Source organism: Aphelocoma coerulescens, chromosome 2 (genome assembly GCF_041296385.1).
Source record: "Aphelocoma coerulescens isolate FSJ_1873_10779 chromosome 2, UR_Acoe_1.0, whole genome shotgun sequence".
Lineage (NCBI taxonomy): Eukaryota > Metazoa > Chordata > Aves > Passeriformes > Corvidae > Aphelocoma > Aphelocoma coerulescens.
This window is the reverse complement of record NC_091015.1, coordinates 135025958-135257620: the sequence shown is the minus strand read 5'-3', so window position 1 is coordinate 135257620 and position 231663 is coordinate 135025958. Positions and strand designations below refer to the sequence as shown.

At 39.2% G+C, this 231663-nt stretch overlaps 1 protein-coding gene across 1 annotated transcript; it reads right to left on the bottom strand.

The window, feature by feature from the left end:
• Window positions 1-11387: 11387 nt before the first annotated feature.
• KCNB2 (potassium voltage-gated channel subfamily B member 2) lies at window positions 11388-178518 on the bottom strand. Its single transcript, XM_069006005.1, has 2 exons — window positions 177940-178518; window positions 11388-13550 (listed from the first exon to the last, which is right to left on the bottom strand). The coding sequence occupies exons 1-2, from the start codon at window positions 178516-178518 to the stop codon at window positions 11388-11390; spliced, it is 2742 nt and encodes a 913-aa protein (XP_068862106.1).
• Between the last annotated feature and the right edge of the window lie 53145 nt (window positions 178519-231663).

The window sequence follows — 231663 nt, the reverse complement described above, 5'->3', positions numbered from 1 at the left end:
GGAGATGTAGCTGTTCATACTAGAGTGGAATTATTCCAGTCTATGTATTTTTTAATTTACTGCCAGATACATAAGCCTTGTAACAATCCCAGTAATTTGCAGGTGTGTTAGCACTTCCATTTTTCTGTGTGCATGGAGAATGGTGTTCTGGGTATGTGACTTATTTTGTTTCAAGTATGAATTAGAGTTGTGAGAACTGTGAGATCTTTCTGCTGTGCCTTGGTGAGCTGAGAAATCTCTCTAGATTGTAGCTATACCGTAGCACAAGTGGAAAGTATTGGAGAGTTTTGGTTTGCAGACTATGGTGCTAAGACAGTGCCACATTCCATATGTGCTCTGTGCATGTGTGGGTGTTTTATGTGTATATATATATATGAAGAGTCACTTGCTCAGTGGTCAGCAGACTTGCCACTGAAGGATGAGTCACAGGTATAAGATGTTTCTGTTACCATCCTGAAAACCCAGCTCCTTTGTAAGAATGGTACAATTATGCCAGCCTCTTTATATATTGTAGTGAAATTATTAAATCAAAACCAGTAAGAGATTGAAACAGAAAAGGTGGTAAATACAGATGGTTTCTTGAGGCTGAGCAAATGAATTCTGCTTCTTTATGGATCTGTGTTTTTGTCATTGAATGCCTTAGTGTTTACTAAGTTAGGAAAATTTCCTGAAGTTGGGGCATTCATAGTGGCTCTTTTAAGTGTGGATTGTCCAGAGTTTAATTGGACTAAAGCTCACTGTGAGCTCTTTTCCATAATGAATGCCCTAAACTGCAAAAAAACCCCTGAAGAAGCCTTTTTAACTTTCATAGCATGGATATGAATAATGTACTGATACTTGACAGTCGACAGTTCGCCTCTTGCCATCCAGTAGAAACAAATTGTCGTGGGAACATATTTTGAAGAATAAAGGCAAATTGCCATTTGAAAACTGCAGCATAAGAGAACAAATCATAACAATAGATTTCTTTTGCAAAGTAAAGCAATATTTTCATTAGTAGTTTCAATAAAAGTGAATTGACAACATAACTCAACCTGAATGTTTTACAGGAATACCTAAATGGTAATTAGGTAATTAGCAGTGATTCACAATAAATTGTTGCTGTGCTGATTTCCAGTGTGGGAAAGATGATAATATGTAGAATGCATGAGAATGAAAGGTGAGAAATAATAAATCAAACTTATTTATAATAATGTAAAAATGTTATTGAATGGCACCATTCCTTCTGGTGCTGTAGGCTTGTATGTCTTTGCTTTATGCAAATAAGATATGTTTTATATTTATGGTAGTTCAACATTATTAAGTACTTTTTAAGCCCAAAAATGCTTTTTTAGCAGCATTGAGTAAACTGGGCCCCCTGAAGTGAACTAACAAAACTGCAGATAGTTTTTCCTTATCATATGATTAATAGTGTCTGTTTTCACCCAATGAAAATTTGCATTCAGAGAGTCAGCAGAAACATGGTTTTAGCCTATACAGTAAATTAAGGTTTAACATGATATCCCCAATATTTAGGTTGTTTACTTTCCTAATATTTATATCTAGAAATGCTAGTGATTTTTTTTTTTCTCTGAATAGATTATGGCAGGGTACTTTTTGTGGTAACCTAGTGCTATTTCAGTATTTTGTCAGTATGATCTCTATTGACCTGCTCTATTCCCGGTCTGCCAAGAATATTTCTGTCTTTAGGACCTAATCCCAACCACCTATCACACTTGCAGGTTATCATAAAATACTTTTCCGGCTTTCTAGCTGCATGTTCAGCAATAGGTCAGATTGCACCAATAAAATAGTGGATATTTTCTATATTTTATTTTCTCTCTAGCATTGAGTCACTTTCTTTCATAGGCTGCTTTGGATCTGGGATGAGATGCTGGGGTTCTGGACTGTTTTTTGAAATGTGCTCCACAAGAAAGAAAGGAGGGAGAGGAGAAGATGGGAAAAGATGAAATGGGAAAACGGAAAGATTTCCTAAACTCATGGCATGATTGAAGAGATGTTGAGCTAGGAACTACAGTGGTGTATCTTGGTCCCTTGACTAACCAGTGCTTTTTGGAAAATGATTCCACTTTTTTTCTCCTATGTGACTTAGTCTTCTTTCTGCACAACCAAAACCTGAAGAGGCCAGAGTCTTGCTGCAGGATGGAACCATGTGGCAGCTGGAATGTGCATGTAAAACTGAAGTTTTTGCAAATACTCTTGGGTACCATGATTAGATGTGTGGGCTGCAGACTGATTGGTTATTGAATTATATATAACCCCCCAAATCCTTTCCTTAAAATGCAATTATTTAGATGAATGCCAAGAAAAGATTTGGACGAGCAATAAGAAGGATGTGTTTGTTTGTTTGTTTGTTTGTTTGTTCTTTAAAGGAAAAAGGAAGTTGGGAATGTGTTTGAGGTAGAATAGAAAGATTGAACAGATTTAGATTTATGGGCAGTGCTGCACATTCATAGAGGGAACCCTTAGATTAAAAGCTGAAGTTCTGCAGTGCAGTGAATGGTGTATTAAGTGATGTATAGCACAGTGAGGTTGTGAAACTAAAGTGTCTCTATGCTCTCTCATAAAAACTGTAATCAACATGGTCACCAAAGGGACGAACTTGGACTTCCATTTTTATTTCATTGCAGTGCTGTTCAGATGTTAACATTAAAAAATAGCTTTCTAATTTGAAGATGAGGGAATTATATTCCGTATCTTCTGGATGGTAAAGATGCTCCATTATAGGTGGATTTGCAGCCAAACCTTGCTTGTAAAAAAAAAAATCTGTTATTTTCCTGACCCATCTTAAAGGAGTAAAATAATTTCCACTATAACCTAAAGTTTCTCCTGGACAAGAAATTGGTTTATCCACTATGCCTGAATATTAGGCTGAGGTACCTAGGTTTGACTAGCCAAAAAAAAAGGCTGCTAAATCTTTCTATGCTTCTGCTTTCCATCCTGCAGGCAATACTGTTTACTCACTCTTGTAAGGTCATTTGAGGCTTTGTATCTATGACAGTGTGAGTAGTAATTAACAGTAATTCTGAACAGAGAGGGAAGAAAAGGCTTAGAATCACTACATTTAATTTTTTTAAAAAAATAATGGATTCTGTTTTTATTTGCATAGTGAGTGATTAATTTCTGTACACATTGTCAGAGATTCCTGTATAACTTTGTTAAGTAATGACATCTAGAGACACTATGGATTATTGTTTTGGTATATATGCAATGTTCAATGTAAAGCGGTTTCATGAAGAGAACTGAAATGAGACACAAATGATTCATTTACACATTTATTTACTATCCTGCTTATTCTATCAGACTGAAATGGAGAACAATGCATTTATTTTACAGACATTTGACATAAATTAAACAGATATTTTGATGTTGAACAATTGTACAGACTACAACATGCATATTAATATGTAGATTGGTGCAGAAATACTTAGTTGATCAGCAAAATCTAGTATGACAAAAATAATAACCACATTTCCTTTTTTATGAAGTTAAAATGCAGCTGATATGGAAACATTGATACGAATACCACTAAATGTGAGAAGTTATTAGTCTAATGAAATCAAATGGTTAGTTGAAAAAATAAAGCTATTGTCAAAGTTTTATCTACAGAAACGAAATCAAAATGTTTCTAACAAATACAATAATAATGAAAAAAAGCGTGTTTGATGCAATTACCATTGCAAAATGCCCTATTATTCCCCTGCCCCACCCCCAAATACAAACAATGCATGAAGCAAAAGCAGCATATTCTCCCACAAAATGTCTGGGGCATTTTGTAAAGGCAGATGAATGAGATTAGACAAGACTTATCACATATACTTTTATCTCCTAGTGACAGTACTTTTAAAGAAAGATACGTTATTCATAGAGCAATGTATGATGAAATGTTGCTAAATCTGTAAAACTGAACAATAGTGAAGACACTGCTATTGCCCCAAGAGAACTTGAAAAAATACTGTTGTGCTTTTTTTGTTTGCAGCATTCAGAGCATTCACAGAGGAATACAAAGTAAAGTTCATTAAACTCCATAAAACTAATAATAGTCATGCTACTGTATCTATGAAACTAACACAGTAATAATGTATAAACATGAATTAGTACATATTTAATCTGATATTTACAGTGATCTTAAAGCAATAGGCTACGTATTCAATGCTCAGCTTCTTTATACACTAATCCCTCCATGTTTCAGCTTATCAGCATGGCTCCTTTGATTGTTGAAAGGGTTGTACAGGTAAAACTCTGCAGACTCTGATAATTTAGACACAGAAATCCAGAACTCTGCATATGAGCAGAAGTACCCATGATTGTCCCCAACAGTAGGTTTATAAAATTTTTTTAAAATGTATTTTGTAATGTGTTAGAAACTGTTCCTTTTGCCTAATGCTATAATATATTGCTCCATCCTTAAGCTTTATACAGGCAGAATTCCCACTGGCGTTCTGCTTAAGGACTTCAAGAACAGGCCTAAATGTTTGTATTCTGAACCTCCACAGAGGGATGCTATCTGAGCAAAACTTAGAGCAAAAATATCACTACAAGACTTATGTCCTCCACCTTGAAATGGTTAAAAGAAGTAAGATAAGGAATAGGCTTTTTTTCCTTTTGTTACCCTACAAGGTATGTCCCAGACATCAGAGCAACTAAGCACACAATCAAAACCCTACTAGTTCCTCAATTTAAATAAATTTCAGCTGGTGATCCAAATAGGAAGATATCTGAACATGGCAAATTGGCACAAAATACTCAGGCTGGGCTTCTGATCCTCCATCAATGCACAGCAATTTGCTTTTATTCATACCAGTATAAAGTAAGTGTTACTGTTAAGTGAAATAAAGCTACTTGTAACCAGTTTAATCATTCCACTGATTTTGGAGTAAGTCAGTCTAGTGCTATCTGTACTGTCTTCATCAAATGTAACACCAACTTTAGCATAAATTGACGGTAGAAATATGCAGTGTATGGAGTTTTATCCAAACTACAAAACACAACTATACAAAGGTTATCAAGTTTTTATTGTTTAAATTATTTTATGTGGGTTAACTTGGGGAATGCACTGGGAACAATTTAATCTTTGGCTACATATTGCTTTTTTTATGCAATACCACTGATGAAAATGGCAAAATTTGCTTGAATAAGGGATTTAGCCAAGAGCTACATGGGCTGAAGACAGTAGTCATGGTAGAGATCTATGTCTACATTAGCAAGTCGAACAATATGAGCAGATTTTTTGAGGAAAACAGTTGTGCTGAGAGTTTGCACTACATGTATCAGGGTGCAATTTTTGGACTGGCTCTCATCTGGTACCAGGGCCCCAATGCTTTGTCCTGCCTGCAGCACATCTGGTGCCCTCATGGAAGAAGTCTTCTGGTTCAGCTTCATCTAAAAGTCGTCCAATTTACATGGTGTAGATTGCTTGGTTGTGGAAACCAAAGCATGAGAAGCGGGGGTAGCTGAGAGATTCATGTCGAGAGCTCTCCTAATTTCCTCTAAGATGCCAGTGTAAACATAGTCATAGACTTCCAGATTTAGAAGTGTAATTACTCTTGCTGATGTTAAATATGTATTTAAATAGTTACTTGAGTTAAAAAATTACTCTTATTAAATTAATGGCACGGACTGCTCTTAGATTCATGGTTTATGTTAATCACAGGACTACAGTCAGTGTCTAAGGTGATGACAGGTCACCATTCTGTTCAGTTGATAGCTATAATTAGGATAATCATCTTTTTTGGATCAAATGTTAGCTAATACCATGTTTTTTGACTACTTTTAAGTAAAAAGAGCAGTAATATTTGTGTGTAACTTCCTTGTTCCATAGTGGTATTCATCAGGATCGGCGTTAGGTGTCATAAAAGAAAACTAAATATCATTCAATAATAATATAAGACTATAAAGAATCACTGCTGTTTTGGAAGAAATCTCCATTTTACTAAAGGGTAATACTTTCTACATACATAACTCAGCATTTTAAAAAAATACTGTTTAAACCTGCAACAAAATAAATACAAAGACAAGTACATTACCCCACCTGCAGATGTCCCATAGTGTATGATCACTGAACAAGAAACCATCACACAATGCAAACAAAAGTTTTGTTTCCTTTTTGCCTGCCAGTTAGCTAACCTTCTTTTGTTAAGGAAACTGACAGAGGACCTGCAAAGGGTTTGGCTCCCAGAACACCTGATCCATTTTAGAAAGCATTTCAGCAGGAGTTAAAGCTGAGTGCCACTAATAAAACCATGTTGGACAAGAGACAAATATTCACACTTAGCCTGATGGCTCTCTTAATAGCATTTGCCAGTCAAATGCTTTTAAAAAAGTTCTTTCAAGAACACTGAAAGCTCTTGTATGAAGGATGGGGACGCTGTGGGGACACTGGAGAATTCAGAGTACTTTACAACTAGAAAACGGGGAGAAGTGACACTCAGTTCTTGTTCCTTGGTTCAAATGCAACAGAGTTCATCTGGCCATTTGCACCACACTACCAAAGCACTTTCCTGACAAACAAGACACACCTATCATCTTGTGGGTTGCCTTCTGACCATGCCCAAGAGAAGGTTGATATTTGGAGGGCAATGGGAAGAGATCCAAAGATTAATAAGGACAGCAACAGTGGTATCTTATTTTTCAGGAAAGTCTTCTGAAAAACAATTACAGATCAGATGTTAATGTGGCAGGCAAGTGGATAATAGCATCACTGAACCTGTTGGTGCTAGGTTAAAAATTACAATGGAGTAGGAGTGGAATTAAATCTTTTGCTACTGGCATTTTTTACCTCATTTAGTGTGAGCAAGGCTTCCTTTACATATGTTTTATTATATCTCTTTTTATATAGTTCACTTAAACATGCCTTGTTTACTTACAGTTTTCTGCCCTTCTTTCCCCTTTGTTGCATTTGCATTTCTTGCTTGATCTGTGCTGGCTACTTTGAAAAAAAAAGGATATTCGTTGCATTTTTCTGCTTCTAAAATATTTTTGCATGATCAAAATATTTATTTTCTATCCAAGTGATTCAAAAATTATTTGAATGTAAAAGCCAATCAGTTAAGCCCTGGACATTTTTACCAGTCTGACTGTATTTGCAATAGAGCTTCAAAAAGACAACTGTCTTTTGTATGGGACCGAGGTTTAGAGGAGGTTGAAGCAGTTAATTAAATAACTTGAAGGTAAACATTGAAGGAAACAGAAGCTCAGTCAACACGTAGGGGAAGAGGTCTACTTTTAAAAGAACTCACTGTTTTTCAAGGAATACAAATACATTGCCCAGTATTACCTGTTAGGAAACAACTCCTGAAGCCAATTGTTGTTTTGATTTATGAATGTTATAAGCAAAAATACAACTGTCTGTACACACTTTGGGTTACATAATAGTGTGCTGAAAGGCTCTTCATGTCCGTTGCTCTAGCGTTAGATCAGATATCACCTCTCTAACATCACTAATGTTTGAATTTTGAGACCAATTGTGAAGTGAGGACACAGTGCATTACATTGCTGCATTAGCACAGAGGCTTCTATATTCTATACAATGTAGCATTAAAAGGCCTTTTGTGTTTTCATTTAAAAAAGTGTATTTTATATAAATTCGGTAGTGCAAAAACTTCCTACACCATGTTACATTCTGCACATAAGATACTTTCCCTGTAAACAGCTTTCCTGTAGGAACTTCCTTTGCAGTTTGTGCGATATATTATTCCCCCCACCCCCCACCTAGATTTGGATTAATGTGACTATTACTCAAAAACTCTTCTAATTACTCTGTGAACATTTTTTAAATATGTGCATTTGGTTTCTTCATTGAAAAGGAATTAAAACTTTGATTCAGGATTCTGCAGTTAGTAAAAAAATATAAAAAATAGATGAATTGCAAAGCTATCTCCCTGAACATTCTTCATTTTTCAGTGATGCGAGGAGTCAGACCCCTTTCAGGTGCACAAAGGAGTCACTTCTTCCTAAGACTCCTTAAGTTGTTTCAAAATTGCACAGCTGTCAGTAGAGACTGACTCCAGAACCCAGACACATTCTCCCCTTACTGTGGTGAATGGGTAATAAGTCTGAAATGGCTTCAAAGTTTTAGAAAACCAGAAAAATATATTTGTGTAATTTTGCATAATTTGCTTCATATCAACTCATGATGAATGAAGTGATCCTGGCCTGCACTTCTTACACCTGCTGTACTTGACAGAAAGCTAGATCCAGTCCTGCAACTGCTCAAGTAGATGTTTTAATCAGGAATTACACAGGTTAGGTATTCAGAGGTGGATCCTGTGTATGCAGTCAAGACTGGAAAAACCACGTGACTAAACCTGTGCTTCTGGAAATAGTTTTCAGCTTAGTCAAAAGTAGATAACAAAATGATACCAAAATCACTTCTAAAGCTTAATCATTTTGCTTCTAGTATTTCAAAAAAATAAAGCATCTGTTAATAAAGTGAATTGCATTTCTTTTGCTTTCAAAATAAATGTGCTTCTCTGAAAACATTTAAAATACAGCAGCAAATAAGGGCCTGGTCTTTCATGTGATTTATATAGTTAAAGCTCCTGTTGATTTTCACCAAGAGGGAGAGACTACTGTCCTTCTCATTTATATTTCAGTTAGTCCCTTTTTCCACCAGACTCCCATTGGTTTCAGGGGAGATTAATCTGTACAAGGATTGAGGCCTTGACTTTACCCCTTTTAAATTTTTAGTGATTTTAATGGGCCAGAATCAGGTTTACATGAAGTTTAGCTCAGGAGAGCTTAAGGAATTAAATCTCTGTTCCTGCAATACGTTCCCTATGGCTGGACTCCTCCCCTTCCATCGAGTGGCATAGGTCTAAGGGGGCTTTTCCAAAGAATAAGGGTCACCTGGGAGAAAAAGCACACAGAAGGAACGACACAGACCTCAGTCTTGCCAGAACAACATCATTTTCTTGAATGGGAATTTTCTGTGGATCCAGAGCATGGGACCAGGTCCCATTTGGTCTTAATTTGGACTTCATAGTTCACTAGGATGTAAAGGCAGATCGAACAGGCCCATGTGATTTCATAAAACTGCACATAGAAAAGACAAACCAACACTTCAGGCATATAAAAATTGACTGGCATTTAGTTTTAGTCACCGAAAAGATCTAGAAACTAAAAAATAAATGTAGAAGATTAATGACCATAAAATACTAAAAAGCTAAGTTTTGGGACAGTGAGACACAACATGATTGAAAATTGTTATGCAGAATACCATATAAATACATAAAACTGAATGCAGCAACAAGTTGAAATGAACTGCAATTAAAGACAAAAAAAAATAATATTTATTTTGAGAATTAATGACCAGACATTGTTTGAAAAAAAAGACATTCTCAGTTATTCAAATGACTGAAGAGACACCTCAATATTCTCTTGTTACAGAAATAAGAAAACTTAGGGAAATAGAGAAAACTTTAAAAAAACCCAACTGAATGATTGTGCTGTGCTCATTGTTTGGCCCAGCCACCAGGATCAATATTTTGGAGCTGTTCAAACTTGCCTCTTTTCTATATGCCAGGCTTGAGTGATGTCTGTGGCATCGACCCAGCCATTTCAAGCAAAGGGCAATGTTGCAAAAAAAATGCTTGTCCCTTTAGACTAAATGCTTTAGGTGCCTGGTTGTTACTTATTCAAGCAACAGAAAAAGACATGAGTAAAAATTAACCTAGGTCCCTATGGTAAGTAGAAGCCTGCTGTTCCAAACCATGCATTGGTTGGTCTAGAGTACTTGTAAGTCTTCCTAAAATAAAAAAAAGGGAACATTTTGTAGAACATGTCTGTGTAACTGCATACATCTGCTTATGATTAGAATTCATGAATTGAATAAACTTTTTATGATTTAGGGAATTAAAGCAGTCTATAAGCTTTTTTTAATATATTATAGCATAGGAAGCTATGGATTCTGGATAAAATAAAAAATAGCTTTTTCGAGACGGTGGTTAGATGGTTACTTTGTAATGAAGGCTTTGGTTCAGCATCTTTCTTTTACAAAGCTGGAGAAATCAGAGGAATGAAAGATGCTTTGGCAGTTGTCAGTGGAATGATTGACGTTTTCCTTTATTTAAGTATAGTGGAAATCCTATACTCCATTTCAGAACAGCTATGGAAGGATGGGTTGAGGCATGTTTGGTGAGTCGAGTGGTATCTTCTGTCAGTCCAAATGATTGAACTGAAAAACACAGACAAGCCTTGGAGTATGGAAGACCTGAGGCAAATCACATGTACTTGAAGCCTCTTTTTCTCCATCTATATGATTTATGATAACAAAAGGTACCACTTTCCCCTACAAACCTTGTCTCTTATGTCCTTACACCATAACAACTTCAACAACATTGCCATTACTGAAGTATGAGCACTGCATGGAGGAAAAAAGGTAAGAGATCAAAGATCAGGTAGAAGCAAATAGTGTTAAAGGAAATATAAGAGTGTGGGAAATATTTTTTTAATACCAAATTATATTCTAGGAAGTTGAACACTTTTGGATATATCTGTATAGCCTGTTTGGCACTATTTATTGCCACGGAAATAATGCTGATTTTTAAATTTTGAAATGGAACTTTTTTTTTCTCAGTTATGAAATGTTGGCAGTTTTCTATAAAAATATCAAATGCTTCAAGTTCTGGTCATTAAATCTTTTCTTTTCCTCACAGGATCATTAATTAAGCTGACAAAAGCAATAACTGAAGTTCTGCAAATAAAAAAAACCCATCATGATTTACAGCACAGATAAACTAAAGATAAACTGTCGTCCTTAATTAACAGATATACTCATGAGCTTTTTAACAGAAAGCAAGATACGTGAGATGCTTTAAGTAGAAGTTGCAATTTTGCAACATAAGTCTGTACAAAACCTCCAGGCAGCACGCTGTGAAGGAAGTACCTGTGTCCCAGGAAATGCTTTTTCCATAAATCCTTGTTAACAGTAGCTTTCCCCCCAACCCCAAACTATTTACAAGTATATGCATTTTGCAAGCTCAAAGCACCTTGTTTCAGATCTTTATGAATGCATGCATTGACATTTCATCCTTTCATGTGCAAATTCTAAAATTCATTGTAACCGAGGAAAAAAAATGTTAAAAGAGTTCCAAACCTGTCTACAATCATAAATGAAAGGATCAAAAATGTCAGATGTTGCAGACCACTGGCTCCTAATAGAGCCCTCTTTATTGTGTTCACCATTCTTGAGTAATTTTTTCCCTGTTTTTTCAGTTTGTTACAAAAAGCAGTCTTTTTTTTTAATTAAACAGTATTTAAACTAAACAACTCTTCATGCCATGCAAAAATAACATTTTATGCACTTTGTTGAGGCTTTCCATGTTTTAGTTCATAGGCATTACTAACTGTGTTTTAAGAAAAGGTATTTTTATTGCTTCTGTAACTAGTCACATGCTAGTTTCACGTGTGGGACAATAACCAGTTTCTCCTGGACTTGAATGAATTTCTGGAGCAAATAAATGGTTTTCCATTTTGTGACCTTCTTGGTTACTGTCTGGCTTTACCTCACCCACAGCATGGTAAATGTCTTGAGTACAGTTGTGGCTCATGCTTTTGGGTGAAGAGGTGACCTGTGGCTCCCCTGTTAAATTGTTGCCATCACTGTGTTTATCCCCACAGCAATTTGTCTTGATATCCTGTTTTTTCTCATGTTTCATACCATGTAGCTCCATAAACTCTTCTTCTTCTCCAGTGTCTATTTCAGTGAAGCTCCTCCTCTCTTTTGAAGGGAAAGTGAAAATTTTTTGTTTGGGAAAGAGAGGGGATGATTTTTTAGCAGGTCCCTGACAAAGTGCAGATGCATCGGCACCAAGTACAGGTCGTTCACCCTGGGGGGAATTTTCTTCTAGGAGAATGGTGCTGATGTGCTGAGGGGTAGCCTGTGTGAAGTCTGCTCCTGCTGTCACTGGCAGTGGCCTTGCGGTGCTTGGTGGAGTATGTGGAGCACCACCTCTATTGTCTTTAAAATTAACTTTAAGGGATCTAGATTTTAATGGGTTGCTACCTTTCAGGGAACTTTTGGGGCTTTCCATGGCAGTATCAAAATGAAAATGACCATGTGAAACAGTTTGGGACCCACTGCCATCACTGGTAACAGGTCTGTTGATTGGATTATAGTCAAAGGTGACATCAGTTGGAGAAAATCCTCTGTCTTTTGCAAATGGTATAAACTGAGAACTTCTTGCTCTTTGGTTTTCTTCCATATTAACAGCATCAGCTGGAAATCTCATTTGCAAGTGAGAGCCAGGAAACAGAGATAGGGGAGACCTCTCTGTTTCCGTGAAGTCAGTTGCACAACTGGCAAAACTGTCAATACTGGATGTGCTTCTCATGTCCATTACGATGTCGGTGGGCCCAGCTGGCAATGGATCTCTCTGCCCTATAACTTCTTCCATTTCTATTTCTTCCTCATACATGGGTGGCTTTGCTGACTGGTCTTGGTAACCAGCATTAAGATTAGGCTGAGACTGAGTTTTAGTAATTTCATTATACAGCATCTCCAGTTTTTGGGCACTGAGGTGCTGTGGGCTGGAGGAAGCTGCAGCATTATTTAATTGCTCCTGGGAGTCTTGTTGACTAACTTCTTGGTACTTGTTTTCATAAGATTTGTTTGAGCTTGTTTCAGACATTGTCCTTCTGGCCCATTTCCACCGGCTTGGGGACAGGTGGCTGTTGTCAGGTGTCTCCTTTGGATTGAGTGGTTCTCCAAGCTTTCCTGAATCTACTGCTACATCTATCATTTCCATACTGCGAGCAAAGGCATCTTTTAGATTCATGGAGACAATACTGCCATTTCTTTTAGCTCGCTCAAGTGCTTCTCTCCTCTTAATTGCCTTCTCCTGTCTTTTTTGCTCCTTATAAAACTCTGAGAAATTGTTCACAATAATTGGTATGGGCAGGGCTATGACCAGCACTCCAGCGATACAGCAAAGTCCTCCAACTATTTTACCTAATAAGGTCTTAGGATAAATGTCACCATATCCTACAGTAGTCATAGTGATTGTTGCCCACCAGAATGACGCAGGAATACTTGTAAATTTTGTAGCATCCTCATCCTTTTCAGCAAAGAATACAAGACTTGAAAATATCATTATTCCCATGGCTAAAAATAATATTAACAAGCCCAATTCATTATAACTCCGCCTGAGTGTAAAGCCTAAAGACTGAAGGCCTGTTGAATGTCTGGCGAGCTTAAGAATCCTTAGGATCCTCATAATTCGAAATATCTGAACCACACGTCTGACGTTTTGGAATTGCAGGACACTTTTATTGGACTCTGTGAGGAAAATGGTGACATAGTACGGCAAGATAGCCAGTAAGTCAATGACATTTAATGGGCCTTTGAAGAACTTCCACTTATTTGGTGAGGACAGAAAACGCAAAAGATACTCCATGGTAAACCAAGCAATACACACAGCTTCAACGTGTGCTAGCTGAGGGTTGTCATTTGGCTGCCCAAATTCATCTATTACTTGAAGTTCTGGCAGTGTGTTAAGAGACAAAGCAATAGTGGACAGGACGATGAACAGAATGGACACAATGGCCAAAATCTGTAAAACAAAATAAACAATGTTTTAGTTAGACTGATACAAGTGTACTTGTTAGGGTTTGATTAAATCCTTTCAAATGTGCATGTGTCAAATAAACACAGAATGGTGGAAGCTGTTTTGGCTACTGCATTCATTATTTTGTTTCATTGTTTTGAATTTTGCACAGATAAAACATTAGACTCATCTTAGACATGGTCAAAACGTGATTGCTTTACTGCCTGCAGTAAGCCAATTCATTTCAGAAAGCAAGCCACGACTGGTCTTACCATTTTAAAAATACAACAGGAGGTGATATTTATTACTGCAAGTCACCAAGTGAAGGATATATAGTTCCTGCTAATGTGCAGACCATTAAGAATTTTATGCATTAATTGTAATTATGTAAAACTTTATACAGTGTGGAGAATTGATTGGGGAACACCATGTGTAAGATGGTAATTCAGTACTACATAGTGCACACTTTCCTAGGCAGGCATAAATTTATGAGCTGAAAGTCAAAGTTAAGAAGTTAAGGAAGCATTGTTCAGGAGACTAGTCCTGCTGAATTGTCATGTCTGGACAAATTTCAGATGCTACAGCGATTGAAGATATTGATCCTGAATTAGGTTGAGACCAAGATGTTAAAAAGTAAGTAGTATGAAGGTGAACCGAGTTTCTCATAATTATTAAAATGTGTAAGTAGACAAAGACCTCCAAGAAATAAAATTTTGCTTTCTGTCTAAGGAGATAGGTTTTATAATATATTTTGTCACTCATTTTCATAGAATCATAGAATCACAGAATCACAGAATCATGGAAACATTAAGGTTGAAAGAGAGCTCCAAGACCATCAAGTCCAATGTTTGACCGAACACCGCCATACCAACTAAACCATAGCACGAAGTGCCACACCAGTTGTTTCTTGAACACTTCAAGACCTGCTGACTCCTTAGGCACCCTGTTCAAATGCCTGACAACCCTTTGAGTGAAGAAATACTTCCTAATGTTCAACCTGAACCTTCCCTGGCACAGCTTGAGGCCATATCCTCTCATCCTGCCACTGGTTGCCTGGGAGAACAGCCTGACCTCCACATGGCTACAACCTCCTTTCAGGCAGCTCTAGAGAGTGATAAGGTCTCTCCTGAGCCTCCTTTTCTCCAGGCTAAACATGCCCAGCTCCCTCAGCTGCTCATCACAAGACTTGTGCTCCAGACCCTTCGCCAGCTTTGTTGTCCTCCTCTGGACAAGCTCCAGCACCTCAAAGTCTTTCTTGTAGTGAGGGGCCCAGAACTGAACACAGGATTCCAGGTATGGCCTCACAAGTACCAAGTACAGGGGGGATGATCACTGCCCTGGTCCACACTATTGCTGATAAAAGGCAGGATGCCATTGGTGGTCTTGGCCACCAGGGCACACTGCTGGCTCATGTTCAGCCTGCTGTTGAATAGCACTCCCGGGTCCTTTTCCACTGGACAACCTTCCAGCAACTCTTTCCCATGTCTAGAGCACTACATGAGGTTGTTGTGACCAAAGTGCAGGACCCAGTATTTTGTCTTGTTGAACCTTATACAGCTGGCCTTGGCCCATCAGTTCAGCTTGCCCAGATCCCTTTACAGAGCCTTCCTGCCCTCCAGCAGATCAACACTCCTGCCCAGCATTGTGTTGTCTGCAAACTGACTGAGGGTGCACTCGATCCCCTCGTTCAGATCATAGATAAAAATATTAAACAGGACTGGCCTCAATACTGAGCCTTGGAAAGCCCCACTAGTAACCAGGTGCCAGCTGGATGATTAACCACCACTCCCTGGACCCAGCCATCCAGCCAGTTTTAACCCAATGAAGAGCACATCTGTCCAAGCCATGGGCTGCCAGCTTCTGGAGAATGCTGTGGGAGACAGTATCAAAGGCTTTATTGAAGTCCAGGTAGACAGCATCCACAGCCTTTCCCTCATCCACTAGGCAGGTCTCCTGGTCATAAAAGGAGATCAGGTTGGTCAGGCAGGACCTGCCTTTCCTAAACCCACTCTGTCTAGACCTGATCCCCTAGTTTTACTGTTTGTGATGTGTGATTGCCTGCAAGATATTCTGTTCCATAACCTTCCCCAGCATTGAGGTCAGGCTGAGAGGCCTGTAGTTCCCTGGACCATTCTTCTGACCCTTCTTGTAGATGTGTGTCACCTTGGCCAACCTCCAACTGTCTGTTCTTGAGCTTTATACAGTTGAAACACTCCCTAACGTACAGAGCCACCCCACCACCTCTCCTTCCTCACCTGTTCCTTCTGAAGAGCTTATAACCATCCATTGCCACACTCCATTCATGTGAGTGTTTCCACCATGTTTCCGTGATGGCAACTACATCATAGCTCTGCTGCTGCATGATGGCTTCCAGCTCCTCCTGTTTGTTATCCATACTGTGTGCAGTGGTGTACATGCACTTCAGGTGGGCTATTGATTTCACCCCCAACACTGGCATGCTGCCCCCAGGCTCATCTCTAGCGAGCCTGGTCCTATCCCCCTTCAAACCTAGTTTAAAGCCCTCTCAATCAGACCTGCTAGAATCCTTTTTCCCCTTTTAGATGGGTGAACCCCATCTGTCTCCAGCTGGCCTGGTTCTGCATAAACTGCCCTATGATGGAAAAAAGCCATTTTGATAAAATTCAGGCATCTCCACACCTCACAGCCTTCCACTTTGTCTGGAATAGCTGGTCATTGTCTTTTACAGAACCAATATTATGAGAAAAAAAGTGAATATCAGAGAACCTCATGGCTTTGCCAGAAATTTTAGTTATTTATACCCTAAGGAATATGAGCAGCTTTGAGACAGCGAGCAAAGTGTTAAAATGATACAAAAATTATTATAACACTTGGAAAAAATATATTGTTTTCATTGGAAGTCATAATTAAATCCAGGTTTTTATTAGAAATACTAAAATAAGTTGTTTTCTGCTTTAAAGCTCAGTTTAAGCTTATTCATAAAAGCATTTACTCTAATTTCTCAGAAATGGTACTGTTAAATCCATTTGGTGATGTTTCAAGGACACACTAAGTCTGAAAAAATTTCTGGAACACCCAAGAAGAATTAAATGCAGCTAAGAAGAATGCAAGTGTGAAGAGTAGATGCAGAGAGACTGGTCACAGTGGTGATAATGGCTCTAGAGATAGAAAGGCCACCTCACTGTAGCTTTGAGAAAAATAGCAGTAAACTTGCTTCATCTGTGGGTTATCAAGCAGATATTCAGCTCTCTATGCACAAACTGCAGTTGCTCATGGTGTGAGGTGTGCATTTGGCATCATGTTGTACTTACATCTTCTGTGCTATCTTTGGCCTTTTCCAGCTGCTAATAGTACAGAACAAGTATACAGCTATCATCTTTCATATTCTAAGGTATTGAAACATCTTTATTTGAATTTTTCTCTACCAGTGCTTCTGGGCCTGTTTTGGTTTTGGTTTGGTTTTTTTCGGGTTTTTTTTGGTAACTATATTTATTGGAGAAATGAGATCCATTAATTTCTCCTGACAAGTGAGTTGTGGACCATCTGTCTTTGTCCTTCTTACAGCCCATTCAGAAAACATCCTCAGGTTAAACTATCCTATTTAGGTGGGATATACCTTCCTTTAAAACTTCTGCTACCAACATCAGCAAAAGAAACCAATTTTAGTAAAGAATGAGGGCAGTAACAGTGCGTATGTAGGCAGGGCTGATTAATGAAATTTGTAGCTATGACTGAGGCAGACAAAAGGCAACACTATAAGAGACCAATGACTACCTTTCAAACTGTGAAAGTCGCCTGTATCATATTTCACTGTAATAAAGTTGGAAGCTTAAATAAGGTGTACTAGGTTATCCACTTCACCTAAATGACTGTGAAATAGCTAATGCAGGCTTGAGTTCTCTAAAATACTCAATAACATAATTATACTTTCAGAATTTACAGAACAAATGAACAAGGCACAGGTCTGAATTGTTGAGCTTGCAGTTTCTGTCAAGCTGATGGAGCCTCATTGGGGCCAGAATCAGAATGCAAATAACAGGATTGGAAAAAGCGGTATAATACCAGGACCCAATTACTTGACATGCATTATTCTTAAAAAAAAAGACAAGTGTAAGAATGTATCTGCCCAACTTTCATCAAACTCATTTTAATTAAGAAACACTGGCATTTTGGTCTGCCATAAGGAATTTATTTTATGCCTAAATGTTCACCAGCATACAAAAGATCCTAGAAAAGGGGTGAGTCAGTGAATAGCACCCCCTCTTACACCATGTGACATTGCTAAAACTCCATGTATTTTATGCATCTTGGACACAGAACTTTGCTGTTCGGAGTTGCCACCCAGGGTGTTTTATTGAAAGCAAGCATCTATCTGTTTGTTCCAGCCATTCCTTCCTATGCTGGTAACACAAAAGCCTGAACTCTCCCAGCTTTTTGAATAAAATATGCAGTATAGCAAGCCTGGAATTTTTAGTGTTTCATTGTATCATCTGCAAGCATGAGTTTGTTCCTGGTGAAAAAAATTTACAGCAAAATAAAGTAGTTTGGTTTCTTCTAATGTAAGAATCTCAAGCTTTTATTTGTTTGGGACTTTTTTGTGTAATTAAAACAGTGCATCATTCCACACACAGTATGTTTTAATTATTGCAATTGATTAGATTTCACAACTCATTAGGCAAAAAAATGCCAGGGGAAAACTTGGAAGAACAAGAGCAACTATGAGAAAAAGAAGAAGAAAAGAACTCTCTATTCTGAGTCTACAGAAAGAGCACTTTGCTAATAGTACTATGCTGGTAAATTCTCATTGAACAGATACAGATTGTATTAACAGAAGCACAGAGTTTATAAGGAAGATCTGTAGCAATCTGCTAGGCTGGTTATGCTGATACAGAAGAGTAAAGAAACCACCACGGACTGAATATTTCCCAGCAGACCTTCCTGTTTATTACATAATGTTTCTGAAACTGTATTCTGGACTGAAATGCCTGGAAAATTTGCATACTCCAAGTAATTAATCTATGACCACAGTTCTTGACATACTATTTTTAACCTACATTTCAGAATATCTGTTAAATGACAGATTCTGACAGGTTATGTCATTTAGCTATGGTACTACAAAAGCACATAAAAATCCAGATCCTCTTAAACTTTAAAAATATTTCCTTATAAATGGCATTTTTTTTCCTAAAAGAATGGACAGATTTAAATTTCTTTCTTATGGGCTGGATATGAAACATTTGAATCTGTTGATGCAATGAATAGTAAAACATTCCTTGAGTTAATGATGCCATCTTAACAGCCTTCCCCAGATGCTGTTGTTTCTCAGTTTTTGGGGGCAAGACTGGTAGCAATCTCCTGAAAATGTATTTGTTTCCCAGTATTAAACTGCCACTAAAAAGTGGCTTTTTTTTCCTGTGCACCATCTCATTGGTTACTACTGCCAGCAGTGTGAGGAATTCTGCATAAAATGGGCATACAACTGAGGCAGAAAATAAAGGTGTAATGGAATAGCCTTCAAATTGTTCCTTGCTGTTCTGCAACAACTGATACAATATGTGAAATGATATGTGAAAAGGCTTCTGCTAGAACTGACATGCCAGTGTAATTTTTATGTACAGCAGAGAAAAAGTATGCATCAGGTTCACACTAAAATATAGCTGCTGAGGGGAATTTCAGTTGAGTCCTACTGATCAGCCAGTAGAGTATGTTTGATTAATACAGGTTTCAGTATGGAATTGATGCCTTTTCCTGGTCTTAAAATCAGGAGTCATACACAGTTAGAAGGGGAAAAGGGATTTTACCTTGGTATTTGTTGTAAGGATCCTTAGGTGCACCACCAGGTCATATGCATCGAGATGCACCCCACCAAGTGCCCCCAAAGCTCGGGTATAACATTACAGGTCTTACTAATTAGCATATCTATCAAAGATTCCCCAATGAGAGGCTCAAGTGAGCCCCCCTCCCCAAGGAGCCTTCCCCTGGATGGTTCTATCTTGGTTTACAGGATGTGTTCTGGAGAGGGCCCTGGGGTCTGGAGCACACTGATCCCTAACTACGAAGCTTCTAAAATGTTTTGTCTCCTAGCTTAACAAACAAGTCCAAGAATGCAGGCAAAAAGCACTAAGAATACAGAAGTTGTAAAAAGGTATAGCAGAGGTATAAAAGAAAAGGCAGAAAATCTTCATGGCATCAGAATCAGGTAAGACTCTATTAAAATGGTGTTTCCTTAGTCTTTTCTTTTTTCTGGGGTGAGATCTAGGATAGAATCTAGACCATTTAAATAATAAACAGCAATACAGTCTCATACTTTTCAAATTTCTAGCCTCCACAGACACTGAAAATTATCAGGCTGTCACATATTCTTCTCTATCTGCATTTAAATGTATGATATTGTCTTCACATAAATTTGTCTGGCAGTATCTTTAGCTCTGCCTTTAGAAAATCTCAGAAAAAATTGCAGTTGTTCAGCTTTTGAAACGCTTCTGGATAACTGTATCAAGTTTCTTGGGCAGTTAGCTATATATTCTCAGAAACATCTGCTCTTGAGAAAGAGGTGTCTTGATCTAGATTTGAGCAGATAGATATTTGGAGTTGGTGTAGGTTCTTCAGATCAGCCTGAGAGCTACCAAGTGCTGTAGCCTGCAGGTCATGCTATATCTTGCATGAAGGTGTCCTTAGCTCGTAGCACAGAGCTCCCAGCTCCAGCCACACAATCCACAGACTCACAGCCATGCTGGCAGGAGCAGAAGGTCAGATCATGGACATTTTCATTTTTCTGAGTGAGTAAGCCCATGAAGGTGGAAGACATATTTATTGGTAGGCTTGATGAGAGGCCTATAGAAATTAGTTTACATCAGCAGCATCCATCCTTTACCGTGAGGTGTCTTCAGGTTGTGATACTGAGTTTGCAACTGAATGGACAAAAACTCTTGGTCAGTAAAAGTGCTGTCTTGTACATCTGTCTGAATCTGTGTGCATTCTGATCTTGACATCTGGGACTATCCAAATGAGATGCACATTGGAGAAGCAAAGCCAACACTACAAAATTGAGGCACCTTGCAGCTCTAACTATTACTACATGAATTTTAAGATTAGTCAGGACATCTGTCTGCAGACATTTAGGAGAAGGGGCCATTATAATGTTCTTCTGTGACACAAAGGAGAAGAACAAGGACATGGTACAGCATCTCACTCCCTGGTCACTCAATTTTCTCCCTCCATTGTGTCCCTGAGACTTCCCAGTTACAAGCATCACCTCTTGCTTCTGACCCACAATTCTACATCATGCTGCTTTGCAGAGGGGACAGTACTCAGCTCACACCTGTAATTCTGCATTCCCAACATGTATCAGAGTGTCATAGATCACATCATGAACAGTCTGACAGACTTAAAATTTCTTTGAATCTAAGGTTTCAACAGACCACACTCAAAAAGTTCAACAAAAGGCAAGACATTTTGGTACAGTCCTTAACTGGCTAATGCTTTTTGTTAACATAAGGCCTTTGGCCATGGGACATGAAAAAGGAGACAAATAGAAACAAACCCTACTTGGATTTACTCCAAACTGGAACACAATGGAGCTATGACAAACCTTAAGCATGCCAAATCTAACCAATCTCAATAGTCCTGCAACACTGAGAATTATCTAAGAATAGAAGTATATGTTTGCAAATGCTCCTTGTCTCAAGTGATGGAAAAATTCATTTCCAGTTACTGAAAGAGTTTAATTTTTGGAAAAGAAGAGAGGGGAATAATTTAACAGAATAACATAAATTTAGTACAGCCTACAGCTCTATCACTGTTGCCCTTCCAAGAACACATCTGATAATAGCTCTGACAGCATGTGTAATCACTGAACAGCTTCTCTCTGCTGCTCTTGATCTCCTTCCTTGATGACATTATTTAGAATTCTGACCTTTGATTTTCCCCTTTTTCCTAGATAAGTATTATTATTAATATTTTAAGGACCTGATTTGAGTGTTCTTCATTGCTCTTTCAGGGATATTCATTAAACCTCACATTAACTACATATACAAAGGTTAAGCTCTCAGTGTCATATTTATCTGGTGTCTAAATGATGCACAGTCTTTTCTTTTGGTCTCTTTGCACTGGGATGGCTCTCACATAAAAAGCTTTAGAAATACTCATTTAGGAGGTTTTCATGATTAACTTCATGACTAGATTTCATGACTAACCCCATAAACACTTGTCATATTTTTAGATATGAGATTTGTCTACTAGTTCATCAGTAGATGAAAAATCTCTGTCTCCCATTTAGCTTGACAGACTATGAAGACAGTGAACTCAAGTGCTTCTGGATGTTTATTTATGGTTTCATGAAGTTCTGTGGTGACTTTACCTAAGGAGTGGCATATGTCCAGGGATGTGCTGTCCTATCAAGCTTACCCAGACTGGGAGCCAACATATGGAACCACCTTTTTTTCTGTAGTGCGGTGTCCTTCAAGTCTCTGTCTGAGGAGGTTCAAGGCAGGTAGGAGTTTGCTGCCTGCCAATTCCAGTATGCATGGCAGACTAGCAATGATAACATCAGGAGGATCATAATCACGGTAATTCTAGTGGAAGGGGTGATAACAGGTAGTTAAAGCTGAGATTTTGCCACTAGGTAACTCAAACTTCGCCAAGCACAGCTGTAGTCAAGCAAGGTATTTTGGAACTGGCTAAGGTAGGTTTACCTGACTGGAGATACTGCTTCTGTCTTGGCAAAACCTTCACTTCAGAAGTTCAGTCATAAAGCCTTTCTCTGTAGCTGATATACTTCGTGCTTGAGAGCACTGCATAAATTCCATTTTTTTCACAAAGCCTTTCTACTACTTTGTGCTGACCTTCCCATTCCATAGATGAATATTTGCCTTAGAAGACCTAGTATCTCAGAGGGAATAAATCTGCCTAGGAAAGGATATTTTGTTCTTTGAGATTTACAAGTATCGTTCTGGTTTAAAGTAATAGCAATAAAATGCATCTCTCCTGCATTCTGTTGCAGGTAGATTACTGTTTATTTTATTTATGCTATTAGGATAACAGGATACACCCCTCTGCATCCTGGGGTGAGCTAACTGTGTTTACTTAATGACTTGATTATTGCTTTAGGGAAGGGTAGCCTTGGGCTTTGCACCACCAAGATTTTCAGCATAAGAATTTAGTAAAACATGGGTTTGAGAATTTGATTATGGCTGAGTATTGAGGTGGTTTTGTATAAGGCAACTCAGTGGGTAATATAGCAAATATGGGAATGAGCTGAGTCTCTGTGAATCTGAACACAGGAACCATTAAAGTCTCTTAGAACACTAGGGGCACATTAGGTACAAAGTAGAAAACTAAGTACAACACTGCAAACATTTGCAGGATGTATTTACTAAATATTGCAAACAAAAGGTGATTTTGGAGACCAGAAAAATTGCAATATGAACAAGTAATAGAAAATGGATTGCCAATGGGACTATCAGCTTGATCTTTAGCACAGCCCTGACAAAACCTGCTGTGCTTCGTTATGGGCAAAAGTTGAGGCTAATACTGGGGGCATCTGTTAAACCAGCAAAGATGGGAGACCTTAAGTAGCCACGGATGAAGACAGTCTTCATAGTTTGGGCAGAGACATAGGTATTCAATTCAGTGTCAGTGGAGACAACCTTGAATACTGAATCAGCACAGAGCTAGTAAGAATTTTTTTTTTTTAACAGATTAAGATCCATATCTAGTCAGCTCTGATTTTTTTTTGCTGTTGTTGAACAGCAAAAAGCCATTTCAGCTGAAGGCATGAAATCAATTATTTCATGATAAATAGCAAACTGTCCCCTAGGAATTAATGTAGAAGAAATGGCACATCTAGAGTAAATGTAGGTGAATTGCTTTTTTTTTTTTTTTCACTCGGAATTGGATAAACCCATGAATTTGACTGTCATATTATTGACAGAAAAAGTAGTATCTGCCTGAAATGATAGTGTGGCTAGTTTAATCAATTAAATATTTTAATGTAAGGTAGTTTACAGTGAAAATTAAAAGTGTATCTAGCTAATACTTTCTTTGCTCTATAACAATGTGAGAGATTTAACCCCCTTACAGATGATCACAAAAAATTAACTTAAATAATCATCTTAAAGGCTTTATTTATATATAGCTTTTTGGCCTCCTAAGAATTATTTCTAAATGGAACAATTTGCTTATGTGTGCAAGCAAAGTCACCTGTATTTATCAAAAATGAATGAGATGTCTTTAATAAAGTTCCTGCCTGCCCTCCTTCAGAAGTGTTCTAAACCTTTGACATATTTTTTACATTTAGGTTGTGTTTTGTACTAGCTATCCAATTTTTGGGTAGTGAAAGCTGAGTATTATTACTTAGATGAATGTACTAGACTCTTCTAAGTTTGCATTGAAGTCATGACAAGGAGCTTGCCGTTTCCAACCCTTTTGCATAGCAGACCATATGCAAGATCTGTTCTGTGCTACTTGCATGCACAACAACATTGGCTGCCTTACAGGAATTTCATTTAAAAAACCCAAACAAACAACACCCGAAAAAAAAAAAAAAAAAAAAAACAACCAACAACCCACAGCGAAACAGCGCAGCCTCCAGACCCAAACAGGGAGGTCGTGTCCAGCAGCAGCGGGGCTGACTGCCGGCGGCCGAGGGAGCCGAGCCGGGAGCGGGGCTGGAGCGGGCGGCGGGGCCCGGCGGGGCCGGAGCTGTCCCTCGGCCCGGTGCTGAACGCGGCACAAGTGCTGCGCCCACACTCACTGTAAACCCCTTTTACTCTGTCACGTTACTTACATGAAGGTATGCGAAGTATGCAGCCTAAAAAGATAAGTCTGGGAAAATAAAGATAGCTCTGGCATAATATTTATTTCTTGGGAAAAAAAAAAAACAAACCCAAACATTTAAGGAGGCAGGAATCTCACCAAAGGTGAGGTATTTCTTTTTACCACTTGCCGTTTAGTAAGTTACTACTAACACCCAACAAATCACGGCAGAGATAAACAAGCAGGAGTAATGAAAAATCAAACCCCAATTGCTTAGATCTAAGGAGTTTTAGCATAGGCTGTTGAATGGATTTAATGGGGGAAATCAGCACACCTGATATACAGATGTATTCTGACGCCACCTATTTTGATATTAACATTCAACTTAAAGCAGAAAGCTGGATGTAACTGATTTTGAAAAAGTGGAAACTGGAAATCAGATTTCTTGGTTCTCACTGTTTCTATCTGCCATTTAGTTTTAATGGAATTTGCTTACACTTGGAACCTCAGGTTACTAGCCAGGACTGTACACTTGAGTCTAATTTGCTGACAAACACATTAAGATTTTGTTTAAACTATTCTCATTCTATCATCTTTTTACCATTGACTAAGACTGTTTTTTAGTCATATATTACAGTGAGTAGGGATGGCCTTCCTGAAGGCAGATATTATCTATCAGATACTCAGACTTATTTGAAATTATGACAGGCACAAAATTCAGACATAATCTTTATTCACACTTTTAAAATAATTTTTCTATCTTGGCTTCATGTCAATTTCTATAGAAATTTCAGAACTGCCTCTTGTATAAACATCTGTATTAAACTATGGTTTTATGTAAAGGTTATGCCAGTATTTCCCAAACTTGAGGAATCAGAGATATTGTTAGGGAAAGGAATCCAGCCTGTTGTTCTTTGCAATACAGTAATTAAAGGTCTGCATATCTTAACTGTCATTTCCTTATGTTAGATGTCACTCCAGGATTACTTTTGAAACTTCATCTGTAATACTGCAGTTTCAAACCCTTATTAAGGCATGATGTACGCTGTAACACATATACAGAGTGCCAATGCTCTTCAATAAATATGTAAATGTCCTCACATCACATTTAGGAAGGTCAAATTGTAATTGAATACAGACCTGATTCACAAAATATATTATCTATTATTAAAATACTATTAAAAGGTACTGCTGATGCTGCTGTGAGCTCAGACTAACAGGATAGTATATGAGAAAATGCCTGTAAATTATGGGAACATTCCAGTTTAGGGCTGTAATTCAGGCTCTGCTTTTAGCACAAATACCTCAGGCAGGTGCTGAACAGGGTGTTCAAGGAATGTCTGTTTTATCCCAAACTGTGAACTGGACAGAAGAAAGGCTGAATATTCCCTGTTCTACAGAAGACTGGTTTTGTTCTGTCACAAATAAATGTCTATATGCTTATGGTCTATTACAATTAGGGTCTATCTATGTTACAGGGCCTGTTTTACTTCCTCAGGAAATCAAAGGGAGATTTGCTGTTGCCTTTAACCAGAATGCACCAGTGGAGTTTGAATATTTTAGTCAGCTCTATGGGGGGGAAAGGGAGGGCAGTCGGACAAGCCTTAGTGTAACACTCATCCTAAGTTTTGATATTTTTCCAATTTCGTATTTTAACCAGTAGATGTCTCTGTTTTATCATGCAGCTGTTGACAAGGACACGCTATTCCTGTTGTCACAACACATATTTAGTAGAAGAACCATGTGTTTCCCATGGAATGAATACACGTGAATGCAAAAATGCCGACTTAATGCTCTCAGCATACCTGACCAACCTAGGAGCTATTTCTTTGTCCTGGGTATCTTTATATTTGAGATCCTGGGTTAGGTCATCAGAGAGAAAAAGTACTAGACTGGATCTACACTGAGTCCTGAACTGCATCAGAATTTTTGTTTGTGGGTTGCTGCATCCTGGTCAGGTGCTCTCTTGTAGAAATCCCTACAGAAACTGTTAGGAACTGTTGTTGTGCCACATCTTTTATAAAGTAAGAAAGCATATAATCATAGAGAAGAAAAATGTTGCCTATTTTAGATGGCAGCTGTTCCCACATGAAAAAGCAGTATGTTGGGGCTTTTTTTCCCCATTGAGCCCCAAGTCAATGTTGGAACCAGAACTTCTTCAGCTGGATGGAGTGTGCTCCTCAAGGACAAATACATGTTACAGACTTCCCCCGTGTGTTCACACTCCCACACACTCTGCTGTTTCTCCTACTGTCAAGTGGAACCATAGGTGAGCTATTTTTTAGCCCACATTTATGTTCCAAATGCACTGCGATGAGAGGCATAGATGGCCAGTCTGAGTCATCAGTCCCGTGTCACTGCTTCCACCAGGCTGGCCATTTCTGGGAGCCAAGCAGAACACTAAGTAGCAGAAATATCAGCCCTTATCCTGAAATGGCTTATTATTAAATACAGCTTTTCCCCAAACGTCTGAACAATGAGAACTTGAATGTAGAAGGGGACATGAGTGTTCACTAGTTGCAAAAGAAGGACCAAATTGTCTGTCAAATCTTCCTGGTTGTCAAACTGACAGCCAGGCCACAGAAGCCCCATAGGTTTTCATGACTGCAGCTACACAGCAGAGTTTCTACAGCTCAATCAGGCCTAAGACAAGAAATAAACCTGGAAATAAATTTGTCAGGTATGTACAGCTATAGTGCAGCTATCTGCAGCAAGGTTATGGACAATAAAATTCGTCTTCAAAGAACCCTTGAGCATCAAACAAATGCATTATACTCTGGGTATGCTTCAGGAAGTATCTTTCATAGCCAACAATTTCATAAAACATTTTCATATTTTTTTTCTTTTGACTGCCAGCATCTGGCAATTTACGATAGAGAATTGGAACAGAGTCTTTGGGGTATTTACAATTGCTTCTATCTACACACTGATTACATCTATTTCTACTTCTGAAAGCTACATAAAACCTTCACACCCACCACCAAAAAGTCAAAAATTTGCTGGAAGGGCAATGTGATTCTTTATTTTGTATGATCTTTATGATAAGGGATAGAGCTGCATGAGTAATTAGACAAGAAAAAGGTTTGTGTTATTACCCAGTCAGAAGTGCCAATCAAAACAAAATAAATAGTTTTGAAAAATCTCTTACTGTGAAATATATATGACAAAACCATGTAGCTTGTAGTAATTACAGTAATGGCAGTGCTGGAAGACAACAGTATAATTCAGGTACCACCTGGAATAAACTGGATCCACTCTGCATAAGGAATATATGTAATATTACTGTATACTGTTATATATGTTTTCTGTGAGATGTAAAAATACAGATATGTTCTTTCAAAATTATTAATTATTGATCTTGCAGACTAAAACTGCTTCTGCTTTATTCTGGGTCCTTTATGTCCAGTTATTTTTCTGCAAGCTGTATGATGAGAAACACGTTTTTATGGGAAAATACCTGGCCTGCTATACCTAGAAGCTCACTGACAGTGAAGTATTTCATTGCTATTAATAGAAACACAGCACTGGCGCCATGGCTGAGGTTTGTTTTTTTTCAAAATGACTTATCTTAGTAGTCATGGAAGTACACCCTCCTATCATTGTTCCCTGTTCCTCTGAAGCATAAGAGGTGCGACAGGTGATTTGTTGCCCTCAGTACAATATATTCGACATTATAACAGAAAAGTTAATATTAGCCTGAAAGGAAATAACTGGCAATACTGCTTTTACTGTCATACAAAATGGAGAAGTGGATGTGATGTGGAGATTAAGGAGTCAAAGCACAGGAGTATTTGAGATGCTTTGCAAAATTTGGGATCTTGGCTTCTGAGTTGAATTTTCAGCATCTAAGAAAACACCCCTCTTCTTTGAGCTCCTGTTTATATTACAGAACCTCATCCTTTTGAAATATTTCCAGTAAGACAGAAAATGGGAACCTAGTTTGACAGGAAATAGGATTTAGAAATATGGGACTATATTAACTCACAATGATTGAAGGAAATACGCCATCCTCCATCAGCCCTAACATCACCATTTATGATACATTTCTGCTCAAACAATTAGCTCCCTGCTTCATTTACATATCCTGGTTCACTTCCAGGTTCTTTCTGGAGGCACATAATCACCTCTGTGTGAGATGAGATGAATATTCTTGATAATACACTCCAAGACAGTAGTATGGACAGAACAGTGAAGTCTAAAAGCAGGAGCAAGGATGCTGAGACCAGATTTGCAATGACCTCCACCTCTGCACAAGTGCCCCTCCTGACACTTCAGAACGGGAGGGACTTTTAAGTAACCTGTCTATGTGCTTGGACTGAGCTAGAAAAGACATTTTCATCACTTTCACCAGCACACTTTCAAATGTACCTTTTATAGCCACAATCTGACACCGAATCTGATTTACAAGAGAAAGCACTCATATAGCAACTGTGTGATGTTACTGTACATATCTGATGCATCTGTTGGGGGAAGCCTGCTATATGTAACTCAACAAGACAAACAGTTATTTCTATGGATTTTTATCTGCAGGAGGCTTGTTTCAGAGCAGCATGATTTGGGTAAGAGATTCCCCTAAAGGCATGTGAAATCGTGAAGGAGGAATAGTTTCCAAATCTCTCTCGGTGGAAATCAGAGAGCCAAACAGTAAAATGGTGCCAGTAAAGAAAGTGAGGAACAGATATACTTTCATTGTCTGATCCTTCCACTCACAGTTAGTCTTTCAATATGATGAACACCATTACTAACATCAAAACATGCAAATAAAGTTGCATTGAAAATGTTAAACGTCAGCAGTGTTAGTAGGGTCACTAGTTTCCCACTGCATCTGGAAGCTGGGATGAAAAGGGCTTATGTTTTTATATTTACATCAAAAGAAAACATGTTTCCTGTGAAACACCCTGTCAAAAGGAAAAGCTGCAGTCCCCTCTCCATTACAAAGCATTGGACTTTTATTAAAATTCATTTCGTGTCTAACTTTGTAGCTGGAAAGAGAAGCAATATTTATTTTGGAGTTGCCAATTACTTTGGATTTTGACAAATGACTTCGATTATTTGCTTATCAGATTTACTTAAGAAATGAATTGTATATTTTTTTCCAGAGGGTGTTACAATTCCTAAACAGTTTCATCAATTTTCCATTAATGTGCCAGTCAGCCTTAAGCAATAATTACTAAAGCAGAGGCATCATATTAACCTCTTGATACCAGCAGTTGGAATTAGCATATTAGCACTTAAGCAATGTAAACATTGGCCCATTGGTGACAAGGGATTAAACTGAAGCATGCTGTGTCTGCTGTGAATGAATTCACTATAGCTGGCCTAGCATATTTTCTGCAGTGCACAAATCCTTATGGAGATGCACAGAAGTCAGTTGGAATACCCTCACAACTTCAGGAGCCAAACCCATGTAAAGCAGGAGCCAGGAATTAAAATCCTACCTTGATTTGATGTATCTCAAAGCAGCTCAAATGAATGAGCCTTCAGATTCTCTTTTGTTTTATTTTTCTGCACTCTATGCAGTAATTACTGGGGGCTTTTGCACAGAACATGTTTCTGCATATTATCAGCAAACATTTTTGATCAGTAATTTGAACCTCAAGATATGCTTCAAAATCTGATCACCACAGTAATCCTAGATGTAAGAACCCCATTGCTGCATACTAAAATATTAAAAAATGGACATGGTAGAATTATAGTAGCAGCAGCACAATTTTAAACACAAATGTAATGACTGAATGATTTTTTTCAGTGAGATATCTGGCTCAACAGTTATCATTCATTTTTTCTTCCAATAATATTTAAACATCACAGCAAAAGAAAAGAAGCATTAAACATATAGGCATAGATACTTTATGTAAGAATTTCTACTATTTATTAAGCATATCAGAAGTTTTACAGGAATAAAGTTATGAAAGGAATTTGTTGTTCTGCATTATTATTGCCTTAAATTTTGACCTGTGAGTTATCAAAAGTTGCAGGTAGGTCCTGAAATTGAAAGTAGGTGGCCGTTCTAGATATGAGCTGTTTAGTTTTCAAGAGAAATGACAAAGAGCTCCTGGGGAAGACTGGAATATCATGCATATGGCCTCACATTTCCCACCTGTAAATTTCCTTTTGTATAAAACTTCTACATAAAAACTACTGTATAGTAGCTGCCAACTGTACATTGGTCAGGATCAATTAATTATGTCTGGCATTCAATAAACTTTCAGAGATCAGCTCCCATTTAAATCACAGCATCTTTCTGGCTCTCTTTCTTATGCAGGAACGAAAGATGGGGTGGGTTATTGTTGATCATGTACAGCTACACAGGCACTCAGAGTTTGCTGGCCATAGTCTAAGGACCTGCATTGATATTCTTATTACCAATTTTTAAATGGTTCTGGAAATGATTACCACACTGGACCAATAGTCAGCATTAACCACAAATGTGCTGCCTCTCCGAAGTGTCTGTTTGCATGACATGACTTTGGGGCATTGGATAACTTGGTTTTTCTTATAATTAATTACTTACTACTGTTTACATTGTGTTGCTGGAAGAATGCAGTTCCCTTTGAAGTGGGCTCTTTACAGACAATTGGCAGACTCTTATCTGCATCTAGATGAATCTTGATACTAAATGAACACAATAAATAAAATGGAAAGATGGGAAGACAGGGACACTGTCTTTACCAGTTGAAGCTTGGTATCACATATTATTTATATATTTTTCATATGAGTCTCTTTACAGGGAATGGGGGCCTTTATGAGTTCAGGGCACTGTGTAACAGCAGGTGCTCTTTAGATGGTTAAAAAATACAATTTATTATTTTCTATGATCATTTAGTTTTGTATTCGATTTATATATGTAAGAACTTTTCGCAACAGTAAGAAAGGCAAAAAAACCCCTTAGATTAAATGAGAATATTGTCATCACATTAATAATAATTTTCATTTCCTCACAGTGAAATAAATACAATTCTCAAAGATAAGGGCAAGATTTGAGATGAGTAAACTTATCTAAAGGCCCAGAGTTTTTATAGCTCATTTGCTTGGAGTGGCTTATATAAATTCTGTTCACTTTCTTTCCCATCTCTTACAAATATCATATAGTATTTCCAACAAATCATTGGCCTTCCCTTCTTTTCCCTCCTGAAAGACACTTTTTTGCAGAAGTTCTGCCAAAACCATGAAAACATGACTAATGTATTTATTTCGTACATTTTCCATGCCAGAAAGAAGTTGCAAGCACCCCATTTGAAGAAAAGCCTGTTAGGAAACTTGAAATGAAAAAAATAATTCCTTTTTCTTTGCTCTCCACTAGTCTGTGAAGCTGGAAGTCTGACATTATTGGTTATTTTCACTGGACCACCTTCTCACTGTATTTTGTAAGTACATTACAATTCCTGTTTACCAATTTATAAGCTTCCACTTCAGCAATTTATATGAAGAAATAACCTGTATGTGCATGTATCTGTGGTTATCTATCTTAACTACATCATCTGCAAAAGCAGAAACCTTAATTACCTTAATGCAATCAGGAAAGGAACTTCTGAGTCCTTTCAATACAAATGCCCTATTAATGGCTTTTGCAGCTGATCTTCAGAATGCTGAGTTGAAACATATGAGAACAGCTGATACTGTGCTGATAGAAAAGAGGTCAAATCTTTACAGGGTCACATATGTTACTGCTGAAAGCTTAAGCAATTGCTTGCACGCAGGGTTATTTATAGTGTTGAAGAGTGAACCAATAGTATTGGTATCTGATCCATACCTCAGATAGATAAACCAAACTTTGTGCCAACTCAGGAGCAGATGTCCATGAAACTCGTCTGGTTGACAGATGCCATAAAGTTTATTAAATATTGATGGCCACTAAAGCAGATTTTCTCTGCTAGTTTCTCTCTGGAGCAGTCACAAAATCCCAAATTATCTGGACTGCATTATAGTCCATGAAATATGCTACTTCAAGGTCTAGGGAAGGCTGCATCTTGAGCACTTTCATCAAGAACCTTCTTCTTTCTGTATTCCCCACAGGTGTCAAAGTTATCTCTCACTTGGAGCAAGACTTGTATTGGTTTCCCTTTAGCACATTTTTATGTTTGATTATCCTACTTTAAAAATGGTTCTTGGATGTAAACATGTGCTGCTTGGTTATGAATACAGCAATAAAACAACAACACAATGCAACAATAAAACAACTGTAAAAATAATATGTCTAGTTTATGAATAGTAGTAAAATCCCTTTGCTTGGACCAGGGATTCTTAAACTGCATAACACTTTACTGCCATGAAAGACACATAAATAATTCCTAGGAAGCTGATAGCTCCCTTCTGAGCAGAAATGTGACTGGGAACTGCTGTCGTTGCTCCCAGCATTACCAGAGAGATGTTACATGAGAAAAATAAAGTTGGGGAATTCTGGAACTCTTTGTATTTTGCAACAGATAAAACTATGCTGTTCAGAACAATGAGCAGCATCTCTCCAGGACACATGCAGGAGGCTGTGCAGCATAGAAGCAGAATCATTATTTATAATGAGCCACTTCACATAGCAGATTATGTGGTAGCCTCTCATAACAGAGTAAAATAATTCCACTGGTGTGAGCTTAATTTTAAAAGACATCTGCTTACAATTGTAAGGGATAATATTTTGCAGTGATAGGGAATATTTGAATCTCGAGCAAGAGACTGGAGTATTGGCTGTGACTACCTACAATTACCATTTGAACTCTGTCTTACAAAGATACACTTCCAGATCTCCACAGCTGTTCATATACTCATGTACTCTACAGATGAGGAGGCCAAAGATATCTGCTCAGACTACTTATGTCTCACAGACTTTTAGATGCTTTGAGTAATCTAAAATGTACAAAGTATATTCTAAAACAGACAGAAGTACATTGTCTCAAGATTACAGACTCTGAAGAAAAGTCACCAAATCTCAGATTTACTCTTACTCAAAACTGCCATTTACAAATCTCTAGATTTCATGAGAGCAGCAGATGGTGAAAATACATTTCTAACTCATTTATGTTCCATTTAGTGGCATGAATTCTTTTTGCTCTCCTCGTAAGTATTCTTCCAACACAATTCTAAAATCATTTCCAAAAGATGAAATTGGTTACGAAGTTGGGGTTTTTTTCTTCACTTCATTGTGTATGGTTTTTGAAGTGACAAAGTAAAGCTTCACTTGTATTTCAAATGCAACGCCTGCCACCATTTACATATATTAGACAGGTACACACATTTGTTCACATACACACCCACAAATCTACATATATATGCACACTTATACCTACAGAGATCCCCTTTAAATATGTAGAAATCTGAAAGACAAAAGCTTAATTCAGGAGCATTTAGGGTTGCGGACTACATTGCTGGCATAGTGCTAAATTCCATTTACTAAACTCTTTATGCAATATTTTATTACACAAAAATTGTAGATATGCCAAAAGTAACAAAGAGGATTGTGTGGAAGATTTAATGAATTTATGTCGCTCTGGAAGCCTGAATCAAACATGATATTCCTGAAGCTTAATTTGGATTGCCAGTGCTTTTTAAAGTAATTAAGAGCATACAGTTAGGAGACATTTGAACTGGGCTGGAAATACTCTATGGAAAAATACTGTTTGTTGCATATCTTTTCTGCATTGTGTTATTTTGGGTCCCTTTCTTTTTTTACTTCATACCACTCTGTCCAAGACTTTCACTTTTCATATATCAGTTCTCAGTTCCCACCAATTTCTGTAAGAATTGCACCAATGGAGAGTGGCAAGAAAGCAAGCTCAAAAATAACAAAGAAAGTGCTTACACACCATGGTAAAACTCCATGGGCTCTAAATATTTCGGGTAGATACTTGTGTAACAAGTACATACAAAGTGATTTTTGTTCATTCAATATGATGAAATACCTGGAACACCCTTCTCGAGGGTTCTTTGCTTTTTTTTTTTTTTTTTTAACCAATTCATGGTATTTCCTGATTTCCTTTTCCAACCTGATCTCATTTCAACAGTTCTCTTTGTGAGTAAGACAAAATGGAGAACATCTAACAGTCAGTTCAGTTCCAAATTCAGTTACACAGAAATGTTTTTATTGTACTGTGCTTTATATCCACTTAACAAAGCCAAGCATGAATGGACTCAAGAGAAAGAAGAAAAGAATAAAAGTATTACTGGACCTTACATTAGACCTTTTCTTCAGAAAAAAAAGCAAAATGAAAGCATCTCTAGACTGACCTGTATATTAGAAGAGTTAACAACATAACATCAATATGTCAAAATTAGGAGTATCTACAGAATACTAAATGAATCCTGGAGATACTTCACCAGTGATTTAAAGTTCATTATGTGTCATAAATATTGATCACTAGAACAGATGGGCAGGGATTTACTGAAGAAAATTTTGAGAAAATGAATAAATATTTCCTCCATGCCTTTTCTTCTGTTTTAATGGTAAAAGTATTTTGCTTAGAAACCAAAATGTTTCAGTTATCCATTGAAAATGTGAAGATTTTTATTTAGAAGGAAAAGCTTTTCTAAACAAATTTCAAGCAGTAAATTTCTGACACTGTCTCCATTGCAAACTATGAATTGAGTCTTAAGTGCCTGGACAAAACCTGAGAATACTTCTGGGGGTACTGCACCACTATCACTTGTGATCTGAGTCACCAGTTGGAATGGTCACATTCTACCTTCCCAATTTACCTACTGTTTTTTCTCAGGCAGGTGAATCTCAGCAGAAGTGTCTAACAGATCCATCACAATGGTGATGTGTTCCAATGCACAGCAAATACTCAAATACTTGAAAGCAAGGTTGACTCAGAATGTGCAGAACACCACCTCCTGGGGCACTTGCACATGCTCAGGCACAAAAGGAATAGTGCCCATCTTCCCTCTACTCTGATTTTAGTGGGATAACATTGTGACAGCACTTTCAAATGAGTTCATCAAAGTTAAGGGTGTGAAGTTTAGGTGGAATTACTTCTGATGTTCATGATATTCCCTGATACTTCATCAAATCAGAAATTTGTGTATGATTCTGTAAAGAAATTAAGATTAAATAATAAACACAGCATATTAACCTTCTCTTAGCCTGTGTATAGTATAATACAATACAATAAAATACAATACAGTACAGTACAGTACAGTACAATACAATACAGACTAATATGTATGGTAATATGAATGGGAAGAGTAAAGTTCATTTCTTTAACTGCAAGAGAATTCTGTATTATTCAGTGGGGTATTCCATATTATTCATCCTCAGGCTAGAATGTGCAGTAGATTCTACTACTACCTCCTCCCCAAAATGCTATTTACAGCCTTTGAGCCTGTCAGTTCAGACACTTTTCAGACCACTGCCCACTTACCTAACTTGTATTTAATCAATTTGTCTGAGAGAATGTTATGATGGACTGTACCGGTTTGGCCAAATTTAGAAATACATCCTCTGAGAGAAGGCACAACCACCCCTCCCCCACCAGGTTCGGGAAAAAAAAATTAATTTCTGGGCATAGGCAGCGATATGGGATACACATCATAACATCACCCCAAGACATGGACAGAGTCAAAAGCCTTATTAACATTCACTAATCTCCTCACATCCACCAAGAGAGCCATGTTATTATAGAAAGGTATCAGGTTAGTTAAGCACGATTTTCCCATTTGTAAATCCATTTCTCAGTCACCTTCATGTCCATAATACAGTTGGAAACAGCTTCCAGGATGATTTGTTCCATGACCTTCCCAGGGACTGAGGTGTGGCTGACCAGTCTGTATTTTCTCCTTGCTGTTTTTGAAGATATGAGTGACATTTGCTTTATTCCAGTTCACATGAGCTGCTCCTGATCACCACAACTTTTCAACGATAACTGAGTGGCCTTGTGGTGGTATCACCTAACCCCTCATCACTTGTGGGTTTATCCCATAAGGTCCTATCCATTTGTGGATGCCCAGCTTGTTTAAATATTTCTTAATCTGATTCTACTCCATGGAGGGTAAATTCTTCTTTTTCCAGAACTTCTCAGAGTTCTCATAGATTTGTATTGCTGATGGTTGATCTCATCAGTAAAGACCCTCTGTGTTGACTCAGGCTGCAGCTTCAATGCTGCTAACATGAATTGTATAATCTTTCACTAGTAATGGCTGGGTTAGAAATCATTTTCTTTGAAACTTAAGTTCTAGGCTCATTTTTTTAACAGCCATTAGCCAGAAAAGTCTTATTTCTCGCTACCAACAGAGACTTGCATGTAGAACTCCATTCACTGTGGTGAAGATGTGGGACTAGAAACTTCAGGATATGCAGCAGCTTTGAAGGAATAAGTCTTTGGTGAACGTAATCACATGCCACTAGTTCAATGCCACTAGTCCTGAACTAACTAGATTAAAACCAGCAATTTCTGTATGTGTGACTGCAACTCCTACTATTTTTCAGAATTCCCCCAATAAACAGATAAAAGGCATAGAGTGGCTCATAAATAAAGAATATAACCCATGGAAACAGTTGCCATAATTTTTTGTTTTATTTTACTGCTGAAAAATTTCCGCTCTCAAGACCAGTTTTATGTTCCATATAGAAGAACATCTTGTTACCACAAAGTACTGAAAGTCACACATTCTGACTTGTTAAATATGGCAGAAATTGATCTTAGCCCAGAAACTAAAAAGCCACAGCAAAATTATCATAACTATAAATTGCATCTGAAGACCACCATTTCTTTTTTTTGTGTGTGTGTTATGTACTAATATAGAAAATAAATTCAAATACACATTGGAATGAAACAATTTAACAAATGAGTAAGAATTGAAAGGGTTTCCTGGACTAGCCAGAGTGAAAAAAAGAATGAAACACAATTATTATAAAAAAGAACACTTGGGAAATACTTATTGTTTGGGAATTTCTGAGACTCTTTTGTAGTTTTTCCCATGCTGTACTAGCCTGACTGCTAAAAAATTTTCTCTCACTGTTGTTACCTGGAAACTGTAAGGAGAATATATTATATCAGGCAAGGAGAACTCCCTTTGCCAGAAAATACCTCCCATTTGTTTAGAGCTTTTCTAAGTTTAAACAAGAGAACAAACCTCCTATCATAACATAATAAACTTTTGTGTGTTCATTTTTATGTTTTATTGATATGGTAGAAATAAATCACTGATAGGCAAACATCAAAAAGATTTAGAGGCCATATTTAAAAGGATACTCTTTTCTAAAAGGAAAGTCACATGGCAATCAACTGAAAGCAGACATTTCCAGAGGCAGGGATGTGGGGGAACTGTGCTGACAGTGCCTGCACAGGGGGGCTCACTGAGTGCACAGGCACAGAAGGAAGGAGAGGGCTGCTAGGCTTCAGCACAGCCACAGAAAGCTTCTCCCTTTCAGCCCTGCTGTCCAGCAGATGTGGTTAATGCCAGCAGATAACAGCTACTAATGCGGCCTGGGATGACCAGAGGGATTGACTGTGTTTGCTGAAGGGCAGAGACCAGTATGAGCCAGGAACTGTTGAGGATTAAAGGAGAAAAAAATAGCAGGAAATATGCTGGGGCAGAAAGATAGCATCTTTTAGAACAATATGCTATTTTTCTTTGACATACAAACAGAAGACTTTTAAAGAAAATTGGGGGCTTGATTACAGTACCCTGTTTTAGAAGCAGGGCTAAAAGCTACTTGCTTACCACTGTATCCACTAAACAGCTCCATTTAGCAACTACATGTTAGCAAAATATATGACTGACATTTCTGAACTGTCACGGGTGCCATATGATATTTCCCCATAGCATATGGACTTAGAAATTATCTTCCTTGCCATGGGCTGGAGCAAGTGCTTCATTTTCTGAGCCTTTGGATGTATTTACATTGTAGGACTGTCACTCTACAGCCCATACCTAAAGCCCCAAGGTCATTAATCATCTCTATGAAAGATACAAAGCTACTGGAATAGAACACTGTCACCAGACAAATTACAGTATATTTCCAACCTTGTGTCTTAAATATTTATCATTGCTGTAAGTAGATTTGTGGGACTGCTCTTTTTGAGAATCTGAAGAAAGCTGCAATGAAGGGAAGCTTGTCACTTGTTCTATGAATAAATAGGGCACTTCAAGATCCGTCAATCTGATACCTTCCCAAAGCAATAAATTCAGCTTCAAAAGGAAAAAAAACCCTCCACCTTCAGCTGTAGATTTAATCTGTCATTATTGTATGTGAATGTTTATTTTGATGGTTTAAAAGCAAATTCTTAGTGAAAAAATTGGGCAAAAACATGAAAAAAATTACTTCACTTTGAAATCGATGTGCTGTGCTTCACTTTGAAATCGATGTCATTATGCTCACATCTATTTCCAGACTTCATTAGGGTGTGTGGTAGAGAAATCCCGTCAAATCAATCAGAACCTTTGAAGAAAGGTTTTTCACAGTTGTCATTTATCCTGCCTGGTTTTGACTCTGTTTCAAATAACCAGGAGAAAACACCCTTATCCTTCAGTAAAGACACCCTCATCCTTCTCTTGGTTGCTTCTTTCAAAACCAGGAGGTATCTAATACTTTTCAGGCCCCTTTGTACACTTCAGATATGAAATTCAACTGTCATGAGACAATGCACTGCAGAGGTCATTCCCCATGGGGAGGAAGTGGTAAATTAACTAGAGACAATAGAGGCTTTTTTGGTTTTGTTGGGGATTTTTTGTTGGTTTTGGGTGTTCTTTTGGTTGGTTGGTTGGTTTGGTTTTTCCCCAAGGAATTGTCTGAAAGAAAGCAGAGCAAAGGGTTGCATGAATCCTATGAGATGTTGTCTTCTCTGTGTTGAATGACAAACTCTTTAAATAATCAGAAAGCCTTCTCATAGGCTTCATAGCTATTCAGATGGCTATTTGAAGCACATCATTAATATTTTCCATAAGAAGGGAGGGAAGGGAAGGGAAGGGAAGGGAAGGGAAGGGAAGGGAAGGGAAGGGAAGGGAAGGGAAGGGAAGGGAAGGGAAGGGAAGGGAAGGGAAGGGAAGGGAAGGGAAGGGAAGGGAAGGGAAGGGAAGGGAAGGGAAGGGAAGGGAAGGGAAGGGAAGGGAAGGGAAGGGAAGGGAAGGGAAGGGAAGGGAAGGGAAGGGAAGGGAAGGGAATAAAGGGATATTGGGCAGCCAGTGAACAGGGTTTAATCAGCAGCATGTGTGTGTGTGTGTGACTTTGAGAGACTACTGATGAGATCAGGAACAAGAGCATAAATATTTGATTTTTTTTTTCATAGTCTATTGTGGTTACAAGCCAAAGTGAGGAGTCCTGAATGAGAATGTCTCCTCATGCTTTTGCCTGATGATCAGGCTCATCTATGTATAATTTCAGTGCACATGCACAGCTCATATCCCTGTAATGGCAGCTTCCTTTTCTGCCAGAAAACCTGTGCAGAGTGGCAGGTAGTGTTTAATGCAACCCATGCTCCTGTGAAGGTGTGGAACTAAAGCTTGACTGGCTACAAACATGATGACATGAGAGAGAAACTGAAATGGCACACCAAAGAGATATTTCATATGATTTACATGTAACAAAAAGAATTGTATCCTGTTTTGACAGCCCATGCAAATCAAAGATAGGTCACATGGTTTGCTATTCAAAAGCTCAAATAAATACTGTAATATTAACAGTCCTGAAATAGTGTCATGGGAAGGGCAGAAAACCACAGCTAACAAAAGACACTAAGTTTCACAGAGTATCTTTGCAGTTTAATAGCATATGCATTTGCTGGATCAGACTTTGTTTCCTCTAGGTTTGCACTAAGCACACCTGCAGCAAGGAGTTGGTTGCCAAACTGATAAGCTATGTTTTTCACATCTTCCAGAATCAGAAGCATCATCCTCTATATTATAATACAATGACAAATTCCTACCCGTCAGGTCTTTTGAGTATTCCCTTGGACAGTTCCCTCCGATGCTGAGAAGTATTCACAAGCACATTAGCTAATGCATTTTTGTATGTGTTTGTGTAAAAACATAGTCCATAAGCTATAGATTACTGTGCACTGACACCAGTGAAACTCTTGTCCTCCTCTGCTCTGTTCTCCTGTGCTTTATCATGGCTTTAGGGTGTTATGCCTCATTACAATTTTAGTCTCTTCATATCAGCAGTTGACCTTTTCATTTGTTATGGAAAACTCTGTGCATATTCCTGGAGCTATACAAATGATAAATAAAAATCACCTAATCCCTAGCTGCATTGCCTAGCTGGTACACACAGAAACTCTCCATACTAAATTTTCTAAAATCATCATCTGCCCCTAGGTATTTATATCTGTGAACAGCCCATGATCAGGCTATAAGTTTATAAGTTTACTGGAAGGATGCATTTTAAGCAGTTCAGAATAAATACACAAAAAACTTAATTTCCAGAACTGTCTAACAGAAAAAAGTCTGTACAGAAATCTTGTTTTACCTCTTTCTCTACCTCTGTTCTTTTAGGCTCTTTTTCTTGAAGTTTTTAAGTTCATCTTCATATCCATGATCTGTTTGTTTTAGTGTCCTAGTACCTAATGCATGACATTTAATAAACTAATAACATAATAAAGCCTAAAAATGGTTCTGTTCTAAAATACTGTTGAAGAAACATCAGACAGTTTGTCATCCTGTACCAGGAAAGAATGAGTAAGTGCTAAAAGTGGCTTCACATCCTTTCTAAATATAGAAATCCTATTACAATTACCCTTAACTGTCCTTTGCCTTGCTATAGTAGTTTCCTCTGTGTCCTCTGTACCTCCATAAGTAAACACAATAAGATGCCAGGGTCTGTCTGTGTATATAAAAAGAAAAGGCAATCCTGATCCACTTTTAGTGTATCATTAATTTCCAAGCAAATCTGCAGTATCCTCATCTCATCTCATCTCATCTTCACCATTGTTTCACGGTTTGTATATGCAGTAACAGTTCTTGATGCTCTACCTAGTTTCACATTTTGAGAATTAAGCTGTTTCTCAGAGTATCTTCCATTGCCCCATCTTGTGTTTGGAGTACAAAGTATTCAGAAAAGAGTCAGGCAGCATTAATAGCTTCAGGAAGCAAATCTGTGCAGATTTCATGGCCTGCATAGGGAATGAAGGTGGATTTTAGTGGAGGACCTGCCACAGATGGATAATGACTATAATAATCACCAGTGCATCTAATCACTTTTTTAGCTGTTCTTTAAAAGGCTTCTTTGTTGACAAAGTTTTTTTCTTCCCATTGCTGTCAGTGCAGAGCCTGTTTCTTTCCTTCTGAAGAATAATGGTCAGTTAGCTGCTCATGGCTGAGCAAGGCTCATTAAAGGAATATTCTCTAATCATCTAGTACACTGCCAGTCTCCCCTTATTCTAAGGATATCATTGTGTGGAAACAGGATCAGAGATTAATTGAGTCAATTAGCAGCTAGATTTGCAGACAGTTTGGGAGACCTAAGATTTCCCACTTACCGTATTGATTTGTGTGCAAAATGGCATCTAATTTTCCACACTTCTAGGACTGGCAGGCATCCAGTCTGTTATTTTTCTATCCTAATGGCTAAGAACATGCCATGTGATCTTTGCCAATAAGCTGCATTTCTTTAATCTTCCTTCTAAATGCAGCCATTCTATTTAGGTACTTGGGGGGTTGTTTAATATATTTTTCAAAAATCAAGCTATGTTGGTAAAATACAGGCCACGCTTAAATCTAAGACATTAGCTCTAAATCAGGAGTTACAGTGCTTACCCAACTGAAAATGGGCCATCTTCCATACTAATTGATAACTTGTAGATTTCTGGTGAATCACTGCTTTTCACAGAAGAGGACTAAACTAACATCAAATTTCGCCATATGTATATATAGTTTGAAAGTTTAGGCTGCTCTCTCTTCCTACATCTGGTCTTTGCCATTCCTTATCTTAAGGCAGAGCTCATGCAGTTGACGGATAGCTTCTGGCCATTGATCAGGATCCCAGAGTTGGTTTCAAGCATTCAGAAAAGCACTGCTACCTTCTTCCTGGGTGTACTTATAAATACATGAGAACAATTTCATGAAGCTAGATACTGCTGCTTTGCAGGGGAGAACTCTAGCAGAGAAAGTCCTTTCTATTTAATCTTTTTTCTTCCATCCTAACAGTGCTGAAGTACTTCCCAATCATCAGCAGTAAAAGACCTCTTATGTCTTTACAAGATGCAGAGGAAATCAACCATTTAATCTGTAGTTCTGTTTGGGAAAAAAAATTATGGGGAGCTTTGACTTGCAGGAGTAAATAGTTTTGTGGCTAGCTCTGCTGAGGAAGACCACCCCAGCCAAACCATATTCTCCTCTTGCAACAGCAGGAAGTGTACACTTACTGCTGACTCTCAGCATTTCTATAGACTTGCTTGACCTAAAGTCTCAGGAAAAATTGCTTTAGACACAACTTTTCCTGTAAGCAGTGGAATATCATGAAGACCAGCTTGTATGTTAATAAGAAAAGGAGTGGCCATTCATGTGTTTCTATGAATGACTGTCATGCATTTATTTCTGTCTAAAATAGAAGCTAGTAAGATAGAAGTGAAGGAAGGAGGAGAACAAACTTCAGTATCTGATCCAGATAGCATTTAAGTCATTGAGAAGTGGGTGACTGATTTGAATGGGCTTTCACAGGGATGAAGGAACCTCAGCTACAGAACTGAAACACCTCTGAAGTCATAGAACACAATAACCTGCTACACCTACTGATACTTAACTTCTGAGATTTCCTTACAGATAGCCCTCAGTTTGGAAGGTTAGGCAAGGCTTTTCGAAGATCTGTAACTCCTTTAGTCTCTTTCAATAGAATAGGCTCTCTATTGCTCAGATTATAATAATAATAATTCTTTACCCTTCAATTACTCTAGCTTCAGCAAGGAATCAGATCCTCAGTGTCCAACATTTTCATCTAGAAGTTTTTTGCTGTTCATGTGTCTATAATGAAATTGAGAGTTTTAATCTGCTTGTTTACTAAGGTTCCTTAACAGCCTTAATATCCACCTCCTCAGCTTTCCATCAGCAAGTACCACTCTTCAGCAGAGTGGAGAACAGAGATAATTGCTTGAAAGACAAAAACCACAAGTAATGCAAGATTGCATGAGCCAGCTCTTTAGCAGGCTTCCTCTTCACTTCCAAAGTGTAATTCAAAGCTCTGGGCCAGTTATGCACATGAGTTTTGATTCCTGGGGATTATTTAGTGAAGGTGGTAGAAAATGTGCTATTGTGAGAAACCACAGCTTTCATTTAGTTAGCGGGTGCAGATTCTCAGCTACTTTGTGTAATCAGATTTGCTTCTTTAGCTAAATCATGGTATCCTGTTAACTTTAAAAAAAATACATGAAACCTTGTTTCTAACCTAGCAGTTCTCTGCCTCTTCCTCATCTGTTAGACCAGATTACATGCTTGCTGTTTTCCTTTCAGACCTGAGATAGGAAAGCATCTTCTGTGCTGGTTTCTTTAAAAGAAGCATTTGTCACTGACTCTTCTGTCCCTTCTTTTCCTCCTGTTATCAGCTGCCCTTTTGCTCCGTGGCAGGCAGGTGTTCTTGAAGGTGAGAAAGCACTATGAGAGGACCACTAGGGAAATGGGAAACTTTCAGTGGGATGAATGAATCTGAATCAGGTGTGGCAGAGGTTCTGGTGAAAGTTGACCCCGCAGTTGCCATAGGACAGATTGCTGAGTAGCCACATATTAAAAATATCATGATTAGCTCCTGTCTTTCTCAAAAGAGAATCAGCAACTTTATGAAGAAGGTATCTGAAATCTTGCACTGTACTGAAAAACAGCAAAAAGCAAGCCTTTCCAAAATTATGCATCTCGCAGTGGAGATAAGATTCTTACTACTAGTACCCTCCCATGTTTGTGTTGCAAAATTAAATTTTTTCATTCAGTGAAGCTGGCTATTTTACCCAAGATTAAGGGTTCTAAGGATCATGACTACTAAATTCTATTTATGTAATACCAGAGTCACAGCAGACATACAATATTACAGGCAAAGAAAAGAACATCCTTTAGGTAAAAGACCTCAGTGTATGAATAAAAGGTTCTAAACAAAGTGCAAATTCCCCTTTCAGTATCTTTCAACTACTCACATCCTCCAAAGTTGTAGCAAAGGGCATAAACCTCAGGTTTGTAGCTATCTCAAGAAGTGTTATTTGTCTTTTATTTCTAAGAGTGGATATTAGTGGTGACTTAGAGCATATGGCCAAAGCCAAAAAAGCCCCACCTGCCACTGGATTTAGGTAGACATTTGTCACTGAAGTCCGAAATTACTTAAAAAATACTCAACTTCAGGAAGTACCCGCAGGGACCTAAAGTCTTTTGCTTCTTTCCCTTCCACTTCAAAGTCTCTCCTCTGATATACAAACCCTATAAAGCAGAAAATATGTGTCCCTTGTGATTTCTCTGATTAAGGGTCTCTTTTTTAGAATGAAATGGCTTGGGGTGCTTATTACACCCCAGACTTTGTAAACCAAACCAACATCTTAGTAACACAATGGAATTAAAAATCCAGCTATACTTATTTGCCCATCTTAAAAACTATGCTGCTAAACACACTGCAATGCAAATGAGAGGCATATTAGCATATCTGACCACAGTCAGTCATTCTCCGAAGACTGGTGTGTTTAGATACAAATGATTACTCAGTAATGAAATAGCAGCAGTAGTGATGAACCTATTTCCTCAGATCTAATTACGTAGGCTCCAAAGACGTCTAAGCTATGTTCCCTGAAAAGCTAATTATTCTACCAAGAACGCTTTCTGCATTACAAATAAATTAATTCCCACAGGAACAACTGAGCTGAAGTAAATGTGACAATGTTTCTACCACAGGGAAAAGCATTTGCTCCAGAATTTTTAACCATTCAAATACTGGAAAAGCTCATTTTGTCTCCTTGAAAAGAAATACATTTTGATAAACAGTTCAGATTTTGCAAGTTTCTTGATCTTTCTATTTAGTTATTCATTACAAGGACCATTTTAATCCCTTTTACATTTTCCAGAAGACATCACTTCCAGTTTTCTTTCTAAAGTTAGTCACTCATTACCTTTAAAGCACCTTAATAAATGCTTTAATATGGGGCTTTAATAAAAGTACTTAAAAAAAAAAAAAGGTCTAAAACTGCAACAGAACTGAACTGAAGAGTTCTTCATATGACCTTAATGTAGTAATAAAAATTAATAAAATAAAAGTGATCCCATATGTAACAGATTATTGCCTAGAAGAAAAAGAAATGCTTATTGAGAGCTCGAAGGCTCCCTAAAATCAAAAGGTACAAAGGGGAAATTGGCACTTGAGTTGAAAGCCCTCTGTTTAGAGACACACTGCATAACACTAGGTAAAGTTGTTAAGTTTGCTACTTTCCAAATGCTGCTATTTGAAAATATGCAAACTAGGTTTTCTGCAGCTTTTCTTCCTGGGGTACTTACTCTGTATCCTTTCTCCTCCTCACCTCTTCCTAAGATTAGCAGCAACATGGATGGAAAGGGAGGGAAGGGGCAAAATCCTTGAGGTTCACAGTATCTCAGATTTCCAACTCTTTCCCTATTGTTAGGAAGATAAATGTACCCATGTATCTTAATGGAGAAACCAAGAGATTCTAGCAGGGTCAGAGAGAATTGTCCTGTTCAGTTCTAGCAGCACTCTGAAACTCTTTGCCCTTTCTAATTTCTGTTTACTTCTCAGCTTTGTTCATGGAAGAAAAACACCAACTCTGGATTTAAGTATTCATAGATACTATATTCTTGTATCTAAATGGATGGTTTATTTTAAGATAAGCTTAAGAAATGTCTTGAGATAAATAGCCACCAACCCACCCTACAAGTTAGAGCAAGGGAGTGAGCAAGGTACTCTTTTGGCTTGTTAAAGAGCATTTCCATGGAGAAGCAGAGCCATCTAAAGCAACACTGTACTGCACTAAGAAGCTGCCATAATATATTTTAACTGGGCAAGTTATAGTATGATCAGAATAGTAAATAGATTCAAATATTTAATTTTCAACTGACAGATTGAGGAAGAGAGCTTATACTCATTGCATGTGATTTTATAGTACCTAATTCTTGTACTTGGCATTACAATGAGGATTGATAGAGCTAACCCAAACCCTTCACATAAAATGAAACAACATGAAAATGAGAGGACATATGATTTATAAATTATGAAATTATGAATAAGGTTAGAGCTTTATGCCTAGGGTAATAAACACAAGAAATACTTAGTTTCAAACAAAATGGAACAAAGGGCATGACAGGCCTTTGTTCCTCTGATATATAGTCCTTAAGGATCTCTCTGGGATATTTGACATAACAATAAAGAAAAGAAACAGTCTGTTGAGAGATTACAACCTTTTCATGATATTGACACGCTGAACTTAGTTCTTAGTACGGCAATTTGACTAACATAAAACTTTAACTGGGATGAATGAGACTTCCATTTAGTTTTCTCTTTTAAAATCTGATCTCTATTTCTTAACTGAAAACAGCAAAAATAAAGGAAATCAGAAATGCAATTGTTTTTCAGTCCATTAGATAAAGAAATACGTGTGTCATTGACTAGGTAATAGCTTTTTCAGAACTAATGAATACTCAAGATTCAGCCTGGTGGTGATGCAGCACAAGGATATGGCAAGGAAAGAAAATACAAAATTCTATGTGGAAATCAAATATTTGAGCTGAAAGCAGAGGGAATTTTAAAAACAACGAATATGCTAGTGCAATGGCAGATGCAGTCTTCTGTAGAAACAAAGTTTCACTGCTTAAATTTACGATTAAAATCACTTTACCTGAAACAGTGAAAACCTGTGAGGAAAAATGTACTTGATATGCTTCAGGCTTAATCCAACAAGCTGTTTAGTTAAATCCATGCAAGTTTTTGACAGACCTAACTGCCTTTCCTATGATTAAGAGTCCACCTTCAGCTTTCAAGCCTTCATTCCTTGCAGGCTCTGATTATGGAAATGCCTGATACCTCCACAAGAAACTATAGCACTGAAGGATGCCAGCTAAAGCAGGGGGCAGAGGTATGTATTTCTCAGCATCACAGCCACTGCAAATTGTCAAGCTTGGTTGCTGTTCTTTACATTGTTCCCTGTGCAATGCAGAACCAAGTGAAGGTCCCAGCCTTCATCTTCAAGGTATCTCCTCACTGAAACAAAATACTTAGTTTACAAGGATGTAGAACACAGCTGACAACTCTTCTCAGGTGGAATGGAATAATATGGCTACAGCTCATCTTCACAGAAGATAGGACTGGCACCATCTGACATTTAAATAAGACTGTCAGACACCTATGACGTGAAATAGAAAGCTCATTTCTTTTACCTTGTCTTCTTACATGGGTATTGATGATGTTGCTTAGTTAATGCATATGAATTTTCAAAACCAAACACACAAGTAGCTCACTTCTGTATCTGGGGAAAGGGTGGGAGAACAAACTGCCTCTCAGGCATTAGATACAGTGCTTAAGCAAGATAATAAGCTACATGTCCAGTTCTGGGCTCCTCAGTACAAGAGAGACATGGAGCTCCTGGTCCAGCACAGGGCTACAAAGATGATTAAGGGACAGGAACATCTCTCTCACGAGGACAGGCTGAGAGAGTTGGGCCTGCTCAACCTCAAGAAGAGACAACCTTGAGAGGACCTCATAAATGTGTACAAATATCTGGAGGGAGGGTGTCAAGAGGCTGGAGCCAGGCTCTGCTTGGTGGTGCCAAGCAGTAGGACATGAGGCAGAAACTGATGCACAGGAAGTTCCACCTCAATGTGAGGAAGAACTTCTTTACTGTGCAGGTGACCAGGCACTGGAACAGGCTGCCCAGAGAAGTAGCAGACTCTCCTTCACTGGAGATATTCTAGAACTGTTTGGATGCAACCCTGAGCAATGTGCTCTGGCAAGTCCCTGATGGGCAGGGAGGCTGGACCAGATGACCTACTTTGGTCCCTTCCAACCTGACCCATTCTGTGATTCTGTAACTCATTTCAGTTACAATGAAAAACACATTCAGAAAACAGAGGAGGTTAAGATGTAAAAATCTTGGAAGAAAATAACATGCAAAGTTGTTGGGATGAAGGAGGAGAAGGACAGGGAGAGAAGAGAAGGTGTGAAGCAAGGGATTGACAAAAGCATTTTAAATATCTTCCTGGTATTTCTCTGATTTCCTGCTTTCTACATTCATTAGTCCTTCTTTTATTGACACAAGAAGCATTTGACTTTGTACAACATGGAATGGGAGGAATGAAGAGAAGTGCCCTTGAACCATTCTAGATGCAGAAATTACCTATGTCTGTCTCCTGTTTTTCAGTATCAGTTACTGAGAACAAGTAAGTAGTTTTTTGCCATCTCTGGTTGGGCAGTTCTGTTGAAAATGGCTTCCTTCTATAACACATAACCTGCTTTCTAAAAGAAAGGGCTGGATGGCTCTGAGCAGTGAGCAATTCCATCTTAACCTTGAATTTGTTTTGTTACTAGGGCGAGGCAGATTGCCAGTCTAACACAACAAGCAAACAAAAAATTGTTTGATAAAATAAGTCATCTCTTTTCTATGGTACTTACAAGGGGAACAGGTTTGATAGTTAAGGAGATAGAAACTATCCCTCCTCTGAGATACTGGTGGAATTTCTCCCAAAATCCCAGCTTCTGCATGGCTATTCAACAGCATGCCCAGGAGCTGGTTCCCGCTCATCTGTGCGTTGGCCCTCTTTGTGATGAGGGCAGATAAGGTGATCCTTGGCTTCACCCAGTGCAGACTTAGAAACTGATTCTAAAATTACTGATAATGACAGTGAATGCATGTAAGATTTATTATAGATCATTAATTCACTTATATATGACTATGTAGAAAGGTACTCAACATTTTTTAGAATGGGACCAGTATCTCACTATTTGGGAAGATCTGCAGCATTACACTGTGTCTCTGAAGCCTGGGCAGATGAAATCTAAAGTGATGAATATTGCCCAACAAGAATTTATAATCTTAGAGCAACAGTTACTGAAGAGTGAATGAGGCAAGAGAGAAAATTATGCTGATCAATGAAGCAACGTCTTTGGAAGAACTTGTGATTCTTCAGAGGTTAAATCAGTCATGTGACAGGGATCCTGTAAAATCTTTATTTCAAGTGCTTACTTCCATCAAATTGTGATAAAATCTGATAGGTGAAAGTTTACAAGATAGCTTTAATGGAAGAACAGCCTCTCTTCTGATTTTTAATTCTCACATCTGAAATTCAAATTCAACAGTATATGAGACAGAAAATAATTTTTCCCCATACTTCAATAAGCTTATATTATACTGTCAGGATGGCCAAGCTGACAGTGTAGTTGTAGCACACATTGCATTCTGCTAACTTTAGCCAGGTTTAGCAAACTTTTAAGTCAAATGCTTTCCAAAAAGTAGCAGCAGAACTGAGGGCAAACAAAAGCAGTAGAAATACTTCATAGGTATCACTTTTTACGTATTAAGGTATTGGAAAAATATGGGTAACAGTTATGTGAGGCAATATGGATTTGCTGGAAAATAATTCATTCTGATGATAAAATCTCTTTTTTGCCTCCCTTGCAATTTTAGCATGCATATACTTCCCACTGTAGTAGCTGGTTCTTTGATTAATGTTAGCAAAACCAAGGTGCCAGTAACTTTTCCTCAGATAACTGAACTTATTTCAGAGTGGCATTCATCTGGGCACATCTGCTCCTTGGCTTTTGTTTTGAAGAGGACTGGTCGGGCCAAAAAGCTGTGGGAGCACCAGGGAGCAGCTGCACCATGTTGCCTGGACGTGTTTCTTCCCAGCGCAGCCTGCTCTGGGGGCTGTGCTGGCTCCATCTCTCCTGGCTCTCACTCCTGGTGAGTGTCCCCCAGAAGTTCTCCAAGCATCTCTGCTAACACCAGCTGCTGGGGAGCCAAATATATTCAGGCAGTCTGTCCTATTAAAAGAGATTATGATTCATTTAAAAGCACAGAGGTGAAAAGCAATTAGTATTAGTGATGATATTAAAGTGAAATTCTTCTGGAGAGGAAAAACTAGAAGAGAGACACATTTTTGCCTGATGTTTTTCAGCTACCAAGACTATTTCTAGATAAAAATAAGTGATTCACCCTAAGCTTTTTTGTCACTTGTTATTTAAAGGGAATTATCATGGCTTGGCATTAGTTCTGAGGTATAATTCACAGTGTTTAAAATAATAAATATGTAAGATCCTCTTGGTAAACAGATCCATAGAAAGGGCAGGCAGATGGAGGTCTGCATGCTGTTTTGTTATATGTCCAGCATTACTTACATTTGGTAACTACTGAAACCCTTAAGCTTTAAATCTCCTCTTTCTCTTATAAAATACTGTGAGATTAGGAGGTCTGCACTAATCAAGTGCCAACAATAAAAAAAGCCCAAACCCATGGTGCAGCATCCAATGCTGGCCAAGTCGAAGGTGAGGGCATTGCCCAAATCCTCAAAGATTGACCTTAGGCATATTTTTCTCTGCTTAATAAGATTTGTAAAATACAAAGGTAAAGATGTTTCTCTGTACCTGATTATTTGCTGAGAATAATGCATTAGAACAATGAGCATAAAAAGAATAATGCTTTAGTTAACAGGAAGAAAAAGACCTTGTTAACTTGAATGCTTCAGAGTCTGGGATTCACACTCAGATTATCTCTAATCCATTGTGAAAACAAATATTTGTTTTCTTTTTTAAAAAAGCTTCTTCATCTTACAGTTGGGGTAGACTAAGTGACCTGGATGTAGATGCACAAAGAAGCAGATAATAGCAGATGAATCTCTGAGTATAAAAGATATCTATTATAAGTGCAATTCCAAGTTGGAGACATAACTTGTTCACATTTTTTTAAAATATCACAAAATATTTAACTACACTCTTCTGTGCCCAAATACCTTCCCCTGTTTTCTTATTTGCCAGGAAATACAGCAACAAGACTTGTGAAATATTAATTCAATTAAAAAAAAAATAGGGTTTCATTTCTTGAAAACCTTTATTTCTGACATTTTCTAATGAAATGCTTTGATTTGGTATTTGGAAGCTGCAATTTAAAATAATAAAAAATAAACAATGAGGTACCTCTTTCCAAGCAGAACAAAAGTTCTCTTTCATTCAAGATGAATTATTGAAGTTTTTCTCTTTAATAATTTCAAAAATGAAATTGAAAAGTCTACAATTACTAAATAAAAAAAAAAGTATTCAAAATGTCCCAGTTACTGTATTGATATTTACATTTCTTGCTTGCTTGGCTTCGTGCCAAATCTATATCCTCTTCTAAGAGATAAAAGAGTATTGCTTAGAGAAGTGCTAATGTCAGTTCATTAGAGTCCTGTGACTGAAGGCCTTAAGCTGAATATGTGGTACATTTTACCCTTAAAAAGATTACCCCCATATTAATTGAATTTCCTAAACATCCTTTAAGGAATATCACTACTATCTTACTTCTTTATTGAAGGCAAAGCCCATGAGTGTTTAAAATGAGGCCAATTTTGCTGCATTAAGAATAATGATTCTCAGTTATATTGAGGATAACACCATGCCACCTTATATTAGCTACTTGAGAAGGAAAAACAAAATTAACAAGGTCTACTGTTCTCTGAGCCTAACTATGTCAGTATAATAAAATTTGATTTAAAATTAACTTTTTTTTTTTAAACTTATGAGCCAGAGGCTGTCTGGATGGCTGCAATTTGGAAGAAAAACTTTTGGTGTGATGTATGTGCACTGAATGGGATGTGCTGAAACCAAAAATTCTGTAAGTGACTCAACTGAGAAGTATGCTCCAACTGTGAATGAAGTTCAGGGTAGTTTACTTGCCTCTTGACTAGTAAACATGAGATAGATCCTGCCACGTAGCAGGGCATGACATTCAGAATACTATGGAAGTCATCAAGGAAAAGAATTGCAGCACAGAACTGGTCATTGACTAAACATTCATTTCAGTTTTGGTAAAAGCATGAGCACAATTTAGATGCAATTATCAGAACAAACAAGTAGAAATGGATACTGAACCCCTCTCATGATTCTCCTGTCCACCCCACACATCAAAATGTTCTTGGGCTGAAAGTCCAAGAGCAAAAGCTGCAAAGCAAAAACTAGTTTTCTTTTCAGTGTGAATGGAAATCCCCAGAATATCTCCATCCCCACCATACTCATTTCAGCAGAATGCCAGAGAGCTAACAGAAGATGGAAGTCAGTGAGTTTTTAAACCTATCATGGATATTCTTGTTCTTTTAGATTGAAACAGATTTCAGTGGAAATTTTAAAAGCCAAGAGTCATCTGAAAAGCTGACAGTATGAAGGCAGGAGTATCATACAGTGTAGAATATTAGAACCTGAATGTGTATCAGTCCCTCATAAAACGCACATATTTTTAGAGGTACAAGCACTCTCATCTTGCCCTTGCAGTTAAGAGATCTTGTCAGTTCTGAAATTCAGAAGAGGAGGTTTAGTCTAGGCCATGAAACATACAGCACATGAACATTTATAATGCAGTTCAGAAAAAGATCTCAGTAGGATTGGATCTGAAACCCATTTACATTAATTCCTGATTCAGAAATACTTCTGTAAGATTGTTCTCTCATTTAAAACTAAGGATTTAGATGAAAATATGTGACAAATATACCACAATAATAGTTACAGAAAACTTTCCAGAAAGGTCAGCTTTTTGGTCTATAAGTCCTGGAACAGTTGCTTTGAGCAGCAGGAATTATCAAACATCTCGAGACATTCGGTTTAAAGATGCAGCTTTTGATGCCAGTCAAATAAATGCAAGTGTCAGCTTTCACTGGCTTATAACCTTCACAACTGTAACAAACAGCTTGGAAATGTGACAGTAGAGCATGATCACTGACCTAAACACAGGCATGCAGTGTCATTTAGGATGCCCTGCTGGACCCTGACTGGCCTCCAGCTACTGCTCCACAAGGGCACGGGTCTTCTGTTGCTCTAATGTCCCATCTGCAAGACTCATGCAGATGCCATGGATGCCCCACCAGGGCATCTCAAATGATACTGGCTATCTACATTTAGGCAACTGAATGCAGTCCTCAGTGAGAAAAGAATGCAAGCAAAAGCATCCAAAGCTGATATCTCAGATCCATAATTATTTTTAATTTGTTATAATTATAAGAAATTCACCAGTGATTTCAGAATGCTTCGGCTGGCAAGTATTCAACTGGAGTATGCAAAGTGATTTTTTACATGTCTGCAATTAATTAGGCACTGGAAGTATTCAGCTAAGTCTTTCCTCAGATGAGCATTTATAGAAAGGATAACATTTTGGTGCAATTCTTTTACTAACAGGCTGCTTGGGAAACTGCAGTGTTTTGTGAAAATTTTGAACTGACTGCTTCAAAACCTTGACAATATGTTTAGTCTGCATAAATGAGGGAAAACATATTTTGTTTTGTTCAGCATGCTCTAAACTTTCACAGTTACATAATTATCTGCTCAGATGGTCCCACAGTCTTATTTTGACTGAAAGGGAAATTGGAAATGTTGATAAAATAAACCCAGGCTGGAAGCTTGGCAGCTCTGCCATTTGTTGGAGAGAAAACGACCCAGGTTCAGGATGTTTTTAGCATGGGATATTTTTCACTGCAAGCCATTCCCTGACATAGTGATAGTTAGCTGCTACAAGGACATAAACATTGGCTGGACTATGCTTTTCTGGTCTTCTCCTGAATAAAGATATTATGAGAGTGTTGAGCTGCGTATTGTGGGACAAGCTGAGACTTTGGAACTTCATACCACCCAGAATCTGAATCAAAGTGCTTGATCTGATTTTGAAATGAAGCAGCCCAGGGTTTTGTTTCAAAACTTAAAACACTCAGGAAGGCTCATTTTTTCTTTTCCAGTACCTTGTGTGTAAAACTAATGTGTCAATTATTTCCTCTGCAAAGCATTTTGGTGATACCAAATGCTATGGGCTATTTAAGACACAGGCATGATGAGTCAAAAAGGACAGGTATGATCTGAGTCATAACAAGTTGGTAAAAATAGAATTGAATGAAAGTTTTCAGTTTATTTCTTGTCAAATATTTTGACAAACCCAGTTCCTGACCATAAAATGGATTTCAAAGTGGGAAATTTTCTGCTGTGAATCCTCTGAAAGTCATTATCATTCCTTAGTTCTGCACAAGCCCATACATTAAGGTGTAGTTGTTTATGGGAAACAAGGAGCTTTTCCTTGCCAACTCTTTGCCTTCGTATCAGCCAAGACAAAGACGGTCCAAAAGTGTAACTGCCCTGCATCTTTAATCATTGTGCTAGCAAAGAGTGAAATCTGCTTCTGGAGCTCCTGTTGTTAAAGCGTCTTAATCCCTTGTCCCTCGGTGTAGATGCCATCATGGCACCCAGGGCAGCTGCGGCTTGCTTCATTAATTTTTCATGTGTTCAGCAACATGTCATGTTTTTCTGCTTAGCATTTCATCAATTGGTTCTTGACAGGCAATTTTTTTCACAGGAAAATCTGAACTGTCTCCTACTGCTGCAGCAATACAGAGCCAGGCTTTGGCAGATCTAGAGGGGCACGCAGACACTTTATTTTCTCTTGCACACTACCAGTGGTGTGTCTGCTCAGTATTCATGAATATGTGCAAAGTACAACTTGATACAGGTTTCTTAACTTCTGTGACTGCTAAAGAAAGGCATTTCTTTTGGCTCCTTGCATCTTAAGTTTCACAGTAAAACTTCTCGGTTTACTTCAATTCTGCTGGTTTCATACCTTCTTCCTTATCGGAGAGGCTGAACAAAGCTGTGCAGGCCATGAGGCACTGTCAGCCTCCCCAAGGAGGGGAGCACCTGTCAGGGCTCTCTCCACTCTGCTCAGGATGCAGGATCCCACATCAGCCCACAGGGGCCACCAGCTGCCACGGGCTCTGCTGAGCCAGGCCCACCCGTGGTCCCAGAGCCCAGTTGGCCTTGTCCTGTCTAATGCCTGGGGAGGTGCCCGCTGTCTGGGGCTGCCCTGTGCCTCCCTGCTCCTGGCTGGGGTGCCATGTGATGAGCTGCCAGGCCCTGCCCTGCTGCGCTTGAGGTGCCCTGACAAGAATGTCTCAACTATTATTAATGACTGAAACTAAGGCAGAGGGAATCCACACCTTCATATGGTATTTATTTGGGAATGCCAACTCCTGGAAATGGTTTAACATGCGATGGTCCCAGTGGATAATCACTTCAATCATGTTACTGGAATACCAAGGCTGTTAATCCAGTTAGGCCAGGAAATAAATGTCACTTTCTCACAAAACCCCTTGAGCATCCATGGTCTCAGAAGAGCACAAAAACTATGTAATGGTTAAAACTATGTAATGGTCCTATATAAAGAAATTAAAATTGAGGGGAATGGAGAACAGTGGAGTTGGGGATCCTTTGGATATGAATTGAACACGACTTTCCAGAGCCTGGCAGCCAGGTGTACATATGGTGTATCTCTCAGGGGCTTTCTCTGGTGTATTGACTCTTCATAATTCTTGGATTAAGTTTAGGGCAAGATTAGGTGTGTCCACCATGCCTGTGATGGGCAGACCCACTGTATCTGCCTGTAGAAGACCCTGCCCATCAGGACTCAGCAAGACACAGGCTGTGTCTTAGACTGCACAGGCTACACCATGGCATCCACCAATAGCCTTCCTGCCTTCTACAGCCTTTCTCTGTAGACTTCTTGTGTTTTTATACACCTGTGCATTTAATATTAGCAGAAAGCTTTCCAGAATTCAAAGTCTGAGTATGTTCCAAGGTGTAGATCTAGAACAATACCATGTTCTTTCCAATGATCAAAACAGTTAACCTTGAAGACTAGAATGAAAGAATATTTTTTATTTCTAAGAGCTATGTGCTGAGAGCACTGACAGATTCATGCTGCTTAGGACCTCCACTGTTCTTCCTGTATTGCAGGCAGAAAAGAGCAGTGGGGCCATACATCCTTACAGATATTCAGTGCTAAAAGGATCCTAATTCTGGTGGACAGGGGATCCCCAGGAAATGTTTCTCTCTTCCAGTGCAGCCTGAAAATTGGCCTGAGTGACTTTTCCTGACAGATGTTCTGCAGGTCGATAGGTGATGTTTCTGGGTTAAAGGCACTCCTTCTCTTAGATGTCTTTAAGATTTAAGGGATTTAAGGGATAAAAGCTTTAAACTTCTCATGTAGAAGTTTTTCTGTCAGTGGCACACAAATATCAGGGCTGTAGGAACACATCAGGACAGGCTTTCACAGGACACTGCTCACTCCTCAGAGCAGAATACAGCTAACTTTAAAAATACAATCTGTTTTCATACTGCATAATGCTTGTGATTAAACATGAATTTCTCATAGCTGTTAGAGCCTGGGGCTGTCACCAAGCCCCAGCTGATAAATGTTGCTTAAATGAAAAGACATTTTTTTGTTATGCTCCTGGCAATTCAATAATGATATGGACAAATCTCTGGCAGGGTAACTGCCAGACCCTGCAACTTTCAAAAAGAGTTTTTTTCAAATGTCATGATAACAATAGGTCAAATCACTAATTTTCGGCCCAGAGTCACATACCACAAGGATAAAGCTCATTTCCTTAAAACTCCTACATGACACTGCAAAATTTTCTGTTTGATTTTGAAAAACATACCAGGAACACACAGAGCTGAAGTAGAGAAATAGATATGTAGGCCCTGATAAATGGCATGACTGATGAGCCATTTTGTTTTGTGATAACACCTCAGGGCCTCTGACAGGAGTCCTGTGGTGAGAGGTGCTATGGGCACATAGCAGTACAATCACATCTGCTCAAAGACTTTGCAGTCAGAAAAGCAGTTTGCAGCACAAAGAACAGTCTAATCCCTGTTCTGCATCCTGATGAGTGAGGTGTAAGAACTGCCTTTGGTAAGCATGAGAGGGGAATAACTTACTTCACTGCTGTGTAGGCTCTAGCATTATAATTATATTATAAATGTCATGTCACGACACAGGATGTTTTATAGGCAATTTTGTTCATATATCCCCTCGCTGGAGCTGGGAAAACTGTTCCTGATGAGTAAGTTGAATTCTTCAGCAGTTTTAACTTTTAGCATTAATCATAATGATAATAAAGTTCATGCTAATAGATGCATTCTATAATTTAGGTATCTAAATATAGCAATTTCCTGAGGCTCTGACAGTGTGAGGTATTAGCCTTTCCTGACTGGTGTACTGAATGGGACTTTCTGCTGGTAGCAATGTGAATCATGGATTTAATATATGTAAATTCTTTCATGTCAAATCTCTTCATGGTTTACAACCTGCCTGCTTAGACTCAGAATGTCTATTTGATATGGCTATGATAATAAGTTTTGCAGTATTTTCTTATGGTGGCATACCATGAGGGGAAAGGGTTGTTACATGTAACAGGGGAAAGGCAGAAGCTGTGTGTTCCCCTTTGTAATACAAAATAGATGAAAATGAAAAACAAGTGCAATCTCTAAAGCACTATTAGTTTAAATTTATGAATAATCAGCTTTCTAGTACAATAAGAAATAAACATAATTTAATAGGCAAACCATAACAAAGGGAACTTGAAACACGTTTAAGTGATTAAACAGCAGAGATCAGCAGGTTTCAAAATAAGAAATCATTTTAAATACATTTTTTTAAAATTATTAAGTGGATTGCTTCATTTATTAGCTTAAAATTTTTATTCCCCAGAAATTATGTCTTGCTTTCCAAAGAGGACATACATAGAGAGAATATACAAGCTATTTCTGCCATGATGAAAACTGGGAAAAGGAAGATGCCCAAACCTCTGCCTTATGTGAAGGCTATTGCCCAGCCAAAAGAAAAAAAGAATAAACAGGTTTTTTGTTACAGCTATAATGTGCAGTTCCTGAAGAGGTGACAGGAATGTGTTTGCCGAACACACAGCATGTCTATGGAAAACAATAATCCCCTTTACTTCTCAATCTTAGGGAGAAAGTCTAGAGCTAAGAAGGAAGACCTAAGTTTAACCAGACTCAAGAATTTAATCAATTTTGGATGAATTTAGCTCTCCTTCCATGTAATCTGGTGGCAGGGTGGTGAGACGGCAATCTTCTGACAGGATATGTACAACTGAAATAACGAGTTGGTGACCACAACCTGACCTCAGATTGCTTCTACGTAAGCAACACTCTCTCCCGGATGCTTATTTCAGTACCACAGAAATGAACCCAACAAATCTCACCTCCAGCCTGCTGTTCCTTATTCCTAACCAAGGGTAGCACTGGGCCCTTCAGTCCCACGGAGGGACACAGGCACCACAGCCTAGAGATACCTCGGAATTCCTCAAAATGCAGAGAACATTGACCACTTCCAGGGTCCTGCTGAAAACAAACTTAGGGGCAACAGCACACAGCCTCCTTCTCCTTTCTTACATGCAGAAGACAATTTCTCCATTCCAGTATATCCTCTTTTTTAAGGATATGACCCAGCTTCATGGAGTATTTATGGTAATAATAACAGCAGGCATTAGCAGTGTTGCCTGGACGCTCTCCAGATAATAAAGCACGTATGGGATTCCTGTTGGCAGGCTTTCACTCCATAGCCAAGGGGAGTTAGCTGAGACGCCTGCAAAGCACAGACCTACAGCTTGGTCAAACGGTGGTATTTGGATAGGCCCTCCACAAACCATTAGGACAGAGGATAGAGGAGCACAGCAAGAGCAAATGCTATGCTGGTGAACATATGGATAAAATCTAGAAAACAGTCCCTTAATTGCTGGGGAAGGACAGGCAATTAGTGCCAAGAATATGTTTATTACTGTGTATGTGTACAAGAGTGCATCCTGGTATTCTGGCTGCTCTCCAGGACTCCCAAGGTGTGTGGGTAATTATAATAGACACACAAGTGTGACCTAACTACAGGTTCAATAAATTATCTGTTGCCTAGTTTGTTTATTATTTTCTTTACGATTTTTATATATACTACATATACAGTTAAAGAAAATATATTTATCCTATACCAGCATTTTACTAGTAGAAAGATCAGAGAAGAAATATTTAAAAAATCAAGATCAGGAACAATTATTTTTGTTATGATTACTTTGCCCATATGTACCTACTGCCTTATTCAACCTTTTAACTATTAACTTTCCTGGATAAATCTGCTACGTATCTGTTTCTTTAGTTTCCTGTAAGCAAGAAAATCTAAACAATGAGCTTCAAAACCATTTTTAATGCGGAATAGGAGTGGTTCAAGTTGAAATTTCATTTTAATAATCAAAAACCAAATGTAAAGCTGAGCTTTTGAAAATGATCAGATCTGAAAAAATATAAACTTCCCAAAAGCCTGATCTAGAACTGTGTTTTGTGTTATTAGAAAAGTTACAGGTACTTCCATTTTTCATTACCAAAATTAAAAAAAGTTAATTACAAATTCTCCTTTTTCATGTCAAAGTCTTATCTTTTTTTTTTTTTTTTTTTGAGAGAGAGAGAGAAAAATTAGAAGTGGCACAGAGCTTTTTTTTCCTTCTTTCCTACAAATTTACCCAAAGTTACAGAGGCCAGTGTAAGCAGAACTACATCAGCATGCAAAACATTTTTTTATCATAATCATTACCCTCCCCATAAAATACAGTGCTCTGTATCCTTCTGAGTAATATAATGTGAATTTTTCAGGCCATAATAGTGCTACATCAGTCAAAGCCTCAATTACAAACACAGGAGCTCAGTTTGATCTAAATTGTCTAATAACATAGTCTGTGGAATGTTGTCCAAGCTACACCGATCATAATTGTTCTTTATAGTTCAAAAACAAGCTGTTTTTTCTTCTTCTTCTGTCACTGATGGGATAAAGTGCTTGATAAATAGAATAGAAATTAGTCTCTGAAGGACTTCTGTGATGGGACTTGACAGATAAACTGTGGACTGAAGTCAAGATTTAATGCGGGGTCTATAAATGTAGTAGATTTCCAATTTCACATTAAAATCTGTCCATTCACAGATGAGGGCTAGCACACCTTCAGAAACAGGGAGGTTTTGTCTGTAGGCAGAAGATGTGTGGGAAGCAAGTGCCTGACAGAGTATGTTCCAGATACATAAGGCAAGGTGGAGAAAGTAGGAGGTTTGGGACAATGACTGCCTGATTCGGGAATGAAGCTCGAAGTACAAACATTCAGCTTAAAGTCAGCTTCCAACAACCACTTTGTGAATGGTTTGAGCTTTACCATATTCATTGCCTTGGTGTATGTGAATCCCTGTCAAAATCTCAGCAGCTGTGGGGATCTAAAGTAATCAAAAGGAGCCCAAACATGTGAAACAAGAACTTGGTGTTCCATTAAAAATAAGCACTTCTGCACTTTGATCTAACACATCGTTGATTTTGCCATTCTTCACTTTTCTAATGCTGTTTTTCAGTTTTAATTTCAATATGATTACATTTTTAGTGTGATTTACTTCAAATATTCTTATTAGCAATAGCAAAATGAGGTATGGGAACGATGACAGCAATGTGAATTTTTACTGATAATAATGGAACCCTCTTATATTAGTCTATGCAAGTACAAAAAAATAGCAATCAATCCTTACTACAAGGTAGTTATGAAGCTGTGCCATCTCTACTGCATTTGGTTTGAGCAAATTTGTTGGTTTTACTTCTTCCACTATAAAAAACCGTAAGAATTTCACACTGTGTTCTTTTGTTGTAATTTTCGACTATGACTTTATACCGCAGCACCTGAACTGCTCTGTGGGTGCCATTAGCCAGAGCCAATAAGAAACTATAATCTGTTTTCTCTATTTCAGGTCATATGGGTGACTAAGAATGGTTTCTGATGGTCTTAGGTTCAGTAAAGAAAATTACAGGTAGTTTCCTTTAGTTTGTCTCATAAAAATCTGTGGCAGGACCTGAGAAGTTCAGTCCATGATTGCTATGAAATCTCCACAGATTATACAATTGAAAATACAGCAAAACCTGCTATATCCCAAAGGCAGGGATTTGTTCTAGAATTGTTCTCTGAAAACATTTTGTGGAATAAGCTTAGAAGCTTATTGTAAACAATGACAAGCAGTTTGAGCATGCAATTCATGCATTTCTTAATACTCCTGCTCAAAAACCAGATATTCTTCATTTGCTAAAACCACGTTGATACCAATGCATCAGCCTGGTGTCACAGAAATGCATGGGAACCCTGGCTGAATGAGATTTTGCTGGATAACCGTCTCTCTAATGTCTGCAAAGACACCTTATACCTAGAGCACATTCAGTGCCCTTATCCCATCAAATGGGCAAACAAATCACCGCCCTGCAAAGCAAAAGGCAAGCCTGGAAAAACTGGGGGAGATTGAGCGGAGTGGCAGTGTGCTGCATGACTGCTCCAGCTCTTAAAAGGAGATTCAGGCTTTAACTACAAACTTAACACCTGCTTCCTCCAAAGATCTCTTGGGTTTGCACAGTTTTAGCCAAAACCAAAATTTCCCAGTTCAACCTCCTTTTTGGTTCTAGGAACAATAACTTTCTTATAATTTCTTTCAGCCAGAAAAAATCGAAGTGTCACACAGTGTACTTTGGAAGGAAGAAGTTCTGACTGCTGAGAAGACAAATTTCAGGAAGGAGTGGCACCTCCAGCTGTTTAGTCCAGTCAGTCTGCTGCACAATAAATGCTCTAGATTCTTGGCAAAAAAAGGAGCACCACCACACAATTCCATACCACTAAATCATTTTTTGCCTTGCAGCAGCTTATTCTGGGGTATTACAGGCATGAAATCATTAATATATTACACAAGAGAGCAATGGTGCCACTGTAGCTGTGAAAGTCTAAAGATACATGGCACAGGGTTTGCAGTGAGAGATGGTATCTTTTGCTAGATCAACCAGCAGAGTGTTAAAAAGAAAGAACAACAAGCTACTGAGTGAAAAAATAATTTTTTTTTCTGATGACTTGATATAGCCTTCTTCTCAGCCTATAAGAACTCCTATAACTAAAAAACATTTGCCTAAGGATGACCACTGTTTCTTGATATTTAACTATCATTTGGTCATACAATAGTTAATTCTACAGATCATTTATTAATGTATCATGTTGTAATATAAAAAATAAGAATGAACATTTAATGAAACATTAAAAATCAAAGCAAGTGTTGATTTTATACTGCTGTTGCCAAGATTTGAACAGGTTTTCCACTATTCTAACTAGTTCCAAAGGTTTTGCTCAATGTTTCATTATATTATCTCACACTGTGGTTCATGACTGAAGGATCATAAAATAAAAGAAGAAAGGAGGAAAGATAATATGTTTTGAAGCTGTGGTCAATTATTCATCGTCAGCTGTTGCAATGAATGATGTCATGTAGATCTCACTTAGCAACAAAATACAAATATAAAATATTGTTCCACCCAATGCAAAGTACTGCAATTTATGTAGATAATGAGTTTTTAATGACTAAGTTCACTTTGTGTGCAGTCTCAGAAATGTCCCTGTAAATTTTGTTTACGTCATGAAAAGGGCACATTAGGTACAATTTCCCACTCTGTACTCACTCCCTGCACTTACAACAACCCCATTAGAGAAGAGATTTGAAGATATTTGAAGCCTGTTGTAATTACCTCACATGAAAGAGAAGTTTTGTATCAAAACCCAGTGAGAAGGGGTATTTTGGTAACTATAAAGTCAAAATACTATAAAAGAGCCTAGAATCTTAAGCATTTTATCCTGCCCATAAATATAAAAGGCTACAATTTAATTCCAGGTTAAAATAGCAATTGCATGTATATAAAAACCAAAATGATTCTTTTTGTTTGACCTTCAATTTTCTTCTGTAGAGCTAATTACAAACATTTTGCACATTTTTTTCAGAAGGAAAAAAAGAACATACATACAGAAATTTGGTTAATAAGAGAGAAATATGGAGAATAAAAGTAAAATTTTGAGGTGCCTCACTGTGACAGAAATTTTTAACTAGTTCAGTCAATTTTATACACATTGTGACATCCTGGCTATGATGATATGGGATCCATATCTGATTCATTTGGAAATCAGAAACATTTTATTGTGATTTTAAGGCAATTCATTACATCTCTCATGATGAAAATGCTGAGTGCCTCATGAATACACAGGGTTTGTATAGCTCGCATTCTGTGTTTTCAGAAAGCATTTGCTGAAACTGTAAAAATCTATCAATTTCAACAACAACAAGGTCAGAATACTAAATAACTTTGACTAATGTACAGTGACTTCATAACTGCATGCTGATTAATACAGCAGTATAATTTGAAATGTTTTATTTAGACAGACTTAAGTCATTTTGTTTTCATTTCTAATTCTTATTTATGGCATAAAGTTTAAAAAATATATATTTTTAAATATATATTTTTTCAGAATTTTTCAAGGTTAAAAAGTCAATTTGTGGTTGGGTTTTTTTATTGTTAAATCTGTATTTTTCAATGGAAAAATTTTCTGTTTCAAATTTCCTAACGCGCTCCTGTGGCAGATAGATTACATAAAAACTACGTGGAAACTATTACTCTTTGTCCATGGTGATTTTGCATGGTGTGACTATTTTACATTTCCTTGTATATTGAAGAAAATAACCCTAATTGTATTTTTCCCAGTAAAATATCTGAAAGTTTACAAATGTCTTTGTCTTGATACATTATCACAATGCCCATCCAGTATTAAATAGTTAAAATTCTTCACCTTGTCTTTGCTTTTCTGATCCTGGTTTCCAAAAGTTGCTGGTTTTCTATCTTTGCATAACCTGGTTATCTAGTGGTCGCCGGTTGCCTTTGCTGGGATTTTTCACCACTTGTATCCCAAGCATGTTTTTCCTTACAAAACACTTCACCAGAGTTCATTGCCACTTTTTCAGCAATTTGAAAATGCCCATTCAAGCACTAAAAATAAATCCAAGGAGTCTAAAATTTTGAATAAAAGTTTCTTAAGTAGCCTAAAATGAGCAGTAGGGTGTCCACATTAGTTATATAAAAGAAACTGAGAATGAACTCTTTATTGATTGCTAGCGCATTGATAAAATGTTTGCTAGCTGTGCTCTCACCTCACTCCATCCCTGTGGCCACAGATGATTGCTTACTCATAAACCTTTTGAACCCAATTAGCCACCACAGTAATTATCAGCAGTCCTCATAAACCCCACTAACTTTGTAACAATACACCAGAGCCATTTATGATGGACTTTGTAGTGATGAGCAATACACGCAGCGGTTTTACCCCACACTTGAAATGTTTCTTTTCAAATGCAGACAATCTGAGCCACAAAAGCAATTTTGCACACAAAAAGCCAGTATCACCTAACTTGGGCAGAGAGCTATGGCTGCAGCAAGAATGTCATCTCTGTTTCCCTGGGTGACTTGGAAATCACCACATTCCTGCAACAGCAAACTCAAATGTTCATCTATTTTATACTGGATGCTGTGAAATCCAGTTGGTTGAGAAATTACAGCTTTGTATTGATTTTCTACTCCTTTTAAAAGGCTCTGCCAGAAGTATTAGTGTCATGCCATCTTTAAATTAATGACATACTAGTTTTTATAGCCTATCTCTATCACTAACATAAAAAAATAAAGACCACAGAAAGAGCAAGTCTGTTCCTTTCTGTACAAGGAAAGAAACTGTAGTCAATATTTTGACTGGGCCTGTGAAGAATAACACAAATAAAATTATAGAGAAAAAAGAGATCCCACTTGACAGGAAGGTGGTTTTGTAAAACAATACACAATGGGTCAAATCCATTAGGAAGAAAAGGAAGTCCCAAGAATTGGCTGGGGTGAAGGCTGAACAGCATTCATAAATTAGCTGATGCTTAAAACTCTTATTCATTATGCTCTATTTATCAGCTTGTAAAGGCTCTCATTTTAATTTATAATAGCACTCCTCCTCAGTCATCACCCTTCTTTCACTTTTCATTACATTAGAAAATTCAGTTTTGTATATCTTGTTCTCCCACAGAGAAGCAGAAATTTATTTTCCTCCTCACCTTTTGATTACAATATGCATTTTTGCCTAGATTCTCCTGGCTTTTTTTTTATTGCAATAATTAACTGGGCAACTCCCCAGCCCCTCAAATCTGTGTCCATGAACACCATGCTGCATCTTGATTTGTCTTCTTGATAGCAGACTATTGAATTCAATTTCAAAGATAAAAACGCCATCCCGTTTGATTCATCAAGTGGAATAAAGCCCTCTTGCTGAGAAAGCCATTTGAATGAGGGTTAACTGTGACCTGTGGTCCTCCGCAGTCCTTGGAACATCTGGCCATATGGGCTATAAGCAGATTAATCCAGTGCTTTGCACTCTCCTCCTTTAAACAGCTTAAAGGTTGCTGTTTAAATAGCACGGCATGCAATTTTTTTAAAAAAAGATCAGCAAATATCCAAAATAACTGGGACCAGATGAATAAATCCTCTCCACAGGAAATTTTCAGAGGACCTGAAGAAGCAAATTATTTGGAAATCACTTGATTTTGTTGTGGTCTTATGTTTTAACTTGACATATCTAAATTTAATCTTTCCCAAAGTTGTCAAATCCTATCTATTTTACATGATTGATCCAGACATACAACTTCCACTATTCCTGCTTCTGACAGTTGTAATAGACACTTTTAAAGTCTGGGTAAGAGACACCTGTAGTAACACCGGCTTGTCTGGATGAAGCCTTAATGCCTCGGTGAAGCGTCCCTCCCAGGGTGCTGGTGGCAATGTACTTCTAGCTTCAGCTGTAGCTCCAAAAAGCTGGAAAGTTCACACTGCCAGCACTGACCACCCAGCTGGTGCCCATTAGTGCCCAGAGCTATGTAAGGATCTCGCTTGATGTGTCCTCTGTGGTGCAAGCAGAGGCAAGGCTCTGGCTACCTTCCTCACGCCGGCTGATGCTTTTGGCCGCAGGAGCAATAACAACCAGACTGTACTTATGAACTAGAGGTCATGTGGAGGACACTAATGCAGAGGCTTTTCTTCTTTTTTTTCACCCCAACAGCATAATAAGTTGCTGATGCTAAAACAACTAATAATTTAATTCAGCTTTCTTAAAATTTATATTTTCTTGGGTTTTTTTCCACTGAAAATGGCAACCTCCTCACAGGTGAAATTTTGATTATACTTGAAAACAGGAAAATCCATTTAATTTATTTTATAATCTAAGGTTTTACACAGAAATAATTGTTTTAGAAACAAGTTAGATTGAAGGCAAGTTCCAAGCCATGTGAAGTCATCATGAGACACCTTTTATCCCCATCTCTGTTTTCAGGATTCTATTTGGTAAAAGCAGAAGCAAAACCCCACAACCTCACGTTTGCTTTGTTTGAAATTGTACTTTGCAATACATTTAAATTAATATTTTTCTGTTGCTTTCCAAGAACTTAATCTCTCAGTTCTTGTATTTCATAGTTACTGCACCAGAGATTTAGTTCTGATCACCACGCTTCGTGTGTATAGCCTGATCAATCCTGGCCAGAGTAGTTGTTTTTCTAAGCGAGTTTGAAGAAGTTGTCTTCTTCACAGGTGCTGGTGGTCACTGCAGCTCTGCAGACAAGCTGAAGTCTTATTATCTTCATTTTGCATAGCTACTAATTTTAAAGTTGCCCATCGTGATTAGTTCTGGGGCTAAATCCTGTCAATTACCAGCCATGGTGAGTTCAAGGTTGTCTCGCTAACTTTAAAGAGAGAAACTGTTGGGGTCTCCTCCCCCTGCCATGTCGCCCTGGGAGAGGGGCCCTGGGGGGGAGGCACGGGGTTTCCCTGCCCCTGCTCAGCCTCGTTCCCCATTGGTTGGTTTGTGTTCCCCTGCGCGGGCAAAGCAGCTCGGGTCCTGTGACTGTGGCAGAGTCTCTCGGCAGAGCCCGGCCATGCGGCTGGGGAAATAAACATCTCTGAAACATCTAGCAAGAATCCGTCCGTATATATTTCTTTTCCACGGGACTCCTGGTTTGATATAGGCGTGTTGCAGTATCCCCACTGCAACATAATGGTGGAGATTTGAGGGCAGAACGATCCCCGATCCCTAAGCGACTTTGTGTGAGTAAACCCTGGAAACTTTGGATTCTTCTTCTTGGTTTTGTTTTGCTATTCCATATCTAAACTATGGAGGAACCGTGGGAAGACTCTTGGCTTTCAGAGCCGCATATGGACATTTATCTTAAACTTAAAATGATTCTTGAACAACGGTTTGTAAATTTTAGCTTGATTCAAGCTCAGAAAGAACTGAAACACTTCCTGGCATGGTTGTTTAAGGACTTTTTCTATGTTTCTTGGGATCTAATTCTTACCAAGAGCTTTTGGAAGACCGTTTGGACCCAGTTAATATTTGAGTCAAAATATATGCCGATGGAAGAATATTTTCGTGAATATTATTTAATAACCGAGACTGTTGAGCAATGTCAGCTGTGTCCTGGTGAAGGGAAGCCTGGCTCAGGGACCGTGCGGCCTCGGCCACGTGCACCGAGCGCTCTGCGAGCAGCAGCGAGACGGTTCCCGTGCGTGGGCGGAGCCACGCGGGCCGCAGTGTCGGTGGCGGAGCGAGGCGCGGTGGGAGCGGCGCGGCCCGGCAGTGCCCGCCCGGCCCCGCGCAGCGCGTGGTGGAGCGAGCCCCGTGAGCGCCCGAACGAGAGGGGCGGCGCGCGGGCGGCGGCTGGCGGCAGAGTGGAGCCGTGCCCAGCCGGAATGCGCGCTGGAGCAGGGCACGGGGGGGTCATCGCTCGGGGGCCTGGCCGAGATGCAGCGCCTGGCAGTGGCAACGCAGCTGCGAGCAGAGGAGGCGACACACGGAGAACGGAGCGGCGCGGCCCGGCCCGGCCCACTCGGCCCCAAACGCGACCCTGGGAAAAGCGCACCGATAATTCCAACACGGGAGCGACCGAAAGAGAGAGCAAAGACACAGCGAGACAGAAAACAGCAGCCACTCGGAAAAAGGAAAAGACCATAGTAGCTAAGATCTTAGGGACAGTGAAATGGTATAATGTTAAACAAAACTATGGTTTTATAACAAGATGTGATAACCAGCAAGACATATTCGTGCATAGAACTGCTATTAAAAAGAATAACCCTGAAAAATGCATCCCAAGCTTGGGAGATGGAGAGGTGGTGGAATTCAAAATCATACAAGGTAGAAAAGGGTTACAAGCATCGCAGGTCACTGGGCCTGATGGTGTTCCTGTAAAAGGCAGTATATATGCAAAAAATCGTAGTCATGTTAGACAATATCTCCATTGTAAACCCCCCCTACAGTCTCCCTTTCCTAATCCCACCTTTCCCTTTTACCCTATGTCCTATTACCCCCAGTGTATTCCCAATCCGTTTTTTCATCCATGGTTCCCCTCACAAAACCCTGCCTTTGCCAATTGTTTCCCCTACAATTCCTCTCCGATGCCGATGGGGGGATGAAAAGGGGGAGGGAAGAGATTGAACCCTCTCCTGCCTCAGTTTCCCCACAGGCATGTCCAGAGAGTTCTGTCTCCCTTCTGTCAGCCCTAAGATGTTCCACAGAATCTGTTTGGACATTTAAAGACTCAGGAGGGTGGCTTGTTTTGTTTTGAAGCAGTTCTTGTTATGGTTATCCAGTTGTCTTCATTCTCCTTTTATTAAAATAAAATGGGTGAGATGTTGGGGTCTCCTCCCCTGCCATGTAGCCCTGGGAGAGGGGCCCTGAGGGCACAGACACACAGGGTTTCCCTGCCCCTGCTCAGCCTCGTTCCCCATTGGTTGGTTTGTGTTCCCCTGCGCGGGCAAAGCAGCTCGGGTCCTGTGACTGTAGCAGAGTCTCTCGGCAGAGCCCCGGCCATGCGGCTGGGGAAATAAACATCTCTGAAACATCTAGCAAGAATCCGTCCGTATATATTTCTTTTCCACGGGACTCCTGGTTTGATATAGGCGTGTTGCAGTATCCCCACTGCAACAAGAAACTGAGGAAAATCTGCTGATACCCTCTGAAACAACATTAGAAAACCATTTCTGAAGTTGGAAATCTTATTAACGTGCAGAGCAGCACATTGCCTATTACTCTGCATTCCTAGTTAATGGAGAAATTATTAGCAGATAGCACCAAGTTAAGAAAAGGAATGATATTTTGATTGAGTTATTGAACTGGCTCTATTAAAGAAGACTCTGTCACTGAACTGACAATCCCTGCTCCTCATTCTGTTGTCCATCTTCTAGGAGGGGAACAATGAAAATGAGAGCAGAGTGCCAAAGCTGAGGACAGATTGCACTGGAGACAGAGCATTGCCAGGACTAATGCACAGGAGTATTACCACAACTAAGGCAGTGTTTTAAGGGCTAGATCTCACCTCTTGCTTAAGTTGTAGGTATTGTGTACACCAAAAGGCCATCCTGAAACAGGAAAATGGCAGGATTCACAAACTTTTGGCCTGATCCTGCAACTGACAACACTCCACCAGCCAGTTCAGGTCAGATGAGCATGTGATGCAGGATCTTTGTGGATAATTAACAGTGGCCTTTTTGAAACACTGAAGGCCCAAGCAACTCTTTCTTTCAAATAAAACATAAGCAGCACTGACATATGAATTCTTTATTCCTAGACAATGGTCAAATATAATTTTTCAGTTCTTTAAAAGTTTTTGATTTTACATTTTTCCCATTCCATCTGGGTTGAAACTAAGACCTTTCTAGTAAAAGCCTAAATCTCAGAATATTGTGTTAGGATCTTCATCTAAAATGGAAGATAACCTACATGAACCTTCTTCAGCTCCCAGTTTCTGCCAGAGATTTCTATTTTATCAGCTCAGTTGGGATTCCTGACTACTAGATTACAGACTTGGTATCTCTTGCTGTGCCCTAGTAACTACTCAATTATTTAAACATGGAATAGCTCCAACAGATGCTATTGCAAGAAACACATTCTATAACAGCACAGTCAAGGCATTCATCTGGGACACTGGAAACCAAGGGTCAAGTCCTTGTACCACAGAGGTTTAAAATCTTTATACAAAGAATTAAATTTATGCTAGACACACAACACCACTGGGTCAGGGGAACATAAGTTCAGGGCTGTAACCTGTCCTAGGATGGAATTACCTCCACCACTGGTTATTGGGAAAATATTTTAACTGCTGAATTTTGGCAGAAATGAACTCTTACATCTTGTATGATGGCATCCTAAGAAGCAATAGAGATCCTCCCTACTCAATAATGCAAAAGTGTGATTGACAGTGCTATGGACACTGAAAAATATTTGGTATGAAAGCCAGCTATTTTGTGGAGTGCAGAAGTTTTTTTTTTAAATAATAATGTATTAAAGCAAATTCCAGAGTTCATGGTGGTGCTTCACTTTCTCAGCAACTCAAAAAAAGTCTTTGCAGTATAAGCAACAGACAAAGCTGCCTTGGAACTAGGTATTGAACCCAATATTCTTATTGGGGAAGGGACTCCTGAAATGATGTAAGTCCAGCAAAGATCCATGCAGGTCAGTGGAACTTTGAGGCTTCACATCTGTTGGAAACCCAGCACACAATCCCTTGGCAATCAAAACTGAACCCCTAGAAATTTAGCTATAGTCACTGGGGGGAAAAGCATTTGTCTTCAGCTCATGGTGAGACTGCTGCTGTGTTTCCAAGGCTGCTAGGAGGGCTAGTGGTGTAACTCCCCTCACTTTGGGAGACTTTCACCATGCTGATGTTAGAGCTGCAGGCTGTAAGTTTTGTATGGCTCTCAGGATGTGGAGGAGCAGTGCTAGCATTGGATGAGGCTGGACAGGCATTCACAAGCTGGGGACCAGCAGTGCGGCCACTGCCCACCCCAGTACAAGGGGCTGCACCTGCCTGGCCACTCCTGAGGCCCCTGAAACCTGTGTGAGCTCAGAAGAGCAGGCAGATGGAAAGCACAGAAACATCCCATATGAAAAGCACTGATTCACATTAATTGGTTGCCATTTCTTCTTTCTGAAACTCAGTGATTTCATGGTATGAATGATTTTCTGACTACTGCTAAGATAATGCCTTTGTTCAAACTGATACCCTGCAACAATTTATATGAACACTGTTAATTACATATTTTCACTGTGTATCAATTTTGTCTGTGCCCACTGATTTCCTTCATAAAACAGAGAAATAAAACTTAACACAGTTTTCACATACATCACCAGCTGCCTGTCTGGTTTCTTAGAAAAGAACTAAAACAGTGTAGGTGACAGTCAAGACAGGCAAACTCAGTCACTCCCAAATCATATTTACTTTCCATCACTGCCTTTTCCTTTCTGATTCATCTATAATGAATATCCTTCTCTCTTCATTAGATCCAGTTACTCTTTCTTTGCCTACAGTAACATTATCCAAGTGGTTTAAAAACACAGTTCCCTATCTCTATTTCTTTCCCTTTACCATTAGTATAATTGGGATGAAGCTTTGCCCACGAGACCTACAGATAGAGTTCACAGTAATAAGGTATTGGAGGAGGTTAAAAGCGAGAGACCTTTAAGGCAGGAGGAAACACACTGCAGCAGCTGCTCAGATGAGCAAGGCTGGCATTTGTGAGGCTCTGAGTGCCTGCTGCTGCTGCGTTACACATGAAGAACTAAATGTGATGCCCAAAGGCAGAGTATGTGCATTTGACAAGGTAGGATGCCTCCCCCCCCCACCTGGGTGCTTTCAGGCACAGAAAGAACAGGGCCAGCTCTTGAAAGCCACATTGCAGCAGCTTCTCAGCCTCTGCTGCTGCTGCCAGCGGTTTTCAGGAGAGGACAACAGGATTCAGCAAGCTCCTTCCTCATGGCTCTCAGAGATAGCAAGATATCCACGTATCACAAGAAACACAGAAAAAGATTTGTGCAAGAGGGAAATTGTAAGATTTCTATACTCTTTAAAATAAATCTCTTACCCTGCACAATGACTTATCTTTTCCGGGATTATTTTCACAGCCACGGATTTCCCCTACTTCTTCACTAAGTGAATATCCAAAGTAATACTTTAGTATTAAGACATATGGAAATCAAACAAATAAAGATCCATATAAGCTGGTGTCCTCTGGCTGACCTGTTATGTGTGGAAAGCAACTTAATCCTCAGATTTTGGACTGCATCCAGTCTATAAAAACATGTGGACTGAGAGGAGAGGATTGAGAGGCCGGCTGAGCTGCAACAGGCAGTAGATGCTGACACTGCTCAGCAGTGCCCACAAAGAGCTAAAACCCCACAAGTCTGTGGGATGCATCCCCTCCACTGCTGCTTCTGTCCAGTTTGGCTTGTAAGAGAGAAAGCCTTGAAACAAAAAGCAACTCTCTGCTGTGAGATCAGCAACTGTCAGAGCCTATCAAACCAGTAAATGACAACCTCAGGTCTCATCTCTGATGCTGGGTGCTAGAGTTGGAAAATAGCACTACAGCACATATCCTGGTATTTGTTTCTGCCAGATATGCTCTATTTTGTATTTTGGGGGAAAAGGATCGAGCTCTTAACTGGAGTTTATTTCAGTTCCTTTGCCTTTCTATAACAGAATCTAATATAAACAGCAAGCATAATTTGAAAGCTGTTTAAGAGGAATATATTACAGTAATGAAGTTGTCCCTTCTCAGCATATTACTGCCTGCTCTTTGTCAGCATTTTATAAAGCAGTAGCTGTCTCTTTTCTGTTGCAATGTACATGCCTGTATCCTGCCTGTTACAAAGAGAGGGCTGGCTCAATCTGTTTGACCACAATCTCTACCAGAATGCCAAAATGCTGCTGTGAGCATCAGAGGAACATGCCAAAGATTAGACAAAGAAATCCTGTGTAAACCAGCAGAACACAACTTCTCTGGGCCCTGCCAGGGAGGTTTGATCTTTGAGCTGCCCAGCTTGTCACTGGGTCTCTTCCAGCCCAAGCACCATCAGGCACAGAAACCGGAACCAGGGGCCAAATGCAACCCAAGCCAGAGCTGGCAGTCAAAGATGCTGAGGGATGCACCGGTCCAGAGTCCAGAAAGGCAAGAGGCAAGGCCTGCCTGTCCTGTCCCCTGGAGGAGCCAGGACAAGGGTCAAGGAGCAGAAACAACTCTACTAGAGGAAGGGTGAGGGACAAGGCTCAGTAGCAAGAGCTACTGCCAAGAGACCCTGCAAGCAGGCAAGGCCAGTGGAGGTTATTGAATCCTCTACTAAATGCGCAGGGCACACATTCAGTAGTTGGATTTAGCAGACCATTTCAGTGGAAGAGCTGCACTGTGGAGCTCTGAGCTTGGGCAGAACCTGTTACCTGAGCCAGAGCCCATGCTGCAGTAGCAGAGAGATGATGACATAGTGAGGGAGGAGGAATACAGCTTGAGCAGCTTAGCTCTACTCTGCTAAACCTGCCCTTGCTTACGGAGAGATGGAGCCTGCAACTTTTTTGGCAGAAAAGGGATGAGAGTTGGGAGCCACCTCCAGGTCCCTCCTGCCTTGGCCACAGCCCTGCAGCACAGAGAGCATGGCCCTTCACACCCTAGGCTATGGGACAACCAGGTGTTCAATGAGGCCATGCTGCCATTACCCTTCAGAAAAATACACTGGTGTGTGGACCAGTAGCATACAAACATATTAGGACCACTCTTTTAAAAAACCTCACTTGAACTCACCTGCATTTTTTGCCTTTTGATACCTAAAAAGCTCTCAGGTCCCTTTGAACCCTCATTCCAGCTCTTTTAAGTAATAAACTCTCACAAGATAGGCACAAGAAGGAAAAGGTTTCTTCATTACAGAAATCCTGCATAATACACTACCCTTTAAATAGTTTTTAGGAATGATAGTAATGTAGCTGAAAATGGCAGAATTATATAAGCTCAAATGTAAGATTTTTCACATTTCATGGAAACACAAGTACAAAACAGCACATTTGTTATTCATTACATGAATCTCCATAAAACCCCAGTCTTATAAAACGTAATGTCAGGAAAAATCTGATTAAATGATGCTGTTCTCCCTCAAGGAAAACCTACATAAATTAGAAGAAATTGTGTTAAATCCTGCATTTCCTGCTCCATTTCATCTTATTTACCATTTCAATCAATTTTTGCTAGGCTAAAAAATTGTAAAAATCACTGAGTGTCAGGTGAACACTAAAAAATATATCCATTTATTATACTCACCTATTTAGACTTAATGCTTTTCAGTTGTCTACTTTCAAAGCTTAAGTATTTTCTTTGGGCTTAGTTTTGTCATCTTGACATTTTTAACAGTCTGAATATTTAGCTGTGTTAGTCTCTGGCATAACCGGAGCTTCCTGCTTTAATTTTGGTCAAGAATAGCCCTTGAAGTGGATAGTCAATGCTATTTTGAAACTACATTCAAGTATTCTCAGGTATTAAGTGTGAAATGTGACTCTAGATTAATAAAAAGCTTTGGTGACCCTTCACAATAATTGCATCAGTTTTCATTTAGCTTTGATTTAGGAAGACAGTTGTATTGTGAGTGATTAGATGATTACTGAGAAAATATCCAAAGATTATCAAATAATAATAAATATTTTGTCTTTTCCTGTCTTTGATTTGAGTTTGTGTCTATTATGCAGCTGTGAATTCTAGTGATTCTTTTCTTATTGTTCAAGTTGCTACTCTGTCAAAGTATAACCAGCTCTGAAAACACTAGCTGAATTCATACCTTAGGCCACTGGCACACATATAGAGGTATTAAGAAATAAAGCATCATACTTGTCTCCTTAAAATATGGATGTTCACTTCACATTTCCTATCACATATTCTAGTCTGCAAGAGAATATGTTGCCTTGTATGAAGTATGTGACATCTGCTATGGCTAACAGACATTAATGAGCTGGCACGTGTCCTCCTTCAATTTACTGGGCTCATGGCAAAACTGTGAAGGCTGATGCAAAAGCAGATTTCATTGACTACTTCATTTTCTACATGCTGGAGGCAGCTCTGGGAAAAACTGCTCGAGTTGTCTTCTGACAGGGTAGGGGACACTAAGCAGCCAGGTGCCAGTCATCACCTCAGTGTAGCACTCTCACTCAGTTTGTCCCTCCCAAATTCATGCTCCCCTCTACTTTAAACTTTGTTCATGTTCTACTGGTGAAATTTTTGGTTGCCTTCTAGACTGGTAAATCAGCTGTAGGGAGGGACAAGGCCATGCAATACTCCTGCTGATGCAAGACCTGTTTTGCAGTTTTAATTATATCAAGATATCAAGAATATGCACTTCTGGGCAGTGATTTTCATTATGAGAATAATTCTAGATTCAATGAGTTTTTGATAGGTTTTCAGTTTCTTGTCCACCTTTTTGAACACAAGGGAGGAACCATCTGAAAAAGAGCATTTTTTATAAAGCCTTAGACATCGTTCAAACAACTTCCAGTGCAAAAACCCACAAAAAGAAAAATGACACATCCAACTTTTTCTATCTGCTGACTGGTAAAAATAAGAATTCAATAGGAAAGCAAAAAGATCATATAATTCCTTGCTTTTAACTATTCAGAATTTAACTTTCATCCTCTACAGAGAACATAGACTTTAGCAGAATATCACAGGGCAATGTGTAAAATAAAAAAGGACAATTTTGGCTGAAAACACACCAAAATTCAGTGTCAAAATGAAGGTAACATTTGGAATAAAACTTTTAAAAATAATAAACAAGGCACAAAGGAAAAAGAGAACAAGCAGGATACCACAGATATCATAACCAAGTCCAAAATAACTGATAAATAAAAAGGATAAGTACGAGAAATTTATGACTGGCATAGATCCATTTCTATGTAGATGATGTATAATGCACAGACAGGAGTGTTTAACTCATTTTTTTCTGTTTTCACAAGAAAGATGTTTCTTAAAACTTGATTAAGTACTTTCCAGCACTTTTTCAAGAAGGATATCAAACCGCATGTACAGGAGATAAATACTTTTCAGGCTGTAACCCTGAAAAATTCACACAGAAGATCCTATTTCTTCTGGAACTCAGTCAAGCTTTTGAATAGAAGGAAGTTCATCTGCCTTTAATCAAAACTTTTTATTCAGTTAGTACTTCGTGACCTAAGATTTTACTTAAAATGCAGACTTATAGCTAGTCAATACCTCGACTCCGAATTAATGCAGTGTACATGTCTCATTAGCAAAGAATTTAGCATGACAGGAGAAGATCAGCTGATCAAAAGACCTGATGCTGTGGTTCCTACATCTTTGTCAGATGTAGGTAAAGGAATTTACTTTGAAGCAGAGTTTGTTTCTGAGATTGAAAGTCTCCACCTGCTGGGGCTCAATGCTCTTCATGGCCACTTGTTTTCAACTCTACCCTCAGAGAGAGGCAATGACATGTATTCATGAGCACTTGGAGGGGATTTTCCAATTTAGCTTCCTCCAGAAGAAATTTAAAATCCAAAATTTGATCCTAACTAAACCAGAACGTACTAAGTGGAGATAATATGGGGATTTGCTTCAAACCAGCCCAAATACCACTACAAGTAAGCATTCATCTAAAGTAACAGAGTTTCTCGCTGTGCCACCATCCATGTCCCATCTCCACAGATGTTACCTAAACCCTGTATTTAAGAGGATGATTCATAACACAACCAACATGTTACAGAAAAAGAACTCAAGTTGCATGTCTCCCCTGAAGTTCTCCACAGGATCAATTCTCCTTTTGGCAATGTTAGTTCCTGATAGCATCCCTGTAAGCTGGGAAGCTGAATGAAGCACTTGTGAAGGTGCCATGAGAAAAGTCTTCTGCAGGTGATCTACCTGAAAACAAGCATAAAAGCTACGAATAATTTTGAAAGGCTATAATATTATGGCCAGTGCTGGAAAGCTTTACTGCCTGAAAAAAATTGTCAGGATGTGAGAGAAGGAAAAGCAGCAATTTAAACAACTTCTTAGGGCTAAATTGCTATCTCATATTTAGGAGCTCTTGGCATCAAGTATCCTTAGTTACCCGTGGAAACTAGGCCTGTGTGAGTCAAAACCACATAGCTGAACAAAAATAAACACAACTGAAAATCTTCATTTGAGCTGATGCAGATAATATTTTTTCTATGTGCTTTCTTTGATAAATTGAGATGAAGATTTGACAATTGTCATAATTTGGGGGCATTTACGATAAAAGTAAAAAAAAAATAAAGAAATTCTGGACTCCTTTTATGACAAGAGTCAACTGAGTTTCAAACACAAAAGAAAATGCAGCTGTGCAAACATGCACAGTACTACCATACTCTGGAAGTCAATCTCTCCAACAATTAGCAAGTTAATTTCCCAGGCAGAAGGGAGTATCCTGCTCAAATCTTGTCTGCTCAAATCTTGCCTGACTGATTCAGCACAGCAATTGGAATTCATAGATCTCTTCTCCAAAAACAGGACTCTAGCCATCAGACTGTAAGTGTAGTATAGGCAATGAGGAGCCTCTAGTCTCTCTTCTCAAAGCTGCTGAAATTTGGCTACATTTTTGCAAATCAACTTAAATTGATTGACATCATGGAGAGAGAGAATGGTGTTGAGCCTGTAGCTCATGTGCTAATAAGGGGGGGTCTACCAAATTTCCAGTTGAATCTAAAAGGTTCTAATTCATTTTTCTAACAACTCTTAATGAAATAAAGCCCTGATTAATGAGAAAATAGGATTTTTTTTTTCTAGAAAATGTTCTTTCTTCCTTCCACATCTTCTAACTAGTCCATATAGCACATGGATGTCAACTTCCTCACTTGAATCTGCCCCTTCAGAGGGAGAAGTTTTCAGATAGATGCATGCAAAATGGAAAATGTAAATTAAAAATTGAACGTCTGTAAGGTAATCATCTGGTGAAGACCAGTAAGCCTTCTCAGGAAAATACAAGAGTTTTGGTTAAATTATTCTGAGCTGCAGAAATGAGCTCTTGGGTGTCCGTGTATGTGTGTATATATAAATAGGCACACACACATCACAATTCCAGTTTTAGCAAGGGGAATATGCACATCTTGTCTCATTACTCACATTCCATTTTCTACTTTGCCTAAAATATATTTAATTACATCCCAGCATGGAGTATCTTTGAATTTTTGTTTGGAAGGAGTACCCACCTTTCTAAACTCTTACCTGGTTAAGCTCATTTCAGATGAACAGCTCTCAATTCCCTTTTACACAAGGAGTACAGTAGAAGGAATGATTTGCCAGCCTATGTGCAAAAAGCTCTTACACAAAGAAATCTTTCACAGGTCTGTTGTGCAGCAGAAAGGCACCTCTTTGGATCAGCACTGAAGACTTATTTTGCATATAACATTAATGGCTTGACTTGCTAGCACCTTGCATTTTAGAGCCTGCAAATCCTAATGTTTTTACTGTTGGTAGGATGAAGTATTAGGGTATTTTTAGACACTTCACCCTGTGTATACCATATGTAAAGAAAACAACCTTAGGTGCAACTTAGCCTACATATTTCACATTTAGTTCCATATTTTTTCTAATACAGACTGGTCTGGGATATTTTTCTTCAACTATATGCAATTTCATGTTGTGGCTTGCCAAGTTATTTTAAAGAGATTTATAAAGACAGCTCATAACATCTTCAGAGGCTGAAAAAACTGTTATATCTGTAGGAGGGATGGAAAGGAATCTGAAAACCATTTTCTGGAAGGGACTAATGGCTGAGAGCATGAGAAGAACCTAAGAACAATTTCAATGGTATTTACAAGAATGTATTTTTCATTTACCTCTTGGAAGAGGCTCTCGCATGGGTCAAATGTGTCTTGGCAATTTGTCAGTAAAATGCAATTTGAGTTTGAAGCACTCTGAACTAAAGCTTCCAGAGTCTTACTTGTGGCCTGATAATACTTGTGGCCTGGTTTAATTTCAGTAACTGCAGACCTGATTCTCTATTTCCTTTCTTAAACCACTAAGGTCACAAACTTGGTGAATACACTCCCAAAGTGATACAAAAACCAGTTCCTGATTGTCAGTACCAGAGCAACTGTCACCAGGGCCACAGGCTACAGGACAACTGGAGAAACAGTGTCTGGGCTTCTGTCATGGCTATATACAGGAAAAGACAAAGGCAAAAGCAGAGATGAAACAAAGATAATCTTTATCCTAAACAGTAGCATTTTAAATGTGTTATGTAAATGAATTATCCAATATAGCATTTTTACATTTTTGTCCTTTCCACTGGAAATTATTTTTTCTTGAGTGGCCTGAGGTTTAGGCAGCCAGCTAACATTTTCAAGGTTAGTGCAAAATCATTTTCAGTTTGATAAGGATTGTTATATAGAAATGAAAATGTATCATGTCTTTTCATGGGATCCTTGTCATTGTCACCTTAGGCGCAGTCTTTACTGTGTGACCCCTCACTGTGGGCCACAGCATTTTACTCAGTGTCAGTTTCCTTAGTCTCCAAAGGCAGAGGAATTTTGCGGCTTCATAATCTATCCCAGTAGGTCAAAGGATTCCCCACCGAACAGGCTGTACTAAGCAATGACCCGAAACAACAACTAATGACGGTGGTAGGCACACCAGAAAAGCATTTAAATGCTGACAGAAAGGAAAGCCTCAGAAAAAATCCTGCTCCCAAAGATGATAAATCTCTTTACAAGTTGTATGACAATTGGTGGTACATCCACTACCCCTGTTTACACACTCTTTTGCAAAATAGCTGCTTTACAGTCACAGAGAGGATGTTGTCTATAACCCACCACACATCAATCTCCAGAGAATCCATATGGAAATCTTAATGTCTAAGCCCCATTTCTGGTCAGATAAAACTTCTCTTGAGTTCTAGTGCTCAAATCCTAAAGGGATGATATGACTTTCTTTCCATAGCAGTTTTGGGGAACTCTTCTCAACAACACAGCCTGCTGATGTACTTTGATGATACTATGGCTTTGCTACATAAACTCATGACTGTATTTTGCATACACCCATGTGCAATAAAGTGTCATTGCTTTTTCTCTTAAGTATAAAAAAAGATTTAATCTTGATTCAATTAAAGAGCATATAATAAACAAAGTATAGTTTCTACTCAAGAGAGAATGGCATTTAAGTTACTTTTTTTTTGCTTCCAACAGTGAGAAAGAACAATGACAAAGATCCCATGAAAAGACATGATGTGTTTTAATTTACATATAACAATCTTTATCAAACTGAAAATGATTTTGCACTAACCTTGAAAATGTTAGCTGGCTGCCTAAACCTCAGGCCACTCAAGAAAAAATAACTTCCAGTGGAACGGACAAAAATGTAAAAATGCTATATTGGGTAATTCATTTACATAACACATTTAAAATACTACTGTTTAGGATAAAGATTATCTTTGTTAAAAAAAAAAAAGAAGCAAGAATTCTTCTGACTGTTACTATGCTACTATATAGACATTTGGTGAAGACTGGGACTATTACTCTAAGCCTCAGCCAAGCAGTGCTATTAAATATGTCATTACATGGAACACTGCAATTACACAGAACAGTGACTTCCACAAAACTCATTTTAGACTCGTCAATTCTAGTAATTTATGCCTACCATCACCATAAGCAAATGGGATGAAGAACTCATTTTATGACTGCTAGCTGAAAGAAGATTCAAGAGGACAGGAAGTCATTGCCTGGACCACTATTTTATTTATTTTTTCCTCACTTATAGAATAGGTCAGCTAGAGCATCTGTAAAAACATAAAAATGGAATAACACTGTACATTGACTACCCAAGCTTGGAAAATGTTATGTTATAAAAGAATCATATAAATATTTATATATCTCCAAATAGTTAACTGATAGAATACTAATAGAAAGCTCTAAGAATAAGTAGAGGATTTTCTGGGTTTTGTAAAAACGATAGAAGTCCTGACTGAACACTGCAAATGGGCTCTTCTTTGCAGTCCTTGATCTTCCTTGATCTGGAACTCTTGTCATGCTCTCTAGAGAATTTAATGGTTTGTCCAAGCTCACTCACAGATCATACATGGAAAAAGAAGGCCTTTGATGGTATTTGGAAAGGTCAACAGCTCAATTTCTAATCAATGGATTGCTGAAAGTCAAGAAGTCTCTAAAGCTTGTTGAGCTAGTGAGGTGCAGGGAGTTACACAAATAGTAAAGAATTAATGTGTAATGATTAGATTGCTCGTAGAATAAGGAAGGATAAAGGCAAGGAAATGATGCTTGATGAGGTTCCCTTATGACTGTCATTTTCCCTGGGACTGAAATCTTTCCAGGAGTAATGTAGACAATCACACTGATTTTGAACAACCTGACCCACACTGCAGAACTGGTTAGAGAAGAAGAAAAGAAAAATGTTCCATCTTTCTGATAAAAGTCCAGAGGAATTTCATAGATGGGATGCAAAATAGCCATTTGATTAGTATAAAATAAATTTTTTACAAATTATACAATATTTTTGGAAACTCCTTGCCCTTGTATGCCCAGTTTAGAGGCCTAGCTGAATCCCTTACAAACGTATTTCTGAATATGTTGTTCAATGTGTTCCATGACATTTTAAGTACAATGAATACATTTTCCCAGTTCTCAGATAACTCAAGTAATTAAACAAAACTGGGCCTTGGCCAGGAAATGGCAACTAACAAAATTACTAACAAAATTGCTAAAAAATGTCACGGGAATTTTTAATGACGCAAAAATTATAATACAGCATTTGGTCTCCTTTCTGGACTCATGAGGGAATATTAATTCAGTGCAGGCAGAGAGAACATGGTCTAGTGACTGAGCAGAAGTACTGTCTGGCTGTAATAACTGCCAAGCTACAATATAATTACCCTAAAGTGTGAGAGGTGGAGAGATCTCAGTGTGGCATGTCAGCAAAGAGTATGAGGCAAGATAGGCAATATGAATTGTGGAAAGCAGGGATGCCTGTACACTCCTTCCCTGTTTCACTGGAAGCATTTCATAAATGTAAAGATATCAAGCAGTGAGAACTTCGGGAATGCTAGAATTAGTGGTTTGTATTCAGCATTTGTCCTTATTTGTCTTTCCCCCTCAAGGCATGAGAATAGTTTTTAATGACTTGAGCCCATACAATTTTTTCCATATGCCTCCTATCTCCTTGAGTGAGTGCATTCAGTAGCGCTTGATGTTCTGTTATCTCCTTGCTCAATATATTGTGTACATTTCAGTAGAGAAGGTCTCTCCTGAATGAACTAGATACATTCCTGGGCTGTTCTGTAGTACACAGAGGACCATCAGGTGATTTGAAAATTTTATTTATATATTTTCTTGACCTGTAAGGTGAGAGAATAGATATCAGCACCATTTTACAGATATTTTACTAAGTGAAATAGAAATTGGGATTAAGGCTACCTACTACTTTTAAGCTCCTTTTGAGATGCCCAAGGACTGACTTTTCAGCAGAGGTAACACTTGTACAGTGGTTAATACATTCTGAGAACAATTCTTTTAAATTAAGCTGTGCCTGGCTTTGCCAATACTTCTCCAAATTAGAACCATGCTGCTCTCAGGCAGGGCACAGCTGTATAGAGAAACCTACAATTAAAGGCTGTGGCAAGTCTGGTTTGTGTGACTTGCTCACTAAAGCACAGAAAGCAGCATGAACTAAGGAAAGAATCCTATTTCCTTGGACCAGAGTCACTGTAACTATATGAGTATCCTACCTTCTACAACTGTTCCATGCACTGCACCCCTCAGCTCTCACAATGACAGAAGCAATATGCAAATAGCTGTCTTCCCAATCATAATTCTCCATTTGAGTTAATGGCAACACAAACACTCTCTAACGACAGACCAAGAGATTCCCCTTCCAAAGATTGTGAACTTATCAGGAATAGTTTGACAAAACCTAGAAAACTGGTTTTCATTAAAAATATAAAATGAAAATAATTTGGACAAATCATTCTAAGTCTTGTAATAAGGACCTGATTATCTTACAGTCTGCAGTGAATGGAGGAGGGGAACAAAGTGGCTCTCATTTGCACTAAGCAAAGGATGGTGGTTCATACATCTATTTTGACTTGTATCTTTAGCTTCCAAGTAGGATTTCCAATATATGCAGGAGCAAGTCTTACTCAGGTGAATTCATTAGTTCAGAGCATCTGAACTGACATTTTCACCCTCAAATTTATGATAATGTGAAGCAGTTGCAGTCTACTCCCCTTCTGAATTTCACTATTTAAAAAGCAAAGTATTTCTTCTATCTTTCTGCTATATTTCTTCTTTTTATAAACCCAGTATAGGATTAAAGGGTTTTTTACAAATAACTTACAGCAGTTCAAGTCTGGCTGCCAGCCTGTCTCCCTGTGTCTCACAAAGCATTAACAGAATTATTTCCTGAACATCATACTTCTCTAGTTTTAACATCTTACAATCAAATTACAAGCTCAAGGATCACAATCACAGCCTTGGTACCGCAGCCTAGCTTCTTTTACTCTATGAAATGAATATTGCTTGAGAAGTAAATCAATACCAAGCCTTGTACAGCCTTGCAAAGATACCAAAGCATTGCTCCTTTTCTGCTGCAGCATTGTATTCTGAAATCAAAATCAACACAGCAGCTTTCACAGCTAATGGGCTGTGCTGGTGAGCACTGCTCTGTTCCTGTAAAGATCTGTGCATAAGGCACTGCAAACAAGTCTCAAGAGAGCAGGTGAGATTTGTCAAAGGTGACTCTTGTTCCAATTGACATTGTATTCTGGTGCCGATAGCTGAAGGCTAAAGTTCTGATTAATTAGTTTTCCTTTCACTATAAACATTTTCTTTTCCCCTTGAAGGTCCCCTAGAAAACTGACGGCCCTTGGCAGTACTGGTTATTCTAATGTGGTCAGTAAATATGCAAGAAGGCTTTGACTTCTAATTTCTCCCTGAGTTTTCAGCTCTGTCTGGACTCTGCTCAAGGGATGAACAAAAGCACAGAGTTTCAGTGAGCCAATAACTGACGTATTTACAGAAATGAACAGTTCTGTTCTCTGATCTGTTTTTTGGTCTCTGCACAGGCAAACAAATAAGTGGGAGTTTTGCCTGTGTAATGAATTTAGGAAGTCTTCCAAAATAGGAATAGGATGTGTGGAGAGCAGCAGTGCAATAAATAGCCATGTTTTTTTCACCTCCAATTTTCTGCAGAGAAAGAACAGAGATGGGATTGAGGAACAGAATTCAAGTTTCAAATCAAAAACAGAATGAAAATATTCTGATGTACTTCATTTCTGACCTCTGAACCTCCAAAAGCCAGGTACAGGCATTACATATGGAAACTGAGAGAAAGACCTGCCACTATTTTCTTTGAGTCTTAGAAGCATTTTAACAACTACTTAATATTCATTTAAATTATTCACAGCAGGACACATTAAGATAGATCCCTGTTCTGCAAATGGCAGGAATGTATAGAATTTGTAAAGAGAAATTCCAGATGAGCAGCTAAATCTTTTCTGAGTTGCAATCATATTTTGTCAATATTTACCATTTCCCAGATCACCGGCTTTTTCTTGGGTTTTTTACTCTTTGTTTTGCCACTGAAAAAATACTGTGCAGTGAAACTGTTCATTAATCCCTGCAAACATGTTCTGGAAGAGAATAAATAAAGAAAAATGCTGTTTACTAGATGAACAATCATAAGCAACATAAATTGGGCTTGAGGAAGGGTATAGTACAGTACTATAGTCTCCTTTATCCTAAGTAAAGACCATTAATTATGGGTGCTAGGATAAATTTTTAGAACTCTTGTGACTTCAGCTTGTTTTCCCCTAAGATTTTATGGAAAGCACAAGAAAGCCCAAGCTCCATTTTCAGTTGAAACATGTTTTCCTTCAGCTATAAATGAATGTAACCAAGAACTCTGACTGGCTGAGAAGATATGGAATGTCTGTCCTATTCATCCTCCTGATCTTTGATTTTGATCTGGACACTGAACAACAAACCCTGAAAAGCCATTGTTACATTGCCTTAGTGAACAAGAATTCGATCCAAACTGAGGAAAGTTTTACTTTGTTTGATGACACAGTATCCACAGTGGTGCCAGTGATTTAAGGTAAGGATCTGGTCAATGCTAACCTAGTCACGCCAATGCTTTCATGTTAATAAATGATATTATGAGGAAGAAGTAAAGAGCCCAGTAACACAGGTATCTAATCCTGGCCCTGAGTGAAGATATCAGAGCTGTGCCACACAGAGAATCCCTCCAGACTGGATCTGGACACTTGCTTGCACATAGTGTTCAGCTAATACCTTCCTTTCCAGATGATAAACTTCATAAGGTGTTCCACAGTGCGTGACAAGCCTGTGCACACTAGCCCTTAATGGGAGGGCTGGACCGCTTAAAGCAAGAATTTGATTGTTTGGAATAAAGCTTTTGGCCCAGACTGTATGGCTCGGTCCATTTGCATCATGAAATGCTATATTAAATCTAAAATCACATTATCTTACCCATTGACCAGTCCTCTATCAAGTATACTATGAACTAGTTGATAATATATTTGAAAAAAGAATGCAGTGGATAGAGTAGACCTTGATTTCACACTGTCCTAAGAGACATCTGAAATCTCTCTGACATCAACACCCTGAACAAAAAAAAATACTGATTTCAATGGGACTTATGGAAATATAACCTCATATGACCTCTGTGTAACAGATGGATTGAAGCATTTGGGACCTGCAAGCTTGGGGTTTATTTGCCAAAATACAAAGGACACTGGGGAGTGTGGTAAATGTTATCAAGGAGTTTAGGAAGCAGGAATCCTTTTATCTTCCTCACTTCCATATTCTTGGGCTGGCAGAGCAAAGCACTAATGTGCTGTCTAGACATTTATATAGAAGCTGATTTGGTTTGTAGGAGAGTGAGCTATATAAATGACTAATTACCCTGTATCTTACATGAGCCATCTTCAAGTGCCATATATTTTATTGAGATGAGCATACTAAGAGGCATAAACTCTATATGGTAAATCCTGAAATGTCCCATGTAACTTAATTTTCACAGATAAGAAATGCAAAACAGTCTTTTCAGCGTAGCATGACTTTCTGCAGGAAGTAAATCCATTAGAAAATGAAAGCTTTCTAATGCAATGACAGGGTGCACTGTCTCATCATCTGCATGTGGGAGACTGGCACTCACAAATTATTGCTCCAGCTGCCACCGGGCAGCTCTCTTTATCTAATTTACTTGTCTTTTATCAAACCATCTGAGCAGCATCTTAATCATGAAGGACAGGATTTCTCTTACCTAATGTCAGCTTTCTGAGGTTAGGCAGATGGCACTATCCTGAAGGCAATGCTTAGGGTCAGAGGAGTGGGGCTCCTCTTTGAGACACCTGTTGTGGGATTGAGTCCATGACCCTTCAGGGCCTCCCATCTCTTGCTGCTATCATGAGATCACAAACATTTGGTTTTAACCTTCTTAAGCATGAAGGGATGAATCTTGTGTTTCTTTCTCAGAATACTAATGACAAAGGTGAACCAAGGTTTTAAAATTTGCAACCGGACACTCAGCTTTCCCCGAGATGATGGCTATGTGAGGCCTTTGTTTTTGTTAAATCTATTACAGAGAGAGGATCTCACAGGTATTTAGATTGGTACTATACTCAATCAGGTTAAACTGAAGAAAATGTCCCTGTGAGATATCAACCATCCAGCCAATATGATTGACTGGTCTAAAGGCAGCTGAAAACATCAGACACCAATACAACATTTGCAAGTTTGCTGCTCAAATGGCTGGGAAGCACAAAATCTGACATGAGAACAAAGCTATCAACCTGAAAACACCTGATTTCTCTTATTGTCCACAGAAGGTGTTCCAAACTGGATACTTCATATCTATCTGATGCTTTGCAACACAATTTTGAATACAAATTGAGTGAAAGAGCAATAATATGAAAGCCTTCAGATAGTTGTCTATATCATGTTGGGTAACTCAGAGACGGCCGAGATGAGAAGATGGTTGAATGAGAACATGAAAATATATTTAGTTTAAATATTAGATATGATTTTCAACAGGGACTTGCTGAAATCACGTTCCATCTGGCCTGCCTTAAATTGACTCCCGCTTGAACTTTGTTGTGCTCTTGAAACCAAATAGGTTGAAAGCTTCTCTAAAACACAAAGATTCAATAGCACTCAGGGATGTTTTTAATAAGAAGGCAAGCAGTGCACAGTACATAATGTTACATCACCAGCCTGAATTGTTAATGCCTTGTTAATACGTATACCAAAACATGAGTTTATGTTCTATAATACTGGCTAGGCTAAATATATTGTGATCAGGTTTTATTATTCCCAAATAGAAAACTCTGTGCATTAAAAGAAAAGTAAATGCATGCATTTTACTAAAATATATGTTGGAGTAAACTGACCACCTTCAGTAAAATTGCACAAATTGACCTAAATTTTAGTCAAGGCATCTTCCCAAAATGTTCTTTTCTTATATTTTCCATTTTCCTTTCTTGTAAATCAAGTTAATCCAAACATAAATAGTGTAAAATATAATGAATAACTGCTGTGAGGTCAGAAGTGGGTCAAAGAAGGATAAAGAATTAATCTCAAGACCAAAGGCCATTATATTTCAGATATGCAGCTCAGAAATTTTAAATGAAATTTGGCAGGCTGAGGCTGGTGTGATTGACATCCTTTTCTAGCCACTACAGTCTGAATTCAGTTTGCTGCTATGCATGTCCACATGTGTGAGAAACACTACTGAAGTGAAAACACAATATACTATATGGGAATTGATTAATTGTCATCATCCACAATAAATGCCTTAATTTAATTAATTTAATTAATTAGTTTGATTTAAATTCATTGATTTTCCTTATTTTTCTGACCTAGATAGTAGTCTCAATTCATTATAATAGAAAAGTACATCCAAATATCACTCCTCTAGGGAAAGATTGGTGTCATCTAATATTCTACAGTTCCCAGTAGCTGGGACACCTATCTCTAATACAGTGACAAGACATAAAACTGCTTTTATACACACCAGTATCAGGAATTCCTAATATGATTTATATACAAAGGGCAGTTCTGAATACCTGCTGTTGGAATATAATAAGCTTAGAAATTTGATTAAACCTTGTTAGTGGCAGAGTCCTTCTTTTTTACATAGTTATCACACAGTCCAGTATTGGCTGCCTTGCTAAATGTGATAGATCTTCCTCTCAGTTTGTTCTTTGAATTTTCTTCGTGTTTTGATATTCAGCTTGAGGACAGTAATCGCAAACACAATGAAAGTACAGTACTGCTGGAACACTGCTTACAGAGCCTGCCCAGGGGACAAGCCACAGCAAGGTATTCTAGTCTAAGCTAATGGCTGCAGATTGATCCTAGGGAAGAAAATAAAGGAAAAACTGGTAAAAGGCTAAAAATCCAATCTGATGCTCCAGTACATGTCCAAATATCTATACTTTAATAACTTCAATTATGGAGGAAATGAAGGCATTAGAGATAATGCTGTCTTGCCTAGCACAGCCTCTCCTTCCTCAAAAAGACATTCACTTGACTTTCAGGACTCTGAGATTCTTTACAAGAATTAATGTCCTGTGATTTACCTCACACATCACTGTAGTGGACAAGAACTTCTACATCCTCTAATAAGCAGCTACTCTAAGTTTTGTGACAAACTCCATAAGAAAATTTCAGAAACTTTTCATCCTTCCTGTGTTCTGTAGCAGGCTCACCTAAGTCACAGTTAAGGCCATATCCAGAGAAAGCTATTTCTTATGCTTGATTTTAAACTCTGGTTTAAACTTGGTTTTAGAGGCTTAGCCATCTATCTAAATTTATTGGTAATGAATGGTGATAATCGACCCTGAAAAAGAAGCCCCAGAGGAATGGACTTCAGCACAAGAATATCAAAACTTCATGTGACAGAAGGGCTACTTCAGAACTGGGGCCTAACCTTAGTCCTCAGCTGGGTCATTACTATCAGATATCTTTGCATTTACCACTCCTTTTTGCAGCTGAGGTGATCCTGAACAATTGGGAGGTCCTTTTAGCACTAAAAGAGGGTAGTTTTATCCATGACTAAACTAATCCATGGATAAACCACAGGGTGCCACTCTTTGCTCAGAAGGTGAAGACTGGGTGTTTTTGTGGCAGAACATGTCCAACAGGGGAGATGCCCACTGGGCCCTTTACAGGGACCTTTATTAGCTTCTCAGTAAAGAAATATCAGCCAAAACTCGGCCCTAAACTGGCTCCAGGTCTAATTCTGTCTTGGCAACTTTTTAATGAGCAAAAAGTACTCCACCAGTGTGGAGGATGAGCAGGAGCATTTTGGTTCACCCACTCCAACGTGAGCAAGTAGCCAGCCCAGTGCCTGTGGGACTGAGAATCCTCTGCTCAAGCAGTGAGAAGAAGGAACCAAGATTTTGTCAGCAATTTGATATGCTTCAGATTTCTGGACTGGATACTTAGCTGATTAAAGTCAACATAAACCAAGCTGGTTTTTTTTGTCAAGATATACCATGTAAGTATGTGATCCATTCTGTTTTCCAATATTGAAATATCTGAAGTAAAAGGATTAAAGTATTTGTCATCTTGGTGTCTCAACCCAATTAGCTGCACAATCCTGACAGAGTTCTAGAGAAATTTCTTTTTTGATCAGTAGGTGCTAGACATAAGAGCAAATGTCATTTTTGAAAGTGAAGATGAATACATAACCTACACAAACAGTTCTGAGAATTTATACAGTGCCACAGAACATTTCTCCTGAATTCCTATTTAGGAATTAGGGTTTGCTATGGTGACTGAGCCCAGGTGCACTGGCTGACGTCCATACGAGCAATTACATTCAGCTCAAGTTCCTCTTTTCAGAAGAGCAATGCACTCTCTCTTCATCCTGACACATTGTATGGTAGTGGTGCCTATTATTTTGAAGATGCACCCAGCCTCAGAGACACCTGTACTTTATTGATAGCTGAAAAAATCTTACCCTCAGCTCATATTCTCTTTCAGACTCTGCTCTAATTCACAGAACAGACTTGCTATTGCAATCTTGCGTAAAAGTGCTTACCCTCTTTTGCAAACCGCTTTGAGAAGCACAGAAGAGCAAGTGAGTCACCTGGGTGGCAGCTAGTCCTTCCAAACAGTAAGAAACAGGAAAGCTTAATGGGAGGGAAAAGGAGCTCAAGATCATAATGGCCATCTCCTGTGTCCAGAGACATCACCACAACATCCCTTTCTAAGCTTGCCTGGAAAAGCAGAGAATAGCTCACATCTGCCCCAGCCATTAGTCAGTGAGATGTACACAGAACGTTAAAATACATTATTTTTTGCCAAAGACAAAAAATTTCCCTAAGTCTTTTTTCAAGTCTAATATTCCACCTGGAGTAAGTCCTACGCAGTATCCTTATCATTCAGCCTACTCCTGCACTAGACGAACTGTGTTGCCACTGATGTGTTGTGAGAACTTGCAAGGACTGGATATGAGGAAGGTCAAAGGCTAAACAAAAGTATGATACAAATATGATCTTACCGTTCATTGCTGTTCTAAGTCTTTGATTTGTCATCCTCCTTCCTTTTTTCCTTCCTTATCTACAGTTTTCTGTCTCAATGCTATAAATTCTTTTCTTGGTTTCATCACCAAGAGAGGTTTGCTTATAAATGCATTAAGTGTCTTAAGATGTTTCATCACAAGGTGTGGAAAAGGGCACTTTGTTTTGTCATGGAAGTAGCAGCACTGTGCACTGGTATCTGATGCCATGCCATTTAAATAACTGTTGTGCCTTTATTCTCTTTAAATCACTGACTTCCACTTTCTAGTGTTTTCTTTTTTCTTTTGTATTATTTCATGTCTGAACCTGGCTCAACATCTTTAAAACTATATAAAGGCAGTGCCAAATTCTATTCCACTACATGACTGGCTGCTAGTAAATAATGACATACTTAGTTTTTATTTCATTAGAAGTTTACTAGAAATTCTGTTATTACCGATGACGCCATCGTGGGACAACAAAAGATTTTTATGAGAAAAGCATACAGGAAAAGTTTTTCCTACACAAAAAATTATTTACAAGTATTTTTATTGTATTATCATTAACATGTGGGAGTGGAAAATAAATGCAATGGTGTATATGCCAAATGGAAAAGTACCAGCTTGGTTAAAGGGGAAAACTAATTTTCTGATTTCTGACAAGATTTTACAATTAGCAAAGAAATGTGAAATTAAATTAAATAACACACAAAACCCATGCAGTTTTGCTATTTTTGCCCTCATTGTTTATTCCTCCAAATAGTCCTGTATACTTGTTTTTTGCCTCTTCTGATCTGACTCAATGGAGTTGCCACCCCTTCTCTGGCTTTCATTGTAATCTCACACTTGGCCAAAAAACAGAGGAAATGAACAAAGCTGTTGATATGTAAATAACAGCTTTGAAGATAGAAGTACCAGATTGTTCCTAAAGAGAAAAATGCAATTGCTTTTTTTTACCAGATTTAAAAAACCTGATGTATTATTCAAATGGTGCCTGAAATCAAAGATTCCATTATCTCTGAGGAATAATCATTTCAGTCAAACCAGGTATTTCCAGAGAGCCAAGGAAATTGTATTAAGAGTTCAAAATGTTACATTATAAGTGGTGTTGACAAAATTGCTTATTTCAACCCTATTTCACTTTCCGTGTATTACGAGTACCTTTTAGTGGGACATTTTAAGAGATGGGTTGATTTTCCCTTGAATAAAAGCAACTGAGGGCCAAATTCTGATGCCTAAGCTCCTGTAGGTGGTATCTGAATCACAGAGTCACAGAGCTGGAAGGGACCTCTGGAGGTCACCTGGTCCAACCCCCCCTCCTCAAGCAGGGGCACCTAGAGCTAGTTGCCCAGAACCATGTCCAGCAGGCTTTTGAACATCTCAAGAATGAGGAATCCACCACCTTCTTGGGCAACCTGTGCCAGTGGTCATTCAGTCTCACAGTGAAAAAGTATTTCCTGATGCTCAGAGGGAACCTCCTGTATGTATTTCAGTTTGTGCCCAGGTATGGTTTCTCTGATCCCAGAGAGAATCTCTCCTGATCACAGAATTTATGATAAATAGGCACCAAAACTCACTGAAATCAAGGTCAGTGACTTCAATATTTCTGGGCTTCTTTATAACTAGAAGGAAAAAATTAGGTTAATTGTACTGCAAGTACTGCAAGTAGTTTGCACTGTAAAGTGCATATTTCTGTATGAAGTGTGTTCATGGAATGATTTATAGGGCTTTCGCTATTCAGTGAGATACCCTAATGCTCTAGTCTGAACATGCAATTGGTGGCATGTGGATAATTTGCAGATTATGAGTTGCACGTGCACAAATATGATAGAATGAGCCTTAATAATTGAAAAGGGCTTAATGCAAAATAGCCTCAGAAAGGAGTAATTGATACTGAGGCACGGCCCCAGAATACCCAAGGAGAGCATTATTGATTGTCCTTCTGAATAAATAGGATTCAGAATTTTTTTTTTTTAACTACCCAAAATGAATAAAGTGTCCTCTTTTTAAATCTTGATACCCAATAGTGAATGAGTGGAAGTGAGCATATCTGCCCCATCTGTTGTCTATGAGCTACATAAGGCGTCCTCATGTGTCAAAGTGTGTGTCAAAGACTCCTTCCCAATGTTCAGAAACAGTTACATTTTTACCTGTTGGAGAAAGCCATGGGGAAACTCAGGAGAATCTCAGGTGAAGTTCAGGTAATCCACAAATTATGTAGTGGCCTCTGCTAAACAGCCCAGCTTGCCTCTTCTTCAGGACACTTTGATGTAGACAGTTTGATCTGTTATTGATTCTGTCCACATTCTGAAAACTGGCAAAGTGATGCTGACTTTTGCTTTCCAAAAGGTTACAGTTCTATGTGATGATAAATGATGGGTAAGTGCTACCATTAGTAAACAGTCAAGGTGTCTGATGGAGAAAAGTCAATGAAAGTAAATAGCACATATTGCCTGATTAAGTTGGCCCCAATTCAGAATTAAGGGGACATAAAATTACCTGCTCTTATCTGGCATGTAGGCTTATTAACTGCACTTGTTTCAAACATGAAGATATAGAACAGACAAGCTCTACATTGCTTGAATTCTTATTTTTCTTGTTCTTTAGTGACTATCAGCAATATAAGGTGGTTTGGTTTTTTTTTTTCCACAATGATCCTTTTAATAGGAAAATAAGGTATCCTTTGCAGTCCAGTATGAGTAGGTGAAGAGAATGGAGGCTGAGGAAGAAAAGCAGCAAAAAGATGTGGTGAATTGGAAAGACTTATAAGCAAGAAAAAGAAAGACTGAATGAGAGAGATTTCAAGAAAGTGAACACAAATGATAGTGTAGGGGCACAGGGTAGTGTGGGAGTACCTGGCTGCCAGGTTGACCCTGAGAAGTTAAAAGATGAAAGTAGAAGCTCATTTTTACCCTTGGATGCATAGACATAGGAGCATGGGAATATCTGCAGTCTCAGAACAAAAGGAATCTTGTGTAGGTAGGATGCAGCTAGGTTTGCTACCCAAGGTTCACTGTTCATCAGTGGGAAGATGAGTAGAAAGATGATTAGAGTGATGGAGAACCTCTCTTATGAGGGAAGGCTAAGAGCTTTGGGATTGTTGAGCCTGGAGAAGAGAAGACTGGGTGATGTAATTGCTGCCTTCCAGTACTGGAAGGCAGCCTACAGGAAAGATGGAGAGAGAGTTTTTACAAGTGCATATAGTGATAGGACAAGGGAGAATGTCTTTAAACTTTAGGCTAGATATTAGGTAGAAATTCTTTGCTGTGAGGGTGGTGAGGAACTGGAACAGGTTGCCAAGAGAAGTTGTGGATTCCCCATCCCTGGAAGTATTCAAGGCCAGATTGGATGGGGCTTTAAGCAACCTGGTCTAGTGGGTGGTGTCCCTGCCTGTGGCAGGTGGGTTGGAATTAGGTGATCTTTAAGGTCCCTTCCAACCCAAACCATTCTGTGATTCCATGATTCGTGAAGTCATCAAGGTTTTTTCCCCTCTGGCGTATCTATTACTGGCATCCAAGACAGTTGTCCTTTCAGGTAGTGAAGAGATTTGCATTCCACTGTGGACTTCCTTGGCCCTCTGTGTCCATCCTTTGAAGCAGTTCAGAAGGATCCATCTCAATGGAGGGGACAAGGGCAAGGTGGAAACTACCATATGCATGTTCTGCAAGAGACTGTTTGGACCAGAGCATTGGATTACACTTCTGTCTGGAGCTGCTGCAAAACTACGTGCTCAAGTGCAAGGCTGAATCATTCCCCTGAAATGTGAGGCAATTCAGCAACTCTCTAGTGGGGTGTTGGGTTTTCTCATCTTGTCCTTGTGCTATAAAAATGCCCTTGGCCACTACCAAGCAGCTTAGAAAGGAGAAAAAAGAGAAAACCTCTTCTCACAGTGTTCATTTGACTGAAACTGGAATTAAATGCTATTCTTCTCACCTCACAACCTCCCTATTGTATCCAAGTACAGGATAAGAATAAAGCATAAGGAGTCTACATTCTTCAGTGGGAAAAAGAAAAGGTGAGGTTTGAGAAGTTTCAACTTGCTCACTTTCTTCTACCATGAGTTAAAAAAGTTAAATCTCTGGCCTCTAAAGTCATCCACTCACTTCTAGGGAAAAAAAAAAAAGTCATGGCATATGCTAGCAATAATCCTGTTTACCTCTGAGTAGACTGGAAGATTAAAGTTTCTGCCAATCTACTGAGTGAACAGTCAGGCTGTAGCCGTCTGTATATTACAAGGCAATCAGATCTCACTTTTAATTAAATCAGAACATGGGCAAATAACTTAAAGAGACAGCTATTAGTCACACATTAGATTGCCCCAGAAACTGCACACATTTAACCTGGAAAAACAGTGGTTTAATTAAACAGTAACTATAAAACTTCAGGCATATTGTGGATGCCTACAGATGCCTGTGGATGCACAACACAAAAGAATCTCGGTTCTGATGTGGCCTTCCATGCTACTATGAGGTAACATTTGCTACTATTATGAATAAAATTTTGCATATATTTACTTATTTAGATGCACCCCAAAGCAATCTCTCTTATGGAAGTTGGGGTCTGGAATATCACCCATTAGCACCAACATGGTGATATAATAATGCACAGAGTATACAGTCATTTGCAGTGAAGGATCTCAAAATACTTAAAAGGTGTTCATTGGAAGCCTTACCATGTTTTTAACTGTGTATCTGCAGCAGCACATCTGTGAGATTTTTATCCTTGATAAGATGGATTTTCTAATGTATCTATCATCAGTTAACTGGGTTAATTAAGAGAAAAATGCCTAAGAGTCTGAACATTATATTTATGCTTTGAACTTAAATTTTTCACAAAAAAATTTCTTGCAAGGACCGAAAATGGTACTTCTTATTTATTTAACCTGATTTTAATAACTGTAAAAAGAAAAAAAAACAAAACGGTGAAAGCCCACTAGTGCCATTTAGCATTTGAAGAGAGCCTTTTGTGAACCTTGATATTAAAAAGGCCATGATAGTAGGAAGCAACTATAATTTGGCTATGAATCACAAAGTATTCACAGGAAGACTCTTAGCAAAGACAAAGGCCCTGCTGTCCATTATAAACCCATGAATTGCCTTCAGATAAATGCAGCTTGTCCTTCGATGTAAAGCTACTCATTGCAGTCCAGCCAGCAGTCTCCATTGTTCACCCTAATGAAAATGCACTCTGTAACAGAGAAAATGTCTAATTCATTACAGCAGAGACTAATTTCTTCCACCAACTGCTTTGTACTGAAATATTTAAAAATCCCCAGTGAAAGAAGGAACAGACTATTTTTTTTCCACACAAAATTTAACCTTTATTTGCAAATGGCAAAAACTCATTTTTCTTTAAAAAAATAAATAATAATGGTGTTCCTTTTGTGTGTATTTAGCAGAAAGGTAAATCTCAAAGAGCTTTCCTCTATACTACCTTTAGAAAGAATCTCTTCTTTCTGGGTTTTATATATCTACAGAGGCTTTGAACAAGAGGAAGCAATTTCTTTGGCTACATTTATCTTCTTCCAGACTCTTTTCAATTAATATTTGTCTAATATTTGTTAATTGCTACTAAAGATGCTGTATCAGGTAATGCATTTAATTTACCTACTGAGCTTGCAACAGCAGGATAGAAAGTGTATCTATAGATATGCCACTATAGAGTAGCAACAATAGCTTTGGGCTACAGCTGCTAAAAATAACTTGCTCTGTGCTGCAACTCAGGTATGAAAGATTCAGACCATTCATAAGAACTGCAATTAAAAACATCAAATGGAATGGAAATACCCTCTTCCATCACTCTGGCAATTCCTTTTTGATGAGTCTATGCAGTAGTGGAGTTTTCCTCTTGTTTTCTGTGTTTACTGTTTTATGAAAGACACGGTATTTCTTTTGATTTCTTTGCAGGATTTCTTTTACAGTAGAAAAAGAGAAGTGGGCATAATTTTAATTTCAGACAGGCAGCAAGGAAGAAAAAAAGACAATTTTTCAAGGACAAGCAATGTTAAGACTGCTGGCAATTTTAAAAAAGGCAATTAAAACAGTAGTCTTCATAATAAATAAAATCCCTTCATCATTTAAATAAAATGTAGCCTCCTGCATATATTTAATTAACATATTTTCCTCCGCATAGTCTCTATGGGCATGGTTAACCTACTCTTTCCAAAGCACACATCCTTGAAAAGCAGTCCCACTGAAGATGGAGAGATTGATCATGCAAATAAATCTCTCAGTACCTGGGTTTCAGAATAAACACTGCACTTTGACAGTGAGAGGGAGAGCTGAAACCCTGCCTGACAAACTTGCTGTGAAACTGGCTGTCAGAGAACTAAGCGAAACCAGAGGCAGCAACTTGTACCACACGCAGGGATGGCTCAGGGGATGGGGACAGGGGCTCTTTTCCTCAGCTTCCTTCTATCTCAAAAAGCCATCCTGAAAGGCACATGGTTGGTGTGACTGGAGCAGCTGCTGACTTGAAGCAGCTTTGGCTGCAGACTTTCCAAGGAGAGGTGGACAGAGCCCTTTTCCCGCACGCCCGGCCCATTTCCTACACGCTGACCAGCACAGGCACTCGTGTGAGTGCAGGCTGCTCCTGTTACACCACTGGCAACAGCATCCCGGGGAAGATGCCAGCCAGGAACTGTGCTGGGGCTGGTGGGGCACTCAGGCCCCACGTCCTGCACAGGGGGCAGGCAGAGGAACAGCTGTGGCACCCGGCTGGCTGTCTGGCCACCTCTCTGCTGCCCAGGCCACAGATCACTGCCCTGCGCTGGAAGGAAGTGGCTTAAATTAGCTCCAGCAGTGCATGATTGATTTGCCCCAGTACTCAGGCTCCTCTTTACCTGTTTTACCTGTGCTTTGTCCCTTTTCTGCTACTCACAAAGGGGACAGAGCACCCGGATAGTGGTGGCAGCTGTTGCTCTAGTGTTTTCTTCCTCAGGATATCCACTCTGTGGGATAGGGGAAGGGATCTTCTTGGCTCCATGCTAAGCAGCAGCAGCACAGACAAAGGCTCAACTGTCCCATCAATGCCAGTGATCCAATCAGGACTGAGTGCCAATAAAACAACAATTCTTTTTTCTTTCTTTCAGTTGAAACAAACTAAACAACACCTTTCCCCTGCCTTCATTTTGTTCTGCCAAAGTAAAACAAAACATCTTGCTTATCAACATGTTTTTGGACCAAAATATCTCTTCCATCTGAAACAAAATGTTCCATCCTTTGACAGACGTACAAAAACCAACAGGGAATGGAGGACTGTCTGTATCTCCACCTCTGCTTCCTTCTTCCAGAATCACCAGTGATGGGGACGCTTCTGGGACCTAAACTCCAAGCTCCAGACCCAGTTCTGACAGAACAAGTTCCAATCTATACCTCTTGTGAAATTGGCCAGCCACTGTGCTATGCCATTCTCCTTCTCTTGACAGTGAATGCTTTAGTATTTATAAAAATGTGTTTCAGACAGGTAAATATTGAGGAAACATATACTGGGATTTTTTTTTATCCTGATGGTTAAGGCACTGTTGAGACAAGAGAATTATAGTTCAAATCAATACAAGCAGCAATGAACACAGTTCTCCTACGTTTTGCTTCACAACATTAATCACTGGACACTGAAAAAGCAGAAGGACATTGACTGTCCCTCTGTCAAGATATGATGACTCCTCAATAGCCTAACATGTTTACAACAGAAAGTACCTGGCAAATTTGATCCAAGCCCATGTAGATTTTGAGCTGTATGAAACCACGGCTTGGCAAATTTTCTATTTGTACTACTTGTAAGTTTAAATCCTGTTTTGCTATACTGTTGTGCAAGAACAACGACTTATAAGGAGTCATTCAAAAAATAAGCCATGCATTTATTAATATTTTTGTGAAAGCTGAATGCATTTTGCATGTGAAATATTTCCTGTGTTAAATTCATTCTCACAGTGCTGTTTTCCATACTAATCAGTACCCAGTATATTCAGCATATTCAGACTGATGTATCAGGATGATAGTGGTTTAGTACAACTACTAAATTATTCATGTGAAAACATACGCTGCACTAACACTGCCAAAGTGTTTATAAGCAATATGTCAAGGGAAAAAAAAAAAAAAAAAGAAGAGACAAGAATGATCCACAAATTAAAAACAAGAGATCTTGCAAAATTATCATTAATATGATGCAGTAGTATGCTAATGAAAATTTCTGATTGCACCAAAAATAAGAGGTAATGTCCATTAGGTAAGAATGAAAATATCACATTGGAAAGAGTGCTGTTAAAAAAACAGGGATTGGACAAAAGCGAATATGGCAAAGCTGAGGGTTATGTTCATGAGTTGTCTATATGGTCAAATAAAACAAGGGTCAGGTAGAAGAGCCTGTGATATTTAGAAGTAAGAAACAGTCAGTGGGCAGAAGCAGCGACACTAAGCAATACAGGGACACATTCAAGCTTGCATCCTAAGCCAGGGAAAGCACCAAAAACACAGATCCACGGAGGGTCTGGCCAGTGTGCTAGGATCTCAACACAGTGCCTTTTCTGACAATCACATTGCTGTTACAGGACAAACAGACTCCCTCGCACATGGCACCATGCAGCCATAAGTTTCCTGCCCAGGAACAGTTCTTAGACAGACATATATTAACTTCCAAAGGAAAAGCACTGCCAGGGTCATCTGTTTTTCATAGCTATCATATAGTCAGGGATAACATCTGAGAGTATTTTTGTGTTATTTCTAAACTCTCCAATCCATCTTTTACAAGAACTTTTAAGGTCAGCAGAGAGCAACACGTGCAGCAAACAGATTTACTGGGCAGATTAGCTAAGTGACCTCATAAAGCGAACAAAGCATGCTGCTCTTTCAATCAGCATCTTTTTAAATCTGTTAACTAACACTGAAATATTTGCTTTGACATGAGAGTTTGCTGCAAGTGTTTCCATGGTAATTCTTGGCCTCTCAACTGTGGGGATGATTTCAGCTAACTCCAGCAGACAGAATGGGCTTAAGGATATCTTCCCAGATAGCCTTCAGACTATTTTCTGCACAGACCCCGGGAAGAGCTACAGTAGAGATGTGGATAAGGAAGAGGGTGGTCAGCACCTGAGCAGGCTGTGAGCCCCAGGATGATCTTTGGTGTTAAGGGCAAGGGGTGCAAATATTCCTTCCCGCTGTTAAATCTACCCCCAAATTGAGATTAAAGACAGGAGATGCAGGATGGTGTTTCTCCCAGATTTTCCTGACCTCTGCCAGTAGCAGTAGCACAGCTCTCACTCAGCACAGCAGCTGGCTGTGGGCTCCAGCTGTGGGCCTGCAGCCCATTCTCTGCAGGTCTCTTGGGACCCAGCAAAACCACTGCTCTTGGATGGCTGTCTGCTACAGAGAGCAGCAAGACGTCAGGCCACGTGAGCAAAATCCTTTCTTCTAATCGCTGACTGCCAGCTGATCCTACAATGAACATTCTTGTCCACCTTTCTAAACAGCTGAACTGCATTTACTTGAATTGTTCCTTCCAAAACCTCTAAAGTACAGCTTTATACAAAGAGCATCTGGATGCTGGTTTGTAAAACTAATATGATTATATTTAATACACATTTTATACTGCAAACTGCATGTGATCATGCCTTCACCTTCACCAAGAGGGTTTTCATTTTTTTCCAAATTTCTTTTGAACTCAAATAATTTTTTGCAACCACTTATTAAGAGCTGCATGCTATTGTTTTCACGTTGTTCTGAAACTTATTTTGGCACTTGAGGATTGCAGAAGGAAGAGGAAAACTGTGGCTCCAGTAAGATTAGAGGCTTGTGAAGTTGCTTCTTTGACTGCCCCACTGTGCACCCACTACCCTCTGCTAAAAAGCAAGGGGTTATCTTTGCTGTAAGCAGATATACTGGCAGAGTACAGTACAACAGTACAACACTTACTAAGACCATGTAACATTACAAGATAGTGCATAGATTTCCTGTAATTGGGAAGAATTACAAATAATTCTCCAAATGACCAGTCTGGGCCACTTTGTATCCTGAGCTTCATCAAAAGAAGTGTGGCCAGCAGGTCTAAGGAGGTGAATCTCCCTCTCTTGTGAGACCCCACCTGGAGTCCTGTGCAGAGTTCTGGTGTCCCCAACATAAGAAGGACATGGAACTGTTGGAGCAAGTCCAGAGGAGAGCCACCAAGTGGAGCATCTTCCCTATGAGGACAGGCTGAGAAATTTGGGGCTGTCCAGCCTGGAGAAGGGAAGGCTGCATGGACACCTCACAGCAACCTTCCAGTATCTGAAGGGGGCCTACCAGGAAGCTAGAGAGTGACTCATCATCAGGAACTGCAGTGATATGACAAGGAGTAAGGGGTACAAACTGAAGGAGGAGAAGTTTAGGTTAGACATCAGGAAGAAATTCTTTACTGTGAGAGTGGTGAGATACTGGACAAGTTACCCATGGATGTTGTGGATGGCCCAACCCTGACAGTGTTCAATAGCAGGTTGGATCAAGCAAGGTCCATCTTTAAGGTCCACTCCAACTCCTTAACATTCCATGAAATACATAAGTAACAGGCCTATAAATACTATGCATGTAATAGTTCAACAACATAAATATTGGATCTATTTTGCAAAGTATTACGTATGCTCTATATGATATTATACATCAGTAAGATATCTACATACATGTATAAAGATGTACAAACCTGTGTACATCTATGTAAAAAGATTATGGAACATGCTATGAAAGCAAAAATACTTGTTTGCTGTAATAATGAAGAGAGCAAACATGCCCTTTAATAACATCTATGATGCAGAGTGGTACAGGAATAAGGATCCTCCTTAACAAGCCTTTGAATGTTAATGATATGAATTGTCTCTGCTGCACCTTTGAGTGGTTTTATAGCTGTATGTCATCGTGACATACAACACCTCCAAATTTCTATCAGCACATTTCATATGGGAGTTACTTATATGTCCATTGGTTTCTGGTGTGTAGTACTTGCTCTTTCTTTTTTTATTGTGTTATTTGGAATAGGGTGAAAGAAACTCAGAACAAAAGGCCAGGGTCAAGTCAAACAAATATTGAGTGTACATTGCAGAGAGCATTTCCATTTTGCTGTCACAAGGCTGCTGCCAGTTAGCACAAAAGCTCATTGCCCAAGCAGGCTTTATACAGGCAACCTCACAGCTCTCACAGGTTCAAACTGCAGTTCTGTGTGATGTGATGTTTCTCTTTGTGGGGTTATTCACACCCTTCACCTTTAGGCAGGATACTGAGAAGTGACACACAGTAAAGGATGAGTCAGGAAATCACACCAGAACCACCAAAAGCAAAATGCGTCCTGACATATTTACCAGCCACAGTGTCATCAAACGGGAGATGCTAATTGCTCTAACAAACCATCCCACATGGTTACAGCTGCAAAAGGAAGAAGTAGTCCCCTGACTACTGATGGCTCCTCCATCATCCTATGGGGCTCCCCAATGCTGGTCCCCAGGGACTTATGCCACTCACCCTGCCAGTCCCTGGGAAAGGCACCCTGGGCCATGCACAAGGGAGCACTCACCTGGCTGCACTGGACTGCAGAGGTGTTTGGGGCTCTCAGAAAAAGGTGATACAGGGCCGGCAAAACTCCCCCCACACGTGTCACTGATGAAGCAAAATCAGAGGATTTCCTAAATCTTACCTTTCTCTTGGATTCTTCATTCTGACCTCTTTAATTCTGCTGGGAGTGAACAATCTGGGATTTAATTCTGACCTTCACAGATAGTCCCAAATAATATATTTATCTAGAATATAATCAAATATGGCAACCAAGAGGATTCCCTGGGTCCCTAACAACTTCCTTTCTTTTTTGTTGGGTTCTTTTTTGTTTGTTTGTTTCCATTCATTATATAAATAGTTTGTGTTATTTTCTTGAAACAAGGATATTTCTTCTTTTATTCATCTCCAGACATGAGTTATCACATACTAAATAAATATTGAGTCCTAAGGTGTTAGATGAGAAAAATCTCTTGTAGGCTTCAGTATGAGATTTGTACAACTCCTACAGAATTCTTAATGTAACTGGAGATTGACTTTTATCTCTGTTTTCAGTCTTCCTATTTAATTTGACTACTTATATAAAACAAGAATGAAACTTCCAATGATCTCCAATTGAATGTTTGAACCTTGCCATCATGCCAACATAGCTGTCTAAAATAAAGCTGAAACAATAGAAGGAAATGGGAAAATAAACACACTGGAAGATGATTATACCTAGTGAAAGAGATATGAACAAAAGCAGCATCATTTTTCAGGAAGTTATGCACTGTGAAGGGCTATTACAGACAAAATGAATTGCTCCTGGTTGGAAAGAAACAAGAATGTTTCTGGTTTTGAGATGTATCATCATTTTCTACCAGGACTATTTTTACTAGTATCTTTAAAATACAAATAACTCTTGTTTCTCATCTGCAAAATATTTTGGTTTTGCTTTGCTTGGAACCTTTGTGGTTCCAAGACAATAAAGAAATATGACAATGCATTTAATTAACTTATCATGTATGATATTTTCCATCAATAAAAGAGACACCAGGAATAACCACACCACATTCCAGCCATTAATCATATTGCTTTCAGTCCTTTTATCTGACCATTTATATATTGTCTTCGATTTTGCAGAATTTTACAACAGACATATGCTTTTTCATCTACCTGCTAATTTCATGTTGAGAGATTCACTACAGTGACTATAGCAGCAGTTGTGTTTAATTAGAGCATTCTTGTCAGCTGGGGAAGGTAGGGCAGAAATTATTGGGTAAAGTTTCCATATAAAATGTTCCTGGTGGAGATAAGTGCTAATAACAATGAGAACCTCAATTCCCTGCTCTAATCCCCTCTTCCTAGGGTTGTTTACCACTGAGAAGGAACTCAGTGGTAAAACAAACAACTAGTTGTCTGGGAAAACACCAGGAATGCATCAATCTGAGGATGTGCCAAAGGAAGCAGAGGATTTTCTCTTTTCTGCCAGCTGCTGTGGGCTGCTGATGTGGTCAGCAGGCTCTTGGGATGAGTGGCTGTGTCTCAGTGTCATCTGGGGTGCAGAAAACTGTGTAATCCTGAAGGTGCTGAACCTGTGAGTTCTGGGAGTTACAAATCAAAATCTAGCCCATGACTCTCTGCATTAGGCTTTTTGTTGGTGCATTGTATTGCATTCCAAAACTATATATTAACACTGGTTAAATTATTACTGGATCACACCTGACGCTGTATTGGAAAATCTTTCAGTTCTACTCTTCACAGCCTTATGAAATCAAAATTGATTTAACATACACACATGTGTAGCTATGTGTATGTATGGCAGTTTATACAGAAAACTGCTCTCTAAGTATCCTATTTGAAGAGAAAAAAGATTACTCGTGTGGGTATGCATGCACTTGAACACATTGATGTGTTTGTATATAAGACAGTACATAATGTGTTCACAAATACAAATGAAAGACATAATTATTTCAAAAAGTTAGGATTTGCACCACATTTTGTCTTTCGCTGATGTTTATTTTGTAACTGAGCAGTGAAGAACGGTCACAGCACTGGCTGAAAAAAATCACATCTACTTTAAAGTTGTTTTAATCTGAGAAAGTATCTAATAGTGCTTTGGAGAGATGGGGCTCCTGAAGGGAGGACCAACACAAATAGAATGGTTAGAATATGAGCAACAGGGAAGACTGATTAGAGAATAAAATGAACACAAAAACCCCCCTCTCTCTTTCTCAGGAGATGTAATATCTCTCTCTGTAAGGTGTGAGGCTTCCTGAACCCATGGTACTGAGAGAGACAGATATCTCCCTGAAAATGGAGAGAAAAGAGTACAATGAAGAAGCTTTGATAAGAACTAAAAACCCTCTGTCTCCCAAAACATCATAACCCAAACCAATTTCATGTTTCAACAAGTATCATATCTGTCCTGTCTGTCTAAGATTATTTGAGTTTTCATAAGGGATTTCATCCTTAGATGTTTCTGTTCAGATCCCTGAAAGTTCAGTCAACATGTATTACTAGACAGAACCTGGTTTAGATTCTGACAAAAACACCTTATGTAAATTCTTCAAAGAAAGGTGAAGAAAGCACCCTTACTTATGACAGAAGCAAGACTTAGTTATGGATTACTTCTAATATCATAAAGCAAAAACAATTAACAAATGAACACGGTACATTTTTTTCCCAAATCTGTAATTTCAGGTCTCTGTTTTGTCTTTGAACACAACACATGATTAATCTCAGTGTAGGATTTACAAAATCCGCTTTTAGCCATAGGATATACTCAAAAAAGAGGAAATAAAATGTGGCTTGTGCTAAACTTAGCAGCTTTGGCAATTAATCAACTTTATTCATTGAGTCAGTCAAGTGAAATATTTTGCTAGATAAGTTTACAAATTGTTCCTGCAATTTTGAATACTACTACACATCCAGCCAAAAGGGCTTTAGGATCAAGAAACCAGGGTGATTTATTTGTAATCCCTTTAGTTGCTTTTTTATTCGTTCTTTCAGATTGCAGAGACTAAAGAATATCATACTTAACCAAACCCTTGGATTATTTCCATGCAGAAGTTTTGACCTTAATGCTCTGTGTGTGTAATAAAATCAGATGGGTTCAAATGATCCTGGTACAGTGACGCATTCTTGATACTGTCTACTTATTCTAAGCATGCAGCTCTGGTAACTTAGGCTCACTCTTTCCCTTCCAGCACATGATGGGGCTCATGTTAACCTTTAATAAAGGATGACATTATGGCAAGTCTTGCTTATCCTGGAAGCATGATGAGCAGGGGAGTGAGCTGATCAGGCTCCCTTTCACCACACTCTGGGTGTCTTAACTATGTTTTTATTTCAGCATCTGCCTCCAGATGTATTTCAACTAAAATTAAACGTGGAAGGGTGTTGTAATGGGGATTCCTACAACATGTATATACAGCGAGGCCTGTGGAAAAGAAATATAAGGACCGATTCTAGGTAGATGTTTTCAGAGAGATGTTTATTTTCCAACCGCATGGCCGGCAACTTGCCGAAGATCTGTAGCAACCATGGGACCAGAGGGTCCTTGCTGGGCAGGGGAACACAAAACAACCAATGGGGAACAAGGTTGACCAGGGAGTAGGGAAAACCCGTGCCTCCACTCCAGGGCCCCTCTCCCAGGACCCCACGGCAGGGGGGAGGAACCCCAACAGAAGGGAACTTTGAATCTCACATCATATATTCTTCATCAAGGAGGAACACAAATTTCAATATCCATTGGGAACAGTTTCCTGCCCAATGCAGTCCCTACCTTTTGTATGCTCAGATCCCAACTGGCTTCATCTTTCTCATGCCATCATTATGACATTTAAGAGCCCGAGCTGAAAACCCTCAAGAAGAGATCTCTGATGAGACCGCACTGAGGAAATACACAATCCCAATTGCTACAACATTCATCTATTTGGGGTGCATGCAAGGGATGAACTGAGTACCCAGGGCTTTAAAATTAATTTCATGCAGAATGGAGTATGAGTTTTTAAAGGAGGAGCAGGAACAGAAACGTGGTTAGTCCAACAAATAAAACTGTAAATAATGTTGAAGGAATATAATTTTATTCTGTATAATGCAAAGGATGAGAATGTGAATGAAAACATTTTTTGAATGTTTCTATGCACTGAATGGACACCTAATATGATAATTAACTTTAAAATCTGCTTTTATCAGAAGTAAGCAAAGACCCTCAAGTCTGAAGCAATCTCAGTCCTAGGAAAGACAAGCATCATCTCCCCATGTCTACTGCAGTGTCATATACTGAAAAAGCTATTCTACATTTTAGGTTACACTTCAGAGTGGGTTTTAAACTATTTTACAAAGCATTTCAGCATCACTACTCATATTTCACTGAGTACATGGGACTAGAAATTAAATGGCTTGCTGGAAGTCACTTCAGGTGGGCAGTGGTCCAGATTTGTGCAAGTGCTTCATTGTGTCTCCCCTGGCTGTGAAATTATGGTAATATTGACTCTCATTACCTTCTGCTGTCCTATAACTTAATGTGAAAAGATATACTGAAAAATACATGAAATGGTCAGGATCACCTGTCCACAGGCTGAGTAGGGAGTACTTCTGTGTAACAATGAAATGAATGGCTTGCAGCACACACAGACTGTTCTAGCAGATCAACAGTTACTCAAACCTACTTATGATGTCAAAATACTCAGAACAAGTCCAAATGCAAGAGCTTCTTAAGGGAATTATTAGTATCAGGTGCAAGATGAAGACAGTCATCATGTTCTCAAACACTGGAATAAAAATCTGTGGCTGGAAAATCAGAAAAAATGGCTAACTTTGTGTCAAGCCTTCCAGTCTCAATATACCTGTGCAATTCTGCCCCATCTTTGCAGAAATATATGAACCAGAAGTCTTTTGCTCAATCTTGAATCCCTAATCCTTTTGTTGTTTTCTTCCCAATCACAAGGAGCTTTCAAGAGTAGTAATTAGCTAGAACTAAAAAATATTGGACTTTGAATTCCGCTGATGAAAAGTTCTGTCACCTCTGAACATTTTTATTCTTACTCATTAATTTTCTTACACTGGGGCATGTGCTTTTTTGAATTATGTAATTATACATCGTAATCCTTCACATAACACAATTCTCTTCTTAACACTTCTTGTGCTAACCCCTATATATGCTATTAAAGTGTTAATAATTAGGGATGTGGAACCTAACTATGCATATGAAGGCCATAAGTTTTCTTTTAGATTCCATGCTTCTGATTATCATTTGTTTTGTACCAGATACAAATTTTTTCCAAGGTTATCTGCTAAAAAGCTCCAGGCATGTCCTACAGTTGTTCATTTCTCATGAAGCTCACTAGCAAATGCACGGTTTTAAATAATTCAGAAGGGATCACTTCCTCTGTTGCAGAGGCTTGGCTGTTTGTTCGGGGTTTTTTAATATTACCTAATGGTACTGGACAAGGACACAGGGATCAACACTAGACTCAGTAATTTCCCTCAGATATTGTTCCAGTGTGTTTCAAAGACCTCCAAGACAAATAGATGCAGCTCACTTTTGTACAAGTACATACCTGAAGAATCCTTGCCTTGCTCTCTCCTGACCAAGAACAACACAGAATCACAGAATGGTTTGGGTTGGAAGGGACCCTCCAACACCCTACCATGAGCCAGGGCCATCTTCCACTAGACCAAGTTGCTTAAAGACCCATCCAACCTGGCCTTGAACACTTCCAAGGATGTGGTATCCACAACTTCTCTGGGCAACCTGTTCCTGTGCCTCACCAGCTTCGCAGTAAAGATACACACTGATCTGTTCAATGACATGGAGATAGATTAAAATTTGGGTACAGTAGCTTGCTCGGGGTCTTTCTTGGATAGGTTTCTCAGCTGAGACTTTTCTGCAGCAACACAAGTAAGTGTACAGATTTTCTGGGTCTGGTGAAAATACTGCTAAAATCAGCAGAGAAGTTCATTTTTCATGACAATTGTATGGAAATGTGTTACACATCATTGGAATGAGATGGCCATGTGGGTCTCCTAACTATCTTTAGTTGTGCTGTGCTGGGTGCCTGCAGGTGGAGCAGAAAGGGCTGGTGGGGCTGCTGGCAGGACACAGTGGCCATCAAAGCCAGCCAGCACCACCATCCTCCCCTGGACATTCTCTCCCTCCAGGGCTTGGTCCTATATTGCTGCAGGGAGACCAGAGACAAGCATCCACTTTTGCCATTGGGTATTTAGTCCCCTCTGGGCAATACTTGTGAGAGTCTGCTCTAAGAGCTGGTGTTTACACGAATGTAAGCTAGATAACTGATTAAAATATTTATGCCATCTAATTTAATAAGTTACTAAATATTACCCAAGCCTCAAGCCCAGGAAAAGAAGGCAGCTACTTCTGAGTAGAGCAGAGAAAATAATTTGCTATCTGAAGAGAGGTCAGAGCCTCATGTAAGGAAAAAATGAGATGGTTCCTGGATTTTGTAAAATAGCTTACCAAAACAAATCAGAGCACTACTAGGAGCTTTAGAAATCTATCCCAAAACACTGAATAATCAATAAATTCATTTATCAGATTGGTGTCTCATTTAACATATGTGATTTGTGAAAAGGACCGAGACCTATAACCTCTCTTTTACTCAAGGGTTCTTTCAGGGACCATGGATACCACCATCTGAAGAAATGAAGTAAACTAGTATATGTTAGTAATGTTATTTATAATTTTCTTCTTCAAAATATTCAAAAAAACAAGGTCATTTCAGATATTCCAGTATGTTAGCATTCAAACGTCCTAAATCAAGTTAATCTCTTCTGTAACTTCTTTGTCTCTCTGATTGCATCAGAGAACAAAATGGTCCACTGTAGCTTATGAAATCTTTTATAATTCAACAGTAACCATCCTTCTTAAAAATTCTCCTAAAACATCTACATCAAATTCAAGATGTGAAATTGTCCTAGAACAGAACTTCAGGCTATAAAAATAAATCTACAATATAATTATTTTGGGGAACAACTGGCAATTAGAAAAGACTAAATTCAAGGACAGTCAGGCACTTTGTGTCTTTGCTAAAAATCAGAGGTATGATTTACTTTTTCTGTTTGATTAGGTCATCAGAAAAATAGCATAATTAGGAATAGTAATGAAAACTTTGACATTCAGTAGATAACTTTCAGCCAACTTTCTCTCATAAAGAGGAAACATATGTGCCTTTCAGCAACCCATAACATAAAATATATTTCAGGTGCCATATGCTATCTTTCCTCTTTGGATCCCATGATAGAATCTGTAACCTCTAAAAATTTTTTTTCAGCAATTGCTTCTTTGCATCAGTCTTACTCACATTTTTAAACCATAAATTTGCATTTTGGACATAATTTTTTTGTCAGACATGACAGGGTCATAAAATCAATTCAAATGAGCTGTGCAAAATTAACAGATTAAATGGTGTGTTAGGTTTGTTTTCACCACCATGATCATTAAGTACAAGGCTGGCTCATTATGGGAAGACAATGTTTAATCATCCTCCAAATTCTGCAGATGGATTTACGTCTGTGCATATCCCCTTCTGTGATGCTCAATAGCCAGGCACAGTCTGTTCCAACCGTCTGCAAACAGCACCCTGTTCAGCAGGCTGCTCTGGTTTAGCAAAGCACTTCAACATGTGAGTGGGTCTTGTTGGTTACAGAGGAGTTTAAGCCCATACTTTAAGCTAACAAACCTACACTAAGACCATGGAGACTGGCCTTGTGTAGGTGCACTGCTGTTTTTGAGAGCTGGAGTGCCCCACGAGCTTTGAGGGCTAATACAAGAGATGGAGCAATCTGGCAACTGCATCTTGATTAGCCAGTGCTGCTACTGCAAATGAAAGAGTGGGAAGAACAAAAAATATGAGAATCCCCAGAGATCTGAAAGCAAGAACAAATGTTAAATAACCATTTTCTTTACAAGATTAGAAGACATTCGAAGAAGAATTAAAAATATATATCAGCCTATGCTTACCATTTCCTTGTCACATTCCTGGCAATAGCTTGAGGTTAAGTTATGCTTAAGGGAATTTTATTTTGGTCTAACTTCTCAGCGTAATTATTTCCCTCCCAAAGGGATGACACATGGGGGAGGCACTGCAGTGCTTTGAGGTTCTTTTCCTCAAACAAGACAAACGAGCAATGACAACCAGGATTTTGCCAGTAGGACTGTGTTCCAGCCTTGCCCTTCAGCTTCTTGGCTGAAGAAATCGTGAAAACCACAACCTGGCTTCTCACAAAGAGAACTCTCAGTGATGCTAAACCTATCACGGAAACTACTTTTCTAAATTCCTACTTATGAGTATCAGATTTTAATAATGGCTTTAGGAAAACATACATGACTCATTGGACAAAAATTCTTGGCTAGTATAATTCTTCTATTGCTGTTGGGGGTGTACAGAGCATGGGGTTAATTTTCTTTATTTGACTATCCTATTTGTTTTAAAATGATGTATTTCTTTAAATCAGTCAGAAAGAGTATCATGATGAAGAAGCTTATTCTGACTCTATCATTGTGTGCTTGATATTGATGAAATCTCTTGCACAGCTATGAAGAAGGGCACAGCAGATGCTTGGCATCGTGGCAGAAAGAGGACATCTGATATATAGCTGCCACTGTCTAGAAAGAAGTAACCAGAAAACCCAAGCTGTCCGAAGTATAGAAAGCATACGACAACAATGAGGCAAGAGACTCAGGGTTTGTTTCAGTCATCAGAGGGAGCCATCAGGAGAGTGGGCTTCTCAGGTCAGTGAGGTCTAGGCAGTGGTCATATGACATTTGGGCCATGCATCAGTCAACTGATAACTCAAGTGCTTTATAGTGTCAAAGTTATTTACAGAAAGTTAATGCTTTCTTATAAAAACATTAAGATAGGCCACTCCGTACATTCAGAAAAAAAGATGATAAAAACTGATGTAATAACAGTGCATGACGACAGGAAAAAATAATCACATTTGGAAATACAGTGACTAAAAGTAGATGTTCTCCTGAGAACTCACACATACCTGATGCACTGAAGGATGGATCTGACTCACTGGGAAGAACAATGACTCAGTTGAAGTACTGCATGGCCCTTTTACCGAGTATTAACCAAGAAATAAAAGCTGATTCATCTTCTTACCTAGAAACTAAGGTTGTTACAGAAACTATTATATTCTGTATATTGTACAGAAGCTATTGTAGCTCACTGGAAACCAGGGGTATAGAACAAGCTGTCACTGGTGGCAGTAAACAAAACAAATATTAGCAGGTATGGGTAAAAGAGTCAAACTTTTTCCTAAATGAAAAATATAGGAAAACCATCTAACAGAGGAGAGCAAATAAGTTATATGCTTCTATTTGTGTTGTCCAAGGACAGCAGATATGGAACATCCAAATGTAAACACAGAAATCCTACACAAATGTCAGTAAGATGATCCAATTGACCCTGAAACTGGTACTGTTAAGGAGACTTCTTACTCTCTAATCTCGCATAAACTTAGTGACAGAGCTATGGGGCAAAGTACCTTTCTCCTCAAATTAGTATTATAAAGTAACCAAGTTGTTCCATCTTCATTTTCTCTGATTTTTTAAAATATAACATACCATATATTAAAAATAGAAACCTTAGTAAGATTATTTTTTAACATTTTAACACAAAGTAACATGCTTTGGTGTCTTTTTCTACAAGGAAAAATTTAAAAGATATCATTCAAAATTTCTTCAGTTGTGTCATCTCTTTTCCTATATTCTCTAGAAAGGGACATTTTATATCAGGTTATATTATTACATTTAGTTAATATGTTATTATTAATTAATATTACATTAAAATAATTAAAATTATTTAAATTTAAATTATTATTACATGTTATAATTATTACATTTAAATCAGGTTATAAAACTTAGCAAGGCCTGCACCTCTGTCTATTCTGCATTTTAGAGATTTACAGATTCATAGTCACGCTCTAAACACAAATCAGCCAATACATAAATAACGATGCATTATTATTTTATTATCATTAATAAATCAGAGAAACAAGAAGAAATTTTGCCTGAGTCAGAACTCCATAATTTGACTCCAAGACTGGAGTTAATTCTCTGATAGGAAGAGAACCAGTAACGGTGGGATGATGTGGGCCAGAATACCAGAGGTACCCATTTCATATTGATAAACCCATTTCTTCCCAGGAGAGCACTGAAGTTTGAGAAGTGACTCGATGGAGGAAAGACACAGACTCATGTGAGTATATCTGTGCTGAAGGTTCACTCTTGTGGACACACAGAAAAAGTATGACTGCAAGTTACATGGAAATAAACACACTCTTCCACTCCCTCTCCCTTACTTCCCAGGGAAATGGCTTTTCTTTTAAATAGACTTGAAAGCAGGTTTTTACATGCTGAGAACAAATTAACAACAGTCAGACATTAGTTAATAATGTGGGCATCTGAGAGAAAGGTCTTGTTATTCTGCTACAAATAAAAGTAGAGGACAGGCAAGTTCTGTCTTTTTGCAAGTAAATAATGAGAAAAATACCAGCCACAGCAAGAACTAGGAGCTGGAAAGAGGATTAATGTGATGTTTTCCAGTAAGATGGCTCTTTTCCCCAAGCTCCAGAAGAGCTATGTTTAGAGTAACAATGACTTCTTTCAATTTCTAACAATGGTAAGAGAAGGTTTCACAGCCAAGAATCCATTTCTTCCATCCCAGAGTGTGCCGAAGGAGCACACATTGCTTCCTGACATAGCCATCAGGGATTTGCTTTGCAAATCAAGCACCAGGTAATCACACAGGGACAATAACCAGAGTTATTTCTGAACCACCACCATACTCAATCATGGGATTTGGAGGCATACCTACTATTGTATCAAGGCAAGAGAGCGCTGCCAACTCTATGACTACTCCAGCTGGCAGCAACAACACTTCAGGGGCGGCACATGCAGAACTTGCTGTACTTCATGCACTGAGGTGCTGCTGGGTTTTGCATACAAACCCAAAGTGTCAGGTGCTGCTAAAGGACTTTGAGGGTGAAGGTCAGATGAAGCTGCACAAGTGTGTGCCAAGGCCAAGTACCAGGTTATGTTAGGGGGCATGATTCAGCAATGCTAGTTATGAAAGCCAAATGCAGATCAATCCCAAAATGTTGAAAACTCACACAGAATCTCTTAATCAGGTGTTTTATAAGGTTAAATTTCAGTGAACTGTCAAAACTTTAAAAAGCAGCTGCATAGCCTGATTCTAACAGAACTCAAATGATCACAACTGCACTGCTGTCTGGTTTATACAAGCAAATGTCACACTTGAGTCTCAGATGGGCTTATTTCACAGGGATAAACAACAACTCTCTTCAGACAGCTTGTTCAATGCCTTCTTGGAGGAAATGACAGGTCAAGTTTAAAATTGTTCTAAATATAACAGTGCAGAAAAAGGCAAAAAAGTGAGGAGAGAAAGAACATTATGATTGTTTTCTTCCTATTACATGTCTTTTCTGGGGCTATTACCAGTGTTAAATCTGCAGCGGCATCCAATGGTATATCTCAGAAGAAATCCTCCTGCGCGCTGTGGTTCTGGGACTGTCATGACAACCTGTCACCAAAATGCTGAGGGATCTGAAAGGCAAGGTTTCTTTTCAACCAGCCTTACAGGTTCAGCCTTCCTACACTGTTCTGTATTGTCACCAAAGACACTGGGATCTGAATCCCTGCACTCATACAGCTTGAAACAGGCATTGATAATTAATTTCCACCAAGGGTTCCAAACACTGTCGCACTTATATTTAGTCTCTTCATTATAATGTTTTGATAGACCATATAATCTTTAGGCAGCTAAAATAGCTATGATTCCTCCAGCTTGGATGAATGGCCCTCATTTGCCCTGATGAACAATGCAGTAGAGCAGCTTCCTCCGCGTACCTTTTTCTGCTTCATGTGTGACTGATGCTGTCAGGCAGAGGAATGTTCTTCATGTACTTTACGTAAAATTAAAGGGCTTTTACAGAGGATTTCAGCTAACCTCCCACACTAAGCTGAAAATTCTGAAATAAGCTCAACTTCTACAAATCAAGAGGAATCCATATAGGGAGCTGGTTAAACAAACACAATCTGAATCTGAATCTGAAATGGATTGAGGAGGGCTTTTTCTTCTTTTTTAATGATAAGCAACTTCCACTGCATATTGCAAATTGACTGTCACAATAACAGATTGGGTTCTTCTGCAAGAAGCTAACTAGCTAGATGTAATAGAAGTAGACTGATTATTTGTGCATATTGTATTTTGTGATTCTTAGTGTTTATGAGTTTTTAGGCTGGTACTTTGAGAGATGTGTCAATCTCTCTTGGAAAAACAATAGATGCTGTATGTAATACCACGTTATGCTAACAATTGACACTGACTACTTTTCAAGAAAAATTTTCTTCTCTAAAACATGAACTGAATTTTATAAATATGGCCATTTTAATCTTAAAAATGCAAAATTCCTGCTGTTTTCCAAGCTTTTATGTTCTAAGTCTTCCAAAGCATAATCACAGAATTATTCTACCAGGGTCCTGTAATGACTTAACATTATTTAATAATTTCCTGTTGATTTGGACTTGTCTGCAGCAAAGGAAAAAAAAATTGCTTCCATTCAGGATGTCTCTTTCGTTTGTTTTGATGTGACTGATTTAAAAATCATTAAATATGGAGGATTAAAAGTTCAGGAAGAAGATATACAGGAACAGATTTCGATCTTTTTATTCATTGGAGTGAGCCCACTGACAATAAAGTAACTAATGTAGACAAAGCAGATGTTAGAATAGGACCTGGACTGCTGTGTTCATCGAGCACTCTGTCTCCAGTGGAGCTTCTTCAAATTTCACTTTCCAACCTATCTATGAGGTGTTTTTGGCCTACTGAGGCCGACAGTTAATAAATGAAAATAGATAGAAAAATTGATTTGCCATATTTGAAGCTTATTTGCAATAAAGCTCCAGCTACTGAAACTTCATCTGTTCTGTGGATTTTTCTTTCTCCTTTTCAGCCCTAACAGTGTCTAAGAGGGCTTTAAACTTTCCTGGAATCTTCTGCCCTCTTTGTGTGAAATGACTTACTCTGGATCCTTTGCTTCAGATGCTACCGCTTCTGCTCTCGTGAACCGGAGCTTGTGTTAGGTCCAGCAAATGTGCAATAGTGTCCTTTGGTGGATATCAATATAGGCAAAACACTAACAAGCCGTCAGGAAATAGGAATCAGGCCCTTTTAAATACAGAATATATCTCAAGAATTGGCTTAAATCCAGTCTAACTCTTCTTCCAAACTGATCTTCCCCCTCCTAATATGAAGCCTTTCTGTTCAGAGCTCCCACCAGGGGCTTAGTTAAAGAATGAAAAGGCCCTTCTTCTAAAACCAGAAATTAAATTCTCAGTCCAGCTGAGAGTCTTGTTTGGACACCCCAAATACAAAAATATACTTGTTTACATCTTGGGTACACCATCTCCTTAGAGAAGCAGGAGATCATTTTGAGGCTTCTTTTAAAAGACGACTGCCAACACCTTCCCATGTTTACTGAAATGTTTGTAGGCTTTCCAGTGTGGGTGGCAGCTCAATTGTGCTAGCTAGCAAGTCTTTTACAGAACTTGGCACCACTGCTACAAACATGCAGTGATATGGAAGAAACACCAGTTAAATGTAATTCAGAAGCACTATAAATACTGTACCACATTGTTTGTAAACAAGCATCAGCAGGTAGAAAGTTTGGTCTGGAAAAGTCATGCTGGGAAATTGGTCACCAGTGAGAAGACCTGGGGAGAAATAATGTGTGTTTCTGAAGGTTTCTTATGTGGGAATTGGGCCTTTTTCAGCTTGCAACATCTCTCCAGTTTACCAGAACTGGACCAGAGCTGTCATCTGTGTTCTCTTCACTTTCCTCTGCTGCTTTTATTCTCTCAATTCCTCCAGTTCCAGCCTTTCTACCTCCTTTTTTCCCACTACAAGGCCACTTGGCCACCCTGCCACCATTTGCTCCCTCTGCTCTTGTTCCTTTGTCATGACTCTTGAGACTCCAAGATGGACTTCATCTCACCTGGTCTCTGCTGAAAGGCAGGGGTTTGACCTGAACTAGTCATCCATACACTCTCCGTAAGCAATGGGGAGAGATGCATTCCCAGGGCATGGGACAGCCCATCCTAAGAGAGACAAATCTACCCAAACTCCCAAATTAAAGGCAAATGCCATCTGCAACAGTCATGGTCCTACCACCTTTAGCTCTGCCACCTCTGCAACTCCTCCCACCTCCTCTACACGCCTCTACACCTCCGCCCACTGCTACAAACCAACAAAAAATGGCATTGAGGGATACTCCCTTGGGAGTATCCCAACCACTAGATTTCATAAACTTCCAGGGACTCCTATTTCCTTGACAAATTTGTTCAGAATTTCTTTGCAGTGATAATGGCACTGATGGGGAAAAGGATGTAGGAAAAGGCAAATAAGCAATACAAATGCCTTTAGGCAACCCAGAAAAGAAGCATTTGATTGAATTTTACTTAGCTACTCCTTACCTAGCTCTACATTCATTGATACTTCTTCATCCATACATATAAATCTACACTTTATATCTTCATCATCTCATATCTCAGCATTACAAGTAGTTTTTTTCCTTTTTGACCTCTCAAGTCTCTTCTTTTCTGGTAGATATCACAAGCTCTACTGCAAAGAAATGGTCTTCTTAACACTTTGAGTATGATTAATCTGCACTTGCCAGATATTCTCTCACACCCCCTTCTCCAAAATATGAAGCATAATCTGCTTGAAGTCTTCCCCATCTACTTCTAGTCCTTTCACATACATGCTTCACATGCTGATGCATTTAGAGCCAATGACACCTATCACATTCAGTCTGCTTTCAAAGGAGCACCTTTATCCTGCATCTTTGCCTTCAATCTTCAAATCTTTCCCATTACATAGTTCTGTGGAGGCTGAAATTTCCCACACCATCAGTCAGTGGTCTTATTGCATCCAGTGCTTGGTGCCAGAGGGGAGCAAAGCAAACGATCAGGTGTCTAAAAATCATAACCTATGAGGAAATATGTATTAGCTGTTCTATCTGAGAGAAAGCTAAGGGCAATTTACATCAGATTAGTGAAAGAGGACTTTTACTATCAGGTCTCCACATCTACTGTGGAAATGACAAGATGTAACAGACTTAAATCTCGGCAAGGAGCAGCGGGAAAATCAGAACAGATTGCCTGGGATGGCTGTGAAGATGCCCTCACTGAGGGTGCCTAAGGAAAGATCAGAAGTTTGTCAGAAAGCAAAGCAGGTGTATCTGATTCTGTGCCCACAGGATTCATTAAGCACTCTCTTCATGTCTATTCTACTTTATTACTCCATGACTCAAAGATAAACATCTGTTGCATAACTTCATTGTGCTTCTTTAAATATGACTATACAAACCTCATTCATCATAGTCCAGGAGAAAAAAGGACAAGTGCTTATCATAATTTGTGCTCTCTTATTCTACCCCTTCAGGCATATTAACTCATACCATTTAGATCACCTTTCTCTTATCAACTGACTGTACCAACCACATTAATAAACATAAAGTCCCCAGACCTGCACTGTAGAGTACAAAAGGCATTCAAGAAAGACAGCCCTGAGTGGGATGGTAGATCACCTTGAAGCCAGACACACAGTCTTCCCAAATCAGGATATAGATTATGTGGAAGCAGCAAGTCACTTCCAAAACACTCCATTCCAAAACACTCCCCAAATGCACTCGGAAGTATTTGCTGTCCTGGATGCAAATGCAGTTTATGGCAGTAAAGGTGTTCTTCGTATTTTTCTTCTTCATAGTCTCTTAACTTTTCATTATCTAACATGGTGCCTGAGTTCAAATTTTATTGATGGGCTATTTTTTCTATGAGACATTTGGGGGAATTTGGGGAAAAGTAATTAAAATTTTTCCTATTTCTAGTTTTTTCTTTGAAAATGCAATAGTAATAGCAATGCTGTAGCAGTGAAGGACTGCTATTTTCCAGTGACCATCATCTGGTTCAATGCCAGACATTACGTCTCCCTAGAACTTCTGCTTGTTACTAAATTTTTTGTTGTTGTTTTTCAAGCATAAACCAAAATGCTGCACAAAAATGGTGTTAAGAAGAAAAACGCTGTAACTCACTTAAAGCTTTTTACCACTGAGAACAGGACACAGAGTCTTTTTGGATATCTTTCAGATTGATATAGACAAAACAAACTCACAAGTAGTGATATTAACTGGCATTTCTTACAACACTAAAAGCTCCAGGACTCCTACTTTGGATTTTTGCAACAGCTGAGGGTTTTTTGTGTGGAGAAGCTCTGACTTGTGAGATACATTAAGTAAATCATTCCTCAATTGACTTGAATGTCAGGATGTGATACAACCTTCAACACTGCAGTGGAGTCCTGTAGACACCAAGCTGCTCATTGGCAGTGAGAAGGTGGTCAGGAGCCTCAGGCACTGACCCTTTCTCCAAGAGATGATCTCTGATCACAGCCCCAGTATGGGGCTTATCCTGAGCTTTCTTCTCATGGGACTGAGCCAAATCCATCTCGTCTCATCTAATCTTTTCCGACAGCCAATATCCAGCCTTCTGGTGTTACTGGTGTTTCTTCTATCCCATTCATCCTTTTGTAATAATGAGATGATCTGGAAGAAGGTGGCTTCGTCTGCCAACAAGCAATGCTTACTGGGATGAAATGTGGTTTATCTCCTTTCAGTATTAGTCCATATTATTTACCAGAGTTTTCCTTCAGTTTTTCTTGTTTTCTTTTCACATCTGTCCCTCATGTCTGACACAGCACCTTTGAATGAGTGCAAACTATAAATGCTAAAGTGATGTTTTTACAGGATAGATAAAATCATCAGTTCAGATTCATGTTTATGAAAGACAGAGAAAAGGGGAGTTCTTCTGGCACTAATGCACCTGATACTGTTGGACTACATGAAAAAAAGTTTGCACAAACACAGATAATATCATCCCTAGGGGGCATTAGCAATGGATTATGTCCCGTCTTCTTACCTACTTCTTTTGCATGGTTTATTAACACATTACGCATGTTTGTGCTCAAGCAAAGGAGGTTTGTCACTCATTTTGCTTTTTAAAAGCTTGTGTTTCAGTATGTCATTAATGTGGGCTACATGGGCATTACAAAGGGGATATGGCACCTGAACAAAAGATGCCATAAAGTAATTTTGGTCCTGAGCTGCAGCATATCCAAGCACAATTACACCTCTGGCCACATACGGGCACTATGAGAACCCAGCCAGGACTGGCTGCACAGCACCAATCCTCTCCATGGGACCTACCCTTCTCCAGATCGACAGACCTGCAGGAGTCAGCATGGAAGATCAGGACATGCTTGTAAAGCACCTACATCAGAAGACTGAGATCCATGGAATAGGATCTTATTTGCCTTATCTATCGACTACTTCATCGAAATGTTCTGGTCTGAGACAGGGATACAAATTGGAAGAGAATAGATTTGAGCTTGCCGAGATTTTGCCCAGTCTAGGAAATAAATGAATTGGATTAATGTTACCCATAGAAAAATTGTCAAAAGATGTTTCAGAGCAAATGCCAAGAAGGCAAAGATAAAAAACAGAACTCTAAATGGGAATTAAAAGAGTGAAGGACATTGATTGTGCTGCTTAGGATGCCTGACCATTGGAAATAAAGAGTTGATGATCAAATCAGGATGTATGAGAACAGCAACTGCAGTATTTGAAAAGCTTCATCATTTGGAATAGCTGATCACCAAACCTCAGCATGAAGGGAAGGCTGAGGAAAGCTGTTTATTTTTTTGCCAGTTGATGACCGGTGTAAGAGATTGAGGGCTTTTATCTTTTCTATGTACATTTTAACAAACAAATGTTTCTATACTGACGGAATCAGTTATGTTCAACTGGAATTTGAATTCCAAGTTTGATTTTTTACCGTTCAATTCTTCACACTATTTTGTACAGCTAATGGCACCAAGAGCAGCACAAAGTAAAATAAAAACCAAAAAAACAGACCACAGTGGCATGGCCAGAGAGCATGCTACCATATACCAGAGTGTTAAGTGAGGCTTGCTGGAAAGGAAATATGCTCTAGTTTTCTCCCCAAATTAGAAAAATTCAAATACATCTTTGTGTACACTAAACCCAGAAAGGATTGAATATGCAGTGTGAATGAGATAAATATAGTCTTCCTGACTAATCCCTACCTGGACCTCATGTAAAGCCTCCTCATTTTTTTTTTTACAGTTATTATATTCCTATGAGTTTAAAAATTGCTGCTGTATTGCAGAGGGGTTTCTGTATGAAGATTAGAGCTTTTTTAATGTTTGCCTTAGACGTATTTTCTAAATTTGGATCGAGCAGGTGTTTTATTTCTTTCCACAGAAAGAAATGGGACCATTGAGGTTGATAGGGATGACCTGAGATCAACTTGTCCAACACCATCCTTCTCAAAGCAGGGTCAGCTAAAGAAAGTTGTCCTTGACAATGCCCAGTATTTAGGTACCAGATCATCTTATTTGGGAAGAAAGATCTTATTAATCTCTTATTTGGGAAGAAATACTTCAAGTGGGTGCAGAACATCCACAAAGAGCTTCATTTTATTAAAAAAAAAAAAAAGAAAGAAAAAAAAGGAAGAGGAATTGTATCCAGTCACTGCACTGACATGAAAACATGTTTATTGATCTGACCAGAAGGCCCCAGAAGTCCTTGTATATTTTTTATTTGAATGTCACTGATTTGGGAACCAGGCCTCAATAAATCAAAAGAGAGGAGGCTGCAATTTGTTACAATGGTATATTGGTTTCCGACTCTGAATACGTATTTTCTGCACCACTTTGTCATTACAGTTCAATTAGAGAATAGATTCCAGTTAAATTAGAGAATAAATCTACTCACAACTATATGGCAAAACCCATTTCAAATTAAGGAAGGCATATAGTCTCCCCTGAAGGCCTTCACATAATTATTGTGGATTTCAATTACCAAACAATTCAAACAACTGTAGGGATCATTTTATAAGGGAACATTTGAAAGAGTACATAGGGCTAGCTTGGACAAATACAGACTCAGTTATTTGTCTTTCAACCAATTCCACAAGAGAAAAATATTTAATGAGTCAGCTTTCATGGTCAGAATGAAGTGTGTGCTCATGAGATTTCAGGATTGAATTTCAGGACCTAATCCTGCAAGTTTTTCCCAATTATTCTCAATATAAGTAGTAAAAATACTTCCTGTTATATAAGTCTTCAGGAATGTAGTTCCAAGGGGAAAAAAAATGGTAACAGCAAACAAATACTGATGACTTTGAGAATAACAACACAGAAGAAGATTTTTAAAAGCTCATGACTAAAGAGTGTGAGCAATATTTGATGCACCACAAAACAAGCAAGTAAATATTTAAGTGGGGATAAAGATCCATTAAAGTGTGGGGACCTTTGCAATGGTTTCCCTGACATGATTTTAAATTATATGACATTTCAATAGTACTAACAATTGCCAGATTTTCTTCTGCTGTTGGTGACTTTAGAAGAAATATAACAACTCAGGGCTAACCTAGTAAGTAAGACTGGAGTTTTAATGGCAGTATAAGATAAAAATGGCAGTGTTTTTACTAATTGCATGAGTTTCAAACCAGCACGACTTCATGAAAATGAATGAGAATCATTAGCAATTAATTTTAGTTTGTGCAATCTGAGGTTTAAGAGTAAAGAACCACTTAAAATGTTTATGATGAAAAACAATAGCATCTATAGCATCTGATTGATGCTGTGTGAATAACTGTGTTCAGAGACTGAAATACCAGAATTCTATCATGGACAATTTCTTTGCAAAGAAAAGACAGGTTTCAGGTAATAAGCTTCTCTCAGTTTTCTAATGTGTGCTACACAATAAATGGCAACACTTTTGCCAAAACTAGAGAAAGAACTAAAGCGAAATTCTGTTCATGACATATCAAGGTATGTGGAAGTTTTGAAGCCTACACAATGCCTTTTGTTTGACCTCCTGTTTTTGGCTGCAGAAAATTACGAGCACAATGGAGACAGAATATACCAACTGAGGTACATTCATATATAAACGAAAGGTTTCTAATGCATGCACAGAAATAGCCTGTACATATGGAAATAGCACCTACATACATACATAAAGCTTTATTCAGGTTTCCCACACCAGTCTTGACTTCATTAACTCCTAAAAATAGCCTTTCAAAAGCTTTTTCCCTTAGAGGAACATAAACAGTGCTATGATTGTCCTGTTATAAGCAGTGGTAGGCTGGTGTGTTTGTACCAGCCTAAAAGAAGCTGATGTGGCCTTTGAAATCTTCAACCCTAAAGAACCTAAAATCACTAATTAATTTATGAAATGTCTATTTCAAGGAAAAGAAAAGCTAGTAAACAGTTATTTAACTCTTAGAGCACTGGAGTCCTCCAGGCTGACAGCAAAATCAGTGCTTTGGAAAATATTTATTGACATCCACACTACACACTTACTCTCCAAGGAGTTACCTTAAGTATTATTAAGCAAAACTGACAGGTTGAATGATTGCAGCATTAACAAATAGGTTCTCCTTGGCAGACAGGAAGCCTTATAATTCATGCAAAGATGACATCTGCCATTTACAATTGCTTAAAAAAGACAAAGAAACTCTACTACAGTGCTGTAAAGTGTTTTATCTTTTACCCCGATATCCTACACTTTTAGCTTGAAAGCTATTTACTTTTAATATATACAGAAAGTTCCAAGTCTAGAAATGACAAATATAGACCTTGGCAAGGTGACAGTGACATTTGGTGCTTGCTCTTTTGCTACCATTTGCTACATTTTTAGGCACAAAAAACTCTCAGGATGGAAACACTCATTAGAAATGTCTTTCAGCCAACCAAATGTTGTTCCAATGAGTACTGCCTTAGAATATTGGCAACATAGCTATGATCTAACAAGCTCTGACAACGCATGCAGTGTTGTCTTGTTACCCATGATCTGTTGATGAGAAATACTCACAAAAAGAATTTGGCCTCAAGCCATTCTAGAAGAATGTAAGAGAGAGATACCTGGACATATCCACTAAAACTGTGTCTATAGGAAGTGGAAGAAAAAGAAAACTCTCTCTCCTGTGTACTGATGCCCATGTTCACACCAGCTTCAGAGGCCTCTGCAGTACAGGTGTGAGCTCACTCACATGCAATCAGAGAACCATCAGTTGCTTTCTTTCCCACTCACATCGGCCATTAGGTACGAGCCTAGCTAACACCTAACAGCCCTGTGCATGTTGTCTTTACATCCCTGCCCTGTTCTCGGTGTGCAGATGCCTTGGGTGGAGAAGAATCCAAAAGAATGATTCTCACATATTTTTTTGCCATGCCCAGTACTTCCTCCAGCTGCTGTATTGCCTACTGGCAGCACATTTATTCTGCAGGATCATAGTGGAGCACTTACCCTGGTTCTCTGTATGCTATAGAGATAAGAACTCATCTCTGATGAGTACATGATAAACTCATGCAACTTGTCCTACAGACTGTTAGAAGCAGACTAAAATAAATTAGTATATGATAGAAATCCACACATAATACGTATTTCCATGTAGCTTTACTGAATAACTGTGTGTTAAATGTATCATTTCATCCTGGATTATTCAGTAGTTGCTTGCCTGAAGTTCTCTCCAAATCTTTATCTGCTCTGTTATGCAAGGTTTCTTTGCAATTAAAAACCCAGGAGCTCAGTGTGATCACATGCTCTGTGACAACATAGGAAGGTCTCCATCAGGCAAAAGGTATGGAAGTCTGTTTGTGGCAAGACCTCCTTAAGGATAAAAAGTCTTGTCTGTTGGATTCTAACACTTTCAGGGACTTGTAGTGAAGTGGTCTTCACAACTGTTTTTCTGTCTCCTTTCATAGGGGCTCTTCTGCTCCAAGAAAATTTGAAGTATGAATGAACAAGCTTGGCATTGACTGTCACGATGTGTTATTATGTACTTGCCTGCCTGAAAAAGATAGGCTGTAGAAAGAACTGGGGATGAAGTTACGTTCTGAGATAGCTGAGATCTCCCAACAGAGGTTTAAGTTTGGGGTCATGCCTGACTGAGTGGTAAGCAGTCACCCACAGAGCTGGCTGCAACTATTTTGTTTTTATTCAGTTCAGTGTTTGCTTTTGAGAGAAAGTATATTAGTTAGCTTGCAAAAAGCAGGGGTAATCCTGCTTCCCATGACTGCAGTTTTGTTTCGGAATTACCATAAAAACCAGCCCCAGACAGACTTCTTCTCCAGGCTTTTTAATTATAAGACCAGAAACCTGCTGGACTTTCCTGTAGTTTCCACACAGATGTAAATTCATTTCTATCCCTACTCACTTTCCTAACAGCACTGGATGTGTGAGTGTGAGGGGGAGATCTACAGTTGCTGGAAGCTTGTACACAGCCAGAATTCTCATAAAATAATAACAACAGATGAAAAATGCAATAAAAGACATAACATGGCTTTTACTAGCTCAATCTAATTTATAACCCAAAAGCTTCCTTTAATATAAAATGCCGTCAGGTAAAGACATGGTTATAAAGCTAATAGCAAATGCAATGAAAGGAAAAAGAATCCGGAGACAATCTCCTTGGAGGGCTCATGAATCTTCAGAGCTCATGGATCATCATTAGAAGTTCTACAGTTTCTCAGTGCCTCAGTTTCTCCTCTGGGGAAATACATCAGTTATATTTTTCTTCTCCTTCTTATTCTCTGCTTTACCTATTTTGTGCCATATAGTGAGACTTTTATTCAGAAGGGTGAACTGTGGTACTCTACCACTGACTTTACAGAAACTACCTATCAAACTTCTTATCAACCTAAGACAAGGTTACTGACAGTTTATCAGCTTTCTGAGGTGAGGTACTGTTTATCCTTATGGGTTTCAACAGTATTTAACAAAAAAGTCCTAATTTTCATAGATTCATTTTCTGTGACCAAATAACTAACAAACCTTTTGTAGGTTTTTACCCCAGGCATTCTTTTTCTGCCCAGTCTATGCACGTGAATAGCCTTTAAATATGACCTTCTGTAGGGTAATTTTGACAATTTAGCATAACAGATTAAACGAAGGGATCAGTTCTGTGGAGATGTAAATATCCAGTTGACTGGATGCACTCTAACGTAGACGCTAAAAACTGGAGGTAAGAGTATCAAGTCCAATTTCTATGTCAGCAACATTTGTGTCTTCTGCCAAACCACTGTGCAGCGTTCACACTGCTGCCAAAGCCCCACACTGCTGCTGGTTTAATACCAGCGGCTTGTGCGGCTCAGAGCTGACGTCCCTGACTTCAGCAGGCACAAAGGTGCTATGGATTGCAACATTAAGGAATCTTTACCAGCGGGGGATTAACAGCAACTGTTAGTACTGGATGCTAAGTACCTCAATCGCAATTCCCTTTCACATTCACAGTTTTAGCATTACGACTTCCCTGGCAGTGAAATGTAAATTTTGGAACACTTCCCAAAAGCAGCATACTTTCCCTTTCTTTCCCTAAGTTGTTCCAAAGCGGTGTTCGTTATGTATTAAGTTATGATCCCCTTAATCGAAGGCTGAATAAGAACTAAACAGAAGCCCTAGCCCTAAGCTATTGCACATGTGAACTCTAGGAGAATGAAAAGAAACATTTTGAAGCAGAGAGGAATATCTTGACTCAGAGGTAAAAATCAGTCCACCCTTTTTGCTCTGGATTTCATAATGACCACTGTGAATCACAAGATCCTGATCCCCAACTGCTTCTGCCACTCTCATGTCATAAATATTCTAAGCTGATGGAAGCAGATGTTCATTTTTACACAGAGGTCACATATAATGTCCTATATAGTGCTTGTCTGCAAGGCAAAATAATCTGATTTGTTATATAAGCAGAAATGAATTTTATTGTTGCTTTTGCTTGTCACATAACCAGAGCTCAGGTATATAAAAAGTTGAAAGTTATCTGTCCAAGAAATAATTGAGATTAAGATCAGGATATAAATATAACTGTGGCAACCAAACTTTTGGAAGCCCCCATGGATTGGGAAAGTAGCAATGAATTTCAGGAAACAGCATTACAAAGCGGAATTGCAGAAAGACAAACAAAAAAAAACCCACTGTATTTCAAAGCCATTGACAATCCTTTTTCTTGGCAAGTTAGCTGCAGTAATCTCCAACCAAAAGTGCCTTGAATAATAAATATGAAGAATTGGATGATACACAGAGTATATGTATAGGGAGGGGGCAGAGATGCAATTACTGATAACTACTCCGAGTCTATACAGGATGCACAGCATAGGCTATTCGGGCACTTCGCCCCAAGTCTGAGTTAGCACTAAAGTTTTACTAGTAAACCATGACAACCACTGTTTTTATTAGGTTCAGCAAGAGAAATGTATCACCTTGCCACACAGCATTACAATTCAATGCACTTAAAAACCTGGAATGCTGCTGCAGCCTGAGGGTGGGGTGAAATAGCTGGAAAGAAGAATTGGAGCTACAGTAAAGAAGGCTGTAACACCCTCAGAGGATTTTTAACACACTGGTCAAGTTGACTGTGGTAGCAACACTCATTTAGCACCACTCCAAACTTGTGACATCTGCAAGTCCTATGCTGGCAACACAGACTCAGCACCTCTCTTCTCATCAGGGCACATGCACCTCAGCAGAACAGAGAGGCCAATACAGCAGCTGGCCCAGGGGGGCCAGGCTGAGGGCAAAGAGATCTACACTGCTGCCAGGATGCCTGCTCACTACAGAGAGGCTCCATGTTCAGAGGCACCAGAGCTGATAGTGCTCCACTAACTCATTTCCCAGTTCATGAAACAGGATGCTGAGAGGCCTTGTTTTATAAGCCAACACATGGACATCTCTACCTCAGGTTCTCCAGGTCTTCTCTTTACCCAGCCCCCCAACAGGAACTCACACAGGGTTATCCAGCCACACTGCCAGATACCCAAAAGCACTTGAAAATTTTCCAGCCTGCCTGAATTAGGCAACCTGAACCATTTTCACTTTTACTTGGACATATATGGGGTTTTTGATTTCTACAGAGAAAGCCAGATTCTCAGAAGCAAAACTATTGAGAGTAAGTTACAGAGTGAGATATTTCTCACCAACAATGCATGAATTAGAAACTAAAGTAGCCAGTCTCCCATGAATTACTCAGTAAACCATATCATGATGGTAGTTTAAATAGGATAAGATTAATTAGGATCCAGTTGACTACTATATAGGAACAGACCCTTTTCAGTTGGCATGTGCTGATTAGGACAAAATTCACCAATTAAATGACTGTTCTAATTAGAAGCTGAAAAAAGTTAGCCACTGCAGGCAAACTAATGACGAGGCAACATGCCATGCTGGGGAAAAGCAAGCAAAGAAAACCCAGTGAATTTTGTAAGCAATACTGAATTCTCAAAAGTTTCTGCAAAGCTGAAATCAATGGCTCACCTGGGAAAAAAAGAAATATTGTTCCCACTCACTCTTTCCCTAAATAACTGGTAATTCCCTCAAAGTATTAAAGCCAACCTAACCTTGCAGCAGAGGATACTCTTCAGCTCCATTTCTGAATATGATAGTGCTTCCCAAGGAAAGGAGACAGATACTGTCAATCTGTACTTCTGCAGTTCCCAAGACAGAGACGTGCCAGATCTAACAGCTTGCTATCAAAAAAGCTGAATCCCAGTGCACTCTTTTCCCACCTCTTCTGCTCTTAATTGCCAGATTCTGCTGTTTCTCTTTGCAAGGCCTGGTGCTCACTTGACCATTCTGTAAGCTGGTTCCATTCATTGATATTGAAGGAAACTAGCAGAATGAGGCAAAAGAAAATTAACAGTTTTCTTGCAAGCTGGGTAGTTAAATTGTCTCTCCATAAGGTCTGATGAGGGCTATAATAGAAAAAGCAGGATTGTATGGTATAGTTAGGAAGAGGAGGAGGGTCAGAGAAATGGGATTTCCCCTTTCAGCAGCAAACCAGATGCCATTAGGTCTCTAGGAACACATTCAGTGTCTATTCAGCCAATAGCTCTGTTCCTGCAGCAGTCACTGGCTTCAAGTATTCCCATCGGCCAGGGAACTGCTAACTACCTTTAATTGCTGGCAGAAGTTCAAGTGTCAGCAACTCCAGAGCAGAGGACCAAGAACAGATATCTGAAACAGGTGCTGCAGACAGCTCTGCTCCCCAGTCCTGGTGGGGGGTGAATCTCTGCTAATTCAGGTGGTCATGCCTGTGTGTGACAAAAGAGGCTGGTGTTTTAGTTTGGGAAACACACTCTACATCGTGCACTCAAGCACACATGGCTCTAAGGCACACAAAGCCAGCTCTGGCATTCAGCACTCTCAGTACAGGCACTTCTTATTTCATGACTTGCTTGAAACAAGCAATTTGCAGCCAAGTTTTGCACAGTGATAAAGCCTCATAAAAATGGCTTGAAGCACAGCATTTGGTGGCTTTATGGGGCCAGGGAAGACTTATGAGCCGAGCCCAGGGTTTATGCCACAAAAGCACTCAAAGGATAGAGCTTCAGAAGAACCTGCCATGGAGAGGCATAAGTCATGCCATCTACCTGTCTGCAGGTACTGAAGCAAATGGCACTGACTCTGGTTATTTCTAAACACCCTGGCACTCTTTATCAGGGTGCCAGTAACACACATTCATCGGTGTGCACCCACAGGCTTAGAGGTGTTCAGGGTGGGGTGCTCCTAATCACCTTCTTGCCAAATAAAATCAGCACTGAAATACCTGAGTGCACTGCATACATATGCCTGATTCAGGTGTTTCCTTAGATTACAAAAAAACTCATTTTATCATCTCACATGAGGAAAAGAACAGATACTCAACCTAAAAAGATAACTTCACTGCTTTTTGTTTCACAGTTTAATTTGGAAGGTTCAATTAAGAAGTTATTGTTTTGCTATGTACCACAAACACTTAAACATAAATGCTCTAACAGACACATTACACAACTTCCATTGAACAGAATTATTCCTATTGACTAGTCCATTAACAATGATGACATTAAGCCCTATAACCAATTACAACCAAGTAACAGTATTTAGATCACAATTAATGGGCTAAGAGTAGGGGTAAAATTTTAAAGTGTCATTAAGAATATGGTTTCTAACCAGAAGGAAAATTTCACTTGTTCATCTGGGAGCCAAACTCAAAACGAAGCAAACTACATTTTAGGGAAAGATAATTCCAAGAATAACTTCCTATATTGAAGACACAAAATAAGGGCTGCCACACAGCAAAGTTTCACCAGATCCAAGAATTCCTTACATTTAACATTAAATAAGGTCAGATGCAGTCTGAAATTTAAGGTCCTTTTCTTCCAGGATGGATAAATAAATGTAATAGTCCATACTTCTCTTAATCAGGATGTGCATAATTAGAACAGCACCTTATTAGGACACATCTCAGAGAACCTTTTTAGCTTAATGATAGTGAATGATCATGACAACTGTTTAACGGGGATAGTATTAGCAAAAATTTCCCTTAATGGGATACATGCAGATTGTGTCAGGGGGTTAAGTGGTGTTTAACTAAGTGTGGAATTCTAAGTCCATGTCCCTTAATAAAGAAATTGTTGAATAATAATTAACAGAAGAAACTGAAATGAACTGTAATGAATAAAACTGAGGCCTCATGTTTATAGACAGCACTAGAGTAACATGTACACACACAAAAAATGTACTTCAGAAAAATAACTTTTTTCCTTCCTGAACAGATTGCTATTTTTCAGCTGTTTCTCATTAATTGAAGTAACTGAGAGACAGTTTCGCAGAATAACTTTATCTGAGGCTAAAATGAAGCAGTTCATTGTGGGGGCTATCTTTCTTGCGTGGGAATGACTTTACCTGGGTAAAGAGAGCACATGATGGGTTCCTGATCTTTGGCTGGATGGGCATAACATAGAATTGCGTTTACAATGAGAAAAGCTGATGAATGAATTTCATTATCTGATCATGCTCTCCAGTATTGGCTTAGGATTTAAAGTTCAGTGAATGCTCATCACTAAACCCATTAGCCAAGAACCTTCATGATAAGAAATGAGCAAAGCTGCACTGTCAGGCAAGAGGCATTGTATTTTACACTTCAGTGGCAGGCATTTTACAGAAAACTGTTTCTAATATTGACTCAAAGGTTGCTGCTCCCTCGTGACTGAGGTAATAGTTAGGCTCCACACCAGGGAGAGCACATGTCTTCCTCCACTCAACTCCTGCAGTCAGGAACACAGGAAGGAGAACAAAGCTACTTTCAATCTCATCCTCAGTATGGGTGAGCACGCCTCTAAACCAGGACGTACACTGAATGGGGAGCAAGTCAGAAACAAACTGTGACTCCTTCATCTGTGCTATTGAATCACCCTGCCTCAAGAACAGGACTCACAGAGAAGCAACAACTGAGCCCTTCCTTCTAGCTAACATAATATTTATATGTCTTGGCATCTTTCAGACTTCTTCTATGGCTCCTTCAAATCAGGACAGCTTAATGAGGGATGACAAACAGTTGATAGATGTCCTCATTAACGAAAATTTAGTACCCTATTTCTACTGCAATATGTCTTGCTTTGTTATTTTGGAAAAAGCTGGCATTTAAGATTGGCTGCTGAGTTGAACACTAAAGTTTCACCATTAAACTGTCCAAATTAATATTATTGGGCTGTGCAAGGGATAGCTTACAAAGTATGTGGTTGAAATACTTCTCAGCTGAAATTAGCTGTTCAGCTTAACTGCTCCCATCCAATCTAGAAGCGCTTCCATGTGATAAAATTAGTGCCATAGTATAATACAGCACCAATTTACACAGGTGAAAGTGAAAGCACACTTTTGGAGACTCAGTTGTGTATCTTCAAGGGTTTTGTGATGATGGGCTCTCCCACCACAGTGCTGGTCAATGTCTGACTCAAAACAAATTTGAAAGAAATTAACTTCTGCAATTGGTATAAAAAAGGACTGACTCAATCATTTTACTCCATAAAGAGTGGATAGTCCAGGGAGGATCCACTAAGCTCTCCTGCAAGGCAGTGGGCTGCATGCCACAATCTCCCCTTGAGTAGGGGCAGCTCTCAAGGTTGTACCTCGAGCTTGAGATTTCTTATCATGTCAGATGCTTGGTAAGTCGATTCGGAATAATTGTGCTGAAACTTTGGAATCTTGATAGAAATGATTGATTGTGTACGTCTAATCCTTTAGATATAAATCAGTGACCCAGTCTGGGATGAAGATGCAGCCTCACCTAAACTCCCCTCTGAGGACAAGTTTAGAATTCAAGGGGGTCCTTTCTGAACCTCATATCTCACTGGGAGATAAAGACAAATCTTGAAAAATCTTGCAGTTTTATCTGACCCTGTCCTCTATGCAGTAAATAAAAAAGTGTTTCCATTGAATCTAATTAAACCACGGTCATATTTATTACCAAACTTTGTTAAATCATTGTTTTATATCAAAGAAAGTATTGCTATTTCCCATGTACAAATGAAGTGCCTCACTCCATCCATGAACAGCTTTTCACTAGTATAGCTACAATGTTCAAGGAGAAACACCTTGGAGTATCACAGGGGCTTATAGCAGGGGCTAAACTGTAGTCAGACATCTGTCATCAGATATTGCTTCTTCTTCTTAATTGAATGACTAAACATATCTATACAAGATCAGCACTTGGACAAATTATCTTTTAAACAAACAGCAACACAAATGTATGTGCATTGTTTTGTTATGTTTTGTTGTGGTGATTTTTTTTAAGTTCCATGACCCTCCTTTGACAAAGGAGAATTTCTGGTTAAAAGTAAATAAAGAGATTGCTAATGCTACTGAGCACAGAAAGGGTTTGCTTATTTTTTCTTTAAGTTTTTCCTGAATGAATGTTAAAAGCGAGTTTTCTAGTTGTAGTTAGTTCTCATCATTAGCATAGTAAATTTCAATGTTATTTATTTATAGGGAATATGGGGAAGTTTGTTTGGATAGGTCCAAAAATGTACAGTCTTTATTATGAAATTCATTTTCATGGATGAGTTGGCAGGCTTATATCAATGCAAATAAAATGTTTGCTGATATGCACAATTCCTATTTTTTATTCTTAAATGGATAAAAATAGGTGGATGAGGTAAAACCCTTTCATTTCAAATCCATCAAAGCCCAATTATTTTATATGGACTTTCTCATTATACCAAAATATAATAAATAGTAAATAAACTATAAAATATATCAAATTATAGTAATGTGTAATTGAATAAATTTTGATAACAATATATGACCAATATTACAAGATGAGAAAGCAATGCAATATTGCTGCTTTCATTCACTTACTTTTTCTTATCTTTTGTTAAGAAAGAAGTTGTTTTCTTTTTGCATTTCATTCTGGTTCAGAACTTCAGAAATGACACTTGATTTGTCTGATTGTCTCTTCAAACTGTACATCAGTGGAGTTATTTCTGATTTACCAAGAGACATGATGAAAAGGTCTATCTATGGAATTACTCCTCATGCAGCAGGAGATCTGGGTGTGGTCCACTCATCACTGGGCATTACTTGTCCCTCCGTGCTCTGGAACAGAGTGGAACAGTGGATTTGGGCCTGTGATACCCCTAGATACGAATATATGGAGATGTAGTGGGCAGCTGCAGAGACTAAACCCAATAGCTCTGGAGTTTCCAGCTCCCAGTGTTAGCTAGGATAGCAGACATCAAAAAAGTAGGAGTTGATCCAGGGATGAAATGCATTTATTGTGCAAAAAATATGAATTACGTATGTGAAAAGTAATGTGGATAATAGAACATTATTGTGTACAAAAATAATTCTCCACAAACAAACTTTTGAATCTGTGTGAATCCAATTGTTCCTCCTCCTTGGTATGACAGAGATAAGACAATTTCTTGGAATTATTGTATGCAGAGTATCTTCAAGTGCATGTGGATACTGTCACACTGTTACAGTCATATATATATGTCCACCAAACTAAATAAAACATCACACCAGCATCAGCTATGGCATGACTGTTCATTGCCACATTACTTTTCCAAGTGCAAAACTGCAGCAAACCATCAGTCCATCTGATTTTCAACTGTATCTTACAAGAACAAGACTTTGTAATTTTCCTGTAGGATAGTTACAGTAGATCACAATCAAATTATGGATAACCTTTGGATAATCAAACTATCTGTAACACTGTTATAGATACAGAACTATGTATGGATACAGTCTATTTTTCCATGACATTTCCTGTTGTAATGAAAATGTAATTTTCTTGTTACTCTAATGAAGTAAACAAGACCCATTGTCTCTGGTTAGACATGCCTGAGGAATATCTTGAACACTTTCTGGATGGCAGGAGGAAAAAACCCATAAAATCATAAGGAGACAAGAATGATGGAAAGCAATGCACATCACAGCTGTGCAAACTCCAAAGCCTCGTAAAAGGGTTCTCCTCCACACTGGTAATCTTTGTTATGTGTTGGCTGAGTTGCTCAATCCTTGGATAAGACAGCCCCGAGACTGTGCCTGTGGAGGCAGGAGCTGCTGGGGCGGCAGGGAAGGGATTGGTTCTGCAGCAGACTTGTAAAGTCTGATTAAGTGATCTGCCACTGGTGGAGTCCTTCAGTGACCTGCCAGCTATTTCTGTGTCTAAGACATTTGTGAAACAGCCCCAGCATGTGATGCCCTTGCTGACGCATACACACACCAACTGGGCAAGGTGGTCAGTGGCTTTTATCTTACAGCTAGGAAAAAAGCCTACGCACACCTATTTCCTCTCATTTGCTTCTAATCCAAGGATTGAAAATGTCATATTAGATTGGAATGGGAGCTTCATTAACAAAAAAAGCAAAAACAGAAACAAAAAAAATCAAGCAGAAAAAAACAGGAAAAAGAAAAAGAAAAACAGACTCAAAGAGATTTCAAACTAATTTTCAAATTCTTTGATTCATTTGAAATCTTTTCCTTCCCACAGCAAAACTGTCAGCCATTTAAGAGAATCAAACTAGCTTCAAGCATTACACTCAAAGTCTCTGCTTTTACACTGCTTTCTTGTGTACATTTAATGGAAACCGACTGACAAAAAAATAACCTATAGAATGCTAAGATGTTGATACTTCCATGAGAAATATGTTCTAGGACAGGTCAAAAAATTCAGTTACTGTCAACTTTTACTGGTACCACACCAAAAATCTGTCCTTTCATTCTCTTGCACAATGTGATGCTCTTGAGCAGCAGACGATTCAGTAGCCTGAACTGCTTCATCTTCTCTTTGTGAAGTGTTTATCTATTTTGGTATTGGAGTGGAGGTTCTGTTATATTTATTTAAACCAGGATCTAAACACACAGAGTTAATTCTTTAATGAAGGTTCCCACACTTGAAAGTACTGACACAAATTTTTCCTTTGTAGGAAAGGAGAATGAATGCATTTCTTGAATGTTTTTAATGATATAATACATTATCATGATTCACTAAAAACAAAAGTACTTTTGCAGGTCTGAGTAAGTCACTAGCACCATCAAAAAATGCTCCCATCAAAGATAAGCAGGCTGATTTTCATTATTCAGAGTGTTGTTGTGTCTGGTACCTGTCTCTGTGCCTTACCCAATTCAGCAATTCTTATGTTTCCCAGTGCTAGGACACCCTTGTGACAATGACACCACAAGCACATATTGACCCCACCATACTGATGCTATGAATGATGACCTTTCAGTTCTGGGTGCTCTGTTGGATAGTGCCTACAGCTATAAAACATCTCCTTCCAAGTAAGCTTCCCCAAAAAGGTAATTATTGCTCCTGCAAATCTCTGTACATGTTCAGAATGGCAGACTGACGTTAAAAACCAGTGTTAACCACAATGTCCCTCAAAAAACTGATCAACATGGTAACCCATGGCACAATTAAATCAATTTTTCATAGCACACCCTGAATAATTAATTCGATACACAGATTCCTTTAACAATCGATTAAGTGATTTGCACTCCTATTTTTCTGCATACCAACAGAAATTGTTTTCAAGACAGTGAATGACTATTATATCTTCTGGTATCTACTGAAAGGCTGGCAATCATGCTTAGTTTGAGTTTTAGGAAATTATTAATCCTATAGGTTCCTACAATAGTTTGGTTTCCATTAATATCCACTTCATGCCAAGTACTTCTGCACTACTGAGGACAGATCTGAGGGTAGATCATTCAGAAAAAGTGGTCAAAAAATGAAGGATGAGTTAGTTGCCAGGCTGTAAAATGCTGAACTGGTATTTCTAGCAATGACTTTTAAAAAAACTATGATCAATTTTGTGTTCTTTCTCCTACCCAATGCCACAACTTTGTACTCACCACCTGTACAAGGAAATATCCATAACCTAAATTTCAGATCTAGTTTCCAATGCATTGTTTATGGACATTACAAAATAAGCATACTTTCAATCATGCTGTAAATAGTGGCATGGCCAAGTCAGTCTGTCTTACCTAGAAAGAAACTGTATGACTTGAGTTTGCCCATATTTTTCCTTGTAAATGGGTTCCAAGTGTATGAGACCACAAGCAGCTGAAGGAGCCAGAGTTGGGGAAAAATTATGTTACTCAATTTCACATAATTTTAGCCCTCTGAAGAGCAATCACCTAGTTGTCTAGGCTTCTCTGTAGGTAGAGATGATACTTCCAAAGGGTATTTCATCCCTATTTTAGAATAAATATGCTTTACAGTGGACCTCTTACTATGAGGCAACAAATTATTTTACTTACAGCTTCATACAGAAGGAGACAGATACCAGAGTCTCAACATTTCTGCTTCATTCTGCCTTGGTTTTTTGAAAATAAGTTCCATTCCCAGGATAGTTAAGAAGCACAAACAAGTCAGTATCAGTGTTCTGCATGAGTGCAAAAAGCCTTCTACAGGAAAATGGAATTAAACCCCACTTTTCCCAGATTTTCAGTTTAACTGAGTTAAGTGTAGAAAGAACACTGTAGCTTTTCCTTACAGAAGATCAGGAATCAGTGGATATTTGAACACAGCAGAAGGCTGACTCTGAGACAGTATCACAGGCATCCTCTCAGCATTTCATTTGCCCTAATGGCAACAAGTAATTGAGAGTCCTTAAAAAATGTAATGGTAAAGGCAGTCTGGTTTGTTGGGGTGCCAATTTTAGACAGTCCCTCCCATCTTACACATGGAGAGCACCTGCATCTGAGGCTGAACACTACAGCAGACTCCTTTAAGGCACAGAGCCTGTCAGCTGGGATTATACTGGATTACACTGGTTGAAGCAAGCGTTACCTGAGAAATTACTCCTTATGCTACTTAAGATTAGATCAACCGATTGTACAGTAATAGAAGTAATTTTACAAGGAAAAAGAAGTCTGCATTTAGAGGATGAAGCAACCTTAAGATAGATGCAGTATGCAATTATCAAAAGGAAGTCTTGTGCAGATTTTTTTACTTTATCAGGTAGATTAATAAAAGTAATGAATGAAGGGAGCATGGCATATGCTATCTGAATTTTAGTGAGGTATTTTGGAATCTCTCGAAACAAATCCTAGTTTTCTAGTTAATACAAATTACCATGGATATAAACATCATTACGAGGATTGAAAACTGACTGAAAACATAAACAAAAGGTGATAATGAATGACAATGTAGGAGTGAGAATGTGTCTACTGAGGATCACAGGAATCAGAGCAAGACATGGTTATTGCTAAGTACCTCCATTAGGGGAAGGAAATACTTGTAGTAATGAAATTTCCACATAATGCAAAACAGAGATGAGTTGAGTAGCCAAGTGTTGATAATAAAGTAACACAAAGGGGTCTATAACAATTAGGAGCATGAACAGACTGATGGTGAATTATGATTTACTCAGGGAAAATGCAGAGCCATTCAGGAACAGAAATGTATTTTATGGCTTGTCTACATGTGAAAAGCTGCCCATGCATCTGTACAGAACAACTACATTGGTAAAACTATCAGGGTATGTCCCTTGTGCAGTCATTCCAGTCTGGGATAAAAAGGATTTGTTTACTCTCAAGTCAAGTTACTTTTATTCCAGAAAACCAGTTCCCAAGGGAAATTATGCTGGAGTAGCTGGATGCAGCTGTGCTGTGCGCTGGGCTGAGTAAGGATGCAGTTATGCATCAGCTCTGCCACCAGCAGGATTCAGTCCCCCATGAAGCCCTGTAGGGGCTCTGCTGGGGTCTGTGTTCTCCTTAGCTACACTGGCAGGACTTCTTTCTTGACAAAGGTCCTGAGACCCAGCCATAGGAAAAGTCGGGAAGGCAGGAATGGCAAGGGGCCTGCAAATGCCAGGGGTGGTAGCTCAGACATGATTTTGCAATGCAAAATTGGAGCAAAACTGGTTTAAGGGTAAATAGGATTCACAGCAGGGGAAAGGGAGGTGGCATGGTGCTCCCTGGGGTGGTCCCTTTATGTAACTACCTCGCATGGCTGTCCCAGCAAGGTGCCACTGAGCTTTGCTCACTGTCAGAAACACTCAGTGCCACAGAGGGGCATTTGAAGAGAAGGGTGGAAAGTGCTGACTCACAAGGAATGACCAGAGGAGTTAAACATGTAGCTGGCTAAAAGCAGGCTGAGTGGGGAACTCTGTAGTACTTTATAAATACATGAGTCTGGAGATGAATTTTCTCCGAGTGACACTAGAAGTCATGGCATGCAGCTAAGAAAGGTAATTTAGAGTAGGAGCCAGATAAAACTTCCTGACAAGGAACAACATTAGCCTTGGCAAACCCAAAGGGAAGATGAAGAGATGAAAACTCAGCTAGTATGTGGGAGATCATGTAATCTGATTTTCTGGGCTTGAAGGGAAGGTAAATTCACAACAGGAACCACATCAAGTGGAAAGCAGAAATTCTTAATATTTAACTCTGACCCTGAAGAGGTCAAAGCTACAGTGATAGCCTTTAGTCTCAGGGGACTGTGTAGGCACTGAGAGTTTGAGGAGTCCCTTCCCCAGAAGGGCCACATTGTACCTGGATATCTCCTGCAGCACAGGGAGCCCTGAGGACAGTCCTGCAGCCAAGCCTCATGCAGAGGAGCTTCATTCCCTCCACCTTGCACTATTTAATGATGAATTCCTAGTGCGGAGACAGTTCTACAATGCTCAAATAAATTGAAAGGGATCAAAGTTTAGACACTTGATGTTATTTCTTAATTGAAAAGCCTGGCTGACCCTTGAGACAGTGTTACTGCTGTCAGGAGATAAACCAGGAGCATGAAATCCTTCTGCCACTCCTTTGCCTTAATGGGGGCAGACACACAAAGGGGGTACCTCTGCTATGGTAAATGCAAAACCAGGGGATTACACCTACCTGGATGATAAAGTGGCACTTTGCTCAATTTGTCTTGCCAATATTCCATGCTGCAGGATGGAAACTGTTCTCAAAATAGGTTTCTAATTTCTGTACAGATTAAATACAACCAAGCTACTTTACTTGCTGATAATTTATCTAATACCTCTTAGCTGTGCAGTCACATTCACCACAATGAGTTGAACAAGGAGATATCAGGTGTCCTGTGGAAATTCAGAGAATTACTAATAAAAGAGAAGCCTGCTTGGATTAAACATACATTAGTACTGCTCTTTCAGGCTGCCACCTCTAAATCCTTATTCTCTTGATGTCACTGCTACATCCTGCCCTGCCTGTCAGCATCCATCTCATGCTTGTTAAATTCCTGTGCCACATACTATCTTAGCTAAGCCAAAGGAAGAAGGGCCAAAATGTGCTGTGAAGGATCAGGGTTCATGTCACCGTGATGGAATGAAAGTCTAGACAAGCCTTTTCAAGGAACTAGCTGAAGTGTCACCTAAAGTTCAGCAGCAGGGAACACCACGAAAATTTCTAGTAGAAAAAAACCCAGAGAAATAAAGATTTGTATGACATATTCAATAGATCTGTGATCTTGTATGACTGAAGTTCTTACTCTCTGGGCAGCAGTGAACCGTTTAGGATCACAGATGAGATGAGAGCAGCATATGCTTTGAATTCTCACAGGATTTTCTTACAAGGATTTCTACAAGGAAGAATGATCTTGCCTTTAAGTTTTAAACTTGCAAAGTAAAAAAAAATCTTTACTATTTTTTTATACTAGGTGTATCTGTATAAATGAGAAGTAGAAACAGTTTTATTTCAAAGCTCTTACTGTAAACTCACATAACTGCAACTGGGCTCAGAAAAAAAGTTGCAAATAATTCAGGAAATTACAGGCGTGTGAGTCTCTGTGTTATTTTGTATGTCATAAATAAGGAGCATCCTTGAGACAAGAGTACATATCTCAGTATCTCAAGTATATGTTCTTCATGTCCCTGCCAATTGACAAACATCAACAGAAGAAAACACAGAAAGTCAGACTTTCTGGTTTGCTCTGCAGAATGGATGCATCCAAAGTGCTGAAAGGAGGTTGAGAGATCACTGAAACACTTAGCAAAGCCCTTCCTGCTCCAGCTCCTGTTGGTGGGGAACCTCCACAGCTGGTGGAGAGGAGAGAAACAGCAGGTAACACTAAAAGTCCAAGAGTACCTTATGTAAGTCACTAAAGGACTTAAAAGGAGGTGATAGAAAATTATGCTTTTTTGGTTTGTTTGTTTGCTTGTTTGGGTTTCTTTTGTTAAAAGCATGAATATTGTTACTTATTTGTCCTCTGAATACTCCTTGCTCCCCTACTTCATCTATGATGAAAAGGTTCTGTTTGGTCTGCATGTTACTTTTTGCAAGAAATTATTGACATTAACTTGGTTTAGTGTGAGAGAAGTAGCTAGAGATGCCTTTAAGTCCACTTCCTGTGTAAGGCAAGGCAGACATATGTAGAAAGGAGATGTGAGGTATAATTATCTATCACTTATAAACAGCTGTCTATATTGTTTTTAATTCTATTTTAGTCTGTTTTATCCTATTTATTCAGCAATTCAGAAAATGAGCAAAGACATTCTCTTAAAAAGCATTTCTTCTTGTTTATTAGGAAACAGTGATTATTTCAAGTAAAGATTCAGTGATTTAAAGAAAAGTGAGTATTGTTTCCCAAAGTCTGCCTCTAGGGTAATGCTCGAAAGATAAGGTGGTCTGGTGATAACTACTGTTTGCTGTAAACCTGTCTGTTTAGGGAATAATAAAATAAATATTAGAGGGTCAGACATGTGGCTAGTAGCTAGCACATGCTATGAACAGACGCATGCTAGTAAAGACTGGTAGTTCATTCATTTTGAATTAAACTGTAAATCAAGGAACTATGAATGTGTGGGAGGAGAGGATTAAAAATTTAACAAAAAAGCTTTTGGTTTCTTAATTCCATGATCTGTCACATCTCTCCATCTGTGCAAAATGAGTGGGTGTTACAGAAAAAAACCTGAAAGGGTGGGATGTTAAAATGGTTTACACTGAAGTTCCTGTGCAGCGTGGCTGACTTCTACGCTTCCCAAACAGCACCATTTCAGAACACCTCTGCTTTTCTACACAATCAAGCCAGACATATTTATCACTAGTCAGACAAAAAGCGATTTAAATAGCTGGACTGAAAATGGAAATAAAGGCCTTATCATGCTTGAAAAATGCCATTTACTTTAAAGGAAGGTTTTATTCTTAGTGAGCACTAGTTTGAATAATAACAGAAAGCGACAGATGAGATATTCTGCCAGTGTGCATTGAGAGAATCTTAGGCAAAACAAAATCTACCATTGGAGAACCAACAAGAAAGAGAGATTACACAACATACGTCTGAAAGGAAAATGACAAATGATTCCAAGATTTTATTGTAATTTTACTCCAGGAAGGGAACTTGCTATTCCTAAGCACCAAGAATTGATTCCTACACATTTTAAAAAGTCATGAAAGGGAGGCTGGTCCTTAGAAGTGCTCTCTGACAATGAAGTACAATGCCCAGAAACTGACACAGTTAGCTGAAAAGTTAATATATTTAACAGTGAAAGGAATAGTTTTAAGTGCAACTCCTGAAATAACATCATGTAATTCACATATCTCCTTAAGTTGCTGGATCTGTTACTTATTTTAAACTGTCTCTATATTCAATCACAGAGACTCTCATCTGAAAATGTGAAGTAGTTCATCCCTAACTATAGCTAGTCTCTGTGCAGGGAAAGACCTCAGGCAAACTCCTCCAGCGACACAGCTGGCTAGAGCAACAAAAGCAGTACCAGCAGAGTTTGGACCGCAACAGGTTCCCATATGCAGCTCTACTTCTGTCATGAACAACCTCCATGTCCTGAACAGCAGCCCATCTGAATGAAAAAACAGGGGAGTAAAAATCACTGGGGTACTGCAAGAATGCAGACCCAAACCAAAATGACACATAAATTCTCCTTCCTACACAGGGATCAAAGTAGGGAAGATTGGTTGAAGCATCTTCTCTCGCTTCAGAGCACGTGTTATCTCCCTTTTAATAAAGAAAGGTACTATTAGTCATGATCTCCCACTCCCTCCTAGGTCAGATAAATCAAAATTCCCATCTGGCTAGTGCTTGGGAAGTTTCATTACAGGCCTTTCATATTTCTGGTGTCTCATTATCTTTGGAGGACGTTCTTACACTATTGGCAGCCATTCCAGCTTGTCCCTGATTGAGAGACTACTCACAACATCAAGGAGGGAGAAAAATAAAATAAAAACCCACTCAGCAGAAGCCAATGATGGTAACTGGAAGAAGCCTAAACTAAGAATGGGAAAAGAAAGAGTCAGTTGAGATGTGGGCTGTGTGTGGGAAAGTCTCCTCCCTGGGCGCGTAACTGGCTGGCCAGGAAGTGGGGAACTGCAAGAGGATACCTCCAAGACAAATACAGGAATAATCAAATGAGAGAGACCTTTCATCAAAAGGGAAAACCAACCATAAATACTAGTTCCATCCCTTCTCCCCCTCACCCTTTTCTCCACCCTCAATGTTGTAAATGCTGTCTTAACCCCACAGATATATTTGCCTCTCCTGTGAGCTAAATCTGAAGCCTCCTGGAGCCAGTGATTCCAAAGGGCTTTACTAGGCTCAGAGGGGTCTTAGATATGGTGGCCCTGTTTCATGGGAAAATTCTTTCCAATCTCATGAACTATCAGAAAAGAAGGAAGGAAGAAGCCTAAGAGCCCACCATCCTTTCTTCCTGCCACCTGATAGAGTGAGCAAACAGAGTGTTTAGTCCCGACTGTACAGACCAAGATGTGTGGGGACAAACCCAAATTGGCTTTTGCAGAATAGCACAAAAATTGTCCGAGGGTGCAAAGTACAGAAACACAGAATCACAGAATAGCTGAGGTGGGAAGGAACCTCTGGAGATGATCTGGTGCAACCCACCTACTCAAGCAGGGCTAGTTGTGCAGGACCATGTCCAGACGGATTTTGAGTATCTCCAAGGATGGAGACTCCACAACCTCCCTGGGCAAACTGTTCCAGCTCTCGGTCACCTGCACAGTGAAAAAGTGTTTCCTGTGTTTCAGTGTGTGCCCACTGCCTCTGGTGCTGGAAGTGTGCACAAAATCCATTCAAGGACCTTGAAGAATCTTGGGTACTGAGAATTTGAGCACTGACATGCTTATTCCTAATCTGGTTAATTTAAAGGTAGCCTGAGTTTGCATTTAACCCATTTTAGTCTTACACACATCTAAGGTCCAAAAGGTAATCTATGGTTTTTTTGGTTCCCTTAAGCAGTAAGTCAGATTAAAAATATACATTTCTGCTCATTGTGGTACTTCATTGCAGTAATACAGATAATTGCCCCCCCAAGTTCCCTTTCAGCTGCAGTTGTGTTGCAGTTAGACAGGCATAGTCAAAAAATATGATATAATAACATTACCTATAAGAAGGCTCCTAATATATTCATAAAGTATAACTCTGAGGTAGTGGCTTTTTCAACTACATCTTTGACCATGACAATAATACCTTTAAAAGTGAAATTTTTGCATTTATACATCATTCATGAATTTGTTTTCCATTATGTTAGCAGTTTTAGGCTTGCTGTATCTTGTACCCAAAATGTTCTAAATAGGATCAGGCAGGGAATATTTACATTTTAATTAAAAAATATTGCAATAAACTGGAGCTTATGATTGAAAAAAAAGGGGGGGGCAGAAGGAAAAGCAGGTTACTACTATTTAATTCAATCAGCTTTATTTTTTACTGGGGCTTTTCTACAGACAACTTACGGCGCAAAAGTAATTTTTTGTCATGCAAATTGTTCTGAGCTATTATTATACAAATTTATTCTTGAAAGCCTTCAATTGCTTTTCAGAACAATAATAAGCTTTAAGTGGTTTATATCTGAAATGGTTTTTCCAAGCTTGGAAATCACTGAAAGAAGAAACAATGCATAGAAAAAGTTCAGTTCAACAAGATCACAATGAGGACAAAACAGGTCTAATTCTCCTCACTTCCTGCCACTTCAGCAGCATTAAGGATTCCTATCTATCTGTTCCCAGGCCTTTTGGACTTGTGTTATCAGAGGGATGCCAGGTAAAACTGTCTTGATGTAAATGGAAATCTCTTTCTCCATGTTTGTAGATTCCTAGTAAGATAAATTTAGTTAAATGGAAAGAAGATAATGGATATCCTGGTGTGGCACTTCTGGATGCTTCTGTTCCAAAGAAGAAAATGGACATAAAATTGGTAGAAGTAGGACATGTCAGGCCTGAATGACAGGAGCTGGAAAACACTTCTCAAAAAAGCCAGCATCTGGAATGGCTGTGAGGTCCCTCCATGGCCCCACAGGTCTAAGAGGCAGTAACTTTTCAGTCCTGAGGAGTTCTCAGTTCAGCAGGAGCAAGAGCAGGGAGACTTGCCCTTCTCCAAGAACCAAGCTTCTCAGGAGTGTGTCAGTCTTGTGCACTGGGAAACCTGAGCCACCATGCTGCCACTGGAACCTGAGCTGCAAGGTTTACAACAAACAAGCAAGCTAAGGATGTTTAGGTTAGTCCTGTATTACCATCACATTGACATGGCAAACAAGAAAATAAGCAATTATCTTAGCCCACCAAAGGTTGCTTCAGTCAGGAAACAGGGAAATGTGGTGTTAACACTGGAAAGAAAACCAAGTTCCCAAACCTCTCAAACTTCTTCTAAAATGACTAAACCAGAGAAAAATGACTCAAAGAAACTCAGTGGATATCAGATAATATTTGTTTCAATTCTTTCTGTGTACACTTCCCTTTATTCCCACATGAAACCTGAAATGATGTCCCTCAGATCCTGTCTCAGAAGCTGTACAGTCTTCCACTTCTTCTCCCCAAAGACTTAACCCTGTTCAGGTTACTCGGAAGTCTGGAAGCCACTGGGGTCAGAACTGTCCAGACGTTAATGGTTGTAATTCCACGGTCAAACCTATTTCAGTAGAAAATGAAACCTATCCAAAAGAGCAGACAAGCCCCACTCAGAATACGGATGCAAGATACATACCAGAACTTAAACATGTCTGGTATCATCACTATCATATTTTCTGCCCATATCTGGGTTTGCAACAGACCTTTTTTTTCCAGTTCATTACATCAGCTTGCAAGTCAACCGTAAGTCCTTCCAGAAAACGTAAAGTGGATTTAAAAAGAAACTGATGACATGGTTTAAAGAAAATGGATTAGCCTTCTGACTTCTGTGCATTTGGGCCATGCATTTAAGTTTCTTCCCACAAACACGGGAGCTTGAATATCACTTAAAAATTACAGCACAGATTCTAACTTGTTGTCAATTCAACTTTGTATCACTTGTTTCTGAGCTTTTCACATCCAGCATCATAAGATCTGCAAACAACTGGGAAGATGTGGCAAATTTCTATGGAGGACAACTTCTGGATTACCCTGAGCTCCTCTTATGAGTCTCTAGATTCTTTGGTCCATTCCTTGGAAGTGCAATACGAAGGAGCTCCCTGGATCTGTGTGTGGATTACAGATGTACTATTAAAAATGGTTTTGTTTTTGAGAAGCAGTTCAGTGCCCAGAGCAAACTAGTGCTTCCATAACTGCAAAGTAGGCAAGGGAGTAAAGTCTGTCACTCCAGCTTGGCACTACACAACACAATTTATGTGTTTCAAAAGCATGGCCTCAGCAAACAGTGCCAATCATTTAAAAGTAAAGATAAAGGGATTTAAGCAAAAAGCTTGAACACTTCACATAGAGGAATTCTTCAGGGCCAGGTTTTATGGAGCTCTGAGCAACACGGTCTAGTGAAAGGTATTCCTGCTGATGGCATGGGGGGTAGAACTAGATGATCTTTAAGGTCCCTTCCAACCCAAACTGTTCTATAATTCTGTGATTCTATGAAATATTAGCTGAGAGCATGTGCAGGATTAAAATCTCAGCTATGAGAAATTTATATATAATTTTATGTAATGGATGCAATTTCATATACAGTAATAATAGCTGAATTATCGAGAGGCCAACTATACATCTCAGTGGTCATTTGCATTTGCAGCAATTATGCCTACAACATAATAATAGTAATTATCCCTGCTATTGTCCCCTATTTAGCTGGAAAGCTAGGTCCACAGCTTTTTTTTAAAAACTACCGACATGGAAATCAGGACTTTATTTATCCATGTATCATACCTAACCACATCTTTCTTTTATAGCATCTGATACAACTGTTTATACTAAGACAAGGTAAAGTGACTGACATGCAATATTCTTTCCTGCCATGATGTATTGCAAGAAAAACCTGGAAAGTTTTTAGAATGAAAATTAGGTTCTTTATGTGTACTTAGAAAACTACCAATCATGTATATTTGGGGAAATACAGTAGTCACCAAGAATAGAGCTTCATTGCAGATTCAGTCATATTACTTCTTGGTGATTAGAGACAATAAAATGTAGTGTCAACCTAAGCTCATAGGAGATCAGGGGTTTGATTCAAATTCCACCAGAATCAAGGGGAATGTTTTCCTAGGACTTGAGGAAGCTTTGGGTCAGATTTTGTGGCATGCTTGCAGATTTTCTTAACATGAGGGTCTGAGTGGGAGATGGGGAATGGTGCTCACCAAAACAAACCTCTGTTTCAGCATTGCAAGCTCTATGTGTGGCTACAGGGATGCAAGTAGCACTCCTATTTCCCCGTGGCATTGGACCTGTCTGGGAAGAATCCACTGAATCCAATGTCAGGTATTCCACGCTGTCTGAAGCCGTTAGGAGATACATGGCACAGCTGGCCCATATGTGCCACATGTTGGGCTAACCAAAAGTATGGACTCACGTCTCACCTCTCGTGTGGTTCCAGTAAGCCCCACAACTCCTGCAAGGCTGAGCTCACACTCAAAGAGAAGAGCTCCAGACAAACCTGGTATCAAATGCAGATTCAAGCCTATGCTGACATGCGTTATGGATTTGACACATACACTGCCTTGCTGGCCAAGCTTGAAGGGAGTACAACTTCTTCAAATTTTGAAAAAGGATAGGATCCTGCCTTTTAAAAAGAGGAGCATGATATGAAAGTGGAAAGGACACTGTCTTTTTTTACTTTACCCTTTACACACTTCGGTACTATTTGGATTTTCTTTTCTTCCCTGATGACTCTCATCTCCTGGGACCATAGTAAGAGTTTATTTTAAAAAAACAGAATTTAAAAAGTCATAAATATTGAGTTGTCTTTCTAGTTAAAAATACAGAGCCATTGAACTTGACATTAAAGGGTCATCTAAAACCAGCCATTGATTTTTAGATAGTAGGTGGGACTTTTGAACTCAGAAATGGCAATGAGACCACAGAAATATAAATATGAAACTGAAAGGATTTTGATAACTTCCCTAGACTATTAAGCAAATTTGGGGACTGATGTTACTTAAAACTGGAGGAAGCAGGTTAATCTATTATTTCTGTTTTCATAATCTTCTGCCACACTATGCAATTTTCAAACTTTTCATCAGTTTTTGAAGAATTTCTTGACACTTAAGTAATTTTTATTTTTTACAGAATTTACAGAACTTCTCATTTCCATTGAATCTGAAAGATGTATTTAAAAGACGAATGACCATTTTTAATAAATTTCTACTGAAACACTGTTAAAAACTATTACTAACAATATCTGAAAGAGCTCTGACATTTTGCATTTCCCATTTTTCCTTTCAAATGTTTTGGCTAGGTCTGATAATACTACAGCACTTAAGTCACTGTAAAGTTTCATTAATTAAGATTTTAATATGACTAGCTGTAAAGAATTCTGGTGAATAGTAACATAGAATTATTTAGCAATTTTTTTCTTTGCCCTATGCTTTTTCTCCTCTATTACTTAAATCTTTCTGTCCTCTCAAACTCTCCTGTTGCACATGTTGCACATATCTCTCACGGTAGGAAGGAGACTGCACTTGCTCAAGTATCTAGTGAGGTGGCATCAGAAGATGCTACACTTCATGAAATGGTTTCCACAGAGACTGAGTGAGGTCCCTATTTTCTAGCTCTATCTGTACAAGCCTGGAGGACAGAGACTTTCAATCTTTTTAATACCACAGCTTAGAGATGGCTCAAGGAAGGTCAAAATATTCAGCTTCCATGAGCTGCCAAAGACACTCTGGTTGTGAGGTGATCCCACACAGGTCCCTTGGGCCATGAAGTAAAAAAAATGGGGACAAAACCCCACTTTTCCATTGGCCCAGCTCCTGACCAGCAGGCAAAGCTGTCGGCCCTTTGGACCTCGCTGCTGTGACCTCCCAGCCTGGGGCTGCAGGTGAGGAAGGAATGCCCTTCACTCCTCTGACCTAGGCTGGCTGGAACCAGCCCCCATGTGACTGCCTGCTCCACACCTGCCTAAAACACTGGCTAGTGAAAGCTCAGTTACTTTGCAACTCTAATTGCTTTCATGCCTGCCTCGAAATACATCTAAATGAAGCTCAAATAAATCTAATGACTTTATGTACTTGTTATCATGAACCTCAAACAATGGCAAAATGATGAATAGCTGCATGTTGCAATTCAAACTTTTATTACAAAAAAATTTCACAACAATACCCTAGTATAGTCCATGGTTTTTATATTGCCTGTTTTACCTCTGCTTTTAAATGGTTCTCGTGAATCTGCAAAAAGACCATTTATACAGTTATCTTAAAGAAGTCACATTTACCTTGAGCAGAAATTGGGAAATGAATTATAAGCATGTGTATGTACTTGGTTTGATTACGTTTGGGTTGCAGACCTTTTATAAATGTACATTGAAATATTTTTTTCCTAATAGAAAATATTCTTCCAAGTTGGATTGCAGTCATCATGGCATACGAAGAGAATATGAGCACATTTGCAAAGCAGGCTGGAAGGCAGCGAAGGGAGACAGAGAAACTTGACAGAGCTCTAGAGCAAGAGTTGATATTTACTGAAGAGATCCTTCAGTTATGACTAGAGGAGTGTGTGGCACTTAGAAATAATGAAAATTGCATTTGTTTTATGGGCATTATGCAATTACTGTCTTAAAACATATCTTTCACTTTTACTGCATTATTTACTAGGCTTGTAAACTCTGAAATCTCTGTGTGGATTATATTTAAAACTTGCAAACATAATTTTGCTGTAACATCACAGTTTGCTAGTGTTGAAGATGGAGCTGTACCCCATCCAGAAAGTCTCTGAGGTCCATGTGTACAGGAAACCCACTGTCAGAAAGAGGCTGAATGGCCTCAGCCTGCAATGAAGTGCCTTCAGCTAGGTACTGCAATAAGTGTCTCTTGCCCCAGGAGGATGACTGACAGTGCTGGGATTAAGGGTCCAGGGCACCCGGTTGTCATGGGGACCTGGGCACCGCCTCCATGGCAGGCAGACGAGAAGGCACACACAGCTGGCTGATGGCATTCAGGCTTGTCTGTGCTGGTGCTGTAAACAGTGGGCATTAATTAAATCATTAGGGTTATAACATAATGTAAACCATGTTATCAAGGAAACTGCCTAACTAAGCAAAACTCCTGGGGGTAGTACTGGTGCAGCATCTTTGCCCATACTGAGTGCCCCAGGAAGGCACCCAAAGGCTCCCCAAGACAAACTGGAGAGCTGCTGTAAGTTTAAGGACTCCCTGAGCCAGGTATTTGCTTAAGTGTCAGTGTTCTAGGCATCCTAGGCAGGAAAATTCACTTTTTTGCCCCTAAAATAAATGCTCTTGGTTTGCTACATCAATCCCAAAGCTGAAATGAGTATTTCTACCCGCATTTGTGTTGAATGTGTTGTTTCCTCAATACAGACATAAATTTATTTCTAGATTAAATATTTATACATTCTAAATATATAAATATTAAAATATATTATATATGGATTTATACATTAAATACATATGTCTATATATAGGTATTCATATGGATGTATATTATTTTCATACTGCCTCCCTGACAAGAAAAAAGCTATTGAATATTTTGCCAGGATTTTCTAATCTCTGATAAAGTATGTATACCTGACATGCTGCATGTCTCACTGCATTACAGCCTTTGAAGAGTCTGCAGTGCTTTAGGCATCACACAAATATGAGGATTGTGAACTTGGGCAAGAGCTGGCAACGTGCAAGCAGTGATGCTATTTTTCTCTTATTTTAGCTAAGATTTCTCCTCAGCTGGTTGGGGTTTTTTTATCCCCAAAGCTTCTAATGTAAAATATTTTCAACTCTAATTACTTCAGATTGTGACCTGTCATATCAAGAATATATTTACATATGGAGCAGACAGTAATACATCTGCTTAAAAGGAAGAACCTATCACTGCTTCTTCAAAGCCAAAAGGCAACTTAAATTTCTGGCTGAAAATGTACACATAGGTCACAGCTCAAAGACTGTCAGGCTCAGAGCATGTTTTTACATATATTATTGTATGGTACTTAGACAGCTTAGAGTATTTTAAAGCAGGGCAAAAGGCCAGTGTTCTTGCAAGCCTATCATCTTATTGCTACACTTTTGCAAAGCAGAGCTCTTTTCTGGGCTTGTTTTTGGGACTATTGCGCATTCACAGCTGCTGGGTGGGCTGTTACTAGCTGGCAGAGTGGGATCAGCTGGATCTGTTCACTCTCTGTATCACCAGTGGGATTTAAAATGTCTCTCTCTGAAAAGGATGACAGATTTCAATGAGAACACACTTTTACTCGGTGAGAGAAAGGATAGAGAGGGAGCGGGGAAACCCCACGTCTGGAGGACGCGTGTGCCCACCATTCCTTCAGAGGGAAGCCGCAGTCATCAGAAATGCTTTTAGGCTGTCAAAGCAGAGTGTCTAATACGTTGTGCCACAACTGGGTTGGCGTTGTCATTACTCTTTTATGTGTGGCATCTTCCCTCCTGCCCACGCACTGGCACTGGCTTGTTTGGGTGTGCTGTAGCACCCCCTCGCTCAGAGGGGAGTGACAGGCGCCCCAGCTCAGGGCAGCAGTGGCCGGTGGCGATGCTGAACCCACTGCACAGAACAGAGTCTCCATCTGGGGGATGCAGTGATGAGACAGGATGCAGTGACATCCACTGTGTGCTTCCCAGCTACAGAAGTCTGCTTGTAAAGGCAAACTTGGGCCAGGCTTGGAAAAGGCCTGAAACAGCTCAGCAAACCTGTACTTACGAGACTGGGGTTTTGTGTGAATTGCACGTACCAACGAATGAGGGCAACTGCATTTAAAAATGGGCTTAAGATGGTATTTGAATCCCTAACCTACCTAACAAAACCTGGTATTATTATATCTAATAATAGTCTAATACTGTGCATTTATAAGGTCTTTTTCTGAGTCAGTCTGACTATGAAAGATCTTTCTGAAGACAGTTAAACATCATGAAAAATTCACAGCACTACCTTCCTTGTGTCAAATCAATCATAGAATCATAGAACGGTTTGGGCTGGAAGAGACCTTAGAGAACATCTAATTCCAACCCCCCTGCCATGGGCAGGGACTCCTTCCACTAAACCAGGTTGTTCAAAGCCCCATGCAGCTTGGCCTTGAACACAGCTGGGGGAGTTTCAACTTTGATGTCACTTAAATATTTATACAGTTCCTTCAAACTCACATAATGCCAGAGGGCCAACACATTCACAGGAACCAGAACCACGTGCAGGTCTTACACAGGTTCTTGTGAAGAGGTGCTGCAGTCTTTCTCACAGTGCTGCTGCTCCCAATTTTAGATGCACATCTCCAGCACATGCTCTTTTTAAGCAAGTATTTCTCAAATTCTTACTGGAGGTTTGATGTAAAGTGCTGTGAACTGATTAAAAACATCATGGAATTGTTTTAAAATTGTATGATGTTGCCAGAGGAATGGCTGCATGATGAGACAGCAACTTCCTTCATGCAAAAGTAAAAATGATCAAGAATTACTTGTTCTGAGTACAAGGTACTCAGAGAAATTTGTGAGATTATCCCCTGCATATAAAGATAGCCAGCAACATCAGACTGTTCATGTACTTTCATGATGGGGACAGGTTCTATAGCGATTCTTCTGAGGACTCCTGTCACCCTCAGACAGTCAACCCAATCTTTCCTCTACACCAGGAGAAAGTCTTGAAATCAGAAGACTGGATAAACTGTGGCTATCTACTGAACTGATACAGATGATGTAGAGACAGAAGGAAAAAAAAATGGACAAGAGACAGGGTACAAGGTATAGGTGACAAATTATGTAAAGAATAAATTCAGCATATGTTTGCGAGGAAATACCAAAAGGATATGGAAACTCTTGGAGAAAGACAAAGAGAAGATGACTTGCACTGGAGGAAAGACAAGAAACTACACCAGTGGAGAACAATACAATCTGAAGAGAGAGAGGAAAAAATGAAACATCAGGGTATAGCATGAAAAAGGAAAAGAGAAAAAATAGGAAAAATAGGGAACCTATACTGACAAATCCCTGCTACTCAGAGTATGCTTCTGTGGCTCCTCAGTGAATGCAACTGCTTTCTCAGTGCGTGCTAGACTTAATTTGCCATGAATGATAGATTTCAGAAGAACTTTAGAATTCAATATGTACTGTGAAATGTTCCCTGCTCAGCCACTCCTGTAGAGTGGGGAAATGGCAGGAAATCATTTCTAACAGCGAGTGTTATTTTGAGGGAGACATAATGGCTTGTTTGGTTTGACATCCAAAACAGATATAACTGCGACAAAAGCATTTAAATGCTAATCTGTCATTTACAGCGGGTAAACAAAAACTAACGTGCATAAAATCTGTGGTGCTTGTGAGAGAGTGCCCTAGAAGCCTGAAATACTGCTTAATTCAGAGAAGACAGGCATCTCAGCAGGCACAATTTATACCCAAAATACATGAATTTTGAGAGCAAATTTTAGGTACTCAAACCTTTCTTCCCCGGTGGTGGATTTGGATCATACAGTTTGGGTCTCAGAAATGAGTGATTTTTCATTTGCAGTGTATTTTCTGGAGATGGAAATATGCAGGCAGATATTTTCCAGGAGCAGTCAACACCTGCACAGTCCAATCAAAATGTACCCCAAATGTGCAAATTCAAGAGATACAGAGAGATCCTAAATTCATCACAAGGTGGCTCTGGGTGAGTCAGGAAGAAATGTGTTGCCTTGAACACAGGCCAGCCTGTTTCCTACGACACTGCCCAGGGCAACTGAGAAAAGCTTGGAGAATATGTCTACAATCACAGTGATTGCCACCAGCCTCCAAGGTGTGATACACAACCAAAGGTCACCAGGAATGATGCTTCTGGCAAAAGGCTCATCCCACTGCAGTGATGGAAAGAAAACGCAGATTTCTTTTTACTCTGGGATGAATAACCCTAGGTCAGCAATTTTAGTGCCAGATTCCAGCCATACCACAGAGCAGCAGGCTAGATCCTCAGACACTGTCTTTATAAGCAAAAGGAATGGACCTGAGTTTTGTGTCAGTATCCCAGGCTTTATCTCTGTTGCAAGGAGTCCTCTGTGAATTTCTAGAGGAGTAAAAAAGGCAAGAGTAATTTATTGCAAAGTATTGAAAAATACCTTCAAGACTTTAATGAAGATTTAGACCAACTTCTCTCAGGGATACACAAGCAAAGATGGAAAACCCTCAGATTGCACTGTAAACAAATGTACCTTGAGAAGGAAATTCACAATTTAATATTCACCTAGTTGTATTAAAATTTTCTTTAAAACCCTATTAGTCTCTCTATCCTTCTTGCCTTCCACATATAAAGATTCTTAATTATTCTGTTTTGCCCAAATTTGTGATTAGCTTCACTGTAGCTATGTTTGCTTTCTATCTATCTATCTATCTATCTATCTATCTATCTATCTATCTATCTATCATCTCTCCTTTTCTTTCTATTATGCCTGCTTGTATGTGGGAGTCTTCAATACACACAAATTATGAAAAGTCTCTACACTGGACAAAATGTGATCTGTGACTATCTCAAGCAGGCAAAATGACAGGAAAAGAAAGAAACTCAGTCACCTGTTCCTCCTCCTTGTAATGTGGTGTGATTTATCTCCTTATTATCTACTCACGTGGCTTTTGTCACGCAAGTCTCTTAGCTCTTGATAGCTGCTGAGTAACTTTTACAGAAACCATACTTTCACAGAAATAGAGAAATATTTTAATTTCCAGTTGATGACTGGCTGCCAAAAAGAACCCAAAACCCAAACAAAGCAAAAAAAACCACCACCCCAAAAAAATCTAGTGCAGTTAATAGGATACTCTGTAATGATCTGTTTGGATCTGACCTTGACATGGTCAGGCAGTCTGGCAGAACTGTTTCTAGTTCTGGACCTTCACTTCTTAACTTTCTTTTGTCTTTTCCCTATATACACTCTTCTGCAATACAGAAAAAAGCTATGTGTGCTCTTTGTATAGGGAACTGCACTTTCCTCTGATATTACACGTCCTGTTTGACAAATATACATTCCTGGAGTATAAATGTGAAACTGCTGTTGAGCTGGCAATTTTCCCAAGCCCCTCAAAGGGATGGTCATTTGCTCTATGCGGTACTTAGGTGCTGGTTCATGAGACGTCATCTTCTGATCATCCCTTGTCCAGTACTTGCTGTTTGTTCTGTGACTGAAAAGGGAAGAAGGGAAGGCTGTGCCTTTCCTACACAGAGCCTGTGCCAAAATGCACATTACAGATATCTTCCTAGAAATCTGAGATCATAGTTGACAAGTTTAGAACCAGCTCATCCTCCACTTATCTTGAGACGTACCCACAGGAGCAAGTGTAACCATTCAATTAAAAATAATCACCAAAGCCTGATTTTCTTTGTGCTATTTTACTTGTGGTTTTATGTTACTTATTTGAAAGCACTGATTGGACAAAAATTGGCAGAAACTTTCTTTTTTGAGAAAATTTCCAGCTCAGTTTCAAGTACAGACCTTAAAGGTATTCTAGAACTGTCTTAAAAATATTCTGTAGAATAAAGACGTCAACACAGTATTCAATTTTATGTTTTGAGAGTGCGAGAATTTACTATTCTGCGTCAAACTGTTCAGTTATGCTTGTGTGGGCTTAGACATTGCTCTTTCAGCCAACAAACATAATCTCATAGTGTGTCTAAGCCTCTCCACATAGATCTTACAAGCTTTACTCTGTTGTCAATATCCTGCCTTGGCTTTCATGACCTAGGTTCAGTGAACACTTCAGGACATTCAGCATATGGCATCAGACATCTTGATGACACCAAACCTTGCACACTGCTGTTTAATGACCTCTTGTATTATTTTTGTCTGTTGACTTTCTAAACCCATCAAAGCAGATTACAGCCACTTACAGTGTACATGTCTTCTGAGTCCTCTGCCCAGCTTAATACAGCAAGGAAATCACCTTATCTGTCAGATATTCACTGTACCCCAAAATCTCTCTAAAATACATCATAATCCTTCAGTTGGACTAGGAAAGGATCCCTTTTGAAAGATAATTACGCAATCTGTTTTAAACATCTTTTCCATTCTTATGTACAAAAAGGATCAGGTTTTACTCATTCTATTTTGAGAGCAGTTCACTGATGTCAACGGTGTAAGGTATGAATGCCAACAGCAGGCTACCAATTTTGGTTATAAAGTTCTTCTAAAATTACTTGAAAGTGACCCAACTTAATAATGTACAGAAACTGAGCCCAGGCACTACAGGTTATACATATTTGTCAGCCATAATTCTTGATAGTCTTGCATACATATACCTGGGATGAAATTTGCTGTGGTAAATACAAATGTGTTTGTCTTGCTTTAGATAGCCGCTTCTTTTTTATTTGAAAAGACGATTACAGCAGGACTTCCTGAGACTTGTTCTTGCATTCCCATCTTCTGTTGTTGCCCACTCTCATGTGAGGAAAAGTTAACAGGAATAAATATACATGTTAAGGTGGTAGCAAATTCAATCCTCTACCATTGCCAAGTATAATTTCACAACATGTGATTTGGATTGATTGGGACAAGGGGAAAATATAAGAAATAATTTTTTCAGCTCTTTTTGCCTGGACATCTTTGTTCTACATGCATAATCTGTAACAACCAATTTATACTCATGAAGAAAAACTGATGCTAAAAAAATGAAAACTTTTTTAAGTAGCAGCTGATGTTCTGCTTTAGCAAAGGGGTTACTGTGAGCAGTATATTTAGTTGTTTTGTTTTCTCCTCAGAGAAGGATCACATGCTGCATTTATGCAGGAAAATTTACTGCCACCTGACTAAAATTAGATAGTCCACACTTATGCTTTGAGTTTATGTCATTATCCTGGGAATGGTGTGGGAGTTTAAATCTATAATCTCTGCATACACAGGAAAAGGCTGAGGACTATTCTGAAAAAATGCAACAGCCTTGGAAATTCAGGCCTTAGCATTTGAATCATTTTTTTAATGAACTCTTTTAAAGCATAGGTACTGGAAAGCAAAAGTGGAGGGGAGAGGAAGGACAGGTAACCAAGCATACCATATGGGCACTTAATGTATCTGGCAGCCTGCTGTTTTATCACTCTGGAGCCTTGTAATAGTATTAGCTGACACAGACGTGTGGCTGTGCTTATCGGACGTCACTGCAGGGCCAAGGGACAGGCCGTGGTGGCACAGCCCCACCACTCCAGTGTACATCGCACGCCGCAGCTCTGAGTGGGCGCTGCCTCAGCTCCTGCTGCTCAGGCCTTCCCAAGGCCAGCTACTCAGCAGATTACAAAACACTCCCAGGTGTAACAACTCTGGATAATTTTTTTTATATTCTGGGATTTCTGTTGACAAATTTTGCTTCACTATCTTGACAAAGATTTTTTTTTTAAAGCAAGCTCAGAGCCCAGAGAGTTAGTAGTCATTGGCAAAACTGTATTGGGGGGCAGGGACGGAGGGTAGGAAGGCAACTGCAGCTCCCAGAAAGTGTACCAGCTCTCAGTAAATTAGTTGTGGGGATTTGTCAGGCAATGACAATTTTTAGTTCAGTCAGGCCTCTTTTTCTACAGCAGTTCCATATACTGTAGAATATTGCACACTATCTCTGCTCCCTATGGTAGGCTGTAAATTCAGAGGCAGGAACTAAATACCTAATCCAAACCCAGTGTCAGTGTTGTTTCGCGTGGATTCTACCTCACTGCACTCAACTGCACTCTGTCTGTCCAGAACTGAGCTCTTGCAGTAAGCTCATTATATAAAAACCAGTGCAAAATAATATTAAAATGTAATGCAAAATATTTCCATTTCCTTCAGATGCCTATTTCCCATCAACCTGAAAAATCAAAGAACTTTCTCACTCACCTGATATGTCTACTTGTAAGCCTCATATCCTATTTTCAAGATCTATCATAAGCAAATTGGTTTGAACTGTGACACAAATCCATGATGATGACCCTCAAACAGACTTAAGGATAAGTCATGAGCCTAATGAAAACTGCTTGCTCTTTTCATTTGCTCAAACACCTGTGCTAAATTCTTAAAAGAATATTTAAAGGATGTAAGAAAGTTTTCAGAAATTCCCAAGAGGCTGGCTTACATCTTACAAAAGCAAAAGCAACTATTATCCCAGAGAGCATATAAACAGAAACCATTCATCTAAAAGCCAGATTACAGCAAGACTCCATTATGAAGCCAATCCTGGATTAGTAAAGCCCTACTTTCTCCTTATTCTATATACTTTCTCCATTTTCTTTCAGCCAATATAAGGCCAGAGTAGACCAGATACAGTGGTTACTTGTTTTTTTTCCATTAAACTATTAACTAAGTAGGCAAACAACAGCTGTGCATCATTTTTTTACACACCTACAGGTGTGTTCATGTCTATGCTTATGATAACGGCTTTTCAGTAAAATTAACAAGGCAAGCCCTGCGGGACTAATTAGTTTTCCTTGCACAAAACTTTGGCAAGAAGTCAGTATTTCCTCTCATTTAACATTTTTGACTCGAACTGGCTCCATTTCTGCCCAAGTCAAAATCTAGCTTAACTGTTTTTAGCCACAATGGGAATTTCAGTCCTCAACTAAGAGTCTATCTCTGAGTCAGTGATTCAGCTCCCTGGACCTATCTTTTACTGTACATGGTCGGAACAATGCACTTCGTTTCAGTCCTGATCTAGTCAGAAGAGCCATGAGCAAGACAACTTGCAAATGCAGTAAATTCTAGGTTTGTCCAGAATTAGAAAAAGATACAATTTCTGGGATTTTTCAGCTGTCAAAACAATTGCTGTTCTTCCTTCTGTCACGTGTTCTTTGATCTCTATCCACTATTCTGTTGTTTCCCTTAGCACAGTAATTTTTTTCCTCAACAAGAGGAGCAGACCCGGGTTTTCAAGTTGAAGTGAAATCTTTTCTTTCATGTTCTTTATACTGCCAGTTCAATACACAAGTGTTAAGTCCTGAGACTACATCTGATCTGAACCATCTCATAGCTAATAAAATTATAGCAATGGGGTACAACTGAGAAAAATATAGAGCACTGTCTGCCCCTATCTTGCTCAACAGAAACAGCAATAGAAAAGTTTATGCAGACTAGCAAGTTATTCTCACAGCAGAAGGCATATTTAGAGACTCTGAATTAAAAATGAGCACATATGCTTTTATTCCTGGAAGTATGACATCCACAGTATTGGCAGTTTGGGACCCTGTGGAACAGATTCTTAAGCAGTTTCCACCCTTCTGGAGTACCAGATTAATTCTCCACAGATGAATGTGATGTAAATATGAAACATTTGGCTCCAGCTTGAAGCAGTCAGAAGTGATTTGCGGACTATCCCACCAGCACTCCAGCATGCTCTGAGCTACCTTATTATTCCTGTCAGCAAACCCTCAGATGACCAATGCCAAAAGCTTCTTCTTCCTCCCCTACAATGCAGCATTGTAAACCATTAGTGAGATACTCAGAAAAAAAACAAAACAAACCCCCCAAAAATCAATTAACTATACCAGTTTAATTTCAGATTGTGTCACTGAAACAAAGTCAAACACCTCAGGGGATGGAGGACCTCTTTTTACTCTCAGTATTTAAAGTTCTGGATCAGCTGTGACACAGAGCTTTGAGAAGAGCCATGATCAGCAACAACAGCATGTAGGTGTGCTACTTACATAGTGTACTTGCAATGTATTTTTTGAGTAGTAACTGAGGAGAAGAAACTATTATTTCCATTGCCAGTACATGCTTTGATCTATAAAAATACCCTACTAGCTACTTCTGGATAGGGCAGATTCATTTCCTAATCTGACTGCACAACAGAAAGCTTGAATATTACACTTGTGATAGAAATAAGGCACTGCAAAAATGACCAGGCTATGAGGTCACTAGTCTTACCAGAGAGCATTAGTATATATATGAGAATGCATTTTGGAATTTTGTCCCTTAGGCATAACTTATATTTTATGACTGCCACAATATCTTTGTTCTAATTTTCTCCATGGTGTGGTAAAAACCTGTTTGAATTATTTTCTATTTCTGTTCCTATGAAGACCATTTAAGACCAGTACTATTCTCCTGATAAGAATTCAACATATTCTGGGTTAGTTCTTTGAAACTGGAATTTTATCTTAAAGACAGATGAATTACAAAATCTATCACATGTGTATGAAACTATCAATAGAATGGAGTTTGGATTACAAAAAAGTGCTGTATCTCATCTCTGTTTCACCAAATCAATCACTGTAGTCAAATGCTAAATTTTAAGAGATGACTTGCAGTTAGGTACATGCTTAACTGCAAGTCATCTCTTAAAACTTAGCATACTAACAAATATGTACATATGTACAAAATAACAAGTAACATAACAGGATGAAAAGAAGAAGGTACTCCCTATTGGTTCTGTAGGCAATGTGATAATGAATTTTTATATTCATTGTCATAGTTTCAAGGAGACCAACTATGTCAGTTTCTAAGAAGTGATGTGTTGCTTGTACGTCACCACATTTACTGCTTTAGCATTATAATGTCGCAGCGGGCAAGAAGGAACTTCGTGTGACTAGCTGCAAACTTTTTCTTCAGATGGTAAGGACAGCTTAAAATTTAAAAAAACAAAAAACCAAAAACCAAGGCATTGCTTTTGCTGTCTTCTGAAACCTGGCTACATTTCTGTGGAGCAGAGTTTGTTCACTGCTGGGTGCTTACGTAAAACATTGTAGCACATTAGATGATGGCTATCTTCTGATACTCCAGTTTCTTTGCAGAACAAACTGAAGATGTTGTTTGCAAAGAACTCTCAAAGCTTTGTGCCAAATCAAACTATTTCCTGTCAGCATTCTGGAAAAGCTTCAGCTTCCATCCAAACAGAAGAGAAGGTGAGAAGCTATGCAGCCAACTGACCTTGCTGCCTCATGGGATGAGAAATTTTAAAAGTTGTTTGAGCTAATGCAGTAAATGTGGAGCAGGACAACAAAACCTGTTTGGCCTTCCCTTCCTCCTCCCACTGGTGAAGTCAGGCATGCTGCTTTTAAGCTTTTGAGAGCTGTATTTGGTGATGCTGCACTGGAAGATGACTTTGCAGATCCTTACCCATGCCATGCAGGTGCTCTGCCTGAGGTCTATCCTGCTGAAAGAAGGCACCTACAGGAGACTTGAATTTCTCCTACAGTCAGTGGAGAAGGACATGTTACCTAAAGCTTCTCTCAATCCCACTGAGCCCCTGTTTTTCCTGTCTATGAGGCAGAGCTGGAGGCAACCAGAGTACTGATTCAGGCACCTTGGTTTGGTTGCTGGAGGCAAACGGGATGAATCCTTAGCTCCCTTGCAACAGGACTGTGTCTGGAGAGCCAGTTCAGCTCCAAATATAAGGAACCCTACTGACATGAAGGAGGGCTGAATTCAATCTTAGGCTGCTGCAGACTTTGCATTTAGCAACATTGCAGAGTAATCCAACCAAGTCAACTTTTCTAAAATGCCTGGAATGTCTCAAAATCAGTACCTGAAAGATTTTGACACCTAAGTAAAATTCAATTAATGTAAAACACTTCGGGGTGAGTTTAGATGGTTCTCCTCTTCCCCTGCCATTCTTTACATTTTTTTGCAAGTGAATAAAAAACAAACCTTGGAAAAAACACTCCGTCTACATAATTCTATTTCAGCAGCAACTGAAAAACTGGAGTAACAGGAGTTCAGCTACGAAGCACTTACGGAAGAAATATTACAAAGTGGGACACCTTGGGATTTATGTTAGAAACATTTCTGAAAGAATTGCTTATGTTTTTACTTCTTCTCCATAAGATAAGTGCTGGAAACTGCTGACAAGGATTATTTCTGAATATATACATGTACACACATACAAACACAGACATATATATATTTATATATATAAACATATGTGTAAAAAGACAGCATTCACTCATGGTTTGAAAGCTGGACTCGAAGGGAACACAGGGCTTGTGTCAGGGCAGGGCTGTCTCTTGTCTCCTGGGCTGGGGCTCAGGGGCCCACCAGTGAGAGGCAGATCAGGGTGCTGGTCAGGTCACCCACGCAAAAGCTGCAGAACTGAGAGTGTGTTACTACTCCTGGCGTTGCTGTAGGAAACCTCTCATGCCTCCTATAGCTCTTTTGTGTTCAGAAATTATATGTAAAATCTCATTTTTGGCTCTATATAATGACTATGGGCATTGTAAGATTGCAAAATACTGGTGAATGAGATCACTCCCATGGCTTGAGCTGCTGACACTTGAAATGCTCTTTTGATTCCCCTTTCATTTGCACAAGTTGTTAGACTAAAGAGCCAGACACCATAAGATTTTCTCTCGCACAGATCGTCCTATTTCCTACTGTTAGAGAAACCAAACCACCACATATTGTGTCGAGTGACATTTCTTAAATGCCGTAAAATAAAGGAAAAAACATTTATTTTCTTTTTTAGATAGATACCTTGATTTTTATTTCATTGAAGTAAAATCCTTAAGTCTACTGGGCACTAAATATTCCCTTACTAACCCTTCCAAAAATCTCTATACAGGGACTAAAATTTTCTCCAAACATTTGATTCTAAAGGACAAACAACTGAGATTATTTTTCTTTAGCAGATGTCCTAATCACATACTGTCTTTTCTTCCCTCAGTATATAATGAAGTTCTCTAACCACTGCCATATTTCATTATCTCTAGACTTCTGAAAGAGAATTTTTATTACATCAGTGCCAAAAATTTGAAGCACAAGAATTCAGATATGAAAAATACAAGTTCTCCTTACAGTATTTCAACTGTTGCCCAATTTTTACTCAAAGGATTTATTGTATTCTAAGTAAAGTAAAAAAATACAAGTTTTATTGATGAAATGATTTTGAAAACTGTGATGTGTACCTCCAGGTACAGGGAATGAGGGGGGCAATTACTGGACTGTCACATACTCTCCAGGCTTCAACTAGTTCTCCATGGTTGTCAGACTGTATCCATCTGTCTGAGAAACTGCAGGGGTGGAAGCAAAGGGGTAATCGCCTTCCAAAGGAATCTTGGTGGTTAGCTAATCCCTAATAAAATCAGCATCTGTAGGACAGAACAAGCACTACTGCACAGTGCAACAAAGAAGGCTTCCATATCAGCCTTGTCTGAAAGCAGACCTGACGTAAGACACTCCCTAACATGCGCTTGCTCAATATTTGCTTTGCACAAGGATTATGATTAATGAAGGCTCATTTCTTTGCTATTTGCCAGTGATTCACACTAGCACTCAAAAGAAAAAAAACATTCTCCTTTATTTCTCAATGCCAATATATTCTGGCCTTGAGAAAGCCTAGTACTTAAATGCTTCCAAGCCACAAAAAAATCCCAAAACAACAAAACACAACAAAAACAAAGCCCTGAAAATGCAGCAGACTCAAAAGAGCAAAACCTGGCTTTACTGAAGAAAAACAACATTCTCTTGTGTGGATACAACAATGTGGAGGAGATGGTAACCAGCTGTCCAGGAGCAGAGCAGCGTCACCTTCTGCAGTGTTGGACACGGATTCCAGCTGCGCTTTGTCACAGACCTTGGAACAAGGGGAGCTGCTGTCATGTGCAGAGGCAGGGAGGCATGCATGTTCCATTTTTCTTGACATTTCCCTTGGGTGTCTTTTCATAACTACATTTCTGCTAATTAACTTCACCCCGGAGTTGGGCAGGGCAATTAGATCCCCTTCAGGCTGCAGAGTGACAAGGAGCCCTTACAGTCACACCTTGTTTGATCAACTCTTTGGGTATGAACAGCACAAGGACACAGACTTACTAAACAAATTCAATCAAGGGAAATAGCACTGCTTACCAGGAACAAGCAAGCACACACCTCAGCTAAGGGGTCATTTGACCTTCAAATACACAAAGTGTACCCAGCAGTGCCCTCTCACTCAGAAAACTCCCACCACCATGCAGTGGTGGGGATGTGAAAAAGGAGTTATGAGTTTTCCCATAGATGAAAATGTCCATGCTAGGGCACAGCAACAACCCATCCAGCTCTTTTACTTTATCTGGGAAGCATCCAGTGCCAGGGAAGGAGTACAAAAGGGAGTGTCTCATAAGGTCTAAACATTTGCTCTTTATATCATACCTTAGCATGTGTTTTTTGTATTTACAGTCTGCTTGATCACCTTCAGCTTTCCACAATCCCTGTCTGGACCTAGATGGAGCAGCAGATAGAAGAGCTGTAGAGTTTCATTCTTTCTGTTTAGATCAGGGATTGTGTGTTCTTCCTGATAGTCTGAGCTCTTCACTCATAAAGTATAGGAATTTTACTCCAGTGGGAAACTTCCTCTGTCATTCATACACACCTTGGACCTTTATATTACAGGATTTCTTTCCATCAAAACTCTGAAACACATCTAATTTTTATAAAGTCTTCAGTTAACTTTTTTTGTGATACAGAGGAATAACTAAATCCAATGTTAAGTGAAGACTTTATCTAAGTTTACCTCCCACATCAATTCTGTCTTTCAGAATGCCCAGTTCGGACATTTTCTGAGCCATACAAGAGCAAGAAATTGGAACCAGGTAAGGAAAAAATGAAGAAAAGTTAATTCACAGAAGATTTATACACGTTGTCTAAGAAAATGCCTGGCATGATGAAACCCTTCAGCAGCCCAGCTGGAGTGCTCCCGTGGCACCAACTACTGTAACCATGTCGCTGCTCCATGCCATTTGCTGCATCCAGGTCTTCCCCCCTCCTGCCCATCACCTGCTCAGCCTGTGAGGTCTCTGGGATAGCACACAGCAGTTCTCTACTGGCTGGTGCAGCTCTAATGTAATGAAGATGAGTTGTGAGCACGAGTCACAGTGGAAAGGAAAGAAATGTCTCCATTCAGACAGCAGCTGCAGGACAGGTCTGACAAGTTATTTACTGCTCTGAATGTCAAAACTGTTGTCTTGACTGGATACACAACAGCCTTAGTCCTTCCCTTGTCTACTTGCAATAAACTGTGTTTCTTCTCTTTTACAACATGCTAAAAAAAAATTGGAAGACACAGAACTCCTACGATGGAACTTCATGGAGAAATCAAGTATCCCTGAGCGTGCTGGTGCCTCCACAATGCACAGCAACAATGAGGCTCTCAGCGTGGCCCTGCAACCAAGTTAATAATTTTTGCCTCTTACCAAGGTGACTTAATATGACAGCAGCACCAAAGGGTGATCCAACAATCTAGCTGCCAGTTCTGGGCTAGAGCAGCTGGAATTAATTTAGCAATTTTTGCCCTGCAACCCATTTCAGAATCTGGAGGAAGCTGCCTGTACCCATTATAAACTCTAGTTTTCCGAAGTGTACTGGAAGTGCAGGCCAATTGCAGCATCTCATAGGAGATATTTAATATTTGCTTACCAAAGCCAAAAGACCAGGTTGGTATTAAGAATCAATGACTATGGATAAATATCCAAAGCAAAATCTGGATGCATTTGAAGACTTTCTTACTCTTTTATCTCAGCTCTTAGCATTTATTTTTGTTTTTCCACCCACAGAGTCTTTTTTATCGACTGAAATTAAATATTAATTCACTTTTCAGGCTACACTGTAGAAATCTGATCAAAGGCAAATGGTTACTATAATAAGTAGTAGTTACATTCTGTAAGTATAGAGTAATTTAGAAATTTTCTTCTAAACTACAGCACTAAACTAAACATGTCAAAAGACTGGGACCGACTGACATGAACACCATTACATGGACACACACGAACACCATTACATGGACACACCCACAATAAATTTGCTAAAATAGCTTATTTTCCATTAAAAGGAATATAAACAAGGCAGCTGAGTCTCTTGGGCTTGTAAGCTTTTAAATCTCTGCCAGCATTATTAGATGATAATATTATTTAATTGCTAATGGTATGGGAGGATAAACTCTACCTGCTCTAAATCTAAAATATTTAAGACCAAATTTCCACAGAAAGAAAAGATGTTCCAGATGAAGGGGGCTGTAAAGGACATGAAAGATCTGGATCCAGCTTCCCACTTCGTCACTTTCTGGGGAACCTTAAAGCAGATGCAGTGAACCTCAGGTCCACATTTGTACAACAGGGCTTCTCTGCTCTGTCAAGTGATTGTAAATCTCAGAACACTTCAATATTAAAAGGAACTCGGTACTAAAACAGTGACATTAGGGACAGATGAGAACATACATCTACTTGTCTGCATTTAATTTGTAAGCAAGGCTCATTAACTTTGCTCCTCACATACAATGGAATGCTCATGCGTTCTTTAATAGATGCATTTTCACCCCAGAGGTAAGCTTGTGGCACTAAATCTTTACTAGGAGTAATTTACACAACAAAAAAGCTGAGAATATTCTCAAGCACAATGTATACCCCTCCCTGGGGAGCCTCAGTTTTGGGTTGGTGTGGTGGCATGCTGATGTGACTGAGCACAGCACCTCCCTTTGCACAGTAATTTTTGTATGTGTACACCCAACACACACACAGAGGAGCTGTCAGTAAACAGGCGGGAACAGCTGTCCCCAGCTTAGTTTAAAATTCTGACCTACACAGTTGGAGAAAACATTGCTTTGCTTTCACAGAAGGAATACTCTCACTCACAAGTAGATTAGTCAGACCTCCTCTCTCTGGAGATGGCTGTCACTACACTGAAGTTCCTTGCTATGAATTAAGAAATGGCAAACTGGGGAGCCTTTGTATGGCCACTACTTTGACTGAAAGGTCAGTAGAAACAAATGTTATTTGAGATATCATGCTAAGGATTTTAAAAAAGAAAGGAGTAATAATGCCATGGCTTTTAGGAACAAAAACCCTAATATGCATTAGGATTTCAACACATGTAGATACTTGATTATATTTCTCTTATTCCCTACCTTGTCCTTGGTCTTCTTTTCTGATGATCTCTTCTAGCCTTAGGGAAATTATCTGGTGACTTGGACTGCCTGGTTTTTTGGGGTTTTTTTATGGATCCTTACCATAAGAAATAAAGTCAGCTGTACATCTGACATTAGGTTACTTATACAGGTTCCAATTTAATTATCTAAATTGCATGTGTTACTCCAGCTAAAATGCATCTTGCCCCTGATACATATTTTCTGCCTTTGACACACGATAAGCCAGCCAGAGACCCTGCTCTGTCCCCAAGGCAGCTTGTCCCCAAAACAGGCTGCAGCCCAGCTTCCCCCAAAGTGAGGCCTTGTGCAGAGCCCTCCACTTGCCCAGTGCTGTTCTCTGGTGAGGCTTCATGAAGCACCAGCTGCAGTGCAGAGGCTGAGCTCTCATCATCACCAAGCCTGGTGGCCTTGAGGGTTTCTTATGGTCAAAGGACAGTATGGAGATACTCACTATTGTGCCGAAGAACCAGTGTGCACTTGCACAGCTTGGGACTACAGATCTTGTGTAGGGGGGAAGAAAAGACTGAAAGGGGAAGAAAAGACTGCTTTTGCTGTTCAGACACAACCTGGCTCTGTGCTTTATATGTTCATTTTGATCTATTATCTTACTCCCATTTTTTTAGAGTACTGTAAATTTCCTTTAATAACTGTGTTTCAAAATAGCACCCTTAAGCCTAGGATATCTACCTTATCTATGACAACTTACTAAACAATGAATGCCAAAGTCATTGACATCAGTGAATAAATTTATCAGCATTTTTCATCCACAGAGAAATGCATCTTCTTTTTTTCTTATGCTCTAGATCAGTGTTAAATCAGTGCACACCAGAGCCAATGGCTGGTTGCCCTTCTTCTATAAACAAGGAGATCTCAGATGACTCAGGTGAACATCCCTCTGGAGAGGAGGTTGCATTCTAGAGAAGTTTTAAAACAATAGTTATGGTGATATTAAAAAATAAACATTAATCAAAAATGTAAAAATGTTGTGAGATTCTTCTGTTTAGACCTAAAGAAAACAGAAAGACTTGCTTGACTTCTGATTGACTCCTTCACACATGTATAATAGGAAAAGAAAACTAGTTTTAGATGGATGGGAAAGGAAAAGGAGAAATCCAGTTAAAAATCTCCATTCTTGTTTGAGTTTTACTTATGTACCTCTCTGCAGGTTCAGTATAATTTCTGTGCCCAGAGGTGCTGTTTGTGTATGGCACAGCACTGAAGAACTGTTCCTCTGTCCATCGTCACATGGTTGGAACAAGGAACCATTGCCACATGTGCTCCTGCAGCAAACTGATCTGCCACAGGGATCCACGATTAGCATGTGCCTTTGCGGTGCTCTCCCTTGCAGGACCACTCTTGAGTTCAGCCTAGCTCCTAAGGGATATCACTCCTTTGCAACTGAAATACAAGAAAAGGTTCAGAGCTCTTGAAGGTTTTCTTCCCATCTTCCTTTTTAAAAATGGAGGGGGCAAAGGCATCACAGAGATTTGCAGTTGTGCCTCCTGCTCGCAGGGACCGGGGTTCTCCTGCTGTTTGCACGCTGGCTTTCAGCTTGACTTCACAAGCAGGAAACATCTGTGCCTGCACCGTGCCCTCTCCAGCTGCACTTTCCAGTAAAGCCCTGGGGAAGGATGCCTCCATGGAAGACTGGCAGCAGCAAAACCCTGCTGGTAACTGCGATCTCTTAACCACTTCTCTGTCACACACAGCCTCCTTCTCAGGAACATGGGCTTAGGTAAGGGTTGGGTTTTGGTTTTAAATCCAGTTAGAGAGGAAACTGATGCTGGATTTATAAATGCTGAAGTTACGCTAATGTGAATTCATTATTGCTGAAATGCATCAGACATGTTATCAGAGATTCAGTGCCATAATGGATATTTCTAAGATTAGGTTTTTCCTTTCAATTTCATACCCGCCAAAACTAAAAAAATTGTTTTCAATTAACAACAGAAATCAGTCTGAGAGGGGACACCTGTGAGTCAGACATAGCAGCTCTCACCATGAAAGCATCTCATCATCATCAAAGGAAATTAATTTGCTTTCATAAAAGAGGAGTATTTCAGAAGAACTTATTCTTCACACAGACATTACTAACATCAGTTACACAATATTGTAATAAGACTTGTCCCACCATTCCATGTTAACAAGTACTAAGAATGCTTCCAAAAGAGAACATCTAGCCCCTATGTACTCCCTCTGTAATACACTCATCAAGCAAATTATTTTTCAGTCCAAGAGCTCTCATCTTTGTCAGCTACTCTAATTAAAAGACCCTCTCTTCAACACTTATTTCATCCAAAACTACACATACAAGTACGTAGCAAATTGTGTTGATTCTTCCTAAATTCAACAGACTGAAAAAACACTGAAAAGCTAAGAGGAATTATTTGCCATTTCACTATTACTGGCGCACCCATAGCATTTTGAGTAAATTTTTTCATATGTAGTTTAGAATTAAATCCATGAACACCAATCTCACCATCAGGCAGAAGAATATGTCAATCTAAAATTCAGATTACAATAAATTAGTATCAGGTTCACTGAAGCATGTATTAAGATTGATCTCAGTCATCTGTCCATTCTGCTTCAATTTTAAAAAAAGGCTGTAGAGTTCAGTGAAACAGGACTGGCCTCATATCTATGTACTCTTTCCATATTACATATTTTGCCTTTTGTGCTAAATGCTGGTAGCAATGGCCTAAAGAACTTTGAAGTCTGTTATGACTGAATTCAGGGGCACTAACAAAATTTTTCTGTGCTATCATCTCACAAAATGTAACTGTATGAATACATACACAGAGCACAGACCAAGATACTTTTGGAACAGTTTTTTCAAATGTCATTTAACTCCACAAAAGAATTTATATCAAAATTTTTAAAAGACAATATATGAAAATACAAAAGCTTAGTAAAAGTAATAGAAATGGAAATGAGTTCCCAGTTCTTCTCAGAATAAGCCTGTAACACATTTATCAGTCTGAAAAAGAACTGCCTTACCTACCTTATTTTAGCAATATCCACTGTTCTTCAGAAAAACCTCCCCCAAAGGCAAACACTCTGGTAGATACTTCAGTAAAACAGAATAGACAGGTCACCCAAAGATCCTTCAGTAAGCAATCCAAAAGGAGGCTACAGTGCTTGGGGAAGAAACTGTGTGAATGTGAGTTTGTAAACAAAGCTTGATGTCATTTTTGTCTGTCACCAAAATCCAACTGATTGAAAGAGTACAAAAAATGGAACCATCTCAGGAGTTAGCCAAAAATACCATTCCTGAGATTACATGAAATCACAGCAAGCTTTACTGTCCCAAAGCATGTCAGCAGCAATCCCTTCCAAGGGGGCATTCTGCAAGTGGCCAGTGATACCTGAAACTGTCACTGCAACTTGGCTGTCCTTGGGATAGCTCTGGCCTGTGCCATACCTGAGCTATTTAAAGCAATGTCTAGCCCTTGTGGTTACATCAGGAGGGACCCAATGAAAGATGACTGAAGATACTGAACCCTGGGTAACAAATGTGCCCCAGTGTTCCACAATGAAACTGCTGCCTTGGAAAGGAAAACTCCCCCTTTAAGAGCTGTTTTGTGAAGAACTTTGCTCCTTTTGGACTTTCAATCACCTTACCTAGCCTCTGAAACAGAGACTAGGACAGAATAGCTTAGAAAATCTTGGAAGGTTTTTTTTTTAGTTTGGTGAAGCTCTAGTTTTTAGGCAGGAGCTTAGGGGAACACATCATTTCCCAAAAGCAGCAGGCATAAAAGATTTTCAGTGAGGAATGAACTTGAGCCTCAGAGACCAGTTAACACCAAACTCAGGAGTTCACCCTGCCATTCAGATAAAAATTTCCTCAGACTTCAGGTTTGCATCCCGGCTCCTGTCTTCCCCTGCATTTTAGAAGAAATCCTGTATGAATATTTATTACAAGTAGCTACACGATGATTTGAAAACTCAGTGAATATAATTCAGGCAGTTTGTAGGCACTTACATACTGAAAGAAAACCACTGCTCTGATTGCTTCAGCCATCTCACACATCTTCTTAATGTGCAATACTGTGAGCATTTTTTTTTTAAAGGCTCAGCTGTCAATATTGTATATACTTACACATAGTATATGCATAGGATAAGCTCCCACAAACCCAAACACTCATTTTGGAAATAAAGGCTAGTTGGTAATATTCAGACTTAACGGTTACAGTGCTAAAGTAAGCATGCTTTTCAAAGACAACTTGCCTCCTCCCACTGCTGCTCAAAAACACGAGAAGAGCTGTCTCAGGTATGGTATGTGGAGTACAGGTATTGACTCACTCATGTGGAAAGGATACTGCATGCTTATAAATGACTTAAAATGTAGAACTGTTTTCTGAGTCCCACCCAGTGCAAATCTAATGCACTTATCCCACCTGAAACCCTGGCCCTATTGCATGTTTCCCCGAAAAGAGAACAACCAGGGCCTGTTAAGAGCAGACTGTGGCAGCTTCATATAAAGACTGTGCTGGGATACTGTTTGAATCTCAAAGTCACTTTGAAACAGCTGTGCCACTTGCTTGTTTTCAATATTCCCCCAAAGGACCTGGGGTTTAGTGCTATGCGTCAAATATTCATATATCTTCATCAAATAGAAAACTCATGAGTCTGCCATATGTCATGATAAATACCATGTTTTTTTCCTGAAATAAATAACATGCAACAGTTTGTTTGGCTTCCCAGTCACTTGGGAGCAATTCTTTGTTCTTTTACATCGTGCAACAAAATCAGAGACCCAAATAAGGCCGATTTGCAGGGGAACATATAGATTTGTTTTGCCTCTCAGCTCTAAAAGCCAGACAGAGCCTGTTTATCCAGACAATAAGATGCAGCCCTTTGTGTCCCATAGATTTGGTCTGGATAATGCTTCATCATTTAATTTACTAGTGCATCTCTCTGACATCTGATTCCTTCCAAATATCTTACATGAGAGAAAACAATACACTGGCAGCTGCTTATAAAAACATGGAACGGAAATGCAACATTTTTAGGACATATGATCTGCCTCTGGGTGAAGGGAAGGGCACAACAGCCTGGTCTGTCCACTCAAGCATTACACAGCTTAAGTGACATGTCACAGCTGAAAATCCAGCTCGTGAGATGCCTCTGATTTTGCAGGGGGCATGCTGTAATGCCCAAAACATCACCCTCCTAACCAGAAATACTGCAGTACATATTTTAAAAGATATATGCCAGTGATGCTACTCTATACTCAATAGATGGCAACAGCATAAAAAAAGGATATGATCAGTGGTAAAAGAAGCTGTTGTTGTAGAGTAAAATTGTTCTCCTGAATTAAGGACACAAAGTGCTGGGCAAAATTGGAATAATGCTTTCTATCCATTATGGCAAAGGATAGCTGTTCTCATGCAGATTGTACCTGCTGGTAAATCACTGTAATATCATATATTCCAAATCCTAGTAGGTTTCTCTGTGCAAGAGCAAGGAGGGAGGAGACCCCAACACAAGAGCTACTGTGTGATTTTGTGAATGGTGTCACAAGTGCAGGCACATTCTATTCATTACTTTAAAACTTTGTTTTGCAAAACGTTACCAATTAGATCTTGTTACCAAATATGAAACATGGATTTCTCTAATTTTTAAAATGATTATTATTGCCTTTTTTCCCCCTTTAACAAGAGTCATCACGAATCCCCTTTGATTTTCCTTAATGTAACCATAAAACCAGAGTCAGTGAAGCCCCTTATCACAGCTACAGAAGTAAAGTTCTCGCCCCTCTGTTCATACATGGAATGGGGATATTCCCTAGTGCCAGTGCTTGACGCCAGTGATGGACTGCCTGAATATGAGTCACTGTAGCTTTGCCCTTGGCACTGCTTTCACAACTTCTGCATCTGTTTTACTGAGAATTAAGTGCCAATAATAAGCAGGTCGGTTCAAAGGACATTCTACTCATTCCAACAGTAGTTTTTAGTAAGGTTTTTTAATTAGTTTGCACACCACTGATAAAATCTCAGGGCTGGAGGGAACCCGTATGTAACTGAGGTCCTAAACACCTCCAGAGAAGACAGATCAGATGGTAGCTGTATTTCCATGACACTTAAACTGACCAAAAATGCTGAATCATGGGTTACATGATACTTCATGTAAGAAGTATAAAGAAGATAAATAATCTTTTAATGACCAGCTCAGCAGTGAGCATACATAAGTTCTTCAAACAAAATCAATTAACTACTGCCAGTCTTCTTTGTTCCTTGATATAATATCTATTGAAAAAACAATAAATTCACTTATCTTTCAAGACATTAAAACACTTGAGTTATTAAATATGAATGACTAGGATCCAATATAATCTCCTTGTCTTACAGTCACATTGACTGACTTTATCATTTGGCACAATAACTTCACCTTAAAAGCACAGAATGGTAATGAGTGTCCTCAGCAGAAACAATTGTGAGATGAAGACACTTATTTATTACCAGTGACCATTCTCTGTGCTTTACCGTAACTTATTTTCAGCAGGCAAATTTCTATAATGTATTGAGAGTGACAATGCAAATGATATTAATCCTGGTAATCCATTTGGAAAAAGCTTTGTGACAGGATCGCCCCCAAAAATAAATTGAAACCAGAGGTCAAACGGAAGCTCAAGCCACATGTCAGCTAGAAAAGAACACTTATCTCCAATGAATATCATGCCCTGACGTATATGATATATAATACAAAAACTTGTGGGAATTAAACTTATACAAAAGCTGTTCCTCACACTTTAAAAAAGATACAGTGTTCATTCCATGTCATCTTCATCCTTGGTCTACAATTAGATGGCAAAGCACATGAGGTATAAGCTTTGTATGGAGAAATAGTCACAAAATCTGGATGACACAGAACGTGTAAACCTAAACTAAGAAGAGGACATTGGCAAGAAAAGCATTTTGTTCGTATAACATGAAGGATGCGAAGATAACCAAGTGTATTTCTTTCACTTGAACACTTTAATATCTTCATGCAAACATTCAGCTGCTGACAGTTTGCTGATGTGTGATAGCTCTTCTTCACAACATGCCAATCAGCTAAGTATTCCTAAAGTCCTTTGAGCATATACGGTTACCTTCAACCCAAAAGGAACAAGTAGCATACCATTAATTAGGGTTCACTCCTGAATGAACAGTGACAGGCCAGGAGATAATTTATAAGGACTTGCAAAGGAATAATGAAATATCCTACATTATACTCTGTTCTGTTTTGGTCATTCATAATGACTCTGCTTACTTCCACACACCCTAAGACCACTCTTAAACTGCTCTACACACTTTAAGGCATGAGACTCAGTGTTAATTATACGTAAGACAGACTTGTGGAGAATAAGAATCAGGTCCTTAATGTAAAATAGGTGTGCCCTCTCTTGGCAAGTCATTGTAGCAAGCCTAGCCATAATACACTTGTAGCTAAATAAATACCAGTGGTCTAAAGCTCCTCTTTTGTGCTCCTGCGTTTTTTCCCCCCAAAGGAGTTTTTTTTCACAAAAGAGATTAGTTACTCAATACAGCACACAAAGTCCTCATGATTTCCAGTTAGGCTTGGGATAATTATACCTTCTATAATCCACAATCCACTAGTTAGCTGATAAATTAGTGTGCTTTTTACAAAGAAGTAATAGTCATGTTACAGTTTGTAATGCAAACCAAGAAAAAAAACCCTGAAAACCAACCCCAAGAAAAACAGAAATCACCAAAATAAAATAAGGACAAATCAGTCATGCATTGAAACAAACAGAACTAACAAAGAACACTTTCAACCCTATCAGGTTTCACTTTAAATAAAGCAAACCCCATACTGCAGGAACACAAAGGCCAATATTTTACCCTTCTGTGTATGTACATCAACAGGAGTTATGAAAAAAATTAAGGACAGAATGTGACTGACTAGTAGTTTTTTTAAATTACTTTGTACTACCTTTTATACTTGATCAGTTAGTAGTCACACTGAGCTTGAAGCAAATATTCATGTGAGAAAGAATGACTTGCACAAGAAAGAACTGTAGAATCAATAAAAATCAATTACATTCTAGTTGTATTCAAAGGGACAACATGGAATATGAAATACCAGTTGGAAAATATGAATGCCATTTGTTGATAATGTTACTGTAAAGTAATTAAAATACTCTTGTAGATGAAAGGTCATTAAATCACTATCAGATATCTTTAAGATCTTTGTTACTCCTGGATATTCCACTTATTTCTTATTTCAGTCACTATATTTATAGTAAAACATCTTCACTAGAAACATCCCATATTTATTTAGGATTTAGCCCAAATGAGTTCCACCAGGATTAAAAAATTGAGAGAAAAGGATCAGGCTTTTGGACCCAATAAACAAGAATGAAAGGAAGAGCTCATACATTAACATTACATGCATGGGTTCATTTGATTCATGGTCATTCCAAGGTAAGGCCCTTTGATTCTGAGTGCAGTGCATAGAACAATATAACTTTGACATAGTTAATAGATGTCAGCTCAGCTAGGTGCTCTCTTAACATGCCAGTTCGACAAGGTGCTGAACCATAAACACTTATGCAATCCAGCTGCACAAAGTTCACATCTACTGAAGTCAATGCTCATTCTGGTATCTGCTGAGGACTTTTATACTACTGACAGGTTGGTCAGAGCTGCTGCTACACTAAGGAGGCTGTTATAGGTCCAGCAACTGCACATAAAACACTAAATGAAGGCTGACAGTATAAGTAAAATAACTTCTTTTTTTAAAGACAGTTTTCACAAACTACTGGTTACCCAGTAAGTATAAATAAATGCCTGGTCTAAAAACTCAGATGTTACTCTGGACCAGAGAGTACCACTCATGCAAAACTCTGTGGTTTGGGGACCAGGCTTTAGGACTTCTCTGGGATGTAGAATATGGAAAATTCTTGTCCTTCATAAATCCCAGCACATTCTTCTCATTCATAGCACTGTACATGTCTGAAATGGCTGGACTTCTGGACATATTTATCGTAATCCCACTTTAAAAGGCTTATGAATGAGAACATTGGAAAATGAAGGTAAATCCTGTTTTCCTCAGCTGAAATGTCTACTGAATTCACAAAGATCTTTCCTGGGGTGAGGACTAAGCAAGAACTGCTGTGCTTCTAATACAGCAATTGGTAACTGAGGTGCACATCTGCATTTACTGAAATTTAAAAAACTCACATAGTAAAGTGTGCCTGTACTGTGCAACAGTACTTGACCTATAATATTCCTTTTTTTACTAGCTAAACAAAATCTCTTGCACACATTCTTCTTGCTTTCTCCTATTTACTGTTGCAGATCCTGTAAAATACCTGCTGCTCATTCACTGTCACCTTGCTCTGTTTCACCTTGCTGTAAGTGAAGTCAATAGCAAAACTTCACTGACCTCAAAAGGCGCAGGATTTGTCCTGAGATGCCTAATCCAAAGCAGGACTCCCTCTTAATTCAGTAAGCTTTGGATCAGACCTAGAAGGGATCTTAGCAGAATCAAGAAGTGGCAAGACACAGTCACATATCAAAATCACATCCGAGTGTTTATCTCACATTTCTAATCTTTGATGTGAAAGGGATTAAAAAGCAAGCTGTTCCTGTCAATTGCTTGGATGCTACACAGGATCTGAATGACTGAACAAGCATTTGGAGGATAGCTTTGCACATTCATAGGGTTTCATTTCTTCAAAAGGGAGCTAATATTTGAATTAGAGGCTTATGGTAGTATTTCCTCACTTGGTTCCCAACTGGCCACTGTAAAAATCCCACCATCCTTTCTACTCCTACAGAGGAAAGAAGATGGTTGTGTCTCTTGTCTCAGGACAAACTAGCAACTTATTTGACCAAACACAAAATAAAAAATCTAAAAGAGGTGTTATCTAAATGCTTCAGATAAAACCTTGCCACAGATCCTAATGCAGTCTGTTTCAAAGTGCATCCAACTGATGCCACCATGTCTTTTTTTATGTTACCCAAGTTCAAATGTGTTATGATGGTTTTTTCTCTCCTTCATGTCATTCAGCCAACTTTCTATAGCTGTCTGAGTTGCCACGGCCATATCTGACTATAATTTGGCTCATATATGTATTTACAGACTGAAGGTGACAAGAAAGAGAAACTGAGTGCTTGTATTATGGTGACTTCTAGCTACCAGAACCACAGAAACCGCATCAAACGGCACTAACTTAGACAAAAGGCAATTGAAATAATGAAAACCATTACAACATGTAATGTTGCAGTGCAACGTGAAACTCCCTGTAGCAAGAAGGAATAGATCTGTAACATTGAATCAAATTAGGGAATGAGGGGAAAAAGGAAATAAAAAGGTTAAAAGTATTTATTTAGACATCTTGGGAAATTAAAGAACAACCACTTTCATCTGCAAAACCTGAGGAGAAATCTTCTTGGAGTGGCCAAAGGGGTATTTTCTTAAAAGCTCAGAGTCAGCCTAACTCCTTTTAAGCAAATTCATGATGGGGCACTGTTAAGTCATAAGAACAGTTTGGTGAATGGCAAGCACTCATACAAGTTTAGCCATCCTATATTTCTGCATTTATTCAGCATGCAAATGAATGAAAGCAAGTCACAGGCAAAGAATCTAAAAATCAGTACATTACTTTTGTTTTATTCATCTGCTTCATCTTACTGTGTTGACTCCTACCTAGTCTTAGGAAAACACTCATTAAGCATATGTCTCAAGCCCTAGAGGCAACTGCCTTCATTTCTGTACATATATATATATTACATATATATATATATATATATATAAAAGAGAAAATATTTCACAAACAAATCTGCCTGCTGGATGTTTCTGAGGCAGTGTCCACAACCAGGTGATCTCCCAGGTCACGTGAAGTGTGTTTCAGCTCTGTGGCTCACACAGGAGATCCTCCTCCCCGTATCCCTCAGGAGAGGTCTGTTATGGAACACAGGAGCACATTGGTGATGTTTCGAGGCGTGCAGGACTGAGAAGTTGATCCCTGAGTCCTGCAGCCAGTGCAGCAGCTGTGTCACAGAAGTGCTGGCAAGGGCTGATGGATGTTAGCTTGCACCAGGGGATCACGGTGTGTAACACGGTCTCCCTGAACCCTTTTTGGCAGAACTTATGCCCATCTGCTTCCCCTCTGCACTGTCTCCTGGAGAGGAACATATGGCCCAGAATACGTATCTTGGAAGCAGAAAATGTATTCATGTAGTTTTCTAAAATATTCTGAATACTTTCATTTTTCTCCTATAAGCTTTTATTCCAGTTGGAAACCTTAAAATCTGGCACTTTTTTTTTTTTAAGCAAGCATCCTTGCTTAAAAAGTTGGGTATCTCACAATGAAAAATTTAAAAAATTGTGTATTGTACCTCAATAGTAAGAGTTGCTATTGCAAGAAAAATCTTTGCCAGAATTCTCGTATTTTGTCCATTGCACCATCATATCTTAATACTTACCTGAGTCCAAGAGCATTGCATCAATAACAAACAGCAAGAGAAGGAAATAAAGCCACAGTTAAGCTGAACATGAACACCTAAACATTGAACACTTTCATTTTCAGTCATTCAAACTGGAGACGAGCTTCCAAAATTTACCTCACATTAATTAGTGCCTCACATCACAAACAGAACAACTAAGTTCCTCAAGATGCAAGAAAATCTTTATTTTAAATAGCAGTACCAACATCTGTCCATTCAGTCCCACTTCCACAACAAGGGTAAACTTTTCCATTGTATCAGTGAGACTTCAGCCAACTTGCCTGTTTGAAGACAGCAGAACTGGAACCAGGATTCATCTGAATTTGTTCTCATTTCTGACCGAGTATATAAACTTTACACATATATATTTGTGTGTGTGTGTGTCTATAAAAGCATAGAATATATACTTGTTTATATACATATACCTGTATACACATAAATATGCATACATATAAATATATACATGTATATATATGCATTAATATTTAGTATTCTTATACAAAACACTCTAATCCTAGGTTGCAAAAATGTAGCATAAGAGAAAACATGCTATAGTAAAACCATGCCAGACCAGCTGTTGACTCTGATAGCCTATCCAGCACAACCTACCAAACACTGACATACCACCTATGCAGTGCCTGTAACAGGCCAAGCAATAGTGAAATGGGTGTTTCTCCTAACCAGGTGCTTTCTAACAAACAAGTAGATAATGTACTCTGGCTGTATTTTCATTGAAGTGTTTAATATGGAGTCCATTAAGAATTACACAGCTGCTTCTGATCACATACAGCAAAAGCAAAATACAAGTTGCCTAAAAACAACTGAACTCAACATGTTCCTTCTGCTGATTTCAGTGGCATTTAGGACAGATTTGGGTATTTTCACTTAATGATATGTAGGTTCTTAGATTCTTCTTTTCTCTAAATACTTTAGTGGAAGTTGTTGATTCCTGCAAGCCAGATGCATGGGTCATGAAACCATTTGCTACTGTCTTTGTATTAAGCCTATTGTTTATCCTACCTTTGCTGCAACAGATGAGTTGGGTTTCTCCAGCAAGTCCCAAAGCTTCTTCCTTTTCTCTGGGCAGCAGGTGTTATCAAACTCTTCCCCTTCTCTCTCTCGCATTGTCTCTGCCTCTCTCCTCAGTTCCTCATTCATCTGCTCTTTCTTTTGATGGTATCTTGCCTGGCAGCAAGATTCTAAATATATCTCATCAATCCCCCAGTAATCAAGCTCCTGGCCAAAAGAGAGAGCACACATTTCTTCCATCATATGTAGTTTTCCTGTCCTGTAGAAATTCAAAATGGAAGTAAAAGCCCCTGGGTGTCGATCAAAAAAATACTCATTTTCATTTAGGTTATAGTCATCACATACTTCTAGCAGAGATTCATGGGTATTGCAGTCTCTGAGCTTTCCTAATCGTGTCCTTGGAAGTCTGTCCAAAGTCCTCCACAGCACTTCATGGTTGAGTCCACCAACATTTATTTTAACTCTCCGCGAGCAGGCTTTGCTCCTAATGATCTCCACTGGTTCCGGAGGGAGAGAAAGGGTGGACCTTGAAGACTTTTTGGTGAACCCTGGTGGAGCCTTCTCAGCCATTCTGAAAAAGATGAAGTTCTAACACCAGAGTCTGTACGAAAATGAGCTTGGAGACTATGAATATTTGGGCAGAGTCCTCTTCAGACAGACAGCTCCATTCCTGAAGCTAAAAAAGAAAAAAAATTAGAATATTGCCATGTACAATGCATCCCCCAATCTCTCTCTCTCTCTTTCTCCCTCCCTCTCTCTCTCCATACTTTCATATGCAGATGAAAATTTAATGATTGCAATTTGCCCACTTTATATGATACTCTTTGTGGTAATACCCAGAACCACTGGAACAACTGGAACAGCTAAGAGCACTATGTTTAAGCAAAGGAAAAACTCACTGGAATTTCTGTGTTTGTGAAAATCAACTGTGACAATCTGTACAATGGACTTGGGTTTTTTCCTTTTTTTTTTTTTTTTTTTTTTTAAGAATCAGTTTCTGATGCAGCTTCTGATGTTAGCTTAATCTGATTACTTACCATTTAATGTGTGAGGTGGGCAAATGCAAAGGTTGTAGGGATATCTATAAGTAAAGACAGAGGCTAGTCTCTCTTTTATTGAAAAATTCAAATTTGGGAGATACTGAAACAGAGTAAAACAATCGCAGCATATCAAAATCTCCAAACCAAACTCCTTCCCTCTTTGTCCCAACTTAAGTCTTAGTTTGCTGTATTATTTCATGCATAACTGTTATTCAACAAACAATTCATCTACCATCCTGGGAAGCTGTATTTTTTAGCACCAGACAGCATTTATTTCTTAACAAAGGAGTCAAAAGAATCCTAACTCTTTTGTGCCCAACTGAGCAGTACTACACGTTGTATAGGCAAGGGCTGTGCATACTGCTCTCTGGATCCTCTGAAAGGCTCTTCTCTGCCCCACTGTTCACCCGTTAAATTGCTGCAGACATGACTGCATGACAGCAATCAGCAACCTCAGTGCCTAGTGCTTCAGTGAACTCTGAAGTGCAGCTGTTTGTCACCAAATTTGGAATACCAGTATCAATCAGGAAGGAAACCCACCCACCAGCTCTACTGCTGTCAACTGTCAGACACAGCCTTACTTAAATATTAACCTAGCAATAGTACTGTGGCCCAAAGAATGCTTAGACAAGTATTGGAAAGTCCTCCTCAGTAATTTCCCAGAGCTGACATTTCCTCCTCCTGTTCTCTGCAAATCAACAAGCCAGCAATCTGGGGGTTTTTTGTTTGCTTGGTTTGTTTTGCTCAAAGTGAAATAAGTCCAGCATATAAAATAATTTGATGTGTACAAGAATTTGATCCTCTTTGCAGAGTAAGCATGAAAGTTGTGCTGGGAGGGATTGTTACCTATAAATACATCAAGAGTAAATACCTGGGAGGGGTTTGAACTATTTGTACCAAAGTACCAGTTGGCACAAGAACAAATGGGTACAAACTCATCATGAGAAAAGGCAGAAATTTGAAAGAGAATTAGAAGGTCAGATAGACCAGATCCTCAGCAGAGCAGTGAGGATCTAGAATAATCCTTTACTAGAAGTATCAGGAAAAACAAAGAATTATTCCAGTGTGTCATGTGACATGCCCATGGCAGTATTGACTACGTTGCTGTTACAAAATCAAAATTGCTAGACTTCATTATATCTAAACCTTAAAAGTTTCTCCACCAACAGATAAAACAAGACTCAGCCAATTACAATTCGGGTATAACAGACTATTATGTCCAAAGACATCAGAAAAGAGGAAAATTACTTATAAGAACAATATTTACATCTAAAGATATTTGTTTGTTTGTTTGGGTTTTGTTTTGTGCATGAGCTAAATGATGGCAACAGCCCAGAACACCATTTTAATTACCAATTTCACTGAAAAGCTGAACCTACTTCAAAACCACAAGGGCCAAAATATTGTGCATCTTCCCATCCTGCCTCCAGCACTGCATTGTAAAGATTCCTCCTCATTTCCCAGTGCAACCCAAAGCAATTCTGTGCCTAATTACATAAGTGTTTAAGACTGTAACATTTACCTTCATTCACGAAAAAGATAATCTGATAGCTTCACTTGCAAAGATAAATGACCTATCAAAATCAAAGCCCTACCATCAGCAGATTTACACAATATATATCCCTTTCTTTCACGTTTGTTTTGTGTTTTGCTTTTTTTCTCTTGGTCTTAGGCTAAATTTTTTCTCTGGTTTTACCCTCTTCCTCGTTGCCTTATATGAAAGGGGATGATGGTGAGACTTCTGAGAAGATGGGGATTCTAGTCTTTGCAAGATCTCCCTATTCAAGCATCTCCTAGTGATCTGTGATATATTTATCATTCTTCTGACATACAGACAACCACATAAAGAGTAAACAGTTATGAGAGGATATTTCTCTACAGAGGAAATATTTGCAAATTTTATTTTTAAGAAAATTCTTTTAGACTTTAATGAACAAGTATGTTTCTCCTTTAAAGGTTGTCTTACATAAGAAAACACAAGAATTTAAGAAATTCATAAAGAGGTTCTGTCATCCTTCATGAAATCAGTCAAGTCTTCAGGCATTTTCTAGAGAGGTTCATTACTTTATTCACTATTGTATCTCAGAGATTTCTTTTTCTTTTTTAAAATGAAAACGTGTGCCCTAATATTAGCAATATCAAGTAAAACACAGTAGAAATTAAGCAGCTCATCTGATTAATCTTAAATGAACCACATCCTTGTTTGTTTTTTGGATTGCAGAAACTAAAGACATGCAAGACCACACATTGCTTTAGCTTTTCTGCAGTGTAGTTACCACACATATTTGTTAAACAATGTAAAAATTCTAGTGTCACCATGACTGTGGTAAAGCTGATAAATCATTTTCTGGTTTATCAGTATAATTATTGGTTGCATCTTCCTACTTGAGGAAATCTGGCTTTTCTAAAAAGCTTAAAAAAATCCTGGTGGCCACACTGAACTCAGAAGTGAAACACTATTAAATTTAGTGTTGAGAACATGCTATGTATAGATGTATGTATGTACCAAGGGTGAACCACCATTTGCAACATGCAGCACTCTGAAAAGATCACATAAAAAGCATTTTCCCAAAGGAAGAATCTTGAACCATGAGGGTGATTTTTGCCTCTTTTTACAGAGCTCTTCTCATTGAAATATACACAAGGAGAATGTATAACTTAAAAAGAAATAAATGAATTCTTTTAGTTTGCTTCATAAGTGCTTGTCTTCCCACCTTCTTTTTTTCTTCATTACCTTCTTTTGTTCCCCGATGATAATTTTTTAAAAAATTTGTTCCTGTGCAGGTTTTCCTCAAACCTTGGCTAAAAAGCTTGATTTTAACTGTGCCTTTAACAAAAACATAATCAATAGCCTCAACTTTCAGAATCACAGAGTCCCTTTACCATCTTCATAGTCGTCCTTTGGGCACTCTCCAACAGCTTCACATTATTATACTGTGGCACCCAAAGCTGCCCCCAGCACTGGAGGTGAGGCTGCCCCAGTGCAGAGCAGAGCAGGACAATCCCCTCCCTTGCCCAGCTGGTGATGCTGTGCCTGATGCACCCCAGGAAACACTTGGCCCTCCTGGCTGCCAGGGCACTGCTGACTCATACTGAGTTTGCCAACAACCAGGACCTCCAGGTCCCTTTTTGTGGCACTGACTTCCAGCACCTCAACCCCAGTCTGCACATCCATCCAGGGTTGTCCCATTCCAGATGGAGAATCTGGGCACTGGTCCTTGTTACACTTCATATGGTTGGTGATTGCCCAGCTGTCTGATTGGTTAAGGTCTCTCTGCATGGTCTCCCTGGCTTCAAGGAGTCAACAGCTCCTCCCAGTTTCATATCACCTGCCAGCTTTCTCAGTATCCCTTCCAGTCCTGCACCCAATTAATTTATGAAGATGTTGAAGAGGACTGGGCCAAGGATGGAGCCCTGCAGAACCCCACTAGTGACAGGTCACCAGCCTGATGTCATCCACTGTAACCCCTTGTGCCTGATCCATGAGCCAGCTGCTCACCCATCCCACGATGTGTTTATCCAGCTGTGGGCTGGACATTTTGTCCAGAAGGATCCTGTGAGAGATGGTACCAAAAGCCTTACTGAAATCCAAAAAGGTTACATGCACTGGCTTCTCCTGATCAACTAGGTGGGTTACCTTGTCACAAAAGGAAGTCGTCTGTATGTTACTATATAACATTTCTAACTGGAAAATCCACATTATCAATTTAATACAAAATCACCTGATCTTTCATTATAACAAAATGATACAAGTGAGGTTACCTTTACAATTCATTAAGTTACCTTTCTGGATTTTAACTACTGCAACTAACTCAGAAGATTTTTTTCGTGAGAAGGCTTGAAATACTTTTCAGCTTAGCTTATTGCCTTAACATTTAGGCTGTATGCAACACCACCATGCACCTTGTCCACCACAGGCCTGTGAGAACTGTAACTCCCCCTTGGGAGGTAGGCAAAGCCAGGCTGGTGCTCACCAGTACTCTTAGCAATTGGTAGAGAAAAACACAAGTTCTACCCCCATATATAAGAGCAAATCTAGATAAACCCTACATTCTTCCTGTGCAATAATAAAATTACTTTGTAGCAAAATACCTGTAGTATTACATAAAACTCTTCAAATCAAAGCCAATTCTTTGCGTTAAATAAAAGTGAAAACTTCAAAGACTGCTACTCAAAAAGCTAGGGAAGGCCAGAAGGAAGGTTAAGTGCCCTCCCCCTCAACACAGGCATGCAGCTGTTAATGGTGCGATTCCCCCCTCAATCTCTTTTTCTTTACATGAACAGGCAATTATTTACCATGTCTTTTCATCTTTCTCATTCAGTATTTGGCCTCTGATGTTATTCAGCATTTTGTGCTGCAAGGCCTAAATTACACGCGAAGTGCTGGATTTCCCTCAGGGAGCTCTCCCTATCCTACCCAAGTGCTTCCAGGGTATCCCCTTCAGTAGGAGGCCATTATTACCGCTGCTTTATAATGGAGAAATGAAGGTCATAGATGCCTGAGGTATCCAACAATTTTGGCTGCTCAGATTGAGATATCTGCTTTTTACAGAGTCCTCAGCATTTTCAGCACTTTTAATGGGCATGCCTACGTGAGCAGATTAAACTCTCAGGCTGAGGAACCCAGTTGTCTGTGCTGTCACGTTGCCGGAGCATCGCCTGCCACGGCACAGTTAGGACTCTCCCAAGTCGTTTGCAAGGATGGCTGGAGAGTCCACATGCTTCAAGGTCTGCCCCCTGGTTTGCTCCCAGCCACCAGCTTTGGAGTCCAGGAGAGTGTAACTGCACACAGGGCGGTCGCCGTGCCAGCTGGCCTGAGCAATGCCAGTCCCTTCTATGTGCAAGACCTCTCTTCCGAAAGGATTCACATCCAAGCCACTCTTGCATGCCTTAGTCATAAACATCTCTCCCAATCTTTACCATACAAATTTCACCAAAGAAGATGGGGAAGTTACAGTACATAAGCACACTTTACTGCATTTAAAGCAGTGAAAAAAAAAGTATGTGGTACCTAAGAAGAGGCTGTATCATAAGGACCCCAGGAAGAGGGAACAATTTTGCTTTCTTCTGACTTTTAATAGACAAACTTCAACTGTTTTTGTCAGAAGTTATCTTTTTGTCAAAATTTGTCAAGTTGTTTTCAAGAAAAATTTGTATTAATTAATTTCCTTGCTTTGAAAACAAATGAAGGAGTTTTTCACAGTTTTCTGAAAGTGTCTTGAATGTTTTTAAACAAAGTCTGGTTCTAAATGTAATGTTTAATTACTTTTTTAAAAGTTCAAGAAAGCTCTGGATTAAAAAAGGAGAGATTGTGAAATTCTTAAACATTAAACAGATTATTAAATAGTGATCCCATTCAAAGTATTTTTCTTTTCAGGTCTGGAGAATCTAAGATTAATGTGCTGGTTTTCTTCACATGCAAAAATGCTCACTGAAATCAAGAAAAATCTGGGGAAACAATTGTTGCATTTTCTAGTTTGGCTGTTAAAACTGACTTACCAGAGGGTCAGGCTGTATATAATGCAGATATGTAACACTTTCTGGAAAAACTAGCTTTAGGTTTTGTAAGTGTAATGTCAGGGGAAATTCAGAGCGAACATTAGGAAAACGTTCTTCACCCAGAGGATGGTTGGGCACTGGAACAGACTCTCCAGGGATGTGGTCATGACACCAAGCCTTTCAGAGGTCAAGGAGTGTCTGGTCAATGTTTTAGTCATATGGTTTAGTTTTTAGTTTTAGGTAACCCTGCAAGGAGCATAGAGTTGAATTTGAAGATCCTTATTGTCCCTTCTGTCTGGAGAACTGGAGATACTCTGTGATTTTAAGGAGCCCTGGAAAGCCTGCGCCCACTTCAACATCTGACTCCTACAGCCTACCACCTGGGATCCAGCAAGTGAGCCAAGAAAAGATGAAGCAACTTAGTTGTGACAAACCAACACATTTTTACTCAGCAAACAGATTTTTGCCAGCTTATTTGATTGTATGATTCTTTTCTTCCAGCGTGTGCTTTGCTATAATCTCTCTGCTGCCGCAGAGAGCTCTCTGAGCATTAGCTCTCAAATGTCTGCTCTTTGTTTCAAAATATGAAGACCTGTCGTTTCTTAATGGTGTGCTGTGGGATCTTTTACTAGAAGTTTCCCTTAATTTCAAGTTTTTACAAAGATGGCTGAGGTGCTAGCTAAAACTCTGCATAAAAGCATCCCTCTCAAATGAGTTGTTCGTTATTTCCATTTCCCACCTTTACAGAAGTCACATCTCATATAGTTAAGGATTGGCAAGCTAAATTCGGGAGGTGTCAGGAAACATGTCAAAGTATTCCTGAGCATCCTTTCTATGTCTCAGATTCAAATCTATATGCAGGAATACATGCATGCATGCACAGGAGAGAAGTAGCTGAGCTTTGATTATCGAAACTACTGATGCCAGCTCTTGGCTTGAGTCCTCAGAGGGTTCAGTGGGTGAAACCACTTGAAGCAACGTGGTCTGAGGGGGAAAAGATGGAGCCTTAGCCTGTCTTCCCTGTAACACAGCTTCTCTGTGAGCAATGGCTGCCTCTTGCCAGACTACAGCCGTGGTCAGAGCCATTACTGGAGAGCTGAGTCTTTCCATGAACTAATACCAAATCCCACCTGTTGCCTTGAGAGCTCTGCTAACAGCTAGGGATGGGTTGTTTTATGAAAAGTAAGATCATGCAAATCTTTGAGAGCAAATCCTGCAAAATCAGCTCTTGGGGCTGTGGCTAACTGGTCTGAAATGATGATTATTTCTATTTCATAAAAGACCTCACAGATTATTTATTTCTGGTATGTGAAAATTTAAACTTTGGCTACACAAAGTCTTGTGGATCTGCAGGAAACACTCAAAAAAGATGAGGCCTTTTATAGACGAACTTTTCAGATCAACTAAATCAGTCTGTCTGCTAACTCGCTGTTCTCACCATCTTGAGCACAGAAGTGTCTTTTAGATGGATGAGCTGAACTTCACCAAGGAGCAGCAGACTCTGAGACTCTATATATTTCCTAAGAGCCTTGAATAAGAAAACCCAGACAGAAATAGGTAAGGTGACAGAAGACAGAAAAAGAGGGAAAGTATAACTGATAAAATGTTTTTAAAGTCTTGCAGTCACACAAGCTTGGCAGTTTCGGCTTATCTGAGTTTTCTAACTACCCCAATAGCACTTGTAATCACTTACTGAAGCTCCTACACAAGGTAAAGCCACGTGGGTGGGCTCTAGACACACTACAGGTGACGCAGACCGCTTTACTAAAAGCTGAATGCTCTTGAGAGCATTCAGGGTAATTTTACTTCAAGACTCATGGAATTTAGGACTCAAGTGGTCTTTTTGAGAAGTACCTCTTCACAAGTCTGGACCTGAGCACTGGGATTGTAGCACCCCCTCAGCCTGCACTGAAGTCTCGAAGAGAGCACTGAACACGGCTTTGTAGCCCATCCAGTGCTGAACCAAGATCCCCACCAAACTTTATTCCAGCTCAGCTCCGGTTCTCTGTCTTTCCTTACTAGCAGCTCTGCTGTTGGTGCTTGTGACAAGTGTGGCTATATGATCCTTAAAAAAAATCCTGATGCATTCCTGCTCAGTTTAAAAAAACCTTTCCATTTCCATTGCAGGTTGAAACATCTCTTGTTTAGGAAGTAATTGTTGATCATGTCTGTACTTTACTATTCATGTTTACAATTGGTTGCTAAGGGCTGTTATTGCTTTTGCCAAAGATATTGTCTTTCGCTTCTTATTTAGCCTCCCCTGGAAACTTCTGAGGAGATGAGCTGTCATAGAGAAGTACAAGGCCAAATAGCAGATCATTTTCTTTAATGTCAAACAATGAGATATTACAGAAATGTGATTATGCAAGGTCCTCATGTCAGGTCTAAATCAGACTACATATTTATATCCCAGCTAGCACTCTGGATCCACAAGTTTGGTTGGTGCTTCCAAGAATTCTTTGAGAGTCTACAGATGTTACATATACATATACATATACATGTACTAATAATAGTAAATACATTAGTATTAATAAATTAGAGCTTTGAATTGCAATTTATTTGTCCACTACTTGATAATCTCTTGTAGTTGCATTGCAGCTCATTAAGATGATGGAGGAGATTATTAACACATCATTTTTTTCTATGAGGAGGCACTAGTGTAACCAGTTGTTCTAAAGCAATTAGTTTTAGGGTTATTTTAAATATGTTAGCTTCTCTAACCCTTCAATCTTCCACTGCTCCCTATCAATAACAGTGCTGCCAAGTATCTGAAAGCAGTGAAGAACTCCACAGATGTCTTTTTGTTCTCCTGAAGAAAAGCTTGCACAGTGTAGTACTGAATGATGATTCTAGGTTTCTAGGCTGGGAAATATTACTCAACATATAATATTATCCTATATACATAGAGAATGATGTCTGAAGCAATGAGGCAAATCTTACAAAAGAGTCAGATTTTATCCCTGAAAAGAAAGTTTCTTTTTGAAATAAACTGCACCCAAAATTCTGGATACTGCATTTTGGCCAGAATCCTGGTATAATTTTGAGTTTTCTAATAAAGAAAAACATGCAATGCCACCATCCCAAATCTACAATTAAGGAAAGAACAGTTGTATTCTTAAGTGACTTCCTTGGAAATGAAAACATTTCTGTTCAATTGCTTCTTCTGTCAAAAATTTCATTTTCAACCATTTATAATTGGACTGTTCCCTAATTCAACCAAGGTAAATGGTAGGCCTAGACCTATCTGGACAACAGACAGGAAGAGACATGGCCAAAGAATACAGTTTGAAAGGGGGAAATTTACTCAAGAGATGTTTGTTTCAATCCATTAGGATCCTAGCTCAGATTCCTTTTGCTGGTGCTTTACAGAAGCCCCGAAGGAATGAAGGAATGAATCAAGGCCTTGGTTTTTGGGTGGCTCAATTTTTGGCAAGTGCCTTTGTACATAGCTGGAAATGTCCCTGAGGTCACAGCATCAGCAAGTCTTTACAAAAAGCTTTTATCATTAAAAATTAAGACAAATTTCTGTCTAATCTTGCTTCTGAAGAATCTAACCCTTCAACATTTTGATGTCTTCAACTATAGAATGCCTTTGAAAAACATCCTGAATGACCACTACAAACTGCTGTGCAGGGCCTAGGACAATACAACGTCTAATTTTGCCAATCTGAGAAAAGCAGTCACCCAGGAAGCAGAAAACTTTGCTTCCTGACCTTATCTAAGACCTTATCTGTTTTGGTTCCACATACTGCACAAAGATACTGTTGGTCTGGGGGTCAGTCAGGGAAAGCTGTTCTTAGGAACTCCAGTTTAACACTGTAGAGAAGAAGCTACGCTGCCTTTTAGTCCTACCTGATACCAGGAGTATTGATATTTTTTGACCCTCAAATTGACCTGACAATAAAAAAAAGTGAGGACTCACTATCATGCACAGCCCTATGCTACTGTTACTATAATTCTGAAATCAAGACAGGCTAAAAGGAACACTTTTATAAAACTGCCGCTATAAATTAATTTATTTACTTCTATCAAGCCAAAATGTATTTTTAAAAGCCACAGCATCCTCTTAAAAAATGTGCTTCATCAGAGCCATTAGTTCAGGGTTTCTAATATTAAACACACAAGTCCCAAGTTCAAAGAAGGGTGTGGGAACCTCTAAGGCAGGATCAACACGATACTTCACAGTCAAGAAGATGCTCTTAACTCCCATCCAGGCCCAGGATCCTGTAAGCAGGATCAAAAGGGACACAACCCACCCACACGATATTCTAAGCCTGGAAACCTCCTCTTACAAGAGGTACATAAAATAGTCCTTCAAAAGAACTGAACAAGGTCTACTCTTTTCAAATACACCTTGAGGTGGTGGCCTTGGTTCCACTTTGATGTCACTGCTCGGTCATTAAACATTCACTGAAGGATCACATTCATCCCTGGTGATTCAAACTTGTGGTTTATATCTTCCAGGCTCCTGCTGCTATCAGTAATCCCCAGGATGGCTGCAGTGATGGAGACCATCCTCATTCCTACTGAGCAAAAGTGAGGCAGCCTGTACTTGAAAGACAACAGACACGAATGAGTCTGTAACGGAGGGGTGTGAGCAGTCCTTTGGCGGGTGGTAATCTTGGATTACAAGACATGAAATATTTATTTGCATCATGTTAATCTATGAAACGCCTAAAAGTTCAATTTTTCTCCATCAGTACCCTAACCATAAGGTTACTGAGCAAAAGCAAGATATTTTTGCTTCTACCTAGGTAATCTATAAACATTCTCATTCCTTCTTTAGTTCAGAAGTAGCAGAAGATACACAGCACTGCTAATGCTACTTTAGTGACATGCCTAAATAGGGACTAAAGTGGCTATCAGGAGCCAGGCTAGTCCTGAGAATAAATTCAAGTGTAAAGCTTACCCAGTTAAGAGGTTTGCTCTATGTCAACAATAATAAGAATGAAGAAAGCATGAGATGGAAATATTCCAGAAAGCAAGACCTTCTAGATGGCACTCCTGTCAAGGTAGAGCGATTCTGTGTGCTATTAATCTCACCAACCACTGGAAAAGCACGCACAATACTGTCATTCATAGTTGTGTGATTTCAAGGCTAATTAAGCCTATTCACTGTTTTGAGTCTGCTTAAATACATTAGTGGGATTCTTCTAGCTTCTGCAGCTTGCCAGCACTTTCTACTCAAAAATGTCTCTGGTATATGCAAATTTATACTGAACGTATAGCTATAAATTATAGCAGGATTATTCTGTCATCTGAGAGTACATCCATGTGAGATGAGGTCAACAACCTTGCAGGTAAACCAAATCCTCATACCTTAAGACGGCAAATGACACAACTGAAAATTTTGTAAAAAGAAGCATTATGGCTTCATTTTGAGTTCTTGCATTTGACTGTAATTTTAATCTCTATATTGAAAATACAGCTAATTTTCTGTAAGTTAACTACTGATGAGGTACTCTGAAATATTATTTTATGAACTGCCTTAATAATGCTCTGAGGCAAATTTATTCTGTATTTGGACTGTACTGCCATAACTGATTTCTATTTCTTAACTTGTTAGGCAATCAGGGGGAGAAGCTCATCTCCAGTGTCATCAAAGAAGATTACGTTTGAGAGCTTTGTTCACTTAATTACCAGCACAGCTTTGCATTCATTTCCTTGTAACGTGGTTTTACCTAAAGGGCTGACGCTTATTTCCTAACAAACTAGTACCTGAATATGATGGCAGCATGAAAAACACCCTGCAATAGCAAGTCTGATTTCCTAGGGAGAAGCACTGACAAACCTAGGGGCTTCTGCATCACGTGCTGGTGCTGTGGTAAGAGAGCTGTTCAGCCCCTCTGCCTTGGCTTGGACTGTAAATGCCCTCACACAATTTTGCAGTGTCCTGTGCTCCCCTGGCATGGTACTATGAGAGGTAAATTGGTCAATTGCCACTGTTCCTTGTAAAGAGTTCAAGTGCTGTTTATCACAGCTTATTCCTAAATGCTCAGAGCTGCATTATGCCAGCATTACATATATTATTTATTAGCTAATAGATTGTTGTTCTGACTCTCTTGCTGGTGCCAGCAGTGATGCTACTGACTACTCTTTATAGTTATCCAGAGGAGGAATAGGGATGTATAGAAGCCAGACACCGAAGTCACAGCTGATCTATCATTATGGCTAAATATAGATTTCCTGCATTAGAAACAAATAAATTAAAAACCCCACTGATTTTAGTGGCCTGAAACTTTTCTTTTATTGTTTCCATATTGTTCATACCATAGTCCATGAAGAAGTGTGTTCAAAATAACATTATTTGTTTTCTGATTATGCAGTTAACATCATCATGTTTTCATGCTGGTGAACAAAAGTAGTTTAAGAAACACACCCTTTAAGAAACTCATCCTTTAAGAAACTCCAGCCCTCCAGACTTGGAAGAAGGAATTTATTGCACAGCAAACAAGTGAAAACTCAGGAAGATGCCAATGTGCGACTTGCGCTGAAATTTCTGCATGTGCTGTAGCAAGCACTGGGGCGGACTAAAAGCAAAATAGCCTTTGCTGTCCTCCCAGGTTTTGTGAAGAATGCAGGCAGGTTTAACCTTAATATATTTTTAATATCTTGACTGATGCATACTCTCTCTAAGGCTTTTATGGTATTTAGTGGTATGGGAAGCTATACTGGGACTGACATCGTACAGTAACCAAGATAAGAAACCTCCGAGTCCTGTTCAATAAACACTTGAGTTGTTGAGCTTCTCTGTTCAGTTTTGTTCTTTAGTCATATATATGCATTTTACTTAGATTTAATTTGAGCATGACTGAGCAATATATCTATTATAGCATGCAATATGATACCTCTAGTTGCATAATAGTGAAGACAAAAATTCAAAATAATGAAATTCCTTCCATATCTTTTCCATATAGCCGGAAAATTTTAGATTAAAAAACATAGGAAGCTATGGGATTGCACAAAAATCTACATTTACAATAGGATTAAATCTACTCTGTAATGCCCTAAGCAATTTATTTTCACATTTTCCCACAGAGCACTGTTGCACATCTTAAATTATCTCCACAATTTAATATTGGAAAGTTTATTTTGGTTTGAAGTTAATATTCTTGTTACAAAGTAAACACACATTTCTCCCTACTAAAATGTGAGTTAAAACAACATGTTCCAAAGATTTATTATAAAATACAAGAAATCAAATACCCAGTGCTACTACTCCAGCAATAACCACAAGAAGAAGATGCCCACTACAGATAGGAAATCAAAAATATTTTCTCTTAAGGTGCTCATATCCTGGTAAGACTAAAAACAGCAAAACTCAACAAAGTAAACTACAGCCTGTTTTTTATCATGCATACATGTTTATAATATTCAGACACCTATTAAGTAAAAAATGATAAAACTTACTATAGCAATAACAGACAAACATGTAAAGTCCTTTCAGAGGCAATCATTGCTTAGTTGCAAGAGCTGTGAGCATTGCTGGATCAGAAGACATTATGCAATAACATGATGAATTAATAGAAGTGACCCCTGAAAACATCCAAAAATTCATTTTTAGACTGCATGTATGTCTACTCTGATGAAGCTGAAGTGATTTACAACTTTAAGTGCTTCCCTTTCTGGCTCCCAGCTCTGCCTGTGGGGAGCAGCAGGTCTGTATTCAGGTAGAGCAGACACCTTCAGGGGGGTCTGCAGTGGAATCCCACTGCACTGACATACTTCCAGTCACTGCTCCCTTCACCAGATATCTCAGTTTGCATTCCTCCTCTGAGCTGAGACCAGACAGACCCTGCCCAACATGCTGTTTATATAACAACAACAGACGGAGTAAAACACTGGCTGAAATATCCTTCAGCAGGTAGCTTTAAATACAGCAGCATCATGGAATATATTTTACCTGCACATGTAGTTATGTGAAGCTCAAGGAAGTCATATAAGATCAAGATTATTTTCTAAAAGTGACAGTAGCAAACCATCTGGCAAAATCCCAAATGTTGGCAAGAAAGCTATTGCACATCTTGACCTCTCGCCTTGCTTTGAATGGCAAGCCAGAATTTGCCAATTAACTTTCACTTAGAAAGAAAAAAGGCTGAGTATTAATAAATATATGTGATATGGCATCATTAAGGCAACGGGACATCTCAAAATGCTGAAGCGAATGGAAATGTTCAGGCTGAAGCGTGCTGCTCCAAACAGCACCTCTCCCTCATCTCAAGCTGAAGATGTTTTACTCTCTGCATATGTCTGAGAGAGGGCAACCTGCTGGGCTCCAGCGACAGTGTCCAGCTGAGAAAGGAGGCAAGAGCAACTCGGATGCTGTGCTGAGAGCTGCCTGCAGAAGCATTCTTTGGGGAAAAAAAATTATAACAAGCCAGCTGCAAGTTCCACTAAGCCTGAATGAAGAGAGAGTTTATCAGTTGTATCAGATTTATCAGTTGTTTGAACAGAATAGACAGAGCTTTTAAGAACCAGAAAGAAACTATTTTTTCTGTACTGCACCTCATCTCTCTGGGAAAGACTTCCAGAGTTTTGCTAGCACATCTCAGTGATCAGAGAACAAACAAATCTCACAAGTGGCATGTACTCACTGACCCTGCTCCCCTGAAAGTTTCTACTAAAACTCCCTGGAAGATCACGTGCCAGGCTTGGTGGCATGTTCAGTTTTGCAGACCTTGCTCAGCCTCTAAGGCTTGGTGCTAGCTCTGCTCTAACTTGGACAGACTCGCCAGCTGAGCAAACTCGAACTCTAGGTGTTTTTAACGCAAAACATCACCAGACAGGATTTCCCCCCCCAAGCCTGCCCAGTCTCGCTGCTATTCTTCCTCTTCTAAACCAGTCCTGGCACCTCCTCAGAGCTACAGGATGGAGTCACTGAAATCCTTCACTTAGGTGTCCTTTTAATAGCAAGGTCTTGATGACTATGTATTTGCTAAGGAGTGTTGTCTCCACCTGATGCTATGGACACCTCATTTCTTACACAAACATGGAAAAAAGTGACAATTTTGGCAGTATTGCTAGAGTCAGTCTTACCTGCAATGAATTAAAATGTCAAAGAAAATGTATATATACTGCCTATTGTATCTTAATCATTATATAACTTAAATTGAATGAAGTCCAAACACTACTATAAATATGGACAGTACATACATAGGGTATAAACAAAGGTCTACCTTCACCCAGGCAGTGAAATTCTGATAGAAGAGACACTGAATGGTTTGTAGAAACCATGTAGCCAATGAACATGCCTATTCATAAAAACATTTAGGTTTTTTAATCCAGGGAGCAGCATGCTACCTACCCACAGAAAGCCTAAATGACAGTATATTTTAGACTACCACAATGCTACATTTTCTTCTGTAGAGGGGATTTTTCAGTCCCCGGGTAGATGGGGTAATTCCAGCGACAGCTACCGAGAAGGCTGAGGTTTTGTATCATCAGGTTTCCACAAGCGCTGCTAGAGCATCGGAAACAAATGACGAGCCTTTATCGGTAGAGCTCACCCACGGCAGGAGGTAGAATACTACGAAATGTCATTCCCTCCCTCCCTTTAGCAGCTCTGAAGGAACAAAAATACAACGGTTTCCAAAGCGCTCCAGGGTGAGGGTTGTATTATCCTCCCTCAGACCGATCCAGGCAGCCGCGGAGGACACCCCGTGTCCGTCCCGCCCCGCCGACCATGCCCCCTCCCCAGGGGCGCTCCCCGCGCCGGGGCCGCCGCTGCGCAGCGCCCGGGGCACCCCGGGGCTCCCCGCGGGAGCGCCGCGCTCCCGGCCGGCCCGGGCGCTCCGCGGCCAGCAGGCAGTTCTCGCCTTCCTTGACAGTCCCATCAGGGCGGGAGCTGGGGATGACCTGGGCTCTCAAATAAACACAAATAAAAGCAAAAGGCAGCCCTCGGCGGAAGAGGGATGCCCTCCCGCTTACCTTGCTCCGCGGGCGCCCGGAGCGCCGCCGGGGGCTGCAGGAGGGATTCCCCGGCGCTGGCAAGGGCTGCTCGGGCTTCCCCGGGCACTGCGCGGCCGCCAAAGCCACGGCGAGAGATTTGTTTTGGTCGCTCCTTCCCGGGGAGGGTTTTCCTCTACATTCCCGGTTCCACATCACCGCCCCCCCCAGCACGGAGAGGGCTGGGGGTGGAAAAACCACGGCAAAGGCATCTCCCTCCTACCCCGGAGATGAAAAGCCGCCGGAGCAGCCGCGCGGCGAGCGGCTGGGGTGTCGGGCGGAGGGGGGGGCCGAGGGGGGATAAGAGTCGAGCTCTGGCTGCCCTCGCCCCGCTGTAATCCCCGGCTGCATGCGAGCCGCCGGCTGCCGGCGCGGCCGCCCGTGTCTGCGGCTGTGCGCGGCGGCGGCGGCAGCGGCGGGGCGGGGGGGCACGGCCGCTCCCGGCCGGGGCACGCGGGGCGCCCCCCGCCCCCCGCCCCGCCGCGCGCGCCCGAGCGCCGCGCCCGCCCCCGCGCACGCTCCGCGCTCCCCCGCCCGCGCTGGGGCTGCGCGCACCCGCGCGCACCCGGGGCCGCGCCGCACCGCGCCGCGGTGCGCAGCCCCCTCCCCGCGCTGCCCCCAGACAAAGGGTGCACCTTCCCCGCACCCTGCCCGGGCGGGGGATGCGCGCTCGCCCGCGGAGACACGCAGCCACGCACGGACCCTGTGCCAGTGCCACAGGCAGGGCACGCACACACACACGCACACACACACGCACACACACACACACACACACGCTCGTGCACATGCATGTACACACACAACCCACACTAAACCCCCCGGCAGGGGATGCACACACACAGGCGTACACACAGCCCACACTAAGGGCACCCTCTAGACAAGGGATTCCCCTCTCACACAAGCGTGAATTCACATTGACATTCCTCTCTGTGGGATGCACACATCTCTCAGACCTCCCCACACACGGTCCTCCCAGACAGGGAATGTGCAGGCATGCACACAAACACGCCACACACACACACACACACACACACACACACACACACTTCCATGTACTGTCCCCTCCCATACAGACACACACCACTTTCTCCTGATCCACAGCATGCCTTCCCAGTTTTCCTTTCCTATTCCCAGCCCGGGCAGGGCACAGGCACACAACACACAAAACAGGACTGTACCTGGCCATCCCAGCCTTACTATTGACATGCTGAGGGCCTGCCGAGGGCTGAACCCCACAGCAGAAATGCAGCGTCTGGGGAGCCAGGACCCTTCATGGGGCATGGACTAATGCATTTTTATCATCAAGTCTTGGCAAGGTAGCAGGCTGCAATCAAGTCTTCAGCTACTCCTGCTGCATCTTGCTGCCTTCCAGAGTATTTTATAGCTCTTTATTGTTTTTCCTTGATAATTCCTGTTAATGGGAGGAAGTCTCTTTCCCTCATTCAGTAATGCCCCGCTATATTTCAGGTATTGGATTAGAAAGCTATTCTCCTTTTCCAGCTCTTCTTGGTTTCTCAGGTTTCATAACAGTTCTTCTGTGGCTTTGCCCTCTGCATTGTGTTGCCCAGGCTTCATCTCATCTTATGGCTCTGAGATTCAGCCTTCACTGTTGCACATTTTGCTGCTGGGATAAAGGCTTTCCAACAAAAGTTTTATCAGCTTCCTGATTTTGTTTTGTATGTTTTGTTTTGTACTGTTTTTATTCAAAGATCTCTTAATTCTTTTGAAAGCTATCCAAGAAAGAGACTGGGCAGCATTTGCCACCATGATTTCAATTACAACATACTAAAAAGTAGGTTAAACTTTGAATGCTCATTTACTGTGCTAATTTTCACCTGTTTTATTTAATTCCTTGCCTACTGTCTTGAGGACATATAAATGTATGATTTTTTTTAAAGTCTGCCTACCTTCTCCCAGCCTACCTGCAGAAGTTTTCTGAATGGCAACCGCAGCAGTAGTCCTTGTCTGTGCTGAGTTCAAGGCTAGTTTTCTATGGAAGGTACTTTGTCTGAAACCTGGACACCTCTGGCATAGACATCCATGCCTATGCTGCTCAGCCCTTATGGTCAGTCAGGGAAATTGTCTTCCATATCTTACATATGATAAATAAAGCTCCATAGCAACCCATTCCTCTCCTCAGCTACTCCCCAGCTGAAATGTCGGTATCTGTATATTTTATATGTTCCACCCCTTGTGTGTACGTGTCTACGTATCTCATTACTAATTTTTGAATGCACCAATCAGTTCAGCTGAGCAAAACTCTCAAAGACAAATTACAACAAGTTTAAGAAAAAGAACTTTAGGTGGATGAAGAAGCTAGCCACATATCTCTTTGTGCTCAGAGCAAGGCAAAGGCGACATTAGGAGTTCATGTGTTGTTACATACCTCAAAATCTGCACGTACACATGACATCAGTGAGAAAAGTTAACTGGAGCTTCTGTCTTCATAGCCACTGTAGATCAGTAAAACCCATGAGACAGAGCTGTGGGAAACTGGAGTTCATTCCTTCAGATTCTCATTAAATAATCGGTTCTGAGGCGCTCCAGTTCTCCTCTACTGCTTTTCATGATGCAGTGAGTGGTTTTGAAGCAGACTGTTTTCTTGAGATTTTAAAATTTGATTTTTCATTTCTGATAAAGGAAGACTGTCTTATCTCCCTCTCATACACATACCCCCAGACACTAATAAGTCTTGCTTATTGGGAAAACTGACAGAAAGTGCACTTGATAGGTGAGTTCCTGCAGTTCTTTGGCTACACTGGTAGGCATTCTTTGTGAACACTGCTCCAAAATAAGCAATTGATCTACTTTCAAAAAGGAGAAGTTACTCTGGAATAAAAAGCTGCTTATTTTGCTACTATGTCCACAGTAAAAGTAACTTTATTGTGGGAAACTATTTTTGCACAAGTACATTATCTTGTCTAGAGACATGTTTACATCACTGCATCTTTGTTACTCAGTTTTCCTTTATAAACAAATGCTAACGGTTCCTGGCTCACTCCTTTTCTAGGCTTGGGGCTTTTATCTTCATGGACACTCATCTCCTGCTCTTACACTGGCATGTTTGGATGTTGAAGGGAAGCCTTTGTTGATTCTCTAGTTACCAGAAATAAAATGCAAAACGTATGGCCGTGCTAATGAACAGTGTCTTTCAGACTACATGGGAAAGATTTCCTTTAGAGGAGTTTAGTCTCAGTCAGTCAGATAAGGGAAAGAAAGAAACAGCTTGAGTGAAAGCTCTTTTCTACCAAGATTTCTGCTGCAAGATTTCTGATTTTTCTCCCTCATTACAGTGATGTTCTTCAGAGCACCTTTCATCTATCAAGACCATCCTTGGAAACATCCTGGAGCCTCCTCCTTCTCACTTAACACCTGATTTGCATAGGTGAGACCACTAGGTCTCTGTGAGGCAGTGCTCTTCAAACAGCTCCTTGCAGAGAGAGGAGAAGCTGTTTAGAGGAAGGCATGGATGGAGAAAAATGGGCAGACATTTGGAAAGGTATAGTTAAATCTTGATATGACCAGGAAGATCATTCAAAATCACAGTCTAACTGTTGTGAGAAATAATTGTCTTCATGCTGACCATCTCGACCATACCAGTGAACTCATGTGAGCCACTAATTTGCTTCCTTTTGAAGGAAGAAGAGTGGGTTTGTGTTTGTCAGGGCCTTCAGCGCATGACCAGGACTGTTGGCCCTGACCTACTTTCCTTGGAGACTCCCCAGTCCCTGTCTATGGTCCAGGACTCCATTTCAGCTCAACACAGGGCTTTCAGTCCCTGCCTCAGAGATACTTTCCTGTGGAGAAGAGAATGATCTACTTATAGACTGGTTTAATGGCTACTCCTTACTTGTAGGAGCAGATATTACATTAAGCACCAGCAACAGGAGGACTGCTGTAACCAGCATCAAAGCTGGCCTGTCTAAATAAATGGTTGATCATTTTCCTGAACGTAGTCGTCTCACTTATTGCGATGCCAAAAATATAATGTCAGATGGTTTTGAAATGTATCATAATTTCCCAGCAGCGTCTAACAAATGGCAAAAAAAAGTTCTAGGAGAAGAGTGAACCCCATCCCAGTGCCCTTTCTATTACCCAAGACTTGCAGATAAAAACAAGTCAAACAAAGGCAGCTTCTTGGCCAAGTCCAATATTCTCTTGAAATAAATCACATTGGAAATAGCATCTGGCAGTAGCATAACCCACCACAGCTCAGACCAAGTCTGGTCTGGATTAGGGACTTCCTGATTATTGGAACAGCTTTCCATGCTTCCTATTGAGTAGTTGGGGCTTGTTTTGCTTTTTCCCCCTATTTTTTTTCAGGTTTTGGTTTCCTTTATCATATTTCTCTGACTCAGAATAAAATGTTTTCTATTCTTGTTGCCACAGATTAGGCTCTGACACACTTTTTCCAAGTGTTGGGTTCTAGAGGGGCTCCTGGAAGAGTTTTCATTTCTTCCACAGGATGCAATGGGACAACAGTCTCACTAGTGTTTGAAGGCTGTCTTGTGGACACATCTAGGAATGATATGCTGCTGTGCACAGGGACAATAGTGGAAGCTTTTCCTTCTCTAGTGCATTACATGGAAACTTACAGAGCTGGGTATCACAAAACCAGCAACAGAGCTGAGCCAGAGCATAGCCAGGAAGGACAGATCATGGGAAATATGCCATCGTCAGCCATAACTTGGATGGGTTTGAGGGCAGTTTTTTGTCTGTTTATAAAAATTTATTCATTGTTCCTTTCTTCTCTGGGTAGAATTTTTTGTTTGGTTTTTTTTTTTAGGTTTGTTTTTTGTTTGTTTGAAGTTTTTTGTTTTTTGGGGTTTTTTTTGTTGGTTGATTGGGGTTTCTTGTTTGGCTTTTTTGTGTGTTTGTTTTGGTTTTTTTTTTTTTTTTAAATTCTGGACAAATCTGCACAAGAATAAAGTAATTGGTGTCACAGCTACAGTCAGGTGTAGACATGGCAAAACGCAAATAGAAACCAAACTTGAACAAAACAAAGGAATATCATTATGATTGAAGTTGAATTATTAGAGTTACAGTTAGAGCTGTGCAAACTGAGATTCCAAATTTAGGCAAATTCTCATATGCAGAACTCAAATAGATAATATTTACCAGTTGGGTTTTATGTCAAGCAAACAGGATGCCTGCTGAGTGGCTCCTGAAGCTCCAGACTGCAACATTTGGGTTCTAGGATGTAGGGCTCTCCTTTGTGTAACATAAGACAGTGATGATTTCCACAAAGTCAAAAGTCTTTTTCCAGTCTCCAGTAGTAAGCTATTGCAGCTTGCATTTTTTACTTTTTAAAAAACCCATATTTTGTAATATAATTTTCATATTTTTATTTTTTTATTAGCATGAGCTGTATGTTAATCCTATCTGGCAATTAAAATGTTATCTGATGTTATGCACAGACTTTAAATTGAGATCCCTTATTTTGGTCCTATGCCAGATCACAACCTGAGAAATAATTAAGCTTTGTTCATTAATCTTAGGGACGGTGCATCCCAGGTATAAACTTGATCTCCCATTGCTTTTTAGAAGTAGCAGGAGTTTGGTCCAAGTTGATGACAACTGAGCAGTCTAATAAAACCCAGTCCTGTCACTATGAAGAGCTGGCACTTGCTGGTTATACTACATAAGGGATGCTTATAGCCAAAGGTATATTTAGCATGAGACTTGTTTAGGTGATCTAGTGTTGCCTGCTAACTTTGAACTCCAAAAGCTCTGCAATGAAAAATTATGTTTCCTTAAATACCATCTCCAAGGAGATGACTTTCATGTCTTCCTCTGCCACTGCCTCTTCCACCGTCCCTCGCTGCTGTGGTGCACACCTTCTTCCCCATCCCTGTCAAGACAGAGCCCCACAGGTGGGGTTCTCCATTCTCAGGAGGGCTGTTATGGAAAAGACATCCTTTCCAAGCTCCTTTGAAGGTTTGCAGTACCTGCCTGGAGTTTATGTACCAGGCAGAAATTTTTCTGCCTTTCCCCAGTCTGGTGAAAATGGAGTCAGAATTTTCAGGCTTTATGTTCTGGATTATTTCTGTTCTATGTCAAAAATGATTTGATGATGGGTTAATTAAAAGTCATCTGTCCCAACAGTTTAGGCTTAAGCAGAAGGTATTTTCTGCACAGGTCAAAGCTGAAGGAAAACAGCAAGGACTGGAAGAAGAGATGTTCAGCAGACATTCAGAATAACCAGCTAAATACCTCTCTTTATTAGTAAGGGAGAATGCAACGTCTAGGAGCAGAGGATTTTGCAGTGGGAAGATGCCAATCACAGAGAGAGGAGGATGAGCTTGTGATAAGTAGTGAGAGGTGTGAAGCTTCTAGTTATAAGGGCACTCCCCTTAAGCTGAGTAGAAGACAATAGAGACTGAGCAGAGAGCCAGACATGTGGGAAGAGAGTTTCCTCCATATCTTGATCTCTACCAGGCTCTTGGGGGAGCTTCGAGGAGATGAATTTTCCTGAAAGGCAGTTTGGAGTTTTCCCTGGGCAGGGCAGTTCTGCAGGAACCAGGCACTGAGCTGTGCTCAGGCAGCCTAGTGCTGCCCTGGCGTTGGGATGGGAACTGTGAAGTAAGCTTCCCAGAGATTAGACTGAAACTGTTGTCAACACATCAGATAAACTTGTGCTGCAGTTAAATATGATGAATTACATGTGGATAATTTGTTTAAAACTTACTGTATTCGCAAGTGAAGTGTTAGGCCTTGGAGCTCTCATTCACATCATTATTTTTCATTTTCAATTTTTTCCCCAGGGATTAAATCTCAGGACTGGAATGCAGAAAACCTGTGGACATTTCCTCTTTTAATGAAATATCTTGGTATCACCAGCAAACCCTGACAAAATAATGAGCCCATATTTCTCCAGCTGTGAATAACACATGGCATAGAACTGTGTTCTGCTCCTGGCTTGCAGCACAAAACAATCAGCAAGCTAAAAAAACCAACAAATTGCTTTCAACTTCTTTTCAGAGGTTAGATAAACTTGGGAGTTCCTTTGTTTTGGTTTGGTTTTGTTTTCCTCATATGGGATTGTAGACAAATCTGATAGAGTAATAAGTCAACCTAATTGCCTTTTTTTCTTTAGCATTCACCCCAAGAGTTCCCTACAGCCTTTTTATCCTTTGTAATGTCTGGAAGAGAGTACTGCTGCGATGTGTAAATGAAACACTGAGCCCAAGTGGAACCTCCTTGAAGACAAACAATAATGAAATTGTTGCCAGGTAATGGTTTCAATTTGTAAACTCTTTTTGGGAAAGAACTGTAGTTTTTCTTATAGCCATCTGAAAAACAATGTTTCCTGCTCAGGAGGGCTCTTTCTTTTTCCAGCCATGAATTGCCATTCATTTAGCATCCCAGCTAAAAAAAATGCCAGCTTCCTGGACAAGCTGCAGACTAATTCACGGTGGAGAGTGATCCCTGCCTGGGACACACTTGCACAGTGAGCCCATAGAAGTTCTGTCAGGCTTCAAACTTAAGGTGTATGAGCTCAAGAACTTGGGGAGTGGGTGCTTTTACTGGTTTTCACTTCACTATTGCTAAACTGGAGGAATGCCCTGTCTAGGTGGATGGTTCCCAGGCTCCCAGGGTCTTGCCTCAGGGAAATCTGAACATAGACCAGTATGGGGGATCAACGCTAGCACGGGGGACTCCAGAGAGATACAAATCAGATTGCTTGTGGCATGGCAAGCCAGGCTCCTGAGCAGGTTTGATGATCTTTGATGAAGTGATCCTTGAAGAGAAACAAGGTTCCCAGTTCCATGGCATCTGACAGGGAATGGAGTTGGTTTGAAGCTCAGCTCTGGGATGATAGAAATTTACCAGATCAAAGGAAATTTAAATAAGCATCTTGATACTAACACACTGGCTTTGCTAGAACATTTCAAGAGCGCTATGTTCATAACGAGCTTCAGAAATATCAACCAGTAAGTGCACAACTTTTTGAAGTAATTTCTTGGGTCATGCACAATTACTTATTACAGGTATGCTCTGCTTCTGATTCTGCATACTGGCTCAGTGGGGTTTGATTAATACCATGGGGTGTTATTTGAATCAAGGAAATATAACTTTTTAAAAACTACATGATTTCCCCATAGTATATAAAATCTCAATTGGCAGGCTACACACCATAATCTCTTCTGAAATATTTCATTAAGCATTTTTTATACCTATTGTAGCTGTTTTTATAATCTCCTGTAGTGTAGGATAAATGCAATCGCATTACATTTTAAAAACCCACCTTGGAGGTGTAAATTTACATGTTCACATTTTTCTGACTTGGCTAGAACATGTTTCTCATTGTTTCCATTAAAGACCCAAAACCCACAAGACCCCACAAAACCAACAAAAAAACCCAAACAGAAACCTAAAAATCTTATTTTTAGTTTGCAGATTATGTCCTTTGCAAATCAATGGAAGAATGCAAAAAATACTGCATAGATACAAAAATGAAACACACTGTTTTTGAGGAATAGGAACTAACATGGTGATTCAAATGTGGAAGCTGATGAGGACTGGAAGCAGAGTCATGAAACTTTGTATTCTTACTGTTGATTAAACAGATTGGTTTTGAAGTGTTTTAATGTTTTAGTGACCTTTATTCCTTACTTGAAACTTATGCCCACAAGCTCCGTTATTTCACACTCCTGAAATACTCTTTATCTTCTCAGTATCCTCCATCCATTGTGTCCTATTCCCTAGCTGCTAGTGACATATGCTGTAGGTGATTCTGAATTCTATACACTTAAAGGTCAGTGTTTCTACTAAATTAATCAAATAACAGAAAAGGTGTATTGCAGCCTCAGCAGAGACTAACATGTGTTCCTTTCCTCTCCTGTCACTATTTTTTGCAAAAGTTGATAAGATGTTTTGAAAGGGGCTAATGGATTTTGAAGTGATGGGAAAAAGATTGTGGGGAAAAAATGGAGCTGAAAGACAAAGACATAGATTTTTTCCCCCAGGAAGCCAGGCTGAGCTGTCATATGCCAAGCTGAGCAGGCAAAGTGTTCACTGGACCCTCTTTCCCAGTGTATCTGAATACTTGGTTGTATCGCTATGGTGACTTTGAAGCAGGTCAGAAATCCTACCAAATCTGATTTGAAAAACATTACATTCATTGTGCATGGGTGGAGATGATTGCTGAAGATGCAACTAACAGGAAATTGTCCCCCAAGCTTTGCTTATGCACAAACTTGTGTTATTAATTTGCTTATTAATTTAATTTACTTGCAAATGACATAGACAAATATCCTGGTTTATGAATTGTTTTCCTGGTGCAAAGCTCTTGCCTTAAATGTTCATTATTCATATGTGCTATTTGCATAGTGTTCTGGAATCATGGCAAGGCATTGTGGGTCTCATGATATAATTTCACTCCCTCACTAGGTCATTCTCAAACCCACCAGAGACTCAGGATGGCAACATGACCCCTGCGCCATAACACCTTCTCTGCTGTTGTGTGCACTGGTTTCAAGAGTGAGGATCAGGTTCATTAGAGTACCAAACATGCCACCACTATTGCTGCCAGAGCCTATTATGAGGCAGAGAAACACTGTGATAAAGTTCATTGTATATCTGCATTTGGTCTGGACTGAAGACCTGAAAAAGAAAATTATGCTAATAATTCAGTCCTTCACAACAGAAAAGGCTAAATGCCTGTGTGTCTGTTTGAGGCAAAAGGTGACCACAGCTGTGGAGAAGAAGGATGGCTTTATCCACCCAGAGAATGTGATGTAGAGGGACAGAAGCAAGCCATGTGGATGATATAGCTCTTTTTCTCTGCTTTCCCAACATCCTTCTTTCCTGGCTGTTGCAGCTCTCTCTTTTATTCTAAAAGTCAGAAGTTACCATCAGCTGTGTTACCTAAAGTGTGGCTAATCTATTAGAACAAACTCTTGGACTTTTTTCTTTAGTTTTGTGGGCAAGCATGAGATTCTTACAGTACATGGGGTTTTCTATGTGTACTGCCAACCAGATATACATGATCTTCAGACTGATGGATGCCTGTGAACCTTCAAGCAAGAAAGGGTTAGGTCAGGAGCTTGTGCAATTAAGTTACGGCGTTCAGAGTAAGCCCCAGTGTAAATTTTCAAAGAGACATTTCTATCACTTGATGAAGCTCTTACTTAGAGAATTGGATCACTATACAAACTGCCATCATTTAAGACATAACCATCCATTCTGTAAACTGAAGATGAATTGAATATTTTTGACAGTTCTAAGAAAGTACTTTCATGTCTTTCTTCTCTCATGTGAAAGACTGACTTTCTGTGAAACAAAGAACAAGCTCAAGCAGATTGACAAGCAGAGAAATAAGATCTGTTTCTAATTCTTTAAGCCGAAGGTAATTTTAAAGTACTCACTTGTTGAAAATAAGTGTATTAAAAGAAGTCTAAATTTACAATACTGGACTTCTGGTTGTGTGCCTCAATAAATATACAGCCCTTTTCTCCTCTAATTTCCTGTTTATTTAATATGACTGGGAGCAGCATTTGAACCTCTTTATAAGGGGAATGCTTCCCAGAAATTACTTTATCTTTTTCAGTTATTACTACGGAAAATGTCTAAGGGTTTTCACCACCTGAATATTTTAAGCAGGTTCACTCTGAGTACTGCAGGTCTGCATTATTTTATTTAGTTCCTTTTAGCAGAATGATCCTTTAGTGAGTGAAAGGCCCTACGGCAGGAGCTGGTTCAAATTTTAAAAGAAAATCTTGTGGTTTTCATCAGGTAGTGGGAAAAAAAATCTGTAACTATGGAAAAAGCTGCAGTGTGAGCTATTAAGTACAAGAGAATTCACCCTAGAGAAGCCCTTATAAATATCCAGAAAGACTTCTCATGAACATTAAAATTTAGTTTTCATACTAACACTCAGATACAGATCTTTAGGAAATTAGGCTTCACTGCTTCAAAGAATTGCTGTTTGCTATGCTATCTCTGAGGAAAAAATGTGCTGAATGCCACTCGTGCTTTTCTTTCAGAAATGCCTCCAGTTGCCTCTAGTAGAGCAGTTACATATCCAATTTGTCTGATGTGCAGGGATTTGGCATGGAGAGCTATGAGACATTTGGGATTTAGCTGTTGCAAGGACAGTGTCCAAGATAAGGAAACTTTCCCATTCCTCTAACCTTCACAGCACCTGCATTCACTTGAGATGGGGCTGCACTGGTTTTCTTAGTCTTACTGCACAGATCATCCCTTTTCCAGTAGAAGTATATTTACATAAGGCAGAGAAAGCGCTGGGATCACTGGAGCCACAGTGCTGAGGTGCATTAGCACAGCTGGACAGCTTTCAGTACAGGGCCTAGTGCTGGTATTCTATGTACCACACTGCTAAGATCTATAATGTGACATACTATGTCACTATTTCAGGATGAGTATGAGACTCAAAGGCAAAATCTTACCAAATCATAGTTTAAGTGATGGTATTTAAATTGATTTTCAGTAAGCAAGAATTTTCTCAGCATAATGCTGCTGCTTGTGCACCATGGCTACTGTAACTGAGGTTGCCACCAGTGCTGGTTAGACTGGAGTTATCAAACCATTTATCACACCTTGACTGAGCTACTAAATAAGAAACATTTTTTCCTGCCTTCCTTTTAACACAAGTTTCATAAATTTAATCTTTTAAACATGATGAAAACGTCATTTTCATGAATGGTTTCTTGGCTAAACTGTTTTGTTTTTAGAAATACAGGTGCCTATAAGTGAGAACTGTATGAGCAGGACAATGCATATAAATGGGGAAAAATAAATATCTTATTAAATGGACTTAAAGTTCATCATCATGATTAATGTTTCTCTAAGCTTTTGAGAGTGCCCAAAATAATGATGTATTAAATCAAGAAGATTTTTTGAATATGCTATATTGGCAGGTGTTCATTAGCAGCATCCAGTTATTAAGGATGTATATATATTCTCAAGATCTTTAAAGATTACTGGTTGTACATACATGTCTCTCTCCCTACAGAAAAAAGAGTCCTTATACTGCAGTAGTAAATACTGTTTTAGTGTGCTCAATTTTTTAGGCTTCTTGAGTTGGCCTAGACTCAGTACTGGGCTTCAACCTACAGAAAAGTGTTATGCTTTTCTGTAATTAGATAAGCAATTCTGCACAAACTGCAGATTACAGATTTCAGATTGCTCCTAGATTACCTCTTTTGAGCTTCCTTATTATGTTATCAGTCTAATTAACTGTACCAGTACATTGGTTTAACGTGACATTAAATCAGTACAAAAATTTGTTAGTTGGGGCCTGAGCCATTGTCTGTGTTCTGTCTGAGTTTCATCATGCTGTGCTACCATCTGTGGGCAGCTTCCAGGGAGAGAAGGCTGTCGTGTTGGCTCTTAGGGCACTGTGGCATGCAGTAGACACACCACTGAAGGATAGAGAACATGTGAGTCACAGCTGTCTGGAAGCTTTTGATAAGCCACATAAATGTTTGTATGCCTTAGCAAATCTGACTTAGTAGAATCTGGAAGCGTGGAAGTTTCAGCTCCTAAAATTCACACTGGCAGGCTCACACAAGGTTTTATTAGAGCTGGGCAGTCCCTTGCTCCTTGAGCATAACCACGAAATGAGCTCAATACATTTCACTGGGCATCTACACACACTAACATTGAACTTTTCTCAATATCAGGATAGAGAAACTGCCCACATTAAACACATTTTCTGGATTTTTTATGATATATGAAGCAGTTGAAATATATTAGTATAAATTTATGACATGTGATATGGTTTACAATACCTAAAATAATTAGGTATCACAGGAAGGAACTGAATCAGGCCTCTGATTCTTGTGAGTGTAAATGTCCCCTAAACTTCTACAGATACTTTGAAATTCCTTTTGTGTTCAGGAAAGAGATATGTTAGCACCACTTAGGACCTTGGGACTTTATTTAAGACCTACATCTTGGTCCCTACAACTGAACTCATTTAGCTGAAGAATGGATATACAATATTGGAAAAAAAGGCTCAGTTACAGAGAGTTTAATTTGCAGAATGAATCTTTCTGGTCTGAAAGCAGAATAATTTGATTAATTCCACTATTAATACTGTGCACTTACATATACAATTTACATGCAGATATAGGTGCATTCTGTGCAATGGTAGGTACTGATAAAGATGTCAACTTCATTAGTCCAACAACCTGAGAGCTCAAGGTTGGTAATGAATCATTTCCACCATCATCCTTCATACCCACTTGAAAATTATGAGGAAATTAGCCTCTCTTTGAAATAAAAAAAGACTTTGCAAAAATAATCCTCCAAGATCACCAGAATTCAAATTTTTCCCACTGATTCTCAGTAAGAAGCATCTTCTCCTCCCATTCACATATATTAGCAGGAACCAGACATTTATGTATTGATGGGGAGCACCAAGCACCAAGCTTTTTTGCTTGATTTGGCACGGGAGAATTAATTGCTGCTTTCCCTAAGGCAGAACCTGGTGCATATGTGCCCTTCTTGGTTACATTAACCTCTTGTCTTAATGCCTTGGCCATTGTTGCAGTCCAAAAGCTTAGACTGAGCTTTGAGGTGTTAACCATTTTATTGCAGTTTCATGGGAACAGTTACACATGTTTTTTCTCTCTCTCCTTTTGAAGTCCTGAAATCAGACTGAAGGCAACCAGATGAATTTACAGAGGCTGGTGTGGTGTACATCTATGCTCATGGCTCATTTTCACCTAATTGTGGGAGAAATCTCTTTTGGGTTCATTTCATGGGATTCAAAATTCTGTCTCCATTTAAGACATAAGTAGGTCAAAATGCAAATGTGTTTATTGTGTTACTCTTGTCACAACGTGGTTGGAATTACTGGTGCATACCTCCAAATCAGCTTCTGTGGGTCAAAAAGCCAAAAACAACAACAACAACAAAAACCAAACAAACCAACCAAAAACCAACCAACCAAAAAAAAAAAACCAAACCCAAACCCCAGGAAAAAACCCCAACCGCATCAAGAAAAGAACTACAGCATGGTATTTTGTGTAATTCCTAGGAAGGAGGCTACAAAAAAAGAGATATGGACATTTTCCCTTTTGTCTTTGAAACCAAGATAAGCTTCAAATACTTCATAGGTTATAAGTTTTCCTAGTTGCTGTGAATATTTTCTCCTCTCCAAAGGAATGGGGTGATGCCCGGAGAAGCTGTGTTTTCAAATTGTAAGAAGTTATTGGACTGTTACCCCTGTAATAAAATTCAGTACATCAAGTGAATGACTTGTTGTTTAGTGAAACATGGCATAACATCGATTGAAGCTACACATTAAGTCAAGACATCAAATATACCCTTGTGACACTGTACTGGGGATCACTGTTGAAATTGTAAAACTTGCTGGTAATAGCAATTGAGCTCAAGATAAACATTGTCCTTAACTCATGCCACAGTGACATTAATGGTTCATGCTATCATGCAGTGATCAGAGCCTTCTGGGAAGACACAAAAGCAAAAAGACAATTTTCTTGGTGATCCATGTCCACTTTTTTTATTGAAGAAAGTACACTAGATTTGAAATTGAATAAATGTTTGCTTTAAAATATCCAGAGAAATTCTGTTCTGTAAGCTCTTTTATTTTTTTCCAAGCTTTGCATAAACCTAACCACTGATGTCTCGATATGTGAGAGCCATCAGAGTGTTTCATCAGTTAAATATATCCAGAAAAACAAATAAATGCATTACTATTCATTGCCTCTTGAAATGCAAGAGTTTTTCTGAACCTACGCTTATAAAAATACACTCATAAACTCAGATAATGATCATGGCCTTCATCTTGAAAGCCTTATTTGAATAGTCCTTTATAGAAAGTTCCTTCTTATAATAAATATTCATGATAGGATCAATAAAAAACCAAAAATACAGGGTCCAATTCTTTTCATGTGGATGCCACCAAAGTGTCAACTGCCATGTTTCACCCCTTGAGGTATTTATCAGAGTGCTGATGGGTTATACTATCACCACATTTCCTCCTCTGTAGTTTTTTTTCTTGTCAAGAAAAGTCAGATTTGAATATAGCTTGGGATTTGAGGACCTTTCATAGACACCCTGCCTTTCTCCCCATCTGGCCATCACCATCCATAAACAGGCTGCACTTGTGTCTTGGGAGTGTTTTGGCAAGCTGGCAACCTACAACAGATACCCCATCCGTAACATACCTCTCTTAATGTTCTCACAATCTTCTAAACCAGACAGAAGGGATTTCTCCTCACCTCAGTGTTTTACATATAAATGGAATAAATGTAATTTTGCCATGATTTCTGTGGTAATCATATTTGATCCTTCTTTTGTTTAATGTGTTCCTACTACGTACTTCTGTTTGAAAGCAGAGATAGTAGAATTGTCACATGGTAATACCAGGTTTAGTCACAATGTCATTTATATTTCCGGTTTCACTAGTTGGATATAAATTAATACTGGTTTGAGGCCTTCTTTGTAGCCTCCAGAAGCAATTTACTTCCCTTAGGGAATAGTACTACCATTAAATACTCTTCTTCTTTAGAGAACTTATAATCATTTGGGGAAAAACATATTACAAAGGGAAGAAAATAATATCTTCTTTGTGCAGGAAAGACACTATATTACCTCCTTACAGTTATTAAATCAAAGTTGTTCTAAGTAGGAAGTTTTATTTTTTCATGCAAACAGTTCATGGAGAGTCCAAATCTTCTATTCATTGAAAAATGTGATAGAGAAAATAAGGCTTACATTTATTGGGAGAAATAAGCTACATAGAGAATTCCATTGTTTTAGATCTGTATCTGAAACTGTTTAGAAAATTGAACTCTTATACATTCATAGAAATGCTGAGCACCAGACTTGTCTGATAGTATCATAAGTAGCACTTTGAGAATGCCTTTAATTTCGAGGAATACTTCACATCAAGTAATGTCATATTTATGTTTTCAGTCTTGGCACTCTTTATCTCATTTGAATAACTCACTAAGAATAAATACTGCTATTTATTAACATCATCTGAAGAGCAGTTTGCTGAGAAAGATCTTAGAGGTCTTCAAAAGACTTGATTTCCTCTTGCAAACTGAAAATGCAAATGTTTGCAGAGAAATTTGTGTGGATACAAACAGTGTTTCCTAGCACCTGTCTTTGACACATCATCTCTGGTGCTTGGTAATAGCGAAGTACAAGAAGTGCCATGCGAGATACTGCAATCTAAATGAACCAATAACAAAAGCAATCTGTAGGGAAGCACCCCAGTAACACCCAGCAAATCCTGACGTTCCCTTGAGTGGCTTGTGAACTGGAATAACCTCTCTGTTTTCCATGTGCAGCTGAAGAGATGTCATCAACGAAACCACGGAATGGAAATGTCATCACACTGCCCATCCCGAATCATTGCCCAGTTCTGGACCCTGCAGGTTATATACAAGCCGTGGAAGGGCATTCCCAGCTTTGGAGGAATTCATCTTGAGACTACCCCTGTCTTCATTTTAATTATTTTCTTTAGTGTCTCCCCATGTCCTCCCCATGTCCACACACACACACATACATACACAGTGAGGTTAGCAACAAATAGCTCCATCCTAATTGTTACTCATGCAAGCCATGAGTTTAAAGAGTAATTTATTTACACCTGCTTCTTCTTTTCATGATTGTCACTTCCACAAATAGTTTTCTTATTTTAACACACACATGCTTTAATGTACTGAAGCACTTTGAAGACCAAATATGAAAATGAACTGTACACTGAGTACTTTCATCACCATGAGATGCCATGGCAGTAGAAAAACATCATCAACCACACTTTGCAGTTCATATTTTTCTGGGCTTTATCTGGTTTGTGGTGAAGTTGTTGCAAATATATCCATTAACACTGAGTGAGTAAATTGACACTCCAAAATAGAGTCTGGGAGATGCAAATATTACTTTTGGAAGGAAAAATTATATATTAGTTATATAAAATGGCTCCAGTTGGCACTGGAAGAAGAAATGACAGAAGTGCTAGTGATTAACATATCTGGAAGATGTCTGATTCTTTATGATATACAATAAAATCCTAGGAAAAAATGAAAAGAGACTGAGAACTAACATTTGAATAGCAAACTGAAGATAAACTATGAGACATATGCAAGATGCAGAAGTGTTTTATGAAGCATTATGCTTTCTGAGTGTGTTTTCTTTAATGCCAAATCTCAAAACTTCAGGCTAAAACACTAGGTGTTTTAGGAAGTGTGATTCTGCATTGACTGATAATTCATATAAAAATATTAATTCCCAGTCTCCTCATTAGTGAGCAGACTTTAGCAACATCCTTGGGCATTACTGGGAATTAGCTCAGCTGTAGCCCTCCTAAAGCTCAGCCAAAACACCCATTTGTTATTTTTTTCATTTAAAATTAGCAAGACCTTTGTACCAAAAATTATATATACATTAGAAGACATTGTAAGTTTCTTTGGTTTTTTTCCTCATTTCAAAATCTTTTGATGCAGACTCAAAATGTTTAATTTTCAAAATGTTAACACAAAGCCATGTAGAGGTCTCGGTTCAAATATGCTAGTCATACCTATACTTCCAGTCCTAGAAAAAAGCCCGTCTTGATAGACTCCACTTCCTATAAAATATCTCCAACCTTCTATCTAGCTGAACTACTCAAGTGAATTAGCTTTCACAGTGCATTATAATGGGGGCAGGGCTGCCCCCCTTGCCAACAAAACAGGCATATGAGATCTCATAAGTATGGGTTTTCATTGCTTTGTTTATTTTCTGGTTTTTTATGAAAGTCATAATTTTCCACACAGAAAAATGAAATTCTGAAAAAGAAAAACATTTTCCCTAAAATCATCGATGAAAATTTCCAGTTGAATTTAGCATTCACATCATCATGGATCAGGTTTTAGTAAAGAATTTGATGTGTGCTACTTACTCTGTGGGAAGCAAATAATATTTTTTGCTAATGGACATAATGCATCTGTAAAATATAAAAAATGCATTCCAATAACTTCAGGTTTTCACTTGCTGAAACCAGACTTGAATTTGGCCCATTATTCTTCTCAACTGAAGAGCAGAATAATGCCTTATGTTGTCATATGGCAATAGATCAAATTGTTTCTAGCTATCAACACCAAAATCGGTTGCATCCACGGGGATTTGGCCCTGTGTTTATTAAACAGTAATATTGCTGTCAACAGATGGATTTTATACTGCTGATATCCTGACAAGTCACTAGAATGAATCTGAAGATTCCCAGCCATAACACAATCCTATTTTAACCTTGGTTATTTTTAAAAACCCAGTGTAAAAAACATGACAAGCATCGATGCTTAATGCAAATGCCTAGCAATGCGTGTTACCTGGTAACCAAATGGATGGTATGTTGGAGAGGGAAGTGGCAACAACAAGTGAACATATGCCAAAGCAGCTCCTAGCAGATATAGAGGTGGTCACCATGGATTTTGCCACATCAAAAGAAAAGATTGTCATGACCTAGTATAAATTCATGGAAGAAGAAGACAGGTTTTTCTTTTTAGGCACTCCCGTGCAGGCAAAGGACGTTCATATTCTGTGGCATCAGAACCTGCTGAAAGCCCATAAGGGACAAAATTTCCCACAAACAGGGAAGAAATTGTCCCACATTTGTCCAATGAAACGCGGCTGGAAAAGTGAACTGCAGCATCACAGAAGAACTGGGTCAAAGTCTAAGTTTCCTGAGTGACTATCAAGACTCCTTCTGCTTTGTTGGCTAAAACAGAAAACTGTTTCTTGGAGAGATCAGGATTTATTTTCTTACTGTAAGTTCAAAGACTAGTTTCTTTGCTTTGGCCTTTCCTCAAAAAATTCGTCCTGCTGGAAATTCATCATCTCAAAAATACAAGGCATTTCTTTTGGTTGGGAGAGGCACTCTGAGAGCTCTGCCACAGAGACATTCACCAGAGGTCAGAATCTAAAGCTGCAGTAAAAGCTTGAGGTATGTTCATAGTATCCAAATAGATTGTTTCCTGCAAGAAGAGCAAAACCAATTTTTCCAAAGAAAAGGTTTTCTTTAAAATTTTTTAAAAGGATTGCAAAAATAGCCTGGAGACTAAGTAGAAACCAACATGATGCAGATAGGAACTAAAATACTGCAGTTTCATAAAAATACTTCTATTTAAGGAGGTACCGGTGTATGTTTTTTATTTCCCAGTGATATACAGGACAACCACAGCTTACACTGCCTTTGGAGTGTTTGGGTTTGCAAAGCAACTTTGGAATAGCTTCCAAAAATGGCTGTTTTTCTGAAGCTGTTCTTGGCTGATGCCTTATGTTGCATCACTTTAGACTTATGCTGGGAGTAGAAATGTCAAAGGCCTAGGTGAAGGAAAAAACAATGAGTGCCAGATAGTCTGCCATACCTTTACAGATGAGACACACAATTCTGGGCTCACACAGTTCATTTTTTAAGCCTCTACCAAGTAGCACACTCTACACTTTCACAGGAGCTGCAGAATCCAGTCCATCCTATGTTCTATGGTAGATTTCAAATTATCTGTGTTACTGGGGAATGTGCTGCAAATAGCCAGCTTAGCATCTGATTTTATCTATGAAACTTCAGACCAGAAAAAAGAATGAAGTCCAGCTGTTGGCACAGAAGGCACAAAATCAGATCACTAGCACAATTAGTAGTAATTAGAAAAAGGCCAAAGCCTGGAAGAAAAGCCAGTGCCCATTCCCCAAGGAAATGCATCTTCACAATGGATGCTTTCTGCTTCTCTTATAAGACCATGGAGCACAGTTTGTTCTTGTTCAAACCACAGTCAGAGCAGCTTACTTCTTTAAGATCTGTATCTATCTGTTCTTCAGCTACCTTTCAGATTTGTCAGCCTGTCCCATTTCTTAAATATATCTCAAATAACTATTCAAAAAGCTTTTAAGAATGTTTACATGCAAAGATGAGGAATAAATTATTCAGTATCTGAAATCTGATTATAGACAAATTTCTGGAAAGTACTTAACTACATGCTTACATCCTTCCTCAGGAACGCAGTCGGCATTCACCAAAGAGGTTCAGGGCTTCTGCCATCTGGCCCTGCTGTACTGGCTGAGCTACAGCCCCAACCTGGGAATGGTTTTCTTACTGCTAAGCTGTGAATTTCCAGATAGGCTCTGTAGGGGAACAGAGGCTGCAGGGCTACAATTTGCAAGAAAAAATTCCCCCTACCCTTTCCGTGGTGCTGCTGTCCCTCCCTTCTTCCTTTCCAGTCCCCCCATATTCTAGGAGAACTTCTACCTGGGCCACCCTGCCACTGATGTTCAAGGGTCCCCTCTCAAACATGTGTGTTAATGGTTTTGCCACCAGATTTTCTTGTATTCAGGCCTGGCTGGCACCTCAGGCACTTAAGTGATCAATGAAATGCCTTTTTGTACATATCTGAAAATACTTAAGCGCTTGAAATCAAGTTTGTGTCTATGTCAAGCCCTATGCTACATGAAATGCTGCCTATTCTTTGGTTTTAGGAGGGAGGTCTGAACAATGGACCTGCCAAAATATTAAGTCTGCTATTGGAAAAGCATATAAAAACAAGCAGAAGAAAAAAATTGGTGTTGCTTTTCAACAAACATTTGGAAGATCAGCACCAGTATTTTGAGCTAGATATGTTTGTGATGGCAGTCCTACAAATGTTTGCAATAATGAGCAAAGAGTATTTACAAAACCTTTCTTGTCTGGAATCTGTGGGCAGAGATCTCAACCTGGTAACTGTAAAGGGAAGATTTATGTGCATGAAGCACAGCAGTTTCTAAACATGTTTCCAATGTTATTTCAGGAAATTGTTACAGCTCCACCATGGTTTATTAATTTCCTCTATAGATTGTCTGGTTTTAGCATGGGGAGTGTTTTCTTAGCCATTTAACATTGCATGTTAAATGAGTGGTGTTGCTTAAAATTTTTGCTAATGAGGACACCAGACACGGAACTTCCCCCAGTGCCCTTGGCTATAGGGATTTGTTTCTAGCAATGTGTCATCTTCACTTCAGTTCTCAGTTACATCGAAGGCATTACTCAAGTGACAAAAATAGAAAGATTATTGCTCATGTATGTATGCATTGGAGTTATTTGCATGAGATTGACAGGGAATGCCTGCCTGTCCTTACAAACAAGCCAAAAAAGGAAAATGCCGTATGATGTTGCAAAATGGCACGTGAATTACCTCACTTTCTCATCTCAGTCTGTCTCTCACTACTACTCATGTTATAGATACAGTGAATACTCCAAAGCTTGAAATGGATCTGCCACTTACAGCCAGAGGACTCTTTTAAGCTTGTTAATCCATTGGAAAAATAGCTCATTCCTTTGACTAGTGGACACCATCAATTGAAAACAGTATCAACACTGAAATTTTAGAAATGAAAACATAGATTCACACACAGAAATATACATATTCATATATATGTCAGTTTAAATTTTATGTTTATATATACATAAACATACACATGTATAGATATATTTTGTGATTGTTTATGTATCTTATGCATACAAATATATCTAGATACAGAAACCAAAAGGTAGTCTTACAAAATAATTTGACTATGAAGAAAAATCACTTTCCTGCAATACATCCAACTAAGAATTATGGAGCTGCCATTAGGACAGGTAAAATGACTATACAGAGTTAAAATAATTTACTTAATTTTAATGACTTAAAGTGAATAAAAAGAAAGAGAGTAGAAAAAGCACCAGAAATCAACATATACAATTTTATTTTTTAACCACCTACCAGCTAAATAAAGTTGGGCTTGCCACTATTTCATATATGTATAGTCCTGCCTTCTGGAAGGCTGAATATCTTCTGTGAGAAGTTCACCGGATGCAATTTTTAATGTCTAACTATAAAGGGAAAAGAATCTAACAAATTTCAAGCATTAGTGGAGTTGGGTGCATGCCTACGTGCATGTGTAGGGGTGTGTGCATATGAATACACATGAGGATGAAAAGTAGGAATCAAAGAATCACAATGATCAGGAAAAAAGAAAGAGCAACCTGTCTAACTTTTTGTTTGACAGCAGGTTGCTATTATCAAAATTTACTGTTAGTTTTTGAAGTCAGAAACTAAAGGAGTTGGTTCATTATAGACTGAAGTGAGAGCTGAAGCCTGGCCACTCTCCCTCTGTGAGCTGAATTTTGGCTGAGGTCATGAGAAACCCTAGCCAGTAATGAGTGTCAATGAAAGGCTTGTTGGATGTTTATGACATCGACCTTGCAGCAGTTGAGGAGAAGGCAGAAGGTGTTAGTACAAGAGTTATTTACCAACTTCTCAGGCAGTTTCTGTTGTGGTTCACTTCTGAATAGCTCTGATTCTTTCCATTTCACCTGTGATCTCAGTGTTCAACAGAAAAAAGTCATGCACGCCTGACTGCCAATAAAACCCCTCTCTTGTGTCTTTCTGTTGCCTTGTGGACAAATGAGACATACAGGAGAAATATCTACCCTGAATCAGTGCTTCTGTCCCCCACTAACCATAGTTCCTAGAAGGCCATTAAGAGCAATGAAAACTAAATGTAAGGTTGTCTTTGGGTTATGTCTGTAATTTTAACTTCTCAGGCAAAGCACTTTTAAAGGCTTGGCATCTTAGATGCGAGACCAGAGCATGTGAACGCATGCAATCATTTATGGAAATTTGTTGGTTGAGTATTTCCTTTCATGCCCTCTGCCCACTTAGACACATATGTCAGCTTATTTTACCCTCTCTACAGCCCACATTTGTAAATAAGAACTAAAGCAGTACTGAAGGCAAAGACTTGGCAAACTTAAAATATGTAGTAGATGGTTACACTGGCAGCAAGAATAGCCAGTTATAAAAGCAACCACTAAGAAAAATAAAGTGGTTTAGATGCATAAACCCCTCCGGTTGTACAGCTCAGTTTTAACAGAATTTATCAACTGATCTGATAGATTGACTTAGAATAAATTTTGACTGCAGTATGCCCATGAGCAGATTGCAGCATCCTCCACTGCCTATCCCTCACTCCTAATGATATATTTGCTTATCTTAATGGCTTGGATACCGAGATGATTTCAAGTGTAGGTTTGCATGGGGGAAGAGTGTAAAAATATGATATCAAAACAATTGAGATATAAACACATTAAACTGGTACTGGCAAGGACAGGAACAGACTGCTACACGTATTTTTCCAAAATAAGTCTGAATTTCTCTTTTCTTACTTTGGTAACTTAGCCAGAAATGCTTTGGTAGTGTGGTAAGACATGAGATTTGTAATTTAGAACAGATCAATGGTAAGAGGACCTTGTTACTCTCCCTTTGACACTGACCAGGATAATCCACTCCAAATGAGTGGAATAGCATATAGATAGCAGGAGTATCTTCCTGCTCTGTTGTTAGCAATATGGAGTTTTGATCCTTCACCTGGGACACCCTAAAGCAATTGTGCCCACCTTTATTCATATGCATATCTAATTCTACTGCTTCAGACTTGTTTTCAATTAGTGACCATGTGCCCCTTGGGTTACCAGGCTTCACCCTTTAGGTTAACCCAACCTGTTGGGGCAAATTGGAACTTCACTAATTGGGACAGTGGAGCACAGCTTCACACATTGATGAACCATCTCATGTCCTTACTCTTAAAATCCATTTCCTTTCAATTTCCATGGCTGGCTGTGCTGGTGTTTGTTCTTATTTAAGGGTCACGACTGATTAGCATCAGCATCAAATGTGAAAAGAGCAGTTTAGCAATGTGAGGTTTTTTACAGACAAAAGGACTCTTCTGAAGTCTTTCTAAAGAACTTCACCATATATTGTTTGAGAGTCAATCCTGAGTGTGGGCTAATGACTTTTCTGGCTCACGTGTATTTATATTCCCAGATCACATTTGGAAACAATGATCAGAGGAAACTATGAGAGAGTTAATTATGTCCTGTCTGTCATTCATGACATATTAAATGCTTCCACTCGACACTGTGGTTTTCAGATTAGATCCAACATCACCTACTGTGGCAATTACCATTAATGTTTATTGCTGGGATGGGAGAGATTAAACTTTACATTACCAAACAGCATGACATAGTTAGGTGTATTATGGGGAAGGTTTAAAGTAACACATGTATCTTACTAAGTTATTGTTAAGGACCTTTTAAAATTATTTATTTTTAATCAATTCTGTGGGTTTTTCCCTGACTGAACCGATAGATCAATGCTAATTGTACTCATCAAATTTCATGAAGTTTTATCTCTAACGTTTATGAATCAGCATTGTCATATATTCAGTGTTATTTCAATATGAATATCTGATTTCTATATTAAAAAGTCAGTTTACTTCCATGTGATGTGAAAGAAATAATTTTTAGCAACTGTTGCTAAAATAATCTTTCCTTATTTTTTTTTATTTTTGGATAAATACTACTGGAAATTTTTGAAATGTTACAAAATATCCAGTAGCTAAAATTCTTACACACATTTCACTTTTGGTAGTAGTTTTATTTTTATAAAAATTTCATCAATTTGCCTGACTTCCTTTAACTCTCTACAAAAAATAAAGAAGAATATATTTTCCTTTTAATTTGAATACAATTTCATCATATATGCATAAAGACATGAATTATGCAGAATTTTTGAAACCAGGCTAAGCTCAAAAGCCACATGGTTAACTCAGCAGTTCTGGCAACAATTTTGTTATTGTTAGTGGTGGTATTGTATTTTGCAAAGCAATTCAAAGGCTATTGTCCTAGGATAGTCTATTTAGAAAAATATGACCTCAAAGTTACCTACCATTAAAATCCTGAAAAGATCCTTGTACAAGAGCAATTGCCTTATGTTCAAATTCAGTACTATAAAGTTCAATGCTATAGATGACAGATATGATAAATAATATAAATTCAGTTCTATAAAATGATAGGAGCAATCTCACAGAGACTCACTAAGGAATCATTTTACTTCAGCAGCTCTGAAAAGTTAGAACTAGACACTTGAACCTAAGCCCACTCTGGTTTTGCTGCAAAGCTGCATTTTGGGCTGGGTGAGCATTCAGTATGTGCTGCAAAATTAAACTAGAATTTTCCCTACAGTAAAATCAAAACATTGTTTTCAACTGTTTGTTTTTCACTATCCAAAATGCAAAGTCTGCAAATAGGAGACAACTGGCGAGCAGCACCAGCTGAGGGCTTAGAATGATCACTGGGGTTCCAGAGCTCCTGTGCATGTCCATGACCCTTGGTGTAGCCAGGAGGCAGGTGGGATCTCCAGGCACTGGGAGGAGGTCTTATGCCATTGAATGGTTATACAGCTTGTGGTCAGCCTGAATTAGTCGGGAAGCTGGATGAAATGATTGGTGTAGGTCCCTTCCAACAGAAAAAGTCCATTCCATTCCATTCCATTCCATTCCATTCCATTCCATTCCATTCCATTCCATTCACTGAGGGGCTTTAAGGAATGTTGATTCAGCCTACATATTATTGCTTTTGGTTTAATGCTGAGACATGGGTAAGAAACCAACCTAGCCAGTTTCAAGAGATTTGGGGTTTGGTTTTGATGGGTATCCCATAACCCCCTTCCTTGTAGTTTTAGCCCTCTTGAGCAGATTCCACTTGCTTCCACCTGACTCCAGAAACACTACAGAAAAATTAATATTTAGAAACACAGCAGCAGTGTCAGATACTCAGATTCGAGTTCTCTAGGGTGGGGTCCAGCTTCACTGAAATTCATGAGAATGAGATTTAAACCAGGCTGTGATCCCTACAGCTGCTGTCTTGGGTTACCTTTCAACTTGTAGAAAATAAGCCAGCCTCCTTTAACATCCAGAAACTGCCTATTTTACATGAATATCTATTTTAAGCGTGATATTAAAGAGAAGTCTAGACAACATTAAACAAAACTAGACCTTTACACATGACATAAAGGAAAATGGGAACAGTCTCCTAAGGCTTCAACAAAGTATTAAATGTGACATATGAAAAAAAAATCTCCAGTAAAATGACATTGTGCAGTGGACTGCATTATTAATGCCATAGTTAAATGTGAACAAATAAGGCAAGGAACTGAATGAATAAATAATCAATTTTAAAAGGTCACTTTAATAGTTCAGAACTGCTCTCTGGGATAATTTGGAAAGGAGAAAATATTGTATTTTCAAGCTGCTTTGAAATAGAAGCATTTATTTGTAGCTACATAAATGATAACTTTATGTGAAAGTATAATGCAGGAGTGTAAGTTAACAGCTTTGAACTCCCTAAAACTATAGACTCAAGCACTAGCAAGCTAAATATGGACCTTTAACTTTCTTTGTTGGATCAGTTAAATTCCACACAATTTTCCAGATGAGAACTTAGGAGCTTCAGTTCTGGAATTCTCAACATAACTTTGGTGCTTCCCAGTCCCTGACTACACTTGCATATTTTGTTTGATGTTTCTTTTCGCTTTTTCAGTCCAAAAAAATAACTTTATGCTCACAGTTCTGACCACGCTTACAAAGTACTGATAACTGAAATTTTTCTGCTTTATGTTTAACACATAAGGCAGAGCTGAGGATATTTCTGTGATTCAGCACACGGTATACTGTCAGATCTTTTTGAATAAATCTATGTGCCTGTGTGCAAGTGCTTGTAACAATATTATAACGATAACATTTCTAAATGGTCACATAGTTGTTTGGTTGGTCTAAGTTGCAGCATGGAATGGAACAGTTGGATGGAAAATAACATTTCAGCAGTTTTTTGGAAGGTGTGAAAATCGTCTAGAATTCAGACTAATTGGCGTATCTCCAGTTGGAGAATACCATGAAACTGAAAACATTTTTTGACACACTGTGTTATAGCTGTGTAAAGTTTATTCATTCACTCACAGCTTTACTCTCTATCTCCATTTTGCTGCCATCTTTGGGTTACAGGACATTACCAAGCAATTGCTGGTTGTGCTCCCTTCCGTGAAGGAAAGCTGATCCCTACCACAGGATTTCAGGAACATGACAACACGCTGTGCTCTATCTACACAGGGGTTCACCTGCCTTACCAAACCGAAGCAAACCAAACCAAACCACTGCTTCCAGTGGCAAGTGCACCATCTACCACAGTGGGCAATGCCCTCCTCGGCATCTGGAGTGCCCAGCCAGGGGCTGCAGTGCCCACACTGAGCAGCTCTGCAGTGCACACACAGGGAAACTTCTCATATGTATGCTCTCCAGGTTGTATGTACCAGCTCAGACAAGCGATATGTGAGAGACCTGCCATTTTAGTACTATATGAAGCCAGCAAGTCTGCACCGGCATGAAAATAGAACTGAGCTGCATTTAGAGCTTATGCCTTCAAGAAGAGTCATGGCTTTCTTTGGCTTTGATGTTGCCCCAACCACATTCTCAAACAAACTGATGTCTCAATATAAGGTAAAAACTCATGTTGATTAGTAAAAGAAAATATTCTTCGCCATGTTCAAGAATACCCACAGATTACCTTCAAACTAGTTTAGCCTCATGGAAATTTTACAAATATTGCAGTCTCTTTTTCTTTTGCTAGTTTTCCCCCTAGGTATGCCGTGGTAGGTACAAATTCCTGTTCATTGCTGCGCTGACATAAGCTGCGTACAGTTCAGTTGTGAAAGGCCCAAAGCTGCTACTGCTCTGCAAAAACTGGATTTCTGATTACTTTATTGATATTTCTATCAACTTTGGGCCTAGAGGACTGCATAACTGAGTCCAACTCAATCTGGAACTGGAAAAGTTTGGATATGGAACTGGAGTCAGGACCTGGCCTGGTATAAGTTGTTTTATAGATATAAAAAGGCTCCTTATAAATCTTTTTAATGGAGCCTCAAGCTTCTGAACATGCACATATTCTCTCACAATTGATCTCAACTGGATGCACAATAATGAATTGTAATGTTACATTGGAAAATCCTTAAACCACTCCAGATGGCCATAAATCAGAAAAGCTAGTGTTGACTGCTGGCACTGAACTTTGGGACAAGACTTTAACCTTTTAAATCCAGGTATTAAATAGGAGCAAACTCACCCAGACCATTGGTGTTTTGGTAGGTTCAAAAACTCATTACTGTCTACAAAGTACCTTTTAGATTTTGGCAAGAAAATACTACAGAACTCTAGTGTATTATATTATTATAATGATATCTTGAACACTTCCAGGTTCTTGAATACCTAAAATAATTGATGAAGATGAATGAACTGATTAAACAAAGGGAAGCTTAATATAGCTCTGTGGTGAACATCACCAGTTGTGGAAAGAAAATGCAGAAAAGTGCATGACATTTTAATTAAATGTTAGAAAAATATACATTTAGTAAAAGGTTATTGTGCCTCAACATGCCAATGTTCTTTGTAACTCGTTATAGCTTTTGAATAGTCTTCTAGCAAAGGGATGTTATTGTGAAACGCTGTAGGAAAAGACACATATTCTACGGAAGACTACTCGTCATTCTAGATAAATGAGAGGGAAAGAAACAGGCTGCAGGAAACATCAAGCTAAGGAACAGGATATTCTGTATTCTTAAGTCCCAAAGATACTGCCCTGTATTCTGGGCAGGTTGAAGAAAACAGTGAGCTTTCACTGGGCATCTATTTTCAAGGATATTTAGGTTACAGATTATTTTTTCATTCCAGACTTAAGGCTATTTGAAGAGATAATAGTTTTAAAAATGAAAGATGTAAAAATCTAAACAAAACAAAACAAAATATTTTCCTCTGAGTTGCTGTCACAAAGATTGCAGCTGATTTTGAATTTCTGGCAATGGCCAGGAGGAAATAAAAACCAAAAGCAGATAACAGAGCCTGGGACGATGCGCTGGGACAAGGGACAGCTATTACCCAGATAGGAGTGCACAGACATTGGATCTGATGGAGCACAAGGAGGAAGGGCTTCAAGGACAGAACCTCTGGTTGTGGCAAACAAAGCTGGCAGTCCCAGGAGGAGGGGCTTCTGTCTTTGACTTATAAGGAGCTTTTAGAGGGTTTTTTTCATAGTGGAGTGAAAGCAGAGATGTAGGAGAGAACTCTGGTCTGCAACAGTGAATAACATAGTCAATAACCTCTGAGTTATGGCTTGCCTTAACTGGTGTGCAGTGTGAAGAGAACAATGCACTGCTTATTGTGCATCTCATCAGTATAATTGACATGATAACAGGGATAAAAGCAGCAGGAAAAGTAGGAAGTTTTATGAAATTATACTTTTTGATACTCAAAAATCTGTAGGTATCATGCCAATATCCACAGTCTCTTTGCTTGATATCAAACCCACACCAGTTAATATAAAGTTATTTGAACAGATAATCTCTGTCTTCCACTGAAATATTGAGTGAAAATTAAATAAACAAGCTAATAAGGAATTATTAAAATGTCATCCCTGAAACAAAATGTTTTCTTATGATGATTTTCTTCTTCTACTGATTCAGCTCTGTTTTTCTGAATTTAAAAAGATTCTTCCAATGTGAATTCCACCTTGCTAAACTGTGAAAACCCTTCATATGTTTGGAAAATATGGTTCTACTAAATATTTCAGATTTTCTAATCTTTTATTAGGACTTGAATGTTTTGCTAACATATTTTGTTGTGATACTGTCATCATGTCATAAAAAGTGTAATTAAAAGTCTTATATCTATTAGGCTTACTCTGCCTCTCTTTTACAACTTTTATAGTTTGTTTTTTTTTTTTGTATTTACTGAGATCATTCCAATTTCCTTTGTTGTAAACCAGAACAGATTTTGACCTGATTGATCATATTTATTCCACTTAGTTTAGGGGCTTAGCTAAAGGGTGAATTTACTCTTACATATAGTAATATTTGCTTTTTATAGAGAGGTGAATTTTGAAAAGGTATTCCAGGTAACAGCATTTCTTTTCATTACAGCAGACAGTAGCTGAGATTTCCCTGACAATACCAGAAATAACAATTTTGCTTGTTCTTGCTTCAGTGCATTTCAATTTTAAAACAGCTTTACCGTTCTCAGAAGAAGACTTTTTTTGTAATCTGATTTATAGTGATTCCAGGCACTCGGCTGAAAGCAAACAGGGGAGGAAGAAAGGAAGCAGTCTAAGGGCAAAATCAACCAGGATTCATCTTTATTTATAAACAGAAACAACTTAGTATGATGCCTTCACTGGCAGTTGTCTTCATGCTGAAGAATTAATTAATTTAAAACAGTCAAAGGAACTTAGCTTTTACTGGTCCATTCAACTAGATCAATAGGTACAGCATATTATTTCTGTGGGGTGATCTATGCTGTAGCTTGTTTGTGTAGAACCAGAGTGTTAATGGCATTACCTATCATTTTTAACAAGGATGTGCCAACATAAATTCTGCAGTAAGCTACAAAATGAATAGGAGTACTAATTAAACACACTTTCTTGGCATTCCTCACTTTTCATGTGCAAAGAAAAATTCTGAACAAGGGAAATACCAATTACACTGTTCCAAGAATAGGCTGTAGCTGCAACTATGTGTATTTTTAAGGTGTGACATTGTTAACACCCGGTGGATCCTTAAAACACGCCCTGCCATCCATGTTGTTATTCAGGCAACAATTCAAAAGCACAGGAAAATACTTAAAAATACAGAAATATAAAAGCCTTCAGAAGCTTCCTATGTAGTTGTCACAAAACCTTTAGAGCAACCTTCCAAAACCTAGGTAAAAAATATCAGAGTATTCTTTTCTTAGAAACAAAATGATAGTGTATACAATAAAGATTTTCTAAGCTGAGAATATAATTAGTACATTCATAAATGTATGCACTGATCATTTTGCTATTATTGCTACAATTAATATTCTTTTTTTAACCATTTCCCAGCTGCAGGTGGAGCAGGGAGAATTTTCAAAGCATCTTTTTACTTGGAAGAATACATTGTCTTAGTATTGTCTGGTTTCTCCCTACTGAAAAAGGCAGACAGCAGTAAAAGTCAAAAAGGTAAGACTTCCACAACTCAGGGTGACACTTTCAAATGCTGTAGGTGCATACGTGTGGTTGATATCTTTTTTTTTGGTGAGGTATGCACCACAGATCTATTCAGGCTATAATAACTTGCCCTCTTTCTTTATAGCAAAGATTAAAAGCACCTAAATACAGAGCAAGAGATTTAATGTGTAGGACTCGGATGTGAGTCCAGATGGGGACTGGACACTGCCTTAAGATGACTGACAAAAGGAATATGGAGTCCTCTCCCCTGACATTTTAGAGACCTTCATTTTACCCTCCGTCTGCAGACTTGAAGGGATTTAGTTTCTTTCATCATTCCTCACATGGAAAATATACAGTACCTGTGACCATTTTTCTACGTTTCCCTGAATTCTGATGTTGCTCTTGCACCTTCCTGAAGATGGGACAACCCACAGCAGTGGCCAAATTAAAGTCTCTTCATGCCACAGCCATCCTGTGCACCTGATCTCACTGAAACACGACACTGTAGAAAGCTTAGACTGGACTCCCATCGGTGCAGCCCCTTCTTCAGCACTGCCCAGCTTTTGTGAGTAGCCATCATGGGCAAAGTCAGGTGTAATATATCCCAGCTGTTTATCTGAAAGTAGCAAGCACATGGTTTGTTATGATCAGGTCTTCATCTGGGAAAAAAGGACTAATAAATGGGAGATGGAGAAGTGAGTTATTGCAAACGGATAAGCAATTGAACAGAATGAATGTAAAGAACATTATATGCAATCAAAACCAGGTGGTAGCATCTCGCCTCCATTTTGAACAGGTAACAATGATGAGAGAAAGTGGTGAGAGGAATGTGTCTGGAATTCCAGAAGAGGAATCATAGGCCACAGGTTCTGGGTTGGGCCCTTTTCTGTAAAAATGCACTAACAAGGCTGCTTTAGCTCTTAGGGTATTTTTCTGCATTTTTTTTTCCCTGAGGCTTCTCTTCAGACTTTGTGAAAGAAAGAAAAATGCTGTGTGGAAAAAGAAAAGGTAGCCAAAATAGTGACAAAGAAGACAGAGAAGACTATACAAACCTTTAGCCTAGAGGCACATCTCATATCTTTTTGTGATTTTGATACTCTGAATGTGAGAGCTGTTTGAATTTTCCAGTGATAAGAGTGATTAAGCATGCACTGCATTAGAGATCCTTATATTCAAAACCAATGGAGTATGTCTAAGTTCATTCCTAGAAAACAGCCAGAGAAATGCAGATAATGGCCTAGCTGACTGCCTCACATATTAAATATACTGGCTTTGAAAATAGTGAAGCAGCCCATTCATGAACAAGTTGCTGAATAGGTTTATGCTGTATGAAAGTCACTAACAGACCACTTTCACAGCCACGCCAGCATTTAAAGTAATTTGTGGGAACTTCAGCTGATAAAATAAATTTCAGTTTTCAGACATTTATTGAAAATAATGTGCTTTCAGTATTTCATATTGATAGAGCAGAGCTAGGATTTCATTAAATACTCCAGACAAAGAAAGTACCACTATAAACTTGCTGGGTTGCTTTCTCTGTCTTTTAAAGACACACATCCTGAAAATGTATGCTCTACCCAAGAACGTAGTTCTGGAGGAAGCATCACATTGTCTATATATTAAGACTTGAAGTTTCTCTGTTTCCCCTGTTTATCCAAACACATGCAGATGTTTTTTGCCCTCTTCATGTCCAGCATGGCATACAAATTAAGCATTTGTCTTCTTTATAGGTGTGGCATAATTTTCTACTTGCAGAAGAACATACAGCAACTCCTTGTTAGCCAAGCTGCTAATTACACACTCAGAAAAGAAGCACATCAACGTTTAGGGATGAATTAATGCTTCTGGTGCTAGTTTGCTTGAAGTGCAGATCCCTACACAACTCTACACCCAACCCAGATTTTTATCTCCCATTCCTTACAGTTTAATAGCCTAATTTTAAGACTGATAGCAATCTAATGGGACAGAAGAGATGTTTCCCCTGTGCATCCAACATTAGTTGTCCTGTTGAAAATTTATGGAAAAAAATGGACATCTGCCCAAGGGATGAAGAAGTCATGAACATTTTTCTAAATAAAAGTGGAAAGAAAATATTCAGTGCCAATGCCTACAGTTGTCCAAAGGCTGCTTGCTCCTTTCCCACTTCTACCTCCTGCAAGTTCTTTCTGGATGCTTTATTCTGTGAGCCCTTATGCCCTCTCTTCGTCTATATCTGTGTAAGAAAATGAAAGAATTGTCTGGATGGAACAGAAGCTAAACCAGAATGTCATGAGTAGTTTTATGTTAAACAGTTACTCTACTGAATCATGGAAAGCTACAGCTGTAACAGCTCAAAGTTAAGAAGGGAGCCATTTAGAAGTATTAAATAACTATAAAGTGAGAAGCTGAAGAAGCCATGGAGAGAGAGAGAAGTATGAGGGTACTTGCTATTAGGAGCTGTAGCTATAGGTGCACTGGAGACAGCAACCATCCATCAACAACTTGCTAATAGGGTAGAGGAACAAGATTTTTTTACATACAACCTGTTCCAGACAAAATGCACTTTGGATTTCTCATTGCAAAAAGTGACTTTCGTGATAGTAGAAATAATTTGCACCCAGTTAGAAAGTATCTAAGAACCAGAACTTTACATCCCACTGCCAAAAAAAGACTGGAACCTTTGGTAGGAGACACATCTGAGGAGCCGCCAGTAACTGGGGATGGGGTAAGTCCCTGGGGATCATTTCTGCACTGTTTTTATATAAACCCTTCAAATGCTGGGTAGTAAACACTTCTTTCAAATGTGCATCTCTTCAGGGCAGGAAAGCGTTCAGCTGAAACTGCCAAATACTTCAAAACGTATTTATTATCCTGTAATGAATGGTATAGGTGAAGTGAACCAGGGGAGAAGAAAAGAATTACACAGCAAAATAGGCATTTACTGTACTGTGAGCAGCTGTATAGTTAGGGAGCTTATATAAATTATAGTGTATTGGATTACAGACAAGGTCACCAGATTTACCCAGCACAAGACTGATGAATTCAGAAGGAAATGAGAAATATTACTGCAGTGCAAAAAACACTTCAATCCAGCCTGTACAATCCTTCCCTTTGCATAGAGCTGATTGTTTTACTACTTTAGTCAGGGAATTCAAAGTAGCAAGCAAGGTGCCACACTGCCATTGAAAGTACCTCCCCTTGACAATACAAACCTTAACAACAATTGAAGCTTTATTTAACAAAACCCTTTTTTACATTTTTTTAATCTCCCTGGTTTCTGGTTGCACCATGCTGATTTGATTGTATTACAGCATCTGCTTTCAAACCTGTTTTCTTAGTTCATGGAAGGAAAAGCACTAATATTACACAAATTGAAACTGCAGGTAGAATTCTTCCTATGCAAGTTTTTAATTGGTTTGTGTTTGGCCTGAACAGATATAATAAATACCTTACAAGAAGCAATGGGCAGAATAGAACTGTCTTGTTTAATTCACAAGGCTTCATTTGGAATGATGGGATACTAGAGAAAGAGCTCTGGTCAGTCATTTCCTTTTTTTCTTTTTTTTTTAATATATATTAAAAATGAAGGTACTCGTTTTCACAGTCTGAAGTTCAATAGCTTAAATAAGATCAACAAAGTAACTAAGACAATTGTGAAAACTGCCCAAAACATAAAAAAAGGACAAGAAAGCAAGAGAGAAATGCTATAGTCATTCTGTTTCTGTCCTTTTAGTGGACAGGTCAGAGCTATGACAATCGAAACAAATGCACTACCTTAAGCAAAAGAGTGGTTGTAAAACCCACTGTTGGGTTTGTGTGTTCCCAACCCATTTATGCATGTTGCTTTATAGATGACAATAGACAGCATCAACGTTCACACACAAAAGACATAGGTGCCTACTCTTTTTTTACAGAAGACCTGTGTGCAAACTGGGAATTTTTCAGATTTTCTGGGAGATGGACAATTTTGTGAGATCTCTGAGCTCTATCCAAGCCTTGAGATCCAAAAGGGAATTATTTCGGTATCAGGAGTCTCCTCCAGCAGGGAAGCAGCTCAGTACACGTGTGTTACATGATCAATAGGCCATGAACAGGAGATACCATTCCTCTGAAGCTCAAGGGCAGCTCTCCCCTTTATCTTGGCCTATGAACCACCCTAGTCAGAGACACAACCGTGCACAAAACCAAAGGCAAACAGTAACTGCGGGTTTTGATATGCTAGGAAGTGACAGAAGGTTGCAGGGCCTGTCAACCTTCTTTGGTGAGCCAGCAAACACACCTTGGTGCTCGACAGCCCTGCTTGCTGCTTAAAGCAGAGAGCAAATCCCAAGGTGCTGCAGAAGCTGCCTGGCTCTGCTCGAGTGGCACATCCTGCAATGCCAGTGGGCACTAAGCACCAGCCTGTGCTAGGAAATGCTCTGAGCCTCGCCACATCTTCCCCCAGAGAGCAAGTTGTCAAGTCTCATGTAAATAATGTATTTGGAGATTACTTTTAGAGCAGGAATCTGTTCTGATCAAACTAAATTTTTGCTTCATGAGATATTAATTCACACAGGGATTCCATTTATTCTCAAAACTTTTAGTCATCATACCTCATATTCTTCAAAGGTGACCTTACAGAAATATTTTGGTATTCTGTTGCAAATAACTTAACCTGCTTCTTTTCGGTCACTTCAATGAAGCTTAATGAGAATACCTCTTCACCTATACCTGGTCACACAAAGCTGTCTATCCTGATATATTATGTAACTTATTTTGGCATGCAGAATTTACATGGAAAGAAGGAGGTTCTTGCCTTTTTATCTGCTCTCCTAAATCACAAAACCACTATTAAACTGCAAAAGGTTAATGAAGTCCAGACTTGTCTGTCAGGTTCCAAAGTGGGAAAAATGTCAATTGCTGTTACTTAAAAATGTCATTAGCACATCTGTTTAATTATGTATGAGAGACATGGTTACCACAGAGACTCTTGGCTGCCGTTATGTGAGCAAAGGAAAATTTTTTATAAGTGAGGCTGGAAGTCCCTGACTGACACCCCGCCTGCTCTTGCTGCCCCACCTCTGTGTGTGCATGCAAACACGTATATGTACATCACAATCATTACTGGTAAGTCTGAGTTAGAAAGATACACGTGAGAAAGTAAGGGAAAAAATATGTTTGGAAAAGGGCTGTTCAAAGCTTGTGGCTGGAAATGACAGTTCCTAACAATTTTGAATCTGCTCTCAGAATAGAATGTGGGAACTATGAATCTGTGAGAGCTATGAATCCATGGGACTGAAGAGAAGAAAACCTACCTTCTTAATCCAGCTAATGTTCTTTCAGATTTATCCACCTCAATACACATGGGTGGCCAGTACTCTTTCCATGCAAGACTGCTCATTGTGCATGCCAGCATTAGGGTTGCAGCTGGTGATGGCTGCTCTGTCAGGGCTTGCATGTCTTACACTTGCCCAAAGCAGGAGGGCTACATTTCTGACTGACATGACATTTTGCAAGCAGACAGGTTTCGGTTTTAAAAGTTAGCTTCCTTACCATAGGTTCAGATAAAAAGACAAAACCCTTAGAACAGGGTTCTACAAGAACTTCTTGCTTTGGAAAGAAATCTACTTATTCAACATTTTCATTCTTCAGACGGCTTCAATACTTTTTAAAGACAATCCTTTGCTGTTTTTCAGCTTTTCACTACTGTGCTGTTCTCCTCACTGTGCCAAGAGGAATCATAGAAGAGAGTTAAAAGGGACCCATAAGTATCATCAAAATCTGATTCCTGGCCCTGCACAGGACAGCCTCAAGAGTCACACCATGTGTCTGAGAGCATTGTCCAAACACTTCTCAAACTCTGCCAGTCTTGATGCTGTGACCACTTCCCTGAGGAGCCTGTTCTAATGCCCAAACAGTCTCTGGTTAAAGAACCTTTCTTTTCCTGATATCCAACCTAACAACCCTGACACAACTTCAGGGCATTCCTAGGGTCCTGTCTCTGGTCACCAATGAGAAGAGATCAGTGTCTGTCCCTCCTCTTCCCCTCATGAGGGACTTGTAAACTGCAATGAGGTCTTCCCTCCCTTCGTTTCCAGGCTGAACAAGCCAAGTGACCTCATCTGTCCTCATATGGCTGCTCCTCAAGACCCTTCACCATCTTTGTAGTAGTAATTTCTTGAAAAATTTCTAGCAAAACAAAAAGTCCCTGCTGTACCTAAGCAAAATCAGCAGACTTTAAACCGTATCTAAGTTAAAAGACAAATATATATGTGAGAAGTCTATAGAAGTCTTTCTTGAAATGCCAGATCCAAATCTGGACTCTGACTTCTGTCCTAGCTCCAGATGGTGTTTCCCAGTATAACTCTGTTTTCAGTTGCTTTTACTTTTTCCAAACTTGAATGAAGCTGAAAACGTAAATCACCTACCCTA

Excerpts from the sequence above, each read along its gene's own strand:
- KCNB2 (XM_069006005.1), bottom strand. The coding sequence starts at position 178,518 with ATGGCTGAGAAGGCTCCACCAGGGTTCACCAAAAAGTCTTCAAGGTCC. Across the intron at positions 13,551-177,939 it reads ACTCATCTGTTGCAGCAAAG|ATTTTGGCCATTGTGTCCAT; the intron begins GTAGGATAAACA and ends TTTGTTTTACAG.